A 288,358-nucleotide genomic window follows, 5' to 3' on the forward strand; every position below is an offset into this window, starting at 1 on the left:
GAATCTGACTAGTATTCATGAGGTTGGGGGTTTGATCCCTGGCTTTACTGAATGGGTTAAGGATCCGGCGTTGCCGTGAGCTGTGGTGTAGGTCACAGACGCGGCTTGGATCCTGTGTTGCTGTGGCTGTGGTGTAGGCCAACGGCTATAGCTCGGATTCGATCCCCAGCCTGGGGACCTCCATATGCCACGGGTGCGGCCCTAAAAAAAAAAAAAAAAAAAAAAAAAAAAAAAAAAAAAAAAGGCAACAACAACAACAAAGACTGAAGTATTGAATCTGATATAGTTGAGAACCATTATCTAAAGTCTGGGCAGATTGTACAGTTGAGTCAAGGAGGCTATCAAGAAAAAGACAGCTCATTATCATGTTGTCTCCAAAGTCCACGGCAGGGAGAAGAGCAATACAGAAAAGTGTTACGGGATTTTGGACAACCTTCCCATACACATTCTCTTCCACTCACCCTGAAGCATTCCAGTTTGCTAGGTTCTACCAAAACTCGGTATCATACGCTTTTTGCCTTGCACACCCACCACGCCTCCTAATCAGCCCCAACTGAGTGAGTTTAAATCCTGATTTTCCCTGCATTCCAGTTTTTGAGACTCTGTTGAATCATGTAGCACAGCAGTTGCATGTATGACTCATCTTCCTCCCTGGGAGGGGAGCACTTCCAAGGTAGGGGTTTGAAAAGGGAGATGGAGTGCCTGCCAGACAGACAAAAGTCAGAGCAGACACGTGGGTCTGACCCCAAGTCTTCGTATTAGGGCAACTTCTTTAAATGCTACTGAAGGGGTTCTCACAATTCACACGTCCTTTGCAAGGCTGTACAAATGAAACAAGCCAGCTGCTAAGGGTATATTGTAGGTGGACCACAGTTCTTCCATGTGTGCCAGTATGCTGAGCCAGGCCTATCCATGCAGCAGACGGGGGCACTAGAGGTTGTAGATTCCCAAGTTGAAATTGTGAGACAAATTTTCAGGTAGACTGTGGTTTCTATACTGAATTCTTTTTTTTTTTTTTGTCTTTTTGCTATTTCTTTGGGCCGCTCCTGTGGCATATGGAGGTTCCCAGGCTAGGGGTCCAATCGGAGCCACAGCCACAGCAACTCAGGATCTGAGTCGCGTCTGCGACCTACACCACAGCTGACGGCAACGTCGGATCCTTAGCCCACTGAGCAAGGCCAGGGACCGAACCTGCAACCTCATGATTCCTAGTCGGATTCGTTAACCATTGCGCCACGATGGGAACTCCCTGAATTCTAATTATTAAAGTAACTTGTAATAAATCTATAGCCAACTCCAGAGCTACACAGATAATGAACTCATATATGCTAAAAGGCTCATTTTGGCTAAACATTTCTCAGCCCTAATAGAGGCATGAAGTCATTTTCATCTCTACAACTTAGATGAATTCTGCAAACTGCATGCCTCATTCGTCCTCGGATTCCTGTGACAAATTTGCTGTGAACTGGATTATGGGCCCTCCAAATTCGGGCGTTGAAGCCCTAAACCCTCGTTGTGATGGTATTTGGAGATGCGGCCTTTTGGGAGATTAGGTTTAGATGAGGTCATGCTGGTAGGCCCCTCATGATGACATCAGTGCCCTTATAAGAAGAGACATCACAGAGCTTGTCCTCTCAATCTCTCTGCCATGTGAGGACACAGCCAGGAGTCTATCTTCAAGACAGGAAGAGGAGGAGTTCCCATCATGGCGGTGCAAGGGGATCGTCAGCATCTCTGTATTGGGACCCATGTTCGATTCCCAAGCCAGCACAGTGGGTTAAGGATCCGGTGTTGCCTCCCCTGCGGCTTGGATGATCCCTGGCCCAGAAACTCTATATGCTGCAGGGCAACCAAAAAGAAAAGAAAACAAAAACAAAACAAAAAGAAAGAAAGGAAGAAAGACAGACAGACAGACAGACAGACAGGAAGAGGGACTTTACCAAAACTCAACCAGACTGGAACTGTGATCTCAGACTCCAGGCTCCAGAACTGCAAGAAATACATTTCTGTTGTTTAAGCCATTCAGTCTCTGGTATTGGCCCCAAGCTAAGACCAAAATTCACAGGAGGAACCCTCAGAAAATGGTTCTCCCTCCTCCTGGGTGGCTAAGAAAACGGTTGCAATTTATTGTCCTCATAGCACTTACCACGCTTCACGATTCTCTTAGGCATTCACCTGCTCAGTGTCCAGCTGCCGTGTGGGTCAGGTCTGCAGAGTAGATGCCTTGTCCTGCTCACTGCTGAAGCCTCAGCCCCTGCAACAGCACTCGGGTCAGAGCAAGTGCTCGGTATTCCTAGGCATTTCAGGGAAGGGGCAGAAAAGCATGAGGCCAGATGTGAAAGCATAAGGCTGAGATCCTCCTAAGGAGCCCAAGGGCGGCTGGGACGTCAGTGCTGGGGTGGGAGCAGCTGGCTCCTTTCCTCCTCAGCCAGGTTATCCTGACTTTAACCTCCTTCCCTGTCAGGCTTTGCAACTGGGGGCTGACAGATCTTGGAGGCAATTAACTGCAGCCTTCATTTTACAGATAAGGAATCTGACACCCAATGGGGGTATTCCATAGACTTCGTAAATTTCACAAGTAGCAAAATCAGAATTTCTTCTGTTTCCTTATTTAGTCCTGAAACACGCTAATTCTTGGCAAAAGACTGTGACATCCAGTCCTTGACTGTCTTTTTGTGATGGTCGTTTGAGACTTACCTATTTCTGCTGTCTTGAGAGTGAGAATTCATTTTTCTTTTTTTCTTTTTCCTGCTTTTTAGGGCTGTACCCACAACATATGGAAGTTCCCAGGCTAGGGGATGAATCAGAGTTACAGCTGCCAGCCTATGCCTACACCATAGCTCATGGCAATGCCGGATCCTTAACCCATTGAGTGGGGCCAGGGATCAAACCCACACCCTCATGGATACTAGTCAGATTGATTCCACTGAGCCATGATGGGCGGACACTCTGAAAGTTCTTGATGGAGACTGTAAATATGTAAATATTCAACCACAGGCAATTCTTTTTTTTTTTTTTTTTTTTTGTCTTTTTGCCTTTTCTAGGGCCGCTCCCTCGGCATACGGAGGTTCCCAGGCTAGGGGTCTAATCAGAGCTGTAGCTACCCGGCCTACACCACAGCCACAGCAACTCGGGATCCGAGCCTTGTCTGCGACCTACATACACCACAGCTCACAGTAACGCCAGGTCCTTTAACACACTGAGCAAGGCCAGGGACCGAACCCGCAACCTCATGGTTGCTAGTCGGATTCGTTAACCACTGCGCCACGATAGGAACTCCAACCACAGACAATTCTGATCTGATTAAGTAACACAGAAAGCATGGCCAGTTTTTACTATTAACCTAGAAGCTCCATTAATGTTACTGACACCTAAGGAATTTGTCCTAAGCATTATTTTACCCATCAGTTTTTCTAGGAACTTTAAAAAATACAGTGATTTCTATTAAAATGCCACATTCAATACCTCTATTACACTCATTTTTCAAAATGATGCTTCCACCAAAGCCTGAAAACACACTTGACAACTTAATGATGAGAAATTGCTCCAACAAAAGTGGCTGGCTTGTGTGGGTCAAAATGCTACTGATTAGGACAAAGACAAATGCTCAATTTTCTGTCTCCATCACAACTCATTAGTCCATACTTAAGAAATGGTTTCTTAAAGCAAATCTGGCTCTTTCAAAATCACGCCTTTCTCCATGTAATTTGGATTACAATGAAACTGAACCATTTGAAAATTACCCATAATTTTATTTTCAGCTCTTAAAAATGAATAGAAGGGCAGACATTTTTAGCTCTCTTCTGGTAACTGGGGGTCTCTTACCTGCAAGACTGCAAACATGCAAAGTTGCTCCCATCCAGAGAAAAACTGGAGTAGAAAATTCCAGCAGGCTATTAGGTACCAAAGTCACCTCACTGTTCCAGATAAAATCTCTGCACATCCTCTTTGGTTTAATCCACAGAAGCCTAACCCAGCCTAATCACTAAATTACTCTCGTAAGCCTTCCTTGTCACAAATCTTTCTAGGTATTCCTTGCACTGAAAAGTCCCTTCCCTTTAGTATTTTCTGACTGCCAGCACATAGTTAACACCAAAAAAATGAATGTTTTTGTTGACTATTTCAGAAGACACTCCTGAAATTTATTTTAACCTTAGGAAAAACCGACACCTGAGGGTAAGCTGACCTATTAACCCGATTTTCTCACATTGTGGTGAGGAAACAATGGAAGACTCTTCAGCCAGTTATTACTGCAATATGACCATTATTATTATAATGAGGCCTGTAAAAAATGTCCTTGTGGAAGTTCCTCTACCAAGTTACTGCTCCTTTTTTTTTTTTTTGCTTTTTAGGGACGCATCCACACAGCATATGGAGGGTCCAGCTCATGGCAACGCTGGATCCCTAACCCACTGAGCGAGGCCAGGGATCAAACCTGCAACTTCATGGTTCTTAGGTTCGTTTCTGCTGTGCCACGACAAGAACTCCCTTTTTAACTCAATGAATTTTATGACATTTATAGTTGTACAATGATGATCACAACCCAATTTTAATTAATTTTTAATTTTAGCATTTCCTCAACTTTTTAACATAGTTTAGGTGACAAAATATTTATGATATTATTTTGGGATTGCACCGTGTTCTTCATTCACCATTTATGATTTTTTTGAGCACAGAGCAAACACATATGACCATGGTAAATTGGATCATTCTAATCCTATTGATTCTTCAGTTATCGATTTTGAAACACTTCCTTAATGTATTTACTATAAAATAGATTAGGAGAATCTTGGTTTGTCATGGAACTTGCCATATACAAAGTAGTTTATTTCCTCTTTAAAATTTTAATTACTAGGATAAAAAAAGCAAAATATTACTATGTTATTTCATGTAATTTGACAGGTTCGGAGTTCAGGATATATTTACAAATCGAGTATATCTAGTCATCTGTTGATGTTGCTCTACACATATAAAACAGTATAAAATCACTTATTTTCTAGTTGTATAAAATCTGTGAATACACAGAAATAAAGGTCCTTTTAGATCCCTTGCCTCATTTCTGCCACCATTTTAATGCGGTTTCCCAGAATTAGCAAAGCCTCACTCTGGCCACCAATGCTCTATGTTACATGCTTTTGGACCAATAAATTGTCCTGGTGCTCTTATGGTATTTTTCTTCAATTCGACCCTAAATTTTAAAGCTGAAATGACTCTGATTCCACGTCAGCATGCTATATGTGTGGCAACTCAGAATAATAAGGATAATCATTGTATAAAATATTATTTCAAGCACTGTGCTGACTTGATATGCTCTTCAAATGTCATAATAACTAAATCAAGTAGACACTGATTATTTTAGGCCAAGTTACTGTTCCGAATCTAACATTCATTCATTCTCCATTTCAGTGAGAACTACTTCTTTTTTGAAACTTTTATATTGCAGGGGGGTTCAGTGGAAAGGACATTTGAAAATAGAATGAGAGAAAGGGTACAGCTGACTGTACCTTTGGGTAAAGACCAAATTGGCAATTGTTAGAAGTTTATCAGCCCTTTTATCCTAAATGAGACATACATTTTAGCCCATAAAAAGGGCTGATAAACTTCTAACAATTGCCAATTTGGTCTTTACCCAAAGGTACAGTCAGCTGTACCCTTTCTCTCATTCTACTTCCAAATATCCTCATTCTACTTCCAAATGTCCTTTCAAAACTTTGCTTTCTGCTGTAGATGAAAACACAAGATGGGAATGTGACACGTTTGTGACTATTTTGAATACAGTGTATTTTATCAAAAACATTTAATTTTATTAAAAACTTTATCAATTTTTTTTTTTACTTTTAATACATAATCCAGCTATGAAATATCACCTCTGACAGCAGTAGTAGGGAAGAGCACTAGAATTAGAGTCCCAGCTCTGACAAGGAGCAAATCACACCTCTCCTCATCTGCAAAATCAATGGGTTAATACCTGCCCCGTGGGGCTGTGGGCCTTCACCACACATATGTAAGATCTATGTAAACTGCTGTCTGGGTGCTGGATATTTCTGTTTACAGACACTCGCCTAATGACACAGGTTTACCCACCAAGGGAAGTGAAAATTCATAGTTTTTGTTTGTTTTTTGTCTTTTGTCCTTTTTCTTAAGGCCACATCCATGGCATATGGAGATTCCCAGGCTAGGGGTCTTATTGGAACTACAGCTGCTGGCCTACACCAGAGCCACAGCCAGGCCAGATCTGAGCCACCTCTGGACTACACCACAGCAATGCCGGATCCTTAACCTACTGAGCAAGGCCAGGGATCGAACCTGCAACCTCATGGTTCCTAGTCAGATTCGTTTCCACTGCTCCATGACGGGAAATCCAAAAATGTATAATTTTAATGTTTAATTCATATTTATACTTTCCCTGTAAAGTATAAATACAGTACAGAGTCTAAAGTAATAGAACAGTTTCATTCAAGACTCTAATAAAAGGATGAATTATGTTTCTCTTAGAACTGAGACAGCTTAACATCATTTGAAAACTTTTTAGTGAATTTCAAGTTTTTCTTTGTCCACTTCCACAGTTATCTCTGTTTTTCCCTCTTAAGTTAGGATCAAAGACATTTAGTAAACTTACCTTTATGAGACAAATGTGGAATTTGTTTATTCCAAAAATCAAAACAATTCCTAATGGAAACATAAAGTGTTTAACATAAACAAATCTTTGTTTTGGTCCCTTTCCAGTAATGGGCGGGTATATTCTGGTAGGAAGCAGCAGTGAGAAGTAAACGCTCCCTAAAGTGACATTACAACTGGTATACAATTAACTAAGGCCTCATATTTCTAGCCAAAATTTTAAATCCTCTTGTTTTCCTTCCCTGAATCTGTGTAGGGGAAAAAATTTAACCTGTAACTATCAAAATATGTCTTTTATTCAAAGAAATAATACTAGTATTTCTTTTTAAGACTCTTGTCCTCAGCTTATTAGGGTCTGAAAATTAATTTGTTCTTTGTCAGCAAAGACACTATTATGTTTATGTTTAACTAATTATTAGCTTTTTAGGGCCACACCTACGGTATATGGAAGTTCCCAGGCTAGGGGTCAAATCAGAGCTACAGCTACCGGCCTACACCACAGCTACAGCAAAGCCAGATCCGAGCCACATCTGTGACCTACACTGCAGCTCACAGCAATACCAGATCCTTAACCCACCAAGTAGGACCAGGGATCAATCCTGCATCCTCATGGATAATAGTTGGGTTCATTACTGCTGAGCCAATGGGAACTCCCACGTTTATGTTTATTTTAGAGAGATCTCTAAAACCCCAGTGGGATCTGAGGCCTCTACAAAGAGGCACAGATTCCAATGCAGGGAAACCTCATCCACCCCAAAAAACTAAACTTGGGTTTCTTTTAAATTTTTAGGCTGCCCTGTTTCATTTCTTTTGCAATCATAAAACAACCTCGTAAAGATGAACATCTTTTATTATGAAAATTGCTGTTACATTACAGCCAACATTCCGAAACAGTATTTTAATAAACACTTGTCTTGATTATAAAGTAGAGCAGAAACCATGATCCTTTTTGAAAATTGATTAACATCTGCTGATGTTAACATAAAGCAGGAGAATACTCCGTACGCTCACTCTGGTGTGGAGGAGATGAGACGGGAAGAGCACCTATGTTATCTCAAACAGCTACTAGTGTTACTTGAACAATGTAAACCAACCACTTATAACAGGACATTCAAAAAAAAAAAAAAAAAAAAAAAGGCCCAAAGCGAAACACTAGAAGGTTAAAAGATCGAGGGGTCACAACACTTTTGATAGGGGAAAAGCCAAAGCGTGTTTCCTTTTCCTTCCCCTCTGTGAGTTCAGTGCGAGGTATGGGGAGGACCACAATACCAGGTCAAGGACAGATGCGGTTCTTGCTTCCGTATTTCCCAGTCTCTAGTCCTGCTCCGAACATAGCCTGCATGCCGAAGCTCTTCAGGCTCTCATTCACAGGCCTCGGGATACAGCGTTTGCACATGGATGAATGGGGTTCCGTAGCAGCTCAGAGCCAGTGTCAGAATTCCAGTGTATTCACTCTGTAGCCTTGTAAGGAATCCAAGAACAAAATTCCTACGTACTTTCCTAGTCAGGAGGCAGAAGGCTCCTATTTGGACGTGCTCCATGCTGGGGGTTACGGTGTGGTACTAACGGCACAGAACCTCTCCCATCATGAATACCCTGGTGGAAAAGCTTAAAAAAGTTAAAACTGCAGTTTAAAAGTTCCTCTTTCCCCTCCCTCAGCAAAGAAGAAATGGTGCACACATGACTGCAAGGAATTGAGGAAGGCAGAGTGTGGCGACTGTAGTTTCCAGTACAATCTGCTCCTTGCAAAGGGTCTGGGGTAACTGCAGGCAAACCGGAAGCTCAAAAATATTCATTCACTTCCTTAATAGAAGAAGCTATACTGAGAGTTTTTTCTTACAACTTCATGAGCTGGCATACTCTTTACTGTAGGAAGGGAGAGCCTCTTTTTTTCAACAGTAGATGCATATTTGGGGAACTTAACGTAGGCCAGGGACTAAAGTCGATCTGATTTCTTCCTCCTTGTCAATCCTCCCCTTCAACTACTTTTAGTCTGGGCTCAGAGCTCCAATCATTAGCAAGGCTCAGAAACAACAACCAAAATAATACAACGTCCTCATTTCAACACCATTCTTTGTTTGCCACCACAGGAAGATGGCAGATGGTGCTAAAACACTCTGAATAGATAATCCAGTTGTCAAGCTGTTATGCAGCCTAGTTAAGCTTCTCACGCTGGATCTGGTAGTAACATGCCTGAAAAAAAGTTCACAACCATTTCAAACTTACTTGAAAAGAAATTACATAAACATAACAATGCACATGAGACCAAGAACAGAAACTCCTTATGAATACTGATAGCTCAACAAAATCAGGTGCTTTCATTTCCCTGTTTCTGCCGGTCCTCCTCCCCAGCCCATGTCTATTTTTCCGAGTTATAATTAGTAGAGCTAAAATTTCGTAAAATTCCCTCTAACTCTAAAACGGACAAAAAAATTTTTACAAGCTGTATAATATTCTTCATTAAGCAGAAATACCTTAATTTGCTAAGCCACTATTGAACAGACATTGAGCATATGTTGGTGATCAGTTTAATGTATACAAACGACTGTAATCAAAATCACCCAGCATGTTTGATAACCACACTGGTTGAGATTAAGCATCATTCCAGACCTACGGAGTCAGAATTTCCAGGAATGCATTTTGAAGAAGCATCTCCAAGTGATTCTGAAAGTATCCAGGTTTGGGAGTTACTCTTACACAAAGAACACCTCATACAAATAATACACAATATTTTCCATTCTTTAATTTCTTGGGATAAATCTCCAGGATTAGGACACTCAAACTCTACCAACATTTTTGAGGTTGTTGATATAAGTATTAATAACAATTGTTTTTTTCAAAAGGTGACTGCTGGAGTTCCCATTGTGGCTCAGTGGGTTAAGAACCTGACATAGCGTCTGTGAGGATGAGGGTTGGATCCCTGGCCTTGCTCAGTGGGCTAGAGATCTGGTGCTGCTGCAAGCTGCAGGGTAGGCTGCAGATGCGGCTTGGATCTGGCACTGCTGTGGCTGTGATGTAGGTCGGCAGCTGCAGCTCTGATTCAACCCCTAGCCCGGGAACTTCCATATGCTGCAAGTGTGGCATAAAAAGGAAAAGAAAGAAAGAAAACAAACGAAACCAAAACGGTGATTGCTATTTATTCCATTATCGGCAATGTGGGACTGATTCTGACTTCACTGGGTATAATTCTGTAACATTTTTGCTAATTGAGCAGAGACGAAATGACGCCTTCTTTAAATTGGCAGTGAGGTTGAGCATCTTCCTATATATAAATGTATTAAAATTCAGTTTCTTCCTTGGTGATATGTTTAGAGATGCTCTTCATATAACAGAAATACTAATAATGTAAGTTATTGGTAGCCAATATTTTCCCCAGTGGCCCCCACCTTTTTCAAGTTTAGTTAAGTCAAAAAGTTTAAATAATTAGCCCAAGCCTGAAACCCTGACATTAAGTTCTAGTATTTTTCTCATTTTAACTTGCCTATCTTCTCGTCTCACTCCCTTCGTGTACATTTAAACCTTAAGGCATCTGTAATTTGCTATATGAATGATTCCACTCTTGATTCCAACCCTCCCTCCAAAACAGCTAATAAGCTATTCCAATACTTTGACCATTTATTAAATAACTCTTTTCTTTTCCATTTTTGTGTTTGATGTTTCCATTTTCATATGTGAGGTTTCCATTATAATACTGCCTATATGGGGGCTATCCCTTCTCTAAGGCATTTATCTATTCCAGTGACAGTAATATACTATTTTTTTGGGGGGGGCATGCCCACGGCACATAGAAGTTCCCAGGCCAGGGATGGAAACCACACCACAGCAGTGACAATGCTGGATCCTTAACCAGCTGAGCCACGAGGCAACTCCAGTAGCATACTTTCTTAATTATTGCCATTTCACAATACTTCACTAATTGGCATAGTGGGCTAAACTGTCCCTTTTTTTCTGAGGTGTTTCTGCCATATTTTTCTTCCAATAAACTTCAGAATAATTGTATCAAATTCCAAGAGAAATCAAGGCAGGGGAACTGAAATGACTTCCAACAATCCCTAGAGGGCACCCAGATCAGAGAACCTCATTTGCAGCCAAGTGGTTATAGCAAAAAACAGGAGAAAGAAAGAAGACACAACTCCTATTCATCACATAAATACAGTCTTCTGTGTTTTACCTTAATTCCAACAGCTCTACTGTTGGATACTTTTTTGGACACTAAGAATTCTTTCTGTTTCTGTTTTAGTTACATTGATATAGATGGTCTACATTTATAAAGAACTGTAACAATTTGAATGATCAATTTATAGGGAAGATTGGGTGGTGAATAATTTGCTTTAGTATGTTGTGAATAATTGGCTCTACTTCTCTTTAATAAATTGTCATACTTCAACAATACGTGCTCTAAAAACTTAATGTCTGCATTCAAATTTTACATAAAGAAGAAAATGGTTAATGACACATCCATAATATGGTAAACGAAGGAGAGATTTTAACATTAAAAAATACCTAAACTTGGAGTTCCCCTCGTGGCGCAGTGGTTAACGAATCCGACTAGGAACCACGAGGTGGCGGGTTTGGTCCCTGCCCTTGCTCAGCGGGTTAACGATCCGGCGTTGCCGTGAGCTGTGGTGTAGCTTGCAGATGTGGCTCGGATCCCACGTTAGTGTTGCTTTGGCGTAGGCCGGTGGCTACAGCTCCGATTCGACCCCTAGCCTGGGAACCTCCATATGCCGCGGGAGTGGCCCAAGAAATAGCAAAAAGACAAAAAAAAAACAAAAAACAAAAAACCCCCTAAACTTTACCTTCAAGGTGGTGAACATTATACCCTGTTCCCCATGCTGAAGATATGGGTCCATCAGATCTTCAATGAGGTGAACCTCGGAACCCAAATTCCTAATCCTGCTCCAGTGAGAAAAAGATATTGAGTTATTTCTGCTTTATGTGTACATCCTACTTCTGAATCTTTCTGAAGGGAAAAGAAAGAACAGTTCAATAAAATGGTAATACCAGAGTGAAAAGAGTTGACAGAAATGGATTTTTTTTTCTAGTGGGGGAGTATATTCCTGTCATTAGCTCAGAAAAACAAAGCAGCAGAGTTGTTAAAATAATGTCACTGATATTAAAGTCAGAAGAGATTGGTCACCTGGCCCGTAGCACCACATATAAGAAAACAGGAAACAAGTCATCCATGGACCACAAGAAGTCTTCCTGAAGTGATGCCAGGACACTCTGAGAGATCTCTTCAAAGGTCTGCTGAATGACTTTAAGTTTGTCTGAAGGGGTAAATGTCGTGCTGTTGTAAAAAAAAAATAAAATAAAATATAAAAATAAATGACAAAAAATATCCTATAGTTTTCTTAATAGAGCCATTTGATTTAATTTAACAATATACTCTCTTAGGCTCATGTGCCTTAAGTCGGACACTTTAAAGTTGGATACTTTAGGCAAAATGAGTTGCTAGAAGAGATGACCTCTGTAACTCTATGGTTCTTTGAGAAAAGAAGCCTCCAACTATCAATGGTTCGCATGAAAGGAATTCACTAAGTCATAGATCTTCTCCTTTTACCCATGTGGAATCTTATTTTCCTAACACATGCTCTTCTCTGAGTAAGACATTTCTGGTTAATTTCCTTGGCTACAGACGTGATTTTTTTTTTCTTTTCTTTTTTTTTTTTTTTTGGCTGCCAGGGATCAGATCTGAGCCACAGTTGTGACCTATGCTACAGCTGCAGCAACACCAGATCCTTTAACCCACTGTGCCAAGCAGGAACTTGAACCTGCATCCTAATGCTGCAGAGATACCCCAGATCCCACTGTGCGACAGCAGGAACTGCTAAAGATGTGATTATGTAGATAAATTTCTGGGTAGATTCTCTACCACTTTTGAAAATGCAAGGGCCCTTGTAAAGGAAAAGGTACCCCCAAAGGTCTCAAAAGAGCCTTTCTGATTTCCAGGCTGAGTTTGACATCATCCTGGGGGGATAAGGGATTAGAGCTTAGGTAAGAATAAGATCTAATGAATATCTTAACAGACTAACCACTATTTTGATTTATGTGATTTTCAACAAATCGGAGATTACCTGATCTGCTGCAGACATTCCACAGCTGAGGAAAAACAAGCATCTTTTGTGGTTGGCAAAACCTGCAAAAAGAGAATTTATACAGATCATAGATGAAAGTTGTCTTTTGCAGTAACAATAAACATAAATGACACCGAGAGCAGAATGCCAAGTCTTAATGAGTAACTCATGCTTGGGTACTATTCTACCAAAGAAAAACTTTGAGCTGCTATCTCAAATCCCTCATACCAAATAAAAGCATATTTGCTAGGGAAACTAAAATCCACTATACCTTTTTACTCTCTCCAAGGACTGACAAGGTTGCTGGCCAAAACTTCCTACAATGGAATTCATACATTGTTAATACAAGTTACTTATGGCAGATTAATTCCCATAACAAGTTAATGACTATGTCAGCTTTCCTGCCTCCATTTAAAGTAACTGTTCTCAGTTAGATTAAGTTTTAATAAACATTCCAGAAGTAATTCAAGAGTTTCCATCCTGTCCCTACGGACATTCTATACTCCAATAATCCGATACATTACAGATATTATCAGGTATTAGTCAAAATCTTTCCTTCGCTCAGTTTTACCTCATTTTTACTATTGAAATATTTCACTGAAAGACATTTACTTTCCAATTAAGGCTTATCCACTTTTTTTGAAAGTACAAATATGTAATTATTGGATGTTGGGGTGATCATTTTCATCATAATACAAAAAGAAAGCATAATCACTTACCATTCCCTTGGTATGGCAAGAAATAATGCCTTGTAACAAAAAAGCACTTCTGGAGTTCCTGTCGTAGCTCAGTGGTTAATGAATCTGACTAGTATCCATGTAGATGCAGGTTTAATCCCCGGGCTTACTCAGTGGATTAAGGATCCGGCGTTGCCATGAGCTGTGGTGTAGGCCGGCAGCTGTAGCTTCAATTCGACCCCTGGCCTGGGAACCTCCATATGCCACAGGTGTGGCCCTGAAAAGACAAAAGACCAAAAAAAAGAACATTTCTAAAATTTTAAACTAGAAGCTGTAGATGGAGAGGGAGGAAAGAGAAGAATGGGAAGGAAAAATACCAAAGGCAGGATATAATTAATTTTTTCTGAAAATGTGAACACATGTATTTTGCTTTAAAGAACTGCAAAGTATCTGGCAAGATAACTCAAATTATATATCTACATATATCTACATAAATTCAGAATATACATACATTCATCAGAATAATCAGGTTTCATGTTCATCTCCAAAAATTCTCAGAAATGAAGAATATTAAATAGCACTATTTTGCTGAAGACAGATAAGCAATAGGCAAATAAACTGCAAATCACATATGTAATTAGGTATCAAAGTACCAAATTCCTGATAATGCTGTCTGCATTTTGAGTTAAAACCATTGGATTCCATTCATAACTACTGTACTTACCTCTGCACCCCAAGGAAGCCCAAAAGAGCAATATCAGGCTGCTTATTTAGTCGGAGAACGCATTCCCAGTAAACGTCCTCCTCTCGGTCGTTATCCAGGGCGTAGAGCATGAACAGAGGTGGGTAGAGCCGAGGCAGGAGCACAGGGAGTAATAACCCAGAGCCTGTTACCACGTAACTACAAAACATTGGAGTGAGAGTGAGAAGCGGTAATCTTAAAATTCAATACAGAATCAAAAGATGGATCTTCATTTTCTAGAAGCTGAAAGTAAAGATGGAAAATTTTAAGTAAAGAAGTGCTTATATTACTTCTTTTATGTAAGGAGTTAACACAAGAAGTTTACCCATGGCCCCAGAGCTTTGTCCTGGGCCAAGTGTGAATTCTCTTCATCAACTCAAAATCTAACTGAAAGCCCACTTTGTTTCCATTTTAAGGCTGATTTCTCTGTTGTCCTAGGAGAATGATTTAACTCTGCTCAGCAGTCTTGGGCCCGGCCATCTGTGGTTACACTTCCATGGGGTTTGGCTACAAGAGCTTGAGACCTAAACGGAACCTCAGAGATCACTTGGTCCAACCATATCATTTTAGAACAAAGGAAACAGATCTAGAGAAAAAAACTTTTCCTGGGATTCTTTGCATGAGATCACCGGGTCCCCACCCCTTTTCTTCACTGTCTCCACCCAGCTCCACTCACCCTGGCTCTGGGGATTCAGATCTGGAATCTGACTTGCCAGTGCAAAAGGACTTCCTCTCAGTGGGCAGAGGAGCAGAGAGAGGGATGGTGCTGCCCTCTTCAGGAAGCTCAGGAAATAAGAACCTACAGAAGAATAAAAAATACCATTATACATTTACGCCTCTGCTGTGCTAAAAAAAGACAGATTTCCATCATTTAATCTACTTAAAGGACCAATGAGGCCAAACTTTACATCAACTAAATATGTTATTTCCCTGAGATTCTTAACTGATGCTTCTTACAGGGTAAAATTAAGACTGTAGCTAGTGAAAGACAGCACTAAAATCTTTACGTGCTTTTTTTTTTTTTTTTTTTTTCCCCTGTCCAGTTAGGAAAGAATGAAGAATTCTGATCTATATATGTTTTTCTTACTGGCAAATTCTTTTCTGAGGTCAGTGTGTATTGACTCTTAAGGCAGAAATCATTGTTTTCGGAGTATAAACAAGTATCAGTGGAAACAACTTAAACGTCCAACATTAAGGAAAAATGAAAACCCATTTAATGAAAACATCTAAAAAATTTTTTTTAAAGTTAAGCTGTTGAAAAAATTTTCCAAATAACTGACCCATTAAATTATGGAGGATTTTTCCCCAAGTTTTGAATTTTCCCTAGATTTTGTTTCCCACCCTGTGTGCAAATGGTAGACTCGCATGAGCAAATTACTGTTTTCTTTATTTTTACAGACTTAAACCTTACCCCTTTAAAGGCAGCTTGCAATCTTCTGTATTTTTGTTGACTTATACCATGCACCTGCCTCTTATTTTACACTTGAGAAAACTACAAATAAGTTCAAGAAACTCATCTTCATATTACCCATCTAGCTAACGTCAAAGCTGAAGCAATCCCAGCCCAGTGATCTTTTTAGTAGGTCACATGGCACCCCCAAAACCTGAAACATTTCCAAATGCACTTATCAGTTTTGAGGCTAATAAAATAAGGAGGTTTAGTGGGACCAAGTCATAAACTTTTGTATAACTATCTCAATGTAGTATTTACTTGTTGGCTTAAACCCAGTAAAATATCTTGAATTTCACAAGCTCCAAATTTGCTGGCTGCCTGAAACTCTTCTTCAAGAGATTCTTGCTTGCTTTCTCACCTCCTTCAAAGTCTCTGCTCAGACATTACTTTATTAATCAGGTCTCCCTGAGCCTCAGTTTAAAATAGCAGCACCTTGCCTCCAGCCCCATCCCCCCTCCCCTCTGTCACAACTCTGTCCCTATTCGAATGCAAGTCCCACGAGAGTACAGATTTTCTTTTTTTCTTTGGTTTGTTCACTGATAAATTCCCCTACAGGATAGAATGATGGCTAACGCATAGATGCGCTCAATAAATATTTGTTGAATAAATGAACGAACAGTCTGCTATCAAGGGCTCGGACATAAATGCTCATGGATAAAATTTCATATTAGACTCTCTTTTCTGTTTGTTAGATTTTAGAAACATGATTTTGCCTAGAGATTAAATCCAAATAAGACCACTATATTTCATACCAAAATTGGTATTTTAATAAAATATGTAGCTGTGGTGTAGGCTGCCAGCTATAGCTCTGATTCAACCCCTAGCCAGGGAACTTCCATGCACTGTGGGTACAGCCCTAAAACTCACACACACAAAGAAGGGAAAAACCCACTGTTTAGGGAGTTCCCATTGTGGCTTGGTGGGTTAAGGACCCAACGTTGTCTCTGTGAGGATGTGGGTTCGATCCCTGGCCTCGATCAGTGGGTTAAGGATCTGGTGTTGCCAAAAGCTGCGGGGAAGGTCACAGATGTGGCTTGGATCTGTTGTTGCCATGGCTGTGGCACAGACTGGCAGCTGCAGTTGTGATTTCACCCTTGGCCCAGGAGCTTCCATATGTCGCAGATGCAGCCATAAAAAGAAGAGAAAACAAAACAAAACATTTATTTTAGCCTCTTACACTTAATGAGTAAGAAAGCCATAAAAGAAATAAGTAACAATCGCTGAGGTCCATCTTTTTATAGTTATAGCATAAATACAAAGTAAAAACATTTTCATTATTTAATCTATTTAAGGATCTGTGGCATAAAACCATTTTCTTGATGAACAATTTCTCTGATAAAGGGGAACGTTCATGACTCTTAACAAAGTTGTAATCTCTAGATTCACTAGGTGAAGCCACGCAAGCATAAGTATAAACTGGTATTCCACAGCTTGCAGCCTTTAGTGAAAAGATCTCTTACCTCACCAGCTGGAAGATTCGCTTAAGGTAGGACTTAATCTCCTTCACAGCCTCCTGCAGTAGCCGGCGGTTGGCTCCCACCCCCACATATGTCATTCTATACACCGCAACCAGAGTCTCCACGAGCCTGCCCAGTGGGTGCAGAGGAGTGTCGCAGGCCTGAGCAGGAAGAGAACCAATGCAGTCAGTCAACGTGCGCTAATGACAGAAACAATCAATCAAAAGTAAACAGTTTCAGAAAAGATACACAATTTTCAAAACGTCAAGAGTCTAATTCTGACCCAGGAAAATTCAAATACTTTACCTTTTCTAAAAGTGTCGAATCTACCCAAATTATACAGAGTAGGAGTCCCTGATCTTATTAATCAAAGTATCCTTTTAACATTTGGGGAAAATAGCTTTGGATACACTGATATAGAATATCCTTGAAAGGAAGGTTAAAACCTACTTCAAACATCACAAAAAATACATGAAATGCTACCTTGGAAAAAACTGAATAATGACAGTTGCTGACTGGTTAGGACTCTTGATTTCTCCTAAAACTCCCTCTGGCACCCCACATCAAAGCACGTTATGCTTTAAATTGTAGCTGATCTCAGAGGGTTTAAGAAGGAAGCAATAAGAGCATAACCACAGGGCAAGGGTGGTGCACTTTATTTACATACGCTCTTAGTTTACTAGTGTTACCAACAAAAAGCCATTTTAATTTCTGACCCTAATCTCCGGTACCCCCCCTTCCGAATGCTTTACAAAACTTAAAAGTTCTATCATGACAATACATCAATCTTCAGGTAGAAATGTGCTTTTAGTAGTCAGAGAATTAACACAAGAAAGAGTCAGAAAGCAAAACCAGGACGTGGGTAACAATAAGCTGTGAGTACATCTGAATGATACACTATGGTAGTTGAATCATTAATTCACAAGACTGGTATGGCTTTGACTCTTGCTTACCTTTATTAAATATCTCTTGATGTCATCATATTTCTCCACAGAGAAGGCGCCAACATGCTGAGGAATGAATTCCAAACTCTCTAGTGTCTGAGTCTGTGAACGACTTAACATCTCTGGACTATAAAAAGGGAAAAGAAAGCCTATAACATTTCAAGAAAGCAAGATAACTGTGATGTGCACATGAAGCTCGGTCACCAACTAAGAATGAAATGGAGCATCCAACACAGTGTTAGGCCCAAGTGTGTTCATAATTGGTAACTGACCTGCTATTAGGTTTACATACCAGTCACTCAAGAGAGCATTTAGTGTTACTCCACACCAACTACAATAAGTTAATGAAGATGCGGCACCGACCTCAACCATGGTGTTGAAAAATATTATGTTGGCTTGAAGAGAAAACTGGTGATAGACTTGTTAGTGATGATAAAAACAGAATAAAGGGGAGATGAAGAGCTAAGGATTAAGGCAAACAAATCAAAGGGCAAAGGATGAAATGGAAATAAGCTCGAGAAGTAAGGAGACAATGAGAACCCTACAAGGGGTCATGGGGTAAGCATACAACAGACAAGGGGAAACTTTGGATGGAGAGGCTAAGGCAAAAGCACATACACTAGTGTAATGTTTGTAAATGTTTGGTAATGGCATGCTATCATTAGATTACAACTAAGGAGAAATTAGAAACAGTGCACAATCATCATTATACTATGTTAGATGAGCAAATAAGATCTCTGTGGCTGCAATGTGATTTTATACAGAAGTTCATTCATTCTCACTTCTTAGAAATACCCAACAAGAGTTAACCAAGGTTAACTCAATGCCTATGCCCAAGGGCTCTACCAGTGGGGCTGACCATCTGTAATCACACACAGGCAAGTCCACAGCTTTAATCAACCCTGGGAGTTTCCATTTCTCCTACTGATAGAAAAACTAGAAGGTAAAAATCATCAGCGCCACAAATGAAACATTATAATCAATTCTTATTTTTCCCAAATACAGAGGAAAACAAAACAAGACCTTCTTTCTATACTGCTGGGATTCGCAAGTTCTTTAGATCCTAATGCTAATCAATGCTTAGGGACGTTACTGGCCAAACTAAAAAAGGAAATATGAAGAATGGTAGATGGGGTTGGGGGAGCAGAAAGCAGGAAAAAAAGAAAAACAGGAAAAGGAAGAAAATAAGAAAAAGCAGGAAAAGAAAAAAATGAAAAATACATCTGTAATTTTTTCTTCCAGCACTTCACAGCTGTTGTGCCACTTCCTTTTCGCCTCCAAGGTTTCTGACAATAAGCGGCCACTTGAATTGCTGTTTCCATATGTGTAATGTGTAGTTTTTCTCAAGCTGCTTTCAAGATTTTTTCCTTTCCATCTGAATATGATGCATCTGGACATGGATATCTGGTTTTTTTCTAGAATGGTCTGTTCAGCTTCTTGAATGTGTGGGTGTATGCCTTTCACCAAATTTGGGGAGTTTTCAACCACTAACTTATTCAAATGTTTTTTCAGCCCCATGATTTTTCTCCTTTCCTTCAGGGATTCTGAAGACACACATATTAAACTTTCAGGTCCTTTCAGATCCTTAGAGCCCTGTTCACTATTTTCCATTATTTTCAGCTTAAATAATTTCTATTAAGCTATTTTTCAAGTTTACTGACTCATCTGCTGTCATCTCATTCTGCTACTGAGTCCACCCAGTGATTTTTTTTTGTCTTTTTGCCTTTTCTAGGGCTGCTCCCATGGCATATGGAGGTTCCCAGGCTAGGGGTTGAATCGGAGCTGTAGCTGCCGGCTTACACCACACCCACAGCAACTCAGGATCTGAGCCACATCTGCAACCTACACTACAGCTCACAGTAATGCCGGATCCTTAACCTCTTGAGCAAGGCCAGGGACTTAACCCACAACCGCATGGTTCCTAGTCGGATTTGTTAACCACTGCGCCACGACAGGAACTCCACACCCAGTGATTTTTAAAATTTGGTCACTGTATTTCTCAATTCAAAAATCTTGATTTGCTTCTTCTTTATACCTTCTATTTCTTTGTTGATACTTTCAATTTCAACATTTGTTTCAAGGATGTCTGCAATTGGTCATTTGAGCATTTTTATAATAGCTGCTTTAAAGTTCTTGTCAGATAATCCCCAAATCTATGTTAGGGGTCATTGATGTCTATTGTCTTCACCCAAATGAGTTGAGATATTCATGATTCTTTGATTGCCAAGTAATTTCGGTTTTGTTCCTGGACACTCTGAGGAATATGAGATTTTTGGGTTTCATTTACGTGCTATGGAGAACACTGACATCCATAACATAGTAGAACCGCAACTGTTATCTTCATAAGGACTTGCTTATAAAGTTGGCCCTTAGCTGGTACCTGGGAACTAAGCTTCCTAAACGTTCCCTATTTTCATATGAAACAGTTCCTAACCAACAAGGGCATTCTGCTCTCCACAGACTGTACTGACAAAGCAGTTTAGGGTGAACATCTGCTTCCTCCTGGGACTGTGCAAGTTTCGTAGTTGCTAAGCACAGGATGCCTATGGGACCAGTCTCCAGAACAAACCTGGGGCACTGAAACTCTAAAGGGCTTCCCCGTGCAGAAACAATGTGTACACGTGGCTGCATTTTACTGCTCAGGGGCGAGTGTGCTCTGTATGAGCCCTCCCAGAAGGGAGAGAGCATGGGAAGCCTGCTCGTGGATTCCTTCAAACTCTGCCTGTCTTCCTCCCTTGTGACCGGGCTGTGGAGCCTTACTGTGCTGCTGTAGTATCTCTTACCTGTGAGTATAATTCTATGCTAAGATTTATAAGTCTGTCCAGTGAACCCCTGAATGGGTAAGTGACTTGGGGATCTCTGAAACTGTCAATATTTTTGTTTTAGCCCTCTGTGGACTGTGGTTTCAGTGTTAGTTCACTTGTCAAAGGCTTTGCAGTCCTATCTGGGCTGTTCTGTGAGTACCACTCAGGTGTAACGCTGGGACCAAGGTGGAAGTCAACTTAGCAGCTCAGTTCTCAAAGTGTGTGCTATGCCAATTAGGACCAAATTCACACATGCACAGGTCCCGGGTGAGTCCAAGAGGTCAGAAACTACTTTACAGGGTTGCTTTCCAGAGCTCCTTTCTCTCCATTACTTCCTTGGCATTTTCTGGTTCCCCTTGTAGTTCCCGTGGCCAGAAACTGCCCACTTCCATGAAGTAGTGGGAGGATAGAGAGGCCAAAATAGCAGTGAGGTCTGGCCATGACTCTAGTACCTGAGGATCCATCAAGGGAGAAGGATCCACTCCCACAAGAGTGCCGGTACCTGCATGTATCTGGTTCTCAGCTGCTCCAGCTGCCACCATCGCTTCCCCCGCACAGAAGTGCCTGCAGCCTGGGGCCCAGGGCACGAGAAAGTGGGGAAAAAGGAGAGAGAGAAAATCCAGTGGAGCTCATCCACTCCTTCTGAGCTTTTAGGAGTCTCTTTTCTGCATCTTGAGCCAGAAAGAGGGTTTTTTCTGGATCTCTGTCTGCAGCACAATATTTGCTTCTAGTTTGAGATTATACTGAGTTTCAGGCTAAGGGATACTGAGGTTCAGAAACCAGTAAACTCACTGCTGGTTGGGTAGTACTTTGATGCAGATGTTCTTCCCCAATACACCTGCTGATATTTGCTTTTCAGAGTTTCAAAGAGCTGTCCATGTATTCTGCCTGGGTTCTAGAGGTGAGTGTAATAAAAGATACGGGGAGGTGTGTTTTACCCTTCCTTACCCAGAAACAGAAGCACATCATTGGCTTTTATATTATATCTAAAAACCAAATGTGGGAAGTCCTGTAACTTACCAGTTCTGAGTTTCATCTTCCCAGCAGGCTCTGCCCCAGGCTGGGCAGGTATTCGCTCACCTGTCTCTGTGCTGGCGCCGACTGGTGGTCAGGGCCACAGCAATGTTGTCCCACGCTTTCCAAACGTCCCCTTGGCCTGGGTTCTCACAGCCTAGCTGACGCCAGCATTCATCAAATACTGCTTTCCACTTCTCATCCGCCGGCACTGCCAGGTTTCCTAGCTTCCTGCTAATAAGGTCATGTCAGCCTTTTATTAATCATTTACTTTGTGCAAAAATCCTAAAGAACAGCAAGTTTCTAATATAAAACTGGGAATGCTTCTGTGACAAAAAGTGCCTAGACTGATGATGGTTCTATTTTTAAAAACCAAATGAAAATTTTAAAGGGATGGTTTTTTAGCTACTTAGCATTTATTACATACTAAAGAGTATCAATTTTTAAGTATGAAGCACATTCAAGTTGCCTCCTTTACTTTCTACATTTGGTAGAACTGATTTGGTAAAACCGACTCTTGCTAAAACAAGGACTTTCGTCTGCTTTGCACATCTCATAATGAGAATAGCAAAATGTATATGCTAAGGGTAAACACAGTATAGAAAGTGTATTAAGCTCCGATGAGAACAAAGAATCTGAGATGCTGTCAAAATACAAGAACAAAGATAACGCTAGAATCAATAAGGGAATATACTCATAAGCCAAAAACTTGAAGAATACAATACACTGAGAGTCTTTTGACTTTTTCCCATATATGCAGAGTATACTATTCTACTTAGGGTTTTATATACGTACATATATATATAGTTTTATATATATACACATGTATATATATTTGGTGTATATATAGGCTCTTTACTATTCCACTTAGTATATACAGGATTTTATATATATAGTGTTTTAAATATGTGTGTGTATACACATACATATATATATATTTGGTGTATTATATAGGATATTTTTTTTTTCTTTTTGCCTTTTCTAGGGCCACTTCCCACAGCATATGGAGGTTCCCAGGCTAGGGGTCCAATCGGAGCTGTAGCCGCCAGCCAATGCCAGAGCCACAGCAATGGGGGATCCGAGCTGTGTCTGTGACTTACACCACAGTTCAGGGCAACACCAGATCCTTAACCCACTGAGCAAGGCCAGGGATGGAACCTGCAACCTCGTGGTTCCCAGTCGGATTCATTAACCACTGAGCCATGACAGGAACTCCAAGATCTTTACTTTTCAAAATTACGTTGTTGGGCTTCCATTTTTAAATGCTCTCTTTCAACCAACTTAGATAACTACACCATTAACGGTAAAATTATTCCTGCACAGAGCATTCATTTTAAACATTTATGCTCTAATGCTATAATCTAAGCCAAGACTATAGATTTAGCTATTTATAGCAGTGTCAATTTGCAATTCAAAGTTATACTTTGTTTTTAAAAAAGGACTTTAAAAACTTGTTATGCATTTAAAATATTAACCAATTTAGATAATAGCAAGACAACTCAAAACAGTCAATAATTAATCCATAATTAACACCAGTTACTCACAAAACTTTGGGTCTGTCTTTATCACTCTCATATAGGCTAGGCTTGAAGTAGGTTCCAGTGACTTTTATCCCAGATCCCCATTCTCCACTAAAATAACCTTCAATGTAATCTCCATTTGGCATAGTCAATGTCCCCTAGGTAAAGTTAGATAAAATATGGAATTACAGCAAGTATTTTCAATCCTAAAAATCAGAGGAAAAAAGCATTAAACAGTTAACATTTTTCTTTTTAACCAGTTCCCAGTTCTTAAAAAAAAAAAGTGCACGCACATGTATGTGCAAAAAGAATGCATGCAGGTGTTCCCACTGTGGCACAGTAGGTTAAGAATCTGAATGCAGCAGTTTGAGTTGCTGTGGAGGCATGGGTTTGTGGCATAGGTTCAATCCCCAGCCCAATGCAGTGGGTTAAAAGGATCTGACGTTGCTGAATCTGGAACATGGATTCAATCCCTGGTAACTTCCATATGCTGTGGGCACAGCCATTAAAAAAAAAAAAAAAGTGTATGAAAATAACACATGGATTAAAGAAAAAATTGGTGAAATATTTTAAGCTGAATGAAATGAACACAAAACTTATCTAAACGGATGGGATGCTACTAGAGCAGTACTTCAAGGCAAATTTAAAGCCGTAAGCTGTAAACATCTATATTACAAGATAAGGAGGATCTCAAATCAGTAACCTAAAATTCCATTTTGCAAAGACAGAAGAGAAGTAAACTAAACCCAAAGCAAGAAGGAGATAATAAAGATTAGAGCAAAAATCAATGAGATTAAAAACAAACAAATAAAATAGTCAATGAAACACAGAAGTTGCTTCTTTGAAAAGATATATGAACTTGACATTTAGACTGATCAAGAAAAGAAAAAGGGACAAAATTACAAAATCAAGAAACAGAGGCTATTACACCAATATTATAGGAGTTCCCGCAGTGGAAATGAATCCGAATCCGACTAGGAACGATGAGGCTTCGGGTTCGATCCCTGGCCTTGCCCAGTGGGTTAAGGCTCAGGCGTTGCCCTGAGCTGTGGTGTAGGTCAGACACAGCTTGGATCTGGCATTGCTGTGGCTGTGGCGTAGGCCAGCAGCTACAGCTCTGATTGGACCCCTAGCCTGGGAACCTCCCTATGCCACGGGTGCAGCCCTAAAAAGATAAAAGACAAAAAAAAAAAAAAAAAAGAAAAAAAAAGAAAAGAAAAGAAAAGAAAAAAAAAGTGGAAGATTAGTAGAAAGAAGTTTCCAACCTTTCCACTCAGGGTCCAATCATCTGAAAATTCTCCCTCATAGATAGTGTCATCTTCAGAAAGTAAAACTCCATTTCCCTATGAAGAAAAAGAAAAAAAATCACAACATATAAAATGCAGAGTAACTTGGAGTTTTTACAGCCACATCTCCCAAAGCGCTACATTATCCTAAAAGACAAAAAAAAAAAAAAAAAAAAAAAAAAAAAAATCGGGCTAGGAAGGTAGATTATTACTTAAAATGTGATTAAAAAGAACACAAAAGTTTTAAAAAGTCAACAGTAACTAGGAGTTCCCATTGCGGCTCAGAAGTAATGAACCCAACTAGTATCCATGAGGATGAGGGTTCAATCCCTGGCCTTGCTCAGTAGGTTAAGGATCCGGCATTGCGGTGAGGTGCGGTGTAGGCCTCAGAGACAGCTCAGATCTTGCATTGCTATGGCTTGTGATGTAGGCTGGCAGCTGCAGCTCTGATTTCACCCCTAGCCTGGAAATTTCTATATGCCATGAGTGCGGCCCTAAAAAGATGGGGAAAAAAAAAAAGTCAACAGTTAACTGTAAGCAAAATATCCCACTCACCATCATTTTATTGAGGTGAAAGTTGCCTTCATAGTACAGTCCAAACTGGGTAACTACCACACCATTCCCTTGACAAGCATCATCTTGCCACATTCCCATATACTTCTCTCCTCTGCAGAGAAATAGAAAAAAAGAAAAAAGAAATTAAAAAAATCAATGATGATAAAGATGAGGTAGGGAAAAAAAAAAGTTACCACATGGGGGATATCAGGCATTACTCGAGGTTGGTATCTTTTCCATTTCTCTGCTTGAAGCAGTTAACTGTCCCCTCAATGGGGACAATGTGACTGCAAAATACATCCTACACAGAGCAATGTTCTCTCTGGAATTTAACATTATAGTCTACCAGATATAGATCTGGAAACACTCCCAGTACTACCTTTGAAAACTTTAAAATACATAACTGCAAAAAATGAATGCCAAGAATTCAGCTTTAAATCATATCACTCAAAATGTAATAGGGAGACTCAAACCTATGTAGTTTTTTGTCACTCAAAAGTTTACGAACTTAAAAAAAAAAAAAAAAAGAAATTGGGTTTATCATAAAAGAAGGCTCATTCTTCAGTTACTCAAACTCAGAGAAATCTTACTAATCTCCATTAAAAGGAAAAAATTAGTACAAACTGTTTATATTAAATAATCATAGAGGTTAGTGATAAGAGCAAAATTTTTAAAATTCCACATGCCGACAATAACATGAGGGGGGAAGGAATATATATTAAGTCCAAAAGCAAACCAGGCCAAACCAAATATGGAGGCAAAAGAACGACATTCCTCCCCCAAAATTTAATTAATTGAATTTAACTAAGTTTGATTCCTGAGTTTCTGGCATGGTAACAAGTCTCTGAGCTGGCAGGAAGATCTGTGTAGATACCAGTCTATGACCCCAAAAGAGAACTTCCATTGATTCCCCTGCCCCCGCCCTCCATCCCAACCCTTTACTCCTGCTATCTACTGCCTGCATGAAAGATTTTTCTTTGTGTAATAATCAAAGATTTGGTAAAAGCTTTGTTTGTGTGCTTTATGGAAACTGCTGCCAATGTTAATTCTGAATGATCCTGATCTTGTAGAGCAGTAACCTGTTGCCTGGTTCACAAGCAAAGGCATAAAATGATGCCTGATAACTCTGTCTTCTTATTAAAAAATGTTCCGAGTACTGCTGAATTAAGACATTCAGCCTTCATAAAATCATCAATGTTTTCAGAGAAGTCTAGGAACCTTAGCCTTGCACGTTAAACTGTGAGATTAGAAGCAGAATACTGTACCTAGTGATATCATCAAAGACACCATATCCTGCTTTCTTATCCATTACCCACTGGCCAATAAACATACTGGGAGAAGAGGAAGTTAATTTTCCGCTTCGTAGGAGCCCATGACCATGACGCATGTTATCTTGAAAACAGCCTTCAAACACTTCACCAGAGGCATAACTGTGGTTAGAAAGAATGGATAAAGATCACAAGCACACTGCATCCTGATACTCATTTTTACTAAGTTTAGTAAATTCCAAATTATACTCAGGTCTTGTTTGCAGCTGTAATTATTTGTTTACTTGACTATTTCTCACCAATCAACAATCTCATTTTGAATGACTGAGTCTAAAACATTGAAGATGTCCTGGGTGGTATTCCGTATTAACATCAGGAAAAAAATGTGTACTTAGTCCCTCATGGGGAGATAAAATAATGCGTGATCTCTGAAAGGATGATAGGTTTTCTCCATATTAGAATCATGTAGTAAGTATAAGATAAATTTATAAGCAAGACACTTAGAGAATTCTATGAGAAAGTTATGGTTCACAGGTTTGTACAGTTTTGTTAAGAACAAAATAATAACCTAACATTTCATCATGTGACAGACAAGAGGTTGATCTTTCAAAGAAGACTCTATACTGTTTCAGTCATAAGAAGAATAAATAAAATTTACTGCTTGGAAATTTGGGCTACACAAATACTTAGGTTTACATAATTCTTTGAAAAAGCAACACCAGCCAGTCCAGCAACCTTTCCAAAGCGATTACCTATAGACTCCTTGACCGCACATTTTTCCTTCTTTCCAATGGCCCACATAATGGTCTTCTTTATTCAAGGCTTTGTTTGGGATTCTGTATTCTCCATATCTGCCAAGGCAAATAAAAACATCTCACAATGCATTGAGGACATAGTCACCTTTAGTATGTATACACTGGTAAACATAACAAGAACAGAGAAGAGGACTAACTACCTAGAGGAGGAAAGGGGTAAATGGGGTCTTGGTTTAAGCTATTACCTATTACCTAAGCTATATGGCAAGTCTTGGAGGGATGGGATATTAATACTGCTTCGCAGAGCGATGAGGTGTTTTAGGCCAAGTTCAAGGAAAAACAGGGAGCCTGTGTCCCAGGCCTTTTTTTTGCTGCATCGCCTTGGGTAAGTCTAGGTACCTGGCTTCCTCATCTGTGTAATAAGGGGGAGTAAATCAGATTATCTAAAGTCTCGTTTCATTCTAAAATTCTATTAAATGGAGACTAAAAGACATCATAAAATTTTATACTATCACACACACACAAAATCACCTATCCAATTTATATAATAATCTTTTTATACAGTAAAACTAATTACTTCTCTAACTTGATACAAAATATTTCACTGCCATATATTTATCATGTAAATATATTTATAGTGTTAGAAAACATGCAAGTTTATATAAAAATAATGTTGTTTGAGTACCATTGGGACAATATATCATTTAGAAGATTTTCCCTTCAACAGATTACAGAAATTAAAGAAAATTTAAAACTACTGAAAGGAAAATTTCTCCATGTCCTTTGTGTAAAGGAAGCATTTCTATCTTAACAGTCTTAACAGCAAAATTACCCAAGGTTCAGTCTTCACAACTGAGAAATGGACAGAAAACACTGTCCCATTTCAATCAATGGAAGGCTGTGTAACTTGAGGTCACCCAGCTCTCAAGGTAAATGATTCATTCTATCTAAATCAAGACTGCACCCTGGATTCCTAGTTCTCTTCATGTTCACACATGTGCATCATGAGCCTTCAAAATATTTCCCAAAACACCAAACAAAATTCTACTGTCTTGGAAATAAGTCTGAACACAAAATAACATAATTTAAGACCATAGTTGAATTTACACCCGTGTTTGCAATCTTCTTACCCGTCTTCCAAACCATTCCTGAACATGCCAGAATACATCTTCCCATCTGGCCACTTCAAAACCCCCCTGGAATGCATAAGCAAAGAATAATGTATGTCAATTAATGCTTCATGTAGTCAACACTTTCTCAGTCATCAGACTATCATCCTCACTCCAGGCATAAATCAAACATTTTCACCTTCCATGAGGCTTCCCTGAAAGCCAGCGTCCATCATAAGTTGCATCCTTCAGGCGAGGATCCTTGTAGAAAGTATATTTGGCACTGCGTGAAATGGGCGGTTCCTGCCTCTGGATACTGCTGCTGCTTCCATAAGGTGGAAGATCAGACGTCCCCCTCAAAGCCTGATCCACAGCCTGGCTTATGGCCCGGAGCCACTTTGTCTAGGAGCCAAAAGTAAATGTCAATAACTCTCAAGCACTGCTTTAAATCCTGCTAGCCGTCCTGAGAATAAAAAATTTCTCTGACTCCTAATGCTCTCCCTGTTGGGTAGTGCTGATTGACTCTTGAAATTCACCGCTTTTGTGTTTTAAATTATCACAGTAAAACAACAACAAGAACAGAAATCTACGATCCTGGTTTAACGAAGATTTATCAGACATAATTATGGACCATTAGGCAAGCAAGAACAATTTTTATTTCTTCCTCCCCACTACTGTTAAGAAATGGCCAGAAATGGCCAGGCCAAAGATGGAAAGAAAATACCACGATGGACTAACCTTTTCCTGGGGTGTTGATGAAATGAGAATGAACTGCTCCTCAGGTGTAGTTATCTTTAGGCCATTCCTAAAACGTTCACAAGGGTAAATGCCGGTAGGTATAACAACCTGTCATTAGAACAATCCTCAAAGAGGAAAAGCTCCTTGTTTATGTCAAGGGGGATCAGAAGTCAAACATAAGTGCAGTCATGCCCTGAGTTTGGTTCCCATGGTGGGAAGAAGGACAATCACTCTGTTCCGTGTTGAACGATGGGCATGTGAGCAATGGAGAAGCCCTTCCACCACTTATCAGGATCTGTCATGACCTTCACAGCCTCTTACTATCTGTGTGCTGGGAGGGTGAGCCTTTTTATACAGAATGAGGAGGCCTCCTGAGTTTTTATTCACATCTAGAGAAATGACCTGGGTAAGTGACAGAGGAAGGGAATGAGGGGTGAGGGACACTTACACACCACCAGCTTCTTCAGAAAGTGGCTCTGCCCACAGGGTGGCCAAAGGGAACACATGGTGGGTGGAGAACTGAAATAGAGAACATGGAGACCCATCTGAGAGCCCATGTGGACCCTGGGGTCAGCTGCTGCGTTACCCCTTTCAACTGGTTAAGTCCACCTCAGCCACACGGTCCCTCTAAGGTAGTGAACCCCAATGGTCTAGCCATGTCTGCTGTGAGGACCGCTGTACAGGGCTGATTCTCATTTTCAAGCTGGAAACTAAAAAAGCTCCCTGAAATCTGGCCTATACACCACAGGTGACCTTAACATTCTCTATTACTCAATACTTTCAGTAAAATCACAACACTTTGTAATATAAACTGATGGTATAACTAATTAAATAAGCAGGAGCACTCCACCTTCCAGGGCCTCTTTTAAGGTGAGGAATGCGGCCTACCTGGGCATGGACCAGGGCATCATTAAAGAGAATGAACCAATTCACAGAAAACCTCCCAGCGTGCTGCAAAGACAGGGCTCGGTTACTGCTCTCACACAGCAGTCGACGCTCTGGCTTCCTCAAGGAATCCTGCGATTAAAAACAAATACCGGAGATCTTGTTGTGGCACAGGGAAACAAATCCCGACTTGTATCCATGAGGATGCGGGTTCGATCCCTGGACTTGCTCAGTGGGTGGCTGGGGATCTGGCATTGCCCTGAGCTGTGCTGTAGGTCAGACGCCGCTTGGATCCCACGTTGCTGTGGCTGTGGTGTAGGCCGGCATCTGTAGCTCCAATTCGACCCCTAGCCTGGGAACTTCCATATGCTGAGGGTGTGGCCCCATAAAGCAAAAACAAACAAACAAAAATAAAAAATAAAAGTAGGAATTATTTTATGCAAAGAGAAAATGAACAAGGTAGAAATCATATCGAGGGGAATCTGTTGGTCATAGCTTAGCCTGGTATTAAACCTAAATTCAAATGGGATCCTAACATTTCATAAAGTCGGGGCTCAAAGGAAAATAAAAAGAAAGGAAGACACAAAAGAAGGTGAGGCCTATTCAGAAAGGTTTCCTAGCAATGAGGGGAAGGTGTTGATATTTGGAGCCCTCATGGCTGTGGTCTCTGGATCACCCTTAGAGAAGGAGTCATTAAAGCTTATTACCATAAACGAGTGAGGAACAGACACAATGATGGAAGTTGTTATGGATATGCCTGCTGTTGCTGGGAGGATGACAGTTGGCAGGCTTTACCGTCATTTTTCCAGGAAAGGTCTTCCAGAAAACCAGTGTGTATTCTGCTTCCTTCCTTTTCCTGCCGAGATGGAGAGCAAGGGACTCATAACAGGAACTGGAATCCTGCAGCTTCTGGTATTCTGGAGATGTCTAGAGGCCAATATTTAAGGGAAGGAAGAAAGAACATAAAACAATTGTTCAGAATCTGTAGCCTCAGAGTGGTTTAGGTGTGTAATAATACATTTAGGGAGGAAATTCAGCCTAAGAACAGACATGGCACATTCCAGGGAGCCGAGCAAAAAGAAGACTGGTTCCAGAAATTTCTACCACATTCAAGGACATATGCGCCAGGGGAAAAGAAACAAACGCTGGCAGTTATCAGTGAGGGAGCAGCAGAGAACTCAGGATAGGACAGGAATTCACGTACGTTTTGGTCTCAGGATCCTTCTATTTTGCCTGTGGGGGTTATAGCTACTGATATTTACCATGTTAGAAAATAAAATTGGTTTTTTTTGGGGGGAGGGCAATATATAGATTTGGTTTATTTGATAATCTGAATTTAGTTGACTGTCAAAGAGGACAGTATATCAACAATGGTTTTCACTTTTCTGACACATTTTGATAAAATATTTAATTATTTAAAAGAAATAGGATAAACAAATTCCTTCATACAGTCCCAATTTAAGATGGCGTACTATGATGAAAACATCCATTTTTTCAATGTTGGAAGGCTCCCCCCCCCGTTTTATTGAGAGATAATGGACATACAGCACTGTATAAGTTTAAAGAGTACAGCATAATTTCACTTGCATATATCAGAAAATGATTATCGCAATAATTTTAGTGAATAGCCATCATCTCATGTAGAGACAAAACTGAATAGAGAAAAAATATCTTTCCTTGTGATGAGAACTTTAAGTCTATTAATTTACTTCAACTACAGTAACATTTTAAATAAAAAATGCTAAATTTTCCAAAACAAAAAAAGTCGAGTGAGAAAAGTGGTACTGTTCTACATTTTTTCCAAATCTCTTTATTATCTGGCTTAAAAGATGACAGGTGGGTTTTCACATCAGTCACTACATTTAATCTGTTATGACTGGTTGAAATAAATGAAGAAAAGCTTGCTTTATAAAGATATATAGTTAGAAAAGGCAGGAGTATTTTAATAGCCATTTCATATAATTGCGGATATTCTCCTTCAAAACTATATCAAAACTTGTTAAGTGGTAGTTTCTTAGAGAGTAGCTGAAATGTGGAGTCTGAAACTACATTAAACGTTTTGTATTCTATTACATTCAAATCCACCGGTCTATCTTACACTTTGAGTAGATTTTTTTAAACCTATGCATGATTTTACAACATGTGAATTGGACACTGGGAAAAAACTGGTTCAGTAAATCACTCAAATGCTGATACATTTTATTATACAACATCAAAAATCACCTATTACCGATTTCATCAGAAGAAAAGTCTTTAAGTATTGGAAAGATGCCAAGCTCACAGTGAGATACATGTTTCCCACATTTTAATTTTTGCTTTAAAAATTCAGATTTTTATCATTGGCAACAGATACTGTCAGTTGTTCTCCTTGAAGTGATCTGTACATTTACTTTTTTTTTTTTTTTTGGAGAGGATATCTGTCAAATATGCAAGTCTGAATATCCACAGTTTATCTGTCAATTGTTCTTTGAAGTTGAGAAAAAAAAAAAGGCGGTGCTCATTTTGGCAGCACACATACTAACAGGAGAAGATCAGCATGGCCCCTGTGCAAGGATAATGCGCAAATTCATGAAGCAGTTTTTTCAAAGTCAGTTTCTACCTCAAACAATTGCAATCTTATGCTTTTCCTTGAAAAACACTAAGACTCTGGGATATAGCAGTTCTGCTTTCTGTGGACTCCCCATTTCATTAGGCAGAAGATTAAGAAGATATATATTTTTGTGTGTGGTGGCAGATGTTAACTAGACTTGCTGTGGTCATTTTATATATATATATACATATGCTGAACCATTATGCTGTCCACCTGAAACTAATAAAATGTCAACTAATAAAATATCAATTATATCAGTTTTAAAAAGAAATAAGATGTATATTCAATGGTTGAGGTTAAATAAAATAAACAATTTTTACTGCTTTATCAAGGACATTTTTTCAGTGAAACCAGAAATCTTTGGTTTGTTTAGTTCGTTTTTTAACTGCAAGTTCATGGAAGCAAAGCATACTATGACTGAGTTAGTATGCTGGCTTGATCCATGCCAAAGAGCCAGAAGTTTGACCTGTCTTTCCTTCTGCACCTTCAGTGCAAATGCCAACATGGTGTAAGCAGCACAAATCTTAGTACTGTCCTGAAAACAGTTTGATCTTGGCACCTCCTGAAAGGGTCTTTGGAACCTCCAGGGGCCTGTGGACCAAGCTTTGAGAATTAACCACAGGCAAGGTCTAACTTCTGTGTGTTGTGGAGAGTGAGCAGAAGGCAAGATGAAAGGATGATTCCTCACATTTGTAATTAACTTTATATTCTACAATTCTCAGAGTCATTCATTTCCATATTTTCTATTCATTTAAGAAATATTTAATGGTCTCTACTACATACAGAATAGTCTGCTAAGTGCTAGGGATAAAAAATAAGTCAGGCACATCTTTGTCTTCTGGGAGCTTATAATTAGGCAGAGAAGACAGAAAAATGTACATTATACCAGAACAATATAGTGTTAACAGGTTATTGGAAGAGACAATAAAGTAAAATGGTCAAAGGAATAGACTCTGGAGCCAGAGTGCTTGGAGGTGAACTTGCGCTCTACTGATTCTCAGCTATGCCTCAAATCTCTCATCTGTAAAAGGGGGATAATAATAATGACATCCATTTTAGTTCCCACTGTGGCTTAGTGGGTTAAGAACCCAACACTGTGTCTGCGAGATTGTGGATTTGATTCTTGGCCTCACTCAGTGGGTTAAGGATTCAGTGTTGCTGCAAGCTGCAGCACAGGTTGCAGATGCGGCTCAGTTCTGGCGTTGCCGTGGCTGTGGCTACAGCTCCAATTCGAACCCTGGGAAATTTCATATGCTGCAGGCCATAAAAATTAAAAAACCCAGATAATCCATTTCATAGGATTGATGTGGGGATTACATGAAAATATATATATAAAGTGCTAGAACGGTATCTGGCACAGGGAGTGCATTTAATAAGTATTAGGTATTATTTTTATTTAAAGATTTTATATGTATCTAGTATCTCAGCTATACCTTAGACTTACTTAATAACAATCTACAGTGATGGAACATAGTCTTGTGTTTCGAAAAAACTTCTGCAAATGATTCTGATCCCCAACCCTGGTCAAGGACCACCAACGTAACGTGGAAAGAAAAAAATGGGAGGATCAAGTATTAGCAAAAGATAGAGGAGGGAATAACTAATTCTTCAGAGATGGGCAGGCGAAGGAATGTGGTATGGTCAGAGAGGGCTTCATTTTCATGAGAAAATGACTTTTGACTCAAGCCTTAAAGGTTTCTCATGATGAGGGCAGAGGTAGGATGTTTCAGGAAGGAAATATAAAGCACAAAAGAACTACATCCAAGGTATCTGAACTAATATGCAGGACACAGGGTAGAATATAAGCCTAGAAATAAAAGACAGTATCAGATTGTGAAGGGTCTTTAACGCCAAACTAAAGAAGTGTGGATTTTTTTTACATAATTAGGACTCTTCAGACTGGAAATAGTACGATAACAGACTCTGAATAAGTCCCAGCTGATCTAGCTGATTTTTGATTAACTAAGGACATACTGAGGTGAAGTCATACTTTCTTCTTTCATTTCCCTGAAGAAAAATAAATTTATTAGACACATTATAAATATGAAATCAGTGATTTCCAGATCTTGGGGCCGCATAATTTAAACAAACAACTATGATCCTTAGCTTCTCAAGTGTCAAAAGGGGTACATATGTGAGCTTACCACTTCAAAACAAGTAGCAAGTTTTAGCAAAACTTTTGCGTAATTATGAAGTCGTCTGATTGGCAAGAAAAACAAAGTATTCAATATTTCCATCAACTGGGTGTTTTCATCATTCATGTCTGATAAGTCTTGCAACAGTTCCTGGTTTTTATTTAGAAAATCACTGAAGGTAGAGAAAAAAAGGCATTCAGTTAATTCTTTTGCTACTGACAACATGCGTGATACTGAAAAGAAACACTTCAGTAGATACTACCTTTTCAAACGTATACATTTTTAGATGCTAAGAAAGTAACAGAAAATTAATACAACGAAATAAGCCAGATGTAATTAAAAGAATTTCCCTGCCTATAAAATGGGATTTTTGAGCATTAAAAGTGGCAAATGGTAGCCACTGGTACCAAATAGTACAGAAACTCTGTAATAGAGATGGTTAATCATAGACCTGTGCTTGAAGTTCCAGGAAATTAATCATACATTCCAGTTTCATGGAATAATTGGAGACCAGCTAACACAGTTACCTGTTGACTTCCAAGCCAGAAGTCATGGCAGTAAATGGCAGGACTAATTCTCTAATCAGTTGTACTAAACAGAAATATTAGAGGAAAAACAAAGCTCTTTGCTCTAACAGAATTCGAATGGAATATGAGATACTTCTAATTTTTTTCTTCAATTCTTGATCATCTAATGAGAGTTTATTACAGGAGAGTAATAAAAAGCTATAGACACCAATATACAATTAACAGGAAACAGTAAAGCAAATTTTATGTGCAGATTTTATTTTCTTTTACTTTACTATTTTAACTTTTTTTTTTTTTTTAATTTTTTGCTCTTTAGGGCTGTACCCACAGCATGCGGAAGTTCCCAGGCTAGGGGTCAGATCAGAGATAACAGCTGCCGGCCTATACCACAGCTCACAGCAACACTGGATCCTTAACCCACTGAGCGGGGCCAGGGATAGAACCTGCATCCCCATGGATACCAGTTGGATTGTTTCCACTGAGCTATGATAAGAATTCCCTGCATGCAGATTTTAATGCTGAGATCGTCAAAAACATTTCAAACTGAATCCAATGTTTAGTTTTTTATATTCAATTGTGTTAAGTGTATGATAAGAATTTTACTGCATATTTTAAGGCTGATCAGTAACCCACTGAGGCTACACTCATCAGACCAAAACGCTTAAAAGATCTGTAAAGAAGTTAAGAGTTTGTGGAACAGAATAATAATTACTATCTGCCACTAAATGAGAAATAACTATGTGCCAGGTACTACCCTGTTTTACAAACACTATCCTACAATTTGTAGCTACAAGGCTTCAAATAAAACAATGTCACATAAGACTCTAAAGCAAATATTAATAATTTCATAATCCCTTAGAGAACTATGGAATAAAGAGAAGTTTAACTTGGAAATTACAAAATATTATCTTGGAAAGAGGGAAAAATATGTAATAAGTCCAGGACCTGTAAGTTCAATGGCACAAAGTGGATTGTTTTATAATGCAATTAAGAGATCTGAGAGAGCACGCCCGGAGGAACATGGCCCAGATTTTAGTTTATATTTGGCTTGCGTGTATGTTCCCACCTCCTCCCCCACATTCTGCTGCTTCAATCAGCTGGGGAAACCTGTTTTACCCTATAGAAGTGTTTCACTTTGACCTGCTCCTGAGAGGGGGAGGTGGAACGTGGTGAACACACACCTCCTCTGACCCTATTTCTCCTGGAAGCCCAGGACTACATCAGGAATGCTCCCACTCTTGTGAACCCTACTATTTTTCTGGACTCATTCATGGCCACGTCTCCAGACTTTCCGAAAAGGGGCCCTGCTATGCTCTCAGAAACCCTGAACTACTCTGTTTAGCTTAATTTCTCCTGGGCGTTTTTAATCTAACAGTGGCGAAATTGTTCTTTCTTTACATGGCTCGGTTTGCACTTCTTACTCAAAAAATAAAGGTAGAAACAACAAAAGTGTCCAACCAAAGTGTCCCTCAACAGATGAATGGATACTCAAAATGTGGTCTATACATAAAATGGAATATTACTCAGACATACAATGAAATGATCTTTTGGTATATGCTACCATGTTGATGTACCTTGAAAACCTTATGCATAGGGAAATAAGCCATATACAGAAGGACAACTACTTATGATTCCACTTACATAAAGTACCTGGAATAGGCAAATTCAGAGAGACAGGAAGGAGAATAAAGTTAGCAGAAGCTAGGAGGAAGGAAAAAAAGGAAGTAATTGTTGAATGGGTATAGAATTTTTATTTGTCATGATAAAGTTTTGTGTATAGATAATGGTTTACACAGCATGTGAATGTACTTGATGCCACAGAATTGCACACTTAGGAACAGTTAAAATGATAGATTTATGTAGATTTTACCACAATATATTTTTTTTAAAGTATATGATGAATGCTAGCCTGAGGTGAATGGCTAAATGATAAACCAGCTGAGTGATAAAAGCTTGGGCAGATTCACTGTCAGTAGGTTCACTAGCTATGCTCTAGAGAGATTCTCAAACTGTTTTCTTTTTAAGTGAAAATCTTAAAATAATTTAAAATATTACTGTAAATACAAGTTAAAACAAGATATTATTACTGCCTTTAACTGTGTAAAACCCTGGGGTTAGTGAACCACTGCCTTGGAAATGCTGCCCAAATCCAAACTTATTATCTGCTTCCACAGTTCACAGTCACCCAGGATTCATTAACTGCTTTCCACCTGTCCAGGCTCTAGCTACAGGCTTTCACTTAAGCATTGTGCTTTAGCTGCTCTACTAAAGCGTCAGGTCAATCGCTGAGTACTGTAAACTCAGCTCTGAAATACGAGAGGAAAGTTACACCGCAGAAGGGCTAAAATAAAATAATAGAAAGTGGTGTCATCATATTAGTACTAAACAAAAAAAGCAAGATTGAGGATTTAAAAATGTAGTAATTAGGTAGTAATAAGTTTAAGATATAACACTCTTTAGCCTATCATTTAAGAAATGAAGGCCATGGAGTTCCCGTAGTGGCTCAGTGGTTAACGAATCCCACCAGGAACCATGAAGTTGTGGGTTCGATCCCTGACCGTGCTCAGTGGGTTAAGGATCTGGCGTTGCAGCGAGCTGTGGTGTAAGTCACAGACGCGGCTCGGATCCTGTGTTGCTGTGGCTCTGGCGTAGACCAGTGGCTACAGCTCTGATTAGATCCTTAGCCTGGGAACAGCCATATGCCATGGGTGTGGCCCCAGAAAAGGTAAAAAGACAATAAATAAATAAATAAAGCAGGCCAAATTCTTATATTTTGGAAATGAATGAGCACATGACATTAGTCAAATCATGATGGAAATCAGAAAATAATGAGAACTGAATGACTACAAAAACAAAATGTGTCAAAACTTTTTACATGCAGCTAAAGCAAAACTTAGAGGGAATCTATAGCCTTAGATGAATACACTAGAAAAATTAATGAACTAAATGCTAAACTCATAAAGTTGGAAGACATGAACAGGTGAAGACAAAGAAAGTAGAAGGAAATAAAAGCCAGAAATTAGTGAAAAGAAAAAGAAAACAAAGAAAGGAAAGAATTAACTACAGCTTAATCTTTGAAAAGAGTAATAAAAAAGGGCAAACTATTAACAAGAGTGACCAAGACAAAAAGATAAAAAGGCTCAAGTAAATATAAATAAGAATGAAAAATAGGGGTTACAACTAATTATAGAGGTAAACACATCTAAAAACAATGATAGAAACATTATGCCAATAAATTTGAAAACAAGGATGTCATAAACAATTTTCCAGGAAAATATAAACAAAGCCAAAAGAAGAAATAAAGACCCAATCAGACATATTCATTAAAAAAATAAATCTGTAATTTAAAAACTCCCTAGAGGATATGTCCCCATGAACACCATAGGTTTTTACAAAGGATTGCTACCAAATCTTGAAAGTAAAGATAATTCTGATTTCATGCAAACTATTCCAGAAAACAAAAAAGGAGAGGAAACTCCTCAACTCATTTTATAACTGTTAATACAATCCTCTTAGGGAAATTGGTCAAGTTCAAAAGAAGGAAAACCTCATATTCACTGTTACAAAAATTTAAATATTAACAAATTGAATCCATAAATGTATTAAAAAATGAATACATAAAGACCACCTGAATTTACCTTGGAAACTCAAGGCTATTTAACTTTATTTATTTATTTATTTATTTATTTATTTATTTATTTATTGTCTTTTTAGGGCTGCACCTGCTGCATATGTAAATTCCCAGTCTAGGGGTCGAATTGGAGCTGTAGCTGCTGGCCTAAACCACAGCCACAGCAATGCTAGATCTTAGCCACGTCTGCAACCTACATCACAGCTCACAGCAACACCAGATCCTTAACCCACTGAGCAAGGCCAGGAACTAAACATGCATCCCCATGGATACTAGCCAGGTTTGTTACCACTGAGCCATGATGGGAACTCCAAGGACATTAACATGTTAAAAAAAATCAATTGTTCTTCAAGTTTTAGAAGGGAGCTTTTTAACCCTATAAATAATATTTACCAGAAACCTAAGGCAATCATGTTTAACGGTGAAATATTAAAAAGCATTCCCTTTAAAACCAGCGATAAGATAAGAATGTTCTTACTCTTTCTATCAGGATGTAAGATCAAAAGCAAATATCTCAAAACCCTGATGCCTGGGTTTAAACTTAAATCTGGGTTATGAGTATATACCTGAAATGTTCACTACCAAAATATAACTGATTTTTTAAAATACTTCTTGTTAGGTCAAAACTTGCTGAGAAACTACACAGTTCAGAATGACAGGCTTACATAAGAGGCTTTTTAGTATTTATTACTTATCCAGAAGCCAAATGCAAAAATTTTGCATTTTGCACTTTTCTCTGTACCATCACATACAAAAATATTTGTTCTTTGGAACTGAAGAGAACATTGCCATTTTTTTTTTTTCAAAGAAAAAAATCATGCTCAATTTGGTAAAGAGGGTTGTTCAAAGTCTCGGGGATAATAACTGGTAGCAGTAAGGAAGGGCCCAGATCTTGTGGCTTTTTCAATACCATGCTACTTCCAACGATAATCAGAGGCTAATAACATCTACCTTTTATAGAGTTGTAAGAGTTAGTGAAAGTCTCTACTTTGATTTGTTTGGTAAAAGGACCAAGTTGAAGTTTTTCCTGGGCACTCAAAAACACCCAAAGCTATAAAACATGACCTCTGGTTGTTAGAATAATAATTGGAATGTACATATTTGCTTACATGGCAGGCTTAGCAAGAAGCTGGAATCCTCCCATAACCAGGAAATTTGTAATAGATGTGCAATACCTTGAGCAAAAAAGAAAACACACGTACATTAGTGTTAAACAGTGAGTTTGCTCTCCAGAGTTTTCGAACAAGCATCTGGTATCTCATCAGTGAGTTTCAGAACTTTTATGATGTTACCATTCATGAACTGTAAAGAACTGAAGAAAAGGGCAGGTTACGTGATGATCACAATAGAGGGAAAAGCCATTTTAATAAAGATGTTAATAGGACTTCAAAAAAAACCCAACAAACCCTAAAGTTATGCAGGAGATGCCAGAATTTATTTGATAGATTTTACCTTGATAACTTAACGCACTTGATAAAATGTGATTAAAATGGTTGGATTTTTAATAAAAATTTTCTCTAATCTTCACTTTAGGTCTCCCAATTAAGTCTTGAGCAATAAACAATAGGGACAGTGAGAAAATATGTTAAAAGAACTTAAGTGAAAAGGTGTTAGAAAATGTTGGTTAAGCATTAATCTACTGTTAAAGAATAAGCCTTGACAGACTGTCTTGTGCCATGTATGTTTCTTCCACGATCCTGGGCCAGGTAAACGGAATCAAATGACTTTGAGAGAGAAGGCAAATTCCTACTAAAAAGAGCCCAAGATAATGTACAAGTAAATATAGTTACAATGGTAAATTTCATGTTATGTACATCTTACCATAATTAGAAATAATTTTAATAATTCATAAACAAATCAAGAATTTTAACTTTTCTGATCTATATGAATACATTATTACATTAAAAAAAAAGCCTGAGATATCAAGATAAAAAGCATTTCCAAGCATAAGGCCTAAAGCATCAGAGCAGAAATAGACTATGAGATGAGTACAAGTCAAAAAAGAAAAATTATACTAGTAAAAGCTGAAACTTATACCGCCAAAAAAATCTAAATTACTTCAAAAAAGTAAATTGGTATTAAATTATACTACTTTTCATGTCCGAAAGATGATGAGTTAAAAGACTCTAACCAGGGTATTTCTTCCCAGACAATAGCTTCAAATATATTCAGATTTCTAAGAACTAAAATCACATACGTCTATTTGCACACATATGCCTAAGTCTAAAAGGAAATATACTAAGATTATTAACAATGGTTATTTCTGGTGGTAGGATTATAGGTGACTTTAAAATCTATACTTCATATCAACAGCATAACCTAATGTACATTAAAACAATACTTAAATTATGCCTCACCGCATAACGTAAAATACAAATTAAGAAAAAGTGAGAAATATTTAAAATCTCAAATTCAGTTAGGGTATTTTTCTTGAAAAACATGAAAAGAATCTTGGATCACTATCCTAGGTTTATTATGAAAATATTTTTATTTTAAAAATAGTTTGCTCTTTAAACCCTCTATTTACACAACAGTGAAAAGCAGACACTGGAATGGCTCTATACTTACAATCAGTAGTTGGTCTTAAAATAATTTTAGTATAACTTACTTAAGTAAACAAAACTGTGCTCTAAAGAACCATATTTATTATAGTACCCTTTTGTAAATTAAGTATACTATCAAGCATTATGCTAGAATACAGAAGGACATTTGAGAATGCATTATTTTGAAATCTTTTTTTTCCCTCTTAGCGCAGACTAAAATTTAGCAATGCAGAACTACAGTCGTTTTAAGATTAAAACACTGCTTTGCAATTTCTATTACCTTATATCACTCTCCCTAATCTAGTCTCTTCTGATTAAGGAGCTGTTCTCCTTGGCAGAATAACCCTGCAGAGACTGAACATGACACGGGACTGGATACTTGCTCTGTATAACTATCCAAGAAGAGACTTGCATGCTTCAGGATGACCAAACTCCTGGCTTCCTTTATCCCCTGAAGGAAGCTGCTCAGTGAGGTTCCATGCTGACCAATTAGGTAACACAGCTTGCTGAATCGGCTTGCCACCTCCTGCAACAGCTGGACTGTACTTGCAGTGCCCAAATTTTCTGCAACAAAATTATGATGAGGGTAAAATAACCTAAAGACTCATTATCTGAATACTTTCTTAGGATCAAGATTACGAATTGCCCTTTTCTAAAAACACTTAACATGTTGAGATGTACTCGCAACTATGGAACCTAAATAATCCCAGTGTTTAAAAAAAAAAAAATCACAGAATCTAGTCATTGGCAGGAACTTTTTTTTTTTTTTTTTTTTTTTGGTCTTTTTGCCATTTCATGGGCCGCTCTCGCGGCATATGGAGGTTCCCAGGCTAGGGATCTAATCGGAGCTGTAGCCACCAGCCTACGCCAGAGCCACAGCAACGCAGGATCCGAGCCAAGTCTGCAACCTACACCACAGCTCACGGCAACGCCGGATCGTCAACCCACTGAGCAAGGGCAGGGATCGAACCCGCAACCTCATGGTTCCTAGTCAGATTCGTTAACCACTGTGCCACGACGGGAACTCCATTTGCAGGAACTTTTTAAAAACAAATTTATAGCACCCTACAGATTCTGACTCAAGGGGCCAAAGTTAAGCTCCTAGGATGAATATATTAAAAAGAAAAGCTTTTCAGGTAATTCTCAAGATCAGCCAAATTTGAGAACCACTGAGCTAATCCCAATTCTTCTTAAGGGAAGTGAATTAATACTTAATTAATTTCATACACCTGGTTAGTGACAGCCAGAAATTAAACTCAATTCTACAGTTATATCTTGGTTAACATTTTCAACTTTTGTACTGACTTCTGCTCTACTTGCCCCTTGGATGAGACCAACCCTTCAGTGCAGAGAGGGCAATCCAAAAATGAGACTGCCGAGGTCACTCTTAACTTTATAGAGGGCATCAGGGGATTAGTGCTTTTTCCCAGTCCAAAGCTCCCAACTTGCACGACTTCTCTCCAAGCAGTGAGGCTGATGAGCAGACCAGATAAAACCAACAAATAAATCAGGAATCAGAACAGGAAAAGGGCAGGTTTCACTTTCCTTTCAGAGCAATCCAGGAAGCTTCCCGCTTGGATTGCTTCCTATCCCTTGCCAATGCCCTGGGATGTTGGGCCCCCGCACCGGAGAAGAATTTATAGAACAGGAACTCCACAACATTTTAAAAAAACAAGACATGTTAAAAACAAAGACAAATGCAGACAGACCCCAACTTAGAAAAGGACTGAATTCAGAAAGACTCTTTAAGTTTGTTGTCTGAAAGGAAGATGTTTTCCCATTAAAAACTGGCTGACCTACACAAAGCAATGGCCCCTTAATGTGGAAAAACTGGTATATAAACAAAGCAGAATTTAAATACTAGGGTATTGGTCTGAATTCTGTGTCCTCACAGGTGGTCAGGTGTCCAGGAGAAAGGGAAGAAAATGTTCTTCCATTTTCTGAGCATAGGGTCAAAACTAGAAAAGTTTTTGGACTAGGGGAACCACCCCCCACCCATTCTGTATTCCCTTCTAACCTCCTCAAGACCCTAGGGACCTAGTGTATCTGGACAGCAGCACTCCATCCAGGACCATCACTACCTGTCCCCTCTACATTATCTCCTTACCTTCGATCCCTTTGGTAGTTGATCACAGCTAAGAAAAGGGATCAGATTCAATCAATTCCTGCTAATGTACAACAAGACCTTTAATTCTCATACCAGTTATCCACATTTTGAGAGACTATTTGTAAATCCAAATGAATCTCTACTTGATAAAATTCTAAGAACCAGAAGAAAGAAAATGAAAAATTCAGGTAATATAAGGTAAGGTATCTTAGGACCAGTGGGGCAAAAGTGTCAGGCTCCCAGGATCAACTTTCCCAAAGTTCTGCTTCTCTGACATGAATCTTCTGAAAGCTCCCCATGTTTCTACTTCCAAAAGGAAAAGGAGCTCTGGGAGTGGGAGGATAGGGCAGAGGCAGCTGGACTACTGACAAAAGGGAATGAGTTTGTAAGGTGTCAATTGCCTGTGCACAAGAAGAGATTGGAAAGAAAGGAGTAGCATACAACTCAAAAAGTTTTCTTTATTTGTGATATAAGAAGAGCAGACAAAACAGGACTCCTAATAACTAAGTGGGTGGAGAGAAGGGAGGGGGAAGGATCTACTTACCTAAACTGAGAAGAGGCCTGAGAACGTGAGACTTGATATCACTCAGTTTGGAATAGAACCGTCTTTCCGTAGTAGCCAGCTCATGGAGGCTGGCAATATAGCCCATGATGTTTTTGTCCACCAAAGCTAGACAGCTGTCTTTTCCTGCTGTCACTCTGCTTATATATCCAAGCTAAAAAAGAGAAAAAGAAATAGATTAAAGATAAGATGTACCTTACCAGTAGCGATTTGGACACTGAAGTTTGGCTCATATCAGCTGGTGAGCACCAACAGGAATTCTGCAAGTTGGTTAATTAACCACTAGTAGTGTGAAAGTGGCCACAGTTAAATTATTTAAAAAAAAAAAAAAGGAAAAAACTACAAATCAGGGCTTTGGTTTTCTTTTATTTTGGTTTTAGGGTTGGTTTACCAGTACACCATTGTTATATATGTATATCACAATTTATATGTCACTACAGACATCTATACTTTTATTTATTGCCACGACACTTTTATTTCATATTACATGTGGTTAGAACCACAGACAACCTAAATATACAAAGATCCACGTGATAGCGACACACGTCTAAGGACCTCTTTTGTGTGCGAAATAGATGAGAGCAGACAAGCTCTCTATGCTGTATATCAAAATATCAAGGATCTAAGAGCTACCTTTTAGAAGTACAACAGAAAAGCCTCTTCCTTAAAAGGGGACTTGGTCATTTATTCATGACACCACTGAACAAAAATATTCAATGTCTTTTGTCACACAGCCCTATTAAACTAGGTAACCAAGCTGCAGGCTTGATAGGCTATTAACAGCCCATGGTAACTAAAGACACATATTGAGCCTCATCCCTTTCATCAGTCTATTTCATCCTTTATCTGGACTGTGGAATCTTTAATGAGGAATGTGGAGCCAGGGCCAAGAACTACAAAGAGTCAATTAGTATATCTGGAATGACAGGCTATAGGTCAAGAGCCAAATCCTGGCCAGTGTTACTTTTAGCAAGAAAGATCTTGTCCCTATATACATTCATAACTTACATATGTAGCCAGAAAAACAAACACAAAGGATAAAAAACAATCCATAGGAGGAGTTCCCATCATGGCTCAGTGGTTAACAAATCTGACTAGGAACCATGAGGTTGCAGGTTCGATCCCTGGCCTCACTCAGTGGGTTAAGGATCTGGCATTGCCGTGAGGTGAGGTGTAGGTCACAGATTCGGCCCGGATCCTGCATTGCTGTGGCTCTGGTGTAGGCCAGCAGCTACAGCTCCGATTTGACCCCTAGCCTGGGAAACCTCCATATGCGGGCCCTAGAAAAGGCAAAAAGACACATATACAAAAAAATCCATAGGATATATTATTCAATAAGAATAAAACATCTAGCATGTACTAGCTTTAAGGGTTAATGTCCTTACAGTGTACCACTTGGAAGATGCAAGTTACTATAGCGAGAAAAAAGAAAACCAGACGTAGGCCAATGGTTTTAAGTTTATGAAAAAGGGCTAAGAAGTAGGAAAGCAAAGAAATTCAGATCAACAAACTGTTTTCCTTTATAAACACAAGCAAACAAAATGAAATGCTAAGAGGAAGAGATGGGAAACAGCGCTGTTGGCAGTCTGTCAGGTCTGCCATGAGCCCACCTCCAGCTCCTGCAATTTTTACCTCCACCAATAGTTAAAAACTCATCTATTTGTATTCTGATTCACCTCTGAGGGCTCCATAAACACAGTGAAAACTTCACTGTGAAATATACTTTTCAATATTCCTCTAAGTGAGGGTGTTAATTCAACAAATATCTATATAAGTATTCGCTATGAGGATACATAGTAAATGTTATAAATTTTATTTATACATTAAATAAATGTGTGAGATGATGACATGCATTGCGGAGAGAAATAAGGCAAGAAAAAGAGGAGTGAGAGAGGATGGGAAGTGATTGCAATTTTTTTTTTTTTGTCTTTTTAGGGCCACACCCATGGCACATGGGGGTTCCCAGGCTAGTGGTTGAATCAGAGCTGTAGCCACAGGCCTAAGCCACAGCTACAGCAATGTGGGATCTGAGCCACGTCTGCAACCCACACCACAGCTCACAGCAATGCCAGATCCTTAACCCACTGAGCAAGGCCAGGGATGGAACCTGCGTCCTCATGGATACTGGTCGGGTTTTAACCGCTGAGCCACGACGGGAACTCCGGTGATTTGCAATTTTAAATACACTGGTCAGAGACACAAATAGGCATTCATACAAACAGTAACAAAAACAAAAGACTTATCGTGTGTTAAAGAATGTGGGCCTTAGGATCCAATTCCTGTTCACCTTACTACAGGAGAGAAGTACTGGAGTCTTAGTACCACTGTGATTCTCTGGAAGGTTGTCACCTTCTGTTGGATCCTGTCGGCCACTGTAATAGAGCCCAGGCTGGAAGTCTTCTGTATCCACTAAAAACAGGGAATAATCTTGGCCTGCAGCTACACTCCAGACTCCATTTTCACTATTCATCTGCAACGACAGGGAGAGAGTTCTGTCCAAGATGAAGGAATCAGATGGGAATTCAAATCCACAGGAACTAGAATGTTAGGTCAAACAGGTGGGTGTAAAGTCAGTCAGATCTCAGACAGCAAAACTCCCCCAGTAACATAACCCCATCAACTGCTGAACAGATGCAGGAGTGAGATAGAACCCTTGTTCAACCTGTAATTGAGAACTGGATTGTTTTATAAAAACCTTAAAAAATGGAATTTAAAAAGGAAAAACCAGAGATCTGATTTTTTTTTTTAATTGTTACTTTTGGAAGTCAACACAGGACTTGCCTATACTACAATCGAAAGCCCAGAAACTTCTAGAGCCCTATTCTGAAAGCTAGAATACATTTTTGTCCATTTAAATTCTGCTATGTGCACAAAAATCAAGGTGAAAAAAAAATCTAACATGGCCAAATTCCATTCTGGGCAACCCAACTCTTGGGTGATAAAATTCAGTTTTCCCACTTGGAACTCAGTACTTCTCTGACATGACTTCACTGTGTTCCAGGATGTTGAAACAGACAGGACCCTAAAAGACCCTCTACATGGATCACCTAGACCCTGGTTCTCAGTGGCTTTTGCAGTAGTAGTGGCAGCAATCATCTAGGAACACGTTAGAAATACAAACACAGGCGCAGAGGGGGTTGGACCTGACAATCTGCTTTAACAAGCTTCCCAGGTGATCCTCAGGTACACAAAAGTTTGAGAACCACTGCCTTAAACCAATGGTTTTTAAACCTTAGGATTTCACACAGTGAGTGTGGAGTCACCACGGAAAAGCTGGTGCCTGGGTTCTGACCCCACCCACCTCCATCCTTCAACTGAAATAGTTCCATGGCTATCTCTTTTATGTAGGGAATTCTGCACAGGTTTTATTTGAAGCAAGTGTTTTGCTATGAAAAATACTGTCCCAACTTCCAGACTCAGCTTCAGCCATGACTCCTACACTGAAAGCAAAAACACTTCCAATCTGTTAGATTCTCTGGATCTACCTAGGGTCCAAATGCTAGGTAAGTGGGAGTGTGTATGTTGAGAGTGTGTGTGTGTGTGTGTGTGTGTATGTGTGTGTGCCATGTCTCTACTACTTTACAGCTACGCTCTTTCAGCATGATATAAGATATATATATATCTTCTCAAATTCAGGCTAACCAAATAACTACTTCCCACTGGTTTTGGAAAAAATGAGTTAAAAAGTCTCACAGGAGGAAAGAGTCATCTTCTTTAGTCTCTAATCAAAACTAACTCAGCTCTCACTCTGCCTTGACTTTAATTCACAGATTAAATGACTTCAAAACATTTTTCTCACCTTTCCCAGGAATAAAAACCAAAACTCTGATGCTGTATTTTCATATGTACAGTTAGAGAGTAATGAAACTAAAACCTTATAACTCTATTCTCTCTTGTCTGACTCTAAAATGTTAAACAAAAATTTTATTTCCAGCACCTCCACACTATTACCACACTTTCCTTAGTATGAATAGATGCATGTTCTATTTTCTCTAAATATATAAAAAACAAGGAACAGTGATTTGTCTTATTTTTAATTGTGATAAAATATCAGAAATTGAATAGCTTACCACTAAAATGTTTTATGCTGAAAATATTTAGTACCAGAGCTAGTAGTAACAACTGTTCCCTAATGTTTTACTTAAGTCTTTTCTTTTTGGTAAAACTAAGTTCTCTGGAAGGAAACATAGCACGTAAAGGTCTTATACAGTGATGGATGCACAGTGTATAGTGAATACATGAATCACTGGAGTAAGTATTAACTGTGGCTTATATTGGGTCATTTCCTGAAATTGAAGTAAGCATCTTGTTTTAGTCTCTACTACTCTCAGTGGAGAGAGCCATGTACTGGGATGGGGGCGATATCAGACTCCAACCACGAATACAGGAGCTCCACATCCCATTCTGTTAGGCCATCAGGATATCACCATGTATAACTCCCTGCCCACAACACTCTCTCAAACAAACAAATCTTAAATAAAGAGTCAATACTTTTTGCTGCAGGGTGCTGGGGCAGAAACAAGGTTGAAAAACAATCCTCTAAAATTGCATCAAAGGGACTAGAAGTTAGCAGTCTCTGAACAGCATTACATAAACTAAAATTAATTCATACAATAGTGAAGCAATCACCTGTATTTTAGCTTCCCGACAGAAAATTAGAAGGGTTACAGAAAGGTTCCACTACTCTATGTACGTGAAAACGTAACAAACAAAACAAACCATCAAATTATGTTACATAAAAGTCAAACTTAAGTGAGACGTCAAAGAGTAGGCATTATTTGGCAGTATAAAGCTCAGTAATCAACACTGCAGTCCTAGAAACATGTGCTTTAAAACAAAGAACTTCATTTTTCACTTAAAATATTATGTATGAATACTCAATGAACAATGGGAGCTAAGAATAAAAGAAATATAAACACATCAAAAACAATCATTTAGCTTGAAAACAAGTGGCTTCACTTTTTTGAAAATCTTAATGTACATTATAAGAAATTTAGGTTACAAACAAAATTTTCCTAATAACGTGAAATGAAGAAATGTAAAGTGTTATTATTTAGAAATCGGAAATACTGCTATAAAAGTTATCAAGTTCTCAAAGTACCTTTGCAAGACGAGGAACCGTTGTTGGAAAATCAGAATGCCCAAGCTGACCAAAGGTATTGCTACCCCATGAGTAAACCTACAGAAAACCACAGGAACATAGGTGAGAGGTGTGAATCTGATTGTGCACATCAATTCTGAATTTTTATCACAACAAATACATACACTAACAGTTACACAAAAAGTACTTACACTGGTCTTTCCACTCATTAGAATAACGGATATTAAGAAAATTCATTTTTAAACAAGACTGAGATAATGGGCAGAGTACATGGGAAAGGCACAGGATCCAAGGATTACAATAATAATCATTTTTATTATTTATATTATATTATATATAGCATATAATTATACTATATTAATACTTATGTTATAGTACATTAATAAGTTATATTATTATGTATTTATTATTAACATTTTCAGGTATTTATTACTGGTCAGGCATTGTTCTTAATATATTTTCTATGTATTAATTAATGTTTTATTCTCACGACAATCCTTTTTTCTTTTTTTTTACAGATAAGGAAATCGGCCCACAGAGGTCACAAATTTCTAAGTGGTGGCACCAGGATTTAATCCCAGGAACTATCCCATTTTTCCTCTTCAAAGAAAGTGATTAAAAAATAAAAGTAAATACTATGAAGAAAAAGTAACCATGACTATTTACTCCATGGATAGGAGCACTATGGAATAACTTGAAAGCCTTTTCATATACGAAAATTTGTCACAGGAGAAACACTAGTACCTATGCTCCACGACAGATAAAAGATGACCAGATCACAAGGGCTATGTTTAATGAAAATGGTTTTGTTTATTCTGATTATAAAAGCAATTCATGGTCATTGTACAAGACTGACAGTACAAAAAAATAAAAAGAAAGTGAAAATCACTGATGATTAGAGATAACTACCTTGTTTTAGGAACATACACATATATGCTTCCAGAAACTTTAATATCTACTAGATATAACGAACATACAAAATGCAATAAAATGGGACTCCACTATCAATGCTGTGTTGTGCCCTGATGCTTTTTATGTAATGCTCTGCACTAACATTTTTCTAAGTCAATAAGTGTAGAGCTACAACATCATTTATAATTACATAAAACTCCACTGTGGGTGTAATTTAATCAACTGCCTAATGGAGGAATGAATATTTATTAATAATTTCTTTCCAATTATTTAATATAGAAATTACATTAAAAATCCTTGAACATAACACATTTGTGCATCTACTTCCTTAGGATACATTACCAGGCAAAGAACTCTGGGTCAATGACATTCTGATTTTTGATACATATTGACAAACTGTCTTCCAGCAAGGTTCAATATACAGGAGTTCCCTTCATGGCTCACTGGTTAACAAGCCCGACTAGGATCCATGAGTATGCGGGTTCGATCTCTCAGTGTGCTAAGGATCCAGCTGTGAGCTGTGGTGTAAGTCACATGTGCGGCTTGGATCCCGAGTTGCCGTGGCTGTGGCATAGGCCGGCGACTACAGTTACGACTCGACCCCTAGCCTGGGAACCTCCATATGCCGTGGATATGGTTCTAAAAGAGCAAAGAAAAAAAAAAAAGGTATAACACACATTTCCGCCAGATTTTGTGTACCTTTTCCCCACATCCTCACCAACACTTAGTATTAAATGCAATCTGTTGACAGAACACCGTAAACCAACTAAAATGAAAAAAATCATTAAAAAATAATAAAAAATAAATGCAATCTGATAATGTGATAGGTAAGAAAATTTTGTTTTAATTTGTTCATTGAGTAGTTGATCATCTTTTCATTTGTTGCTGGCCATTTCTATTTCTTCTTCTATGAATGGAATACAAATATCCCTTGACAACTTCTCCTCTGTGGATCAGATAATAGCACTGTCATATATGCTACAAATGTTTTTTTTCCCAGTTGTTATGTATCTTAATTTTGTCTGTGGGTTTTTGGTTTCTTTTTTGTTTTCTGCTGTGTAGGACTGCTGAATTATTACATAGACAAATATATATCATCTTCACTCTAACTTCTGGTTTTAATGGCATATCTTTGTCTACTCCTAGGATTACTGAAAAAAAATCACCTAAATTTGTTCTTATATATGTAAGATTTTATTTTTTAATCTCTATATCTTTAATGCATCCAGAATTAAAGTATGTGAGATTATCATCATTTTCTTCTGCAAATAAGAAACTAGTGGTTCTAACAGTATTTACTGAATACTCAGTCTTGTTTCCCCAGCTGATGTGAAATGCCCATTTTTTATCAGATACTAAATTCTCATATATATTTGGGTCTATTTCTAGTCTATAGGTACACTTCTGTTCCAATGGTCTGTTTGTAGTTTTATAAGATTTCATAAGGCTAATTCTTATTCTGTTCTTTCTAAGAATTTATGTGGCTCACCTCTTATGTTTATTCTCCCAGAATAATTTGGGGATCATTTTATTAAACTGAAATTATTATTTCTTTTATTGTACCTGTGGCACATGGAAGTTGCCAGGCCAGTGATCAAACCATAGCAGTAACTGGAGCCACAGCAGTGACAATGCTGGATCCTTAAACCAGTGCACCACCAGTGATCCTTATGCTGTAAATGTTATCGTGGAATATTGTGGAAATTGTACTTACTTATACTCTATGACTTAATGATCTAGGGAGAAATGGCACTCTTGCAACACTGATTCTTCTTACACTAAAAATAAAATTTCTCTCCCTTTACTCCCATTTTGTTTTATAAATTAGAAGAATTCTCAAGTTTGTGTCATATGGGCTCCATACACCTCCTATTAAGAATGTTCCTATTTCCTTAATACTTTTGTTGTCACTGTGAACTCCCCTAAGTTTTCTGTTTTATCTTAAGTATATAAGAAAGTTTGCAAGTTTAATGTTTATTTTGCAACTACCTTCCTAATTTATTTTTAAGCCTTTTAATGATACAGTATGTTAACAACAAAAAATGATCTTTTTCTTTCCTAATATTTAAATTTATATATATGAGCTTTATTAGTTCTTTGGCTAGCCTACTATACGATATTTAAAATACAGTATTTTAAAGGGTTTAGAATCTTTTACTGACTTTTCCTAAAAAGATAAAGAGACTGATGAAGAATCATGAATACATTTAAGAATAACTGAAAACAACTACCTTTCTTAGATGGATTTATGTATACAGCTATGGTTTTAAATGATTCTGAGGATCAGTTTTTTGTTTGTTTTGTTTGTCTTTATGGAGGTTCCCAGAGTAGGGGTCAAATCGGAGCTGCAGCTGCCGGCCTACACCACAGCAACACCAGATCCAAGCCATGTCTGCAACCTACCACAGCTCAGAGCAATGCCAGATCCTTAACCTACTGAGCAAGGTCAGGGATCAAACCTGAGTCCTCATGGATGCTGGTCAGATTCCTTTCCACTGAGCCATGAAGGGAACTCCCTGAGGATCAGTTTTAAGTCCCACAATTTTAAGAGAGAAGTGCCTTTTGTTTTCTTTCCTTAGTGTCTTATTTATGAATTTTCTTTAACAAGGGATAAAAATTGACCAATACCCTGGAAAATTTTTTGTTCTATTTTTCATTAAGTGCACATTATAGAGAGCTTCTGTATCAAATAGATCAAAGTTGAATCTAAAGTCTACAGTCACATGTGGGTCTTCGGTCAAGCTGCATTATTACTCTAAACCTCTTTCCTCCTCTGCAAAATGGATATAATACAGTGCAATGTAAAACACAGGAAAGATCAAATGAGATATGTAATTGTTGCCTGACATATACCAGACACTCAATAAATGATGGTTCAATCGTGCATGTTGGCCTTCCATGAATTTAAGATCAGCTTTCAATGGTTTGCCGCCTACCTGGGATTTCGCAGTAAGTGCAAGAGAATGGTAACCACCTGCCTCCAGATGGATTACTTCTTTACCATCCAGACATTTTACACACAATGGCTGAAGCCTTAAAGAAAAACATACACACACACACATAAACTCAAAGAGAGAAGTATTGTCAGCAAAAGTCACAGCCTTTCTCAAATTACAGAGTGCTTTCCAGTAAAAGTAAGCATTTCAAAAGAAAACATTAAAATACTGGACTTGTGTTCAATCTACTCCCAAATATTATAAGAAATTTTGATGGTTTCTAACTAATCTTTGTATATTAATCACCAATTAACCACCATAACTTCAGAATATGTTAAGAATCGTAAAGCAACTAAATGATTCTTATGGTAGATTTTACTTAGCACAATAAAATCTAACCATAGAGAGGTGCTGCCTTTCTTTTTAAGACATGGTTACCTTCACTCTGCTAAGAACGAGACATCTATATTAAGCGGCTGTTTTAGATAATCATTCTATTTACACACCTTCACAAATATCTACAGTTAATATCATGAGTTCCTTTTAAACAACAGTTTTTCAATGAAGGACATGAATAGACATGGTTTAATATCATGGTTATAGTTATTCTGGCAGCAGCATAGAGACATCTTTCAAGTAAAATTGGTGGCTTTTTGTAAGGTAAAAATTTGAGCCATTCAAATGTTCCAATGAGATATAATCTTATACCAAACACCCCTTTCTGTATTTCAGGATGACTAAACATCAAAGAAGAGGTCGAACGTTCACATGGATACCAAAGTCCCTTATTGTTAGGGACAAATTCAAGACGAAGAATGAAAAGGTTTTTTTTTTCCCCCTTGTTTGCTTTGGCTTTTTTTTTTTTTTTTTTTTAAATCAGAGTTAATGGTGTATAACAATCTAGAGTTAGAAGGGACCAGATTTCCTCTATGACTTAATGGAGATTTGGAGACCTTCACAGAAGAGAGGTTATTTGTTTAAGCCAATTCCCACCAGTGAACACTGGCGGCACTCACCTGGGCAGCACGTCACCATGCCCCAGCTGTCCGTCCTTCCCTTTCCCCCAGGTCCACACCTCTGTTCTCAGAGAAGGCAGGAGGGCATCCGCTTCTCCGCTATAAGTAGGGGTCAGAACCACTGTTCGCGTTTTCACCCTCGCAGCCCTTCTCAGGAGCCTGGGGGAAACTGAAAACAAACCAGAGATGGGTGAGGGAGTCAGATGCAATTGGGAAAAAGGTATCATTTTGATAAACTGTTGATTTTCAAAGAAATACACTAAAACGGTATTTGTGAAGCATATTCTACAGGTTCTCTGCAAAAATGGGGATTAAGTAGTCAAATGAGTTTGGTAAATACTGCCTATTACATTCTCTCCTCCCACTCCCTGTCCCATAGAGATTCATACACACTTCAGCTGCTAAAAGTGCTGACAAGTCCTGCAATTAAAGCCCTGTTTAAGTTGGTTCCACCCAGCCCTACCTACTTCCAAACTTTTGGCCACAGAATCCTTTTCTGGATAACATTTATGTTATACAGGATGTCTGCATAACTTTGCTGTACACTTGAAACTAACACCATACTATAAAGTAACTATACTTCAATTTTAAAAAGCATCCTATGAACTTGTATCCTAAAGAATATGCTTAACAAAATATAACATCAAGGCTGACAAATATTTTTCCCATTTCAAAGCAGAGTTAATAGTTAAGCCTTTCTAAGTTAAGGTCTAAGTTCAAATGTAAATATTATAATAAAAATGTATTTTCGGTATAAAATTTTAAAGTTTCTATAGTGGGGAAGTGCTAAAAAGCTTTTTTTGTATTTTGCCTGCCCACTTTAAATTAGTTTATAGAGAATTTAATAATCTTTAAAAAAAGAATACTGATATCTTTTAGAGTGTTTCAAACTATAACAAAGGCATATAACACTGTGTAAATCTTATACATCAGTTTGGTGACAAGAAATATTTTGAAGAAAATCATCAAATGTCACTAAGTGTTGACTTAGTCACTTGGTACTAAATTGTGGGCCACAAAAAAGCGATCATGACTGGCTAACATCAAAATCTTTTCTGGTGAGTGTACCATCCACTTGTACACACAGAGACTCAAATAAACCTACGTGAAGTTTCCTCATAGATGTATTCCAGGTAATTTTAAAAGAGAGAGAGAAAAAGAATACATGGAAAAATTTTCTAAAGATATTTTAGGTTACTAAGCAAAATTAACTTAAGGAAGTAAGTCTGTCAGTAGGACTGTATATTTCATACAGTCCAATGACAATGACAAAAATCTCTATCTCACACATGTGGTTCACAGACCTTCTGAAAATGCTAAAGGGCATTTCAGAGTACGAAAATATTGCCCCATGATTCTCATTCAGACTTAAAAGAATTCATGGGATACACACACACACACACTAATCAGGACTAGGGTTCCACTTGCATAGATCAATCTGGCCGCAGTGAGAATTAGAAGGAAGGACAGCAGTAAGTAGAACAAGTATAGGGAATAGGAGCAGAGCAGAAATGGTAAGCTTCAGTCTACGATTCCTAACTTTAGAGCCTTGCACAAAATGGTGTGAACCAGGAGTTGGTAATCTACAGGCCATAGGTTAAACACAGTGCACTGCCTATTTTTGTAACTAAAGTTTTTTTGGTTTTTTTTTGTTTGTTTGTTTTTTACAGCATACATGCCACATGGAAGTTCCCAGGCCAGGGATCAAATTCAAGCTGCAGCTGCGACCTATGCCACAGCTGCAGCAATGCCAGACCTTTAACCCACTGCACCAGGTCGGGGATCGAATTCGTGCCTCCACAGCGACCCGAGCTGTTGCAGTTGGATTCTTAACCCACTGTGCACAGCAGGAACTCCTATTTCTGTAACTAAAGTTTTAATTGTAATATTACTCATTTATTTATGTACTGTCTATGAATGCTTTTAAGCAAAGTTGAACAGTTGTAATAGAGACTGTATGGCCCACAAGTCATAAAATATTTCTCTAGCTTTTTACAGGACAATTTTCCAATTCCTGATCTAATCCAATACTTCTTAAATTTTAAGGAGCCCTCTAATCACCTGGGGATCTTGTTTTATTGTATATTCTGATTCAATGAGTTTGGAGAGGAGCCTGAGATTCTCCTGATTCTCTTAACAAATTCCCAGATCCTATTGATGTTGCTGATCTGCAGGCCACATTTTGACAACCAAAAGTCTAGATGACTGTGATTCCTGAACTGAGTGAGAAATGTAGAAGAACCAACTGTGTAATATTCTCAATATTCCAAGAAGTTTATTGCTAATGGTTTCAAACAATGCGGTTTTCTCGTATTGAAGCTTAAAATCACCTTCACTTTAGGGTCAAATACATTAATTCCTCATTTAACCAATGATCACCTCTGCAACTTCATCTATGTGGAGTACAGATCCCAACTAAGAAATCGAGGTTAACAACAACAACAACAACAACAAAAAAAAAAAAAAAAAAAAAAAAAGAGAGAGAGAGAGAGAGAGAGAGAAAGAAAGAGGCTAATGCAACATTCCAGAACAGTAAAATAAGCTTCACAATGAGGTTCATAAGCAGAAGCAGATTATCATGAAAAAGTGAGGGTCTAATAAGTTATTTCTAAAGCAAAGGAATATGTAACTTTCTTTTAATTAAATAAATTTTGACATTTGAATATATTAGCTTTAGCAATTAAGAAAGTGAATTTAGGAGTTCCTGTTGTGGCTCAGCAGGTTAAGAACCTGATGCTATCTCTCTGAGGATGTGGGTTTGATCCCTGACCTCACTCAGTGGGTTAAGGATCCAGAGTTCCCTCGAGCTACGGTGTAGGTCACAGATGCAGCTCAGATCTGGTGTTGCCATGGCTGTGGTGTAGGCCAGTAGCTATAGCTCTGACTTGATCCCTGGCTGGGAACTGCCATATGCTGCAGGTTCGGCCATAAAAAGAAAAAAGAAAAAAAAAGCCAATTTAGTATAACATAGCATGTGATGTCAGGAGCATCTTGGATTCATCACTTCACAGGAGTTCCTTATAGCACAGCAGATTAAGGATCCAGCATTGTCACTGCTGTGGCTGGGATCACTCCTGTGCCAAGGGTTCAATCCCTGGCACAGGAACTTCCACATGCCATGGATGTGGCCAAAAAAAAGTCAGTTCACAAAAGCTGGTTATTTCCTTACCCTGTGACAACAATCCAGGGAGGGAGAGTCTTCGGGTGCCTCCCTCTGATTCTTCTTCTCTGATATCCACGAGACTTGAACTCTTCTTTCCTTGCATTGATTCCTGTTTAACCTGTTCTTCTCTGCTATCTTTCAGACCTTCAGGGCCCATGGAACTACTGCCTGCCTGAGCTCCGGGTTCGCAAGGGACTGTACTATAAAAGTTCATCACTTTCTTAAGAGACAAGGCCCCAGCTTCATAGGTAGCAGCCACTCTCACACCAACAGCAGATGCACAAGAGACCACTAGGCTGTTTAGGGCTGAAGTGCTTGTGGTTGGTGGGCTGTGAAGATTAGGAATTGCTTCTTCTACAAGAGGCTAAAATATACACACACAAAATATATATATATAAATGTAATCCCTCATACAACAAACAATCAATAAAAAGTATAACATCTAACATTTTTGCGAATTAAAGAATCTAAAATAACAGATTTCTTTATCTCCAACCTAAAGGTATGCCTTTGTGGTCATGGATTTAACACATTATATGGAAATGAGTGCTTCAAATACAGGTACTTTCCTTATCAAAAGTATCTCCTTTTTTTTTGAGTGGTATTTTATCGTGGTATTTAAAAATAGGCTCCAGCTACTTTTATAAAATTAAATACAGTAGAGGAGAGAAGGGAGGGAAGGTATGGAAACCATAGCCTTTAATATGAAGTAATAGTCCTGGACAGACTATTGAAAAAAAAATGCAAGTTTCACTATTGATCACTACTAGGAAAATTTACACAACTTGCTACTAAGAAATAATCAAGAAAAAATATATTTTAAGAACAAAAGGCTTTTCCTAAAACATTTTATATACGGAAATTTATATATGGCAATATATAGGCAGAAAAATATATTATACCTTTGAACTATCAGCCCTCAAATTATGCTCTGAAATTCAAGTCCTTTTAAGAGTTAACAACACATCAATGAGTTATTCTCCATGACCCAGGGGCAAGGTGAACTGAAGCATTACCTTCGCTCTCACTACACTGAGTGAATGTGATAGGTTAATCATTAAACATTTGGATCCAATGTTCTTAGTGTCCTTCAGAGCTATATTAGAAAGCCAACTAGCGTTTCCTAATATCTTGGTGAAAAATCAGTTAAAACCTACTCTGAGCGGTCAAGTACTACTGTTTACTGAAAAAGAAAGTCATTATGTGTACCCACTAAACACACAAGAAAGCTTTTGGCTTAAGACCCTAGGTCACAATGAAAACTTTGTTTTCTATGCTACCCAAATATCCCAAAGGTATATACACATTTCTCAATTTGTTCTAAACTGAAAACCAAATCAAAAAAACGTTTAACAGTGGCTTCTGATTTTCTCTTTTTCTGGGGGGAGGGGGGCGCTTCTGATTTTCTTAAAATAATTCCTGTTCTCTGCACAGTGCCTGACATGTAGTAGGCCCTGGATACATTTTGTTGAATTAAATACTAAGTTCAGAAGAGCTATTTCTGTCTGAGTCTTTAATTAAAATATCCAACAAAATAAACAAATATACTACATACAAGATAAACACAAAGTCTATCACTTCCTTGGTGACACAGTTCCCATAACAACTTGTTTGGAAGAACTAGCGTCACTATTTCCACCCTCTGTTTACAAAGGCTCATAAAAGAAGCAGGGACAGTATTTAGGGGTGACTAATTTAGGGAGTTCTTATCATTAGGTGGAGATATCACAAAACTCTACATAAACTTTAAACTACTGTTCAAACTGGCTCCTCTATTTAGTTATATTTAGCAATACATAAAATAAATAAACAAAAAGACATGCTCAGCAATTTGATGAAAGACATAATTTTAGAAGTCCCAATCAACCAATAATAAAATTCAATAGAGATATGTGCTTCATTGCCAAATACTTTGGTTTATTTCACAAAAGTGAGATATTTTTTCAGTTACATCTGGCTAGAAGAAAAAAAAACTCATCCTAAGCCACATAAATTCCTAATGATTAGCTGTATGATTGAAACACTATTTACAAAGATGGAATTAAATTTAGTTAAACACACACTGCCAAAACTAGCATAGATTAAAAAAAAAACCAAACTTTAAATGTTTAACCAATTAAGTCCAAAGGAAAATGCAATTTCAATGATGACAATCTGTTAATCCAATGAACTGTATACAACAAACTTTTAACTTCAAGTTAAATAAATCAGATGAATGACTTTTTAATTTGGCTTTTGAATCGTCAAAGTCTAACTTTTTAAAAAGCATGTACAAGTCCTGTTAAATTATTACTTTTGCTTTGTTTAGATTTCTTCTTTCTCCGAACAGCTTAAAAAAAAAAAAAAATCAAGTATCTACAAGGTTCAGTGAGTGGACTGTGAAATAAAAACTGTTTCTAAAAACACCTCTAAGTCATGTTCTCATTCTGAACGTGTGAACAACAGTGATGAAGAATCGAGAGGCTGTGTTTTCAAAAACCTGAAAACAACGCCACGCAGGGCAGCTTTTATGATTAGACGTTTTTGTTTAGATTTGTTTCTTAGAATTTTGGTAAAAGCAAAAGCTTAACACTAAGAATAAAAAACCGAGTATCCTTTAGGACAATTTGTTTTAGACAGGGGACAAACTTCATTCTATGCCCCTGATAAGTAACTTTTTTCTGTTTACTACAAGTTTTCAAACACAAGTTGTTTAAATAAGGTGAAAATAGGAGCTCCCGTCGTGGCGCAGTGGTTAACGAATCCGACTAGGAACCATGAGGTTGCAGGTTCGGTCCCTGCCCTTGCTCAGTGGGTTAACGATCCGGCGTTGCCATGAGCTGTGGTGTAGGTTGCAGACGCGGCTTGGATCCCGCGTTGCTGTGGCTCTGGCGTAGGCCAGTGGCTACAGCTCCGATTGGACCCCTAGCCTGGGAACCTCCATATGCCGCGGGAGCAGCCCAAAGAAATAGCAAAAAGACAAAAATAAATAAATAAATAAATAAATCAATAAATAAGGTGAAAATATTAAACCCTGCTCCAAATAAGGACCACTCGTATAAATGAAACGAATTCAAACCATGTGTGATGCCAGTAAGGTCTAGTCTGCCTCCAACGAGGGATCTGCCACATAGCAACCTTCCCTGATGAAGAAGGAAAGGACTTTTCTCTATCGGATCTGAAGGGTGCTACAAATACAGATCAGAGAGTTCTTTGCAAATATATAGTCATGTTAGACTCTTCATGAGCCCACCTTAACCCATGTATGACGGAAAAAAGGAGATTTTGATACGTAACAAAACAAGCCCACAATATCTTTCAACATCGTAAAGGGTCAGGATTTGAACATAAAGAGCAATTTTGAATTAATCCAGGGTTTTTCTTATCTGGGCTTCCACAATAAAACAGGTTTATAGTCAAACTCAAAAAATAAAAAAATAGTACCAACCCTGAGGCATGTTAAAGTTTCTCAAGAAAAACTCTTATGTTCAACTCTACTTACACCTTTATATTATAAAATTTAGCAGGTACCTGAGATGGCATTGGCTTTTCACCATTCTCTGAGTTTTCTCTTACTGAATGATCTGACTGCACGTATTCATTTACTGCCTGAGGGTCAGGGTATGGTGGTGAGCTTCTTGCAGGAGGAATTTCAGTTGTCCCCATGTCGTCTTGTGGGGAGGAAATGGTCTGAACACTCGTGGTCTGATCATTTCCAACATTCAGTTCGGTGGCAGCAGGCAGCGCATTCTGCGTGAGAGCATTCTCAAATACTTCTCCCTGGCTGTCGAGGGTTTCAGTGGAGGGGGTGATGGCAGTGCTGGCCTGGTTTTCTGACAGGGTCACACCTAATGGACAACAGTGGCTGTCGGATATGATCACATGGTCTTCCTTGTCAGTCATCGTAATTAAGAGCTGGCTGCACTGGTTGCATCTTTCGGGCACCGGCTTCAGGTCCTGGGAAGGTAGGCACTGGACCAGGGCTAAGCTGTGGAACGCACCACAGGCGACTTGCAGCACGACTCGCCCAGCAAGATGTTCCACCTTTTGTGGCTTTGTCACTGGGAAGGTAGTGGTAATGAGACCCAACTGACAACCGGTACCCCAGGCCCAAATCTCTCTGCTTATGGACAGTGCCAGAGTGTGCTCCTCGCCGCATGCCAACTGCAAGATCCTGACTGCTAACAAAGGGCTGGTCTCAGAATCAGAAATGCTGACAGGATTGGGTTCTGGAACATACTGCTGGTTCGCTACCGCACACTGGCCAGCAGAGTTCTCCCCCCACATGTACACTACGCCACTTTCTGTCACTGCTCCGCTGTGGAAACTCCCTGTTGCCACAGTAACGACATATTGCCCAACCAGGGCATTTTCTAGAATGGGGCTACTCGGACAAAGCTCTGCTGGTTCACTTCTCCAGGGAAGAGTCCCAAAGCTGTAGACCTCACCATCTGAAGGTTTAAAAAAAAAAAAACGAAAAAGAAAAAGTGAGTGAATTAACTAGAAATTTTTTCAGCTTTTAGTCCCCTCTAGGTTTAACAACATAGAATTTCTTGTTTTCATTTTCAAAAGCACAGTTGTAGAAACTTGGTTCAAGCATACAGCATTCCACATTGATTGATCTTTTAACAAATAACATCTCTTGACCCTGGGACATACAGTGACAATTTCTACAAATTGCGGGAGGTTACGTCAAATGAAGGGTAATGCTCCTCTCCTTCAGCCTTATCCTACAAATTCCTAGTATCAATCCGTTACGAATAGCTATCATCATAGGCTGCTACAGAAGATGATTCCAAGAGTTCAAAACCAAAACAGATCAAGCAGACACCTTTGCTAACATCTACAACATTCACTACAACTGAATAAGTGAGAGCAACAGAGACGTATGCAACGGCACAACAATATTAGAGATTCGCTTTGGCCAAAACCATGAAATTAGCTTTCTACCTCCAGGCTGGACTGAAATCACCAATGTTAACAAGACGTGGCTGTCTTCACGGTGTGTACCATGTTATGCATAATTCAAAAATATTTTACGTGATATATATTGTGGAACGAGAGCCTTTCGGAGGTGCCATTTTGTTTAAAAAGCAAACCAAAACAAAATAACCAAAGCAAACAACTAATGAAGCGGTGGCTGGGTAGCTTTAAAATTAAAATGGAAGGCAGCGAGGTAGGTACATGAAGGATGATCACCTATGTGTGTGTTCAGGTGTGCTATCAAGTCTTACTGCAGGTGTGTCAGGAGACATGTTTCTACCATCTTTTCTTAGCCTCTCTGCTTCTATTTTCTATGCTGAAAACTCCATCTTGTCCTGCTTGAAAAACAGTCGCAGTGCTGGTAAATAACTTAAGCTTAAGAACAAAGACCAAAAGGTAGAAGTTATTCATATGGTCAGATGAATGAGGACAAAATGCGTTGGTCTAGGCATGCGGGACCTGTGCAGATTGGCACACTGCTTGCACAGCATGATATGTCCTGTTAAAATAAGAAAAAGAGGAGCCTCACGGCCCCAGGGGGCTTATGAGGGGTCATGAGCAGGATATGCATGAGTAAGGAGCACAAGGTGCAAACCTAGGCACTGAGAGGCACAATGGTGATTCTCTAGATGCTCTGAATAAACAACTAACGCCAAGCTTCCTCAGTGCTAATGACTGTTAAATGCCTAAAGGTCAGAATAAAAGCTTAACCAGCTACCATCTATGTGACTTTAAAAATAATAAAAGAACTATATACTGCACATACAACCCCCTCCTCACTTGATGTAATCCTAAAAAGCACAATAAAAACAGTGTGATTTCTTGAGACAGGGCTCTTAGTACCTGAGACCTTGAGTCCCCCGTGTCTTGTTTTATGTTAACCTTTTCTTAAGTTTCACAGCACCCATTCTTCAGCCCTCACCTGCTGAGCTGGTCTCGGCACAGGCGTGTGGGAACTGGTGGGGGGGCATATGCAAATGATCTATGCTAGCTAAAAAACTCAAATGGAACAAAGACTTGGCCATGAGTTTTGAAAAATATTAAACCAAGCCTACTATCCATTCTTTCCTACATGACCAAAGACTCATTCCTTTTTTTTTTTTTTTAATTAAGAAATAAGTACTACCCCCCAACAAAAGAAGCAATTGAGTCACTGATGAAAAAAAATGTATACTTCGGAGTTCCCGTCGTGGCTGGCTCAGTGGTTAGCAAATCCGACTAGGAACCATGAGGTTGCAGGTTCGGTTCCTGGCCTTACTCGGTGCATTAAGGATCTGGTGTTGCCATGAGCTGTGGTGTAGGTTGTAGACATGGCTCGGATCCCACGTTGCTGTGGCTCTGGTGTAGGCCAGCGGCAACAGCTCTGATTAGACCCCTAGCCTGGGAACCTCCATATGCTATGGGAGCGGCCCCAGAAAAAGGCAAAAAGACAACAACAAAAAAGTATACTTCATCTTCGGCCTATTATACATTGAAGATACATTTATAACACTCAAATTAACTCACCACAACATTTATGTAAGGAAAAACACAATAGTGGCTAGAGGGAAGATACAGCTTTTACTGGAGAATTTCTAATTTGCAAAGAGTACTGTGGAGAAAAAAAGTTCACTGCTTGAGATCTTTTAAACTTTTCTTCCAAAGTGATATAATACAATTGCAACAGCTCACCTACACTTTCAACTGAGATTATTCTAGAAGAGTATTCTCTCTAGAGCAAAACAGCAAAGAACTGAATGTTTTGACATATTTTTTTTAACCTAGAATACCTCAAAAAAGGTGAATGAATAAGGTGACCTCACTGAATTATGAACTAATGGTTAAATGGAACAGAGACAAAGAAACTTGAAATTTTCTAGTGTTTAATCCGTGCTATTTTCCCACTTAGAGAAGAAAGCACTGGAGATATTTGTGCCATTTCAAGCTACACAGTTATATAGGATGAGATTTTTTTTTTGTAATTTTGACACCTAAACCAGGACACTGTAGGGTTTGGAAAAGGGAATAGGGAGCTTGGCAAGAGTGAAGCCATCTTGCTGCCACAGTCCATCTTGGTGAACTTGAGGTGACTCATACGAGGGCTCTCAGAAAAACAAAGTCATTAGGACTTGAGAAACTCCGGGCCCCGACTGTTCTAAAGAAATTCAAAAATAGCTAGATTGTACTTGAAGTTAATCATTCAAGTAACATTATAAGGCATTCTGTACAGCTATACATCTTTCTGTATCCTGTATGTAACTCAAAATTAATGTGGCATGTTAGACACGTAAGCAAGCACTATAAATGCATCTCCCCTTTTTGTTTGGGGTCCATGATTGGAAAGCGATTCCCCATGGACCTGCCGGCGTAATAAAGCTGATCTCCATCTTCCTCGAGTGGCCTCTGAGGATTTCTGGGAATTCTACAAACTGCTTAAACATGAACATAGGTTATTTATAAATTTTTGAAAAGTTTTCCCTCAGTTGTCCCAGCCTTTTAGGTTTGATGCTAGAAGTTGAAGACATCATGTTCACAAAGGATTCCTAACTATCTTATTGAAGAGCTGATAAAACAACAATAACAATATACATACCATATATATATATATATATATATATATATACACACATATGCTTGAGAACTACAGATTTTGAAGCCCACAGGGCAGATATTGAATATAGTTCACATTTTAAAAATAAGGTGTTTTTTTTCCCCCAAATTCTGACCTACGGTAATAGTATTATGTATCATCATAATAAAAGTGACATAATAATAAAGAGGTTAGAAAGAAATCCATGTTCACCCCATAAAACCACTATGGTCAAATTTTAAGCTCTGTTTCCTAGAACTTGTCTTCCCTTAGTTCCTACAAGGAAAACACCAAAGCACTGTTAAATACTTTACAAATGCTTACAGAGTAGAAGTTTATGAATTAGGTTGATGGTAGTTCTGACCCAAATCAAATTTGCCATGGCTGAGTTGGTAAAATGCCATCAAAATTAAAGGCGGCGGCTCTCTCTATAAATTATAGCCTATGTTTCTGTTATATAGATTTATAGATTTTATTGCCTGTTCTTATGAGCTGTTATTTATGCCTGAGAAAAACTGTACTGAGAGAGTATAGCCAAGTGATTTAAAAAGGAGACTTTGAAATCAGACTCTCTGGTTTCCCAACCTGCCTCTGACCCTTTAAATAGCTGTGTGTCTTTGGGAAAATGATTTACTCTCCCTGACCTTCAGCTTCCTCATCTGTGAAGTGGGGATAATAACAGCAGCTACAGCATAAGGTGACTATGAGGACGCAGTGAGATAATACATGTAAGATGTAAGTGCTTAGTCAGTGCCTGGCATATATAATTGTTTAATAAACATGAGCTATTATTAGCATTATTATTCTGATACTTTCAATGAACAAAGGTATAGCAAAAGGGTCTCTGAAATAGGTAATCTTTCAAAAAATCTATTTTTTTTCAGGTACTTATCACTATAAAATTTTTTTAAAATATAATTCTCCCTTTTATTCTAATTATGGTACATCTTAAATTTAAGAACCTGATTTTTTTCTTTCTTTGGCCACACCCATGATATGTGGAAGTTCCCAGGACAAGGATCGAACCTATGCCACAGCTGAAACCTGCACCACAACTCTGGCACTGTCAGATCCTTAACCTGCTGCACCAGGTTAAGGATCTGATTTCTGATAAAGGGACTAAGGACATATTTTAAAAACAAAAGCGCATAAGCTCCTACAAAGTTAATTAAGAACCTCTGGTATTCATTCAGTAACTCACTTACCTGCTCTTACACTCTCAGACATTTGTCAGTTTCAGTTAGTATTTGCTAAGCCATTCTCTGTCATACCTTCTGTCAGAAGAACTCCGTGTTTCACTCCAAGGGCTGCCTGAAGAACAGTCTTTCCTGTCCAGCCTGGCAATCTCTCTGGTGTTACAGAACAGGATCCTGCCTGCCAGACATGGACCAGGCCTCTTTCTTTGGATCCTTCAGCCTCTTGTGAGCTACAAACATGAAGCGAAATAGCTTAATTGTTCCTGCAGTTCAGAACTGTATCTTTTGTTCTTAATACTTTCATGAGGTTTGTAGCTTTTACCAGTAAGTACATGGGTGATGGGCTCAGAGAGCTGAGCATCAATTTTATGATTTGGTTATGACACAGGAATAGAGATAAAACAACTATTTATATTTTAAAAAATCTAAGGATAAACCCACAAATTACTAAACCCATAAATTACTCATCTCTATTTAAGAAGCAAACAAAATCTGGGGTTTTTTTTGAAGTTTTCTGATTTAGCAACACAAAATTTCAAGATTCTAATTTCTCAATTCATCGATTCCTTGTTTAGATATTATAGTTATAACATGTCCCAAGTTGGAGTCTTATTTTAAAATTTTAGTTTTTAATTTGGCTAAAAAAAAAATCATTTCATGAGAAAGACAGAAGGAAGAGGGATTCACATTTCACTTGATACTGAGTTTATGCTCTATAATTCTTACTTAAATGTGTAGGAATTAAATTTGTAACAAGCCAGTAAAATCCTTCATGGTTTTTCTTTCTAGCTAAAGAATTTTATCCATCTGATGACTCTGGTTCAAAGAACATAAAACACACAGCTGCATAATGACCGTATCCTAACTGCCTCTCTTTCCAAGAAAAGGCCATATTAACATACTCTGAGTTTCCCTTACATAAAGTTTGCCTTTGTGTTGCCATATTTTTTTTTCATAGTCTTTTTTTCTAGAACACTGATGCCAGTATTTTAATGAGGTACAGAAACTTGTTTTGGATTTTCTCTATTTTATAATGTCTAGAATTGTCTCTACTTTTGCTAAATAATATTCCTCAAATTGTAATTAGGCATAGCCATGGTTTACAAAAGGGATGCCAAAAACTTAACCCTCCTTTCAAATTATCATTCATGACTAGTTTTTTATGGATAGATGATGATTACAATTAATAAGGCTACTTTTGAAGACCTGAAATTATGTGTGAGAAAAAAACAGCTTCAAAGCTTTAAAATGATGAAATGAAGACATTCTGTGCTTTTCATAAGCACAAGAAATGAACGAGCAACAAAGTGTGGCAGTAATAAGCTTTACTATTGTTATCTCTCTCTTTACCAGTCAACACAAATCTCACTATTTCTACTTAATAACCATCAACAAGAAAACCAAACTGAAGAGAAGCTACACATAAGTGGAACTGTCTGTTGTGTTTTCCTACAAGGATAGGGGAGAAGGAAAAAAAGGTTTTACCTTCTCTTCTTTGAGTCCATCGGTCAGCGGGAGCACTCCATCACCAAATCATTCCCTCTCTGCGAAAGGTACATAAAGTCCTAAATGGCAAGACACAGGTAAGCACAAAGAGCAGTGAAAGAGTTCTTTGCTGTTTTATCCGTCAGATTTAAAAAAAGAAGGAAAAAAGGCAGCCCTCCAACAAGTGCACATTCGCTGCAGTAAATATGCAGCAAAACTATTTAAACTATTTCATAGCACGCCTGCCAAAGACGAATCTCTAGACTGAGCCTGCCCACTGAGCTTATAAAAATGCCTGTTGATCATCAAATGTAATGTCAAAGTGAGAAAAGACTACCTGTGACCTAGCTGTACTTTGTCAGGCAACAGATTCCTTTGGTTTGTTTTTTACTATAAAGAAGGAAGTTCAATCTGAAAACTCAATGTGTTAAGGATTCACTACACACACATTAAGGCTACATTTCAAATGCTCCCAGAACATACGAACACTTAAATACCAATCAAGTAAACATGAATTTTTAAAATGTCTTCAGTAATGTATCATGTTCAATTTTAATTTACATTTCTTGGTAATACACACACACAAGATTATATCATTAAGACAAAGTTTTTTATTTATTGAACTACCAGTATTTACCCTAAATCAATCTCAATTCAAAACCATAATCCAGGAAGAAAGAACTCTGAATTTTGAAATATCTGTTTTAAAATCTACCATTTAACTGTAAAGAGCTCTATGAAAATAACAGGACAAGAATCATGACCTATCAGTTCAGAAACTCAGTGTTTGAAAAAGTAAGAGCTAGAAATAGGCAGACCGAAATGCTCAATGCATTTCAGCTAAGAAATTCACATTTGCAAGGGCACCAAAACTCATGAAAATAAGGGCAATGAGGTTTTAGATGTGCGTGGCCAAATTTATTATTTTTCTGCAAAAGGATACAGTGTGGTCACTGTGCACTGGAAACAGCCCATACCGGCAGGTGTGATGTAAGACCCATCTGCTTATTCCAGGCTGCCTGTGAATTCTTACTGTTTCCCATCTGTATATCTGGAGGAAATTACTCTCTACCTAATGCTTCTTTCAGAAAGATTCTGAATCATTTGAAGATGGATGAAGGGTACTATGCAAATGGAAGATATATCTGAATAGATTTAATAAATACTATTCATGTAATAGATATGATGATTATTAAGTGGTACTATACTTTGGGTGGGATAGTAATTAACTTAGAGCAAAATGTGCACTTCCTGGTGTACAGAGATGTTCTGAAGCCAGGCCGAATCCGAGCTTATCTATCAGAGATCAAGGAGTAACTGGTCCCTTAAGAGAAGTTAAACAATGCCCAGCAGAAACCCGAGAAGGCCTCGGGGAGGGTGTGGGAGTGCACAGGCCCACTTCATGCAACTGATTCACAATCGGGGACTCTGAATAGTGTCCCACTGCCTGGCAATCAAAACTGTTGAGAATCTTTTAGCAAAGTGACTGAAGAAGCCAACCTTTCTTCTCTTTTAATGTCATAGTTTTGAATACAAAGTTTTCTTACAGTGACACCTTACACCATGTGATTTCTCATCACCACTCATTTTTTTCAGATCCAAATGGAATGAAAACTCTACAGACTGTCTGGCAACCATCTTTTGTTACTTACTACACACGGTAGGCAGGTCCATGATTCTCAGGATGCCCATGTCCTGATACCCGGAACTTGTGAATATGTTAGTTACATGGCAAAGGGGAAGTAAGGCTGCTAATCGGCTGATTTTAAGTTGAGATTATCCTAATTATCCAGGGGCACTCAGTGTAATCAGAGTCCATAACAGTGGAAGAGAAAGGCAGAAGAGAGTTCCAGAAAGAGATGTGATGATGCCGGGAGGGTTAGAGAACTGCTAAATTGCTGGCTTTGAAGACAGGAGGCGGCAGCCACACATCATGGAATGTAGAAGTGGATTCTAGAAATGGATTCTCTCCTGGAGCCTCCAGGAAAAAAGAAAAGAAAAGAAAAGAAAAGAAAAGAAAAGAAAAGAAGAGAAAAGAAAAGAAGAGAAGAGAAGAGAAGAGAAGAGAAGAGAAGAGAAGAGAAAAGAAAAGAAAAGAAAAGAAAAGAAAAGACAGCCCTGCCCTGCTGACACCTTGATTTTAGCCCAGCAAGACTTGTGTCAGACTTTTAACCTAAAGAATGCTAAGATAATAAATCTGTGTTATTTGAAGCCACTAGGTTTGTAGCAATATTACAACAGCAACAGAAAGCTAGTATATTATTTCACAGACATCTTTCTTTATTGGTATTTATAGACCTCATTTTATTTTGAGTTTAATATATTTGACTTCTACAACATGTTGGCCTGAAACTCAAATAGGGCAGTGAGAGAAGAGAAAATGACTGCAAAGAAACATAACAAAAAAAGAATACTGCACCTAAGTATGGGAAGCTTATGTTATCAAGTTTTTACCTCACATACTTAAATATGTGGCATTTACCAACTCCAGTTAAATACTTAACATTGCTTCTCAATTAGGTCTCCAAACAGAAAAAGTAAACAAAAACATTTTGTTTTCCTAATTAATCCCCTCTCTGGGAGATCATCAGACCCCCCTTGGCCATTCAAATAGCATTTAAACTTCTTTATGTTACTTCATGGCTTAACATTTTTAATAGTTATAAACTGCCTCGTCACAGGGCTTCTTCTGGGGATATCTCTCCCCAGGTGAGCTTTGCAGGTCAGGATCCCTGTACTCTACTTCCTTCCTTCTGTTATAGTAACCATCCCTCATAACCTTTATTGTATTAACTACTCTGATACAGAAGCTGTGTGATGTATACAGTTGGAAAATGTGGGGTCCTCTTTTGCCTGACATGGCCTTTCCGGAGATCGTGCATGTGTAAAAGGAGCAAACTAGACTCTAGCATCCCCTGCAACTATGAAGTACTATGCGCCACAGAACAAAGCTACATTCATTTCAAAGTATATCACTCCATCTTTCAAATCACTATCTCCCTCACAGTGAAATGTAGAGTAATTAAACTCTGAGATGACCCTTTAAAACAAAAAGCAAATCTTGGTTAATGAATTGATTCCACTTTCAGATCCCAGTGGATGCACACCTTCCTGCTACATTTAACAGAGAAACGAGCTATCTTGTATATGCAGCAGATACGGTGTTAATACCATGATCTGGGAGTGCCCTAAAAAAATCTGGTCTAGATGTTCTAATTTTTGCTATAAAGAAAAGCTACAAACTGTCTATGAGTCCATGATACAGGAACCAGAAATGTGAAGTCTAAAAAAACTCTGAAAACGAAAAATTTTTTCATTTAAGTCTTCTGGTGGCAAGATCTAAACTGACCTGAACTTGTCCAACAGCAAATACTGGACTAATGTGATGCTATTTAATTTTTATCCCCTTAGTGTACATCTTCATATATTTTGTCATGGTGTAGTGGTACCGTTTACTTAAATGAAGAGTGAGGGGATAACATTCTCAAGTGGAAGGTAAGATTCTGATAAGACAAGATTTTTAAAAAATAAATAAATTTAAGATGCCTGTGAGAAATCTAAGGGTACATATCAAGCGAGCAGAAGAAAGGTCTCAGCTATTGATGTAAACATGGGAAGACATATAGATTTCAACATCTAAAATCAAGGCAATGGATAATATCATTGGAGTGTGCATTAAAAGAAAGGGATGCAGGGAATGAAGCTGTAAGTTGCTTGGATAGGATGAGGAACAAGCAAAGATGACTGAGGTGAGAAGTGGCATGACAGGTGGAAGAAATATATGAGTCTGATGTGGGCCCCCAAAGCAACGCAGAGAGTGTTTCTAGCAGGAAGGACTGGTCAACACAGATGGGGACTGAAAACCAGACTGGAGTAGGCTGACTACAAATGGGAGGCAAGGACATGAAAATAAAGTTGGTATAAATGATTCTTTTTTAATGTTGATATGGCAAACAGAAATGGAGCAGTAGCTGGAGAAAATGTGAGGGCCAAGGGTGTGTTTGGGGTAGGGGAAGCTGGGACGAGTGGAGATGAGACAGTTGAACGTGTTTGCAGGACAATAACACTGATACTAGATGCAAGGGAGATAAGGACAGAGCGGAGAACCAAAAGCCTGCACAAAGTGAAAGAGGACAGCATCCAGAACACGTGTGTGGTGGACTAATCCCTCACAAGAGGAAAGGTTCACATTTTAAAAAGAAACAAGGAGTTCCCATCATGGCGCATGGGAAACAAATCTGACTAGGAACCATGAGGTTGCGGGTTTGATCCCTGGCTTTGCTCAGTGGGTTAAGGATCAGGTATTGCTGTGAGCTGTGGTGTAGGTCAAAGAAGCAGCTCAGATCTGGCATGGCTATGGCTCTGGTGTAGGCTGGCAGCTACAGCTCCAATTAGACCCCTAGCCTGGGAACCTCTATATGCCATGGGTGTGGCCCTAAAAAGCAAAATAAATAAATAAATGAATAAATTAATTAAAAATAATTTAAAAAATAAAAAGAAACAAAACAACAGGTACAGATATAGGCGAATTACAGATTTTGTGGTGGGAGAGTAAGAGTCCCAAGTGATGGCACCTGTAAGGGATGAGGACTTCACAGTATGTGTGCCAGGGATTCTAATCTCACTCCTGGCTCCATCCATTCTCTGTTTTATTTTGCCACATTTACACCTGTCTGTAAACTGCTTAAATCCTTTTAGGAACAAGGCAGAATATAAATAAAAAAAATTTAATGTGGACCAGAAATGTGTTAGTAGACTATTATCCCAAATGCAAAGACCAAATTAAGTCATGTAGGAGTCTAGGTATTCACATCTAGTAAACGTTATTCTCTGAATAAAGTCCTTCTTGCCTTAATTTAGTGAGAGGTAAATTTGTAAGTCATAAGTATACAAACCTTAAAATGCTTAAACTGAAACAACTAAAACCACATGTATTTTTCTCACTTATTACATTCCAGGTATGGAACTAATCTAAAACTTCCACCAAAGTCAAAAACATCTTCTGCTCTGCTATGGCTCAGCTGCTTAACAGCCTTGAACTATAACAAGTTCTCAATAAATATCTGTAGACAGACCAGGCCTACATTAAAAAAAAAAAAATGGGGAGTTCCCGTCATGGCACAGTGGTTAACAAATCCGACTAGGAACCATGAGGTTGTGGGTTCGGTCCCTGCCCTTGCTCAGTGGGTTAAGGATCCGGTGTGGCCGTGAGCTGTGGTGTAGGTTGCAGACGTGGCTCGGATCCCGAGTTGCTGTGGCTCTGGCGTAGGCCAGCGGCTATGGCTCCGATCTGACCCCTAGCCTGGGAACCTCCATATGCTGCGGGAGCGGCCCAAGAAATAGCAAAAAGACAAAAAAAAAAAAAATGTTCCTGCCCTTAAAGAGTTTATACTCCTTAGTGTGTTCTGTGTTTCTGACTAGAATGATGGCTCTAAGTAGTCAGGACCCTCAAGGTATGAGAAAGCAAACTTAAAAACTAGCGAAGCTAGGCCCTTCTAGTTTTATCCTCCTGTCTCACTGGTTTAAAATAAGTATATTGATTAATACAACAGTGAAATAATAGCAACAATTACAGTTCAGAATGACAAAACATTAAGGTAGGAAGACAGTAAAAATCATAATAAAGAAGCAAATTGTATCGTAGTGCCTTAAAAAAGAATTTGGACATAGAGTGAATCTGATACAAAATTACTACAGATTTCAGTCGTTTACACTTTCTCCTTAAAGTCTGATTTGAGAAAAGACAACCTACCCAGTGGGAGAAAACCGGTGCAAAGGATGCAACCAACAAGGTCTTAAACTCCAAAATATACAAACAACTCATACAACTCAACAACAAAAAAGCAAACAACCCAACTGAAAAACGGGCAAAAGACCTATATAGACATTTCTGCAAAGAAGACATACGGATGGCCAATAGGCACAAAAAAAGACGTTCAACATTGCTAATTATCAGAGAAATGCAAATCAAAACTACAATAAGGGACCACCTCACACCAGTAGGAATGGCCATCGTTACTAAGTCTACAAATAACAAATGCTCAGAGGGTGTGGAGAAAAGGGAACCTTCCTACACCGTTGGTGGAAATGTAAATTGGCACAACTGCTACGGAAAACAGTGCAGAGGTTCCTCAGAAAACTAAAAATAGAACTAACACATGATCCAGCAATCCCACTCCTGGCTATATATCTGGACAAAACTATAATTCAGAATGATACATGCACCCTTATTTCATAGCAGCACTATTCACAATAGACAAGAGACGGAAGCAACCTAATGTCCATCCAGAGGGATGAATTAAGACAACATGGTACATACACACAGTGGAATACTACTCAGCCATAGAAAGAATGAAACAATGCCATCTGCAGCAACATGGATACCACTAGAGACTATCATACTAAGTAAAGTAACTCAGAAAAAGACAAATACTATATGTTATCACTTACATGTGGAATCTAAAATGTGGCACAATTGAACCTATCTATGAAACAGAAACAGATTTACAGACACAGTGAACAGACTTAAGGTTGCCAAGGGGGAGGGGAGAGGGAGTGGGATGGACTGCGAGTTTGGAGTTAGTAGATGCAAACCATTACATTTAGAATGGATAAACAATAAGATCCTACAGTACAGTACAAGGAACTATATCCAGTCTCTTGGGATAGACTATCATGGAAGATAATATAAGAAAAGGAATGTGTGTGTGTATATATAAATATACATATATATATATATATATGTATGACTGGGTCACTCTGCTGTACAGCAGAAATTGGCACAACACTGTAAATCAACTATACTTTAATAAAATAAGGAAATAAACAGTCTGGCTTGGTTGCGTTTTCTTACAATGTAATAAACTAGAGTTTATACAGTGAATGCAGTAAACCATAATTGAAGACACTATGGAATTTTATACATGGTAGATGCTTAATAAATATTTGCTTCTAAAAGGCTCAATCAATATGTTTTCACATGGATTAAGGCAACTTTTAACTCACACACCTGATTTACAGCTAAGCTATACCCCCAACAACAGCTACTTCCTGGATACCCTGCCACCCAAGGCTTTACCCACCACCGCTGAAGGCTGAGGAACACTCACCCTGCAGTGAGGTCTTGACAAGCCAACCACCGTCAAAGACGGAGGCGACTTCAAATCCCAGCCCTCTCAGCCTGAAATGCTGCACTGGAGGCATTGCCTGATACCACTATGGGAGCTGAGTAGCCCCTTAAAACCTGACCCAAATTTCAAGAATTCAGTAAATTAATGCATTAAATAAAGTCAGGAGACTGGCCTGGAGAGTATTTACTATTTATAATGTAACTAATGGGATGATGCACTTACTAAGTCATTGATTCAAAATATATTATCAACTCCTGCAGACCAGAAACCATGACTTATTCATTGGTACACTCTTGTATCCACAGCACCCACTAGGAAGAACACCCTTGATCTTTAAGTTTCAGTCCACGGACTACCAAATGATCAGAAGGTTTCCAGTCCCTGCTATAAAACTCAGTATCAGACACAAAAGTAAAGTGTCTTTTCATAATAGAAACTCTCATACATAACTTGCTAATGGTACCTCCTAACAACAAGGAAGATGGTTTTAATTCATGTCACTTGACAAATGTTAGACGACCCAGGAAAGAATAATCCTTTTTTCCTTAGTACATGGAGACAGTTTGGGGTACAATCAGAGACACTACGGCTTCATAGTCTCTCTTTCTCATTTTTGTTTGTTTGTTTAATAGCCTGCTAATTTCACCCTGAAATCTACTAAAACTGCACTATTCTGATTGTTGGGAATCCTCTAATGGATATTACTCATGGGAGAGGGGCATACACATGGTAAAATAAACATCCAGAGAAACCCCTTTACTCCCTTTTGCACCCACTGCATATCTCTTTAAAATGCATTTTTTGGAAATACTAAAATTCACACAAAATATTCTGATGAATATTATAATACTAGCAACTGAATCTCAATGGCAAGGTACTACAACAATTTATGCCTGTTATTAAATGGTAGTGTATTACTGACATAATTTATTCCTCTAATATTTTGCTACTACTCTTTTATTAAAATGGTCACTTAAAAAAAAAAAGGCGCCATTACAGAAATACAGTTCAGAGTATGTTGGCTTATTTTACCAATCAATAATATCTAGCACTTAAGGTCAATAAGGGAGCACATAACCGAACAGGGAGTATACATGCCAAAACATACTGCTCTGGGGTATTTTGAAAATTATAGTAAAGATATTCTTGATTAGGAATGAAAACATTGTTTCAAAACTTGTGGGTTACATTAGGGATCAGTTCTTGAATTTACTATTCATTACTCAACCATTTAACATACTGTCATCACATTTACTTATTAATACCTTTAGAAAGAGAATTATTTTGTTTGAGCAAGAACTAGGACTCTTGCATTCACAGTATAAAACTCAGGTATACTACACTGTAATAAAATTTAACCAATCCAAGTGTTAAGGACGACATGATATCTGCAGTAATTTTCTATCTGAGTCACTCTGTCCAAATTCCTTTCTGGGTTTTGCGATACAATGAGCTCCTCTCTGCTTTGAGATTTCATGGTCTCAAAGTAGTACATGCCAGCACTTCTCGAGAGTCTCTAGAATTTAAATTCCTCTGCAACCTTTCAAGAAGGATCATTCCTTATATCCTAAGGAAAGCATTCTGCCAGGAGCACAAGTCAAAGAGCAAAGTAAAACTGACTAAATAATTGGTCTGTCTCCTCTCTTTGGAAAAGCTTTACACAGTGGAGCTGCACTGGCACATTCTTTTCCTAGTGCAGTGAGAGAATTATTTTTTCAGAGTCTGCTTTGAGGCTACAAAGTAAAATTAAGGAAGCATAGTGGGAGAAAGCCCCCATTATAAAAAAAATTAACCAAACAACTATAAAGTGCTAATTTCACAAACTATCTTAACCATACAGAAATCTGTAAAAAATATAATGATAAAGTACAAATCCATGTATTCATCATTTAGTTTTATCAGCTATAAACATATTTTCATACTTGCTTCAGCTCTCTTTAAACAGAAGAAAGAGTTACACTTAGATCTGAAGGAGCTCTACGCAAACCTTCCTTCTCTACTTACCCCACTTCTGAAGTTCATGTGTCTTTTTTTCCCCCCTTTTTATGGCCACACCTGTGGCATATGAAAGTTCCCAGGCAACTTGCTTTTTTTTTTTACTCAATAGTACATACTTGAGATCTATTCATGTTGATAAGCCAAGTTCTAGTTCATTCATTTTTACTAGGAGATAGCACTCCATTGCATGAATAAACCATAGTTTATCCATTTCCCTACTAATGTACAGCTGGATTGTTCTACTTTATTGCTATTTTCAGAGCTGCAATAATCAGCTTTGTTAGATGTTTGCTTGGGCAATTGCCGCATGTGTTTTTTTTTTGTTTGTTTGTTTTTAATGGCCACACCTGTGGCATATGGAAGTTTCCAGGCTAGAGGTCAAATCAGACCTGCAGCTGCCAGCCTAATCCACAGCCACAGCAATGCCAAATCTGAGCTGTGTCTGCGACCTACACCTCAGCTCCAGACAAGTGGGGCCAGGGATCAAACCCACATCCTCATGGATACTAGTCAGGTTCATTACTGCTGTGCCACAAGGGGAACTCCAACTGCCCCAAGTTTAATTAAGAAATCTGGCTCAACAAAAATTTAGGTTGTGGAAGAAAAGGATTCTGGAATGAAAGTTAACCCACTCAGATCCCACTGCCCCAGGTTTTTCTCATAGGAGTTGAGTTCTTCAAAACTGAACTCTACAATAAAAGAGTAACTTCTACCAGAGCTCCAAAAAGTATTCAGTACATCGATATGAGTATTTTTGCTCTATCGACATGAGCCAATTAATTCACCTACTTTACCAATTGTTCAGCTGTTCTACTGACTGTGTGATGCAGGCAAACAGCAAGACAAAATGTAAAGACAGCACTATCACATCTATAGAGAAACAGGAATGGGGGTAGGAAAACAAATGCAATACTAAAAAGAACCAAGTCATATTTTGTTGCTATTTTATTTGTAGTTACCACGCATTTTCTTAAGGACTGAGAGCCTACCAAATCTACTAGTTTCTTTTTACTGATGACTGAGTTATTGGGTCATCAATGAAGGGTTAAAAGAAAAAGACTGTTTTTAAAAAAATGCTACCAGAAATATCTACATCCCTAATATAGCTGGAATATGTGGTAGGTTTAATTCCACAAAGTTATTAAAATCCTCACAGCATTCCACACTCCATCAAAGCAAGCCTTCTTGCACATCAGCTCAAAAATCACCCCTCTTTACCTTCCTTCCTAGTTTTTCAACTCATATCTTACCTAGTCTCATACTAAAGAATTATAAAAGGTTTTTACAAGCCACTCATATTCTTTGGAAATATCTTTAGAATGGACCCAGCAATACTACATTAAACTCATGTTTTTCATGAAAAGGTAGAAATATACTAAGAGTACTCTGTCCATCTTATCACATGAAAACTAAAATCAGTTCTCAATAAAGTTCTTACTATACCTTTTGTTTCTTTAACGGTCAAAATGCCCAAAGTCAGTCAGTGACAACCTAAATTCTGAAAGGCTGAAGTCTGGAGAGAAGGGATTCCAGTTCGCATTGTGTAAATTAACATAAAAAATAAGAGGCTCACATAGTGCCACTCAAATCCCACCCCCCCCACCAAAATCATTTGTTTGGTACTTTACTTTCTGTATTATCTTATCAAACGTTAACACTGTGCAACAATTTTTAACATTTCTTGCTATAACTATAATTCTTAAATCTGCCAATACTAGTCACCGTTTGGAAACTAATATAGTTAAGCCAGCTAGAGTCCATCAGCATTTTCTACATTAAAAGGCTCGAGTGGAAACACCAAAGTTACCACAGACCAACCTGAAATCATATTTTCTTTAAATACACCCCATGTCATAAAATCATCTGGGAACTCTTTCTTGATTTTAAAAAGTGAATTGTAGTTCTTTTCTAAAAATATCCAGTTCTCTTTCACATCACTTATAAAACAATGATTCAATGGGTCATGATGTAGTGAAAAAGGAAATGACTTATAAAAACAGCTGATATGTACTGAATATTTACATACGGTGCAAGACACTGTAAAAAAACACAGTACATGAACCATAACACGTAAAGGTATTATTATATGGAAGGCACTTTTATCCTCAATTTAGAGATAAGGAAACTGAGGTAGATAAGCAAACTTGCCCAAATTCAAAGATGTAAATGTATTTGATTGCAGGTCCAAAGCCTAGGATCTTCGCCACCATGCCTCTATTATTAAGATTAAAATACTGCAATTTACTGCAAAAGCAAATTCACTTTTTAAAATTCTTTGAGTATTCATTAACTCAAAGGTCAAGTGGTCACTTCAAATTATTTATATTTGTGATAAACCGAAAAAATACTGGACCAACAGGTTTGCTGAATTTCTGTACCTGTTCAGAATAAACACACATCACACAATTTTATTCTTCAAAGCCTTTTAAAAAATATTTACAACCACCAACAAATCCAAAAGGCACTAGACTAATGCTCTGCATTTTGTTCAACAGTTACTTCCTTTTCCATTCTCAACCAGAATGAGAATATTCTACTTGAATAGGCCACTTCAGCCTGGGTGTTTTTCCTTTTCCCCCATCAACAAAGCTCTAAGCAGTACACCACCACTTCTGCCAACCTACAGTTGTCTGCTTCCAAAATAGCCCTATTACCCAGAGGACCTATGCCAGCCTCAGGACCAGTTCCTCACGATAGCCCCTATATTATTTTCCTACCTTCACTTCTCAAAAGAACTTACCACCCTCTGCTGGATCACCTGACACGTCAAAAGACTTTGCTGAACTACTAATTCTTAACATCAAACTCATTTTCTTTTTCCTCAACAGCCCTTTCAAAGCATGGAAACCCTGGATCCACTCTCCACCACGATCTGCACCCAAGGGCAAACCCATCTGAGACTCTCACCAAGGTTCGCGGCCAAGGACCTCGGTTTATCTGCTCGGTGCCTAGAGTGGGCATTCAATACATCTTCCTGAATGAATGGGTGGAAAGCAGCGTGGGTGGAGGCGGGAAGGGGGGCGTGAAGGTATTTCACCAGGCTGAGATCTCTGAAGTGGCGCCCGGTCCTGGGAGGGAGGAACCGGAGCGAGTGAGAGAACCTGGGGCCGTCGGGTGCTCACAGACAGGCAGACGCAGTGGGTCAGACGCCGGCTTGAGAGAACGCCGGCGTCGTCTCCGTGGGTCGCCGCAGCGCCCTCCCGGGCCTCGGCCTGCGCCTCCGCCTTCCTCCCAGACCCGGCCTCTCGCACACTGGAGGCCCCGGCCGGTCAGCCATCGGAAACCACGGGCCAACCCGGGACCCGCGCTCGCTCACCTGACGCTCCACCGGCAGCACCACTGTCTGCATCCGGCGCGAGCCTGGCAGCCCGGCGGGTGCGTGAGATCAGCTGATTCACGGGGGGCGGGGCCTCCGGGCAGGGGCGGGGCTGCGGAGTGGAGAACGGGAGGGGGATCACCCCCGAAGTTGGGTGGGGTTAGATGGCAACGGCGTCTTGTAGGGATCAAAATTACTCAAGAGGCGTTAGGCACTGTGGGCAACGTTCCCAGGAGTGCTGCCTTTTCTTTAGGACCAGGCAGAGTATATATGCCTGGGATGCACTTGAGCAATGACGTAACATGGCGTCGCCGGGACCTAATTATCCGATCGCTTCCATGGTAACAGATGGTGAAGAGAGAGGTTGGGAGCTGCAGATATTTTGCTGCCACCTCAAACTGCAGGAGTCCGAACGGTAAGTTCGCTACTCTTGACAGTGAAAAGGCTAAAATGTCTTCAGACTTCTTCTATGGACTGTACCCTAAAGTAGTCACTTCCTCCCCCGGGAATGACGTCATCGCCACGCGGCGCCGTTAGCGCTAGTATCCACACTGATTTTGCTACTTAGTTGCGACCCCAGATGATGGAGTGTGGTAGGAGGGTATGAGATAGCTTCTCCTATGATCCCCACTGGACTCTTCCATATATAATCCGAGTAAAGCCAGTTTGCCCAGCACAGTTTCACGACGTCTGCTTGTTGGAGCCATAGCCCTACCCCGACTCAACTCTCACCCCCGAAGTCCCCTCATGAAGATTTTCCGAAGCCGCCACTCTTGGCCCATAGTGGGTGTAAACTCTACTGCTAGGCAGTGTGCCATCTCTGGGCCTGCAAACCCGTGTTCAGACCATCAGTGACAGATGTGCAGTCAGGGTCTGAAGCTCCTGTGCATACTGCATACATGGTTTAGTAGGTTCACCAACATCCTCAACTCAGTTGCCTCCTTGGCCCTCCATCACCTGCAAAACAGTTGTCCTGCAACGATTCAGCTAACCTTGTTCACTCTTGCACCAGTGCTGGAAATAACGTGGTCAGGCAGTCTTGCTAAGCCCCAAACTGTCCTTAACAGATTGCTACTCAGAATTTCTTCTATCCCCATTCCCTGCTATTCCCAACCCACACACTCCTAACTTTTTACCCAACTCTACCCACCCACCCTCTTTGGTAAAATTTTTAGAAATAAAAATACATTGCCTCCTACATTTCTGAGGAAAATGAGGCCACTAGGAATGAATTTCCTTAACTCCCACCAGCCACTGTTACAAACCCTACCTGCAACCCCAGCCTTCCTTTCCTTCTCCCTCTTTCTCCTTGTAAGTGCTCTGTCTCTCAAGATGAATCCCATCCAATCCCCTTAGAGGCATGCTCCATTACTTATCCCTTTTTGTGTGTTTTCAATCTCACTGTCTCTTGTTACTCTTCCTCTAAAGATGTAAGCCAGTTCCAGCATATCCTGTCTTTAATTTTTTTTTCCTTTATCCTCCTTTCTTTTGCAACCTACTTTTCTACCTTTACTTTCTGACTTCCCAATCTTCCTCATCCCACTTTACAATCTTTACTTTGTCAGGTCTACTGAAACCAGTAAGTACCGTCTAATCTTGAAATCTAATGATGCAGTCTAAGAATGGAACTTCTGTGACTTCTATGAAGTCATTTAAAAGAAACAAGATGATCTATATGTATGATATGGAATAATCTGGATGTTAGTTTAAGAGAAAAAAGCTAAATGCTGAATAATGTGTATTGTATTCTACCAATTGCATGTTATGTATGCCTTTTCATAGGAGAGAGAAAGAGAGGTTCCTTGTCTCTGTATATGCCTATCTTATTTCTGAAAGGATGTATTAAAAAAAAGTGACTGACACTGGGCAGGAGAATTGGGAACAGAGGCAGGAAGAAAACCCATTTTTCACTGCATGCCCTATTATACCATTTGAATTTGTAACTTTTTCTTTCTTTCTTTTTTTTTTTTTTTTCCAGCATATGGAAATTCCCAGGCTAGGGGTCCAGTTGGAGCTGCAGCTGCTGGCCTCCTCTACAGCTCACGGCAATGCGGGATTTTTAACCCACTGAGCAAGGCCAGGGATCGAACCTGCATCCTCATGAATATTAGTCATGTTGGTAACTGCTGAGCTGCAGTGGGAACTCCTGAACTTGTAACTTTTCAAACTTATCTTTAAAGCTTTCCAATGTGAGAAAAAAAAAAAAAAAGCATAGAGTTTTCAGTCTTATCTTTCTTTCCCTGTTTTTCACCTTGACTTCTGGGACCCATTTCTTCTGGGTTTTCCTTCTACTCCTCAGACCTTTCCTTTAGCTTTTGAGACTCGTTCTTTCGCTTGTCTCTTAAATACATGAGCTAAATAAACACTTCTGTCCTCGGCACTAGAGAGACACAACAAGGAACAAACAGACGAGTCCCTGCTGTCATGGTTCTTGCACTCTGGCGGTTTGGAGGACAGTCGCCAGAAATGGCAGCCATCACTTCCTCCTCTCATGTATACAGATTCCACTCTTGACCTCAGGAGATGGAGTCTATTCCTCTTCACCTGAATTTGGGCTAGCCTTGTGTTTTTTTTTTTTTTCCCCTAACTAATAAAATGTGGTAGAAATGAGGTTCTGAGACTTCTGAATCAAGGTCTTAAAAAGAACTGGTAGCTTCCACATCCCCCTCTGAGAAGCCAGTGCCATGCTCTAAAGGTGCTCCAACTATACCACAGATTCAGAAGAGACACTGTGCAGAGATAAGCCACATGGAAGAGCATTAAGGGGCCAGCATTCTGGACCTTCCAGGCCAGCCCAGTTACTGGCTGAATGCAGCTGAATGAGTGATACCAGCCAACATCAAGGGAAGCATAACCGCCTGGTTAAGCCTTCCCTGAATTCCTGACCCAATTTCCCAAGAAAGGGTAACTTGTTGCTTTAAGCCATGAAGTTTGGGAATGGTTGGGTACACAGCAATAACTGAAACAAATGGGAATAGTGAGCAATAATAAACAAATATGGTGGTGATGAGGGCTACAAAGAGGCAAAATAGTGTAGTATCTAAAAGCATATACTGAAGCCAGACAGCCTGGGTTCAAATCTCAGCTCTAGCATTTACTACTAGCTCTATGACTTTGGCACAAGTCATTTAACCTCTTTGTACCTCTGCTTCTTCATCCATAGAACAGGGATAGTAAAGTCACCTACTTTATAGGGTGATATGAGGATTAAATATAAAGTGCTTAGAATGGTACCTGGCACATAAGTGCTATGTAAATGCTGTTGTTGTTATGAACAGTAAAGAAAGATAAAGGAATAGACGGGAGAGAGTGCAATTGTATTATAAGGTGGGCAGGGTGAGCCTTTCTTCTTAGAAGACATCTGAACAGAGATCTAAAAGGAAGTGAGGGCATGAGCCATGTGAATATCTGACACTCCTCCAGGCACAAGGAACAAGTAATGGTGAAGGCTAGGAGGGCAGTGTGGCCAGGAGCTGAATGAGAGAGATTGAAGGAGGCTGAATGAGACTAGAGTTGATGAGAACTTGTTGAAAGCTAGGCGACAAGACAAGCTCAGGTAGATTATGATCTGGTACTGAGGACAGATCCTCTAGGCCATAACAAGGATGGAAAAGACTTTAGGTTTATCTGAATGATATGAGCAACCATCGGGGTTTTGTGCAGAGGGTGTTGTAATGTGGTTTCTGTTTTAAAAGGATGACTCTTCTGCTCTTTGGAGAATGATCAGCGTGTAGGAGTTAAGAGCAAAAACAGGGAGAGCAGTATTGCAATACAGTTGTCCCTCAGTATTGGGCGGGGGCATTATTTCCAGGACCCCTGTGGATAACAATACCTGCAGATGCTCAAGTCCCTTAAAAAAATGGTGTAGTTTTTGCATTTAACCTACACACAACCTCCCATATACTTTATTTTTTGCTTTTTCAATTTTTATTTATTTTTTATTTTTTTATTTTTTTGCTTTTTTTAGGGCCACACTCTCGGCATATGGAGGTTCCCAGGGTAGGGGTCAAATCAGAGCTACAGCTGCCAGCCTACGCCAGAGCCACAGCAACGCCAGATCCGAGCTGCGGCTTCGACTAACACCACAGCTCACGACAACGCCCGATCCTTAACCCACTGAGTGAGGCCAGGGATCAAACCTGCAACCTCATGGTTCCTAATCGGATTCATTTCTGCTTCGCCATGGTGGGAACTCCCTCCCATATACTTTAAATCATCTCTAGGTTACTTATAATACCTCATACAGTGTAACTGTTACGTAAATAGTTGTGTGACACAGCAAATTCAACTTTTGCTTCTTGGACTTTTTTTCAAATATTTTCTATTTGTGATTGGATGAGATGGGAAAGACTGGGAAAACGAGTATATTGGGGGGATATGAGGAGGGAGTACTGAGTATTCATATTTGAACATGCTTTAGACTATTTTAGGCCAGTAAGCATCTAAATGGAAATGCCCAGGAGGCAATTGCACAGTCTTCTGTTGAGGAGAAAGATCAGGGCTGGAGATTAAATTTAGGAAGTTGTTCATGGAAGAGATAAGCAGCCTGAGGCCTGACCTCTATTTAGAGATTAAGAACACAGGGAGGATAGAGCCCAGAATCCCGCTCAGTTCTTTGAAAGGAGAAATAACTTGTGTTTGAAAAATAGAAAGAAAGGAGTTCCCTTGGTGGCTCAGCAGTTAACGAACCCAGCTAGGATCCGTGAGTACTCAGGTTTGATCCCTGGCCTCGCTCAGTGGGTTAAGGATCTGGCATTGCCGTGAGCTGTGGTGTAGGTCGCAGACATGGCTCAGACCCCACATTGCTGAGGCTGTGGCTGTGGTAGGCAGCTATAGCTCCTATTCAACCCCTAGCCTGGGAACCTCCATGTGCCTCCTGGCTGCGGCCCCCAAAAGAGCAAAAAGAAAAATAGAAGGCAAAAATGTCTAGCACAGAGGAAGGAGTGCCTGGAAATCAAGCTGTAGTGATCATGTAGGGGTTGGTTGGCCTGGACAGGAGTTTGCTTTTTATTCCAAGTGCAAGGGGAATCATCAGAAAGTTTTAAGTCGGGGAGTGACATTTATGTTTGTGAAATTTCTTTCTGTCTAGTGTTTTATGTGTACCTCCTACATTATTACACAGAGTATTAAGAAGTTTATTCAAGGGTTGATAGTAACAATACTTTTTTTTTTTTTTTTCAGGGCTGAACGCATGGCATATGGAGGTTCCCAGGCTAGGGGTCAAATTGGAGCTGAAGCTACTGGCCTGCGCCACAGCCACAGCTCACGTGAACGCCAGATCCTTAACCCGCTGAGCAAGGCCAGGGATCAAACCCTTGTCTTCATGGATCCTAGTTGGGTTTGTTAACCACCGAGCCATGATGGGAACTCAAATATTAATACTTTTTAAATTCATTTTGCCTGACTAGATTATAGGAGAGTAAGAATAGAAGCAGGGAGATCAAGTAGAAGGTGTGGCCAGATAAGAGATGATGATGGTGACGTGGACTAGAGTGATAGCAGTACAAATTGAGAATTAGGTAGATTGGAGATGTTTCTGGAAGTAGAATTGGCATGATTTAGTGATGGGTTAGAAATAATTGTTATTCATATGCTGCCTGGGTTTTTTCTTGAGCAAGTGATCAATGAGCATTCCATTTTCTAAACTGGAGGAGACTAAGGAGAAACATCTTGACATGGTTCAAGAGGTCTGTGTCTGACATAGTGACTTTGAGATGCCTTTTTGGCATCCAAGTGGAAATATCAAGTTCATAGCTGGGGTTTTAGGGAAAAGTCGGGGCTGGAGATAAAGATTTGAGAGTCATTGGTACATAGGTGCCATTCAAAGCTAAATTACCTGGAGAAAAGTGTAGATAAGGCTGGGACTGAGCCCTGGGTTGCCCAAACTTGGAAGCTGAGCAAAAAAGAAGGAGCCAGGAAGGGTGATTGCAAAGGAATCCCCAAGAGGTAGGAGGAAAGCTGGGAAAGTGCCCACTTCAGTAACCAGATGCTTTCGGGAAGGGTGGCAATAAATGCTGTCGAATGCCCCTAAATGGTGAAGTAAGATAAGATGTGAGAAGTCGAGTTCCCGTCGTGGTGCAGTGGTTAACGAATCCAACTAGGAACCATGAGGGTGAGGGTTTGATCCCTGGCCTTGCTCAGTGGGTTAAGGATCTGGCATTGCCATGAGCTGTGGTGTAGGTCGCAGACACGGCTCGGATCCCACGTTGCTGTGGCTCTGGCGTAGGCTGGCAGCTACAGCTCCAATTTGACCCCTAGCCTGGGAACCTCCATATGCCGCGGGAGCGGCCCAAGAAATGGCAAAAAGACCAAAAAAAAAAAAAAAAAAAAAAAAAAAGATGTGAGAAGTGATTTGATAAGATGTACCCTCTGGTGAATTGGTGTAAAGAAAAAAAATGTTGTCCTCCCACCCAGTTCAAGGGAGGAATCAAGCCATTAGCCACTGCAGTTGTCCGCAGACAGTGTACCTTCAGGGGAATTGAGAATGGAGAAAAACAGGAAACATTCTGTGCTTTGGATATACTGGCCCTTAGATAGTTAGGATGCATATCTAGGGAAAGTTTTCAAATGACCCCAGATTCTTTTATTTTCCATACATAGACAAGCACGAAAAATCCTGAACTTGTGATATCTGTTCTTTGTGATTAACAGTAATCTTTTGATGCTTGACTGCATGCAGAAAAGTTCAGATATATTCCAGCTCCTCCGTTACCTCTTCAGAGAAATTCCTCAGAGCTCTCTGAGAGGCTGTCTTCCAGGAAGGCCCCTGAATAAAACTTAACGCACAACTTTTATATTGTGCTTTTTTCTTTCTATAGACATTGACGAAAGCGGGTTCAGTGGAGCGGTCGATGAAGAGGCATTATTGGGAGTAAATTAAAGCAAAAACAGGATATGAGAGAGTAGGGACATTTCCTTCCAGAAGTTTTGCTCTGAAGTGGAATAGAAAACCAGATAGTAGCTGGAGGAGAGTGTGGTGTCAAGGTAGAGAATAGACACCCAAACCCCAAGCATTAAAAAAAGCAGTAGTTGATATGATAGCCAGCCCACATTTCCTATTGGAAAGAAACTGACCTTGCAAGGACAGAAAGAAAAGCTATCCAAACATGTCTTTCTATGTGTTGTCACAGATTCAATACTGTCAGTGCACAACCTGAATTAAACCCACCTGAAAATGTAAACTCTCTTAGCATGTCATATATTACACTGACTTGCAAACTTATGTCTCTCTTGTTAGATGCTAAGCTCCCTGCGTTTTTCTTTATCTTTTAATTCTCTAGAGACTAGCAACAGTGCCTTGAACTTAATTAATTGTTCAACTTTTAGGCCCCCAACCTACAAACAATCATGTTGCAAATATTTATTTCCAGTGAGTTCTTTAAAACTTATAACATGCTTTCCCATGGAAACAGGTCAGTCATGGATTCGTTCTTGTCCTTATCTACAAGTGTTATTTGATTTATGATGTCATTCATCGTAAATGGTGCACCTGCTATGAAAGATATCCCGAAAGCAATACTTTTATAATACTTTACAATTTAAAAAATGAGAAGGAAAACCTCGTGGTATTGAGTGAATAATTTTTCATGAATGCTGGTACTTAGAGAAAGGCAGGCTTTAAGGGTTAAGGGTGAAAAGGGGGTGGAAGTTGTGGCAGTCTGGAGCACTGAGTGAGAAGCAGCGTCTCAGCCAGCCGGGATAAACATGCACCCTTATACCTATACAGATCAAAATATTCTCCCATATTTTTTAACCAATTGGAAAAAGTTAACAAAAGCCCTATAATAAAAACATAGATGGATAGAGAAATGAGATAGATATAGATGGTAGATATAGATAGATAGATAGATAGATAGAGAGATAGAGAGATAGATAGATAGATAGATAGTTAGATAGATAGATAGATAGATAAAATTCCAAGTTGCCAAGTTTTTTCCTTTTTAGGGCCACACCTGCAGCACATTGACGTTTCCAGGCTAGGGGTAGAATCTGAGCTACAGCTGCTGGCCACAACCACAGCCACAGCAATGCATTATCCGGGCCTTGTCTGCAACCTACACCACAGCTCACAGCAAGCCACTGAGCAAGGCCAGGTCCATAACCCGCTGAGCGAGGCAAGGGATAGAACCTGTGTCCTCATGGATACTAGTTGGATTCATTTCCACTGCACCACAAGGGGGAACTCCCGTGATGCCAGTCTCTTCACACACCACTGTCAGTCAACCCTCATAAACCCGCCCAGTAGGTTGGGGGTGGGAAGAAGGGTGGGGGTTGGCTTCCACACAGCCATGTTGGTTGGACACGACTTTTCCTTTTGCCCAGAGATACGAAGTCATAAACAAATAAGCCACAGGCTGTTTAAAATGTTAATACTGTATTCTGTTGTCACGGATTTTTTTCCATTAATTTTTATTTTAAATTTAAAGAGTTTGATTTTTTAAAACACTGCATCAAGATTATGTACCATCTTGTCTGGATTACTGAGTTTTGTTGCTTTGTCTGTTAGTTTTTGGTCCCCCCACCCCACGCCCCCACCACCCTGCCCCCTTATGCTTCATCACCATCCAAGCACTAGTGGAAAGCAATCAGAAAGGAAACCGCACAAGGGGCTCCCAGGTTAAATGTTTCTTCCTTTTCCCCCCTCTTTTTGTCTCTGTCTCTGTCTCCCTTGCCCCCCTTCTTTTTTCCTTCTTCCGTCTCTTCCTCTCCCCACCCCCTGTTCTCCCTGTCTACCTTTCTTCTTTTTTTTTCTTATGTGTATTTTTATTTTATTTTATGTTGGTAAGAACACTTAATCTGAGACCTAGCGCCTTAATCTACCTTTCTTCTTAATTTTTAAAACAATTGTCTTACTTTGAGTCTTCAGCCTATCAGCCTTCCGTAGCTTTGCTGAAGACTTTGCCCTGGCCAGGAGCTCACTGGCTTCTGGGGGGTGGGGGTGCTGGGAAGGGCTCAGTATTTCTGAGGGGAAGAAGCCTAATCGATGTGCACAGGCTTTAAAATACTTAATTTTAAAAAACGTGGTTAAATCCTCTTAATTTTAGAGCCTTGGAGCTAAGTTTGGTTTGCCCAGCCCTAGTAACTGCGAAGCATATATATGTGTGTGATAAAGGCAGTTTGGATTAAGGAAAACTTAAGAAGTAGCTGGGTGAGGAGAAGACAAAAGGCTTTTAAAAAGGATGTGCGTAAATTTGAGAGAGATCCCCTCAAGTGAAATCACTGGCCGAAAGTGGCCAAGTCCAAAGAAAATTGAGGTGAGTGTTTGTAGGGGGTGAGGTTGGAGTTAGAGCGGCTTTCTCTTTAAGCAAAAAGCATTTGGAAGACAAAGTGATTTGGCCAGTTCTCCATCCCGGCCACCTAGTGGCGCTGTCGGTACAAGGCTGGCTGCTTGGTGGCATGAGGGACCAGAAGGGATTCAGACCTCCTGGGATGGAGATGGGGAGAGGGAGTCTCAGATCGGCCACATGGTTTGTAGGGAATCAGAAATGCACAAGTCAGTTTTTTGTAAGCTGTGTTTATTTGTATTTACATACCCACTGTTATGCATATTTTAAAGTCATAGGCAATTGCAGAAGATGGTTTCAAACAGTTCTAAAACCATTGCTTCAGTACTGTGGAGGGTGCTATGCTTCAGCATGAAAAAACATGGACTTTCAGACTATCATTTTACTCTGACAGGGCAAGAAACTTTTGGGCCATGATACAGAAGGCTATGGGAGCATTTTAATCCCTTTCACAGAAATTAACAATGACAGGTTGTACAACGTACTCTTTAGTCACCAGCCTGAGCACTTCTGTGGTGGACTCATTGTTCTAATTGTCCTTCGACAGTGAGGAGTCGCTGGAGAGAGATGCACACGGAGTTGAGGACTGCAGGTGGGGACTCTCACCTCAGCTGCTACTTTCAGGAACATGTTTCCTGTCGGGAAGGAAGTTCTTTCACATGAGCGAGGGTACCACTCTGGGTACCAAGAAACAAAATTCCTATCCATGTACAAGAGAACAGTGTGCTGAGCTGATGGAGCCTCTATGTGTTCAGGGAAAAGGGTGCTCATTGTATGGAGACGTGGTGACACGCATAGATCCTGGAATCAATACCAGTGAGTTTAAATTCTAATTCTGACACTTGCACGCTAAGAAATGTTGGACAATCCTCTGTTTTCTTATCTGAAATTGGGGGAATAAATATCTATGTCAGAATTAAATGAGATAGTGCATATGAAGTGCTTGGTTAGAACACTATGGTAGACGCATTAGGTGGCAATGCCTAATGAAAGAAGTGGGGGACCACGAATACGCTTGGAAAGTCGTTGGTATGACCTTGTCTCCCAACTGTTAATTTATATCAAAAAGGAAAATGGTCAAGTAGGTTTGAAGTATGGACATTAGAGCTGTTCTGCTTTGGTTTAAATCCTGCTTCTACCACTCTTGTATGGCCTTGAGCAGATTATTTAATGCTTCTTTTTTTGGTTTGTTTTTGTTTTTTAGGGCCACACCTGAGGCATATGGAGGTTCCCAGGGTAGGGGTCAAATTTGGAGCTATAGCTACCAGCCTACGCCACAACCAGAGCAACTCAGGATCCAAGCCGCATCTGCAACCTACACCACAGCTTACAGCAACACCGGATCCTTAGCCCACTGAGCGATGCCAGGGATCGAACCTTCGTCCTCATGGATGCTAGTCAGATTCATTTCCACTGAGCCACTAGGGGAATTCCTATTTAATGCTTCTGACCACAGAATTGTTATGAGTAAACAAAAGTAAACCAAGTATTTGCTTTATTGTTGTTGTCATTTTTTCTACCTATAGTCAGAAGACTTGAACTAAATGAGACCATTTACATTATCATAGAACATGATTATGCTATGAATACAAATCTATTCTTTATAAAAAGAACATTAAATCACTCTTTGAAAATCATAATAGTATACTGAAAGTCAGAAATTAAATATAAAATTGATGTTCCCCATTTCATTGGGCACCAAATCAGTTCAAGTCATTTCTGGAATTTTCCTTTGATATGGTCAGACTCAAGAAATTTAAAACAGGGGAGTTCCTGTCGTGGTCGTGGCTCAGTGATTAACGAATCTGACTAGGAGCCATGAGGTTGTGGGTTCGATCCTCAGCCTCGCTCAGTGGGTTAAGGATCTGGCGTTGCCAAAAGCTGCGGGGAAGCTTGCAGACGCGGCTTGGATCCCAAGTTGCTGTGGCTGTGGTGTAGGCTGGCAGCAACAGCTCCGATTAGACCCCTAGCCTGGGAACCTCCAAATGCCATGGGAGCGGCCCTAGAAAAGGCAAAAAGACAAAAAAAAAAAAAAAAAAAAAAAAAAAGAGAAAGAAATTAGAACAGGGAGTTCCCTTCGTGGCTCAGTGGTTAACGAACTTGACTAGAATCCATGAGAATGCAGGTTCGATCCCTGGCCTTTCTCAGTGGCTTAAGGATCAGGAGTTGCCATGAGATAGTTGTGTAGGTTGAAGACACGGCTTGTTTCCCGATTTGCTGTGGCTGTGGCTGGCAGCTGTAGCTCCAATTTGACCCCTAGTCTGGAAACTTACATATGCCTCAGGTGTGGCCCTAAAAAGCAAAAAAAACAACAAAACAAAACAAAACAAAAAACAAACAATCCTGCAAATGCAAACAACAGAGAAAACTCGTGGTTTATAGAAGTATAATTTTTTTTTTTTTTTTGCCTTCTTGGAAAGAGTGTCTTTCCACTTTCCTCGAATCTACAGGTATCTCAAGGATTCCTGCAGTTTGAGACAAAGGGTCCTTTTTAGTATAGTGTGTAGTACAACCACATGGTTTCATAAGCTAGGCCATGCTATCACAGGAACACCTTGCAAATAGACTTTACCTGCTTGTGAAATGTCTCTTTGAGCCTGTCATTGCTTTCCAGTGGTTTTAGAATGTGCACCTGCACACATGGTATCGCTCGGCATTCTTCAGTGTTCTGTCCATAGTTCACAGTTTTGATCCACAACAAGTAAGGCCAGGATGTGAGGAGAGCCTGACTGTGAGACAGAGTCTAGCATCAGAGCCAGGTGCACATAATTTAAGGCTCAAAAACTGTAACTGGGGGAGTTCCCGTTGTGGCTCAGTGGTTAACGAATCGGACTAGGAACCATGAGGTTGAAGGTTCGATCCCTGGCCTTGCTCAGTGGGTTAAGGATCTGGCGTGGCTGTGACTGTGGTGTAGGCTGGCAGCTACAGCTCCGATTCAACCCCTAGCCTGGGAACTTCCATGTGCCACAGGCGCGGCCCTAAAAAGCAAAAAGCAATGATAATAATAATAAATAAAGACCACAAAAGCATGTGAAAATACAGAGGAGACCCAGATACCATGTGCTTGCAGTTCTGCTTATTGTCAGCAGACAGCACTCTCAGCATGTGAAAGTGTCAAGTTTAAGAACTCTGGGAAGAAGGAATGCATGGGATTTAAGAATCTCAATCTGAGCTTTTATTCGGACTGAAGACAATGTTGCATGCTTCCAGATTAATGAAACTAGAGTCACATGCCTCTTATTGGTAGATCCTAAACATAATAACTAATTTAAATCTAGGCCTAATAATTAGAATGAGACTGGAGATTTTGTGTTCTTTGTGAAAATATAATTATTGATTTGTCCTCATTAAATAAAATCTGGGGGAATTTAGGAGTCTTTGAGCAGCTTTATAAAGATTTTCTCCTATTAGCTAGTTTAGCAATCTTGGGAAAGTTACTTAAACCCTCTAAGGTTCAGTTCCCTCCTGAGTAAGTGAGGATAATGGTACGTACTCATCATGAAGTTGGAGGATCAGCATGGAGTCTAGCACAGAACAAGCACTGACATGGGAGTGATTGCTCGTACTATTACTTCTCTACTTTTATTTAAAGCCTCCCCCCTCCACAACCTCATTGGAAATAGGCAGGGATCTAAGGAAACAAATAAATAATCAAAATGCATGGATTTCATGTGAATGTCTTTTTTAAACTATTATTCCTTTTCGTTCTTGTTTAGAAATTTCTTAAACACACAACAATGAACCTGCGTATAGCCTATCACTCAGCTTACCAATTATCAACATTTTCACCAATTTTGCTTTTTTTTTTCATCTCCAATATTATTTTTCTGGAGTATTTTAAAAACAAATTAAGTCATTCTTCCTGCAATTACTTTAGTATTCATCTTTAATCATAAGATTGTTTTAAAGACATAATCATCATGCAAAATTAAAAAAGAATTCTTAAGATCATCTAGTACCACATTTAAGTGTCTGTACTTGTCTCATAAATGTCATTTTACAGTTTTACTGTGGATCGGGGAGTGGGGGGAATGGAGAAATGTTGTTCAAAGGGTACAAAGTTCCAGATATGCAGGATGAGTAAATTCTGGCTCTCTAATATATGGCAGGGTGGCTATAGTTAATACTGCGTCATATACTTGCAATTTGCTGAGTAGATCTTAATTGTTCTTGTACACACAAAAAAGTTAACTTGTGAAGGGATGTATATGTTAATTAGCTTGCTTGTGGTAAACACATCACAAGATACACATATATTAAAATAATACCTTGTTCATCTTAAATTATGCAATTTTTGTCAGTTATACTTCAGTAAAGCTGTAGGGAAAAACAGAAATTTGTTTTGCAGTTAGTTTAAATCAGGATGCAGACAAGTTCTACATATTGCAAGTGTTTGTTTTGTCTCTTAACTTTACTAATATTTTTATGCCATTGATTCTTTTTTTTTTAAGAAAAATCAGGTTATTTGTCCTTTCAGATTTAGCTGTTTTCTTCTGATTGGTGTTATTTAACTTCTCTATCCTCTGTATTTCTTGTAAATTTTTGGGGGTATAGATACTTGATTAGATTAAGGTTAATTTTTTTTTCTTTCATCAAAAATACATCACAGGTGGTGCTGGGCTCTTTTGGTTATATTACATCCAGACATTGGGCACATAATGTCTGGATGTCCCAAATTTAGTGGAGCTAAGATTGATCAAAGGACTCAGATGATGTCAGCCTGACCCTTTATTGTAAAATCCCTTATCAATCTTTCACCTAATTATTTAGCATCCATCGATGATTGTTGCTTAGATGTATTATTGCATTAGGGATAACGTAATAGTGAATTTTCTACTTCTGTCATTTCTTCTGCATTTGTTAGCTGGAATTCTTGTATGAAGAGGAATTTCCCCCCCATTAACTACTTGATAATCCTGGAAAATTCATTTGTTTTGAAAAGACAAAGTAAATACTTGATTTTTCTCTTTTGTTTAGCAATATTCCACGTAATGAATGGCTGCACAAGAAGGCTGAGCATGTATGTTTATTTAGTGATTTTTAAAATGGTCGTTTTTATTTAGAATCACTATAACGTTATGGATTTTATATATTTGGTGTGTTTCAGTCTGTTGCCATTATTTGTCCTTTGGTATTCAAATTGTCCCCTCTTAAGCCAAATGGGAGTCCCTTCAAGTTGGCTTCTATGGCCCTTTTGATGTGACTCCCATTGACTTAGGATGAGCTTTGAATAAATTTCTTGATAATTTTCTAGATTTCATGCTCTGGATATTCAGCTACCACTTCTCCATGGATCCTTGGTTCTTTTTAGTGGAAAGTGGTATTTAGAGTCTACAAATTGAGCACCAGGATTGCTCAATGCTATTTAGTTGTCATTGTTTCTAGATCTTTTGGGTTAATGGAATTCATTAAAAGGGAAAAAATAATAATCATAATAAAAATATTTATACCAATATTTCCAAATCAAATTTAAGGTCACACAATTTTACTTGATTTCTTTGAGTTGATATTTATGTTTATTTTCTCTTAAGCTGAAAATTTTGGTTTCTGGTGACATTGGCATAATTATTTACTTGTATAATCCTAAAATACACCAGTATCTGTTTCAAAATAGTAATAGTAATATTGCTATCATTAGTAAAACTACTTGCTACACTTTATTTCCTCTCATTTCTTTGCCACAAAAGGTAGCACACAAAAGAATTTTGCTATTTTCACCTAATATACTTTGATGATTATTGTATGTCATTAAATGGAACTAATTATATTAATTATTTATATTATTATTAATATAATTAATTGTTTTAGTTATAGATAGAATCTTTATAGCAGTGTCTATTGTATGGATGTATATGGCTTATTTTTAATGTTTGTGACACAAACTTCAAGTTATTTCTGATGTTATTATCTGTTGAGTGTGTGATAATTTATATAGTATAGAAGGATTATAATTAGACCAACATTTCTAATAACCTGGCTAAATGAAATAAAGACAGAATTCAAGATTAGAAAAAGTGCAAAATCTCAACTAAACATAGCAGTTTGAATGCACAACCAATTGAGAAAGGAAAAAGGACTTCAAAATTGTAAGGTGGAAGAATCTAGCCTGGATTTATTAATGACCTATAATTTTTCTGCTAATATTAAAAACGGCTGCCATTTGTTGACACAAATTCCCTGGAAATAAAGCCTCAAGCAGAAACTTACCTGTGAAAACTTACATGCAAACACATTCTGAGAGGAAGGGGTCATGTGCAATCCGAGGGGAGTAGAAATGAGGGGGCAAAGGAAGTAAAGGGGAGAAGACGGGCTGGCATAAATGGAGCATGCTTCTGAGCAGGCTTCAGCACCACAAAAAGCATTGCTGGTTTCATAGTGGAAGTGCACTAAATAGGACTTCCTGCTTTCCTTGTGTCACCTGGCCCTTACTGGTAGTTGCTGGAGAAGCCAGAGTGTCTGTTGGTCCATTCAAGCTGGTGGCCAGACACAGGGGTCTCTCCTTATCAGTCAGCTTCTTGCATGGGGCCTCGTGCATCTATGTGAGCAAGAGCAGCAGTAGGCTATGCTTCAAGACAGTAGAGTGGGTTCCTTCCTCTAAGGAGCTGAACTGAGGTAGGCCTGGTCTGGAGTGGTGCAGAAACTGGGTCTGAGTCACAATTCAAAATGAAGTCATCTAAGTCTTCTGTCCTATTCAGAAATCTTTGGTAACAAAAATCATTTCAGGCACAAAGCTAGAAAACATCTTAAGAAGTCATCTAATTTTTTTTTTCTTTGACTTTTTTTTTTTTTTTTTTTTTTTAGGTCTACACCCTCATCATATGGAGGTTCCCAGGCTAGGGATCTAATCAGAGCAATAGCTGCTGGCCTATGCCACAGCCACAGCAATGCAGGATCCGAGTCACGTCTGCGACCTATACCACAACTCATGGCCACACCAGATCCTTAACCCACTGAGTGAGGCCAGGGATCGAACCGAAACCTCATGGTTCCCAGTCGGATTCGTTAACCACTGAGGCACGATGGGAACTCCCATTAGTGCCTTTTTTAAAAACTAAACGTCTCTAATTTAAATCTTTGAGTTGACCTGTTTTAGGTCTCTTGTGGCAATTTTGGAATAAAACTTCATACATACTCATAATTAACTTATCTCAGACTTTTCTTAAACCCATTGTAAGGTTCAGATATCAAATATACATAAATATTACTATGATAATAGACATGACTTTGTCCTTCGTGACTGTGTGTACATGTGTGTACATATGTGTCTTATGTTCCATCTCACGCTAATTAGCACATTATAGTGGCAATAACCTTAGGATTCTATGAGAGAAAAGAGTTCTGTTCAAAGACTGTCAGCTAGCTTGAGTAGTTCCTTGACTTATGGTATTCATTTAGTAAATGTTAATTACATCACTGTGGAAAGGAGGGAGACAGGGAGAGAGAAGGAGAGAGGGAGAAAAGGAGATATTTCATACGCTCTCCACTATTGGGTGACATTGTTATCTGTTCAGTAATGAGAACAGCACATGTGCTCAATAGATAGTTTTTGAATCTGTGAATGAATGGGTGCCCAGCTGGGACTATTAGTTACAATATTGCTTGAAGGCAAAGAGATGGAGTAGTTATCTTCAGCTCTCTTCCTGTTCTAGGGTTCTGTAGTTTCTTTGCCTACTAAAAGCTGGTTAGGTTACAACTTGATTTTGAAGTCGGTAAAACAAAATACTTTCAGATGAAAGGCAGAGAGAAAATACTCCTTAACTTTAACACCAGGAAAGCCTAATAAATATTACCAAGAATATGGATAAGCAATGTAAATTCATAAAAACTATGCATACCAGTAGCACTAACTTGTGGCTGGAATAAGGACTTTAAATGTGCCCAGTTTTATTCTATCCAATATTAGCTTTCCCGGTTTCGGTAGTGCACATATGAATGCAGGCAGCCGCCTTTCTGATGTACAGTTTCTTGCACTGATAAAGAAAAAATGCTGAAGTCATGAGGCTGCTCCAGGCAGAGCCCTCATGTGAGTCATATGAAAGCTCCAGCACTGCTGACCTCTGGCAAAAAGGGAGTGGAAACAAGGACAGGAGAGGCAGAGGGAGAGAGGTTCAAGTGCGGGTTTTCTCCTTGAACCTAGAAGATTATGGGTCAAGAGCTGTGTGCAAAGACTCTCCAGCCTGGATGCAGCTGCCATCGCTGTTGGGAGGGAGGCGATGCACACAGCGGTCAGAGGAGTGCGCCTGTGACCGTGGAGGCTGCGATGGAGGTATCTGTATCCCAGAAGCAGCATCTTCCTCTCTTGATAAACCAAGGAGTTCAGAGGCTCCCTTTCTGAGGCAGGGTCGGTTTTTTCTGTGGTAGGTCTAAAGCAATAAAAAGAGAATTCTATTAAAGTCACAGAGAATTTGTGGCTGTTGTTATCAAATGTGGGGATATTCTTTTAAGCCAAAAGGGAAAAATAATCCTATGCTTTGGGCTGCACGAAACCCACTTGAAGTCGAGAAAGCTATTCTCTTGAAATCTCTGAAGTACCAAATTAAAGAGCAAAAAAGCAATTTATAGCATTGGTAGTTTATGGATTAAAAACTTCAGTAATTAGCTTGTAGTTTTTAGGAATGCTGTCCTGGGAAACAGATAAGTTAAGGATACATGAAAAGGAAAACCTAAGTTTAACAGAGAAAAACCGAAAACCATCCATCAAAGACATTTAGGTTAAGCTAAGCGCTTAAAGACATAGTCTTAGGTAAAGAAAGAATGTAGTTTTTCCGCAGTTGATGTCATTATGATTTTGCTTTGTTCTGTTTTTTGTTTGTTTGTTTGTTTGTTTGTTTTAAGGATCTGATGTTCAGGAGAGGTGCCTTTTGGAGGTGTAGGAAGCTTAGAGAGCACTTGAAGAGTTAACGTCAGGCAAATAAAAAAAATGGTTTATGCTAGCTATTGAGTTCTGACTGCTTAAATTTTATTCCTGCACTTTCCTTTTTCTCTAGCTAGCAGACCTAAAAGAAGCATCATGTTCCATGACTTCATTTCACCCCAGGGGACCTCAGTCTGTCCATGCCCGGAAGTTCAAGAATAAAAGGCCACGGAGTAATAGCGATTCTTTTCAGGAAGAGCATCTGAGGCAGAGTTTTCAGTGGGTGAGTGAGCAGCTGATGTTGATCAAGAAAAATTTAGTGTGTGCTTGTCTAGGGAGGGGCCCTTATTTCCAGGACAATTACTGTGCAAACCTTCCCAAGTATACTCTGCAATGCCGTCTAATTTCTCTGGGGGAAAAAAAATCAACACTAACAACAACCAAAAAAATGCTCTTTTCTTTCCCACCTCTCACTCCTCATTCCCCTCATGCAGACGAAGAGCCTTCCCTTTGGGGCAGCCTCATCTTACCTGAACTTGGAGAAGCTGGGTGAAGGCTCTTATGCTACAGTTTACAAGGGGATCAGCAGGTGAGTGACTCATTAGCTGCGAGACTTTAGAGATGAGGGTCTGGCCTTCACAACTTGACATTATGAAGCCGGGTGCCATATGGCAGAAGTTCGGGACCTGTGCAAGACCCCACAGTCAATGGGGAAAGACATGATGTTTGAAGTAGCCTTGAAAGAAAACAAACTTCCCCTGCCCCAGTTAAAATCAGCCCGATAAGATGTTTATCAGCTTTTCATCTTCTTGATTTCAATGCAAAGTAAACTTTCTCAACTACTGACTCAAAGAAGAATTACTGCTCTTCACCTGGTGGCAAGCACAGTTGATAAGGTGTCTCTACAGAGATGTTCATATCTCTCCCAAAACATAGCGACAGCGTTTGCTCCTTCCTTCTTCTGCTTGGCCTTCGTAGAAGGGACTGAAGTTAGTTTCTACAAAGCATGACACAGTATGCAAAGACTGATTAATCCTGGGTTTCCTACACTTGCAAATTACACAAAATGGCTGGAGAAGAAAAAAAAACTGTTAACCCAGAAAGCAAGTACCCATTTTTTTCTGTTTAACAAAAAAACTTTGTTAAACATATTTGAAGGAGTTCCCTGGTGGCTTAGTGGTTAAGGATTTGACATTGCCTCTGCTGTGGTGCGGGTTCTATCCCTCGTCCAGGAACTTCCACATGCCATGGGTGTAGCCAAAACAAACAAACAAAAAAAAAACATATTTGAAAGATTAATGAACTCCATTGCTTTTAGTCAAGGTTGCTAATCAGAAGGTCTGATTTCTTTAATTTTTGTTACTCCACTTGGGAAAAATAATGTCTCAAAAGTAGTTAAATGTTAATTTAAACAATTTAATATAAATACTACAAGATCCAATATTTATTATTTAGTACATGTGTTATTATTTTTACTTGTTAAACAAGATTTTGGAGGAGATATCATTTTAAACATTAGGTAGAAACAGGATTTCATGCATTTCCCTAGAGTATCTTAGGAACTGAGAATATAAAAGCTTTTCTCCAAGGGATTCAGCCTAGAAATAGAATGAAAAATGCATGGAAGTATACACTCTGTCCAAGTGCAGAGAGATGTATATTGAAGTATATTAATTGCAGCAAGATTTATCATAGAAAAAGTAAAAACCTGGTCACAACTAGCCATTAGTAGGGACTGGCTAAATCATCGCCGTATAATGAAGTAGTATGCCACCATCTAGAGCATGAGATTTTCAGTAACTTTACTGGACAAATCCCCGGATATGGTATTTTTATGGCTTTTCATATATGATCATGTTGCGCTCCCCCAGATTTCACCCATTTACAATGCAACCCACAACAAGCAATATAATTTTGCCACCAAAAAACCCCTAAGGAATTCCCAATAAACTATGGGCTTTCGTTAATAATAACATACCAATGGTGGTTCATTAATTATAACAAATGTATCATACTAATATGTTAATAATAGAAGAAACTGGATGTGAGGTATACAGGAACTTTCCCTAGTATCTTAACTTTTCTGTAAATCTAAAGCAACAATAACAATGAAAAATAACCAATGCTGCCCGATGTTGGTGAGGAGTGCTGGCCACTCTGATGACCAGTTATCTGTGAGATCCCTGTGGCACAATTTGGGAACATGCATTCAAAACAATAAAAACTTGGGCCCTGCATATTCTTTGATGTAGCAATTCACCTTGACCCTAAGAAGATAATAGAGGCTGTGTGAAAAGAATTTACTTAAAATATGATGGTCAAGGTATTTTGACCAAGAGTTAGAAACAGGAGGTTCCTTCATGGCTCAGCGGTTAATGAACCTGACTAGAATCCATGAGGATGCAGATTTGATCCCTGGCCTCGCTCAGTGGGTTAAGGATCCAGTGTTGTCATGAGCTGTGGTGTAGGTTGCAGACACGGCTTGGATCACTGTTGCCGTGGCTCTGGCGTAGGCTGGCAGCTGTAGCTCCGATTTGACCCGGAGCCTGGGAACTTCCATATGCCCCAGGTGCAGCCCTAAAAGGCAAAAAAAAAAAAAAAAAAAAAAAAAGGAAGAAGAAGAAGAAGAGGGAGAGAGAAACAATGTTAAAATACTTGGAATTGGCCAAATACATTGTAGCTTATTTATATAATGAAATATTATTAAATTTTACATAATATAAGTATGTAAGAATGAAGAAAAGTTAAATGGAGGGAATAACAGGTTACCAATACTATGATATGAATCTCACTGTTTTAAAACCAATATACTTGTAGTTGCATTAAAATCTTCTCTGTTCTCTGTCATTTAGCTCACATCAGCAAACAGAACAAGGAATAAGGGGAGAGTAGGAAGCAATTGAGAGAGAGAATGGTGGGGCTGGCCAGATCAGGTAGCACTTGGGAGGCAACTGTAAGAATTTGGCTTTTATTCAGAATGAACTATGAAGATGATGGTGGGTTTTGAGCATGGAAGTGACTCGTTTTGACTTTCACTTTAAAAAGATGCTCTGTTGGGAATAGACAGTAGGGCACAAACATACAAGCGGAGAGATTGTTAGTAGGTCATTACAATGATTCAGATGGAAAATAAGGATGGTTCAAATAAGTGTACAAAGGAAAATAAAAGGGACAATATACATCAAAATATGAGGATGGATTTGTTGGGTTATTTTTTTCTGTGTTTTGCTGTGTTCTCCACATTTTCCGTAGTGAATCTCTATCACTTTAATAAAGAGAAAACTGGTTTGATACATACGTATGACTTCTAAAACTTTTTATTTTAAGAAAATTGTACATTTCATATGCTGGCATAAATTTTGAAGAAAAGCTACTTTTGTTAAACAAACATCCTTAGTATAAATCGCTGCTATGAACCATTTCAACAAATGTATGCCCTTTCTCCCAACTCTTCTAGGATAAATGGACAACTAGTGGCTTTAAAAGTCATCAGCATGAATGCAGAGGAAGGAGTCCCATTTACAGCCATCCGGGAAGGTAAGAACAGTGGAGTGGACCCAAGAGATCTGTTTTAAGTTTGTGATTTGATAAAAAAATTCATTGAGGGAGTTCCTGTCGTGGCACAGTGGAAACAAATACGACTAGGAACCATGAGGATGCAGGTTCAATCCCTGGCCTCGCTCAGTGGGTTAAGGATCTGGCGTTGCCGTGAGCCATGGTGTAGGCCAGCAGCTACAGCTCTGATTAGACTCCTAGCCAGGGAACTTCCATATGCTACTGTTACGGCCCTAAAAAGACAAAAGACAAAAAAAAAAAAAAAAAAAAAAATTTGTTGAGTCTATCTGCGCAGCATCTAGCTTTTGGTATTTATAGAAGTGATGTTATAATTGCAACTGTATTCTTCACACCAGTTTTCCAAATAATTTTATTACTTATTTTTGAGGAAATTAGAATTCAATTGTATTCTTCACACCAGTTTTCCAAATCATTTTATTACTTATTTTTGAGGAAATTAGAATTAGTTTTGTTAGTTGACCCAAACTATGAACTCAGTAAGTTTTTACTAAATGTCTTCTGTGAGTTTGGCCCCATGCTAAGTACTAAGGCCATAGCTATATAAACTGAGAAAATCCATATGGCAGAGAAAATAGGTAGCATACACAAATTCTCCATAAGCAGCTTGCCTGAAAATAAGCTGTTTAGATAGCATTTGAAAAACTCTTTGGGAAAACCTGTATTTTTAGTGTTGCGCCTGTATTTTCTCTGAATCTTGGGTAACAGGACAAGTGGGGGAGGAGTCTGGAGTCAGAGGGACGTGGGTTTGAATCTTAGATCTACGGATTACTGGTGGTGTGATGGCGAGTAGGTCACTTTTCCTATTTAAGATGCAGTTTATGGCAGAAAGAGGATAGTAGTACCTGTTCTGTTGAGTTTTTACGAGGATTAAATGTGAATATACATATATAGCACTAATCACAGAATTCATCTTCATAGTTCAACAAATATTGGCTATTATTATTCTATTGTTCCTTTCACTAGATATGTTTTATTCACCATCCAGATAACTAATACTTTATAATTTAAAAATCTAGATGCCAGTATAGTGAAAATAAATCATTAAAATGCAGTTTATTAACCTTTTTACATGAGCCACTTGAAATAAAATGATGATAGGATTGCTTTCCATTTCATCAAAAACTCAAGAAATGGCTCCTCCCTGGTCTTTCTCTCTCCCTCTGTAACTACATCTTTTTTTTTTTTTTTTGTCTTTTTGCCTTCTCTAGGGCCGCTCCCGCGGCATGTGGAGGTTCCCAGGCTAGGGGTCCAATCGGAGCCGTAGCCACCGGCCTACACCAGAGCCACAGCAACTCGGGACCTGAGCCGTGTCTGCAACCTACACCACAGCTCACGGCAACGCTGGATTCCTAACCCACTGAGCAAGGCCAGGGATCAAACCTGCAACCTCACGGTTCCTAGTCAGATTCGTTAACCACCGAGCCAGGATGGGAACTCCAACATCTTCCCTTCTCCATGGAGCACATCCTCTATGCAGAGCATTGCTGCTGGGTGTTGTAAAGGATGAGAAGAAAAGGCCTGATCTTTGCTCTATATCTTTTCAGTTGTAACAGAGCAGATGACTCAAGTTGCATCCAGTATTATGATGCAGATGAAACAATGACCTTGTAAACTAAGATGAGAACCAGTCCGTCTCTGTGTGGCTAATAAGAGTCAGCAGAGATTGAACTGAACTAGGGAGGATGGGTCATGCGAACAGGCATGGAAAAAGCAATTCAGAAAATGAATGTATAACCGAATTTGATGCCATTTTCAAAAGTCTTCCAGAGCCCCTGGGAAATACATCATTTTGTATTTCAGCAGAAGGGCCAAATGGCTATCAGGTTAGCCAGGGATTCAGCCTGGTAGGATCAGGTGCATTCTGGAGGAAAACGAGGCTTTAAGTGTTTAATATAATGGAAGCTGCATTTACTGATGTACTTGTTAGTAGGCCCCATGAAAAGATGATCACATTTAGAAAGAGATGTGTAGACAGGTGAAGGAGTGTTTCTGAGGATAATAGATGTCCCCAGGTCACCAGCATAAGGGGAGGGTCTCTAAGCCCAAGTTCACCCCATTCTCACAGTGTTCCCTTTGTGAGCTGAGCTTGCCCAGTGCTCCTGGCCTGCCTCTCTCAGATTTTGCCCACAGCCAAGTTTTTGAGGTTGATATTTGACTTAAACAGCAAAACCTTTTGTCGGTTTTGCTCACAGATGGTTCTCAGCATGGTTCAGAAAAGCTGGATCGGCATTGTTCTGTATGCTAAATGTTTCCTTCATTGCGTATTTACCCAGGAATTGCCTCTCTATCACAGGTGTTTGCAATTACATTTAGGATTCAACGGTGGACTTTCTTGGTTTGTTTTATGGACTTACCTTCCTGAATGCTTTGCTTGTTTAATATGAAAAACCACAAAAGGATTTTTTTTTTTTGACACACTGGAGGTTGTGAGGTATCCAGTTTCCAACAATGGATGTTTCTTTTTCCACCAGTATAAAAACTGGGAACCCTGGATAGAGGAGCCCTCTTTCTCAATAAGACATGAGGTCTCATTTGAAAACTTTGGCACTGTCCCATTTTTTTTCCTGTAAGACCTTTAAGGATGTGAGACCAGGGAGACAGGAGGTTAAATGAGAAGGGCTGGAAGGCAAAACAAGAACAGCTGGAGTTCATTAGTTAAAATCCAGGGTCACTTGCTTAAAAAGGCAACCGAAAGCCACGTGCAGAAGAACTAAATGAGCAATGCAGACTTCTCTAAAAAGCCTTGAAGTAGGAATTACTTTTCCTGAACAGTTTGGCTGCTCTAATGATATATCAGCTAAAGATTTATCGAGTAGGATTTTACTGCATGTACGGTCTGTTGAGGTATCTGTAGAAAACATGTGGCGGTTCAGTCATCGGGCTGTTTGGAATCCTCGTTGATCATAACGTGTAATATTATGAAATTAGCAAAAGTATGAACAGCACGGAGGGAAACATGTCTTAATACATGTGCCAGGTACTTTTCACGTGTTACCCCTTTCAATCCTCTTAACAACCTTTGGAGACAGATATTATGATTCCAGTACAGAGCTGTGATTCAAAGCAAATCTCTTTGGTGCCAAAATCCATGCACTCTCTATGCATTCATTCCACAAGTATTTATTGAGCACCTACAATGACCAGGGCCTCTGCTAGATATATGGCAGTGGTGGGTTCCCTACCCTCATTCCTCTACTCATTGAAAAGATTAGCCAACTTCATAGGAACTTAGAAAATCTCTCATAAATGGCTCTATAATTATATTTTAAATTTTTTTGGTCTTTTTGTCTTTTTAGGGGTGCGCTGGTGGCATATGGGGGTTCCCAGGCTAGGGGTCTAACCAGAGTTACAGCTGCCAGCCTACACCAAAGCGACAGCAACACTAGATCCGAGCCATGTCCACCACCTACACCACAGCTCATGGCAACACCGGTTCTTTAATCCACTGAGCGAGGCCAGGGATCGAACCCACAACCTCATGGTTCCTAGTCGGATTCATTTTGTACCACGACAGGAACTCCTTTAAATGTTTGTTTTTGCAACCAAGAGAAAACTTATATTTGAATAGGCTAACATTGTAAGTTTTTATATAAGAATGAATTCCTTAGTTTTATTAAACTATGTATCAATATTTTAATAAGGTTCTTTTTTTTTTTTTTTTTTTTTTTTTTGTCTTTTTAGGGCTGCACCCATGGTATATGGAGGCTCCCAGGCTAGGGGTTGAATCGGAGCTGTAGCCACTGTCCTACGCCACAGCCACAGCAACGTCAGGTCCGAGACACATCTGCAAAATACACCACAGCTCACAGCAAAGCCAGATCCTTAACCTACTGAGTGAGGCCAGGGATCGAACCTGTGTCCTCATGGATGCTAGTCAGATTTGTTTCCGCTCAGCCATGACAGGAACTCCAAATATCTTTCCCTTTTTTTATTTGTTTTGTTTTGTTTGGTCCTTTGTCTTTTTAGGGCCTTACCCTAGGCATTTTGAGGTTCCCAGTCTAGGGGTCTAATCAGAGCTGTTGCGGCTGGCCTGTGTCAGAGCCACAGCAACTCCAGATCCAAGCCACGTCTGTGACCTACACCACAGCTCATGACAACACCAGATCTTTAACCCACTGAGAGAGGCAAGGGATCGAACCCACAACCTCATGGTTCCTAGTCGGATTCATTTCCGCTTCACCATGACGGGAACTCAAAATATCTTTCTGTAAAAATAGAAACTTGGTTTAAAAAGAACTTCAAGGACTTTCAGCATGTTATTAGCAGCATTTGTTAGTAAGCAGGCATAGAACTAATCTTTGTTGAAGGCTAAGCATATGGCATAATCTTCCCCCACCTCAATTTTCTTTTTGAACCCTTACATCAACTCTAGTTGATAAAGTTTTATTTTTGTTGTAGTGATGGAGGAATCTGAACTTCAGAGAGGTTAAGTAACTTGTCTGAAGTCACAGAGCTAGTAATCAGTCATTATGTATTAAAATCTGTTCTATTCTAGACAAAATACTTTCTACTTTATTATGATAAATTTAGAAATCCTTAATGCAAGCATTTTTCCTTTTGCAAAATTAAAAATAGAAAGGCAGGAGAAACATTTTGAAAAAAATTATATATAATATTGTATATGTGTTAATTCTGATTCTTTCATCCACTCTACAGCACGGTAATTGCAAGTCTTTAAATTAGAAAACAGGGAATTCCCGTCATGTCTCAGCATTTAATGAATCCAACTAGGATCCATGAGGATGCAGGTTTGATCCCTGGCCTTGCCCAGTGGGTTAAGAATCCGACATTGCCGGGAGCTGTGGTGTAGGTCACAGACACAGCTCGGATCTGGCATTGCTGTGGCTGTGGTATAGGCCGGCAGCTGTAGCTCCAATTGGACCCCAAACCTGGAATCTCCTTATGCCATGTGTTCGGCCCTAAAAAGCAAAATAATAAATAATAAATAAATAAATAAATAAATAAGAAAGCAGTTTTGGCTGAGAATCTTTGAAGCTCATTTTCTAGTAAGAAACATTAGAAAGTAATTATTCCCAGTCCATATATAAGAAAACTGAGCCAAAAATAGATGAAAGCACCTCTGCGGGGTCATACAATGAGGTGGAGGATACCAGTTAGAACCACTGAGTTGCTGGTTACTACAAATAGATTATGACAAGCCTGGTTGACAAGAAGTCCTCCATTAAATGCATTCAGATCACATCAGGGACATAACACATTTATATGTGCATAGTTACATTTTTATAAAAAATAATATCATGTGATTGGAATTATAATTCCAAAGTCAGATGATAACTATTTCCTAACATTTGTCTTAATATTATCTAGATGATTTCTCTTCTTGGAATGCGTAACTCAACTCATTGACTTGATTTGTGACACTCAGGCCAGAGAAAAGTTAGCATCAGGAACTACAAGCTTTTTCAATTCAGTGCCCAATGTGGGTTGAGACTCAGTATTGGCTCCATTAGCGACTCCTACATAAACTCATGAAAACTGTCTGGTCTTCATTTTTTTTTTTTCTGTCCACACACACAGTATATGTAAGTTTTTGGGCCAAGGATCAAACCCACCCCATTCAGCAACCTGAGACACAGCAGAGACAACACCAGATCCTTAACTGCACAACAAGGGAACTCCTGTCCAGTCTTCATTAATTCATAAGCACTTAACTGAGCACCACATGCCAGGCCTGTGCCAGGTGCTCAAGGAGCTCAGAGCCTAGGGAGGGCTTTGACTCCCAGGCACTCAGCTCTATGTAGCTGTGCCCCAGGACTTTGAGAGTCAGCCTTCTTCTTTGTCATTGTTATCTTTACATTTTCTTCTAACTTGAAGCAGAAACATCAAACATCAAACATCCTGACCCATTGCATTTGGAAGGCTTCAGTTGTCCTAAAACTTCACTAAACCACAAACTCCAATGAAATGAACAAAACAAAGAAATTAAATATGCTCATATTGCAAGATGAAAAAGGTAGTTTTTTTTTCTAAATTACTAATCTTTTACATAAATGAGAATTGGTTTAAATTCCATTGGCTGGGAGTTCCCGTCGCACCACAGTGGTTAACGAATCTGACTAGGAACCATGAGGTTGCGGGTTCCATCCCTGGCCTTGCTCAGTGGGTTAAGGATCCAGCGTTGCCATCAGCTGTGGTGTAGGTTGCAGACCCGGCTTGGATCCCCCGCTGCTGTGGCTCTGGCATAGGCCAGTAGCTACAGCTCCGATTAGACCCCTAGCCTGGGAACCTCCATATGCGGCGGGAGTGGCCCTAGAAAAGGCAAAAAGACAATAAATAAATAAATAAATAAATTCATTCCTTTGGCTGGAATTCCACTGATATTTAGTTGGACATTTAAAATAAAGAAGAAAATACTTTGCATTTTTAAAATGAGCTGACTAATGCTTTCACATGGGTCTTTTTTTTTTTTTTTTTTTTTTCTGTTTTTGGGATTATGTTGCTTTCTTCAGGTTTTCTCTTTGGCCTCCTGGGTATTCTCATGATCATACCAAGTTGGTATATGTAAAATTCTTAGGCCAGTTCCTGGCTTGTAAATGCTCAGTGAGCATTTATCACCATCATCACCATCATCACCACCACCATCATCATCATCACCATCATCACCACCACCATCATCACCATCACCATCATCACCACCACCATCATCATCATCACCATCACCACCATCACCATCATCACCACCATCACCATCACCACCATCACCATCACCACCATCACCATCACCATCATCACCATCACCACCATCACCATCATCACCATCATCACCATCACCATCATCACCATCACCACCATCACCATCACCATCATCACCATCACCATCATCACCATCACCATCATCACCATCACCATCATCACCATCACCATCACCATCATCACCATCACCATCATCACCATCACCATCACCACCATCACCATCACCATCACCATCACCATCATCACCATCACCATCACCATCACCACCACCATCATTATCACCACCACCATCACCATCACCACCATCACCATCACCACCATCACCATCATTATCACCATCACCATCATCACCATCACCACCACCATCATCACCATCACCATCATCACCATCACCACCACCATCATCACCATCACCATCACCATCATCATTACCATCATCACCACCACCATCATTATCACCATCATCATTACCATCACCATCATCACCATCACCACCATCACCATCACCATCATCACCTTCACCACCATCAAGTATTTAAAGTAATTCCATTGTGATTCCATTTGTCTGGAGCTTTAAAGACTCCCAGGCTATCCCTGTGTCTTTACTTTGAAAAAGACAAAAATAAATATATCTAGAATATGTGAATTATAAAAACGATAATTTTACAGGAATCAGAATGCCCTGATTTTAGAATCTTTCCTCTTCTCAGTTGGCTTTTGCAGCCCTCAGCTGATTAGCCCACAGAACACACCACATCCTGCTGTGAAGTTTAAGAGGCATCCTTAAAACTGGAAAAATGACCCTTGCTTCCTGGGTTTAAGACCCACACATCTGAGGCGGTAGGCATTTTAGCTATCTCTGGTGGATGCACCAAACAATACACCCATACCATGAGGTAACTGCTTTAAAACATCACCTGTTCTTTCATGTGAATTCCCTATTACTCATCAAAACTCACATTTTCCATATAAGTATTTCAGTAGTTCTGGGGTGTTAAAAAAAAAACAGTAATAGACATGGCCCTAACACACATGACATTTATAAATATAATTAAAAGAAACAAGGAATAAAAGTGTCTTCAACAGAAACACCCTATGCCAACCAATAACATGTATATAAATATTAGGTAATTAGTGACCACTAGTTCAATAGCAAATATTTACTGAGTGTTAATAATATCCTAGATATCATTCTAGGCACTGCCAGTATAGCAATAAGCAAAAAAGGCAGGAGATTACTGGTAGCTGAGCGGGTTAAGGACCTGGCATTGTCTCTGCTGTGATTCAGGTCACTGTTGTGGTGTGGGTTTGATCCCTGGCCTGGGAACTTCAGGATGCTGTGGGCACAGGCAAAAAAAAAAAAAAAAAAAAAAAGACAAATGCACCTGCCCTCCATGGAGTTTATATTCTGAAACGCAGAGACAGTCAACAAACAGATAGTGTGTCAGGGGTGATAAGGGCTGTGGCGAATACCACAGGGCACAAGGATAGAGGATCACTAGGGGTGGGGCAGGGTGGGGGGCTGTTTTCTCATTGAGAGGGATCGGGGAAACCCAGGCTTATACATATAATTTGAGCGGGGGCCTGAAGGAAGCAAGGGAGGTAGCATGTTGACCTGAGACAAGAGGGTAACAGGCAGAGATGATGGCAAGTGCAAGAGCTGGGATGGAGATGTGTTTGGTGTGTCCAAGGAACAGCCTGGAGGCCACTGTGGCCAGAACCAAGTGAGCAAGGATGGGGGTGAGAAGAGGAGGGCAGGGAGGTGCCAAGGGTGGGCAGGCTCTCATACCAGCCTCTGCTCTCACTCTGAGTGAGATGAGACACCACTGGCAGGGTTAGGAGCCAGGACAGACATGCCCTGACTTTCAAATGAGAAGGATCACAGTGGCTGGGTTTTGTGGAAAAGGAAGGAGGAAGCAGGGAGACGTTTGCAGTGATTCAGGCACGATGATGGTGGCCTGGCTCCACCTGGGAGCAGAGGAGATGGCAAGAAGGCTCTGGACTTGTTCTGAAGGAATTGCCAGCAGATTTGCTGATGGAGTGGATAAGGCTGTGAGAAGGAGTTGTAAGAATTGTCACTAGAGTGGGGCATCCTCATCAAATGGATTAATGGTTTCAAAAGATTTCCGGAAAAGTGTGGGTTAAAGATGAGAGTAATAATGTCAATAAAAGAAAACAACAGAGAAATGGCGGAAGGGACACTTTTCTTACTCCTGTAAAACAGAAATTGTCAAGAAAGCTCTAAGAAATAAAGATTTATACCCAATGTTGTTAGTAGTAAGCCTTACCCTAAGTAGATACTGTCCCTTGAGCTTTTTAGCAAATGATGGTATGAGGCCATTGTGATTAACAAAACACACTATCATGGCTAAAAATAAGCATGAGGAGTTTTAGCAATATATTTAAGTGGGACTAAAATTATATTAAAAATACAATTCAAATATGTTAATATTTAGCAATTTCAGCTTTACCATATCCTTTTAAAATCTAATTTTGATATATTCGTAATGCATTGTGTGTGTGTGTGTGTGTGTGTGTGTGTGTGTGTGTGTGTGTGTGTAGAGAGAGAGAGAGAAGAGAGACATTCATGAACATAATTTATAAATAAAAATACAGTCAAATACAAACATTCTCCACTGATTCTCCAGAGTCAGTGTTGTAAATGTGGAAGGGGTTGAAAACCCCAGCAGAAACATGACATAGACAGCATTTTAAGATATTAATCTGGGAGTAAGAGTTTTGTGGGGCTCAAAGCAAAAGGGGAGCAAAGAAACTGATGGCTGGGGTATTCTATTTTGCAGCCAAGTGATGCTTTACTTTTACCAAGGGTTCCACATGGGATCTGATTCCATCCTCATGTCAACCTTGTGAAGTCAAATAGGGAAAGGCATTATCTCCTTTTTCCAATAGGTGGATAGAGACTTGGGTTGAGAGTCTCTCCTGAGCTCACTCAGATAGAAAGTGACAGGGCAGGGATTCACATTAGGGCTTTGGGCTGTATCTACAGTCAGTTCTCCGTTAAGACACCCAGTAAATCTCTTTGAAAAATCAAGTGCCTACTCTTGGCTGAGCATTGTACTGGGTAGTGTCGCAGCATCCAAAAGAGAGTGAAAGTCACACCCTCTACTTCCATGTAGTCTTCAGTCTGGGACTAGGGACAGTAAACAGATGCCTGTGAAACTGTGTACTACATTTACAAAGCAATGTACTTGTAAGTGTGAAATCATAATTTAGCTCATAAGGATTCGGGGGGTGGGGGGGCGAAGCCCAAGTAAGAGCATTAGTCATTTAAGCAGAATAGGGTCAGCAGGTGTAATGGGCTCTCTTGGTGGTAAGAGATTCCCAGCTCAAACTGAGGTTAAGTCAAGAAGAAGATTCACTAGCTCAGAGATCTATCTGATCATTACAGGTTTGCAGGGTACAGAGGACATCACCAGGAATTTGTCCATTACCCAACACTGTTTTTATCTGCCTTAGGTTTAGTCCCAGGAATGGGTAATCTGGCCACAGCAGGTCCTGGCTAAATCCTACAAATAGAAATTCAGCCCTCGTGGAAAAGAAAGCATTCTTTCCCAACGGCACAAGCAAAATTAGGGCTCTCTCAGGCTTGGATTTTGTGCCTGTCTCTGAACCAATCACTCTGGCTGAGAGGTGCTGCGCTCTGATTAGCCAGACCCGTAGTCACTTGCCCAATTTGGGTAGGGTGGGGTCAGCCCCATTAGAATAGCATGTCCACTCCAGAAGGGAGCATGGCTGCCAGGAGGGCAAAAGGACAGAAGATCATTACAACAGAATAAGATTTCTGAAGGAAGTAATTGTGTTCCGAAATTAGAGTGTTTAAGTCAGTTTCTTTTTAATCTTATGGAATTCTGGGAGAGTGTTGGTGATATGCTATCCTGATACGACATCCGGATAAGAGTCAGGATACGCAGGCAGACCTTGCAGAACAGTGATTTGAAGTTTTGTTTTTCTTTTTTCTTTTTAGGGCCACACCTGCGACATATGGAAGTTCCCGGTTAGGGGTCCAATCAGAGCTGCAGCTGGCGGCCTACACCACAGTCCCAGCAACACCAGATCCAAGCCACATCTTCAACCTATAGCACAGTTCACAGCATCGCCCTATCCATAGCCCACTGAGCGAGGCCAGGTATTGAACCACATCCTCATGGATACTAGTTGGGTTCTTAACCTGCTGGGCCACAACTCGAACTCCTGATTCGAGTTTTTTATACTTCACTTTTCCTTTCCTTGAAGACTTAAGGACACTTTTCTTCATTCAGGGATGCCCTGAGCTGAGACTCACCATCTCCTTATGGTGACTGTTCTGATCTCCACCCTCCTGAAGCTGGGGGGTCTTCCCATCTCTGGAGCCTCTAAAGACAGCCTTTCAAACCTTCTCTCAGCTGCTCACTGGCCTTCTGTGGTGACTCTTCCCTTTTAGAGCTGCCTTCTAATAACCCATCATTGATGATGCAGGAGACAGTCCTCAGCCCTTCTCACTCAGTCAGGCTCCTCGAGTTTGGTCCTCTTCTCTTTTTAAGTTTGAACGTTCTCCTTTCCGCAGGTTTGCAATTCTCCCGTTAAGAAATCCCATCCACTTTGTGCATCGTGCTCAACAACCTTTGATCCCATGCTCTTATCCCTCCTTCTACCAATCACATCCACAGGCCCTGCTGACCCCCTGTGGGACTTTGAGTTTGAGAGCATGGTCACATGTTGCAAAGTCCTGCTCTAGAAGGCAGAACGCTCCTTTGCTTGCTCCTTGAATGGCCCAAATCTCTCCAGGCTTCCTCTCTTTTAGCTCTGAAGCAAAGATGATAAGCTTCCCAGAGGAAGGCGTTTTCAAAGTGCTGTGAGTGCTTTGATGAAATTGATTGGGTAAATGGAAACACATTTTTTTGCAACTGCTCTTGCCTGTAAGAAAAATAAGTTATGTAAATGCAATGATTCACCATTTAATAAATAATGAAGTTTTTTATAGTTTTCAATATTGTTTCACAAGAGATTTTTTTTTTTTTTGCCAGCATTGAAAAACCAGAATGCTTGATTTGAAATGTTTAAAAAAATAAATAGCGCTTGATATCTTTAAAGTGGTACTTTCATGATCGATGATTGAATCGACATTTTGTTTAATTTTTCTAGCTTCTCTCCTGAAGGGTTTGAAACATGCCAATATTGTGCTCTTGCATGACATAATCCACACCAAAGAGACACTGACATTCGTTTTTGAATACGTGGTAAGTTGCCCCAGCATTTTACAAAGCCTAAAGGAAAAGCCTGGTGTTTGTGTAATGAATCTGTGAATATTTTATGGCATGATAAAACTTTCATTACAATGTGGAAAGTGTCATGGAAATTTTCATTATTGTGATTAGTGGAGCCTATTGTTCTTATGCTCACGCTTTAGTCCTGCTCCTTTACCCACTATGTTTGCTGCCTTTTCCCCCATCGCCAGCAATAAGAAATAAGCACTTCAAGTTTACCTCCTGAATAAAACTATTGCACTTCTTTTTCCATCTATTTTTAATCACTGTCTGAGCAGAGTCAACGGATTTTCATTGATGATAAAGATATAAACCACAGGTTTTAAAAAATTGTATCCAAGTTTACTAAAGAATAACTCATTTTTATTTTTGAAAAAAAAAAAAGTTCAGATATTAGGAGAAAGAGGTCATAAGTTATATATGTACCTGACGTGCCACCAGGGATACTTGGAGAGTAAAAAAAAAAAATCTGTGTCATTGTATTCAGTGGCGGTTGTTTAAAATGTGTCTCTCTAGGGAGTTCCTGTTGTAGTTCACCAGGTTAAGAAACTGACATAGTGGAGTTCCCATCGTGGCTCAGCCTGGGAACCTCCATATGCCAGGGGATTAGCCATGAAAAGACCAAAAAAAAAAAGGAATCTGACATTGTGTCTGTGATGATGTGGGTTCGATCCCTGGCCTTGCACATCAGCTTAAGCATCGATCTTTGCCATGAGCTGTGGCATAGGTTACAGATGTGGCTTGGATCTGGCATTGCCGTCCCTGTGGTGTAGGCTAACAGCTGCAGCTCTGATTCAACCCTTAAACCAGGAACTTCCAAATGCTGCAGGGGTGGCTGTAAAAATAAAATAAAATAAGCCTCTCTTTGTGTCCAGAAATAGGCTTCCTTCTAAGAGCAGCCAGTTAGGAAGACACACTATTTTTGACTTTAACAGTGGTGTCTCAGACACCCTGGTCATGTACATTTTGCATCTTTTTTTTTTCGTTTTTTAGGACCTCACCTGAGGCATATGGAAGTTCCCAGGCTAGGGGTTAGATCAGAGCTGCAGCTGCTGGTCTATACCACAGCTCACACAACATCGGCTCCTTAACTCTCGAAGGAAGCCCAGGGATCAAACCTGCATCCTCATGGATACTAGTCATGTTTGTAACACACTGAGCCACAACAGGAACTCCTGCCTTATCTTGTTCTCAAAAATTCTGAACTATGTGATACCTCTGAGAGTCAAGTCTGTGGTCTGCTTCATGACAGTGACCAAGCACTGCTAACGTCTTCCTCTCCACCTCTCTGTGTAGCACACGGACCTGGCCCAGTATATGTCCCAGCACCCAGGAGGGCTTCATCCTCACAATGTCAGGGTGAGTACTTTGAGAGTCAGGACTCTCCTCTGACTTGCCCACAGCAGGAGAATTTTGAAACAGACTGCCATCACAAACCAAAGTCCCGTGATACTGAAATAAGAAGATGGACATCATTGATATTCTAGAGAAAAGTAAAAATTAAAAAAAAAAAAAAAGAGTTGCCCCTCAAGATATGGAGCAATGTCCAGCTGTTTTCTGGGCTGCCTAACCCTGTCAGTCATTGCCATCATGCAAATGTGTCTTTAGAAGTAGAAACCAATTAAAAAGAATTGCATTAAAAGGAAAGAAGGGGAGTTCCCGTCGTGGCGCAGCAGTTAATGAATCTGACTAGGAACCACGAGGTTACGGGTTTGATCCCTGGCCTCGATCAGTGAGTTAAGGATCCGGCGTTGCCATGAGCTGTGGTGTAGATCGCAGATGCGGCTCGGATCCCACGTTGCTGTGGCTCTGGCGTACGCTGGCAGCTACAGCTCTGATTAGACCCCTAGCCTGGGAACCTCCATATGCCGTGGAAGCAGCCCAAGAAATGGCAAAAAGACAAAAAAAAAAAAAAGGAAAGAAGGGAAGTTAGGCCATCGTAAAATAAATCCTTTCTTCATAGCAGACCACTGTGGTAGTTAATAAAGGTTGTGTTGGAGTGATAGCTCCCCACTAGAACTAATAAACAAATTACCTTGTGGGATCTTTGTCTGTCATCCTTTTGCTTGTTCTCCCAGATCTTAGCATATGTGAGAACAAGTTCCATTTTTCTAGTCACTGGAATAGAAATAATAATAAACTCTTAGCTAGCAATAATTCTACATCTGTTATAAATTTTAGAAAGCATTTGTATTTCATACTTTCCATTCCCTAAGGTTTTATTGGCATTAATTGATTGGCCCTTAATATAACTGTATGAGATTTGTGTGTGATGTACTCATTCAACCAATATTTGTGTTCATTCATTCATTGAAGAAATATTTAGTGAATTCTTAGGACCAGATTAAGTCCTGAGGTTTACAATGATGAATAAGCTGTGTTTCTTATTCTCAATAAACTAAAGCCCAATAAGATATATGGACTTAAATAGGGAGTAAGAAGCAAAGTGATGAGGGCTATGGCCGTATAAAGTAGGGATACGATGAGAGCTCAGAGTAAGGGGACCCGGTCCGGAGTTGGAGGCAGAGGGGAAAGGAATGTCTGCAGACAGGGGTTTAAAGAGAGTGAAAACATTTTAATGTGGCTAAAAGAATGTAAAACAGAGAATTAACTAGGAAATTGAGAAGGAATGTCTAGCAGTGTGTTAAGGACTCTGGTGAGGATGTAAGCTATTGTCTCCATAACCATGCGATTTCTTTCATTTTTTTATTTTATTTTATTTTTTAATTTTTTTATTTTTATTTTTATTTTTTGCCATCTCTTGGGCCACTCCTGTGGCATATGGAGGTTCCCAGGCTAGGGGTCGAATCGAAGCTGCAGCCGCCGGCCTACGCCAGAGCCACAACAACATGGGATCCGAGCCGTGTCTGCGACCTACACCACAGCTCATGGCAACACCAGATCCTTAACCCACTGAGCAAGGCCAGGGATTGAACCCGCAACCTCATGGTTCCTAGTTGGATTCGTTAACCACTGAGCCACAAAGGGAACTCCCTCTTTCATTTTTTAAATGGCAGCACTAAGCAATTCAAATCGAGGAGCAGAGAAAGTAGACGGTTGGATTGATTCAGAATTGGGGTTTTGTCAGACATGTGAGAGGAAAGGACAGTTGGGCAAGAGATTTGGAGATTGTCAAGAGCAAAGTTAAAGTGATGGGCAGGGGCTTCTCAATGGAGTCCAATCTGAAGGAAGGAAATGAAGATAGGCAGGTTGCTGATAGCTAGGGAGCGAGCTGAACAGTCAAGGAACTAGAGGTGTTGGTGAAATAGAAGGACCGTTAGAGAAAGAGACACTGTGAGAAAGAACATTTTCAGGCTTGAGTGACTCACTTATGCTAAATGCTTAGCAGGATAGAGAGACGTAGAAGACATGATTCCAGCCCTCGAGGGACTTAGAGCCCCAAACAGGAGATAAGACATACACATCAAAAGCATTGCAGGACATCAGTGAATAATATCAAGTAAGAAATGAGACCTAATGTTGTAGATGTGCAAAGTAAAAGAGATGTTCTCATTTTAAGAGGTTTTAATAAGGCAGACCTTAAAAGATGGCATGCATTTCAAGAGGCTGGAATAGGGGGGGGATGTCACAGGAGGAAGGAATGTTTTCAACAAAGGCACAGAGCACGGAATCAGAGGATGTGTTCAAGGAAGTGGATCCAGAGTCGTGGACTATTAGGGTTGAAAGGACCGCAGTGTTTTTCACACCTCAAGTGCTAATCCATTACTGGGTTATGAAATCTGTTGGTGTTTAGCAATCAGCATTTTAAAAAATGAAATGGGATGAATGAGGAGAGATTAGAAAATATTATAGGATATTACACTTAGTAAGAATGAGCATTATTTCATGCAGCTTTTTTCCCAGTTGAAACTGTGCTTATATTAACTATGTGTGTATGGAAAACTAGAAACATATGTATTTCTTCCTGTGGGTTGCAGTGAAAAAAAAAAAAAAAAAAAAAAAAAGCCTTAAAAACACTGGGTTGGTCTAACTTCCTTATGTTGCAGAATGAGAATCCAGGGTTTAAAAGGTCAACTATTTTACCTAAAGTTATAGAACCAGTTTTTGCCATTGCTCAAAGGGATTCTTGGTTAAGATTCTTTTCCACTAGTGCCTTATGACATTGCTGGTCCTATTGGCCTGAAATAGACTGCCTTAGTGAAATGGGGTACATTAGTCTGGGGAAATAGATTGAGTAGGTGGCTGAGAGCATTACTTTCTAAGAAGTGGATTTATTCCTTCGACAGTAGAGTCATTAAAGGGGTTTGACTGGAAAAGAATGACAGGATTAGAAGGAAATTTATGTAATTGTGGTCTGCGGGATGGATTAAAGAGAAGAGGCTGGAGTCAGGGATTCCAGTTAGGAGTTTATTGATGTGGGCGAGCCCAGCGCTTCTCAAGCTTCAGTGAGCAGACGCGTGACCTGGGCATCTGATCCAGTAAGTCTAGGGTGAGGCCCGAGCTTTGCATTTTTAACATGCTCCAAGGTGATACAGATGCTGCTGGTCGAGGACCAAACTTTGAGTAGCAAGGTTCTAGGTAAGAAATGACAAAGGCCTCAATGATGATAGTGTAGGTACAAATGGAAAACGATGTGATAGATAAAAACAAAACAAAAAAAGGGGGCTCAGCCAGAACATGGTGATGAACAGGGCATGAGGAGGGAAAGGACGAGACCAAACATGACTGATTCTGAGTGTGGCTGACCAGGAGAATTAGAGCTTATTCACAAAAAGGAAGGAAGCTGATTTAGAGAGGAGGCGGAGGAGTCCTGTCTTAGACATGACGAGCTCCTTGTTGAGGTGGGACAGCTGAAGGGAAATGGGCAGCAGGCAGCTGAAGAGGAGATTGGTTCTCAGGACAAAGATATACGTTGGCGATGGAGATTGAGGGCAATTGGCACATGGAGTTTGTAGGTAAAGACAAGAGAATGGATGATCAAAAGAGCAAATAGGCAATGAGAAAAGAACTTATGATAGAACTTTTGCCTTCAAGGGATGAGAAGAGGAACAGGACAGCAAGGGACAAAGGGAAGCAGCTTTTAGGATTGTAGAGGATCCAGAAGAATACATTTTTGTGGAAGTCAAGGCAAGAAACTGTTTCAAGGAGGGCAGGGTTGAGAGTGTCCTAAGCACCAGAAATACAGCTGAAAATCATACTTGACAGCAAGGACCTTGTGGATTTGTGAGCGATACACTAATAAATAGTGGAATTTATTTAGGGGTATATGAAAGCACCAAGGAAGGTGTTATCTAGTCAAAGTGTGTAGGAATAGGGAGGAGTTCCCCACAGTAGAGGCAGCAGTGAAAATACTGGGAGGCCGGTGAGGGTATGGTCTCTTCCAGGAACTGAAGATAGTTTCATAAGGCCGGAGTTTAGCATGAACAGAGTTGAGGATTGTTAGAGAAGAGCCCTGAGAGGTAAGTAGGAGCCAAAGCTCGAAAGGCCCAGCTGTGTCTTGCTGTTCCATATGAGGAGCCATTAAATGGTTTTAAACAAGGTGCTAAATTCAGATTTCCTTTTAGTAAAGCTGCCTGTAATGACACTGTGGCAAATGCACTGGGAGGAGAAAAATACTATTTTTTGAAATGTTATCATCCCCTGACCTTACTCTTCCCTGTTTTTTTCTACTCCTACCCCATACTCTCACTTCCTCCAGTCATTGTCTAAATGCTCGTATCTGGTGAGGCTGATGAGGATGGCAGTGGTGCAGATGTGAATTGACGGTGGAAAAAATGGACATATATGCAGTTAATTACTTAGAATCGAAAGGAGATGGAAGAGTCAGTTATGCTTTCTCTGGCTTTGAGTATTTAGGTGGATGATGGTGCCATTCAAAAATAGAAAAAAAAATGGGAGAAAATAGATTTTAAAGGGTTAGAGCAAGTTACGTTTTGGCAGCCAAGCTAGTTCTCTCCTGCCCAGTTAGGGTTTAATTTTCTGTCTTTTCTCTGGTTTCTCAGGATGGTGGAGTGGTGTCAGGCAGGTCTGAATTTGAGACCTTGCCCTGACTCTTTCTAAACGTGGTTTTTCTGTTGTTTTGGTTTGCCTTTTAAAGAGGAAAAAAGGCAAATTTGTGGCTCTTGGTTGGGGGGCAGGAGAGGGGGAGGTTTCTTCACCTTGCCATCTAAACATGCTTTTAATGTTTCCTTGAGCGCTGTTTTTCTTATCTATAAATCAGGGACAAGCACATCTTCCTCACAGGGCTGTTTTAAGGGTTGCAAAAGGTGCTGGGTGTTCAATAAATGTTGTTTTCCCTTTCCTCCTGTCTCTGTCCCTGGCTGGCCACCATCTATCTTTTGTCTGTCACCTGTCTCTATCTTAGTACTATCACATTGAAAAACTAATTTAAAAAAAATTTTTTTTAATTAAAAAAATTTTTTTTAGGGCTGCAGGTATAGCTTATGGAAGTTCCCAGGCTGGGAGTCAAATGAGACTGCAGGCCTACACCACAGCCACAGCAATGCCAGATCCGAGCTGTGTCTGCGACCTACACCATCGTAGCTCGCAGCAATGCTGGGTCCTTAACCCACTGAATGGGTCCAGGGATCAAACCTGCATCCTCATGGATACTAGTCAGGTTCATTTCCGCTGAGCCGCAATGGGAACTCCTAAAGAACTTATTTTTAAGCACTCACGATGGCATCTTTTACCTGGAATTTAAGTTGGTCCTTTATATTGTCTTTTCTGTGACCATTTATGTTTATAACCGATAGGAATGTTTGAATGTTGACATAGATCTTTGTGCTTCGGCAGCTGAGTGATGTGATGAATGGTAAAATGAATACCGTGTGTGTGTTTGAAGCACCAGGAAGAGAAATCATTGGGAAGACTCATAGACCAATGAACATTTGAAGTAGGCGTCTCAAGACAATTTTAACCTTCTTAAATGGCTTGGGACTCTGACGTTGGATCTGCATGGAGCCTACACAGTCACAGCTGTGGGAGGTAAACTCCCCAGGATCCTGCTGCCGTCAGACCATGATGCTCATCAACTTGACTCTAATGTCTTTAAGTCATTGTTAGGTCCTTCCAGGATCTAGCATCTCTGAAGTTCCTAGTCTCCAAGAGGTGATGGAAGAAGTACATTTATCTGCACAGTCCTGCACCTGCCACTTTGCTTGGGTCCCCAGGAAGGCCGCAGCTGGCCCATTCTTTTCAAAGCTTCTGAAACATGTTCTCAGTTGGCACGGGTCTTTGTACACACTAATATTGGAGTTTGAATTCTCAGTTGCCAGTTGCGTTGGAAAACGGTGACAGACACTTGGAATACTAAGCATTCTTATTTTCTCTCTTTAAGCTTCTATATTGATGGGAACCTAATGATCTTTTGGGTTTTGTGCCTTGTAACCACATGCAACATTTTAACATGTGGGCCCAGAATGTATTTTTCCTGTTGTTACCCCTCTCCCCCCACTTTTTTACTTCTCTTACTATTTATTCCTTACTCTCTTTTGATTTTTTTTTTGGGGGGGGTCTAATTTATTTTGGTATCTTTTCCCTCAGAATCTATACCGTATATTTCCCTTGTTTTCACTTTGAACTTAAGACTTTAAAAATAGGTTTAAAAAGATAATGGTTCCTTTATTTCCTAATACCATCTCAGGATATATTTCCCAGTCTGGTCTCCCTGTGTTCTGTTTTTAAAAGGTTTTTATATCAGAGAGCCTGGAAAACTTAAGCAGTTGTAAACCTTCGAATATCATTTCCAGGTCAACTTTGATCTTGTATGCCAAGTTCATCAGTGGGAAAAAAAAATTAAATCTTTCACATCTAAATCAATAGCTAGTGTTCCAAAGGAAACTTCAAAGTTTAACTTTAGATTTTTAAGGAAGGGTAATTCCGTCAGTATCAAAGAAGCGAGATGTCAGGAAAAGCCAGAATCCCTTTGTTTAGGACATGGTCTACTTACTTGACTTTCCTTGTCCTTTTTCTCCTCTTTGAATGTAAAGTCTTCATTTTCTTTTCTTTTTTTTTTTTTTTTTTTTGTGTGTGTGTCTCTCAAGAGACACTTTTACTATACTCTTTCAGATGACTGTTTTTGATTTAGAGGAGAAACCCACACATAGTGGCTCAAATCTGCTTAGATAAGGTGTTCATTCCTTCCAGCTTTTCATGTTTCAACTTTTGCGGGGCCTGGCATACATCCACCACCAACACGTTCTTCACAGGGACCTGAAACCTCAGAATTTACTCATCAGTCACCTGGGAGAGCTCAAACTGGCTGATTTTGGTAAGTCGCCCCCTGAGTCTCTTTCTGGGCTGTGAACAATGATGCTCTTTGTGTGTACATGTTTAAAGCATCGAGGAGGCCTGGCCTTTGACAAGTGGGGCCGGGGGAGCCTAATGCTTTGTGAGGATAGCAAATCCCCATATACGAAGAGTGAGGCAAGAAATAGGGTGAGACTGGTAGCATCTTTAGGAGCCCATCAAGCCTCAGTCTAATCAGATCCTAAAACGTGGGCGCCCCTACTACCTCCCGGCCAATTTTGAGTGAACTCGGTAGTTTTTGGGAAATGAACTTGGTAGGGTTTCCTAAATCTAGATGGATGTACACATTCCATCAGACTAGATCAAAGTTATCCCAGATGGCAGGAGAAAGAGGTTAATCCCAGACTGTGGGATGGATGCCTGCTGGAATGGAGGCCCCAGGACACCTGTTCCCACTCACCTATGTATTTATATAGATGAGACATTTTTGAGCACCTGAGGCTTTTATTCCCATCAAAGTGATGCAGATATCCCCTGGGTATCACTACCTTTCCATTTTAGCACTTATCACAGTTTATTATTATACATATGACACACATATATACTTATGTGATAATTTGTCTCCTCCATTAGACAATAAGCATTATGAAGGCAGCCTGGATCCATTTCTGCTTATGTTATATCCGTAGTGCCTGGCACCATAGCAGGTGCTCAGCAAATTTTTGTTGAAAAACTGGTTTCGTATAAGCTGAGGAACCACTCATCTCTGTTTGGCAGATGTGAAATGGGGCTGCTATAGCTTCAGCAAGCATTTAGCAGACATTCATTTATCAAATTCCCCACAACAGTAAACTCATCTCATGAGGTGTTTTCCAGCTATAGGTCATGTGATTCCGTGAGATAGATAGTTCACTGACAAAAGTCCTCTTGTTTTGCAGAGGAGTCATTTTCAGAATGACTCATTTAAGGTCCTACCAAACTAACTAATGTGGATGAACAGTCCCCACCCTTTATCTGCTAAACCGAGGATTCCTGGACTTCAGAAATGGAGGGTGGCCCTATTAGTCATGGACTGATCATTCATTGATGTTGCAAAGACCCCAAGTTACAGAGTTGTACATGTGCTCAAAGCTTAACTTTCTCTTGCATAATGGTCTGACCTAAGAAGAGCTTTGTGGTGGCCTCATTGTGTCTTGGCCCCCTCTCCTTCTGTCATGTGGCTCCAGCATCCCTATATCCAGCATCACCCATATTTCGGGGTGACTGTCACCTCCTTCTCACTGTAGCCTGGAGGAAGGAAAAGAGGTACCAATACTTAACCTCTCTGTCAAGTGCACCATCTGGAAGTTCACATATCATAGGCAAAAAGTTAGTTGCCTTGCAATACTTAGCTACCAGAAAGATCACATCTAGCTGCAAAATAGGCCAAAATTTGAGAAAGTCACTTGATAAAGAGGTACGCAAGAATCAGATAGTTGAGTAGCTCTATTAAAAGCACCAAAGTTTGTGCCTTTTTTTTTTTTTTTTTTTTGGCTGCAGCATGCAGCAGCTTGACATGAAATCTCAGTTCTCAGACCAGGGTTTGAACCCAGGCCACAGAGGTGAAAGCACCAAATCCTAACTACTAGATCACCAGGGAACTCCCTGTACATTATTTTCTAAATGTTGCTTACTCTGCCAGTTAGACTCTTTTGGGCAAAATGTATCTCTGTGGCCCTCTAGGAGGTCCCAGGACAATGAGTTCTGTGCTCTCCCCTGTTGGTCAGGTCTTGCTCGGGCCAAATCCATTCCCAGCCAGACATACTCTTCAGAAGTTGTGACTCTCTGGTACCGCCCTCCTGATGCCCTGCTGGGAGCTACTGAGTATTCTTCTGAACTGGACATATGGTAAGAGCTCATGCCAAGAAGATGTGAGTCATCCTATTTGTGAATATTCCTTAATTTTATATTTTAAATACATTTTAAATAATAATTCTAATAATGACAGTCACATTGTGTACAGAAACATAAGGCACTTTCCAATATGTATCTCATTGAATTTTTCCATCATTCTATGAGTTTTTGCAGTTAAAGAAGTTGAGACTCACAGAGGTCTTGCCCAAGGCATCTTCTTTTTTTTTTTTTTTTGGTCTTTTCAGGGCTGCACCCATGGCATATGGAAGTATCCAGGTTAGGGGTCCAAGCGGAGCTGTAACCGCTGGCCTATGCCACAGACACAGCAACATGGGATCCGAGCAGCATCTGCGACCTACACCACAGCTCACTGCAACACTGGATCCTTAACCCACTGAGCGAGGCCAGGAATCGAACCTGCATCCTCATGGATGCTAGTTGGGTTCATTACTGCTGCACCAGGACGGGAACTCCACCAAGGCATCTTCTTGATCCTATATTTCTACCAGTACCCCTCCTTCTAGCTCTTCTCTTCAATCCTTTATTTTTCCCTTGTCCTCATAGAGACATACATATACTCCCAAACCACAGATGCACACATGCACGCACACACACACACACACACACACTCACACACACATGCGTGCCTATCTGCCTGCTGAAAAAACTCAAGTACCAAGATTCTGTAGGCCTGATTTTCATGCCAATTCTATTTCTAGTCAATTACTCTGGACTATGTTATCTTGAAAAAGCCATGTATGCTCTTTGCATCTATGTTTCTATGTTTTAAAAAGTACTGTAATAAACTCTTCCCATGAGGGGCTAAGGGGGCCTATAGTGCAGATGTAGGAACCACGTAGATGCTATCAAGTACAACTGCACTGTTGGAGAGGCTCTTGGATTAATGGGGTGCAGGGAGTGAGTGTGGGCTCTCAGCCACTTGTCATCCTGGAGGAGAGGTGTTATGTTATCCAGGTCTGATTCCTGGAAATATCCCAGTCACTTGCACAGTGACTTTGCAGCCACAGCCACCTCTTCAAAGGTAATGAAATATATGGACTTCTTTCCTTTCCTTAGAAGATGTTATTTAAACAGAAGGCCCTGTCTATAAACAAACAAAAACAACAACCAAAAACCCACCTAAATGGGTACCTAAGCTTTTGATTTCCCAAAGAACTGAGAAAAGTTGAATTTTCCTCCAGTGTATCTGGAGTCATTGATTTCCTGATACCCAGTACCATTTCTAGAAATATCACCTACTAGTCAAACCCCCCCTGAAACTGTCAGCTCTCACTGCTCTGCACTGTCACTTCAAAGGCCTTTAGCGGGCTCTGGCTTTCTCAGCTCTTAATGATCACTTCCTAGTTGTGCTTCCCAGACAGCAAAACTTCTACTCGTCACTTTAAAACTTTGTGTTATTACGGAACGTTTAAAACATTCAAAATATGTAAATACGTACATCAGTGATTCTCAGCCAGGATCAATTTTGCTTCCCAGGGACCTTTGCAGTGTCTGGACATGTTTATTGTCACAGCCGGGGGGCAGAGTGCTCCTGGCATCTCGTAGGTAGGGACTAGGGATGTTACTAAATATCTTATAATGCACAGGCCAGCCCCCCAGAACAAAGGTGTATCCAGACAGAAATGTCAGTAGTGTCAAGATTGAGAAGCCCGATGCAGATGAAGAAGTGTAGCAGAGGGAACTCCGTGAATCCTCTACCCAGTGTAACAGCCAGAACATCATTGATACTCCCCGACCACCTGGGCCGCTGTCCCATCAGCCTGCACCCCCACCCCCGCCATCAGAGGGGCTTCTACCCTGAACTTCATTCCCTTACCCTTTTTTTATAATCAGCTTTTTATATTTTTAAGGTATTTTCAAAACATTATTTTACCTGCTTTTGAGTTTTTATAAAAACAGTATTATATTACTTTTAGTCGCTTGTGATTTGCTTTTTTTTTTCACTCGGTGTGTTTCTGAGACTTAACCGTGTTGATCTAGGTGGATGCACTTTCTTTTCTGTGGATGAACATTTTGGGTTTTTGGGTTTTTTTTGTTTGTTTTTTTTTGTTTTTTTTTTTGTTTTTTTTTTTTGTCTTTTTAGGGCCACACCCATGGCATAGGGAGGTTCCCAAGCTAGGGGATGAACCAGAGCTGTAGCTCCTGGTCTACACCACAGCCACAGCAACTGAGGATCTGAGCCTTGTCTGCGACCTACACCATAGCTCATGGCAATGCCGGATCCTTAACCCACTGAGGGAGGCCAGGGATTGAACCTGCGTCCTCATGGATCCTAGCCAGATTCCTTTCTGCTGAGCCACGATGGGAACTCCTAAAAGTTCTTAAGTTTAGTATTGCTGACCTTATCAGTCTTTTCCTTTATGGTTAGCTCTTTTGTTTCTTGTTTAAAAAATCCTTCTCAGCCTGAGGTCAGAATGATTTTATCCATTATATTCTTTTAAAACTTGTAAAATTTTTCCTTTCACTTTAAATCATTAATACATTGGAAATTGACTTTTTTATGCTAATCGATTTTCTTACCCAGTTTCTTTAGTGATCTGCCATGCCAGATCTCTCATATATCAGGTTTCTATAAATGAATAGGTCTGTTTCTGGGCTCTCTTACTCTGTTCCACTGGGGTCAATTTATCTGTCCCTATAGCAGTGTCCCACTGTACTATATTTCTATAGCTTTATCATAATACTTGATATTTGCTAGAAACATCTCACCACTTACTTCATCTTCTTCCTCAGAAGTGGTGCTGGCTATTTTTCCCCTTTGATTCTCCATATAAATTTTACATTCAGTGTTTCAGGTTTCATGAAAAAGTCTAGCAGGATTTTCACTGGAATTACATTTAAATTATAGATCACTTTTAGTATAATTAACACCTTTGTAATATTGTCTTCCAGCTTTTATGCACAGTATATTTCTCCATCTGTTCATCTTTAATGCCTTTTTGAAAAGTTTTATAATTTTCTCTCTAAGCCCTGACATATTTGGGTAAAAGTTCTTGTTAGGTGCTTTTCTGTTGTGTATTGTTTCTTTTGGTTCTTGCATATGGTAATTTTTTTCCATGCATGATTAGCTGTTTTTGACAATGATATGCTAATTCTCCTTGGAATTTTATTTGTGGATTTTTTTTTTTTTTTTTGAGGGCTTGAATGAGGTGTGTTCTCTCAGAGAGGATTTGTGTTTGATTCTGTTGGGTACATGTTTTTAAAATGAAATTTATTATTGTATTTTATATGTATTGGTTTGCTACTCAGATATTGACTTCTTCATACCATTCCCTACTAAAAAGAACTAGGGAGTTCCCATTATGGTGCAGCAGAAACCAATCTGACTAGGAACCATGAGATTTCAGGTTCAATACCTGTCCTCGCTCAGTGGGTTAAGGATCCGGCGTTGCCATGAACTGTGGTGTAGGTTGCAGATGTGGCTTGGATCCTGCATTGCTGTGGCTCTGGTGCAGGCTGGCAGCTGTAGCTCTGATTAGACCCCTAGCCTGGGAACTCCCACATGACGAGGGTGCGGCCCTAAAAAGCAAAAAAAAAAAAAAAAAAAAAAAAAAAAAGCAAAAAAAACGCAAAAAAAAAAGAGAACTAGGACTTTTTAGAGAAATGGGCAGTTCTAAAGCTAGGGCAGGGCACGTGTAATGAGAACCAGGCACATCTTGGTAGGCCAAGACATTTTTAACAAAATGACCCAAAAAATGATGGAAGTATGTCGATAGAATGTGGGAAGCACCTTGAAGAGAGTCCCAGTGGCCAAAGCTGATGCATTCTGAGCATCCTAGGAAATAATGAGAATAATGTATTATAACGTTGAATAATATAAGAAGACATAAGTCCATACTGAAGAGACAGAGGAAGACAGGTAGGAAAGAAAGCTCCTTTTTACAGTAGAATGGCAACTAATAACTGGAGAAGCGATGATGGAATTAGAAAATCACTGCTTTCCAATATAGTAGTAAATGGTTGGAACACAAATTCTCAATGCTAAACTAGAGAGGAAGGTTTGATGAGGAATGAAAATTTGTTTATATAGTCTCAAAGTACCTCTCTACAAATTTCATATTAATTGCAAAATAAAAATACTAATTTATAATAGAGAATTTAGCAGACATCATCTTAACCAAGTGATTAGTTTTATTAAAAATGAGACTGTTTGGCAGTTCCCACTGTGGTGCAGCAGATTAAGAACCTGACTAGTATCCATGAGGATGCAGGTTCAATCCCTGGCCCCATTCAGTGGGTTAAGGATCCAGTGTTGCTGTGAGCTGTGGTGTAGCCCAAAGATGCAGCTCAGATCTGATGTCGCTGTGGCTGTGGTGTAGGCTGACAGCTGCAGCTCTGATTGGCCCCTTAGCCTGGGAACTTACATATGCCATGGGCGTGGCCCTAAAAAGGGGGGGGGGGCTGTCTGACCTCATGTGCTTCCTAATATGATGCACCGAGGAGCCAGTATCACATCTGTGGTTTTCCTAAAAAAAAAAAAAAAGCATAACCTGAATCAATCTAAGGAAGCATCAGATAAACTCAGCTTGAGGAACATTCTACAATGTAACTAGACTGTACTCTTTAAGAAGTTGGAGGGGAGGAAAAAAATTTCCTATGTCCTCTGAGATGGATGGATCTGTGAAACAAATTAACAAAAGACAGATCAACCAGAGGAAGGCATACACATTTTTTATGTTAAAAGTTTTATGTGACACAGGGGAAGTAGCTTCATAAAAAGAAGAGCAAATCCCCAAAGAAATAGCTAGGTTTGAAGGCTTTTTATCCAGTTCTGACAAAGAACAATACACTTGTAGAGAAGTAACAAAACAAAGGAAAGGGGTTTCCGGACTCTTTAGGGATGCTAAGTGGGAAAGGTTAATATGTATATGGAGGACCTGCATGTAGACAAGGGTTACTTAGCCAGGTTTGTTTAAGTACATTCTTCTTGGTGCCATTTCTATATCTAGGGATAAGGTTGGTCTCCCCTCCTGAGTTGGGAAGGGGGTGAGGGATGCTTTCACAAGGGACCTTATGCCTTCCTCTCCGGCAGATGTGGAGGGCAAAGAGCTCATCCTTGTGTTTGCTTTTTCTCAGTTGCCCTCAGCTCATAATAATCCTTATGCCAGAGTGACATATTTGGGGATGGCATTTTCTGTTCCCTTACAGAGTGAAGGTTTTAAAAGCAAAGAAAAACTGCCTTTCAGTGATCGTAAAGCTGGGGAGATTCTGGCTGGGAGAGAGACATCAGTCTCATTGTCCTCCCCAAAGCCCCTCAGTAAAATGGCTTGATGAGGGCCGGGGCGGGGGCGGGGGGGGGAGAAGCAAAGAAAAACTGAGGAAACATTCTAGATTAAAAGAGACTGGGAGTTCCCATCGTGGCTCAGTGGTTAATGAACTTGACTAGTATCCATGAGGATGCGGATTGATCCCTGGCCTCGCTCAGTGGGTTAAGGATCTGGCGTTGCCGTGAGCTGTGGTGTAGGTCGCAGATGAGGCTCAGGTCTGGTGTTGCTGTGGCTGTGGTGCAGGCTGGCAGCTATAGCTCTGATTTGACCCCTAGCCTGGGAACTTCCATATGCCACAGGTGCAGCAGCCCTTAAAAAAAGAAAGAGAGAGAGAGAGACTAAAGAGACATTCCAGCTAAACACAATGCCTGGTGCTAGATTGGATTCCCAGGGAGATGGAGCTAAAGAACACTAGGATAATGGATGGAATTTACATGTGGACTGCAGATTAGAGGGTGCTATTGGATCAATATTAAATTTCCTGATTTTGATAATTGCACTGTTATGTCAAGAATGCTTTTGTTCTTAGAAAACATATATGGAAGTATTTAAGGGTGAAGTCATGGTATCTGCAACTCACCCTCCACTACTTCAGAAAAGATGATAGATAGATAGATAGATAGATAGATAGATAGATAGATAGATAGATAGATAGATAGATAGATAGATAGATGGATGATAAAACCAAAGAGGCAAGATGTTGGCAATTGGTGAACTTGTTTGAAGGATGTAAAAGAGGTCTTCTTACTATTCTTGCAACTTTAAATTTAAAATTATTTCAAAATTAAAGGTTAGCAGAATTAACTTCACAGACACAGAAAACAAATTTATGGTAACCAAAGGGAAAAGAAGGGGAGGGATAAATTAGGAGGTTGGAATTAACATATACACATTCCTATATATAAAATAAACAACGAGGATCTACTTTAGGGAACTATATTCAATATTCAATATTTTGTAATAACTATACTTCAATTTAAAAGTTAGCAAAAAATTGAGAAACATCCGGTGTTTCACCAAAGATAGTGAAGTAGCACTGACTTTGTAAGAAGCACTGGCCCAGTGCATGATCAGTGTTTGTAGTTATTTCCTGTATGTTTGAGAAGAATGTGTATTCTTGAATTGTTGAACAGGTTTTTACATATGGTCAAAACTGCAAGGTTGTTCGTTGTGTTAGTCACATCTTATTTATATAATTTTTGTCTGTTTAAACTATCAGTGAAAGATGTATAGAAATTGTTCAGCATGTTGTAGATTTGTCGGAGTTCTATGCATTTTTGCTGTATATACTTTGAAGCTATTTTCATTAAGTGCAAATAAATTTGAAAATATTCATCATGCCTTCGTGCACTTTCAATCATGCTTTAGGAATAATTTTCCTTTCTTTTGATGTAAATCTTTGAGAACTTTCTTTAGTGTCAACCTGTTGGTGGCAAACTCTTGTTTTTGTTTCTTAAGATAAGCTCTCATCTTTGAAAGGTCGTCAGTCTTGCTGTGGATATGATTCTAGGTTGACAGTGATTTTCCCTCAGAACTCTGGCACTATTGTTTTCCCGCTTTGTCTTCCATTGCTGCTCTTGTGAAGATTGCTTTTAGCCTAATTGCAGAGAATTTTGCTTTTAGCCTTACTGTCTCTCTCTCTTTCATGTGATTTCTCATTTTCTCTGGATATTTTAAAGAATTTTTTTCTTGACCTTCGTTGTGATGCAGTTTTACCTGTTTTTTATTTTCGTTTGTACCTTCTTGGTACTGTGTTAAATATGTATAACCTAAAATTTACCATTTTAGCTATTTTCAAATGTACAGCTGCGTGGCATCAAGTACAACCACCCTCCATCTCCAGAACTTTTCATCATCCCAAAATGAATCTCTGTACCCATGAAACAGTCTCTCCCCATTACTCCCTCCCCTCAGCCCCTGGTAACCACTATTCCACTTTGTCTCTACGACTTTGACCACTCTAGTGATCTCTCCTATTAGCGAAGCCATACAGTATTTGTCCTTCCATGTGTGGCTTATTTTCACTTCGTGTAATGTTTTCAAGGTTCATCCACGATGTGGTTGGCTGGGTTTTAAAGAAGGATTTATTCGGTTGGTAAGTTCTCTTAAAACTAATGCCAGCAGCTGCTGGATTTAGGACTATGGAAAATTGTCACTGCCTGAGATGTTCCTCATGGTCAGATTTTTTGCTGCAAACTTCCAAATATTAAGAGGGGCCCAGGGAAGGAGTTCCCATCGTGGCTCAGTGTTTAACGAACCCGACTAGTATCCATGCAGACACAGGTTCAATCCCTGGCATGGCTTAGTGGGTTGAGGATCCGGCGTTGCTGTGAACTATGGTGTAGGTCGCAGACACAGCTCAGATCTCGTGTTGCTGTGCTTGTGGCTGTGGCCAGCTATAGCTCTGATTCGACCCCTAGCCTGGGAACCTCCCTATGCCACTAGTGTGACCCTAAAAAAAAAAAAAAAGGGGGGGGGCCCAGGGAAAAGCAAATGGAAATCTCGATCACTGCCATGTATCTTATTGTTCTAAATTAACTTTAACAGTGAAAAATGAAATACTGATTGACGCCTCCCAACGACGTTCCTATATACTCCCTGCACCTCCCCAAACCTAAAACTCCTGAGATGGTTTATTTCTCCAGAGATTGCCTGAGGGATTTGATGAATCTTTTCCTCTCTTATGGAGGAATTTGTTCATGCTCAGAATAGAGAAAAGGCTAGGAAGAGAGCCAGAAAAAGCAGAAAACATGTAAGCTGTTTCCTCTCACTTGACTGAAGAACCACAGTTGGAGCAATAAAATGACCAAGTGGTGCATCTCTCCCTTCTGGAAGGAGTCACTGTTTGATGTCACCAGGTCTTTTTTTCCCTCTGCTTGTGAAGCTCCCCTTCATCTACATGGGCTGCCCCAAGGGTATCTCCAAAGAGCAGAAATCCTCTGAGAAGCCTAAAGATAAGTAGAGTAAGAAGAGCCACAGGATGAAGATTTAAGAACAAAACAGAGGAATAAAAGGAAATAGGAGCTGGTTCCCTATCTGGACTTAAATGTTCAGAATATTTCAAGTGTTTGCTTTAAGGCTAGTCTGGGGTGGGCAAAATAGATGATGGCCACACAACCTGGTTAAGAAGCAAATAAAAAATATAAAAGCCACATGACCTGTTTACAAAGCAAACAAAAAACAGTTCCAAAGAGTAAATGAAATAAATAGGAAGATGAAACATGTAGTTTTTTAAAAAATGATGCTTACGCCTAAAAAACATCTTTCTTCTTTCAAACTTAGAGTGCAAAGACTTTTTTCTTTCTGATGCAGATATTTATGGTACTTATAGATATCCCAGGTGCTGAAATGTAATTGATTTAGGGATTTTGTTTGTCTTGTAAGTGTTCTAAGTGCTTTGCATGTGTGCACACACATGAATGTGTGCGTGCATGCCCACGCGTGCACACACACACTCTCTGTGTATAAATCCTTAGACTCTACATTGTTAGGTGAGGAAGGTTTTAACCTGCCCCTGAATGAAGCTTAAAAACGAAGACTCAGAGTTTCCTCTGTGGCACAACGGGATCGGCAGCAGCTTGGGAGTGCTGGGACGCAGGTTCAATCCCTGGCCCAGCACAATGGGTTAAGGATCCCGCATAACCACAGCTGCAGCTGAGGTGGAGACTGCAGTTTGGATCTGATCCCTGGCCCAAACCCCATATGTCCCGGGGCAGCCAAAAAAAAGGAAGACTCAAGAGAATGCCTGTATGGCACCAACCATACAAATGCAAATGGGAATTTTAACCAAATATTAGCATTTTATTCCTTAATACCAGCATCTTGTGTTACTTTGTAGTACTTGCATGATGGCCTTAATGTCCAGCTTTCTCCAATATATTTTACATAATTCTGTACATTGTCCTAGTGGTGTAGAAGATGGACACTAAGAAATTGTGACACAGAAAGGACTTCCTTCTCAGATCCCCACAGCCACCAGTATGAAAGGACAGGAAAAGGCAACACACTTTTTTTTAGGTGATGAAAGCCTTCTGAGGGGAGGGGGAAGAGTGGACTGCAGGTTTAAACCTAGCAATGCCTATGGTTGGAACCTTGTATAAAATGCCATCAGGCCTTCTAGTGACTTGTGAGCCCATGGGGTTTCTGGAAGGTGTTAGGGTACAAGTTTTCAAAAACCAGTATAGGAGTTCCCGTCGTGGCGCAGTGGTTAACAAATCCAACTAGGAACCATGAGGCTGCGGGTTCTATCCCTGGCCTCACTCAGTGAGTTGAGGATCTGGTGTTGCCATGAGCTGTGTGGAATAGGTCACAGACGTGGCTCGGATCCCATGTTGCTGTGGCTGTGGTATAGGCTGGAGGCTACAGCTCCAATTAGACCCCTGGCCTGGGAACCTCCATATGCTGTGGTGTGGCCCTAGAAAAGACCAAAAAAAAAAAAAGACAAAAAACAAACAAACCAAAAACCAGTACATTTCCATTTCTGTTTTGTATCAGTGAATAAATAATTTGTATACACATAGATGCATAAATATATATGTGTGTATGTATATATATATGTGTGTGTATTTTTTTCACTTCAAAATGAAGTGGTTTGAGACCTTCCAAAGACACTTAGAGAAGGCATGAGGGGAGGTGGGTAGAGACCCTTTGATGGTATTCACCCGCCTCGGTGTTTCTCCTGTCTTATCTCACACTTTACCATTGCTTACAACCAGAATATTCTTTTTAAACATTTGACAGTTTTCTTTTACTTTTATTATTTTCCACATGTTTTACTTGTACCTTTTGTATCTGTTGTTTTAAAGACGAGAAGCAAAAAGAACATGAATACTTAAACACAAGCTAATAAGGAGGCTTAATTAACATGACAATAATTTTTAAAATTCCCTTGAAGATACTATTTACCAAGTTTTTTTTTTTTTCCCCTGCTTTTTAGGGCCGCAGCTGCAGCACATGGAGGTTTCCAAGCTAGGAGTCCTTTAGGAGCTATAGCTGCCAGCCACAGCAACACCAGATCTGAGCAGCGTCTGCAACTACAGCTCACGGCAATGCCAGATCCTTAATCCACTGAGTGAGGCCAGGGATTGAACCCACAACCTCATGGTTCCTAGTTGGATTCATCTCTACTGTGCCACAGCAGGAACTCCTATTTGCCAGATTTTTAAGTCACATTCGTCTGATCAGAATACTTGTATCATATATCAAGATGACTCTTGTACATAAAAAATCAGTAAAAAGAAAATGTGACAGCCATTATATCCAAATTAGCTTTTTAATAATTGGGAATAAAGACGACCCATTGTTTAAAAGGAAAAACCTACTGGACCAGACCGGATCAGACCAGATATGACCGGACCAGATGGAATAGACCAGAAACGACTGGATCAGACAGGACCAGACTGGATCAGAACGGATCAGACCAGATAAGACCGGACATGACAGGCATGACCGGACCAGACCTGACCAGACCAGACCAACCAGACCATAAATGACTGGACCAGACCAGACCAGACAAGACATGACCAGACCAGACCAGACCAGACATGACATGACCAGGCCAGACCAGACACGACCAGACACAACCAGACATGACGACACCAGACCAGACCAGACAGGACCAGACAGGACCAGACACCACCAGACCAGACCAGACAAGACATGACCAGGCCAGACCAGACCAGACATGACATGACCAGGCCAGACCAGACACGACCAGACACAACCAGACATGACGACACCAGACCAGACCAGACAGGACCAGACAGGACCAGACACCACCAGACCAGACCAGACAAGACATGACCAGACCAGACCAGACCAGACAGGACCAGATCAGACCAGACCAGACATGACATGACTAGGCCAGACCAGACACGACCAGACACAACCAGACAGGACCAGATACCACCAGACCAGATCAGACCAGACCAGACAAGACATGACCAGACAAGACCAGACCAGACAGGACCAGATCAGACCAGACCAGACATGACATGACTAGGCCAGACCAGACACGACCAGACACAACCAGACAGGACCAGATACCACCAGACCAGATCAGACCAGACCAGACAAGACATGACCAGACAAGACCAGACCAGACAGGACCAGATCAGACCAGACCAGACATGACATGACTAGGCCAGACCAGACACAACCAGACACGACCAGACAGGACCAGATACCACCAGACCAGATCAGACCAGACCAGACAAGACATGACCAGACCAGACCAGACCAGACACAACCAGACACAACCAGACCAGACCAGACCAGGCCAGACCAGACACGACCAAATGTTGAATTTTTTTGTCCTGACGACACCCCCAGCAAGTGAAAGTTCACCAGGCCAGTGATCTAATCCTCACCACAGCAGCAAAACCCAAGCCACTGCAGTGACAACACCAGATCTTTAACGCACTGTGTGCACCACAAGAGAACTCTAGAAAAACAGGTGGAATGCAACCCTGACACGCTGATTCTGGGGCTACTTTTAGAGTTGTGATTTTTATGTTAATTCTAAGAAATTTAGAGAAATTAAATATGAAATTGCTTTTAAATGGATTTCTCTGGAAAGGGGTGATGGCGTGGGACACTGGTAGTGCCTAAAGCATTTGCGCTAAAACTAAAATGTTTAGGTTCCAACACTTAATTCGATGTGTTGCACAGAAATTTTAAAAAAAAACAGAAATCTCAAAATAAATAAATAAATAAATAAAAGGAAAAGCCTACCTGTAAGACACAATCAGATGTCTTTTATTTATATGTATACAAATTCTAAGACTAAGCCAGTAGTTTATTTTACATGCAAACCAAATATTAGGTCATGAAAATAGTTTTTGACAGGAAAAGATAGTTAAATTTCAATCTTTCTTTTAATACATATTCTGTCTCCAAACCAGACACAATATAAACATTATTCTTAAGCTTGTTTATCAAGAAATCTGCTTTCTTCTACACAAAGTAAATGAAATAGTATGTGTGTATACAGATGGAAAAAGTAAAAATTTATCATGTAATAAATACATATTAAAATATTAAAGACCATTTTAAAAATGAACTTCATAATGTTTAATAATAGGATCATCTATAATAAAATCTTTAAATTTCCTTCTTTAGCATGTAACACAAAAATGTCTAGATGATTGAGGGAATTTGCACAATTATGTGTTATGGTGAAAGGGATTTGGAGTAAAAAAAAAAAAATTGAGAATCGTTAGACCGTGGAGATAATCTCTGTAATCAGTATCCCGAATCATTTTTATCACTCAGAATGTTTATAAGAGTAAAAATGTGCGTTATTGGAGTTCCCATTGTTGTTCAATGGGATTGGCAGCGTCTCTGGAGCACAGGGATGCGGGTTCAACCCCCAGACCAGGACAGTGGGTTGAGCATTGCCGTGTCTGCAGCATAGGCTGCCACTGCAGGGATCTGATCCCTGTCCTGGAGTTCCGTATGCCGAAAAAAGGAAAAAAACAAAAACAAAACAAAGTAAATGAGCATTATTGGCAAAATAAACCTCACTCCTTACTGTTCCTCAGGAATTATCCTCCAGTTTAACTAAATAGGAAAGAAAATTGATATTTCACCCTTTTTAATCTATTTTGAGATGTGCATTCGATGTGAAATCAGGATCATCTTACAATCAGTAGTATCTTACAATAGCCGTCAGCCATGCTGCAGTTGTGACTGAGTTTACCATTACACATGTGTGAGCATCAAACGTGCCAGCATCAAAAACTTGTAGAGTGGGTGTCAGTGACTTGGAAGACAGGAGAGCTTTTTTTTTTTTTTTTTTTCCTTTAACCTCTAGAAACCAAATGGTTGTGGAGAAGTGACTCAGAAGTGTTTAGCAACATTCTTGAAGCTGGAGTCAAAAGTAGGCTATGTAATTGCAAGATCAGCTTAGGAGCCCAGCTCCAATGACTCTTAGTTCTTTTATGGATTATTTTAAGAAATGCTGCATCATCAAACTCCTGGACTATACCATCAAAAGATGATACCATGTAGTTCCTGTCATGACTCAGCAGTAATGAACCTGATTAGTACCATGAGGACTCCGGTTTGATCCCTGGTCTCACTCAGTGGGTTAAGGATCTAGTGTCGCCGTGAGCTGTGGTGTAGGTCACAGACGCGCCTCAGATCCAGCGTTGCTGTGGCTTCGGTGTAGACCGGCAGCTCCAGCTCCCATTCAACCCCTAGCCTGGGAACCTCCATATGCCATGGGTGCAACCCTAAAAAGAAAAAAAAAAAAGATGATGCCATGGATCAGCATAGACATCAAAGAGTTGGAATCAAAGGCTAAATGTGAAAAACTTTTAAAAATACCTAAACCAGTTTCTTTCACTTATTATTCCTTTTTTTTTTTTTTTGCATGTAAAAGTATGATATATGAGGAAATAACCTGTGTAATGAAATTTGTAACAGCCCTTTCAATAGGTATAAAATAAACATTCTGGTCATATCATAGTTTAACTTATGGATTTTTTTTTGTCTGTTTCTTTTAAAGTACCTACAATAATGATGCTTCTTAAGATGATAGCACCTTAGATTCAGTGAAAGAAAGTTCAGTACTTTCTTCTTTTTTCACTAAATAGATAATGAGCTTGAATGAGCTGAAATGTTTGCTATGTATCCATTGCATCCGTTGCATTCCATTTTAACAAAAAGCGGCAGGCTGTTCTTATTTTTGTTTAACATGGGAGCTTTTCTTTGCCCAAGACTTTTCATGGTATGCGGCTCCTGTTTAATTGTTCTCAAAATATTTCTTGGAAGGAGAAATGCTAGTTTTGCATGCATGGTTTCCTTGAAAGTATCGGATTGACTCTTATTTCCTTTGTTAGGGGTGCAGGCTGCATCTTTATTGAAATGTTCCAGGGTCAACCGTTGTTTCCTGGGGTTTCCAACATCCTTGAACAGCTGGAGAAGATCTGGGAGGTAAGAGAAGAATTCCTCTCAGTAAGAAAAAAATATATGCATTTCAAACTTTGAACCAAATTTGCCCTGGGGAAGAGTGAAACAGTCCATCTGCTTTGAGAGATTCAGCCATATTTTAAGGTTGTGGAAACCATGGGCTTTGCCAGGGGCATGAGCGCCTTGGGAATGAGAGATCAGGAACCCCTTGCTGTCCTGTGGCAGCGCATGAATCCACCTGCTCCCTGTGATGATCAGGCTCTCAACCTCCCAGGGCAACTTCTGCCATTACTACTTAAACCCACCCCTGCCTTGCCATCCCCAGCTCTAATTCTACCATGTAAGTTGGCCCTGGATCTTTATCATCCCAAGACAAGAGAGTAAATTTTCATAGAACCCTAATAAAACAAAGGCTTCCCATGTTCCATCATATTCCTCCAAAACGAAATTCCTAAAGTGATAAGGTGTTTTTGTGCGTATGGTTCCATTTCTTTATTCATTATTTATCCCTCCGTCATTTGCATCATTATTTACTTTGTTTTTATGTCCCTGATAGCTTTTACGCCATGTACTACAGTCATTAATATATTGCTCTTTTTGATGATTTTTTAATTGTGGTTAAATATATATAACATTAAATTTACCATTCTAGCTATTTTTAAGAGTACAGTTCATAGCATTAAATGCATTCACATTGCTGTTAAACCATCACACCACTATCCATGTCCAAAACTTTTTCCTCCTCACAAACAGAAGCTTTGTATCCATTCAATCAGTGCCTCATTTACCCTCCCTCCAGCCCCTGGTAACCTCACATCTCCCTTCTGTATCTATGAATTTGCCTATTCTAGGTTCTCATATAAGTGGAATCATACAGAATTTTGTCCTTTGTGTCTGGCTTGTTTCACTTAGAAAAACATTTTCAAGATCCATCGATATTGTAGAAGTGTCACACACAGTGCTTTAAACTGGGGTGGCCAGGGCAGGTATCATTTATATCCTGGATTCTGCTCCCTTTTTCTGCTTCAGGCAGGTTTCTAGAGCATTCTTGCCAACAGCCTCCCAGTCAAGTATCTTGGGAAATACTGCCAGAATGGGCTTTTTGTGTGCAGGTGAAAAAAACTTGTCTTTTTCTCAAACTCCTTTATGATTCCAATTTAGTAGCCCCAAACATTTTGGCTTTCCACGAATGGTATAAAATTTTCATTTTGGAATTGCGTTTCCACTGTGGAGTAACTTCATTTATTAAAAAAAAAGTTGAGTTTATCTTTAATATACACATGGAGGTGAGAAAAATCCTTAGGGAATAGTAAGAAAAGGGGAAGAATTAGTTGCTAGTGTATGGAGGGCCATTGGCTCACCTTTATGAACATATTCTGTGCAAACTGGTCTAGTGTTACAGATACATGACCAATAAAATATTGTGATTGGTGAATTTTAAAATAAAATGTGCTTTGTGAAATTAAGACATTTTATAGAGACTAATCATTGCCATTAAGCTTTCTTTTGGAAACCTAGTAGGGGATCATAGGAAAAGTTTGGGAAGCATTCACAAACTAAACATTTTTCAAGCCAAAATATTTTTCTTCTCAAAATTCTCTTGCAAGACAGACACATGCTACTTTCAAAAAGCATCATTGGGAGGTTCCACTGTGGCTCATCAGGTTAAGAACCTGACTAGTATCCATGAGGATGCAGGTTCGATCCCAAGCCTCGTTCAGTGGGTTAAAGGATCCAGTGTTGCCGCGAGCTGCAGTGTAGGTGGCAGATGCAGCTCAGATCTGGTGTTGCAGTGGCTGTGGTGTAGGCTGGCAGCTGCAGCTCCAATTCCACCCCTAGCCTGGGAACTTCCATGTGCTGCACGTGTAGCCATAAAAAGCAAAGTAAAAAGCATCGTGGGAGGCTGTAACCATCATCTAAGCTGGAGGCAGCCTCATGTAATTAATGGCTTTAGAATTGTAAGACCCGGATTTGAATTCTAGCCCCTTTTAGCTAAATGAACACGTGAAGGTTATGTCGTCCCTCTGAGCTTCGGTTTCCTCATTTGTTAGGTGGGGCCGGTGACAACGACTTTCTAACCTTGCTGTGAGAATTTCCTAAGATCAATGCAAAGCAAGCTCCGTGTGCCATAAGTGCTTGATAAATGTTTGTTGTCTTTCTCTCTCAGAGAAATGATTATCGCAGAGATGGTTCAAGGACCAAACTGTTCACAGGCATTTCCTCATATTTAACCTAATTGTTCTGTTCTTCCACTTCGTATTGCTTTTTATCCACAATGGAGGAAGCACAGTTAAGCACTGCTTAAACCTGACCTTGCCGGGATCTTGTACACATTTGAAGTTTTTCCTAGTCATTTAATCAACAAACAATACTTGTTGGACATTCATCATATAAAATACACCGCAAGGTCTTGTAAGACATTGGAAGGCATGGAAAAGAGGGGAAGAAGAGGGAAAATGTAGGATTTGCGCTTTCAAATGTGGCTCAGTCTAGATGGGGTGATTCATAAAATACAAGTGAATACATACGAAACACATATAAACAATGTATATATGTATAGTTAATAAAAATTATAAATAAAGTATGCTATGAGGATAGTTGAAAAGTTGTCTATAAACTGATGTTCTAACACTCTTTCCGGTTTTTAAGTGATCATGTTCTTCAAAGCAATCATTTTACTGTCCTTTGCATTTAGACAGCTCTTAGAAATCATAGAACAGAAGGAATGGGTTAGATGTTTCCCAGAACCTAATGGCTCTCTAGTTATTGGTTCAAGTTTCCCGGCCTGGCTTTGGTAATTGACAGTGGCCATCTGAAGAATGTTTTAGGTAATTCAGTAAGTGAAAAACTTGGACTTGTATCTGGACATAACGTACCAAAACATGAGCGACGCAGTCAAAACAAACACATCCTAGCAAATCAGTCCACCAGGTCCTGCCCAGGAGGCCATGTTCACGTCTACCTTTATCCTTATCGCACTGCAATAAATCAGGACTTTATTTTGACATTTATGCCAATTACAAGTTTAAAACAAGTAACTATATGAGAAATAACACTGGCCTAGAGTCAAGAGACATGAGTACTGAACCCAGCTCTAATTCCAGGTTAGGAGATAAAGCATGTCTTATAATCTCCCTCCCTGGGTCTCCAGTGTCTTAAAGTGTATTTGACTTTCTGGCTCCATGAACTTATGACTTCTTTGAACAGAGTGTAAAGAGAATGTTGTAGCTTCTATCTTTTTTTTTTTTTTTTTTTTTTTTTGCTTTTTTGGGGCCACACCCTCGGCATATGGAGGTTCGAAGGCTAGGGGTGAAATCAGAGCTACAGCTGCCACAACCACTGTAATGCCAGATAGGAGCCAAGTCTATGACCTACACCACAGCTCTCATGGCAACATCGGATCCTTAACCCACTGAGTGAGGCCAGGGATAGAACCCGCAACCTCATGGTTCCTAGTCAGATTTGTTTCTGCTGCGCCACGATGGGAACTCTGCTTCTATCGTTTTTAATCATCATATTATTCTCTATTTATTAAGTCCCCTCCTTCCCCCCTTATTTATTTCTCAGGTTTATAGACTCGTATAGCCCACTGCTGACTTTCAGTCTGTACAAATCAAGGAGATAGTTCTATATTGCTTAGCTATCATTTGTGGGCACCAAAGGTCAGGTACATTACATCTCATTTTCCCTCTGGTTCCATCCAAGCAGGTGGAGACCACGGTTTTACTATTGCATCTATAATTCTACTCTCTGAGGACAAAGAGAGAAAGTCACCACATTTAGCAATGTGTTATCTTTTTACTACTGCATCCTAAGCAGCCTGGAAACTCAAACATCCCAAATGGCTCCTGAATGTGTATTTTACTAAAAGTGGTCTACACAGATAAAAAGGGAAAGTTATTGCGAGTTCAAGATATTTGATTAAGAATTGCTTCTTCGAAAGCGGTGGGTCTCTGGTATACCGCCCAAAGTCACATTTATCCTGAGATCTCACTCTTAGGAATAAAGACATAATGAGAAATCCTGAATCTTTATTTTACTGCCTTTCTGAAAAGACAGACAGTGTGTGTGTTTACATCTAAAGAGCTCTCATCAAGTAGATCCATTTTTTTAGAAATCTAATTCTTTCAGTAGTATTTTTAGCACATAATCCTGGATGTGGTTCTAAAATCAGAATAAAATAAACTATGCAGATTTTAAATCCATTACTCAACATGCCTTCAGTTTCCATTCCAACAAAGGCAGAAAGCAGCCCCTGCAGCCCACTGTGATTTCAAACACAGCACTCACTCGCTGCCTTTTAAGAGCCTTCAGGGAAGGAGTGAATCAGCAAGTTTTGGTTTTCAGTTGCCCGGTCAGTGAAATGGAGAGTTAGTGATTTTCTCAAGTGAGAATAAATTCAATAACTTTCAAATAGAAACAGAGCATCACATTTCCAAACAGAGGATGTTGAATTTTTGTCTAAACTTTTCAAATCTCAAGCTTCGAGCTTTTAGCACAGTATTTTAGACTTTTGGTATCCATTTTGTTGGCTTTAATTACACATAATATTCGGTCACCAACAGTCCCGGTAACGTGCACCTTGAGAACTTACGGGTGAGGTCGCTGCTTCCTTGATTGCTTTGTCTTCATTATCTTTGCTTTCTTTTCATTGGGCTTTGCCAGGTAACAGAAGATGTAGGGGGACTTGTGGATCTTCCCACTCACTTGTTTACATGCACATCTGTGCAAATACCTAAGATGGGAGGTTAACAAAGTTAGAATCAGCTCCCCCGCCCCTGGTCCTCTCCCACAAAGGAAGCATTAGTCCAGTTGGTTTTTCAAAATGGATTCCAGGATTCTTAGTCTTCCCTCAGGCTCGGGGGAGGCTGATAGGAAAAGCCTATAATCCTCTCAGTCCTCTCAGTAGCTTTTCAATTTGTTTAGGGAATGGATCAAAGAAAGAAGATTCTACTGGGTAGTAATTTTTATTATTATTCTATGAGGGAAAATGGCACTTCAGTGTCTTTTGTTTGAAGACAAGCTTAAGAGGCACCACAAAATGTACCTCTCAGCCAGAGTCCTAGTCAGCAAGCTCGTAGATATTAAGAGGCTTCTAGATTCTTCATTGATTATTATTAGTCATTGGGCAATCGACTTCCTGCCATAACAACTGGGCCAGCATCTGTAGCCAGCATTTTACAAATGGATTCACTGAGCTCTTTCTATGAGATATGCTTCTAGAAAGACTTAAATTGAGGTGTGTTTCTAAGAAGAGTTATAGTGTAGTGGTGTATCAGAGCTACTAGTGTTGTACTAATATTTCACAAAAACAATATTTTAGCTGCCAGGCGTAACTGACATTAGGCTTTTATGGATTATTTTAGAAGAACGGTAAGATTATGCCTACAAGAGAACTTGCAGTAACAGCACCACCCAAAATCAGAAAAGTGTTTTGACTTGATACTCCAAAAGACTTTTCGTATTTATTAAAAACTAAAGCTTCAATTTGAAAATCCAAAACACAAGTGAGCTCTTTTTGAAGAGATGTTGTTAGTATTATGACCCACCAGTTAAAAACCAAATGCCATATTCCAAGCGGCTTGGCCACAGGGAAAACAGGTGGAGGAGATGAATTTAGCAGAAAAGACTAGAGTTAGGTTGGAGTCATTTTTTGCCAACATTCATGGTGTCTGAAGGTCAGTGATCTGAATCTTTTTAAATTTGAGCACACTGAAGAATATCAGATAGATAGATAGATAGATAGATAGATAGATAGATAGATAGATAATCTAAAGGGACACTTCGCCACTCCTGTCTTTTTATATACCCACCTCCCAACATAGCATCCTAATGTATGGTGCTCATGCCATACAGACATACCTCATTTTACTGTGCTTCACTTTATTGCACTTTGCACATATTGCTTTCTTTTTCTTTTTTACAAATTAAAGGTTTATGGCAACCCTGCATTGTCAGATGATGGTTAGCCTTTTCCTTTAGCAAGGAAGCGTTTTTTGTTGTTGTTGTTGTTGTTTCCGTCTTTTGTCCTTTTAAGGCTGCACATGAGGTGTATGGAGGTTCCCAAGCTAGGGGTTGAATCGGAGCTGTAGATGCTGGCCTACACCACAGCCACAGCAACATGGGATCCGAGCCGTGTTTGCGACCTACAGCACAGCTCACAGCAATGCCAGATCCTTAACCCACTGAGCGAGGCTAAGGATCAAACCCACGTCCTCATGGTTGCTAGTTGGGTTCGTTAACCACTGAGCCACGAGAGGAACTCCATTTTTTTTTCAAGGAAGCATTTTTAAATTAAGGTATGTACATTTTGTTGTTGTTGTTGTTGTTGTTGTTTTAGAACCACACCCATGGCATGTGGAAGTTCCCAGGCTAGGGGTCGAATTGGAACTACAGCTGCCGGCCTATGCCACAGTCACAGTAACGCAGGATCCAAGCCTCATCTGTGACCTACACCACAACTCACAGCAACGCTGGACCCCTTAACCTGATGAGCACGGCCAGGGATTGTACCTGCATCCCAATGGATCCTAATCGGGTTAGTTACTGCTGAGCCACAACAGGAACTCCTACATGGGTTTTTTAAATTAAGGTATGTACGCTGGTCTATTGTACACTTAATGGACCACAGTATATGTGTAAACATAACTTTTGTGTGTACAGGGAAACCAAAAAATGTCTGTGACTCACTTTATTATAATATTTGCTTTATACCAAACTCAAAGTATCTCTGGGGTACACCCATGGATATTTAGTGATGAGACTATGACTTTAAGCAAGGTTATGTGGTCTGTCTCAGAATCATAAGTGTGTTAGTGGAGACCTATGCTTAGGCTCTATGTTGGTCAGGGTTTTCCAGAGAAACAGAACCAATATGGGAAATATATATATATATTTCTCCTAATAAATCATTATGTATACATAATGATTATTATAATATATATAATATGATTCTCATGATAAATCATTTTTGTTTATGTCATTGTATATAAAATGATTCATTGTGGGAATTGGCTCGTATGATTTCAAGGAGGCTGAGGTACATACGCCACACACTAGAGAACCAGGAAGCTGGTGATATATATGATCCAGCCTCAGGGGGCTGCTGGCGTAAGTCCCAGAATCTGAAGTCCAGAGACCTAGGAGCCCCAGTGACCAAAGGCAAGAGGAGATGGATGTCTCAGCTTAAGTGAAAGAGAAAACTTGCCCTTCCTCCACCTGTTCTCTTCAGGCCCTCCACCCATTGGTTGATGCCAAACACATCTCTTTATTCAGTCTACAGGGTTCAAATACTAATCTCTTCCAGAAGCACCCTCTCTGACACACCCAGAAATAATGTTTTACCAGCTATCTGGGCATCCTTTAGCCTTTTCAAGTTGACACATAAAATTAATTATCCAGAACCATAGGAATACATGGCAGTTTTGTCCATGAAACTACAGATGTTGGAAACACTAGAGTTTCCTTCTTGTACACATCAGCTGGCATAATGTGACATGCATCTAATTCTTTTCTGTTCCTCCCTGGTGTGTCCTTCAAGTCTCCATACCTGTTCCATTCACCTCCTCTCCCCCTCATCTTTCGTTGTCTTTCTTTGTCTCTAGGTGGTGGGAGTCCCTACAGAGGATACCTGGCCTGGGGTTTCCAAGCTACCTAACTACAATCCAGGTAATAGTGATTTGAGCTTCTGAACACTCTGAGACTTAGCAGTGAGAGCACTAGCTGTACAAATGGGGTGTCCTTCTTGCATTGCTAACAGTGTAAATAGGTCCACACAGATTTGTAGATTCTTACATTCCCGGACAAATCTTTTTACTACTTGGAATAGTAGTTGAGGTTAGATCAGTTCTCCTACCCTGTAAAACACAAGTAACAGGAGTGACTGTTACTGTGGATTCCACATCCATTTCCAAATACCCAATGACTTAAAAGTGTAACTCAAAAGATGGTCTCACTTTTGAGTGCAATGACTAACATGGAATTTATTTACTACGTTATTATATCTTGTAAAGTGTAAAATGAAAGTAACACAATTGAGGGAAAGCAGAGGCTCACTAGCCAAGTAGGACATCTGTAGACTAAGCAAGAGTTCATTGATCGTCTCAAGACCTAACACTTGGTGATTTCGTGTCACACATTTTGTCCTCCAAGACTGGCTCCTGGGGGTGGATTTGGAAGTGTTGCCATGAGGAATGTCTTTGAGAAATGATCCCAAAGATGTGCCAGTGAGGTCAGATTACCCAGTAGTCACTTCAAGGATGTTGTGATAGAAGAGAGGAGATGAGCATTGAGCTATGGGATGAAGAACCATATCAGAAGTTGAGAAGCCCATGGGGGCCACACCAGAGTCTTGCAGGCAGGATTGAAGGGGAGGTAGATATATGGACAAGATTAGGGAGAATGTGGCCCAAGTCTGTTTTTTCTAGGCTTTATAGTCTTACATTGTCCCATAACTCAAAGTGGAATTTTCCCAAATTGTTGTCATTACTAACTTTAGTATGAAGTTATTCTGGAAGGGTTTTATGAGAGCAAGAAATGGTAGGGAGATTTAAAAGGCAATAGAAGTGGAAGACAAAAGACATAGGAGACTGGGTAGTTTTTATCCCCCTCCCCGCCACCCAGCATCTAACACTTTTTGCTCAAACAGCTCTGTATACAGGGTTCGGGCAGCTTGAACTGGTCAGGATTATGGAAGACCTGCAGCAGCTAAAGACTAACTGTAAAGTCATTTCAACTGCTTTGTGAGTGATCATATGTATTGCTAACTGGTATTGGGATCATTTTCAAATAATTTACCCTTTCTAATGATTTTGCTTGAATTTAGCACTTGAGAAAAATGCCATACTCTGGCCCCAGGGCTTGGAATAATGCCTTTCCCTTTGGTCTGAGGCAGAGAGAAAAAAGAATAGGCTTTTTTGTTGTTATGGAGACCATGGTCCAGTCTGCCATAGATCCTATCTCCAGTTGCTATAGTTTCTAGGAGAACCTGGGTCTCATCCTTTTCTATCCTGCTTATACCTCTCCCTCGCTGCTCTCCTCTCCAGGTAAAAATGGGACCCCTCAACTTCCTCACATAGATGCAAGCAAAAGTTAGGGTCACAGAGGGGCTGTAGAAAACAATTTGGATGATGTCAATACAAAGCTGCCACTGTGAGCATATGCTATACCCCAAACTTCAAACATTGGGTTTCAGGTTGATTCAGGCAATAAACAATGGTCCTTGGTGAGAACAAGAATGATAGAAACTTGCCCAAAATGCTTCCTACCAGATCCTGTACTAAATAAGATAACTGGGTTCCAATAAAACAGCAAGGAATATGTTGCATTTTTCATTTTGCTGTCATTTCAAGGTAATGCGCAATTTTTTATTTATGAAGCAAATTCTTCAGGCCTAACATCGATCGGATTCATTGCATTGTTTTTCTAGTAAGGATTTAATTTTTTCTTTTTTGTCTTTTTAGGGCTGCACCTGCGGCAGATGGAAGTTTCCAGGCTAGGGGTCTAATCAGAGCTATAGCTGCCAACCTACACCAACAGCCACAGCAACTCGGAATCCAAGCTGAATCTACGACCTACACCACAGCTCACAGCAATGCTGGATCCTTAACCCACTGAGCAAGGCCAGGAATCGAACCTACAACCTCATGGATCCTAGTTTGCTACCTCTGAGCCACAATAGGAACTCCAGGATTGTGGCTCAGAGGTTTGCTACCTCTGAGCCACAATAGGAACTCCAGGATTTAACTCAATTCAAAAAAGTCAAACAATTTTGAGCACCTCCTGTCTTCCTGGCACTGTGTTCTGTGCTGGGTCTGCATGGATGAATATGGCACCTTCTTGGATCTATAAGAGTTGGGGTTGTTAGTCATCCACACTCTTTCACCAGCTCTCCTCATTAGGGGATGCTCATTTGGAGCTGCATTTCCATGGGCTTGGGCAGTGTATAGCTGTGGGCCAGGCTAGCCTTACAGAAAGGAGCTGTAACCTTAGTCACAACCAAGATGTCTAAACTTGTATTCGTAAATCGTATAAGTCCAGCATATCTTGGGCAAGAGTCAGACTGTTGATAACTCCCTCATCAGGACAGTGATGTAAATGAGCACCCACATCTGTGTTCTGGGAACATCCTCTTACATGAATGAAGAAGTCCCTTTGAGCCCCATCCCTCCCACCCCCACCCCTGAGCTGTTGCTGCTGCTTCCATGCACTTGAACTTCAGTGACGGTGGGAACAGAAGAGGGGATGGGAGCCAGAAAAATGTCACCGATGAGAAGTGTTAGCACCATTCCCGATGACATTTCCATCCCTTCCCTTTTCACTCTAAGTAGCAGTAAGAGCCCCCAAACTCGGAATTCAGCCACACGACAACCTTGAGGGAGCCAGAAAGCTCAGAACTTGAGCGAACCATCCCGTGTCCAGCTATGCCCACTCTGCCCTTGCCAGACCTTGTCTAGACTAAGTGTGAAAAACACTGTTTCTGTCTGTACAGGGGTTTTTTTTGTTTTTTTTTTTTTTAAACAGACAAACAAACAAACAAAAAAAACACCTGATGCTAACCCAGCTGGGCAGGTTTCTCTGACCGGTTTTCTTGGTACATTCATGAGCAGGGCTATAGGTTTTCTCACCATCAGTTCAACTCTTGTGCCTGATTAAATTTGGGCAAGGGAAGAGAGGTATATAATTTTAGACACTGGTCTTCCTTCCTTCCTTCCTTTCTTTCTTTCTTCCTTTCTCTTTCTTTCTTCTTTTTCTTTCCTTCCTTCCCTCTCTCCTTCTCTCCCCCACCCCCATTTTAAGCAAGCTGGCTGAGAGCTCTGTGTCTTCCACTTCAAAGGGCCAGTTGTCTTATTTTGATGTGGGCAGATTGAGAAGTAGGCTTTGAAAAGTAGGCTTTTTTTGTTTAATCTTTTCTCCTGGGATAGCTTTCAGAGCAATATATCCAAGTGTCAGTGAGGGGGTTCTGACGAGCACGGATTCCCAGACTCTCAGCAGGATCATTCTCTAACAGAAATATAAAAGTGAAATATTAAAAACCCTGGAACGTGAACTCCATCTGCAGAGTAGCCAGTGTCTTGCCTTGCTTGCACCATGGGAAAAAGAGATCTCCTTGAAAAAACAGGGAGGGGAGAAAAAGTGCTTTGAGTAAGAGGTTTACAGGTTTAGTAGAGCATAGTAACATCTCCTCAAAGAAGTGGGTGTTGCTCTGTGACCCCCCAAAACGCTCCTCCTTTGACTCAGCCGCCAGAACACTCACCCTCCCCAGCAACACACCCCCTTTTCACATGCTAACTGAGGCGCCTGTGATTGGCTGAACAATAAACTGGTCACACTTGCTAAAGGCCTGCCATCTTGCACACAATTAGGCAAGACACATTAATCAAACTGGCGGGAATGGGGACTGTGCTGGCCTCCTGCAGTGGGGGAGGGGAGAAGTTTGGTGAGCCTTCGTCAGAGTCCCCAGGAAGCAATAAGAAAGAAGGCAGGCCGGAGGGGATTCCACTGTGAGGAAGTCTAAAAAGGTTAAAGCCCCAGTGGATGCCAGATCTGGAAAGCACTGGGTTTGTGTCACAGAGGATCCCAGAAGCTTGGAGCACACTGGATAGTGGCCTTGGCTAAAATGTGCCAACCCAGACAGTGGTATGAATTTAAAAGGTGAACCCCTGGTAGGTATTTTTACAAACTTCGCTCAGCCCTCTTATCATCCCCTCCTGCTCCCCAGAAAATGCACTCAGAAGTGCCTTTGCAGCCTCAAACACTTCAAGCCCCACTGGAACCAATAAGAATAAAGTGTTCAGAAGAGGTAGAGAACCATTTAAAATCAAGGAAGAGACAGCGTTGCCTGGCAAGGTGTCGATCTTAAACTAAATATTTGGAGGACATTAAAAATAGTTAATTTTGAGGAAAAAAAAATAAGTTAACATTTGTCCTTTGACTGGTAATTATCTTCTGACTTTTCTAAACTCCCTTTAAATAGCTTGGCACTATAGAGCCAATAAGATCATACCTTGGAGCCCACTTTGCTACAGACTCCTGTAAGGCTTTTAAGAGAATCAGCTAAATATTTAGACATTTCTCGGTAAAAGTAAACGGAGGCCTTGCTTCTCTGGAGGTTGTCCAGTCACCGTCTCATTAGACCCAAAGATCCTGTGATAAAGAAAAACTTTTTTTCCTGCCCACATGATTGCAGCCCAGTTGTGGTTTTTAATGTGTCATTGATTGTTTCATCCAACTCCTTTTGCTCCACTGAAAGGGTCTGTCGTGGCTCTGTTTGCTTCCTTAAACACGGTTTTTGAAAGCGCTCATGCTGTGTGAGCTCAAATCCTAGCATTAATGTACTGCTGGGTTCATTTCACCACACTCAAAAGCGCTGAGTTTAAATCCCTCTCAATTCCATTTGAGGCACCAGAAGACTTTATCCTTCTCCACTAATGGTTCCAAGTTTACATCTAGATACTGGGGGTCAAGGACAGGAGAGGATTTAGAAATAACAGTGCATGACATTAGTCAATGCATTTGCCAAATTGGCAATTAGTTCCTGATGTGCGTGCAAAGCATTTTATTCCCGTCTCTTTGATGCTTGTTCCTGTTGAGAAGGGAATAGAGTCCACAGAGGCCTTCAAACTTTTAAAGAAATATCTGCTGAAAATCATGCCTGATTTGTGACATGAGCTCAGCTGCAGGGAAGCATCCGGGATTATCCGGGTTCTTTCAGCCCCGGGAAAAAACGCTGCACATGGAAAGATTTTTCCACTGGAGGAACTTAGTAGAAATCAAAAGGCAGGAAAGCGGTACTAAAAGCCCTGCAGGGACACAGATTCAGATGTCCTATAAACGATACGCAAATGGAGCCTGCTGACCCCTAGCTATTTTCAGCATGCCTGCTTTTTCAACCTTTGACCACCAGGTGGAAGCAAGAAATAACGGGGACCAAATACTGGCATCAGATAGCGTTGTTAAGCGGCAGTCCAGCCTTCCTCTTGGAATGTTTCATTTTGACCTGAAGTCCACTGTGAGCGGATCCACTGTCACTCCATTGGACACCACCATAGGACAGATGACGATTAAAGTCCAAAATGATCCTTGCCCATGTTGGGATGACAAAGAGCTACCACACTTTGGGCTCTTAGGATTCTGAGCATGTCTTTGTGTGTTTGCTGTGAACAATCTAAGATGTGCGTCAGCATCCACTCAAGAGAATGAGCTGTTAGGCAAGGGGGTTATTCCGTAGGCTGAACTAGGGGAAGGATACTAATAAGAGAGGTCTTCATTATTGGCATCAATTCATGGTGTGGCAAGGCAAGCCCGCTCCACCTTGTGCTCTCTGGGGGCACTGGAGGACGTTACTTACTTCCCAGTTCCCTAATCTGCAACATGGGAGCAACCCTGGCATTTAAAAAGTATCCCCTCTGTGCCAGGCACAGGACCTATATAATTGTTAACCCTTATACTGTCTGCTAGTGTCCATGCTGGTCGGAGTAGCACAGTTTTACACATGAGGGAACAGAGGCTTTCTCCCAGGTCCACACAGAGGCATTTTCTACATTAGAGATGGGTGTGTTCACAGCCAGACCTTGTTCTCCTTCGGTTGACTATGTCATGTCCCTCTGGCTCATGTTGCGCACAACGTAATGATTTGATATATTTTTATATTGCAAAACAATTACCACTGTAAGTTTAGTTAACATTCATGATGCCTAACTTTTAGGAGGTGCTCAACAAAAGTTCGTGTCCATCTTTTCTTTTTTTTTAAACACAGTGTGGAAAGTCATTTGGCTGCTCGCCAGTGTTCAGACTCAATGACAGGTGCATGAGAGCCTATTTCATTCTGTTTAAGTTTGCTCCCTTAGAATTTCTTTTTCTTTTTCTTTTCCTTTCTTTCTTTTTTTTTGCCACGCTGACAGCATTTGGAAGTTCCTGGACCAGGGATAGAACCCACACCACAGCAGCGACCCAAGCCACTGCAGTGACAACGCCAGATCCTTAACCCACTGTGCCACAAGGGAACGCCATCCCTTAGAATTCTTGGTTTCCTTCTAGATGTCAGGCACACTTTCTAGACCAGAACTGACTTTAGGTTTGCTTGCTTGGGCCTAAATGCTGCCTGAATTCATATACCCAGAGAGCTGGCTTGCAGTTTTCAAACACCTACCTGAGTCAGTCTGAGCACCTATTGAGGCTGTCCCTTCTGGTAAAGGCTCTTTTCTGCTCCCCATCCTGAACTGCTATGAGAGGCCTGCCTAAGCTACAGCTGTGGGGCTCCCCACCCCCCGGGGCTCCCCACCCCCCCACCGCCCGCAGAACTTTTATTGTCTACAGGCTACATGATGGGTATTCAGTAAGGACCACTAAATCACAGATGCATTCTTGTTGTCTTTGTTAGTTTCACCCAAAGCATAAAACAGTGGAAAGAGAGCTGAGGTTTTCTACAAAGTAAGCCTGACTGCTTCCACTGTTTGCAGTATTTTATACCTGCCCCCATAACTGGCTCATAATAGTCAATAAATATTTGTTAAATGAAATCAGCAACCAGAAGTTAGGAAACCTGGGTTCTAGTTCCAACTGCACCCTCTGGACTAATTATTCTCATTCTGCCTGATGTGCCAAGAAAGTGCAGTAAGTTGCCATTCACCTTATTGCTGGGTAAAATAACTATTCTTTTTTGAGCACTCACTAGGAGTGAGGCATTTTACATACATCCTTCTTGGATTCACAGCAGCCCTATCAGGTAGGGCAATGTTATCATTTCTACTTAATAGACAAGACAGCTGAGGCTTGGAGAGGTATGTGTCTTCCAGAGTCACCTAGCCAGGAAGGGGATGACCCACAATGTATGACCTGTTGGACTTGCAGTTGGTGCTCATAGGTAATCCCACATTGCCTTCCAAGGGCAAATGTAATGATCTGGTAATAAAACAGTGCCCTAGGCTGGGAAATCAGTCAATCAACAACATTTTTTCTAAGTTTGTTTCCAAATGATCATGTCCTTTAGCTCAGACTTGCTTTTAGAATCTATGAGCTTGGCGCCGAGTTTCTGGAGTGTAATGGGGTTGCAGCCGTATCCTGGGACTCTAGCAATTCCCCCATACCTCCCCCCTCCCTCCTCCGCTCCAGCTAAGGAAGCCGTGATGTTTAGGGCATATCTCAACCACCAATGGGTCATGGCTGTCACACTTCTGGAGCGGAACCCAGAGCTCCTGGAAGTTAACTATTAACATCTTTGGAGTTCTCATTGTGGCACAGCAGAAACGAATCCGACTAGGAACCATGAAGTTGTGGGTTCAATACCTGGCCTCACTCAGTGGGTTAAGGATCTGGCATTGCCGTGGGCTGTGGTGTAGATCACAGACTCGGCTTGGATCTGATGTTGCTGTGGCTGTGGTGTAAGCTGGCAGCTGTAGCTCAGTTTAGACCCCTAGCCTGGCAACCTCCATATGCCGTGAGTGTGGCCCCAAAAAGAAAAAAACAAACAAACAAACAATTAACATCTTTATTAACCCATCCCCCAGATCAGGCAGCAAAATTCATTTTGATACACATCGCACTTTGCTTTCCATGAATAGTTTCTTCTAGTTTCTGCATTTATTTTTAGTTTTCTCATCTTTATTTGGTGGCAATTATTAGTTTTTATTGAGGGGGCAAAATGATCGTAAAGTAGTTCAAAGTAGGAAAAGTATGACTAAGAGATGGCAGGTTAAAAAAAATTTTTTTTCCAAGGAAAATCCTGCTATGTTTCTTCCTAGTTCAAGAAAAAGGCCTAAAGAATGTATACATGTATGTGTAACTGGGTTACTATACCATACAGTGTGTACTATGCTGTACAGTAGAAAAAAATTGTATTGGGGAAATAATAATTTTTAAAAATTAAAAAAAAATCATATTGGGGAAATAATAGTTTTAAAAAATTTAAAAAATTGAAAATATTATGTAACTGGTTCAAACCAAAGACTCCTTCCCCACCTTTGTTGCCAGTGCCTTACGTCATCCATCTCTGTAAGATACAGAGCCAGAAACACAAGTGGGCTCTCTTGGGTTACTTTTACATTTTAAGAATAAGTTTTAATAAATTTATTTCATTTTTATTTTTCCTCCAAGTATCAATTTTTCATTCACTCAAAAAATATTTATTGAACACTAGGTGCTGGGACTGAGAGATTCAAAAATAAATAAGACATGGATATCTGCCTTCAAGGAATACAGTCTAGAGGGGAAACAATAAATAATACAGTGTGGAAAGTATCATTATAGCATGATCCCCTGGGGCCTCTAGGAACCAGGAAAAAGGCCTTGGTTTGTCTGGGGAACTTGGAGACTGTCTGAAAGAAAGAGACATGAGCTAGGTGTCACAGACGATGAAGTGGGCTTTCAGCAGGTGAGCAAGAGGGGAAGGACATTCCAGACAAAGGACCTTGACACAGAGGAGTAGGAAAGTAGGTACATTTGGTAACATTCAAGCAGGTGAATTGCTCGGGGGAGCTAGAATGTTGGCTTTGGGTTTTGTTTTTGTTTTGTCTTTTTAGGGCTGCACCTGTGGCGTATGGAGGTTCCCAGGCTAGGGGGTGAATCTGAGCTGTAGCCACCAGCCTACACCACAGCTCACAGCAACGTGGAATCTGAGCTGTGTCTGCAACCTACACCACAGTTTGTGGCAATGCCAGATCCTTAATCTACTGATCAAGGACAGGGATCAAACCTGCATCCTCGTGGCTACTAGTCAGATTCATTTCCACTGAGCCACAGCGGGAACTCCTAGAATGTTGGCTTTGTAACAGGCCATTCTTAGAGCTACATGAAAGGGTAGATGGGTACCAGATTGGAACGTGCTTCATAATCCTCCTAAGGATTTGGACTTGACTAATAAGCAAAGAAAAGGCATTGGGTGATTGTTAGCAGGGAAGTGATATGGCAGGATTTAAATTTTAGAAAAAGTGCTTGAAAGACTATATGTAGAATTAAATTGGTAGTTTAAATTCAAGACCAGAAGCAATGTGGCAATGCTCTAGTTTCTAGAAGATAAATAGGAAGTCTCAGCTAGAGACGTGGCAAAGGATAAGGACTGTTGGGGCAAAACTAAAAAGCATGTAGGAGGTAGAGTCAAGGGGAGGTTGTAACTGACTAGATTTGAGTTGCGAAGGAGAAACCTAAATCCAGTGGGTGAGAGAATGAGGGTACCATACACTGGCACAGAGGGAAAAAAGGGGGGTACTGAGGAATAGATTCGTAGGGCATGTAATGAGTATAAGGTTTGAACATTTCCAGATTAAGAGATCTCTGGGGCCACCAAATGGAGATATCTCAAAAGCAATGAGAAATGTAATTCTGCGGAATTCCCGCTGTGGCTCAGTAGGAACGAACCCAAATTAGTATCCATGAGGATGTGGGTTCGATCCCTGGCCACGCTCAGTGGGTTAAAGAGCCGGTGTTGCCGTGAGCTGTGGTATAGGTCAAAGACTTGACTTGAATCCCGAGTTGCTGTGGCTGTAGCGTAGGCTGGCAGCTGCTGTTCTGATTTGACCCCTAGCCTGGGATCCTCCATGTGCCACAGGTGCAGCCCTTAAAAAAGCAAAATACAAAACAACAACAAAAAAACGGAAGTGCAGGCCTATGATTTTAAGGGTCTTAATCTAGACGTGCAAAATTGGAAGTCATCTGCTTAAATGGTATTTAAAGCTCCAGATGTGAATTCAGTTGCTCCAGGGAGCGCATGTAGCGAAGGAAGACTGATGGAGCCCTGGGGGAGCAGTGCTGCAGGATCGGGTAGAAGGGAAGGAGTCTTCGGAAGCTGAGGAGGAATAGCCAGAGAGGCCAGAAAAGACCAGAAGATGGTGATAATCATTATTGTCATCATCATCATCCCATGGCAATAGTAATCCTGGAAGGGAGTGCCAAGTGCCATGCCCACAGTCTCAGTGCCGAGCACAGCACCTGCCCCGGGTGACCCTTGAACATTCGTAGAGATGCCAGGGGAGTGATAAATGTTGTCAAGTGACACATTGTTAAATGCCATACACTTGGAATGGCGTGATCCAGCTATAGCGCAAACATAGCTTGTGGGGGTGGACAGACATTAAACAGGCACTGCTCATGGGTGGGAGGGGGGGCGGGGAGGGGGACTCCTGACTGTGCCTGTCCCGCCCCCTTCTCCATCCATCCACCAGGAGAAAGGCCTGGCTTTCCTTCCTCTGAAGAGAGGAACAGGCTTCAAAGGATGAAATACTTGCTTAGAATCCACAAAAAAGTTTTGATGCAGGGTTAGAAAAGTGACACTCCCTCCCGCCCCCGCCATGTGAATGGAGGTGCCGGGCTCCAGTGCCGAGGAGTGTACTGACTTTTGGCGTCCTGATGACACCCAGACAGGAGAGAGCCTGGTGCTCCAGAGCCAAATTTAGACTCCTTGAGCAAAGGACTGAGGGACCTTCCAAGCCAGCTACCTGAGGCAGAGGGAGGAGCAGCGGTGAGGGCAGGCGTGGGGGGGGGGGGGACAGATAGAAGAGCAACAGATTTTTGCAAGCCGCTTTAAAGTTCCTGCTCAAGATAGCGAATTAAAGCTAACACCATTATCAACTATCTAAATATATGGTATCTCAGGAATGCATTGTATTCGGGAAATTCCAGAGGTGTAGTTCAGTAGACGGCACCATTGATAACCTTCGGGTGATTGCGGGGAGACTCTAGTAACTAGAAAATGTTTTACTTTGTGCTAAGGCTCGAAATGATCCTGGTGATATTTTATCAATCAACCAACAAATCTCTATTGATCTGAATCGGTTGTGAAATATATCTTAAAGATGTATTCCTTAAAAATATATTTTAAGATATATCTTAAAGATATCTTAAAGTATATAAATACACATATTTATATATGTAAATATAACTTAAAGGTATATTCCTTAAGGATATATTTTTTTAAATGCATGATTTTATTACTGGAGCAACCATTTGACCCTCATTTCACTTTTACTCTCTTTCGTGTGGAAATTAAGATGTTCAGCTTTTGGAGTTCCTGCCATAGCGCAGTGGAAATGAATCTGACTAGGAACCATGAGGTTGTGGGTTCGATCCCTGGCCTTGCTCAGTGGGTTGAGGATCCTGCATTGCTGTGAGCTGTGGTGTAGGGCACAGACACGGATCAGATCTGGCTGTGGCCCTGACGTGGGCTGGCAGCTCTAGGTCCGATTAGACCCCCCTTGGCCTGGGAACCTCCATATGCCTCAGGTGCAGCCTTAAAAAAGAAAAATAAATAAATAAATAAAGATGTTCGGCTTTTAAACTTGCCCCGTTGCAACTTCTTTGGCTCTTCCTGCCTGGGATTCCAATTGAACTTGAATTGGAAACTCTTTTCAAGAGAGCTGGAAAAGGAGGAGATGGAGAGGAATCTGGTCTAATGATTTACCATCGTCTTTGGAAGGAGAAGGGAAATAAGCTACCTACAGCCCCATGATTTGAGAGGCTACCGAAGCCAGAGAAGCAGTCTCCTGGTGAAACGGTGCTGGGTAAAATGCCTCTTTGTGGATCGTTCTCTCATTGATCGCTTGTAGTTTAACTACTGGGGAAAAATCAATGGGAGCAAAGCAGGGTCGGTCAGCATCTACTTATCTGCATAAGGGCGGAGGGCTGGCCACAAAGCAGGCACTGGGCTTTGGCTCTGCTTCCTAAGAGCAAGCTGGCTGACCCTGGACACCTCAATCCCTCTATCTAGGCTAACGTAGCTACAAATTAGATGAGGAAGAGAGTCAGATACAGTCTACAGAAGTCATGGAACCTCAAGGTCGATGTTGTCATACTGCCTCCTGGAGCCACTCTTAAAAGTAGAATAAACCACTCTTTCCCAGTAGAATTTATGAGGACTGATTTTCCCTTGTCATGCCGACCCTTTCACATCCTTGAAAAACATATGAAGTAAGTGTCAGACACGATGTTCTGTGATTTTTACCTACGTTGATTAATTGGATTTTCCCAGGCCCACTTGAGGAAATGAGTCTCAGAGAAGTGTAGAAATCACTGGTGCGGGGCAGACCTGGCCCTCCTTGCTCAACCAGCATCCTTTGCCTCATTTAGCGCCCCTCTAGGAATATCCAGAGACATTAAAGATGATAATAACTAGACACAACAACAGACCCTTTCAAGACCCTCCCCAGGCTCCTTGAGTCTGACTCTGTGGGGTGGAGTTAGGGCTTCCTTTTGTCCGCAACTCTCCCTCGTGATGCTTCTTGGCTTGGGGACCACTGTGTGGGACCAGGGACCATGCTGCCTCTCCTAAAGGAGAGGTGGGAACAAAGAGAAGAAAAAGAAAAAGGAAGACGACTAACATTGACTGAGACCCTACTCTAGGCCAGGTGCCTAATCTTTTTTTTCATTTTTAGGGCCACATCCATGGCTTATGGACGGTCCCAGGCTAGAGGTCAAATCAGAGCTACAGCTGCCAGCCTACACACAGCCACAGCAATGCCAGATCCTTAACCCACTGAGTGAGGCCGGGGATCAAACCCTCATCCTCATAGATATTAGTTGGATTCGTTTCCACTGTGCCACGACAGGAACTCCCAAGTGTCTAATCTTATCTAATCCTCCCAAGCAACAGGGAAAATGTTCCCATTTTAAAGATTCAGAAACTTCTGAGTTGCTTAACCAGAGAGGGGAAATACTTTCCCCCAAATCCCAGAGCCCTTAAGTGGCAGAAAAGAGATCTGAGCCCGGGCTCATGTTCATGTTTCTGCACCACACAGCTAAGAAACACGCCTCTGGTCCACACTGAAAGCTCAAAAGAAATTAAGCCAGGCTTGTAAGACCTCAAGCTTAGCACATGTTAGAAGTTCAGTGGAATGAAAAGCAAGTTATGGGTTTCCAAGGAGAACAGTGAGGCAGAAATACCTGAGAGGAGAGAGAAAGACATGGTACATCTAACAAGAGAAAGAGGCAAAAGGAAACAAGGCCGAGGGTGAGGAAATACTTACATGCACTCACTGTTCTAACTCTCACAACAACTCTGGGCAATGGGAGTTTTATTATCTCCCTTCTACAGATGAGAGAACTGAGGTCCAGAGAGGTTAAGCAGCACCCTCAAGTCACACAGCTAGTTAAGAGGCGTAGGGTGGATTCAAAGTCCAGGGTCCTAACTACACATAGTTTACATTGCCCATCACTTTTCAAAGGAAGAGAAAGAAGGAGAAGCAAATAGGATTTATTTTGGTTAATGCTCTGAAACAGGCAGTTTGCACTCATTATCTCACTGAATCAATAAATTCAACAAGGGAGTTCCCATCATGGCTCAGTGGTTAACATACCCAACTAGCATCCATGAAGATGCAAGTTCAATCCCTGGCCTCACTCAGTGGGTTAAGGATCTGGCATTGCCATGAGCTATGGTGTAGGTCAAAGACTCGGCTCGGATCCCATGTTGCTGTGGCTGTGGCATAGACCAGCGGCTACAGTTCTGGTTCGATCTCTAGCCTAGGAACCTCCATATGCCACAGGTGTGGCCCTAAAAGAAGACAAAAGACAAAAATAAATAAGTAAATAAATTCAACAAATCACTTAATCCTTGTGAGGCAATCATGACCTCCAACTTGAGTTAAGGAAACAGGCTGGCCATGGTGAACCTATCTTGCTTAAGGTCTCAGTGAGCCTGAAGTAGCAGTTTCAAACCTTGGGTTCAGTGTCCAAACCCTAATTCATCTGATTCCAAACCCATGTTCCACAAGAACAATACTAAGCTAGCAATTTATTAAAATACTAAAGGCCAGCGCGTAGGGCTGTGTGAAGGGAAAAACAGAACACGGGAGAGCATTGAGATGGATTTCACTCTATTGGTTGGAAATTGGAAGAGGACTGAATGAGGAAATATTTTAATTTTGTTTGGCCTGGGAAAACTGTCAATTGGCAGCAGAAAGTGGTTAGGAAATAAATATTCTGAACAAATGCCAGGTATTCTTATCATCACTGGTTCTTTGAATGTAGGCACAGTCACCTGAAGAGAGAGTAAACAGCCAGTATAGACAAGTGCCCCCCTGGTGCCCACCTGGGACTATAAAACGCCAGCAGAGCGGCTCACACTTGATTGCGTCTGACCTTGACAACGCAGCTTAAATCAAGTTCTTTGATCAAACCTTTCAGGCTGCAACTCCGAGCACCCATCAAGTCTATCTTGAATTGAACTGACTTTTGAAGTTACCGAGTAATATGGGCTTTTTATTTAAAAATAAACACATTTAAGACAATAAATACAGAAGTAAAAAGGCTAAGCCCCTGAACCCTTTTCACAGTTGGGTGAGTGGTCTTCCAGGGCTTTTTCTATACGTAGACAGGTGTGACTAGGTCAGTATTATCAAACCTGTTTTTTGGCCGAATGATGGTTAAATTCTTTGTGGGATAAACAGTCTTGGTGTCTTCTATTCCTATAAAAGCTGGAACAAGGGCGCTTTTAAAGCCAAAACCATTATGTTTTGGGCAAGGAAAGTATAAAGCAGAATCATCCTTCTAGGTGAGAGCTGAAATACTCCTTTCAATTTGGAATGGGAAGTAGAAGGATTTGAGAAGTAGCATAGCTTCTAACCCTTGCAGCCTCTCCTATCAGAGAGTAAGCATTGAATTAGTATTTCTGGAATTGAAATACTCCTATTTTATTATCTTCTATTTGAGTTTTAGTTTAGGATGAATAGTCTCCATATCAAAAAATAATAGAAACACATGTAAATGTTATAGAGAGTGCACCAAAGAAAATTATAAATCTTATCATCATCCATTTTGGATTTTCAGGCTAGAGTTCACTTCCATTTTTACTGTAAGTGACATAAAAAATTATCCCCCCCCCCACTTTTTGGCCAACAGTAGTTATGTTTGTTTGCTTATTTATTTAATTTTTTATGGTCCTGTCACTTTTTACCGCTTTTTGAGTCTTTGAGACTTTGCCCCCTCGTTCGTCACATGAATTTTCTGCCGTTCGTCACATGAATTTTCTGGGGGCTGGGGGAGGACTGGGTGGGGACCGGGGGAAGCATGTTTTGTCTTCTCAAATGAATTGAAACTCTGTCATTGGGGAAGTTCCTTTTGATTACTTTGTGTTCAACCAGCACTCAGCATGTGTTCTGCTCATAGTAGACATTAAATAAAGGTTTGCTGGTTTGACTAAGGATTGTGCCTACTAGTTAATTGTCCAGGGATGACTTAACAAAACACCACAGACTGGGTGCCTTAAGCCCCAGAAGTGAACCACCTCACGGCTCTGGAGGCCAGGTCTGAAGTTGAGGGTTTGGCAGGATTGGTTCCCCCTGGGAGCTCTGAGGGAAGGATTTGTTCAGGCCTCTCTCCCCGGCTGTCTTCTCCTTCTGTCTCTTCACAGCCTCTTTGTCTTTCGCTGTACATGTCCATCTCTGTGTCTAAATCTTCCCTTTTGACTGGGACTCTGGTCATATTGGGTTAGCATCCACCCTACTGACCTCATCTTAACTAATTCTGTCTGCAATGACCCTTTTTCCAAATAAGGTCAAATTCTGAGTTACTTGGAACTTGGACTTATGACTTTGGAAGGACACAATTCAACCCAGAGTAGTGACCTTCCACGGAATCATCAAACTTCAGAGGGAGAAGAGGCCTTAAATATCATTTAGTTTGCCTACCTGATACCTGAATCCTCTCTTAATCTAAGGCAAGAAGAGCACTGGGAATTTTAAATGGTTTTGGCCACAGGATTTTAAGGTGGTTGTCTTTTAACCTGTCTATGTCTGCTTTCCAGAATGGTTCCCACTGCCTAAGCCTCCGAGCCTTCAGGATGTCTGGCACAGGTAAGCCCTCCCTGGGCAAGCTTCTCTTGGAGCAGGGTTGAAGGGACATTTCCCTGCCCCTCAGTCCTCTGAACACCCAGCCCGTGAGCCCCTTGATCTGGGGTCCCTCAGCCCCAGGAAGACACCTCTGGGAGAGGCAGCCACCTGTGAGTCTGTTAGTTTTTCTCCATGAACCATTTTACTCTCAGGGAGTTTGGTCATTAAAATTGTTTTGTGCCCCTCAACCATCCCCGAGGGCCTGCGAATGAGGGAGTGTTGGCTTATAAGAAAACCTAGTGGGTTTATTATTCTCCGACACAGAGAAACCAAATAACATCATTGAGTGGCTATTGGAAGGGGGGGGCAACGTGATTCATGGAGGTCATGCTTTCCCAGGCCCTCTCTACGCAGTCTCAGCTCAGACCAGGGCAGACTTTTATTACCAGCTTTCAACAAATCCCTAGTTTCTTTTGCAAAGTAAAACAGATAATAGAGACATTCCCGGAATAGTTAGCTAACTAAGCCGTGCCAGGCAACCTCAGGGCTAAGAAGAACTCAGTGTTTTCGGACAATGACCAATTACAATAACCAGTATTATTTGATCTGAGCGTAATTAGCCGAGGCTCTGTTCTTTTTGCTTCAGTGAGGAGGCAAAAAGGGCAGTGAGGAAAACATCAGAGACAGGGGAAGGGAGCTCATATGTCAAAGAAAAACACTCTCGCAGGTGGGGAGAAGGGAAAGAGATCCTAACTGAATGTCTGAACGTTGTTCTTCCCTGAAAACGTGGTAGGGTTTAACCCAGCCAAAGTCTGTTTGATTTTTTTTTTTCTTTCCATACTTACTGTTCATGTGCTTTCAAAAATCTCCACGGAGAGTATGTGTGAGAGCACAAAGAGTAAAATAGGTCGGTTGGAACACAGAACTAGGGACGGGCAAAGAATCTTTTTTGGGAGGGACGATTCTCCCCAGGGGAGCCACACGCTCCACTCTTATTTTCAAACACGCTGTCTCACCTCAACTCCCTGTTATTTTGGAGACAGGTTCCAGGGAACTGCTGTCGATCGTTTCATTCAAGATGTGCAAACTTTCTCTTGCCAGCATGGTCAGGCTCCCTAGCCCCTAGCTCAGGAGATTGGAATTTCTGTGCTTCCCTTCTCTTTTTGTTCCACCACTGGCTTCCAAGATAAATGGTGACTCCAAACCTGCAGACCCCCCCTGCTCCCCTGTGCTGCCACTGTTGGCACTGTCGCACCCCTCTCCCCCGCTCGGCCCTGCCAGCCCTTCCTTCTGGGCTGAGCAGACCTTGGATGCCCCTGACCATCCCTCTGGTTTTTCTGACCACACACCACGCCTGCCCCACTTCAGCCCATTGCCTTGTTCCCATCAATACCTCTACCTTAGCTCAGACCCCTGGCTTCTCTTTGCTCAGATTCTCAAAGCAAGGAGCAATGTCTAGAGATGCACTGTCTCATACGGTAGCCACTAACCACATGTGGCTATTTCAGTTTAAATGATTTTAAATTAATTTAAAATGCAGTTACTCCAAGGACTTACTGTAGAGCACAGGGAATGATATCCAATATCTTATAATAACCTATGATGGAACATAATCTGCAAAAGAAACCCCCCCAGGGAGTTCCCATTGTGACTCAGCAGGTTAAGAACCATTCTCATAGTGTCCATGAGAATGCAGGTTTGATCCCTGGCCTCCCTCAGTGGGTTAAGGATCTGGTGTTGCTGTGACTGTGGCATAAGCTGGCAGCTGCAGCTCTCATTCGACCTCTAGGAACTGCAGAGTCTGCAGGTGCAGCCCTAAAAAGAAAAAAAAAAAAAAAAACCCAAACCAAATTCACTATGCTGTACACCTGAAACTAATGCAAAATATTGTAAATCACCTATACTTCAATTAAAAAATAGATATAGAATCAACTATAATTTAAAAAATAAAGAAAAAACAAATTTGGTTGCTCAACTGTGCTAGCCACATTTCGAGGGCTCAATAGCCACAGGTGTATAGGGGCTACCATATGGAATGAGGCAGAAATAGAATGTTTCTGTCATCACAGACAGTGCTATTGGACAGACTAGCCTAGGTTATCTCAAAAGAAAATTCTTGGCTCTGAGAAGAACCAGAGGAAAACAGAGAATAGAGACAGGTGAAGAACCATGTGTTGTTGAAGGGGACCAAGTGTAGGTGGGAGGTTTGTTTGCTTTGTGCCTAGTAGGGGCTGCATCTGTTATTTCATGTATTCCTCACAAATCCCATTCCCAGCTCAAAGAGGAGGAAACTGAAGCTCAAAGTTTAGTAACTTGACCAAGGACATCAAGCTAAGTAAGTGTTGCCTCATCTAGTACACAGGTCTCCTATGGCTTTTTCAGTTGAGTCAGGTTGCAAGTGTGTTGAGTAATGAGCAGCCTAGTTGTCGCTGGCTGTTTCTGCAGAGGAGCAGTGAAACTGTGCGTGGCCTAGAAATGCACCTTGGGGCCTTGTCTGGGGTTTGATGGTGACCCAATTAATGTGGGCCTTGTAAGTGGACACCCACTCACTTGGTAGATGGATTGGGAAATTATAGGACAGCTTCGCTGATATGTCTTCTTGGTGTTTGAATATATTTCTTATTGAGGTATCTGTTTCACCGCATCCTAAACTGAGAGCATTTCAAAAAGGTATCCACGCTCCTGAAACAATAACAACAAAAAGCCATTATTGAAAAAAACCAATGATAGTTGGATAAAGCCTGAAATTTAGCAAATAGTATTGTGCCATTATTAATTACTTAGTTTTGAACATTTTACTCTGATTATGTAAGATGTTAACATTCAGGGAAGCTAGTGAAACATATAACTCTCTGTATTACTCCTGAAACTCTTCTGTAAGCCTTAAGTTATGTTAGAATAAAAACAAACGGAACAATTGAAAAAAGACAAAAGTGCCCATTCTATCCCTGCCCTATTTCTCTTTCTATGGACATAGGGGAAAATACCAAAGAACCTAGTCGAACTCACAGTGACCAGCCTTGCACTGCAAACAGGTAAAGCTCTTCCACCACCAACCTGATGGCAGCGATGTCCATGGGAGACTTTTTTTTTTGTCAGTTTAGGGCTGCACCCTCGGCATATGGAGGTTCCCAGGCTAGGGGTAGATGAGCTGAAGCTGCCAGCCTACGCCATAGCAATGCCGGATCCTTAACCCACCGAGCAAAGCCAGGGATCAAACCTACATCCTCATGGATGCTAGTCAGATTCATCTCCACTGAGCCAGGACGGGAACTCCAAGTGGGAGACTTTTATACTCAGAGCCAGGCTGTGCTAAGTAATCAAGGCTCTTGCCTTAGGCCCTTGAGAACCACCAGACTCCAGATGTGTCAAGGGATGTGCCAGTTGCTGGTACGCAACTGCAAAACCTGATTTTCACTTCTTCTTAGTGTTTGTGTTTCTATTTTGGACTTCTAAAATTAAATGTGGATGTCCTCACACCCAGCACATCTTTTAGGATTGATTTACCGCTGTAATTCTTTTTACCACTTTTATGAGCAGTGGGACCTGTGGCAATTCAGGGTGGCTGGAATGAACGTGTTTTCTTTGCACACACAGACAGAGGCTCTCTTGAACTGCTTGTGGAAATGGAAATTGGGACAATTAGTTGCTATTCTAAACAAAAATTTAACATTGTTTTCTGGTATCCTTCCACCTGGGAATTTTGATTTTCAGAATTTATTCTAAGGAAATTATGGTGCACGGACACAAAGATTTCTCTTTGAGGGTATTTGTCACAGCATGACTTTAATAGTAACCCCTCACACCCCAACAAGAAAGGAAACATCTTCCATAAGGGTTTGGCTATGTAATGATAGTCTTTCTAAAGAATGAAATGCTGTGTGGTCATTAAAGCTATTCAGAGTCCTGGGAAGATGGGCAGGATAGTCAGGTGCAAAAAGTAAACAGTATGTAGAGTGTGACCTCATTTTTTTTCCTTTAAAACAAAAAATATATCTGCCTAAAAATAAAAGACTAAAGAAGTAAACACTAAAGCAATGGTGATTATCTTTGAGTGAAAGAGGTCATCTCAGAGAGATGGAATTGCTTTGATTTTCTTTTTTATTATTTTTATTTATTTATTTTTTGTCTTTTTGCCTTTTCTAGGGCCACTCCTGTGGCATATGGAGGTTCCCAGGCTAGGGGTCTAATCCGAGCTGTAGCCTCCGGCCTACACCACAGCCACAGCAATGCGGGATCCGAGCTGCGTCTGCAACCTACACCACAGGTCACGGCAACACCAGATCCTTAACCCACTGAGCAAGGCCAGGGATCGAACCCGCAACCTCATGGTTCCTAGTCGGATTCGTTAACCACTGAGCCACAACAGGAGCTCCGCTTTGATTTTCTTTCTCTTCATTTTCTAAGTATTCCACCAAAAACACATAGTATTTTGGCAATGGAACACGTCTCACTTGTAGAAATGTTCCTAGAAGGAGAGGTTCACCAGAAGATTCCTTGTCTTTATTAACAGACTCATGAATTGGGTGGGTTCTCCGAGCTTTGTAAGGGACTCCTGGCATGTTCCACAGTTAATCTCACAAGCCTAACAAATAGTATTGATTAACATTTAGCCTGGATGGAAAGGTGCTGGCCGGCACATTGATTTTGTGACGTTTACCTTGCATACCAACTTTCATTTCCAAAGTAGGGGTTGAAGAAGCAGTGAAGAACTGTTCTGGCAGGAGTTGGAGGAGGTGGCAAATTGTAGAAATGACAATGAAGACCGTGGAGAGTGGGCTGGATTACAGATGGTAGCAAGGGACAGAATGATACCAACGTGGAAGTAAATTAACATTTGTGCCCCAAGAAGCCACATCTGTATTCCTAGGGCTCTTAGCTCCCAAATACGAATGCACTGTGCTAATAGCAAAGTGGCGGTTATGAGAATGCTTGTCCAGATTGGGTGGTCCTGCTAAGCGTGCTGCTAACAAAGGTGTATAGTCAGGAAGGCACGTATTTGGTTAATACAGGGAAGACCAACATGAAACTGGCTCAGATGGCAAAGATACCACCCCCCCCAGCCCAGGGTAACCCCTCTCACGCTGAGGGCTTCTCCTGAGCTCCATCACAGCCCCCCCCCCAAACTGGGGCTGACTCTTATGGCATCCTGGGCCCACCCCAGCCTGTAGACCCTCATAATGTGATCTGGACCCCTGGTGTTGATCTTGGGGCCAACCGCTGGTGTGGGCCGAGGGGGCAGCCATGGAAGTAGGCAGCTGCTTTAAGACCCATGAGAACTTCAAGAAAGCCTTCCTTTGTATTCTTGCCCTGGTCACCGCCTCTGCCATCTGAGGAGCAGAAGGGGTGGTGGTCATAGTTTGGAGGCCATGAGATTGAAATGAATCCCAGTATCACAAAAAGCCTTGATCCAACTTCTTGGGAAGGGTGAGAGGAGGGCTGGTTAGCTGACTAGGAAAGTCATCAAAAAGAAGTCCTCCTGTTACTGACTAGCTTCTATTCTCCCTTCTTTCATTTGTCTGGTGAAAGTGGCCTGTTCTTTTATGTGTATCCCTGCTACCCCTGTAAGCTCCACCAGCCTCTCCCGGCTTCCCCAGCCACCCATAAATACAGTCTAAACAGAAACAGTATGTATGGCTTGCTAACACCCTCTAGCTTTCCTTGTCCAATCAGATGGCAGCTCCTAAGCCCCATCTACAGAGAAATTCAGCACCAATGCAGTTGTTATGGACCAATGATTGGGACTATGCAGAGAAAACCTGATTGGAGTGGGAGAGTGGAGGTGGATGCTTATAGATGCATCGCTCCCCCTTCACCATGAGCACCTACCCCTCAGAAATTCAGAGAGTGGGTTCAGGCCCCTAATTTTGGCATACATTCCACCCCACCACCCTATAGCGAGAATGGAATGCCTAGAATTGTTTTCACAAGATTTTCCCTGAGTCTCCTTCCGGACTGATCCTAGGCCCTACTGATTTGAACCAGTTTCTCCATTCCAGGCTCTCATTTCACTGGCCCTGACAACATGCTCCTGAGCAGGGCCCCCCACATGGAAAGACGACCTGCCAGCCCTTCTGGCCACAAACTACAAAGCAGGCCTCCAGCCCTGGTTCCCTTCTCCTAACTGGCCTGGAAATTTGCAAGGACTGGGACTTTGCAAATTTCTTCTCTATCTTAAATCTATGAAGTAATTACTCTTGAGTTTAAAGGGAAAGTCATCTGTTTGTAGAAACAGTCTTATGTCACAGGAATCAAATACCTGAAAGTTCTCTATATAAATCTTATGCAAAAATAAGGCAAATTCCCACTCTGGGCCAGGGCTTCCAGCATCACTGCATCATGGCACCTGGGGAGGAAAGGTGTTTGTCACTTCACGTTGATGTATACATTCGGCATTACGTAAGCCCATCTGGTTTGGCTTAACTGGGGAGGTGCATGGCCATGCAACTTAATTCTGAATGTCAGCCATCACTTCTGCAGTTAATTGCCTCTCGGGATCAGCACAGTTTTCTGTCTCGTACTTGCCACTTGCAAACCTGTCGGTGGGCTCTAGAGCTGGGTGTACTTAAATGACTGGGGCTAGATTAGCAAAGACTTTTAGACATTGTAAGTACATAGGAAGCATGCCGACCCACAGGGCCTGCAGGTTCAGCCTCCACCCTCCCCTGCCCCCCAACTTTATATCAGGCCCCTCTCTTCTGATTTGTCCCAGGCCAGCCAACTGGCCTTTCTTCCCTTCTTTAAAATCCCTCTTCTCCCTCCCACTGTGGGGCCTGCAAAGCCTGCCCTTCTCCTGCCCCAGATCTTTAGCTCTCAGCTCAAATGCTGCTTCCTCAAGAAAGTCCTCCCCGAGCCTCTCCTAAGTCAGGTATCGGAACCTTTTTCTTCATAGCTGCACTTATGCATTTGTGTGATCATTTGATTAGTGTCTGGCTCCTCTAGTGGATCAAGCTACCGGAAGGCAGGCTTTCCTGTATCTCCCAGATCCAACCACCCACCTAGTAGTTGCTCAGCTAATGGATTTGCTCAAATCCAAATTTATAATTCAACATAAGGCCAGCTTGAGGAGTCGTCCTTACTGTAATTTAAAGAACTAGTTCTTTCTGTCCTGTGCTCCATCTCAGACAAAGCCAGTAGTCTTAGAGAATCATCCTGAGGGCTGAGCTTCAGAAACACTGTGAATAAGGGCGTTTTCCACTCAAGTTTCGCCCTCCAGAATCTCCTCTCTCCCTCTTCCCCTTCCAGGATTCTATGCTTGCTGCCCTTAGAGCATATTTCCAACAGGACTCTTCTGCTTGCTGGGGGCTACTGTGTTCCTTAGAGAAGAACCCTTAGCTCTGTATTTCTGTTTCTGTGATCATAGTTTCAGGTCCTTTATGTATACAAGGTACCCAGAGCTGCAGTGGAGTGGGGGTGGAGGCGGGGGCGGGGGGTGAATGACAGAATGCTGACATTTCCCCCTCATCTTGGTAATGAGACAGGGAAGAGTGTCAGGGGTGGGGGGTGGTATTTTTCTACTTGCCAAACTTTACTAATCCCAGCAAAGTTCTATTTGAAACTCTTCTAGCCACCTCCGCTACTTTTCTTTTGTCCCCCATGCTTTTGCAGACACCCTTTTTCTTTCCTGCTTTTCCAGGTTGTGCAGGGCTCCTGAAGCGGAAGACCTGGCCTCCCAAATGCTGAAAGGCTTTCCCAGAGACCGCGTGTCCGCCCAGGAAGCGCTGGTTCACGATTATTTCAGTGTGCTGCCAGCTCAGCTGCACCAGCTTCCTGACGGTGAGCGAATTATTGTGCACGTGCGTGTGTGCACGTACGTGTGTGCGCGTGTGTGTGCGTGTGCATGCACGTGCACATACACATATAAGTTTCAGTGTCTGTTTTCTCGGAGCACTGGAGTCGTAAACTTTGCACCCAGTTGCAAGCTGAGAGCTGGGAGAAGCAGGATGGGGACCACATCTTGCCTGCCTTTTGTTTGAGATTTTCTAAAACTCTAAAGTCGAGGGTTGAGATGACACAGACCTGCTTGTAATGATCCAAACCTTTCCCATATACACACCTAGACTTAGAAATCAGAGGAGATGAAAGTTTCCTCTGAGTTTGTTTCCGCCAGCATCTGCCAGGAGAAGCAAAACCAAAGTTCCTAACAACCCCCTTTTCTTTTTCCACAGCGAGTAAGATGATAGGTGACATGGATATGTCAGGAGAGGAGAGCTGGCCTGTCTTGATTGGTAATCTGATGCTGCCCAAGGAAGCACGGGGTGGGGTATGGGGCGAGTGGAGCGTCCGGCCAGGCTGGACGCCCACGGGAAACACAAGTTACCCTGAGAATCAGCTTTGCTGCCTGGGCCTGAAGTCATCCTCCAAATCTGAAAACTGCTGAGGGATCATGTGGCTGGAGTGTTCCTCCTGTTTCTCAGAATGTGGCTGGGAGAGGCTGTTCAGAGGATGTGGGCAATGCAGTCATGGCCCCGCCTGTTTGTGGGGGACCCTCCTTAGGTGGCATTTCTTTGAAAACATCCACCATTCAACTGAGAACAATTTTTTGAAGTCCTAAGCCAGAGAGGAAAAAAAGCCATTAAGGAAAGTCCAGGGGGCTCAGATTGCGAAGAGGGTCCTGAGATGGGTGGAGTGGAGTGAGAAAGGGGATGCGGTGGGAGCTTCTGTCCAAGAGACAGTGGCACATGACGGGGACCAAGTCTCCAGGCTTTGCAGATGCAGCTCTGCAGTGTTCGGGACGTGGTCCTGCATCAGTCCTAAGCTCTTAGTTTGGGACTTCTTGTGGGTTGTTTTTTTTGTTTTTTGTTTTTTTTTTTAATGAAAGTGAGTCACTTAGGATCTCCAAAAATAACCATAATCATACAACTGGGGTTAATGTCTTACTTAACCCTGTGAAAAGAGTCGGTCAGCTGTATTTATTAAGTTGCCATTAAGTGTCAAGAACATATTAAGTGTGATAAAATTGGAGGGAAAAAAAAGGCTTGTCCTTGACCTCAAAGATCCCATGAAGTGGGAGGAAAAGAGGGCGAGGAAGAGGAAACAGGACACCCTCGTACACATATTAGCACAAATCATATCTAAACAGCTAAAAGTCTGTGTGTAATCAGCTGCAGATGTTCAGAGAATATGTGTGTGCTAAAGGCAATTCTTTGGAGGAACCAGAATAACTCAAGTAAGATGGATTAGACTGGAGGTGACTCTGGAGTGGAATTTGGAAGCAAGGGAGGGACATGTGGGTAGAATGGCTTGGCATGTGGGTAGAGTAAAAGACATTCCAGGCGACCTACAGTTCTTAGTCCCTTTCTGGTACTCACTCCCAGCTTCATCCCCACCCCTCCCCAACTCCCATCCGCTATCACCTTCCCAGTCTGAGCTCCTACATCCCCCCCTTCATAGCTTTCTTCTCTCAGGCTTGGGACTTCTAAGTACCACTCCACCCAAGTATACACACTGGGGGAGGACAGATACACACACACACACACACACACACACACACACACACTCACACCCTCTCTGCATTTAAAGAAAGTTCTCCCAGGGGCTCCTCTTCTATTATTCTACGTAGAGAACCACTGGGAATCTTCAGAGTTTTCTGGGCACGGCTTTTCCTTGAAGGAGAGTAATTAGGAGAAAACAATCCCGGTGCAAACTGATGTGTAGTTAGAAACTTGGGTTTTGCCTCTTGCTGGTCACCTAAAGCAAAGCCACCATCAGAGGGACTCTGTGTGTGTGTGTGTGTGTGTGTGTGTGTGTGAGAGAGAGAGAGAGAGAGAGAGAGAGAGCACTTGCACATGTGGGTCTATGAGAGGGACCAAACCGATCTGTATTCCTTCTCTGTTCACCCAGCCACAGAGCCCAAATCTACTTTGACACTTTTAGAAAAATGAAAAGATGGAATCTTGCAGGAGCCTGCCTGTGCTGGGGGGGAGACGAGGAGTGCTCACAGCAGGAGGGAAGTTGACTTTTCTTTATACATATAGGGGTTTTTCCATGCAGAGTTTAAATTATGCCTGATAAAAGGAGTTTCGTGGATGTTTCAGTTCTTTCAAATTCTCCTGGCTTCCTCCCAATTAAATGAGGTTTGTCAAAGCCACAGGGCTCTGCTGCTGCTGCCTCGGCCGACAAGCACTTCCTGCAGCGACATCTCGAATCCCCGAGGGAGAAGATGAAAGGGCCAGCGCCAAGAGACAGGGGAAGGGGGGCAGATCGAGTGTGTGTGTATGTGTGTGTGTGTGTGTGTGTGTGTGTGTGTGTGTGTGTGTGTGTGTGTGAGGGGCGGGGGCAGAAATGGCAGAAGTGGGTTGAGAGACAGATCGACAGATAGGACATGGACAAGAAGACAGGGAAAACAAAGCTACCAGGAAAATTGAAAGGAAAAACAGAGGAAGACAGAGCAGCCACCAGGGCCAGTTTGTGCGCCTTGAGAACAGTGGCCCTCATCAAGACCATGGATTTTAAGGATGCACTCCCTTAGCCTGGCAGTGCCAGCTGTTTTTCCATCATCTGTGGCCATGAGCCTTTATTGAGAGCCTCCTTTGCAGACTGGGAGCGCCAGCCGTTATCACACTTCCCAACCCGCAGGGACACAGACTCGGGGTGGCTGCCCAGAAACAAGAATTGTGCAAAAATAAGACATGCTCTTGTGAGTGGTTTGTAAAGAGAGTTTCCCTGGCATAATGATGCAAGAAATTTTCCTCTCTGGCGGCAGCCTGGAATCACTTAGGGAGTTATATTTGTATCATTTTTATTATTCTGGTTTTATTCTGGTTTCAGGATAACAAAGTTGTCACTTTAAAATATATTCTGTTTCCCCTTTGATCTGGGAGATGCCAGCTCTTATTGTCTGCCCTCTGACGAAGACAATTTAAGCATGAAACTTGAGGCTAGGAACCGTGTGAAGAGGGGAAGGACAGCCTAAATGCCAGTGGAAGCGTGGCGCAGAGTCCCCCAAAATGCAGGGGTCACTCTCATCCATCCGTGTCCGTTTTCACGAAGTCGAGAGGTCCCTAGGTTGTGGTCGGAAGCTGATGGCCAGAGGAACCCAGGGGATCACTTGCCATGAAAATCCAGGAATTTTAGGCTTAGTTCCCTCCGAGTGCATTCTTAAGTGGAGAAGCATGCATGCTAGAATGGCAAGCATGTGGGAATTTCTGCCAAGCGCTGACATTTTCCCTTATTGACTCTTGAACACCTGAAGAAACATTTGTTGAAGGAGAAATTATGGGTAGTCTCTCTGAAAACACCCCCAGCAGCAAGCTAATTGCTTTTGCAGATGGCCGGAGAGACGCTCTACCCACTCAGTCATCAGCTTACGGCCACACTTGTGGTCCTCATGGCTGAGCCAGCAGAGCCGGACGTCAGCTGGGGCAGCTAGGACCTAAAATTAGGCCCTTGGCAGCTCTCTAATCTTAGCTGCAGGTTCAGCTTCTTCGTTTAATTCCCTTTGCCCTCAGCATGAACTTGGGCTCAGGGAAAGGAACGCTGCTTAATGACTCAGGAGTGGGGGGAGCAGAAGATCATTAAGCTGCCCCTTCTAGAGGCTGGCCCCACCCCATTCTTGCAGGGAGCCTTCCACATGTTACCCTTGGAAAGTGAAAACTGATTTTGGAACCTAGCCATTTTGAACCACAGACACTGATCCACAAAAGTAGTTTTTTTATCTTGGGCAGTAAATGCCACGTGATTTAAGAGTCTGGTCCTTAAGCCCTGGTCCTTGATGGAAACGACATCAAAGGCTGTCTCTCTCTGTGCGTTGGTCCCATTTTGCTTTGCAAATCCCAGGCTTGAGTCTCTCCCATTCCTTCCTGGACTAAATCCCCCTTCTCCTTTAAGTTAAGTTTCAGCATCTTAAAAAAAAAAAAATTCCTGAAACTTAAAAGCTTGCAATTGTTTCACAAGTAATTTTGCAAAAGCAATTTACCAGAGTCCTTCCTGTCATCATAGACTTCGGTCCCTGTAGGGATGGAAGAAGACATGGCATTTATCACTACCCTTTATCACACAACCCTAGTATCTGTACTCTGGTAGTCTCAGCAGATTTTATTCACAGGGCCCCATTAAAATCTGAGCAGTTTTTTTGCTCCCATAAAAGAACTTCAGGCCTTCTTTTCGATATTATCTCTTTAATACACTTGAAGATCTCTTGATATCACTTTCCAAAGCTTTCTTCTCTAAGTTCCTTTGACCTCCCCCCCAACCACCCACACACCCAATATCGATTCTTTTTCTTTTACCTTTTAATTATTTTGTTTCCTTATTCTACTCTGAACCTATTCCAGTTCTTTGGCTTATCGCTGAGACTACGGGCCCATCCTAGACTCAGGTTTCTAATGTAGTGGGAGAATTGAGTTCAGTTCATTCATGGAAGATTTATTGAGGGTCTCTCAGATATGAGATTGAGGGGTACAAAAATGAATTAGGCATGGACTCTGTCCTCAAAGAGCTTACAGTCCTTAAGGCAGTGAGTCAAGTATATAAACAGCTGCAGACCTAGTGTGAAGTGCTCTGGGAGGTCAAAGGAGGTGAGATTCAACTCCAGCTGTGGGGGTCCAGTTTGGCTTTGTGAGTGAGTCTTGAAAGATGATGGGGTCTGGATGGTTAAGGAGGCAAGATCTCCAGTGAGAGGAAGGCCGTCCTCTTCTTAATGCCATTATCATCTGAAGGTGTCTTTTTAATAATAATAGGACAATCCTCACTCAGGTTTCTTTCTTTCTTTTTTTTTTTTTTTTGTTTTTTCCTATGGCTATTCCCGTGGCATATGGAAATTCCCAAGCTAGGAGTCGAATCGGAGCTGCAGCTTCTGGCTTAACACCACAGCCATAGCAACGCAGAGCCGTGTCTGCGACCTACACCACAGCTCACGGCAAGGCTGAATCCTTAACCCACTGAGCAAGACCAGGGATCGAACCTGAATCCTCATGGATACTGGTTGGGGTCTTAACCCACTGAGCCATGATGGGAACCCCCTGACTCATATTTCATCCTAGGCTTTACTCTTTATCATCATATGTCTTCTGGCAATGATTTAAACATTCTTAACCTGTTCTAGCAAAGCTCAGTTTAGCTCTTTGTATGCTGATTTCAAATCTACTCTGTTTATTGTTTTTATTGTCTAGTCTATTCAAAGTTTAGTCAGAATATTTTGTCATTCTACAGGCCAGGGTTCAGAGGTCGGGTTTGGCAGGGAAGAGGGAAGGGAGATTTTGACCCTATTCGGCTTCTAAGAGTTTATAACCTAACTCAGACCACTGTCTCTCCCTTTCAAATCCTCCATTAATCCGTACGTAACAAGCAAGGTAGGAAGTGTCCTCCGTAACACACTTGGTCGCCTTCCATGCTCGATGTTGTCCTCAGCCCACTCTCCTACGTTAGAATACAAGGCGATGAGCTGAGACACGGCTTATGGTGTTGCATAGAGTTGCGTGAGTAGGAAAAGTCTGGGTGAACCAAGTCCCTCAGCCCTACCAAGCCCTCGTGTTGGTTAAATTTGTTAGCATGATGGGCTGAAAGACTCTCCAAATAAAGTTAAATGCTTCAGGAAAGAGTTGGAGACCCTTTGACAAGAAAAGGTTCGCAGGACTCGCTCTTGCATATCTTCATTATGGAGATGAGTTCTTCACACGCACAGGAGGATAATAGTGGCTTCCATTTATTGGGCATCTCTGTGCTTTGCATAAATTCCCATTTAATCTATATACTAACTGATGAGGCTGTTATTATCCTCACATTATGTATTAGAAAATTGTGATAAGAGAGACTAAGGAATTTGCTTCACGTCCTACAAGTAAGTGGAAGAGCCAAGATCTGACAGCAAGTCAGACTCCCAAGCCACTCTCTTCCAACTCCTCATGGCTGTTTGCTAAAGATCACATGGGAATTTAGTAGCAAAACCAGGATTAGAACCAAGATCTTGACTCCTAGTCCAGTGGCCTTCCCATTGTCTCGTCTTCTATGTTTATTTTAAAGCCTTCTCAGGAAAGATTCCATATGTCCCTAGGTAGCATGTTTAATATCTCACAATTAAGAGGGCTTAATTTTATGTATCATAAAGACTTAAGCCCTTGATCTCTTCCTTAACCCTCAATGTCATTTTGCTTTAGTTCTTTTGGGGTTTTTTTTTGGGGGGGGGGCTGGGACAGGCACCCTTGGGTTTTAAAATTTCTTAATCAATGGCAGGGATTTTTTTTTTTTTTTTTTGTCTTATTCGAGTTTGTAAGAAAAATATCAGGATCCCAATGGAAAATTGGGCAAAGGCATAAAATAGCAATTTACGCAAAGGAAACAAAAAGAGAACACCAACACATGGATTAAATAGACAGCCAAATTAGTGATTAAATAAATACAAATAACTGTTAAAGTAGTTATTTTTTCCCCCTCAATTTAATGACTCCCAGTGCTAGGGGAGGTTGTGGTAGAATGATTCTCTATAAATGGTGTTATAAGGTGGGGCAGCGTTTACAAAGGATTCTGCCATACCTATCAGGAGCTATAAAAATGGTTTAGCCCTATACTTTGGTTCCTGGAAATTATGCAAAGAAACAACTGAACAGAAACAACAACAACAAACTCTAGATGCATAAAAATGTTCATTGGAGTGTTATCTATAATTTTTTTTAAATTCTAAAATAAAGATAAAAGAAACAATCTAAATATTCAAAATAAGAGAACTGGTTGGATAAATGTTGTTATATTGAGTCAGCACACAGTACTATGCAACTATTTTAAGTGATAATTCACAGGAGTGTATGGGAATGTTTATGCTATGACGCAATCTAAAAGAAAGTAGGATAGGAGTTCTCTTGTGGCTCAGTGGGTTAAGGGTCTGACGTTGTCACGGCCTCGGTTCAGTGACAGGTTTGATCCCCGATCTGGGAACTTCTGCATGCTGCTTGTGTGGCCATAAAGAAAAAGAAAAAAGAAATTGGAATGCAAAATTGCATATTATATATTATAATGCACCTATGGAAATGTAGTATGCATATCAACAAAACTGAAAGGTAGGCTACAAAAATAAAAATGCTCTTCTAGTTGAGAAGAATTGTGGATAATTTTTCCTTTTTTCAAAGTATTCTCTCTTTTTTTTTGGTCTTTTTGTCTTTCCTAGGGCTGCACTCGCGGCATATGGAGGTTCCCAGGCTAGGGGTCTAATCGGAGCTGTAGCCACCGGCCTATGCCACAGCCACAGCAACTTGGGATCCGAGCCATGTCTGCAACCTACACCACAGCTCATGGCAACGGCAATGCCAGATCCTTAACCCACTGAGCAAGGCCAGGGAGGGAACCCGCAACCTCATGGTTCCTAGTCAGATTCGTTAACCACTGAGCCACGATGGGAACTCCAAAGTATTCTTTAATGTTGGTGTTATATTGCTTTTACTGTTTAAAGGGATGAGGTGAGACAAATGGTACAGGGAGTCCAAACTCTGGATCAAGCTTTAAAGAACTTGAGTTTTCTTCTTTTTCCCCAGCATCACATGCATTGTTGGCCTCCATAAGCCTCAGTTTCTCCACCTGTGCAATGGGTTAACACTAGTTTCCTATACCCCAGATTGACAGAATGTTTATTTTATAAAGCTTTTAACTCACTGAATTCAAGGGTTCCTATAAATGCGATCCTGGGAGAATGAGAGGAGGGAGGGAGAGGAAAAGATAAATAGGCACTAATTAATTTTAAAAGGAAAGATCATCTGCCTTAATCGGAAATGCATATGTGCTGTGCCCCTAGTCAGAGTTTTAAGCACACTCCGTGTTAGTTAGCAACTTCAATTTAAAGTACTGTGTGATCCTCTGGGCTTTGAAGATATGAAGCCTATATACATACACATAAGCTAAAATTACCGCGCAGTCACAGAGGCTGTGTGCACTCTGAATAATTAAATGCACTAAGCAGCTCCAGCTGATGGATTGATGATGTGTAAGAGTAGCACAAAAACCACGTGACAAGGGAACTACAAGACATTTCGAAATGATGGTTTAATTTCCAAGCTTTCTTTTCAACTCGTGCTTTCTCTTTCAGCCATTACAGGCAAGTAGGAGAGATTTGATTATCTTGTTTCCTGTGAAAGGTTCTTTAGCTCCGCAATCCCATTAAGTCACTTTCTGCACTCCAGTGCACCGAGCCTTCACCAGGTTATCAGCCTTGGAAGAGTAAATGGAGACACCAGGATCAGATTTCTAAAGAAGGAAAGTTAAAGCAAAGTTTGAAAGCGGTGACAGCCAACAGCCAGGAGCTTAGGAACTCAATTAGACTGAAAGACAACTATCTCATTATCTCATTCCGAAATGATCTAAATACATAAGAATCTAAAAGTTTTAAATAAACTTGTCCTCCTGTCTAGATGACTGAATTTCCCTTCTCAAAAAAAATTTTTTTAAACACCCACTTTTGTATTTATTTATTCTAAGCGCAAAGCAGCTGCAGTAATTATGCTGTCAGATTCAGTAAGCTAATGAGGAGTCAGCGAATGGAAGGTTTTGCATTTGTGAGATTGCTGCCGGAGAGCCACTCTGCTGCTTTTTTTCCTTCTTTTTTTCCCCTCTTGTTTTCTTTTTCTTTTTCTATGAGTTGGGAAGGAGAGTTAGGCAGTCCACAGCCAAATTGGAATCCCTTTGATTAACGGGTCGCTTTCCCAACATGGTTCTGCCACATAATGTTTTTTTTTTCTCTCTCTCTGTCTGCACCGCCCTTACCCCCCCGCCCTGCCCCTGTCTCTCTGTCTCTCCCCTCCCTCCTCCTATCTCTGTCTCTTTCTCTCCCTCCCTCTCTCTGTCTCCCGCTCTGTTTCATTCTCTCTCTCTTTCTCCCCCACCTCCTCCATCCCTCCTTGCTATTGGGGAGCTGCTGCTTTGGAAGGAAATCTCCATGCCACTGTCCCCAAGGCAAGAGGACACTTCTCCCTGAGGGAAGTGCCCAAGGTGGTTTGGACCTTGAGTCCCTTGGGGAGTTATCTGTAAAGTTTAATCTGCACTGTTTATTTGAACTGTTTGACTGTTCGTGCTATGACATGAGCTAAAAGAAAGTAGAATACAAAATTGCACATTATAATATACCTGGGAAAATGCATTATGCATACCCACAAACTTGACATCTCCCCTTTCCAGTCTAGCAAATGTGTAATTGCACACCGAAGGAGTCAGGCGCACAGCTTATCCAAGGCAACCAAGACAGAGCCAGCCTTGCAGGTTTATTTCTTCCCTTTGGGTGTGAGCATCTTCCAGCAAACAATATTATTAAGACATTTGATGCTTTCAGGGCACCAAAGCTGGAACTTCTCTTTTTTGTTAAATTGTGTGATATTTATTTATTTATGTCTTTTTGTCTTTTCTGGGGCTGCACCTCAGGCATATGGAAGTTCTCAGGCTAGGGGTCCAATCGGAGCTGTAGCTGCCAGCCTATGCCAGAGCCACAGCAACACCAGATCCAAGCTGCATCTGTGACCTACACCACAGCTCACGGCAACGCCGGATCCTTAACCCACTGAGCAAGGCCAGGGATCGAACCAGCAACCTCCTGGTTCCTAGTTGGATTCAGTAACCACTGAACCACTATGGGAACCCCAAATTGGATGATATTTAGAGCAACCTTGGTAGTTCCTGTTGTGGCTTAGCAGGTTGAGAACCCAACATAGTGTCCATGAGGATGTGGGTTCGATCCCTGACCCCACTCAGTGAATTAAAGGATCCAGCATTGCTGCAAGCTGCAGTGGGAGTCCCAGATGGGGCTTGGATCCCACATTGCTGTGGCTCAGATTTGACCCCTAGCCCGGGAACTTCCATATGTCATGGGTGGGGCCCTAAAAGAGAAGGGAGGGAAGGAAGGAAGGGAAAAAGAATAGAGCAACCTAGGTTTGGGCAGCTTGTGAGCCTTAGGAAAGCAGTGCCCAAGTGGAAGGATGTCCTGAGCAGGTTCTGTGGATGTGCTTTGGTGACAGTGTAGCCATTGCCTCTTGATGTTTTTCTCAGATGGTATCTCTGCTGATGCTTGTAACAGTGGCTATTAGTTATTACAAATACATCGTATATCAGAAATAACCCAAGATGTTTGTCATACCTTTTCTTTTTTAAACTTAGAGCAATTTGCCTAGAAGTTTTATTATCCCCATTTTTGTCTTTTTGCCATTTCTTGGGCTGCTCCCGCGGCATATGGAGGTTCCCAGGCTAGGGGTCGAATCGGAGCCGTAGCTGCCAGCCTACGCCAGAGCCACAGCAACGCGGGATCCGAGCCATGTCTGCGACCTACACCACAGCTCATGGCAACGCCAGATCCTTAACCCACTGAGCAAGGGCAGGGACCAAACCCACAACCTCATGGTTCCTAGTCGGATTCATTAACCTCTGCGCCATGACGGGAACTCCATTATCCCCATTTTGTAGATGAGCCCCTTACAAGGTGAAGTTTTGGAGGACTCAGCCCATAGCTTTAGCCTAGTAAGCACCCAGGAACAACACACATTTAACTAACACAGGCATGTATATAAACGCAAACTCTCAGCATTCTGAGCTAACCAAGTACATGAATCAGAGGGCTCAGGTAATACACCTCTATTTCCAATATTTTTTTTAATTTACAGAAATTGCTCCTTAGAGTCTGTTTAAATCGATTGCCAAATGTATCTAATGTAACAGAGTTTGAAACTTGCCAAAATGTATCTAGCCCATCATGATGCCCATTGCTTATCATCACTGGAACTCCTGTCCAGACTCTTTGGCTTGGTATTAATGTCCTTCCCCATCTGGTTCCAACCCAGTTTTCCAACTTTATCTTCTAGTCTGTCTTGCCCTGGTTGTGCAAGGCCAGGAAATGCTCTCAAACTCTTTCCTTCCTCCAGCCTTCGCTCAAGCTGATCCCTCAGCCAGGAATATCCTCCTTGAGGGTCATCCTTCAAGGCTCTCAAGGCACTTGTCCCTGCTTTTCCTGTGCTCCTTGGGTGACTTAGAACAGGGGCTGTCATTATTCTTTGTCTGTACCTTACTTCTGGCCCTTCTTAGTGTGTGTGGGGGGGGGTCCCAGTTCTGTTCCTGTTTTTACCATCTTCAACCCTAAGCATAATGCCTACCCAAGTGTTCATTTGGTAAATACGCCTTGAGTTGACTAGGAGGCACTGACAGCTCCTCAGTGGAGTGAGTTATCCATGAGTCAGTATAAATTATTGGCTAAGTCTGGCTGACGTTTTGATGTCTCGTTGGGTGACAGATACTACAACAGGCATAAAAAATACACCATGAAAGATCGCAGGAAATAATATGTTGGTGCTTTCCCCTTTTCTTCCCTACAGAGGAGTCTTTGTTTACAGTTTCAGGGGTGAGGCTAAAGCCAGAAATGTGTGACCTTTTGGCTTCCTACCGGAAAGGTCATCACCCGGCCGAGTTTAGCAAATGCTGGTGAAAAGAAAGGGCGAGATCACCAAGATCTTCCAGGTAAGCGGTTCCAACAGTGAGGCTCCTTATGGAAGCGGTGAAAATCCATCACCGTCCAGCGAAAACCTGATTCATGGGTTCAGAGCACCTCTGTTTGGTGCCTGGCTCTTCATTCCCGCTCTAGGGACAGAGACCCGGGCTCTCAGGCTGAGAGGAGGCTGCCGGGGAGCCTCTCTCCTGCTCCCACAGGGGTGATGCGGCTCCTCAGACGGCATTTACACGTCATCGTTGGGCTTCAGCTGACACATCGGAGTACAGGACCTCACTGGCCTCCTGCCAAGTTCCCTTAATTACCTAGTTCTCACGCTCAGCTGATAGGACAAAATCAGAGGTCAGGGTGACCAGCTGTCCCCATTTGCTCCAGACCAAGGGGTGTCCTGGGATGTGGGCTGTTCAGTGCTAAAACTAACACAGTCCTGAGTAAACCGGGATGGCTGGTCACCAGAATGGTGCCAACTGCCACCGGCCTGCCCCCGGGTGCTGAGTCTGGCTCCGCCCAGGAGGTGGGTGCGGGGGCTGATAGGAATCCAGTCATCACTGCTCCAGGCTTGTTAGGCTACACCCTTTGCCTCCCACAGGGAGTCCTCTCCAGAGGGAGATCTGGAAACCACAAGGCCGTGATAGGGAGGAGTCAACCACAAATGTCACAGACTCAGCTGCTCTCAGGAGTCTCCTCCATCAGCCCAGGCAGCCTTGCCTTCCAAGATAATCTTGAGGACCAAGGGCTGCTATGGAAGATTTTCTCCAAGGCTACCATAGCCTGAGGACTTCTGCGGGTAGGCACAGGAAGCCGGGTGGGACAATTCCAAAAGCCACCTTAGTACAGACATCTCTAGATGTTACAAGAGCATACCTCATCCTAGGCCTTCCATTGTGGGTGGAGGGGACAGTGATCTAGATGGAGGTGTCAGGATGACACCCATGCACAGAGTCAGCCACAGCCCTGCAGGTGACTGTATCCACGCTATATCCCAGACCACAGGCATTAGCCTATAATTTGGCCATGCCTGTGGCAACCACAGCTTCCCCTGCTTCCAAACAGAACTTCTGGGGCCTAGAAGGTAACAACTGGCCTTCTCCCTGCACCACCAACCCCTGCCCCAACGTCATTCACATGGCAGGATTCAGCTGTCTGCCGATTTCTTTGTTAAAGGCATGTACACATCAAGAATATCTGCCTTGGAGTTCCCGCTGCAGCTCCAGGGTGTAGGCTCAATCCCTGGCCAGGCACAGTATGTTAAAAGGATCTGGCACTGCTGCAGCTGTAGTCACAATTGCGGCTCGGATCTGATCCCTGACCAGGGAACTCCATATGCCATAGGAGGCCAAAAAAAGAAAAAAGGAAAGTCTACCTTTTGGAGTTCCCTGGTGGCCTAGTGGTTAAGGTTATGGCATTGTCACTGCTATAGCTCAGGTCACTGCTGTGGTGTGGGTTTGATCCCTGACCTGGGAGCTTTTTTTTTTTTGTCTTTCATCTTTTTAGGGCCACACCTGAGGCATATGGAGACTTCTGAATTCCACAGACGTAGCCAAAAAAAAAAAAAAAAAAAAGAATATCTACTTTTTGAATCTTCTAAGATCATTGTATTTAGAAACTTGGAAAAATCAGGGAAGTTTAAAATTATAGCTTTTCCTCAAGAGCATTTTATGAAATACCAAAGTTTATGTTTTGACAATATACAATTAGAATTACAATAGGCAAGAAAATAATAATATGGTATCTCTCAAGTAAAATATTTTCTAGAGCAGAGATTTTACTGTGCGATTATGCCATTTTAAACCCAATAGCTATGAGAATAGAGTGTACTGTAGCTATATTCTGTAACAGGAAGGATTTGCCCTTCATTAACTTATCAAAAATGATGATGCAAATGGTGGTCTCAGATGGTGGTCGCCCCATAAGAAATAACAATTATTTCCATGTTGTTGTTATTCTTATTTTCCTAAGCAGCCAGAAGGTAGGGAGAGGACCCTGTCTCTCTGAACTACAGTCACTTTCCACAAAGAATCATTACCTGTAGATGTAGATTGGTCACAATAGAAAATCAATTAAAAGCAGCGTGACGAACTTGGTGCCTGTGCCAGCAAATGAAGAAAGGAGGAAGCAGATTTAGCGAGGGCTGGCGTAATCGCTGCCGTCCCCAGGCCCTTGGTGCTAATGTAAGGCGATAAAGGCCGTAGGAGGAGAACCACAATAGGGAAAAGCTGGAGCAATTAAACTGTTTAATAACTGGCTTGGGCTCAGCAGAGCCTGGGAGTGCCGGAGTTAGGGACTAAAAGCAGTAATCACATGGACACTTGGGGCCTGTAAATCTTTTCCACTAAATTGAATTTATGTTAAAATATTCACTTTTCAGGAGATTCAAAATGTAAATTGGGATATTAGGACTTAGAACTAGCAGGCATGCCTGAAAATTAAGACTCTTAAAAGATCCTCAAAATGTCAGTTGCAGGTATGGAAAAAAATGTATACTAATGTCTACATGGAACTAAAATTTACTGAGTATATCCCATATGCCAGGCACTTTACACATATTATTCCAAAGCTTGGAGTGTTTTGAACAGTTGGGGTGTGGTGAGGTACGATAGCTTGTACATTTGGAGATAAATTTTTTTTTTCTGTCTTTTTTAGGGCCGCACCTGCAGCATATGGAGGTTCCCAGGCTAGGGGTTGAATCTGAGCTACAGCTGCCAGTCTATGCCACAGCCACAGCCACACCAGATCTGAGCTGAGTCTGTGACCTACACCACAGCTCACGGCAACACCGGATCCTTGATGCACTGAGCAAGGCCAGGGATTGAACCCGAGTCTTCGTGGATACTAGTTGGGTTTGTTTGTGCTGAGCCACAATGAGAACTCTCAGATTTGGATTATTTTGATTTTTAGTTCTTATTACCAGGGGTGAGATGAGACCTGTGTTAAAATTTATTATCAGCTTTTCTATCAGTATGTATACAGTTCGATCAAGAGCTTTGCAATATTTCACAAGTTTCCTTCTCAATCTGTAAGACGTGATTCATTATTTTGATTTTTTTTTTCATTCTTCATTTACTTCCAGGGCTCCTTTACTGCTGATTCTGTTTTAATTTGCTTCCGCTTACTAAGAAGCTTCAACTCTAACTCCACACTGGACCAAGGGTTTTATACCATCACCTGTGCAATGAAATATTGTAAATATGATGCTGAAGGCAACAGTACATAATACTTGAAGAAAAAAGCAATGACAGGTTATTGAAGTTGTCATTTGCCTAGAATGTAAGAGTGATTGGCTCAGAAATTAGACCTAGACTGAAATCATCTTGGAAGAGGACTTCTGAATAATTTCAGGCACTTCTTTATTTGATAGAGAGACCCCTGGGCCAGAAGGAGAACGGGACAGATGGAAAACCAACAAGTGAAACTTTGCAGACAGAGCTGGTGCTTGAAGAGGCTGTCAATCCTATGTTCACTTACAGTTTCCTCCAACAAAAGGACTTCTGTGGCAAGGAGAGAAGTCTAAAGTTTAGAAAAGTCTCTGGGGAAGGTGATTTCTTGGATAAAGTTGTCAACAAAAGGACTTGCTTAAGACTCTTTGTTATGATGTCCTAGGGGGCACTTCTTCCTTCACTAACTGGATTATCAAGACATATTACCTACCACCCCACCCCAGCCAGATTTTAGGAGTTCGGATTAAGCTGCTGTTAGGATTAAATTTCAAACTGTCTCCTTCTACTGAGTCTTAATTGTCTGGGATGTTAGCAAAGTGATGAGGAATCTCAGCTCTGATTTGATGGCAGAGATACTGAATAGATAGATAAGAGCAAAGAGCTCCAAAGTTGTAATTTAAGTCCTGTTGCACCATCAGACACACATGCGTGTGTGCACACACATAAGCCTCAAATAAAATGAGAGATCTGTCTCAGCTAACACGTGTTTCATTTTCAACAATGGGTCCTTCTAAAAGAAGCAGGGAAACTCAAATTACTTCATCTAGGGATCATCTGCTCAGGAAATGTAGTAGCCTAGAAACCAGAGACCTCTATATATCCTTTAGAAGAACAAGGAGGAACTAATTAAGAGAGGAGTTTAAGATAGTACCTATGCACTCAGAGTTTGAGATGGAAGAAGGAAAAATGCATACAAATAGTCCAAAGAAATCTATCTTCACTGAGTATTTGATTTTAGGCATTTGATAAAGCTTATCCAGACATACCTGAAAGATGAAACTGTGTGGGCTGGACGATGAAGCAGTTAAGTGCACTCAAAGAACAGTGGTTATACAACCTAGAGAAAGGCTGGCAGTGGAGTGGTACAAGGTTCAGTCCTGAGTCCTATTCTGGTCAAATGGGGGGGGGGGGTTGGGGGGGGTGTTCTGGTTTGTTTGATTTTTGTTTATTGCTTGGGGGGTTTTTTTGGTCATGCTGTGGCATGTGGATCCCTGGGCAGGGATCGAACCAAAGCCATAGCAGTGATAACACCAAATCCTTAACGACTAGGCCATTGGGGAACTCCTGGTCAAATGTTTTTACTAATCGCTTGAATAAAATCAGAGAAGGCACACAATTTATTTATACAACTCATTGACGTAAGTACTATTATTATTCATTTATTGCTTTCCTTTTGTAAAAGAGGAAACTGAGGTTAAGAGAAATTAACTAACTCCGCCATGGTAGTACACCAGAATCAGGGCACAAACTGCAGGTCTGGCTGTCTCCAGTGTCTATAATCATACCTATCAACTCTGTAAGATACACAACTCTTAAAGAGGCAGCTGATATTTAGCATTGGATCATAATTCAAAAGACTGAGGTCTTTTTTTTTTCTTTTTGCCTTTTCTAGGGCCGCTTCCAGGGCTAGGGGTCCAATTGGAGCTACAGCTGCTGGCCTGCGCCAGAGCCACAGCAACGCGGGATCCGAGCCTTGTCTGCGACCTACACCACAGCTCATGGCAACGCCGGATCCTTAACCCACTGAGCAAGGCCGGGGCTCGAACCCGCCACCTCATGGTTTCTAGTCGGATTCGTCAACCACTAAGCCACGATGGGAACTCCCACAAAATATGGAAGCTAACGTGTACCCCTACACACCGATTACAAAGATCAGCTGCCAGACCACTGAGAGCACCAGGTGCTCCCAAGAATGTGGAGCAACAGAAACTCTCACTCATTGCTGGTGGGGATGCAAAATGGTGTAGCCACTTTGAAACGACAGTTTGAAGCTTTCTTACAAAACTAAACATGCTCTTACCATAGAACCCCTTGGTATTTATCCAAAGGAGCTGAAAAGCTATGTTCACACAAAAACCTGCACACAGATGTTTATAGCAGCATCATTCGTAATTGCCAATTCTTCGAAACATCTGAAGTTGTCCTTCAGTAGGTGAGTGGATAAATAGACTACGGTACATCCAGACAATAGAATATTATTCAACAATAAAAAGAAATGGAGCTATCTAGCCACAAAAAGACATGGAGGGAAATTCCCATTGTGGCTCAGTGGCTTAAGAACTGACTCATCTCCTCCGTGAGGATGTGGGTTCAATCCCTGGTCTCACTCAGTGGGGTGCCACAAGCTGTGGCGTAGGTGGCAGATGCCGCTCAGATCCTGCATTGCCGTGACTGTGACATAGGCCTCCAGCTACATCTCCGATTCACCTGTAGCCTGGGAACGTCCACATGCCACAGATGCAGTAGCAAAAAAACAGAAGCCATGGAGGATCCTTAAATGAGTACGACTAAGGGATAGAAGCCAATCTGAAAAGGCTACGTATGACATGATTACAACGATTTGACATTCTGGAAAAGGTAAAACTATAGAGACAGTGAAAAGATCAGGGGTTGCTAGGGGTCAGGAGAGGAGGAGTGATGGACAGACAGAACATGGAGGATTTTGGGGATGGGAAAATTATGTATGATATTATAATGGATATATGTCATTGTAAATTTGCCCAAACCCGGAGGATATAAAACACCAAGAACGAAGCCTAATGTAAAACAGACTTCAGATGATAACGATGAGTCCACATAGGTTCATGCAGTGTAACAAATGCAGCGCTCTGGGATGTTGATAATGGGAGGCTGTGCATGGATGAGGGAGGGGGTTTATGGGAAATCTCTGTAGCCTCTCCTGAATACTGCTGCGAACCTAAAATTGCTCTTAAAAAGAAAGTCTATTAAAAACAAACCCCAAATCCCCCCAGAAAAAACGAGCAAACTAATGTGCATCGAGTCAACACACATTTATTCCCATCAAATTTCATCTGGTTTAATTTCTTACACACTTTAGGCTTGAAATGTCAACAGATTAAGTAAGGCTGTGACTTGGAGGAAACTGGTATTTTAAGCAAAATATGAATTAATGGTGTGTCTGGCTGCCCACAAAAGATAATGCTAATTGTTGTGGATGGTAGAAATGAAGGAATAAGATGGGTGTCCCAGAGAAGGGAATTAGATCACATGTAAATTATTGTTAAGTTTAACTCTACCCCAACATTTATTTTATTTTATTTTATTTTATTTTATTTTATTTTATTTTGGCGGGAGTGGTTACGTTTTATTGAGGTATAGTTAATTTACAAGGTTGTGATTATTTCTGTTGTACAACAGAGTGACCCAGTCATCCACACACATCCATTCTCTCTTAGAATCTTTTCCCATATAGATTATCACAGTACCACGACGTTTTAAAAGAAACATCAGGAGTTCCTGTTGTGGTGCAGCGGAAATGAATCTGAGTAATATCCATGAGGAGGTGGGTTCCATCCCTGGCCTCAGTCAGTGGGTCAGGGATCTGGCCTTGCCATGAGCTGTGGGGAAGTGGCAGTCTTGGCTGGGATCCCATGTTGCTGTGGCTCTGGCGTAGGCTGGCAGTAGCAACTCCAATTTGACCCTTAGCCTAGGAACTTCCATATGCCACGGGTACGGCCCTAAAAAGACAAAAAGCAAATAAATAAATAAGCATCATCTTGAAGTAAATATTTGCTTGCATCTGTTCGTTTACAGATCTAATCCTGTTTACCCTCTTCACAAGATAAGAGGTAGATGTAAGTATTCCACACCTCACAGAGAAGAACACGGTCAAATTTCAGCAGCTAGGATTTGATGCTTGGACTTCCGTCCCCAAAGCCTGTGCTCTCCCCACCCCGACCCCAAGCAACACTCTCCAGGGAGGGCTGCCAGGAGAATAGGGGGCACGGGGACCAGGGCACAAGGGAGAATAATCCAAAATGAGAGAGAGGGGACAGGGAGAGTCCCTTTAAGGGATTGAGGTTTCTTACAGATCAAAGGGGCTGGCCCTCTGCTACAGGGCGACAAATACATACATTGAAAGCTCAGAGATGCTCCTTTTGATACAGCAGGAAGAGTTAAACAGTTTCACCTGTCCACCGTGAAATGCACCCCCCCGTAGTAGTGGACTTCCTTTGTGCCCTGGAAGACATAAGAAAGCTTCAGGGGGCATTCTCATATTGGAAATTAGAATACCTGACCCTACTGTCCCATCCAATTTCAAGACTGTCTTCTAAGAGCTTTTGAACAGCTGTGGGCAGAGTATACTTAAAATTACAGTGAGATCCTATTGCTTCAGGAACAGGCAGGCTTGATTTGGGGTGATTCTTTTTTTCAGGATTTAAAAAAAATTTTTTTAAATGACAAATTATTCTCTTTAATTATAATGGAAGATAAATCATATTTGTGCTTCTTTCTTTTTCTCCTTTAATGAGTAGATTTGACTATTCAAAAGCTTAATGAAAATTATACATAGGAGTTCCCGTTGTGACTCAGCGGGTTAAGGACCCAACATGGTGTCTGTGAGGATGCAGATTTGAACCCTGGCCTCGCTCAGTGGGTTAAAGATCCAGTGTTGCCACAAGCTGCAGGTAGGTTGCAGATGCAGCCCAGATCCTGTGTTGCTGTGGCTGTGGCATAGGCAGACAGCTGTAGCTCCAGTTTGACCCCTAACCTGGGAACTTCCATATGTCACAGGCATGGCCCTAAAAAAAAAAGTTTTATATACATATATATAATTAATATAAATAAACATATAAATATATATATAAAACATTATTCCAACTTCTTTCTTTTATTGATTCTGCTAAAGGGGCATCCTTGGTATTTGTGCATATTTTTTTCTCCCATGTTTTTGCTGATTCTTTTATATGGACATACACCTGACTTTTAAAAACATGATTTATTTTTTCAGCTAGATGTTTTAGTTATTTTATTTTATTTTTGCTTTTTAGGAGGGCCACACTCATGGCATATGGAAGTTCCCAGGCTGGGGGTCAAATCGGAGCTACAGCTGCCGGCCTACACCACAGCCACAGCAACAATGGGATCCGAGCCATGTCTTCAACCTACACCCCAACTCATGGCAATGCCGGATCCCAGACCCACTGGGCAAGGCCAGGGATTGAACCCACGTCCTCATGGATTCTAGTTGGATTCGTTTCTGCTGCACCACAAAGGGGACTCCCTGTTTTAGTTATTTTAGTAATGCTTTGTTTTCAGTCACTAGTGACTCTGATTCAACCCCTAGCCTGGGAACTTCTACCATGTGTCGCACGTGTGGCCCTAAAAATGTGAAAAAAAAAGAAGAGTGTTCCAAGATCGAGTGGTCTATAGAGAAAACATCAGGAGAGTGTTAACCAAGGCAGGCCATGGATCTTGATGCTGCTGATCATAGGTGACCTTTCGGGGTACAATTTCCGTGGGATGGTGGTTACAGAAAAGCACAATGGATTAAAGAGAGACTGAGCGGTAAGAAAGCAAAAGCAGGAAAGGGCTTTCAGAAAAGGTTGAAGAAGATGGGGTGCTAGCTAGAGTGTGGAAGCACTGAGAGGATTCTTGGTCTTTGTTTTGTTTTCTTTTTTAGCACAGGAGAGATCTATACATTTTATGGGCTGAAGGAAAATGAAAGAAGTTGGGAGAATCAGTGGATAAACACACCAGGCATGTCCCCTCCTTGGGCTTCTGCTGGACGTTTTCCTCTTCCTGGAACACTTTCTCCTCAGTATCCACTCAGTCAACTCCCTTTGCAACTTTAAGCCTTTGCTCCAATGCTGCCTGTGAGTGAAGCCTCCGGCCACCCTATTCAACACCTAAGCTTCCGGCACACATATCTCTCTTACCTGATCTGATTTTTCTAAAGCATGTTATCTCTGGATTTCAAGCTCTGGTTTTTTTTCGTTTTTTTTTTTTTTTTTAAGGATGCATGTGTGACATATGGAAATTCTCAGGTCGAATCAGAGCTACAGCTGCTGGCCTACAGCACAGCCACAGCAATACCAGATCTGAGCCACATCTGTGACCTACACCACAGTTCACAGCAACCCTGGATCTTTGACCCACTGAGCAAGACCAGAGATCCAACCCACATCCTCATGGACACTAGTTGGCTTGTTTCCACTGAGCCGCAAGGGGAACTCGCATGCTCTATAATTTATGGTTTACTTACTATGTTTATTGTTTCTGTCCGCTCTGCTGAAATGTAAGCTCCATGAGGACAGGAAACCTTGTTTTATTCACTGATATATTTCAAGCACCTTGAATATGAATATTCAGAATATGTCCTTGATAAATATCTTTTGTGTGAACGAATTCCTTTACCATTTGTTTAATTGTAACCCATCACTCCTTTTCTCCTGTGACCTGATTTGGATTTTTCTTTTTATATTTGACATGTTGATGTTTTCTATATATTGTTTACAATTGACCCTTGAGCTACTCAGAGGTTAGGGCCACCAACCCTCTGCACAAAAATTTGAGTCTAACTTATAAGAGGGCCTCTGTATTGATGGTTCCTTCATATCAGTGTGTTCAACCAACCGCAGATCTTGTGGCCCTGTAGGTATTTACTAGTGATAAAAATCCACGTGTAAATGGATCCATGTTCAAACTCATGTTGTTCAAGCATCAACTGTATTTTCTCCTCCCCTACTAGAAAATAAGCTCCATGGAAGCAAGAATTGTAATGTGTTCTGTTCACTGATGTATCACAAAGATCTAGAGTTGTGCATGACATGTAACTGGTGTTTAATAAATATTTGTGGAATATTTAAATGAATGAATCAGTGAAGAATCAGAGATCGAAGGAAATGATGTTAAGAGCTTATGTTTGCCTGGAAGAGGATAAGAGACACATATCCTCTGTGATAGGAAAAAAGAAAAGTACATGGCACAATGGAATACGACTCAGCCCTAAAAAAGAACAAAATAATGCTATTTGCAGCAACATGGATGGAACTAGAGACTCTCATACTAAGTGAAATAAGTCAGAAAGAGAAAGACAAATACCATATGATATCACTTATATCTGGAATCTAACATGCAGCACAAATAAACCTTTCCACAGAAAAGAAACTCATGCACTTGGAGAACAGACTTGTGGTTGCCAAAAGGGAGGGAGTGGAGCGGGGTGGACTGGACTCTGGGGTTAATAGATGCAAACTATTGCCTTTGGAACGGATAAGCAATGGGATCCTGCTGTATAGCCCTGGGAACTATGTCTAGTCACTTATGATGGAGCATGATGGAGGATAATGTGAGAAAAAGAATGTATATATGTATGTATGACTGGGTCACTTTGCTGACCCAAGCTGCTGCAGTCAGGTTCTTAACCCACTGCGCCACAGCGGGAACTCCATGCAAAGCATTTCAAACGGTGCCTGGCAGATAGTAAGCACTACGAAAAAATCAGCTAACTTGTGGCAGAGGTGATGCTCATGGCAGTGATGGTTGTAGCGGTGGCTGTGATGATGGTGGCGGCAGTAGTCATAGGAAAACAGAAGGTAAAGGGACCAGGGAAATGAAAAGCTAAAATCATAGGGTTCCGGCTAGCAAGGTGAGGCAGGACGCCAGGAGGACAGTAAGAAACCAAGAAACAATAAGTTAGATTGAGTTTAGAATGGAATCGGGGGAGGAAAAGCCGCAACACCTGGTTCTGGTTGGTTGTGACTGGGTCTCTGTAGTGAGCCTGGCTAGTTAAAGTTGCAGGCACTCTTATAATGAAGTGTACTTGGTTTTATTAACCTCCTGCTCTAATAAACATTCAGAAATGAAGATTAGTATTTTAAAATACAGGCACATTTCCCTCCAAATTCCAATTCCCGCAAACGTGTGTGAAATACAGTCATGGCACTGATTTTTCTTGTCCTCAGATTTTGTCTTTTTTCTAGTTTTGCAGGTGTTTTGTAATTTATTATGTTTAAACAAGGTTTGAGGAGAGATCTAGGGAATTTGAGGCAAGAAACACAAAAGGCCAGGCTAATGGCACAAACAGAACCCTCTGCAATGGCCACCGTGGGCCACACGTTTCTGGAAAAGACAATTCCCCACAAGGGTGGCTGGGGAAGGCAGATAAAAGACCGAAGTTGGGTCATGTGACAGGTGTCACTTGAGTAACGGTACTGGGGCCAGAGATAAAAGCCCACTCCTTCTGGTCACATGACACAGCTTCATTACGCTCCCAGCGGGGGGTTAGAGAGTCTGGATGCCATTTTTACTTATTTATTTATTTGTGGTTTTTTTCCCCCCTTATTCTGTGATAATGAGAAAATGTTTAAACTCCCATCTCTGTGTTTAAACATTTCTCCCTGCTGACAGCAGCGGGATACCCCTTGATCAACTGTCAGATTGGAAAGTGCAATTTTTCTGGAAAGTAAACAGCATGTTAGCTGGTTGGAAATACTTTTCTGTTTATTGGTAGCTGTTAGTCCAGGAGTGATGGAGCTTCATGACAGCACTTGTCAAATGCAGGATGAGAAACAAGTTTGGAAATACCTTTAAGACCGAGCTCTGACAACACGGCCTTCCTATTTTTTGATGGAAATGTGCCCTAAAAAAGTTAAATTCAAATGGGCAAAAAAAAAAAAACTTTTCCAAGTGTTACCAGCTCCTGGAGATCCTTCAGGCAAAACTGACACCTAGTCAAAGGCAGACTCACAGAAAGCTGGACTTGGAAGGGTCCTTGGCAGTTACTAAATCCAAACCCCGGGGAAACGGAGGCTCCACCAAAGGCTTTGGACTCTTCTCACAAATAAGGAAACAACATAATAATTGCCAGTAAAGTAAAGAAATAAAGGATATTTTGGAGTTCCCCTTGTGGCGCAGAGGAAACGAATCTGACTAGGAACCATGAGGTTTTGGGTTCGATCCCTGGCCTTGCTCAGTGGGTTAAGGATCTGGCGTTGCCGTGAGCTGTGGTGCAGGTCGCAGACTCGGCTCAGCCCTGGCGTGGCTGTGGCTGTGGTGTAGGCCGGCGGCTACAGCTCCAATTGGACCCCTAGCCTGAGAACCTCCATATGCCCATAAAAAGCAAAAAAAAAAAAAAAAAAAAAAAAAAAAGAGAGAGAGAGAGAAAGAAATAAAGGTTATTTTTCTCTTCGAATTTATTTGTGAAGATAAATGGAAAAGACTGAGGGAGGTAGTGTAAACATTCGCCCTGGGTATACTTGACAGCCAGGTTTACTAGTTTATGTATAATGTGGCCTTTTTTTTAATTTTTAATTTTTATTTATTTATTTTTTTTGCACAGTGGCTAAAAAGACATCACCACAATCTTTTATTGATTAAACATATCCCCAAAAAATGGATTCAAGGAGGAAGATGAAATGTTCTATGTCTTGATTGTGGGGGTGTTCGAGATTGAAGACATTTGTCAAAAGGCATGGAACCCGACACCGAAACACGGTGAATTTTACTGAATGTAAATCATATCTCAATGGACCTGAAGTAAAGGAAGATGCACGAGTGCCCCCCCCCCCAAAGGCTCCAATAGAGCCATTGTATAGTCATCAGCTCATATGTATCTTGAATCAGCCTAAATCTGGGGGCCTGATTTGTCCCTGAATTTGCCTCCCTTCTTCCCGAGAGCTAGGAAAGCATTTCCAGCTGCCGACTAGGTGCCCTCACCTAGATCTTTCCAACAGATACATCTAGTCCTGCATGTCCAAATGTCTTCTCCACCCATATCACAAACAACGCCCAGAGGCCTTCTCTGTCCCCATTTTGGTTAATAGCATCACATAGCCATTCCTCCAGTTGCTAGATCCCTCTCTCTCTGCCTCCAAGACACCCCCAGTCCATTTCTCCTCTCCATCCCACTGCCTGACCACAGACCTGTGCTCCTCCAAGTGAGGTCCCTGCACCAGCGGCATCAGCATGACCTGGGAAATGGTTAGAAATGCTCATTCTCAGGCCCTGCCCCAGACCTCCTGAATTGGAAGCCGGGGGCCGGGGGCCAGCAAGTTAACAAGCCTTCCAGGTGACTCTGATCCACGGAACTTGGAGAACCATTGCCCTGGAGTTCTCCAGGCCCCCTAACTGGCCCCCTCGTCACCAGCTTCTTTCTCCTCTGGAGCGCTCTCCGCAACGGTGGTTCTCCATCTCGTCTGTACTTAGGAATCACCCGGAGAGTTTTTTTAGAAAAACACCAAATGCCTGCATCCTACTCCTGGAAATTCTTATTTATTGGATCTGGTGTGCAGCATTTGGCAACAGGATTTTTTTAAAGATCCCCATGTTATTCTTTTTTTTTTTTTTTTTTTTTTGGCTTTTTAGGGCCAAACTTGCGACACATGGAGGTTCCCAGGCTAGGGATCCAATCGGAGCTGCAGTTGCCAGCCTCCGCCACAGCCACAAACACAGCAACTCGGGATCTGAGCCTCGTCTGCGACTTACACCGCATCAATGCCAGATCCTTAACCCACTGAGTGAGGCTGGGAACGACCTGCATCCTCATGGATACTAGTCGGGTTCATTACTGCTGAGCCAAAATGGAAACTCCCTCCCCATGTTATTCTGATGTACAACCAGGACTGATCATCACTGCTTCACACCGAAGCAAATCAGGTGATGTCACTGCCCCTCCTCACCCCCCCAGGAAGACTCCATCAGTCCCAAGAGAAATTCTCAACGGGACTCTTCAACACGGCCCCACCTGACCTCTCCATCTGGCCATCCCCACCTTCCAGCCTCATTCACCCCCTCAACCCTCAGCCACACAGAATTGTTCATCCTTTTCCAAATGCAGTGTTCTGGTCACATCACTAAGCTTTTGTACTTTCTCTTCCCTCTGCTCGCAACCTCCTTCTCCTTTCTTCTACCTGATGCATCCCTACCCATCCTGAAAAATGCAGCTCAAAGGTCACCTTTCTGGCTGCTCCAGCCCAGAGTTAGTCGCTCTCTGTTCTGGGATCCCAAGCACCCTGTTGTTTTTATATCAGAGTATTGGTCCCATTCCAGAGTAATCATTCATTGACATTTCCTTTTCTCCTTTATCAGAAGAATATGTAGCCTTTAAATTTTATGGACACTGAGAGGATGCCCAATAAACATTGGTTAAGTGAATGAATTGAAAATAAAATCAACCACACTTGCTGCCTTTCTCTGAGATCGAATCATGGTGTCACTGGGCTTTTCTTTCCAGAAACGATAAAGCTCATATAGCTGCTTTTACAGATACAGACGAGGGGTTAACCAGACCTAGATTCTTGGCCTTCGTTTTCTAATCCTTAAGATAGCATCAGTAATACCTACTTTGGACAACACCCAGCAGAGTGCTTGACACAGAGCAGACACTAAATAAATTAAAGTTTTTATTATCATAATAAGTAAAACTAACTGCAAACAAAGCAAGCTGAACTGAACAGCACATCTGTTTACACATCTGTCTCCCCTTCAGAGCGTGAGCTCCTGACAGGCAGAAACTGTCTTATTTATCTGCGTGTTCCCTGGGGCTGGGAACCCAGTAGGCATTCATTAATTAATTCAGTCCCTCACGCCACAGCATTTATGAAGCTAATGAGTGAAATAAATAATATTTGGGTTAGAATGATGGCTTGCCGTCTGGGGGCATGGAAAGACACACATTTACTATCTTACAGAACAGAATCACAGTCGTGGCAGCTAGAAGGTATCTTAGAGATCACTTGAAAGCTCCTTATTTTCAGATGAGGAAAGGGAAATAACCCAGCAGGAAAGCCATTTTAATTTCCATATTTAATAAAGACTTTCTGGGTTGCAAATGAAAGCTGACCAAGTAGGAATACAAGTCCACGAGGTAAGCGTTGGCCCCATCAGTGACTTGTTGAGTAAGTCCTATAGAGAGGACAGCACCTGACTTTCTGAGGAATGAGAAACTGGCAGGTGGAGAAGAATTTCAGGAAAAAATTCAGGCAGCACCGTTGAGTATTGTCAATTCCTGAGCATCGAGGTCCTCTTTTGGAAAGTAAAGCACCTGTTACCCAATATGCATTGACATTTAAGTGACTCTGTCCTTTCAAAAGGCAGGGAGAAGGCACAACTTGGTCCTATAACAGGTTTTTATTCAAGCAACAACAAAAGAACAGATAAAAGTATTTAGCAGATAGGATCCCATAAATACAGGCTCTTTTTATTTTTTTTATTTTTTATTTTTATTTTTTTTAGGGGCACACCTGTGGCATATGGAGGTTCCCAGGCTAGGGGTCAAATTGGAGCTACAGCTGGTGACCTACGCCACAGCAGCCGCAGCAATGCTGGAACCTCAACCCACTGAGCAAGGCCAGGGATCAAACCCTCGTCCTCAGGGATGCTAGTCAGATTCGTTTCTGCTGAGCCACAACGGGAACTCCAATACAGCCGCTTTTAAACAATGAATCACTTCCATAATGTGTCCCCTAGGTCTGAGTCACTGCCAAGAGGTCTGGAAGCCACTTTCAGCTTTCAGGGCAGCTGGTGTGGAGCTTCCTGGGTGAGCCAGAGTGACTGGGCTTAGAAGTCAGGAAGGCTGCTTAGGTGGGGCAAAGGGGACAGTCAGAGGCATTGGTCATAGAGGTGTGGATGGAAAATCCAGGAGGCTCTTGGTGCCAAGCACCCGGCACACTTGGCCTTGGTGCCCTGATCCCCAGGAAGCACCCCAGCACTGGGATCTCCCTGAGGCCCGCACACCCTCCCCTAACCCTTGTGTTCAGACCCCTAAATGAAGTGTAGGCCTCATGTTAATTTCCTAGGGCTGCCACAACAAAATATCACAGACTGGGTACCTCAACAAAGAAATTAATTTTCTCACAGTTCCCGAGGCTCGCAGTCCAAGAGCCAGGTGTCTGCGGGGCTGGTTTCTTCTGAAGCTGTTGCTCGGCTTGGGGAAGACACCTTCTCACGGGTTCTCACGTGGTCCCTCCTCGGTTATCTGCGTCCTAATATCCTTTTCTTATAAGGACCCCAATCATAGTGGATTACGGGCTACTTATGTAACTTCATCTTACCTTAATTACACCTTTAAAGGCCTTACTTCGAAAAACAGTCTCATTCTGAGGTATTAGGGGTAAGGATTTCAGTATATGAATGGGGCGGGGTGGGGTGGGGTGGTGAAGAGACACAATTCAGCTTGTAATAGGCCTCTTCACTGCAAGACTGGCTGCTGGCTTCTGTTCTGCAGAAAATGAATGAATAAACAAACGAATGAATGTGCTAGACTAGCCAGACACTAAGCTGCAGGCAATGCCATGTTTCCTCTGGCCACTCAGGTTTGTTTGGGGTTTTTTTGTTTGTTTGTTTGCTTTTGTTTTTCCTGTTTGTCGCTTAGGGACATACCCACAGCATATGGAGGTTCCCAGACTAGGAGTCGAACTGGAGCTGTAGCTGTGGGCCTACACCACAGCCACAGCAACGTGGCATCCAAGCTATGTCTGCAACCTACACCACAGCTCACAGCAACACCAGATCCTTAACCCACTGAGCGAGGCCAGGGATCGAACCCGCAACCTCATGGATGTTAGTCAAGTTCGTTAACCGCTGAGCCACAGTGGGAACTCCAACTCAGGGTTTTTCTTAAGTCACACATGGAAAGGGGCTCTGGGGGAGTATATGTGGGGGGTGTCCCAGGCAGGAGTTGGGTGGGCAGGCAGCCCCTGGCCCCAGATAACAAGCTGCCCTCCAAGAACACGTGTTAGGAAAAGTGCTTGATCAGAGTGTCAACTTGTGGGCCGAGTAGGAGCACTAAGTGGTTTTGTCTGTCACCTCCTCCTCCCCTACTGGAATTCGGCCACAATCTGATAGAAACACTTTGCCCACTTTCCGGAGAATTCCCCACTATCAGTGGGCCTGTTTTTTGTACTTAAGTTATCGCCAGAGGCTTTCAGAGCAGCGATACTGTTCTCCCCTCGGCCGGCGTGTGTATCTCAGGGGTGGGGGTGTGGCACCCAAAGCCACCCTGTGCAGAATGTCCCCTTAACTGGGATTTTCATTCACATTTCATTCCGAGCACTGACTCAGCGCTACACGCCACTCCAGCAGCATCTCCTCACTCATCCCACGTTATAGTTGAGACACCTGGGAGGGGCCACAGGACAGACAGGTGCAGGCACTGGGACTCAAATCCAGCCCATGTGGTTCCAGAATCCATGCTCAGACCCCTACTCACAATGTCCTCATGTCACCACAAAGAGGACCAACAGGTCTTCATAAGCAGCCATGCGAGAAAAGGTTAAAAGTACCACTTTGGGAGTCTGAGCGCCTGGGTTTGAACCCTGGCTCCACAGCTTTGGGGCTAGTTACTTAATGCATTAGGCCTCAATTTCCTCATCTGTTAAAATGGGTCCAATATAGTACCTACTTCCAAGGGGGTTATAGTGAGGCTTGAAAGGGTTTTATCAACCAGGGATGTTTAATAAATGATGATTACACAGTTCCTGTTGTGGCTCAGCAGAAATAAATCTGACTCGCATCCATGAGGATGCAGGTTCGATCCCTGGCCTTCCTCAGTGGGTTAAGGATCCGGTGTTGCCGTGAGCTGTGGTGTGGGTCACAGACATGGCTCGGATCCCACATTGCTGTGGCTGTAGTATAGGCAGGCAGCTACAGCTCCAATTCTACCCCTGGCCTGGGAACCTCCATTTGCCCCAGGTGCAGCCCTAAAAAGACAAAGAAAAAAAATAAAAAGAAATGATAGTTACTAGTACTATCATATCATCACAAGTACATTCAATATTACGAATATGCTCCCATCTCGGGGGGGATTAGGCATGTGTATTTGGGTGCACATAAGGTGTTGATGAAGAAAATCAAGAGCCACTATTACTGAGCACCTACTATGTGTCATGCAGTTGACTAGATGTTTTATATACATGACTTTGGGTTTTATGGATATGACCTTATTTACTCTTTGTAGCTGTCCTCTGAGGTAATTTTTAAGATAAACCTCCTAGTCAGATGAAAAAAAATGAAGCTCAGAGTTCCCATCGTGGTGCAGCAGAAATGAATCAGACTAGAAACCGTGAGGTTGAGGGTTTGATCCCTGGCCTCGCTCAATGGGTTAAGTAAGGATCCAGCTTTGCCGTGAGCTGTGGTATAGGTCACAGACACTGCTCGGATCCTGCGTTGCTGTGGCTCTGGTGTAGGCCGACAGCTGTAGCTCCGATTGGACCCATAACCTGGGAACTTCCATATCCTCGGGTATGGCCATAAAAAGCAAAAAAAAAAAAAAAAAAAAGAAAGAAAGAAAGAAAATGAAGCTCATAAAAGGTAAATGACTTGCTTGGGGTCACACAGCTAAAAAATGCTGGAGCTGGGAGTTCCCGTTGTGGCTCAGTGGGTAATGAACATAACTAGTAACCATGAAGATATGGGTTTGATCCCTGGCCTCGCTCAGTGGCTTAAGGATCTGGCATTGTTGTGAGCTGTGGTGTAGCTGCAGACAAGGCTCAGACCTGGCGTTGCTGTGTCTGTGGTGTAAGCCTGCAGCTGCAGCTCCGATTGGACTCGTAGCCTGGGAACTTCCATATGCCAGGGGTGAGGCCCTAAAAAGCAAAAAACAAAATATATCTATATAAAGCTGAACTTAGGTTCCAGGACTGACATCAGAACCTGTGCTTTTAATTACTAAGATACATCTGTCTGAAGTGACAAACTTTAAAAAAAAATTCCAGATGGTACTACCCTCAACTGTGCATCATTTTTAAAATCACTTTAAAAGGTGCCACCTAATCCCCATCAATTCAGCCATTGGTCTCACTCTTTGGCCCTCAGAATCCTCCACAACCCTCTGGAGAAAACCAGTCTCATTCAATTATATCAGACCCATCTTTTACTCTCAAATGGAATTACTTAATTTGATTATTCACCTTATTTCCCAGACTTTGATACAAACGAATTTTGGCTGTTTGTAAAAATCAAATCTACGTTTAAAGGATAAATATCTGCCCCCGTCAAGATACTCCAAAGTATGAGAAGAAATCATCCAGATTGTTCTTAACAGTATCTTTGGAAATACTGACTCATCTTCCAAGGAGCCTGCTTTAAAGGGGAGACTTGTGTGGGATGCATAAGCTCTGGTTTGTTTATTAACCAGAGCTTAATTTAATTACCTTAAATTTCCTCATATATATTCACAAGTAAATTGCCTAGAAGTCCCAGACACTCAGCTCTGCTAAGGCAGGGGAAATTGATCGGGTCACCGAGTCCTTCCCAAATGTATCTTGCCTGGACTTTTAAAGTTTTATTCAGTGGACTATAAACATGAGCAAAAGGATTCACTGAGGAAAGGGAGACCCGCACACATGCACCTAGGACCTGCTCTCTGTTCTGCAATGCTGAGCCCTAAGCCAGGGATGGCTGTTAGTAGCTAGAGAGTCTCAGGCTCTAAAGAGACAAATGAGAGTATTGGGTACAGCTTTTCTTCTTGGAAGTCAGCAGTTCTCCCATTCATGGAGCTACCCTGAACTGAAATGCCCCCCAGTTGCTAGAAATCTGGACTCGCATCCAATGCCAGACAGTGCTGGTTAGCTTTAGACAAAATTTCTCTATGTGATTTTTATGTGGCCCCCCCATTTTACAATCAATTTTTTGTTTTGTTTTGTTTTGTCTTTTTGCCTTTTCTAGGGCCGCTTCCCGCGGCATATGGAGATTCCCAGGCTAGGGGTCGAATCGGAGCTGTAGCCACTGGCCTACCCCAGAGCCACAGCAACGAGGGATCCGAGCCACGTCTGCAACCTACACCAAAGCTCACGGTAACACCAGATCCCTAACCCACTGAGCAAGGCCAGGAATCGAACCCGCAACCTCATGGTTCCTAGTCAGATTCGTTAACCATTGCGCTACGACGGGAACTCCTACAATCAATTTAATGTTAGACACAGGGAGCCATCCTTCCATAGCCTTGATGAGTCAGAGTGGGAGTGTCCTCCCAACACTTGGGGATTAGAGTGGCTAATGAAACCTGGAGACTTTCCAAGTAGGTTTAGTCTTTACATCAGACCCCCCCTTACACCCCTTCTTTTGAAGGTCCACAAAGCACAGTCCTGCTATTTTTTGCATTGCATAAGTTAGGGTTCTTCAAGCTCTTGTGACTTTTAGTTTTGCCTACACTGCTGCCCAGTGCCTCCCCAACAACCCCCCCCCCGCCAGTCCCCGAAAGGCTGTGCTTCCCAGATGTTTGCAAATCTGAAACAGCCCAGATGACAAAATGCATACATGTTGTAATTGTCTAAGTCAGTCCATCTTCACTTACTTTGCTCTGGTTCCCATTTGTCTTATCAAGTTCAACAGTAAAACTTGGATTCAGGCGGTAGGCAGAATAATGGCCCCCTAAAGATGTCCATATCCTGATCCAGGAAACTGTGAATATGTTATATTACATGTCAAAGGAGAATTAAAGTTGCAGATGGAATTAAGCTTGCTAATCAACTGGCCCTAAAACAGGGAGATGATCCTGGATTAACCAGGTAGGCCTAATGTTATCCCAAGTTTCTTAAGAGTACAAGACAGGCAGAAGAGGAGGTCAGAGTGATGGACCATTTAACTGGATTCACTATTGCTGATTCTGAAGATGGAGAAAGAAGGTCAGGGAGCATGGGCAGCTTCTAGGAGGTGGAAAGGGCTAGGAAACAGATTCTCCCCTAGGGCCTCTCAAAGGGAACATAGTCCTGCTGAGACCTTGATTTTAGCCCAATGAGACCCACATCAGATTTATGAACTACAGAATTGAAGATAATAAATATGTATTTTCTTAAGCCACTGTATTTTTGATTATATGATTTGTTACTGCCACAACAGGAAACAAATACAGTTAGCTGGGACCTAAATAATCAGAAAATACAATCCACTGACATTTTTTCTGCTTATCACTTTTAAGAGAAATATGCAAATCTCAAGAAAAGTTTAAATCAACAATTTACTTAAAAATTTTTTTCATTGGAGTAGAGTTGACTTAACAATGTTGCGTTTCATGTGTACAGCAAAGCAAAACAGTTATACATATGCATATATCCATTATTTTTCAGATTCTTTTCCCATATAGGTTATTTCGGAGTATTGAGTAGATTTCCCTGTGCTATATAGTAAGGTCTTATGGCTTAACTACTTCATATATAGTAGTGTGTGTGTGATAATCCCAACCCCTAATTTATCCCTCCCCCCAACATTTCCTCTTTGGTAGTCATAAGCTTGGCTTCAAAATCTTTTGAGTCTGTTTCTGCTTTGTGAATAAGTTCTTTTGCATCATTTTTCATTAGATTCCACATATTAGTGATCTCATAGGCCATTTGTCTTTTTCTGACTAACTTGGACATGGTAATTTCTAGGTCATTCCATGTTACTGCCAATGACATTGTTTCATTCTTTTTTATGGCTGAATAATATTCCATTGTATATACGTACCACACCTTCTTCATCCAATACTCTGCAGATGGACATTTAAGTTGTTTGCATGTCTTAACTATTGCAAATGGTGCTGCAATGAACATTGGGGTGCATCTATCTTTTTGAATTATGGTTTTCTCCATATAAAAGCCTAGGAGTGGGATTGTTGGATCATATGGTAGTTTTATATTTAGTTTTTGAAGGAACTTCCATACCATTCTCCTTAGTGGTTGCACCAATTTACACTCCCACCAACAGTGTAGGAGGGTTCCCTCCACCACACCCTTTCTAGCATTTATTGTTTGTAGATTTTTTTTTAATGTTGGCCATTCTGACTGTGTGAGGTGATACCTCATTGTAGTTTTGATTTGCATTTCTCTAATAATTAGTGATGTTGAGCATCTTTTCATGTGTTTTTTGGCCATTTGTCTGTCTTCTTTGGAGAAATGTCTATTTAGATCTTCTGTACATTTTTTGATTAGGTTGTTTGATTTTTTGATATATCAACAATTTACTTTTAAGCAAGATCTTAGATTGAGACAGATTCTCACATGGAAAATTGGGGGCCACGGGTTTACTGGGGAGAACTCCCAGGAGGTTCACCCATAAGGGACAAGGACCCAGCAGAGGGAGATGCTGCCCTGAAATGCAGCTGCATCTGAGGCCTCAGCTGATCCTACAGGCAACGCTGCAGCTGGGGGCAGCCCTTCAAAATTGTCTCAAATTGAGGAGTTCCTGTTGCAGCTCAGCAGGTTAAGAATCTGACTAGTGTCCATGAGGATGTGGGTTCAATCCCCGGCCTCGTTCAGTGGGTTAAGATCCTGTATCACTGCCAGCTACAACGTAGGCTCTGATTTGACCCTTAGCCTGGGAACTACCATATGCTGCCCATGCGGCCCTAAAAAGACCAAAAAAAAAAAAAAAAAAAAAGTCTCAAATTGTCTCCACATCATCCAGCTTTCAAAGGAGGAGGATAAACTTGGGCCAGGCGGTTCCTGATGGCTGAGGGCCAGGCCCAGCTAAGAGTATAACTGTGAGTTGTCAGCAGCTGATAAGCCCACCTGCCGGGGTACAGGTGGGTTGCCCCCAAGGAGGGGACCTGGGCAGGCATAAGAGTATTTACTACGAGTAGTCAGTATTTCTAGGGTATGATGGGCTCTCTGAGATCTAGCTACATTCCCTCTTTTCTTGATACAACGGAAAGGAAGAAGGCTCTTATTTATTGGGGTCTTCTGATGTAGCAGATTCTATACTTAAGGACGTCACACTTATCATCTCTAATCCCAGCCAAGTAACTGCTACTAGCTCCATTTTACAGATGAGAACACCAAGGCTCAGAATTTCAGGAGGACGAAGCAACTTGTCCCCGGCCCCCCAGCTCATTATGTGGCAGAGCCGGGTTTTGACCTCAAAGCTGGACCCTTTAATCCCCCGTCCACCACGAAGCTCATGGAGCCCACGAATGTTTACACACATCAATCCGACACTGCAAGATCCTCAGCCATCAAAGAAAGATAAGGTAATATTCAGTAAACGCTGCTTCCTAAATAGGAAAAGGGGCCTGAGACCCCATTGATACGCTGTTAAACAAAGATTGAAACAAAAAAAGAACTTCTGGCGGCCCAGATGGGTTGAGTAGATCAAGGTTTGTACCACACGCTATAAATCAAAGTTAATTACATTTTTTGCTCCACACCGTACATGGTGAATTGGGTCATAATTTTTACATATGCTGCAGTGTTCACTTTCCACATGGAAGCTCCTGGGGGAAAAGCATCAAGACGGTCTTTCCTCGTATGGCAACGAGCTCTGCATCAACACAGGACAGCACATCATAAATACCATTCGATGATTTTCTTCCCTCACGGCCGTGGCCCAGACCCCATCTGACAGCCTCTAATGCAATATCACTCCCTGTAGTCCTCTCCCTGAAGGTTGGGTCTAGAAAATACGGCACTCTGGAAAATGCTGTAAAAGCTCTCCTCTTTAATAAGGATCCTGGTGTCCTGTGATGGATGCTATAAAATCGTGGACTGGCTGGTGTGTTCATTGCCGTGTGGGCCCATTAACAGCGTCTGGTTCTGCAGTAACATACTTCATGCCCTGAAGGAGGAGGTGGTCACCAGAGAGCAAAAGCGAAAGCATTTATTATAAGTAACACTAGGTGACCCTGGAGTAAACACAGCTGTGCCCTCCCCGTGTCTTGTCAGTGCTGCTCCCTCAGTAGATTAAAGAAATCCATGTTTTATGGGGCCATCACTTATTCTGTATATACACCACTGAAGGCGGCTTTTCCATCAAACCTTGCTGGCTGCCTATAAGGTTTCAAGCCCTGGAATTGGATGAAGCGGAGATGCTTCACGGGAACGCTTAGTTGCACATGCTCTGATATTTTCAAAGGAGGTTGAGGATCAGTTCTTATTTGTCCCTAAGTGACTTACACGGCCTTTCTGGCTCTACACAACTTGTAGCTGCCCTTCTGATTTCTTAAGACCCTTCCCACACACCCCCCGGCACCCCACCCACCCAACACAGCCGGCCCAACACAGCCGGGGTGAGCAGAATGGGCTCTTTTTCTTCTTTTTAGGGCTGCACCCGCAGCATATGGAGGCTCCCAGGCTAGGGATCGAATTGGAGCTGTAGCTGCCGGTCTACACTACAGCCACAGCCACAGCTACGCCAGATCTGAGCCACCTCTGTGACCTACACCACAGCTCGTGGCAACGCTGGATCCTTAACCAGGGATCGAACCCACATCCTCATAGAGGCTAGTCGGATTTGTTTCCACTGCGCCACTACAGGAACTCCCCAGAATGGCCTTTAAGGAGATTTTATCTAGGCAGGTTCAGGTTGCTGGCTCTGTCATCCGACAGCTGTGGGGCCTGGGTGGTTCCTTCGACTCACTGAGCCTCATTTTTCTCATCCTTAGATGGGAGGCATAAGTTCTGCTTCCTGGAATTGTGCTAAGTGTGATGGGTCATCTCCAAGTTGGAGGGCAGAGGGGGGAAGGGAGTAGCAACACAATAAGTCTCTTTAAGCTGCTGAGAAAAAAAATTAGACTACATAAGCATGTATTAATTTATACAACATAAAATTATCATAGGAGTTCCCGTCATGGCGCAACGGAAAAGAATCTGACTAGGAACCATGAGGTTTCGGGTTTGATCCTTGGCCTCGCTCAGTGGATTGAGGATCTGCGTTGCCATGAGCTGTGGTGTGGGTCACAGATGCGGCTCAGATCTGGCATTGCTGTGGCTATGGTGTAGGCCAGCAGGTGTAGCTCCAATTGGACCCCTAGCCTGGGAACCTCCATATGCCATGGGTGCGGCCCTAAAAAGACAAAAAAATTATTATATTATTATATGTATGTTAATAAATATAAATATTTATTAAATGTATACATTTAAAATCACACAAGGGCTATAGCGATATTGTGTAGATATATGTATATGTGGGTGTCTGTGGTTATACAAAACTCTCGTGTGACTTCACACGTATGAAATTACTGCAGCAATGCACATATAACTTACCTGTGTGCTGGGGTGAGCCGCTGGGGCCACCACACAGTATAGACTTAGGCTGCCAGTGGTGGCGGTGAGCCCACTGCCCTGTGGTGGTGGTTTTCTCACAAGAGTTCTATCACTTCTCCAGCCACATCCTCTTCCTTGGTCAGAATTAGACCCAAAGAAACTGGACTTTTCATCGCCATCTCTACCTTCTACTAAATAAGTGATCAGGAATTTTGGAGTTCCCATCGTGGCTCAGCGGAAATGAATCTGACTAGTATCCATGAGAACGAAGGTTCAATCCCTGGCCTGGCTCAGTGGGCTAAGGACCCTGTGTTGCTGTGAACTGTGGTGTAGTCACAGACAAGGCTTGGATCTGGTGTAGTTGTGGCTGTGGCTTTAGTGTAGACCAGCAGCTACAGCTCCAATTTGATCCCTAGCCTGGGGAACCTCCATGTGCCGCAGGTGCAGCCCTAAAAAGAAAAAAAAAGAATTTTCCTCAGCGTTGAAGAAGGTTGTCCTGTGTCCAAAGGAGGAGACATCCCTAATTAGAGGGTGGTGTGTCTTTTATTCCACACAACAATTGGATATTTGCAGAAAAAAAAAAAAAAAGAAAAGAAAAAAAAATCTATCAGCCAGCCCTGGAATGAAAACAAATTCTCCAAGGTTCTGTTTAAACACGAACTCGGTTGCCTCGCCTCCATTCCAAAAGAAGAAAACACAGCGTATCACCTACTCAAATAACGCAGGTTTACTGTCACAAGCTCAAGGCCACTGAGTGTTATCTATCTGCTTGTGTTCCAAGGGGCCCTTCTGTGTCAGGCCTGGGGCTAGGCCCTGGGATTTCGTAAATCTCCACGGCATCACCCCTGCCCTTGATGGAGGGAGATGGCCAAGTCCACAAAACACGTGTCCATGATAAGATCTGTACAGTTATGGGCACAAGTCGCTTGTCTGGGGATCTGAAGAAGGCCTCCTAAGGAGTGAGTTGCATTTTGCCAAATAAGGAAGAGCAGAGTGGATGGAACAAGGCCTAAAGCATCGTTGAAGGCACGTGGGTGTGGACTTGCTAGGACCCAGCATAGCAGGGGCACACCATTCTGAATGACAAGAAAACAGAGGGCGTTAGGGGACGTGTCAGGAGATGACTTAGTAGGTTAGGTCGGGGCAGCTTGTTGAGCTGTGTGTATTCAGACTTTATCTTTCAAGCCGAAAAGGGCGGAAGGCTTATAAGGAGGAGACAAGCATGATGGTACAGAGGGCTACCCTACTGAGGATTAAACATCTATTTTTCCCTTTTTTCATCAGCAAGTTAAAAATATTGGGGATGGACTGGGACATATGAGTCAAACCGTAAAAAATCAGCTCGGGGTTTAGTGGTGTTAACTAGAAGATAATAGGACACCTTGTAGGATGTTACTCTATTCTGTTAGGACACACATAACACACACAAACATAACATCACCTTTAAATTGCCACATTAAGATTTCCTCAAAGCTGGAAACTATGCATTGTATTAAAAAAATTTTTTTAATATAACAGTCTTGCTTTTTAACAGCTTTCTTACTCACATACCATACAATTCACTCATTTAAAGGATGCGATTCTGGGAGTTCCCTTTGTGGCTTAGGGGAAACAAACCCAACTAGTATCCATGAGGATGTGGGTTTGATCCCTGGTCTCGCTCAGTGGGTTAAGGATCCAGCATTGTCGTGAGCTGTGGTATAGGTCACAGCCATGGCTCAGATCTGGCTGTGGTGTAGGTCGGCAGTTGTAGCTCCAATTTGACCCCTAGCCTAGGAACTTCCATATGCTGCAGGTGTGGCCATAAAAAGCAGAAGAAAGAGAGAGAGAGAGAGAGAGAGAGAGAGAGAGAGAGAGAGAAAGAAAGAATACAATTCAGTGGCTTTTGGTACATTCACCAGGTTGTGCAACAAACGCTATAGTCAATTTTAGAATATTTTCATCACCTTAAAGACCTTGCAGCTCTTAGCCATAACCCCCAAATCTCCTGGTCACCTAATCTTAGGCAACCACTAATCTTTCTATCTTTATAGATTTGCCTATTCTGGACATTTCATAGAGATGAAGTCACACAATTTGCGGTCTTTCATGACTGGCTTCTTTCACTCAGTATCAAGTTTTCAAGCTTCATGCATGTATGTATCAGTACTTCATTCCTTTTTATGGTTGAATAATATTTCATTGCATGGATATAATGCATTTTCTATTTATCCATTCATCAGTTGATGATCATTTTGGTTGTTTCTACTTTGGGGCCATTCTCAACAATGCTGCTATGAACACTCATGGGCCAACTTTTATGTGGACATGTGTGTTTATTTCTCATGGGTAGATCCCTAGGAGTCCAATTGCTGGGTCATATGGTAACATTATGTTTAACATTTTGAGGAACTGCCAGACTGTTTTCCAAAGCAGTAGCACCCTTTCACATTCTCACTAGCAGTGAATGAGAGGAACCTATTCATTTAATGCCAAATTCTCATTAACTCCTATAGGAATTCCCCTTTGGATAGAAAGACTGGCTCCCGGCCCTCGATGCTGAAGGACGAAGGAGAAAGTATTTGCATGGCTGCCTTTGCTTTCAGCCCTACTTGGAACTTGTTTTAGAGGATCTAGTCTACCCCCTCAGTTTCAGGCAGACTCAGCCTCTGGGACGGTTGGAATGGAATGCGTGTTTTCCCTTTCTCAGGAGTACTTTGAGGAGGGAAATTCTTTGTGATCCTCGGAATAGAATAGCACAAGTTTATAGAGTCTGTTGGTGGTGGTTGCCACAACAAAAGGAATAGCCGTAATACTTAACATTATTGAATGTTAGCCTCGGAAGGGACAATAAAGAGACCACCTAGTCCAGGCGAGGTAAACAAGCTGCAGCCCACAAGCCGTCTGATTGGTTGTAGGCGCATGGGATTATGGGACTCTGTACAGGCTCAGAGAAAGGGCTGGGATTGATTAACAATGTCTGCCCCGGTGACAGGAGGGCATCAGTGGTGGCGCATATGCTACTTATTTGCTTTCCCTGATTGAAGCCAGCCATAGTACAGCTGCGGCTGCAGCCAGGGTCACACAGCTGGCTAAGGACAGAGTTGGAACCAGAATCAGTTCAATGATTTTTTTTTCCCCCCTCTACCCCATACGCCCCCAGTTCTGAAAAGCACCTCCTACCATTTTAGGGAAAGGACTACAGATACAGAGTAAGCAGATCAGTTTCCACTCTGCTACGTTCAGACAAGTCTCAGCACTGCCTATAAGATTTACTCCATCGGGGAGTTCCCTGGTGGCCTAGCTGTTAAGGATTTGGCAATGTCACCACTGTGGCTCAGGTTCATCCCTGGCCCGGGAACTTCGCATGTTGTAACTATGGCAAAAAAAAAAAAAAAAGGAAAAAAAGAAAAAAACAAAACCAAAGAATTACTCTATTGGGAGTAACCAGTTAATGATTATAAAGGCTTAGTAGATGCTGACTAATAAAGAGGGGCCATTCCCACCTCCCGGGCCCTCGTATCTCTAGCACTCATGTGGAATGCCCTTGAAGTCCACAGACTTGATGCCTTTGTACACAGAGAGTGTTGAGGGGGGAGAGTTTGGACCAAAGAAAAGAAGTCAAGGAGCACCCTTTGCGGCTCAGTGGTTAACAAATCCAACTAGATCCATGAGAATGTAGGTTTGATCCCTGGCCTCGCTCAGTGGGTTAAGGATCCAGTGTTGCCGTGAGCTGTGGTGTAGGTTGTAGACTCGGCTCGGATCTGACGTTGCTGTGGCTGTGGTGTAGGCTGGCTGCTGCAGCTCTGATTCAACCCCTACCCTGGGAACCTCCCTATGCCACAGGTGTGGTCCTAAAATAGCAAAACAAAAAAGAAGACAACGTTAAGCCTTTTCTGATTTCAAAGGGTGTGTTTTTTCCACTTGAACAAAGAGAAAGAAGCTTCATATTTCACCCTTAAGTCAATCAAACTCCATTTTCCTGAAAAGAGTAAAAGTCATTCTAGGGGAGAAAAGTGATTTTTCCGTAGGGGAGAAATGAATATTGTCTATAAGAGATAACGATCTTGAACCTTCAAATCTATTTTTCATTAGATTGTAAAATATCTTTTTTTCCACTTTATTAATGAATTAAATTAAATCCCAACAATAAATCACACAGAACTCAGAGGCCTTTTGTAACGAATTCCTTTTCTTTTTCAATGTTATTATGTAAACATAGAAATAATCCCCAAATAACTTCCTGTTTTCTTCTACCCTCTTTTTCCTTTTTTCCTTCCCATCATCACTTGAGCACTACCATGCGGCCCGCATCCCACCAGGATTCAGGGGACTAAGCCAGAGTCCCTATACCTGAGGAGATCCGTCCCACAGGGCCTGTGTTTGTTCCCTGCTCAGGATGAGGCAGAGACCAAATGCTTTAAGGACAGACTCTGGAAGGCCAGTAGGTGGTCCACGAGCACAGAAGCAAGAGGAAAGCATTCCATGGTCAGGATGCACAGAGGCACGGAAGCCTTCCAGAACTGCAAAAAGTTGAAGATGCCGAAGCCGAAGATGAATGCGGAGGAGCGACATTAGAGGAGCGGCACGTGGTGATGCTGGAAAAAGACGTCTCTTCTCAGGCTCCTGCGTGAACTGGCTCCAAATGCTTGTATAGAGAAGACTGTATTTTTTTTCATCAAACTGTTGAAACTAAAGCCTGAAGGCAGACAGGGCTGTGTGTGTGTGTGTGTGAAAGAGAGAGAGAGACCACATTTCATTTATCCATTCATTCTTTGATGGACATTTGGGTTGTTTTTGCTTTCTGAATAATTCTGCCCTCAACGTTCATGTACAAGTTTTCATGTGGTCCTTTGTTTTCATTTCATTTCTTTCTTTCTTTTTTGGACCACACCTTCAGCATATGGAGGTTCCCGAGCTAGGGGTCAAATCGGAGCTGCAGCCGCTGACCAACGCCACAGCCACAGCAATGCAGGATCCGAGCTGCATCTTCAGACTACACCACAGCTTGTGGCAATGCCAGATCCTTGACCCACTGAGAGAGGCCAGGGATTGAACCTGCATCCTCATGGATACCAGTCAAATTTGTTTCCACTGAGCTACAATGGGACCCCCCTGTTTTCATTTCTTTAATTTATGGATGTAGGAGTGGGAATGCTGGGTCATATGGAAATGTTTGACAATTTGAGAAATTGCTAAACTGTTTCCCAGATACCCTTTAAAACGTGAATTAAAAATAACTTGAGGAGTTCCTGTTGTGGCACAGTGGAAACAAATCCGAATAGGAAACATGAGGTTTCAGGTTCGATCCCTGGCCTCGCTCAGTGGGTTAAGGATCTGGTGTTGCCGTGAGCTGTGGTGTAGGTCGCCGACAAGGCTCAGATCTGGCTTTGCTGTGGCTCTGATGTAGGCTGGTGGCTACAACTCTGATTGGACCTCTACCCTGGGAACCTCCATATGCCGCAGGTGCAGCCCCAAAAAGAAAAAAAAAAAAAATTAAATAAAAACAACTTTAAACCTTCAAATATAGGAGATCCTATTGTGGTGCAGGGGAAACGAATCCAACTAGGAACCATGAGTTTGCGGGTTCAATCCCTGGCTTCGCTCAGTGGATTAAGGATCCGGCATTGCCTTGAGTTGTGGTGTAGGTCAAAGATGCAGCTCAGATCTGGCGTTGCTGTGGCTGTGGTGTAGGCTGGCAGCTGTGGCTCTGATTAGACCCCTAGCCTTGGAAACTCCATATGCCATAGGTGTGGCCCTAAAAATCGAGAAAAACAAACAAACAAACAAAAACACCACCTTCCAAATATATGACTTTCCTCTAACAATTGTGCACAGTGATCCATGGTCCTCAAGGATTATGTGTGTATTATTGTCAAATGACAAGATTAAAACAATTGAGTAATGAGTTTGGCGTCCTTTATTCAAGGGAAAACAGCCCATGCGTTGGAGGAATGCAGTGCCTGGCAAGCATTGGCGCCCTCTTCCCAGGGGACTTGGGTGGAGAGTGAGTTTTACAGTGTGTTAGCAACAAGGGGCAACTTGGAAACAGGGTGAGCTCTGCCAGGAAGTTGGGGGTTTCCTTATAAGGCTGTACGTTTATTTTCTAAGGTAAGGTGAGCCAGCTGAAACTGGGTTGGAGAATTGTGATTGACATTAGTTTTCCTTGACAGAGAGGTGTTTCCTGGAAGTGCAGGCTGACTTAAGTTCAGATTTGGGATGTGAGCAGGGCCCTGGGGCAGCCTCCACTTTGTGGGTCCAGACATATAAATTAACTTTATCATTATATAAGCAGGACAGCTTTTATGTCTGCAGTTCAGGGCTGGAACATCTAGGATTCAGGAGGTGGGGTGGGGGCAATGCCTAAAGAGATCTCCGTCCTCCCAGGAAATCCCAGGTTAGTGCATCAGACTTATGGAGTGGTAGCTTCCTTTCTGATTGGCCTATAATCTCTTTTTTTTTTTTTTTCCTTATTGTTTTTTTCAGGGCAGCACCCACAGCCAATGGAAGTTTCCAGGTTAGGGGTTGAATTGGAGCTGTAGCCACCATCCTGCACCACAGCCACAGATCCGAGCCACATCTGCGACCTACACCACGGCAACGCTGGATCCTCAACCCACTGAAAAATGCCGGGAATCAAACCTGCATCCTCATGGATACCAGTTGGGTTTGTTATCGCTGAGCCACAACAGAACTCCCATTTCTTGGCCTTATATGGCAATATTAGCTTTGATCAATGATCACATCCCCTAGATCCTCCCTCCCCTGGAATTGGCCAATGTCTATGGGATCAAATTTAGGTGGAAGGCAAAGGCAAAAATAGATCTTGGGCTTCCCAATTCCCAGAGTCACACAGGAAAGGAAACAGCAAGTGAGACCCTCAGCATGACCAGAAGATTTGGGCGATACTTCCTTGACTGGTTGGGTCCCAGAAGCCCAAACTGGAGAGGGCAATGGGATGAAGAAAGGGGTCATTGAGCCAGAGAGCAACTCTGAAGTGGAGAAGGGTGTAGCCTATAGAGCTGACTGCCGACTACTCTGGGCCAGATGCTCTGGGTCCAGCTCCTTATTTATCCCCCCCCCCCCGCCCCTTGCTGTTGTTGTTGTTGTTGTTGTTGTCGTTGCATCCACAGCATCTGGAAGTTCCCACATCATAGCAGTGACAACCCCAGATCTTTAACTGCTAGTTCACTGGCGTTCTCCTAGCCCCATTTTTGGTAGAAGAGGAAACCAAGAGCTCAGATGCCCCCAAAGCAGTAAAAGGTAAAGCTGAGATGACGACAGAGCAGTTCTGCCTCCCCAGGTTGGTCTCCCAACCCGGCCACCATCCCCATGATCTGGAGCATAGGTGCCCGAACAGGATTGAGGGCCTGGCTCCACATCTTCAGCATCTTCAGGGGCCTTCAAGCCCCAGCACCTGGTCCTACCCAGCAGAGCGGCTGTCCCCACTCTTTTGGAGGCCATCGTGTATTTTCCATGCCCTGCAAAATCTCCCTGTGAGCAGGGAGGGAGAGTTGACATTATAGCCAAGCAATTTGCATTGCGAATCAAGTTATCCTCCCTCCTGCTCTCCAAGAATATGCAGAAATAAATGCCTCCTAATGAACCCTAGGGGGCTGAGGCTTTGATATGAATTCTGCTGGAGGGGTAAAGAGTTCTAGCCAGACTGAAACCCAGCGTGAAGTTGGAGCAGGAGGGCCAGGGCAGGGCTCTTCAGAGCAAGTGAGAAAGGAAATTGGATTATCTTGCTAGCAGTTGGTGTTTTTCTATCTCTTAGAACCACAGATTAGAACTCCCCTCCTTCAGTTGGGGGTAGGGGTGGGGGGGATTTGATTTAGCCCTATTTAACCTGCCGGCTGCTCACCCCACTCCAACCCTTCCACCCTGGCCTCACTCACTCACCTTCCAGCTCCTTCCAGACTCCCTGCGCCTACAGAGACCAGGAGCTCCAAAGCCTTTGCATTTGCCAGAACTCAAGAAGAACAATTAAAGACAGAGGCTGATAGATAGATAGATAGATAGATAGATAGATAGATAGATAGATAGATAGGCAGGCAGCAGACAGATCCCCTTTCTTTCTGACATCAGGGAGCCTTTCGTTCTGGCTGCCACCAGGAACATACCAGCCCCCCTTCCCTCCCCAGTGCCCCCAGGGTCTGTGTTGATGCGGCACAGTGAGGTGTGTGTGAAGGCAAGTATGTGCTTGTAGGCCTGAGCCATGTGGGGGCTGGCCTGTGAGCCGAGCCCAGCGGTGTGGGTCTGAGGGCATGTGGATGTGGTATTTGTGTGGGCATGAGAGATGTGGTAATGATGGTTTGTGTGGACTTGTGAAACGGGGGGGTGGGGGGGGGGCTGTTCACAGCCTCCCTCGGGGAGCCATGGGGTATGGACACGAGCCCAGCCTGGACAAAGGGAATCCACAGAAGATCCCAAGCTCTGTGCCAGCTGGGCCTCTCTGCCACCTCATCAGCCTGTCCTTTTCCCAGAACAGCCAACACAGCCTGGTGAGCAAGAGTCTTACCTCTCCCTGCTGGCCCGGCCTGAGAGGAGCCCCGGGTGGGACGTGAAACCAAGCACCATGAAGCAAGAAGTGGGTGCATCCATCAGGCTTGATTTTTTTTTCTCTTTTTGCCTTTTCTAGGGCTGCTCCCGTGGCATATGGAGGGTCCAGGCTAGGGGTCAAATCAGAGCTACAGATGCCGGCCTACGCCACAGCCACAGCAATTAAAGATCTGAGCCTTGTCGGCGACCTACACCACAGCTCACGGCAACACCGGATCCTTAACCCATTGAGCAAGGCCAGGGATCGAACCCGAAACCTCATGGTTCCTAGTTGGATTCATTAACCACTGAGCCACAATGGGAACTCCCATCAGACTTGATTTCAAAGCCCACATCCACTGACCAGAAAGAGTAGAACAGGTTCTTCTATCCCTCTGTGTCCTCCTCTGGGAAAGCAAGGATGGTAAAGGACCCATCCTGGCGGGGTGTGGTAAATGCTTTCATGGTAATTAACATGAGTTATCATTGGGGTGAATGGGTTGGTACCGCTCAGCCTTTTAGGATCCCATTATTGCAATCAGCATTGGAATAAGATGATTTAAACTTTTTTTTCATTGCCTAATTCTTTAAATTCTATATTGCTTTACACTTTTCAAACCTTTCACACACTTGATTTTATATAATCCCATAAGAACCCTCTTTTTTCTTCCTTACCCCTACCTTGCCTCTCCCTCTTCCCTCCCCCCACTGGTAACTCCTAGTTTGTCCTCTGTATCTGTAAGTCTGCTTCTTTTTTGTGTTATTCTCCAGTTTGTTCTGTTTTTTAGATATATCACGTATAAGCAATATCATACAATACTGGACTTTCTTTGACTTATTTCACTTAGCATAATGCACTCCAAGTCCATCCATATTACTGCAAATGGTGAAATTTTGTTCCTTTTTATGATTGAGTAGTATTCCTTCATGTATATGTGTATGTATGTGTATATATATCCATTGATGTTCTTTATCCATTCATCTGTTGATGGACACTTGGGTTGCTTCTCTATCTTGGCAATTGTAATTGATGCTGCCAGGAGGATTGGGGTTCATGTATCTTCTTAAATTCATGTTTTTGTTTTTTTCAGATATATACCCAGGAATGGAATTGCTAGGTCATAGGCTAGTTTCATTTTTCGTTTTTTGAAAAACCTCCATACTGTTTTCAAAAGTGGCTGCACCAGTTTACATTCCCACCCACAGTGTAGGAGGGTTCCCTTTTTTCCACATCCTTGCCACACGTTTGTTTTTCGTGTTCTTTTTTGATGATAGCCACTCGGACAGGTATGAGGTGATAGCTCATTGTGGTCTTGAGTTGCATTCTTTTTTTTTTTTTTTTTTGTCTTTTTTTGTGTGTGTGTGTGTGTGTTTTTGTTGTTGTTGTTGTTGCTATTTCTTGGGCCGCTCCCGCGGCATATGGAGGTTCCCAGGCTAGGGGTCCAATTGGAGCTGTAGCCACTGGCCTACGCCAGAGCCACAGCAACGCGGGATCCGAGCCGCGTCTGCAACCTACACCACAGCTCACAGCAACGCCGGATCGTTAACCAACTGAGCAAGGGCAGGGACCGAACCCGCGACCTCATGGTTCCTAGTCGGATTCATTAACCACTGCGCCACGACGGAAACTCCCCCTTGAGTTGCATTCTGATGATTAGCAATGTTGAGCATTTTTATGTGCAACTTAATCTTCTTAAGATACCCTGGGGGAGCAGACAGAAGCCTGTGGGTTGGGGCCACACCCAAAGACATAACTAACTTAACACTTGATATAAGGAAGGTCTTGCTGACAAGGGTGCTTTCGGGATTTCCTTGCTGGTGATGGCATAGTTTGGGGAGCTTGTCTACATCAAGATGTGTCTCTGGGGAAGAAAAAAGAAAAAAAGATGATAGGAACTGTTATTGATTAAAAAGAAACTGGAGTCATATTAAATCAAATGCATTTGGGAACATTGATTAGATCCTTATTTAAATGAAATAAATATTTTAAAATTAAGAGACAATCAGGAAAATTTGAATACTGAATGGATATTACGTAATATTAAAGAATTGTTAATATGCTTAGATGTGTTCATGGCATCATGGTTATGTTAGAAGGCCAGATAGGGAGTTCCCATTGTGGCTCAGCAGTAATGTAACCCAACTAGTATCCATGAGGATGCAGGTTCGATCCTTGACCTCACTCAGTGGGTTAAGGATCCAGCATTGCCATGAGCTGTAATGTAAGTCAAAGACATGGTTCAGATCTGGCATTGCTATGGCTGTGGTGTAGGCCAGCTGCTGCAGCTCTGATTCTACTCCTAGGCTAGGAACTTCCATATGCCGAGGGTGCGGCCCTAAAAAAACAAAACAAAATAAAATAAAAGCCAGATAGTCTTATCTCTTAGCAAATATACTGAAATGGGTGAAATGATTAAATGTTTGGGATTTAACTTAAAACAATCTGGCTGGCGGGGTTAGTCTAGGAAGCAGAAAGAAGCAGATAAACCAAGATTGGCAAGGTGATGGTTTGAAGGACCCCATTACACTCTTCTAATTTTGTGTGTTTGAACATTTCTGAAATTAAAACAGTAAGAAGAAAAGTTCCCGCCCCCCCCCCCAGGAGTGGCCCCTTGGAGGGTGTCTTCTGCCCTCCCACAATGTCACCAAGACAAGATGATTCAGTCAGGCCCCTGGACCAATGGGGAGGGGCACGGCTGAACAATGCTTTGTAAGCCCCATAAATCAACACGCACAGCTGAAGCCATTTAGTAGGAAGCTTGTTAATAAGAAAAATCTGGTTTAAATGGATCATTTTATGGGGGGGAGGGAGTGGAGGATGTTGGCGAACAGGGCCACCCTGGCAATGAGGTGCTTTATAACGAGTGCCAAACTCTTCCTCACTGGCAAGGATGGGGCTTGCATTAACTCTATGGCCCCCTTGAACTTGTTCCAGGATGGTGGACCCAAGGTGGGAGCAACAGGAGTGGGGGGTGGGGGTGGCTGGAGCACGTGCAGGGGAGGTGCTGTTGGGGGATTGACCTCATCACAGATGTGGTGGGAGCGGTTCAAAGCGGGCACTACCGACTTTTCATATTCTGGCGAGGCCACCGCTGGGATCTAGCATAGACTCTCGGAGACCCTGGGACAGAAGAGGGAAGGTCAGCTCTGCAGACAAGAAGATTTTAAAGAGAGTAACCTGAGCCAAAGAAAGAAGGCAGGCCGCCCGCAGAAGTGGGACCTCAAAGCAGGATCTTAATGGAAAAGAACCCAAGGGGGACCCTGAGAAATAAATAATGGAGTCAAACCCAGGTGAGGAGGCTTGTGGTTAAACTGCAGTGGAAAGTGATTTTGGATGAAAGAGACCTTGGAGGGTCACGTGACTTGCCTGCGCAGCTCAAGGGCTGAGAAGGCCCAGGCGCCTGAGTTCAGGGCTTAGGTACTGACCGGCCAAGGCTAGGGGCCTTGGGGAACCATGAACTCAGCTTTCTCTTCTTTCTAAATTTGCCAGTGACTCAGAGATGCTGCTGCAGTGGTCAATGGAATAGCACTGAATTTGGAGTCAAAAGACTCAAGCCCCAGTTCCAGCTTTAGCCACTGCCTAGTGGTAAAACTGGGGCGATCAATCGCTTGCACTCTCTCAGTTTCCCTCGTAGTAATTGGATAAACCATGCCCGCTTTACAGGTTGCTGAGGGGTGTTCGTGCAGTGGAAAGTGAATTGGATTTGGGAGTTCCCGTCGTGGCTCATCAAAAACAATTCCAACTAGCATCCATGAGGATGCAGTTTCGATCCCTGCGGTGGGTTAAGGCTCTGGCACAGCCATGAGCTGTGGTGTAGGTCGCACACAGATGCGGCTTGGATCTGGTGTGACTGTGGCTGTGGCTGTGGCACAGGATAGCGGCTACAGTTCCAATTCAACCCCTAGCCTGGGAACCTCCATATGCGACGGGTACAGCCCTGAAAAGACCAAAAAAAAAAAAAAAAAAAAAAAAAAAAGTGAGTAGTATTTGGAGACAAGAGCCATGAAGGCTCAAACACAGACCTCACCAAATATGAGCTGTGTGTCTTCAAGCCAGGCATCTGTGTGCCTCTGAGCCCCTATTTCCTCATCTGAAAAATGGGAGAAGATGCCAGCTTAATGTAAACACATAAAGGAAAGATGTAAGTCATTGGTGTAGTGCAGTGCCTAGCACAGGAAAACACTCAGGAATGTTAGCAATTAGCATCAATGATGTAAAATACAAGAACAAAAATGAGCTAAATATCAGGAGTCAGAGTTCCCTGATGGCTCAGCGGGTTAGGATTCAGCATTGTCCCTGGGTGGCACTGGTTCGATCCCTGGCCTAGGAAGTTCCTCATGCTGTGGGCACGGCCAAAAAACCCCAAAAACCTGGGGGGGGGGTCTGTAAGAATGACAGAGAAAACACCTTGGACTGAGAGAAGGGAACTCAGATCTTACCAGACCTCTGGCCATCTCAGCATTTACCTTGGGTACTTTTTTTTTAAATCGTTTCCCTTGGAGCATGGAACTGCCTGGTTTTCACACAGGCACCCTTCTGCTTTGATATGCAGTAGACCTGGAGTGTCTATTAGATCAATAAAGTCCCTTGATTGATTGAGATCTTTCGCCACAGGGAGAACATGTACAGAAAGTGTAGCCCGGGCATGATCAAGGCTCAGGAGAAAAGAAAGAAAGCTTAGAAATTGGGAAAATAAAGGCTGACTATTATTGTTTTCTTCTTGAGTTTAACTGGGTGGCTTCCAAAGAATCTTTAACGTGAACAGGAATTTGTAGGTCAAAAATCTTAACATGGAGTAGAAAAACAAAGGAGTCCTGTGTACATTATTAATACTCATAGGGGTATATATGGATCTTGGAATAAGGGCATACAGACAGTCCTCTTTCCCAGAGGTTGCACCTTGTGGTTACCAAAGAGGCAGTTATGACACTTCCTCTGCTAAATTAAACCGCGTCCACTTCGCCGCATTTGTTCCTGGCTCTTGCCTGTCCTGGCCCAGGCCACCGCCCTGGCTGGTCCCCAACCCTCCCACGGAGCAGGAGGCAACCCCAGCTGATTGCGGGATGTTTTCCTTCCTGTCTGCCCCACGGTCCCCTGGTGGTAGACGCCGCGGGTGTGAAAGTGCACACCTACGAAATCAGCCTTCTGGTCCTCAGGAGGAAAGCAGCCTCCCGCCACTTCCTGTGGATGAAGGATTATGTGATTGAGCCAGATCGCGCCCTCATTCCTCTTCCCAAGTTGCACACGCCCAGCCCAGCGCCTGAGAGTTAACAAGCAAGTGACATTAAATTAAGGCTGGGCTGAGTCCCCAGAATTTAAAACCAAGGGATTGGACTTCCAGAGGCTTGTTTGTCTTCTTCCAGCTCCATCTCCACATTCCCTCCCATCTGGTCCTTTCTCTGGGGTGAGAGAGTGGGCTGGAACCATCCCCTGTGTGCGGAAAGGGTTAATCCCCTCTTGCGGGGATTCTGCCCACCCCCGGTTTGCTTGCTGCTGTGTTCCCTTTGCTTTTCGTCCACTTTCTTCTCTCTCGCAGGCTCATTAAGAACTCTGAGTTTGAAGGGGTGTGTGTCACACAGCTCTGCACCGCCAGCTGGGCAGCAGGCAGGGAACAGGCACCCTGTGGACGTGGGACAGCACAGGCCGGGGGCGGGGGGCAGGGGCCCAGAGACGTTTTACATGGAGATGAGCTGCCACTTGGCTCCTTCTGTAACTAATCACCACTGTTGTTGAAATATTACTATTCTATTACAACCACTAATGCCCCAAATGAGGAACAGGCGCTTTGGGGTAACATCAAACATGGATGGTCACTTCTCATTTGGGACCTCCCAGGCCACCTAGGGAGCATCCGGGGAACCCATTTGACCACAGGGCCATTTTGCTGCCTCTACTGGCAGCGTTGTAACAGTTAGAACAGGCAGGGATCTGCCTGTTTCCCATGTAAACCAAGGCTTCCCTGGTGAAGGTTTTGGGGGTACAGAATCTTAAAAGACTTAAGAGGGAGTGAGTGCAAGGAACATGAGCCTTAGCATTCATCCAGCCTGAGTTTGGGTCTTAACTTCAGCTCTCCCTATAGCTGTGTGACCTTGGACAATTCTTTGCCCTCTCTGAGCTAGTTATACGCTCAAGTAATGGAGGTGGGTGGTTAGCACAGAGACTGGCACTCATTTAGGGGCTCCATGATGAAAGCTATTACCATCATGTTGATCTTGGTGTCTGATGCCTTTCACAGACCCACCCCCTTCACACACACATGCACCATGCCAGACACACCCAGTGTCACTAGCAAAGTAACTAGCTTATGATTTATACTTCTCTCCATGCTGGGCCTGTGTCCTGGGAAACCAGATGGAGATCATAGCAATGACAACAACCAACATTTGCACTTCCCCTCCTGGTTTATAAAGCACAAACACCCACACCCTACTACTTAATCCTCAGAACTGCCTTGTGGGGTATTTTTGCATCCTCACTTTTTTCAGAAGAGAAACTAAGGCTCAGAGGTGGCCAAGGTCACACTTTTTTTTTTTTTTTTGGCCACACCTGCTGCATATGGAAGTTTCTGGGCCATGGACCGAATCTGAGCCACAGATGCAACGTGTGCCACACTATATCAACACCAAATCCTTAACCCATTGCACTGCTCCAGGGTTCGAACTCAGACCTCAGCAGCCACCCAAGCTGCTGCAGAGACAACACTGGATCCTTAACCCACTGCACCACCAGGGAACTCCCAAGGTCATACATTTTACAAATGGCAGATCGAGCACTGTTCAATGCTCCTTCTTCCACTGAAAACTCCCTGTTGCTCAGCACCCTGCCCATGCATGGAGGCAAACACCCTCGTTCCACCAAATGACACCACCATCTCCCCAGGGCTAACAGCTAGAGAATTAACTAACTTATTGTTGACAATGCAGAAACAGCTGTTGATGGGTTACTCCTCCCAGGTAAAATACTTGGATTTGGATGCGGGTCTTCTGTTGACTAAGCCTTGACCCAAAAGACTTACTTTCTGGTCTTATGTAGTGCATTACATTAATCCTCTGGGCGACTGCCTTTTCTTTCTATGTGGAAGACTCGTCACACACTTTGAGGCTATGACCACGTGAAATGACGGGGCGCTGTCACACAATTGTAAAGCTGTCAGCGATCTGCCACTCAGTAGAGCAGAGTCCAGTGACTGGGCTACTATATTCTAGATTTAACTCCATCTTCTCACCCAACTAGGCTCAGCCACTGAGCTCTGGCCAAAGAAGCTCAGTTTAACCTTCCTGGGCTGAGCTGAGGGAACCGTGAACTTTTTCATGACATCCACATCTCTGATCTTAACAACACTCTGTGAGGTTGGATGAGGTAGGTGCCATTTTCTCTTACATTGGTAAGGACACAGCGAGGTTCAGAAACCTTAGCTGAAGTGCCCAAGATCCCAGGCCACCATGCAGTGGTATCTGCACCAGGCCCACCCTTTCAGAATGGTGCCTCCTCTACTTCTTCCTGCAGACCCTATGCTGCCTGGGTGTTCATGGAATAAAGCAACCACAAATGTATCCTCCTACAATAATAGGCACTGGCCAACCCTTGACTCTGCAGAAGACACAGTGAGTCATGAAGATGTTAGAACCCGTGGAGACCACCCTGGCCACCACAGCATTATATCCGGGTGCGGACCCTGGAATGCCACTGTGATGTGGGTTTGGAGAGAGCACAGAAACAACTCCCTCCCCAGATGGAAGCCATGAGAAGGAAGCCCTTGCTGTCATGGTAGCTGGAGGGCGAGGGCAGGGGTTGACCCAGTTATACTCTCTAAAAATGTGAAGAGTTAACTGCGTCTGTCATTTTCCTAGGACAAGGCGAGAAGGTGTGGGTTTAAATCATGGCACAAAGAGTCAGGATAAACATTAGAAAGAACGTTCTGACTGTGAAGGTCACTGAGGCAGACGCATGTGAGAGAGGAGAGGAGGCTACTTCTTCGGAGATTCGTAGGAAGTTAGTGAGGGGCTGGGTAGGACAGCATAGCCGTCATGGAGATGAGGAGATTGAAGTCTGGGATTACTAGGTTTCCCTTTGGGCCTCATGGCTAAAAACTGTCAGATGACACCATATAAACAGAAAGTGTAACTACACTTATTTTTAATTGAATAATCATTGCTTCTAATTTGGGACAATTTCAACCGTGCTTCTTCTTGTATTTCTGTTTTGGCTCTCTAGGGGAAATGTGAAGTTTCCTGGTAATTTATACTTTTAACCACACTTTTCCTGAGGCAGTAAGTTTATATGGGAAAAGAGTTTACTCTGAATCTTAAATTTTTTTTTCCCTACGGTATAATTTGCCATCACGCTGAACACACATGTCATTATCTCATAAGCTCATAATTGCTGACTCCTCTAACCTTGACATCTCCAGAACAGGTAGTTCTCCTTCAAAGAACACATCATTGCAACACCAGTACAAAATTCAGTGGCCTCTGCACAGCAGGTAGAGAAGCTTTTTTTTAAAAATGGAAATGACACACAAGAAATAGAGAAATAGGAGACACCCTGTGCCCTTGACTTCAGGCCTCGTCCTCCGTACGCAGTTGGAAGTTCCTGCCCTTCGCACACTCAGATGAGGGTGCTGAGCTGTGCCCAGTGGGCATGCGCTCCACAGCCTTTCTGGGAGGGGAGGGGTTTACACAGACCCAGACACACTCTTGCCTTCTCTCCCTTGTGTGTGTGAGGTGGCTCTCAGAGGAGGGTATAGAGTCTGGGGGACTAGATCACCAGCCTGAGGGGCTAAACCCATGGCCTTATTTTATCCTGAGCTAACCCAGACAGCACGAACAATATAGAAATGAATGGAATCATCTGATGAAACCGTATCACCGAACAGAGCGGTGCTTCCCAACAATTTTCACATGAAGACGGGTAGAGACAATAATGCAATATAATGATAACACGATCATAATAATCCAGGGTAATCAGATAAGGTTGTTTGCAACAAACAGGTGGCTCCCGCCACTCCAAGCCTTGCCTGGACTCCTAGTCGCTGAAGGGCCGATATTTTGTGCCAGCTATTAGAATGCTCTGGAGAGAGCAGAATGGGTAGGGCAGAGGGGCACCAGATGGGAGATGACTGTGCACTTAGATGGCTTGGATTTGAGTCCTGGCTCAGTCACTCATGAGGTTAGGCGAGTTATTTAATCTCTCTTTGTCTCAGTCTCCTCACAGGTGTAATAGGGTTAAAGACAGTATGCACTTCATGGGGTTATTCTAAGGACTACATGAGTTAATCCATGTAAAATATGTAGAGGAGTTCCCTGGTGGCTCAGTGTGTTAAGGATCTAGTGTGGCACGGGAAATTTCACAGGCCACAGGTGCAGTCAAAAATAAAAAAAAATTAAAAATAAAATACTTAGAAAAATGTCTGGCACCAAGGAAGGACTGGATAAATGGCATCCGCTGCTGGTATAGCTATATTCCCCCCGGGAGTCCCAGGGTCGGCTTCCCGGAAGAGGAGGGAGAGCAGAAACAGTAACACGCTCCAAATCCAGTTAGAAATCACAGTTGGCTGATTCATCACATTCTCAAAATCTGTGCCCCTTCTCTTCTTCTCTCACCCCCTCTCTTTGCCCCCTTCTCTGATGTGGCTGTGGGTGTCTAAGAGGTAGCCGGAAGAGAGAGAAATTCACATCCCAACCCTGGTTCTTCCACCCACTTGTGGGCTCCTGCTGGGTCAATCACCTCACCGTTTTGGCCCTCAAACGCCTCATGTTGAGAAGTGGTGGTTGACCAGACGACTGCAGAGGTCTCTTTTGGCTCTAAGATGTTATGGCTGTTTTGTGGTACAGAATTAGAGTGCAGGGGGTGTGTGCGTGGGGGCTGATGCCTAAATCTGCATTGCTGATGTCCAGGAAGATTAGCACAAAATGAGTTAATGTTCTCTCTGTATCAAAACACCCAACACATCCCCACCTGCCGTGAGATACCTCCAACTTGCCGCCGTTGCCCTCCCAAGAGCTGAATTCAAAATTGAAGCCTTTTTTACCTCAAGAATAACTCTGTAAATATGTCTCCTAGGTAACGTCTTGTTAGCGTCATTGCTCAAAGCTCTTGGAAACAATAAAACTGCATTTCTTTTTAAAAATAGTAATCCAGACATCTCACTTAGGCCTCCCACCCAATTAGCCTGAAATTAGTAAAGTGTGTTCCTTTCTGTCCAGATGAGGACACTAGATAAATATATGCAGACGTGTATTCACCCAGGAAAAATACATACCGAACATGATTTCGCAGCATCCAGGTGATGCTTTCCCAGTTCTATTTTATTTAGAGGTGGTTATAACATGCACTTCCTTCCTCTGATTAAAAATTAATATTTCAGCCCAAGCCGTCACTCAGAAGTAACAGCCAGAGCAATGTCTCAATGTAATCCTGATTTTGACAGAAATGATCTCCCTCCTTCGGAGTTTGAGGAGAAATGTCTCCCCCGTCTCTGGTTCCTCATACGCTGGAGATGATGGTTCTCTGAAGCCATTTCTCGTGCCTCGTGGAAATCAGCTGTACGGCTCTCGCAGCGTCTGTCAGAAAGTCCTGGCACAGGGAGGAAGGGAATGGGGGCAGAGGTGTGTGGCCTGAAGGATTTGGAGAACAAAGCCCCACCAAGCAGAGCCCTGTGGTTTCACTTTGTTTTCCCTGACATCAATGCCCTTCCTCCCCGAAGCCCAGCCCAGGGCTGCGTGAGAAAGACTTTCCTGGAGTTTGGATACCTACCACAGGCTCCAAGTAAGATGGCCAGTCTCATCCAAGAGGCAGAATCCTGTTTCCACAGCCTTGGAGAGAGCTTGGACCTGTCTCTCAGGATGGGCTGGTAACTTAAAGCAGAGCCAGACTAACAACTGGGCATTCTCAAAAGCTTCCAGCAGGAGGGTGGGGGAGCCCCTGGGCCAGCAGGGGTGGCATTCATGGACCGGCATCCTGGAGGGGGAGGGGAGCACTGAGACGCATGTGGCTGGACGTTTATTGCCCCCTGCCTTTGACAAATGATGATAGTTAGCAGAATGAGTTCACCAGCAAAGAAAACACAACTCACCGGGCAGCCACCGAGGCCTTTTAAGCAGAGCGTTTTGTCTCCCCTAGGGGCATGGCCATCACCAAGGCAGAGAAGCCGGCCCTGAGTGTGGCCTGGGCCAACCAGGCCTCCCCATAGCTTGGCTCCTGGGGGAGGCCGCAGGATGGCCCCCAACGCTATCCAGGTCCTAATCCCTGGTCCTGTGAACGTTGCCTTATACAGCAAAAGGGAATTTGCAGATGTGATTAAATTAAGGCTCCTGAGATGGGGCGATTATCCTGGATTATCTGAATGGGCCGTAAATGTAATTACAAGTGTCCCTTTTAAGAGAGGCAGAGGGAGATTTGAGTGCAGGAGAGAAGGCGATCCGAGGACGGAAGCCAAGATTGGAGTGACGCTCTTTGAAAGTGGAGGAAGGGCCACAAACCAAGGAGAAAGGCGGCCACTTGAAAGTGAGAAGGTAAAGAGGCAGATTCTCCTCTAGAGCCTCCAGCAGGGGCCAGCCCTGCTAACACTTTGACTTCAACCGATGAGACTGATTTCAGACTTCTGGCCTTCCGTGAGTACTCTAAAAGCGTAAATTTGTGTTGGTGCAAGCCGCTAAATTTAGAGCCATTTGTCCTGGCAGCAACAGGAAACTGCAAAAATTGCCAAGTGTCGGGGATGCCCCAGTGGCAGGGCCTCCCTTCAGGGCAGAAGATCTCCAAAAAGACAAAAGGGAGCATCAGTGCCCCTCTGGGCAGATACGCTCCCAGCCTGCCCACCTTGCCTCTTACACTCAGGTCACTTGCCCAAGGTCACAGTTGACCAGCAGCAGTTCCCCAGGAAGTTTGCTTGTGGCTCTCCCCCTCCCTTGTCCCATGGACCCCTTCCTTGAGGGTCCTCCACAGTGATAGGCTGGTTGAGGCAGTTGCTATGGCTACAGTTCCACGTAGCAGATCCATTCATTCACGTAACACTTAGCCGGCACCTCCCAAGTGTTAGGTCCTGTCCTCTGCCTCAGGGCACTTACAAGCCAGGGGAAGACGTTTACAACAGGAGTTATGCTGGCATTTCCCTCTAAAAAGCCCACAGCTCACCTTGGGCAAGGATGATTGGCACAGAGGCTCATGCATGGTCCACAGTGAGAGTTCTTTTATTTGACCAAGAAGTTACTAAGGCTTGGCCCTGTCACAACAGAGGGAAGGGAGGCTGGGATTCTTCACACTGAGGGGGTGCTCCTGGCTTGCCCATAAGTTTGCACCGGGTCCCAGCACTCTCTGCCCACCTGGGGTGAGTTCTGGTTAATGCTCAGCCAGCTTAGGGAGGCAGGCTGTGGGCTATGGAACAGCTCTGCTACACTTGATCCAGAGGTTCACCTGGATTTATTCTATTGCATCAGCCTCTATGGAAAGCACCAACAGGGCCTACAGCTTGTAGCTGCATCAGCTGCTCTGCACCTGGGGTGGACCAGAAAGGCTCTGCTGAGTTTTGACTGAGTGTCCCTCTCTCTGTGTCCTCTCCCAGCAGTCATGCCAACTTTGTGTCCTGTTTGGCCTTCTATTGTTAGTTGTTTCACATAGGATGCTTTCAAGTTGCAAATAACAGAAAACCCAATCCAAGTTGCCTCAAATAATCCAGGTATTATATTGGTTCCATTTAACTGAAAAGTCTAGAAGTAGGATTGGTTTCTAGGGAGGCTTGTTCTAGTGCCTCAAACAATGCAAACAGGTCTTTAGTTGTCTCGCCATTTCTCAACTTGGTTTTCTCATGGGACCCTACAGATATGAGGTTCTCTTCCAGTGACCCCCCCCCCAAGGCGGCTGGCGGTACCCCAACTGAGTCTGGCTGGCCATTATGCGTAGGCTAGGGTAATGGTCCCAAATGGCTGCCAGTCATGGCCAGGAGGGATGTAGGGCGCTGCTGGTTTAGAGCAGATCCCATGCTCCTTACAGGGCACTGGGGGTGGGATCACTGGGGAGCACACAGCTGAGAAGGGGAGGAAGGGTGGTTTCCCACAGGCAATTGGGGGTGTTACTAAGAAGGGGAAGGGGAGAATCCATAGATAACTGGGGATCCAAACCAAAAGAAATCTACGAAGTGCCTGCAAAACTGATACGATTTTGTCCTTGCTGTTCTGATCTTAAATGAACAAATTTTCTACCCTTAATACTTGCTTGGAGTAAATCACCTTAGAAGGTCTTCCTTAATTGAGTACTTACAATATCACATACTCCTTAACACTCCAATAGCCAGATGGCTTTTTTAATTTTTTTTTTTTTTTTTTTTTTGTCTTTTTGCCTTTTCTAGGACCGCTCCCGTGGCATTTGGAGGTTCCCAGGCCAGGGGTCGAATCGGAGCTGTAGCCAAGAGCCTACACCACAGCCACAGCAACTCGGGATCCGAGCTGTGACGGCGACCCACACCACAGCTCACAGCAACGCCGGATCCTTAACCCACTGAGCAAGGCCAGGGATAGAACCTGCCACCTCATGGTTCCTAGTCGGATTTGTTAACCACTGAGCCACAATGGGAACTCCTAGCCAGATTTCTTCTTCATTAAGGCTGCAGGGGTTTCAGAGGCCAGCTCTTCCCTCTGTTCCCTCTCTATGCTTCCCCTAAAAGGAGTAGTGCTGAAATATTGCCCTTGATTAATCACAGGCCAATTATCTAGTTTGTGGACTATCAGGGCTCCTCCTTTCTCTTCCCACATCCTGCCTGCCTTTTAGCCACTCTTCCCCTTACCCCCGCTCATTAACAAGCCTGCCTGAAAAGATAGGAAAGAGAAAAGAAAGAAAGAAAGAAATGGAATTCTAAACCAGCCAGTTTAGTTTCTTATCACCTTTGGTAAAAAAAAAATTTGAAGGAAGAAGTTGAGAAGATAATGGCGTAAGATTATCTTAAATTTCCATGAACTTTGAGGAGCCCTTCTCCACGCCTACCCAGATCCTCCTTAGAGATATTGAAACGAGCTAAATTCTCTGGAAAAAGTACACACTGTAGACACCGAGATGTTTCAAGTGGTTCCCAAGTATCTCAATAACGTGTTTTTTTTTGGTGGGGGGGCGCACCTGCAGCACATGGAAGTTCCCAGGCTAGGGATCAAATCGGAACTACAGCTGCCAGCCTACACCACAGCCACAGCACTGAGGGATCCGAGCCGCATCTGCAACCTACCGTATCAAAGCTCACAGCAACAAAGCTCACTGAGCAAGGCCAGGGATCGAGCCCATGTCCTCATGGATACTAGTCGGGTTCATTACCACTGAGCCACAGCAGAAACTCCCTCGATAAGTTTTAAAAATAAACCTTTCTTTTTAAAGCAAGATGAATGTTTTGGAGATCTACTGAAGGATAAGATCTCAGCCCCACTGCCCAGATTGAGAACTCAGACCCCAGGGTTGTTTCCTAGTGAATAGGAGCCAATAGCCCTGCCACATCTGGTGAAGAAAGTGAAGGGGGTCAGGGACAAAGTGGCCCCACTTGCCCCCACCCAGCGAACCAGAGTGTTTGCACCCCCTTCGCTGAGCATCTGATCTCTATTTCTATCCACTGCCCACATCCAGCTGACTCCTGCCAACTCTGATAGTCTGGACAGGGATTGATGATAGCCTCCTGGGCTTTCAGGTCTCCTCAGCAGAATTCAGACGAAAAAGAAAAGGACATCTTTTGTATTGTGTAAAGAACATTCTTTCCCAGTATCTAAAAACAAGCCCTTTCCCTTTGGGACTTTTCTCCTGACCGCTCCCAGTGGAAAAGACGGCTACCAGATGAGAGCAGTGAGAGCAGTGACTAGGAGGTCCAGCTCTTTCCTGCCATCATGTGAGAGTAACCCAGAGGCTTGGGTTCAATAGGGAAACTGAGGGAAATGTGTTCAAATCCAATCCACCTGTCCTACACTCAGCCTGTAAGTCTGGGTAGAAGGTAGGGGTTGGGAGCTAATCTCAAATGGTTCGGCTGCTGTAACGAAATAGACCGGGCGACATATAAACAACAGACTTTGTTTCTTATTGTTCTGGAGGTTGGGAAAGTCCAAGATCAAGGCTCCAGCAAATTTGGTACCTGGCGAGCACCAGATCCTGGCTCATAGATAGTGGTTTGTCTTTTCATTATGTCCTCATGTGGTAGAGGGGAAGGGAGTTCTCTGAGATCTCTTATAAAGGCACTGATCCCTCTATGAGGGCCCCACCCTCATGACCTAATCAACTTCCAGATGCCCCACAGTCAAATGCCATCCTAGTGGGGATCAGTTTTCAGCGAATGAATTTTGTTGGGACGTGCAGCAGAGTTAGCGCCATTCCTTTCACCAGCAATGGGATTGGCCCAAGGGACCTGCACACTTGTGGGCAAAGTCAGACATGGACAACCCCTCCCATCGATGTTTAAAAGGGTCATAAGCAACCCATGCCTTCAGCAATGTGAGTAGCATCTGCTATCATGGCAACATCATGCAGTGCCGGACTCAGAAAAACTCCAGATCCACCTTTGCACCCCACCCCGAGGCCTGCAAGTAACAATCTCTCTCAGCCTCCGTTTTCTCATCTGAAAATGTGACCCTCAAAGACCCTCACAGGGTTGTTCTGAGGATCAAAGGCATGCATGTACATAGATGTGTGCAATCCACACCCAAAGCACGGGATCATGATAATGACATTCATGATGCCTGGATACATGCCTTCCTTCTAACGGCCACAGTGGACCAGGGAATAAGCTTAGGAGGAGGACATAGCCCAAGCTGGAGCACCCCCAGATGCCTCCCTCATGACAGTAACTGGCTCCATGAAAATCCAAGTTTCAATTCTGCTCAGACTTGGGTGACTTCCCAGCGGCCTCCCATCTTCCTGAGAGACGCGGCTGTCGTGTACAATTCCCTCTGCCAGCGGAGGGTTGAAAACCTCTGGCTTCGGCACTATGATTTCATTCGCTTCTCAAATCTCGTTATGGCCCTAGTGACAGGTACCAGGCACCATGCTAAGCCCTATGCACTATGTGATCCTTATTCGTAGGTGACAGTATAAGAATAGCAGCTATTGCCGTCCCATTTTTACACGGGAAGAATCTGAGCCCAGAAAAGATAGTGACTATACATTTCCCCAGGTCACGTGGCGACTAAGAGATGGAGCCGGGTTTCAAACCTACCTAAGACCTGCCTGACTCCGTGGTGCTCTACTCATTGAATCTTACTGCCTTTCTGTTCCCTTTGCCCAAGCTACAGGGAGGGACCCCAGAAGGCCCAAGAGAGACAGTCAGGGCTGCTTTTCCTGGGCCCTAAAGACAGGCTAGCGCTTCCCTCCAGGAACCTGACACCTCCTCCTTAGGATGGCTGGTCCTCTGAGCCCCACTAAGGTCCATGCAGGACCTCTGCTGGAGAACCTCCCCCTCGGCCCCCACTCAACAGGCTCCCAGGTGAACGGATGCCCGGCACGGGAACAGATCCATCTCCAGCCGGGTCTCAGGAACCTGAGGATTAATTGCCTTGCCAGCCGCTTGTTAGATGCCGTGTTGGCAGATGAGGAGAGCAGCTATAGAATCAGCCAATTAAGCAGCCAATGGTGCTGAACTAAACGTGACCTTGTACTTAATTGTGGATGTTGTTTCTCAGCAGTTTCTCACCAGTCTGGGTGTGGGGGAAAGAATGGGATGGGGAGAGGAGTGTGAGTGGTGAGAGGAGGGCCTTGTTTGCAGGGACATGCACACACATGCACGCACGCACTCACGCACGCACGCACACACACACACACACACACACACACACCTGCTCAGGACTCCCGATTCTTTCTCTCTTTCTTAAGGGGAAAGGAGCATCTAGGATCCAGTGATTTCCAGCGCAGGAAAGTTGGGGAGGGGTAGCCCATCTCTTGGGCATAACCCAGGAGCAGCAGGCTGATGACGAGGGGATAAGGCCTTGTCAGTTGAATGAAACACTTCCCTGACAGGCTGGAGACCCCGGCTCAGGGCCACAGGGACAAAGGGACAGTGCTGGAGGCAGGAGCCTGCTGGGGAGGCAGGAGCCTGGGCTAGCTTTGCAGCGTGCTCTCGCATGATTTGAAAACTCCTCTTTGCTCTCTACTCATACCACCAGCTTGGTGATTAGGGAGCCCCTTGGTCTGTTCCGAGCTTTCTCAGTAAAGTGCTTAGAGCACCATGTTCAGAAAACATGTGAGCCTGGGGAGCAGTGGAGCTGAGGGCGCTGATGGAGAAGGAGCAATCAGGTCTCCACGCCCAGCTGGGACCCACTAGTCTGGCCACTGCTGTGCCTCTGTGGCAGCCGTGGTTGTTCGCCATTCAGATCGCCCTCCAAGAAACCAGCCGATGTTCAGCCGCAAGGAGCCCAGTGAGCTGACAGGCCCCACCTCAGCTCGGGGGGCCGTGCTCCTCCTGAGGCATCCCCAGCCAGCAACAGAGCGATGACGGGGAGGAGCCTGAGGGCCTGGCTGTCTCTGCCAACGGGAGCTCTCCTAAGGTATGAAGCACTGGAGGTACCACAAGGGACAAGGGCACTCAGAAGAGTGAGAGGTTAACTCAGCTTGTGGGGAGCCTGGGGGAATTTTAACACAGGCAGCACGGGGGTGCAGCCTTGGATAACAGGAAGCGTGGAATATCATAAGCAGGAAGAGGGGCAGAGACCCAGGGTCAGAAAACTTCAGGAGGATTTAAGGCACAGTGATCAGCCCCAAAGCATGGAGTGTGGGGGGTTCTGAAGCCAAAGTTGGAACACAAGGATATATTTAAATGATGGAGGACTTCAAAAGCTAAGATATTTGGATTTTATTCTGTGGGTTGTAGAGAGGCGTGAGGAGATGCCGCCACAAGAGCAATGTGACTAGAGCGCAACTTTAGAAATATAGTTCTTCTTTGTCTAGATACTCATGTTGCAACAGAACAAAGGGTGGGGAAAAAAATGTAATTGTAATGTATACATGTAAGGATAACTTGATCCCCTTGCTGTACAGTGGGAAAATAAAAAAAAGAAAAAAAAAGATATATAGTTCTTGGGAATTCCCATCATGGCTCAGCGGGTTAAGAACCTGACTAGTATTCATGAGGATCTGGGTTCAATCCCTGGCCTCACTAAATGGGTTAAAGATCCAGCGTTGCTGTGAGCGGCAGCATAGGTTGCAGGTGCGGCTTGTATCCCACGTTGCTGTGGCTGTGGCATAGGCTGGCACTTCCAGCTCCAATTTGACCACCAGCTTGGGAACTTCCATATGTCAAGGGTGTGGCCCTAAAAAAGACCGAAAGAAAGAAAGAAAGAAAGAAAGAAAGAAAGAAAGAAAGAAAGAAAGAAAGAAAGAAAGAAAGAAAGAAGGAAGGAAGGAAGGAAGGAAGGAAGGAAGGAAGGAAGGAAAGAAAGAAGGAAAGAAAGAGAAAGAAAGAAAGAAAGAAAGAAAGAAAGAAAGAAAGGAAGAAAGAAAGGAAGAAAGAAAGAAAGAAAGGTTTCTGGCAGGACAAAAATGTGGGACTTGGAGGTAGGTAGAACAGTTAGAGGCTGTTCTAACAGTGGAAGCAAGAATGATAAAGATCTGACTAGGTCAGAGAAGTGGCAAAGAGGGCTAAGATTGGAGAAGGAGAGGATGCAGAGATGCTGGGGTCTGAATGATCTACAAAGTGACCTTAGAATGGGATTGAGTCAAAGAGGAAGAGTATGGTTGTCTCAAAGATGCTGAAGCTGATGGAAGCAGTTCTGGAGTCTAGGAGAACCATAGGATTAGAGATACAATTCCGGAAGTCGTGTCCACTGGCATCCACACACTTCTGGTTCAGGTGCTAAAAAAGAGTGAAAAGAGGCAAGAGGAGTTCCCACTGTGGCTCAACAGGATCAGCAGTATCTCTGCAGTTCGAGGACATATTATTATGTGCGATCCCCAGCCCAGCACAGTGGGTTAAAGGCTCAGGTGTTTCCTCAGTTACTGATATCTAGCCCCGGAATTTCCATATGCCACAGCGTGGCCAAAAAAAAGAAAGAGAGAAAGAAGAGAATCCAAGCCCAAATCTCAGGAGGGGCTCCATTTACTGGTCCAGGGGTCCAGGGGTCCAGGGAGCGATTGAGGTTACATCCTCAGGATGTGCTGAGCCGAAGGTCTGCAAAGAGCTCCAGGTAGACGGGGATGGAAAACAAAGGCAGGGCTACAGAGAGGTTGAGTCACAAAGGATAAGGATCACTGAGACTGCTGGACCATTGACAGACAGCCACGTGGAGAACTCTGGGTGGGGGCGGGGCCTGAGCAGTTACCGCAGAAGGTTGCAGGCGGAGGAGAGATTTAATCTAAGAACATAAAATTTTAAGAACGTTTTATTTGAAAATAATTTCAAACATGCAGAAATGTTATAAGAACATAAACTGGACGTAGACTATCCATTTTTTACTCAGATTCCCCTATTGTTAACATTTTACCCATTTGCTCCATCATCTGATCACTCTCACACGTGTGTATACATGTATATATGCAAATATATATGTTTACACAGATATACATGTATATATATATGCAAAATATTCTTCTGGACCTCTTGAGTAAATACACACACACATCACAAAATTTTACCCCCAATATCTCAGTGTGTATTTACGAAGAACAGAAATATTCCCTAACATAACCTAAGTAAATTATCAACTTCCATAAATTTAGCACTGATGCAATTATTTCTCTAGCTGACCCAGTAATGTCCTTTTTAGTATCCCCCTCCCTCCGCCCCAAACTGGGGTGAGTGTATAAGCCGGCCTTTCTTCCTGGAGTCTCGGCAGCTGTACTGAGGTGGGGTGGGGGTGGGGTGGGTGAAAGGGAAGGGTCTCCTCCAGGAGCAGCCACTTAAGCCATGTATCAGTTGCCAACAGCCCCAGCTCCTGAGAACCTGGGCAGGATGTGTGGCTACCTGGGAGGTGAGTAGAGGTCAAAGAGCCACATTAGGCAGAGGTAATCAGGTTGACCTCCAGGTCTGCTAAGCTCATGGCTTGGATATTGGAAGAAATTCCTTGGAGAAGTTTCCATAGTAGCTCAGTGGAAATGAATCTGACTAGTATCCATGAGGATGAAGGTTGGTTTGATCCCTGGCCGCACTCAGTGGGTTAAGGATCTGGCCTTGCCATGAGCTGTGGTGTAGGTTGCAGACACGGCTTGGATCCCACATGGCTGTGGCTGTGGCTGTGGTGTAGGCCGGTGGCTACAGCTCTAATTGGACCCCTGGCCTGGGAACCTCCATATGCTGTGGGTACAGCCTAAAAAGACAAAAATCAAATTTTTTTTAAAAAGGGAAAAAAAAGAGGAATTCCTTATTTCCCTTCTCAGTTTTTTATGAGAAATAACATTTGTGAGTCTTCTAAGGCTTGTTCAGCAGAGTAAACCGCACCTGACACTGACACGTATATTCTCTTTGGGCAAAGGATGCACTTCTGAGCCTATGTTCATATGTCCATGACAATGAAAATGGATGCTCCATGGAATCCAAAGACATCTCAGGCACTTTGTTACTTGCTTAAACAAGATTCTGCTGAAGCTTTTTTGGGGTGATGATATGTTTCTCCTCAAGTCCCCAAAGTCTCTGGCCCACGAAGGGATGCTACAGTTTTTGTCCTTTCTGAGGCTGTTTACTTCCTGAATTGGCTCTTTCTAACGCCGAGACAGAACACACCTGGTGCTTTATCAACTAGAAACACAAAAATCAATCTGAGAAGGAAGCACAGACAGGGGTGTTTCTGATCTAAATACTTTTAGGAGGATTATTTGGCAGCACAGAAATTTGTTCTCCTTAGTAACCACTTTTGAGCATCTTGGTAATCCCCCGGAGCTCACTCTGGTATTCTTCCTACCAGATGAAAATAATACATCCCATTGTGTTTCCTATTTCGTGTTGTTGCCAGAAATCCCGGAGCTCCATTTAGTGCTTAAATATATAATACAACAAGTAAATCAGCATAACTTTTTCTTATATTTGTACCTCCACTTACCATATATGTTATATTTGATTTTTCATGTGGTATATATATCCATGTACTATTTATCTATGAGTTTCTTTGTATGACTATCTATTTACTATGGTTTTATTGTACATGTGTCTTTAACATTAAACATCCTCATGTTTCTTTTGTCTTTTTTTTTTTTTTTTTGTCTTTTTGCCATTTCTTGGGCCACTCCCACGGCATACGGAGGTTCCCAGGCTAGGGGTCTAATCGGAGTTGTAGCCGCCAGCCTACACCACAGCCACAGCAACGCAGGATCTGGGCTGTATCTGTAACCTACAGCACAGCTCATGGCAACACCAGATCTTTAACCCACTGAGCAAGGCCAGGGATCGAACCCGCAACCTCATGGTTCCTAGTCAGATTTGCTAACCACTGCGCCACAACGGGAACTCCCAAACAGCCTAACATTTCTGCAAGCAAATAGGCCATGCCTTATAAATATATAGTGCCTCACAGAACCCTTGTCCCCTTCTGGCCGCTTCTTCTAACCATTCCACATATAAAAGCAAGTCCAAGACATTTTCTGGCGTGTCTGTCAACTACCCCTCCTGGTTCCAACTCTAAACGGCATTGCCACACAAGGCAACCTGGTTTAGGGCAGGAGTTCTTAGTTGAAGGAGAAACTTCTCTCCTTGGATTGCATCCTGAGCTCTTATGTTTATGTCATTTCTTCTGGGGAATTCAAATGTGATGCCGACAGAATCCAAAGGGAATGCTGGTGAAGAGGGGCACAACCTCCCAACCGACTTTTTTTTGTTGTTGTTGGGCTTTTTGCCTTTTCTAGGGCCACTCCTGCGGCATATGGAGGTTCCCAGGCTAGGGGTCGAATCAGAGCTGTAGCTGCCGGCCTACACCTCAGCCATAGCAAGGCGGGATCTGAGCTGCGTCGGCAACCACCACAGCTCATGACAACGCTAGATCCTTAACCCACTGAGCAAGGCCAGGGATCAAACCCACAACCTCATGGTTCCTAGTCAGATTCGTTAACCACTGCACCACAACGGGAACTCCTCAAGCTGACTCTTTTAAGAGCGGAGAGAAAGCCTGGTCTTGGGGAGGTTTGTGCTCCCCCAGCCGTGGCGGAAAAAGAAGAGGGGGTGGGAGCGCAAACCTCCCTCAACAACTCGGACTCCTAATTGATTGCTGACTCAGGCCTAAGGAGTAGGACCAAGACCCAAGCACAGGCAGGTCTGTAAGGACCTTCAAGGCACTTCCCCTATAACAGAAAACGTCCCCAGGCAGGGAAGACACTTTCTCTCATGGTTGACTCTGGAGCCAAGTCCTACCCTGGATTTTTGCACATTTCTAAGAGGAACCAGGGGGAGTTCCTGTGTGGCTCAGCAGGTTAAGGATCCAGCATTGTCACTGCAGTGGCTCAGGTCACTGTTGTGGCCCAGGTTCCATCCCTGGCCGGGGAACTTCTGCATGCTGCAGGCACGGCCAAAAAGAAAGAGAAAGAAACAGAGGAGCTATAAAATAGATGTGTAGGTGCGGTCATTTGTCTCCACCATGGAAAAATAATAATAATATAATAACTGACACTTGTACGAACTATCCAAGGGCCAGATACTTTTCCAAGCATTTATGCATGTGTGCTCACACGCTCACGCACACACACATACACCCCCCATCCATCCATGAGGTAGATATATTATCATTATCCTCGCTTTACAGAGGAGGAAACTGAGGCTCAGAAAGGGTACATAACTTGCCCAAGGCCACCCTTCTGCTATACTTACCCAGTGGCCAGCCCACAGATGGCCCCTAACCCACACAAGCCATAGTGAGTAGACCCATGAGTCCAAGTAGATCATAATATTGGTCTCAAGCCCCAATTCCAGAATTCCAGAGAAGGTTTATTCACTAGAACTGTGTCAGTCCATTTCTTATCCATGGGCCAGAGATAATATTAAGTATGTCAATTTAAAGTCTACTTACTTCTCTTTTGAAGAATTTCAGAAACATCACTTTTCAGAGTTCCCATCGTGGCTCAGTGGAAACGAATCTGACTCGGAACCATGAGGTTTCGGGTTCGATCCCTGGCCTTGCTCAGTGGGTTAAGGATCTGGTGTTGCCATGAGCTGTGGTGTAGGTTGCAGATACGGCTCAGATCCCATGTTGCTGTGGCTGTGGCGTAGGCTGGCAGCTGTAGCTCCAATTTGACCCCTAGCCTGGGAACCTCCATATGCTGAGGGCGAGACCCTAAAAAAAAAAAAAAATCACTTTTCAACTTCTAGAAGAAGGTGAGAATTTAGATCACTCATTCATCCAAAACACAGTTATTAGGGGCCTACTGCATGCAATGCACTTTGCTAGGTTCTAGAGAGATGATAACAGCCTCGGTCCCTAACTACCAGTCTGCAGACAGGACCTAATGAGGTAGAAAGAGACAATGCTTCACCGGGTAAGGGAAGGCCTGAAGTGGGGATCCCACCCTGCTCTTAACCTACTGTGGAACATCACTTAATCCCTCTGGATCTCAGTCTCCCCAGCTGTAAAGTGAAGGGGTGGTTCGGGACATTATCTGGAGAGAGCTTCTAGCTCTAAAGTTTGATGCTAACTCCAATGTTCATTGCAGCACTATTTGCAGTAGCCAAGACCAGGAAACAACCTAAATGTCCATCGACAGAGGAGTGGATCAAGGAGATGTGGTACATATACACAATGGAATATTACTCAGCCATTAAAAAGAATGAAATACCAGCATTTTTAGCAACATGGATGGACCTAGAAACTATCATGCTAAGTGAGGTCAGCCATTCAATGAGACACCAACATCAAATGCTTTCACTGACATGTGGAATCTGAAAAAAGGACAGACTGAACTTCTTTGCGGAACAGATGCTGATTCACAGACCTTGAAAAACTTACAGTCTCCGGAGGAGACAGTTTGGGGGGTGGGAGGATGTGCTTGGGGTGTGGGATGGAAATCCTGTGAAGTTAGATTGTTATGATCATTATACAACTACAGATGTGATAAATTCATTTGAGTAATAAAAAAATAAATTAATAAATGTTTGATGCTAATAGCAGTTGCTGTTACTGCTGTAAAACATTGACAAGCATCTTCTATAACAGCCATCGAGAGAGGCTCTGTCCATACATCTCTCATTTTTCAAACAGGCATCAAAGACAAAATGCAGCAAACAAGGAAGAAGATTCTATTCAGGCCACCGCAATGGGAGGACCATTCCTTAATGAGGAAGGTAGCAAGAAAGGGACGAGGCCTGATGTCTTGTGGAGGCAGGTAGACATGGGGACATGGGAGGCATCCCCAAGACTCATAGGAGTCACATGGAAGGATTATCTTGGAGTGTTCAATGGCAGTCGCCTATTTGGGGAACAAAAGGGGGAGGGATTTCTTAGCGGTCACTGTTTTCCAGGAACCTGGGCTGAGGTAAAGCTCAGGATTGTCCCAGGGGCCACATACTTTGTGATGCACAAAAGTATAACCACGAGGTAGCTAAAACCACAAAATAAACAGGGGACATCTCCCCAGAGTATCTATTTTTACTTGAAATTGTGGAGGCAGAATCATTATTTTATATAAAACAAACACCTAAAAAAAAAAAGAATGAAAATATTTATGATTTGGGAGGTGGGTAAATCTTCAAAGAAATTTTATCCTTCAAGTGCAACCCTCTCCCTCCCTCAACCATCGGGGAACATCTGAGGAAGAGTTTGAGAGGCATGGTCATTTATTCTCTTCTTGAATTCTCAACAACTCTTTGGTAATACATACTTTTTGTTTGTTTGTTTGTTTTGTTTCGTTTTGTTGCTTTTTAGGGCCGAACCTGAGGCATATGGAGGTTCCCAGGCTAGGGGTTGAACCAGAGCTGCAGCTGCTGGCCTACACCACAGCCACAGCAATGCAGGAGCCAAGCCACATCTGCCACCTGCACCGCAGCTTGTGGCAATGCCAGATCCTTAACCCACTGATCAAAGCCAGGGATCACACTTGCATGCTCATGGGTATCAGTCAGGTTCTTAACCTGCTGAGCCACAATGGGAACTCCAATATATATACATTTTTTATCAAGGCTTTGTGGGGGTGATGTTATCTTTTATGTAATGTTTTGTTCATAGGCCTCCATAAATTTTTTTTCTAACATCAGAATTTTTTTAATGGCAAACCTTTTAATTTGGAATATCACAGAAATATTGCAAGAATAGTATAGAGAGTTTCTGTAAACCCTTTACCTGTACACTCAACTTCTGCTATTGTTAACATCTCCAGTCTAATGCTCTCCCAACTGAGCTATTTCAGCTCCCACTGGTAACATCTGATATAACCATGGTACGTTGGTCAAAACTACTACAATTAACATTGGCCATTACCTTTTTTTGTTTTTTGTAAATTTTATTGAAGTATAGTTGATTTACAGTGTTGAATTAATTTCTGCTGTACAGCAAAGTGATTCAGTTTTAGATATCCTTTTTTCATATTCTTTTCCATTACACTGAATAAAGTTCTCTGTGCTAGAAGCCATTACTATTAAGTAAACTACGGACTTGATTTAAACTCCACCAGTTTTTTCACTAACGTCCTTTCACTGTTCTGGTATCAACTCACAAGTCTTTGCACTTACATAAATGCCCTTTTTTTGGATTTTTAGGGCCGTACTTGTGGCATATGGAGGTTTCCAGGCTAGGGGTCAAATCGGAGCTGCAGCTGCCAGCCTACACCAGAGCCACAGCAACACAGGATTGAAGCCGCAACTGCCACCTACCCCACAGCTCACATGGATGCTGGATCCTTAACCCACTGAGCAAGGTCAGGGATCGAACCTGAGTCCTCATGGATACTCATCGGATTCATTACCACTGAGCCATGACAGGAACTCCCATAAATGCCTTCTGATGGATTGAGAGAATCTTTCATGAGGGCTACTAAGTGCCAGGCATCACCTTACATCTTGGGAGCTGATGCAATCAGTAGTCCTGGGTTTCTGAGTATATAAAGCACACCTACCTACCGTGGGGAAATCAGCTTGTCTGTTCTGTGCTACACACACGTGAGGAGTCCAAGGACTCTGCGTGTGGATCTCAAACATCGACAAACAGGTATGCAGCTCCGGTACCCACCCACAGGTCATCAGCTGGAGGGGTCCTGGCGCTGGCCACAGTGGGGTCTCCCAGCTCCCACTCCCCAAATCTGGGCAGCATTTCTGAGCCTGTGATGTGACCCCTTCATTAGTCTGCACTGGGCAGCCCCTCTGGAGCCCAGTGCTGAAATTTAGCACCTTTGAAATCAGATAAAGGGCATCAAGCCCCAGCTGTATTTGTTTTAGAAATGAAAGGGCGAAGCATGAAAATGATTGTTTTCCTGAAAATAAAGAGATTAAACAAGTCTCCCTTCTCCCCTGCTGCCTCTCTCCTCTTTTTCCAACTTGTCTGCAAAGGACTCCAGCTTCATGTTAAAGAGCAGAGAATTATCTCTTTCAATCTTGGGGACTGGGCCGGCTCCATAACAATTATAAACTCTTATCTGAACCCGCCTGGAGGCAAGGGGGCCACGGGAGCTGAATTCTTTCCAGCATTAACTGCCATTCAAATGGATACAGGAGAATAATTGAGCCTTTCCTTTAATGTTGGGGGCCCGCAAGGTGATTCTCAAACTTGTTTTTGGTGCTATTTTTTCCCTTAACCTTCTTCTGTGGACGGTTTGATGCATGTTGGGAATTTAAGATTTTCATACAGGAAAGGAGAAAGCATGTGAAAAGTGCCTAGAAAATCACCTGACACTCAGTAAGTACTCCATAAATGTTAGTTATCATCATTACTATATTTAAGAGGCCTGTGAGAGACATTTGTACCCAATTTGGACAGCAACGGGGAGCCTTCAGGGTTTCTTAGGAGGATGATATGGTTGGACCAGAGAGGTGGTCCTTAAGGAGCTTAAGAACTAGTAAGGTCTTGGGAGTTCCCCTTGTAGCTCAGCAGGTTATGAACCCAACTAGTACCCATGAGGACAAGCGTTCAATTCCTGGCCTTGCTTAGTGGGTTAAGGATCCCGCATTGCCACAAGCTGCACTGTAAGTCGCAGACATGGCTCAGGTCTGTCGTTGCTGTGGCTGTGGCGTTGGCCAGCTGCTGCAGCTCTGATTTGACCCCTAGCCTGGGAACTTCTGTGTGCCACAGGTGCAGCCCTAAAAGGCAAAAAAATAAACCCCTAAAAAACTAGTAAGTTCTTAAATCACCCACACATAACAAGACATAAAATAATGACTACAGTAAATAACAGTTATACAAAGTCATTTCCCTGCGTGATGCCATTTTGTCATCAATGGCAAGACTGTCGAATAGCCATTGTTTTGTCCCTGATTTACAGATGGAGAAACAGAGGTTAAGAAACTAGTAAAAGCTGGAGTTCCCGTCGTGGCGCAGGGGAAACGAATCCGACTAGGAACCATGAGGTTGCAGGTTCAATCCCTGGCCTTGCTCAGTGGGTTAAGGATCCGATGTTGGCCTGAGCTGTGGTGTAGGTCACAGATGCGGCTCGGATCCTGCGTTGCTGTGGCCCTGGCGTAGGCCAGCAGCTGCAGCTCCGATTCGACCCCTAGCCTGGGAACCTCCATATGCCCCGGGTGTGGCCCTAAAAAAAAAGACAAAAGACAAAACAAACAAAAAAAAAAACAAAAAAAAACCTAGTAAAATCAGAGCTCTGAGCCCACGTAGTATCAATATTTTCCCTTGACGGTGGAGGAGAGTCCTCCCTCCCACCTACTCTACACACAGCTCCATCACAGCAGAGCCTGAGTGGTGTGGCTTTGGTGTCTGTCTTCCCTCCAGACTGGGAGCAATTTAGGGGCAGAGTCAACGTTTTGTCATCTTCACCTGGAGGGGCAAGCACAGAGCCTGACTCATGTGGATACGCAATACAAAAAATGTGTTCAGTAAACAAAGGACGCACATCCCAGGCACGCCTGCCCAGGGACTCCTTGTGTCCTTGTTCTGCTGACTCATCTCATGGTTCCTGTTCCCTCTTCTGGGACAAAAGAATCTGTGGCCTCTATTACCAAAACATGGTGGACAATTAGCAGTGGGAGCTCTAAAAGTGCTCGGGGAATGCAAAACACCACAGCCCCTGTAACTAATTGTGGTCAGTTCCCTGACCTCTGCAATGAAAGAAGATCTTTCATTTTTTCAAACCGGAAATGAAGAGTTTTCCCCTCAGGTCAGCCAGGGGGGGTCCTTCTTCACGAGCAAATCCTGAGGTGGCCCAGGAGATGAAGGCCGAAAATGGGCTTTAAGCCTGGAGGTTGCTAGGGCCGGTCTAGAAAGAGACTGCGCTGCGAGAGTCATTCCTGTGCCTAAATGAGACTTAGAGAATTGGGGTAGACCTCACCCCCAACTCTCTCTCCGTCTCCCCAAAATAGAAGAAAAAGAAGTGACACTTAACATTAAAAATGAATAAATAGGAGTTCGCAGCGTGGCTCACCGGAAACGAATCTGACTTGTGACCATGAGGTTGCAGGTTTGATCCCTGGCCTCAGTCAGTGGGTTAAGGATCTGGCATTGTCACGAGCTGTGGTGTAGGTCTCAGATGAGGCTCGGGTCCCAAGTTGCTGTGGCTGTGGTGTAGGCCGGCAGCTACAGCTCGGATTTGGCCCCTAGCCTGGGAACCTCCATATGCTGCAGGTGAGGCCATTAAAAAAAAAAAGGCTCTTCCAGTCCCCGTAATTCTTATGAGATCAGATCTGGCATTGCTGTGGCTTGGGTCACTGCTGTGTTACAGGTTCGATTCCAGGCCCAGGAATTTCTGCGTGCTGTGGGTGTGGCCAAAGAAAGGGAGAAAGAAAACAGGTATGAAGTCCCCACCCTGGGAGAGGGAAAAAGTGGGTACCTTTATCCATCAGCCCACCCATCATCCACTCATTCACAAAGAGCCTGTGAAGACCACAGACTGTTCTAGATACGGGGCACGACAGTGAACCACATGGTCAGAGTCTTCGTCCTCGTGGAGGTTACAATCCAATGGAAGAGATACATAATAAGCAACAAACTGCAAATAAGACCCTAATCTAAGGGTCCAAACAACGCACTATGTAGAATGTGGGTTTTTGTGAAATTAATGAAACCGCAGGAACTAACTGCCACATCTTCTCTCTGCTCAAGTGAAAGCGGGGAGTGGTGGGGAGGTGTGTGCTATTAATGGTCCTCACTGAATATTAAATAATGAAGGATGAAAAACACTGAGAAATAAATAATAAAGCAAGGTGGGAGGATATAAAATATTGAGGGAGGTTAACGTTGTAAATAGATTCATTTATACAATAAATAAAATGCCTCATTAAGAACTTAACCTGGGGGTGGGAGCAGAGCTCCCCACTGATATGTACAGAGAAACCCAGAAACACTGAGGCGTCAGAAGGTCTGGAAAAGAGAGGAAAGGAAAGGGAGTGTGTCTGAAAAGATTGCACCAAAGAGAGTTAAGAATTCAGTCTTGAAGGGACCAGAAAGTGATCCTCTAGCCATTGCGGCTGTGCTTCCTGGCATCCCTTCAGAGAGACAGGGAAGGGATATTCCAGACAGGTGGAAGAGAATGGGAAATGGCTCAGAGGTGAGAGAAAGCAGTGTGTCTTCAGAAGATACATTCTCTGGACCAGCTCTTAGAAGAGCAAGATTTAAGTTGAGCCAGAGAAAAGGACTCGGGAACGAAAGTGTGAAAATCCGAGATGAGGAAGGACAATTTTCTCTTTGGAGAAAGGCCCTTGACTGCACCACAGGTTTCAGATGCCTAAAAAAGCCAGGCGAGAGGCTGTGGCGATGGAGAGGCTTCAGAGAGTGGCAGCAAGAGCTGGGGGCCTTTGTCTCTCCAAGGACATGTGGGAGGCGGCAAGGGCCAGAGGTTTGCTCAACTCCCGAGCAGCTCCCCATTCCTGTTTATGCTTCTTCCTTTAATGATACAATGAGCTCATGGTCCCCGGAGGTGCCAGGAATGAATTAGCCATTCAGCTCACTTCAGCGGAAACCACACAGTGTGAGTGTTCTATGGCAGGTAAGTCCCAGCCGTGAGCCTGGGGACAGCCAGATGACACCACCACACACGCGTGGTCCCTGCGCTCCGGGAGCCAACATCCTTCTGAGCTTGGCTCCACCGGCCAAGCAAGGGGGCTGAGGCGGCCAGGTCGGCTGTTCAGACCACCAGGGAACATAATGTTTCACTCCCTTTAGGAGGAAAATAATTCGGGAGATTTATTCCCTCTCGTTTTGACTGTTCTGGTTTGCCGTGGCAGAGTCACAGACTGTGTCTCTTCCCTTCCTCTGTCTCAGCCTCCCTGTCCCCCGCCTTGATTACCTGCATGCTGTGAGCCCCGACCCCTACCCCACATGAATCCTCATTCCTATCCAGCTGAGCCTCATCTCCCACTTGCTCTTTCTTAGGGGGGGTGTCTTGAGTTCCCATCTTCCCACGGTACCCTGGGGAAACCACTCCATCCTCCATGTCTTCTGAATTCTCCCCTCACCTTCACCAGAACCTGCCTCTCACCGCCTCACCTCCTCCCAGGTCCCCAACACAAAGGGGAAGGAAGAGCACGTCAGATCCTTGCCACTTGGTCATGCCACTCAAGTCCTTAGCATCTGGTCACGCCATCTTCTCCAGGTACCTGCCACTTCCCGGTTCACATTTTCCCCTTTTCCCTGTTAGCATCCCCGGTGACCTCAACCTTCATGTCAGTGACCTGCTCGGGACCCCGACCACCCTGCTGACCTTTGTCCCACAGTCTGGTGGTCCCAGCTGGACCACATTTCACGGTTCTGCTTCCCTCCAAGACCGCAAGAGTAGTGCTGTCTCTTCAACCACAGCCTCCTCGCCCTTGCCCGCCCCTCAGGGCCAGGTCTTTGTCCTCACCGGGTCCTCTCATGTCTTGAGCCTTTATAACTCACAGAGTCTAATATCCCTCTTTCGTCTACATTTCCACACACACAGACACACACACACACACATCTGCACAAACCCCTCTTGTCTCCTTCCTCCCCACCAATTAGTACGGCTTGAAGCAGAGGAAGAAATATTCTTCATGCAAAACTACCTTCTCCTCCAAAATGATAACAGTATGTATTGTGCCCTGACCGCAGGCTAGATCTATGCCATTCCAAATACTGTCTCACTTAATCCTCGCAATAACCCACAAGAGTCATACAGCTATTACTCCCACTTCACATATAGAAAAGGAAAGGAAAGAGTTCCTGTCGTGGCGCAGTGGTTAACGAACCCGACTAGGAACTATGAGGTTGCAGGTTTGATCCCTGGCCTCGCTCAGTTGGATTAAGGATCCGGCGTGGCTGTGGCTGTGGTGTAGGCCGGCGGCTGTAGCTCCGATTAGACCCCTAGCCTGGGAACCTCCATATGCCGTGGGTGCAGCCCTAGAAAAGACAAAAACAAAAACAAAAAGACAAAAAACAACAACAACAAAGAAAAAAAAAAAGGAAAGGAATTTGCCCAACAGCATGCAATTAGAGGCGGGATTCAAACCCAGTATCCATGATGCTTTACTGCCATCAGCCAACTCTTACCCCCCAAGTTACATAGAACAGGTGCTGGGTTTACTAAGATTTTATTTATTTATTTTTCTACTAAGATTTTAATGGCAGTATTCTCATACCTAGAAATTTCTTGTGATTCATTCAAATCTGTTTAGTGCTTCATAAAGTGGAGGAACTTAATAAAGATAGGTTGGAAGTATTTAAATTACAAAAATCTGATTTGCACATTAAAAAAATTTCTTAGAATGTTTCTAGGAATTTATTTTATTTTTATAGCCGCCCCTTTGGCATATGGAGGTTCCCAGGCTAGTGGTCTAATTGGAGGTACAGCTGACCCTCTACACCACAGCCACAGCAATGCAGGATCCAAACAGCATTTTCGGCCTAGGCTGCAGCTTGTGGAAATGCCAGATCCTTAACCTACTGATCGAGGCCAGGGATGGAACCCACAGCCTCATGAACACTATGTTGGGTTCTGAACCCACTTACCACAACTGGAACTCCTGATTTGTGCTTAAAATTTAAGACACAAAGTGAGCTCCAAAAGTGAGATGGCTAAAATGAGGGGAGTTTGGATAAAAACCATAAACAGGCATATTCATGGGGAAAAGTTAATACTACACTTGAATTATCAAACTTTTAAATGTTGATGACAGTGTAATCTCTGCTCATTCAGACACAAATTTACAAGGGTTGATGCCTGCACATCCACTTAAAAAACAAAACCAATGCTTGAAATAAACAGCTTTGCAAATATTATCAAAAATTCCTGGAGTTCCTGTCATGGCTCAGTGGAAACACATCTGACTAGTATCCATGAAAATTCGGGTTCCATCCCTGGCCTCACTCAGTGGGTTAAGGATCTGGTGTTGCTGTGAGCTGTGGTGTAGGTTGCAGACACGGCTTGGATTTCATGTTGATGTGGCTGTGGCGTAGGACGGCAGCTGCAGCTCCAATTCAACCCATAGCTTGGGAACTTCATATGCCGCGTGTACAGCCCTAAAAAGCAAAAAAAATTCCTTAAACTCAGATTCTTTATGCAATCCCAGGAAATGTAATGTTTTCTGTATCTAAAAACTGATCCCTGGAACAAGATAGCCAGTGATAAAGAAACCTCAGTTAACATAAGCATGCAAATGCTGGCTTTGGTGCTGAGGCAAAGGATATCTGAGAACCACTGGGATCCGGACTGGCTTGTGGTTTACCAGGCAGTCGTCATTCTCCCTGCCCTGTGGAACAAGGGCATAATGACACGCAGAAGCTGTATCATCTACTGAAAAAGGCCCTCAGCCACTGTAAGATAGGCTTTGAACTGGCAAAGTGGATACGTGCCTTCTCTCTCAAGCTACATTCCTCCAACATCGAGGCAATTACTATTCAGCAGCAGCTGCTCCTAGCCAGACAGGTGACCAGCATGACACAGCTCTCTGAATTGGTCAGAGGCAAAAACCAAACACAAAACAAAAAGAAAACAATCACCTTCCAAGATATTCCAAGGGTAAACACGAGAACAATGGGGGATGATTTAAGAAGTGGCTGAGGACCAATGAACGCCCCGAGTAAGGATAAGGCACATCACAGAAAGAGTGTACCCACACCAGTAAATGAGGAGAAAGAACCACCTACGCAGCAGATCTAGAATCAAACCTTGGCTTTCCCTGGTGGCTCAGCAGGTTAAGGATCTAGTGTTGTCACCGCTGTGGTGCAGGTTCTATCCCTTGCCCAGGATCTTCCACGTGCCACAGTGCAGTCAAAAAAAAAAAAAAAAAAAAAAAAAAAAGGAAGAAGAATCAAAACTCAAGTTCCAGAGACCATGACATTTGCAGCTTTGGCGAAAACTGTTAACCCCAGAGAGGCTTCACTTGTCATTTAAGAAGAGATGTCTTTCACGAGTTCCTGTTGTGGCTCAGCGGTAACGGATCTGACTAGTATCCATGAGGACCTGAGTTGATCCCTGGCCTCACTCAGGGGGTTAAGTATCCAACGTTGCCACAAGCTGTGGTGTAGGTTGAAGACGTGGCTCGGATCCTGAGTTGCTGCAGCTGTGGCGTCGGCCATCCGGCAGCTGCAGCTCTGATTCTCGACCCCTAGCCTGGGAACCTCCATATGCCGCAGGTGTGGCCCCAAAACAAACGAACAAACAAATGTCTTTTAGAAGTCAAGTGTCTGAAGGCAATTAACTAAACCTAACTCAGCGGGCCACTCTGAGCATGTCTGCTTGGCCATCAGCAAATGCTCCCCGAAAGGGTGATGCTGGACTACAGTGGAAAGAAAATAAACTGGAAGTTGCAGAGGATGTGGGGAGACTGGCTTTTCCACCCATTACTGGGGGAGGTGGACACCACAGCATTTTTGGCAAGAATCAGGCAGTACATGGAGTTCCCGTCATGGCTCAGTGGTTAACAAACCCGACTAGGATCCATGAGGACTCGGGGTTCAATCCTTAGCCTCGCTCAGTGGGTTAAGGATCCGGTGTTGCCATGAGATGTGGTGTAGGTCGCAGAAGCGGCCCGTGTAGGTCGCAGAAGCGGCCCGGATCCTGAGTTGCTATGGCTATGGTGTAGACTGGCAGCTGTATGTAGCTCTGATTTGACCCCTAGCCTGGGAAACTCCTTATGTCATGGGTGCAGCCCTAAAAAGACAAAAAAAAAAAAAAAAAAAAAAAAAAATCAGGCAGTACATATTAAAACTTAAAAGGCACATGCCCTTGGTACCAGCAGTCTCACTTTGGGAAATCTAACCTACACAAAAGAAAACAGTGATAGCAATAATACACATATACAAGGCTGTTGACTGCAGTACCATGTGCACAAACAGAAAACTGGAAACAACCTAAGGTCTCTCGGTACAGGACTGACTGAGCGTGTGGTGGGCATCTGCTGGCTGTCAGTTCATCACCATCTGCCCCCTTCTTCCTTGCTAACAAAAACTCAATTTTCCTTGACGTATCCATTCTCCAGGAGAAGGGATCTGTAAGCCCAGCCCCAGGGGGAAACCTGTAATAGTCTGTAGGGAAAGAGACCTGTAATAGTCTGGAGGGAATGAGACCTGAAATCTGCGGTTCTCCCCTGGCCCCACCCCTTCCAAGCCGCATGAGCTGCATGTCACTCCATTGACCTGAGCCCATATTCTCATTTGCAAAACGCTCATTGCCACACTTGTCCTGCCTAGCTGGCAAGGTTAAGTGCAATGATGTAAAGGCATTTTGCAAACTTCTGAGCGTTCTACCGATTTAAATGCCTGCAGATTATGGAAGTGTCGGCTTCCTTGTGTGCTTGTTAAACAAGGCCACAGTCACTCCTCAACCCCAGCAGCAGCGATCCAGGTCCTTGAGCGACGCCAATTGATGGTTGGGGTCTTTTTCCCCATGGGGCTCCAACGAACACTTTAACTTCCAACCAAAAAATGGCTTAGGGCCCAGCTGCTCTTGCCTCAGAAGGGATTTCTTTCAGGTTTTCTTGCTCATGACTCATTACTAAAATACTCCATCCATATCTATCATCTTTCCAGAGAGGAACGTTTAAGATCTGCTTCCCAGATCCCAGGCACCTTACAATCACAAATGCCGATGTAACTTGAGGAGAGGAAAACGTTTGCTGGCTTTTGTCCATTTCCCATCCTTCTCCCACCCCTGTGATTGTCTCCTTTTCTTGACACTAACTCTCCTGCCCCCATTGCCCTCCGCCCCCTGCTTATCTCTGAACGCTTGGTTTTTTTCTGAGATACAGTTTCCCATTCTCTATGTATATAAAACCTCTTGCTTTGGCATTCCCGTTGTGGCTCAGTGGTTAACGAATCCAACTAGGAACCATGAGGTTGAGGGTTCGATCCCTGGCCTCGCTCAGTGGGTTAAGGATCCCGTGTGGCTGTGGCTGTGGTGTAGGCCAGCGGCTATAGTTCCAATTAGACCCCTAGCCTGGGAACCTCCATGTGCCTCGGATGGGGCCCTGGGAAAAAAGAAAAAAAAAAAAACCCGAAAAAACTTCTTGCTTCTTCTCTGATGGGGTAGGAATGAGCAAAATGTGTCCCCAAAGCTGTTTCATTTTCTTTTTTCCAAACAGAGATGCCATTCAGCCGGGGTTGGGGGGTATTTTTAAAGACCCAGGGGCTGGGTCATTTGGAGATGAGCTGGTATAATAAGCTTGTGGAACCAAACTTAATCCATTTGGCTATAAAGAAGTTTTCTTCCAGGAGTAGCTTTGAGGCCTGGACAGAGGAACAACATATGGAGGGACAAGTGGGGGCCAGCAGAGGTCCCAGGGGACCTGGAAGAAACACAGAGGTGGCTCAGGGTTAAGGGAAACCCTTTGGCTCTGTTTGCAGGACCCTAGGGCTCCTTGCCTCAGGCCCCCATCCCCGGCCAACTTCAGAGTCCCTCCCGAGCCTGAAGCAGAGGACCCACAGAGACGCATCTCACAGAGGGCACCTGGGGGATGGAGTCAGAGAGCCCTGGGTTTGAATGTCAACACTGCCCCGTGCTATGCCCTTGGGAAAGTCAGCTCTCTGAGCCCCAGTGGGCTCCTCTGTGAAGAGGGACAAATTTGAAATGGAAGGGAAATTGCACACGGAGACCCCTGCTCCAGAAGCTTCGGGGTCCCCTGCATCGGCCTCAGGCGAAAGGGTCTGAGAGCGAATAAGAGCAGCTCGTTCTGGAGTTCCCGTCGTGGTGCAGTGGTTAACGAATCCGACTAGGAATCATGAGGTTGCGGGTTCGGTCCCTGCCCTTGCTCAGTGGGTTAACGATCTGGCGTTGCCGTGAGCTGTGGTGTAGGTCACAGACGCGGTTCGGATCCCGCGTTGCTGTGGCTCTGGTGTAGGCCAGTGGCTACAGCTCCGATTTGACCCCTAGCCTGGGAACCTCCATATGCCGCAAAAGCGGCCCAAGAAAATAGCAAAAAGACCAAAAAAAAAAAAAAAAAAAAAAGAGCAGCTCGTTCTGCCCTCAGGGAGACAGTGAGTCCCTCAAGGGAGAAAGAAAGCGAGCCCCGCACGGGAGGCATTAACTGAGCCCCGAACCGAGAACTGGCTGAAGCTAGAGCTCTGCCCTGCGACAGGTTTGTTCTATTTCCGTCAGGCTCCAGACTAACCCTCTGAAGCCAGGTCCGCATTTCTCCCCAGATGGACCGTTATTTCTTCTTAAAAAAGAAGATTTGCCACTTCGTGTGCGCTTAAGCAAAAGTAAACCATTTGGTTCTGTTCACATTACCGACAGGACCCAGCTTGATGCCAGCCTCCTCCACAAAACAGCCCTAGGTTCCCCGAGGGCTCACACGGTGCCCCAGAAGGGAGATCTGGGCCCTAATCCAGATGCTGACACCACTTGTCTGACCACGAACTGACCCCTGGTGCTCCGCTCTGAGCCTTGTGTGTTCACATCAAATAAGACATTGGAATCAGAAGCGGTCTGTGTTTCTTCCATCTCAGACCTCCCATGATCCGGCCCCAAGTGATAAGCCTTGACCTTATCACCCAATACGGAGCTCTCTCCTGGGCCTGGGTCTCCCCACGGAGTCTGAGCTAACTGTGATGCGTTCTGAAGAAGTAGAGTCCCAAGGCAGCAGCTGCCACAAGAGGAAGACCCAGCAGGAGGGGCTAACTTTCCAGAAATTCTACGGATGGGTGATGGGTGGCTGGGCTGGTCCTGAGGCAGCAGGAAGGGGATCTCTCCTTCCCACCCAAACCTCGCCTCATCTGGGCTCTTCCGCGCCTCCCTTGTCAGCTTCCAGGTAGAAGAGGCTCCCCCCTGCACCCCCACATAATGACGTTTGTGAATGTGCCCTGGGGGCAAGGTGATCATGTATTCTGGAGAGAAAGAAACACCCTCAACCACGCCTCCCCGGGTGCGGGAGGCCAGGACCATTGTGCTCCCTGATAAACAGGTCCACGGGGACAAAGAGGTCAAGTTCCATGGGAGTCCATGTGTTCCACTGAAATACGCCACAGTGCATCTCAGAACAGTGCAGCCCGGTCTCAGAAAGGGACAGCCTGTGCCCACTGTCAGCACGGCGAAGCCAGCCAGGCCGGGAGCCGGAGCAGGTGGGGTTGGAGGCCAGCCTTGGGGGCACCCTCTCTTTGACAACCACAAAGCTTCCAGCAGCAGGGCAGAGATTAGATGCAGCAAGAAAAGGAGATGAGCACGGCGTTTTCATGGATCACAAGGCAAGGGAGAGAAGACACGTTTCCTCCGTTGAGTGCTGACAGCTAAACCGCCTACCCCACCACTCCCCAGCTGGTCCCACGACCTGGGCCCCTGTCCACCGCCCCCTTCCCTTCAATAGTGGCCATTGTTCAGGGAATCTCGTCCTTTTGTTTTTCCATCCATTTGTACCTCGGCTCATTTGTTTTCCATTCTTGGGAGCAATTCATCTGCTCTTGGGCCCCACAACGTCTTTCTCCCCCTGATTCCTAGACAAGATGCTTGGACAGGTCCATTGTCTTAACAGGGACCAACTCATGGCATTTAGCAAAAGTCGTGTTTTACAAAGAAAAACCAATGGGGATTCCAGTTTCTATCCATGGTAACTTCTGGCCAGTTCGGTGCTGCCGCGGCTGCTACATGGCCCTGCCTTTGTCCTCTTGTCTATATCTGGGCTTTGGTGTAAACCAAGTTCCACGGGAAATCTGGGGAAATTTCTGTGATGCCAAGACAACGGGCAGAGCTCGCCCCGTCCCTGTCTGCCATCCTGGCATCGTAAAATAACACCATATTGATAGAATGACGGGGAGAGGGTATGGGGCCCTCTTTCCACTGCCCTGTGGACAGACAGCCCTTCATGAAAAGAGGATCAGAGGAAAAAGCGAAAAAGTCAGTGGGGTTCAGGGCAGTTCGAACCCAGGCAGGCCTGTACGTGGGAGGGGCTAGAGGCTGGCCAGAAGAGGCCTTGCAAAGGCCTGGCCGGGAGGTCCCAGAGAGGGCCGTGATTGTGCAGCGTCTTGTCTGAGCACTAGCAGGCTTTGCCCCGGGTGCGCCAGAGAAATTGCTGTTGCTGGGATGATGATGGATGCAATTATCCCAGTTATTAATACTCCACCAACTGCGGGGGCAGAGGGCGTGGCCAGCCCCATCCATGGGCGCTTTTGCTTCAGGTTTTCATTTCCCCACAGAGCAGGAGGCCTCTCAGTGATCCACAGAATTGTAAAGATAACTAATAGCAGTTCTCGTCCCCAACGGAAAGCTGCACAGACATACCGATAGAGGAGAGCGTGCTGCAGACGTGGTTGTCAGAGTCTTAGGGGTTGGTCCTTCTGGACCACAAGAAAATACTCTCAGGGAATAAAGGAAAGATACAGCTCCAAGGGGATGTATTCTTTACCCCAGCCTCTGGTTTTCCAGGCAAAATACGTTTCAGGTAAGGAAAGCATTTCCCAAGCCAAGCTCTTGGGTAGCGTAGAAAGGTTCAGACATGCCACCCACCACACAAGCTTTGGGGCTCACGATGTGTGTGTATGTATGTGCACACACACATGTACACACGCATGTGTGCATGCCTCGGCTCCAGCCCCAGGTCTACACAGCGGTCAGGAGACGGCACAGGTCTGGCTGATGAGTGGGGAAGCCAACTCCCGGAGCCGGTCCGCACAAAGGTGCCTCCGCTGCATGGCGGAGACTCAGCGCTCTTGGCAGAAACACTCGGCACTGGCAGGAAATCTCAGCAGGGCGGCTTGTTTCCGCTCATCAAACACCGGTAGCTTTCACCAAGAGCAGCAGAAAATGGGAGAAATGTGTCTGATCGCATCCGGGCTGTGTGTCAGCACTTTTCAGAGGCAGAGGCAGTTGGATTCTAGCTTTGAAGAAAAGGCTGTTATACTCCTCTTCTGGCCCACCGTCTCTGCCAAGGAAACAGTTGGCAGGAACTTACCTGAAACTCAGCTGCCCTCTTCATACCTTGGGAGCCACCCGAGAGGGTCGGTCATTGAGAAACAGAAGGTAATGACAGCGCTCACTCTCTGCCTGCTGATCATGGAGCTCCCGGGTACTCGGGAGGAAGGACTGCCCAGGAACCAAAAAGTGACTTGGCCTCTCATGTGCCCTCTCCAAGACCACCCCCCGCTCGGTAGCTTCCTGTCTGTTTCACTCTTGCTGCCCCCCCCCGCAAAGGCCAAGAAAGGACCCCAGGCATCAATCAGTATGGTTGGCACCTTCGTGGCAGCTCTCAAAGGAAGAACAGTGAGCGAAGAGAGACAATTAGTGGATCAGGGACCTGAGCCTCCTCAAGCATACCCTCTAACAAGGGCATGTTCTCATAACGAAGGACCCACAGCCGCCTCCTCACGAGAGAGACTCACGAATCTTCCGGCACCACCATTTCCTGCCCACACTGGGGAAGGGCATGGCTGCTTGGAGAACACGATTTGTGAGTTCCGCATTCGGATTCACTCCTGTAGGCCCATCTCATGCATCCAGGTGTACAAAAGGACTTCTTGAAAGAGTAAGAAGCCCCCGGCTCTCCAGAGTACCGCCTTGGAAAGTCAGAACTCTTCAGAAGAGCGAATTGAAACAGACTGCCAATCAGGGTCATCTCCGAATATACTCTCATGCATCCCGAAGTCAAAAAGGGTAATCACACAGGGAGCATCGGACAAGCCATTCAAAGTAGTGGTGGAGGGCGATGTCTACCCTGTTTTATGGCTCATTGTTTGTTTGCTTTATGCTTCTCACATTTTTTATTTTTATTGATTATTTTTTTGCTTTTTTAGGACTGCACCTGAGGCATAGGGAAATTCCTGGGCTAGGGGTTGCATCGGAGCTGCAGCTGCCGGCCTACCCCACAGCCACCACAACATGGGATCTGAGCTGCCTCCAAGACCTACACCACAGCTCACAGCAATGCTGGATCCTTAACCCACTGAGTGGGGCCAGGGATCAAACCTGCAACCCCATGGACACTAGTCAGGTTCATTACTACTGAGCCAGAACAGGAACCCCTTCACTTTTTTTTTTTTAAGTAGAATATATACCTTAAAGTGCACAAATCTTCCTTCTTTTTTTTTTTTTTTCTTCTTTTCTTTATGGCTATACCTGCAGCATGTGGAAATTCTTGGGCTAGGGGTTGAATCCAAGCTGCAGCTACCAGCCTACACCACAGCCACAGCAACGTGGGATCCAAGCCACATATGCAACCTATGCCACAGGTTGTGGCAAGGCCAGGTTCTTAACCCACTGAGCAAGGCCAGGGATCGAACCTGCATCCTCACAGAGACAATGTCAGGTCCTTAACCCCCTGAGCCGCAGCAGGAACTCCAAAGCGCACAAATCTTAAGTAGCCAGCTTGGTGGGGTTTTACAGATGCACACACCCACATCAAGTTATAGAACATTTCCCAGAGGCTCCCTCAAGCCCCACGCGAGCTAACCTCAAGCTCCAGAAGTAACTACTCTTCTGCCTGCTGTCACCCTTGGTAGTGTTGCTGAGGTGATGACTCCACAGGGGTGGAAGCAGGACATACTCTTGCATCTGGCTTCTTTCATTCAACATTTAGTCAGTGACATTGGTTCCTGTGGTTGATGGTGAGGTAGCTGGATCTTCTTCGCGGTTGTGTTGTATCCGTTGTGGCAAATCCTTCCTCCTGGAGTGAGTGAGGGTGAGAAGCGTGCGTGGGATTGGAACGTTTGCTGGGCAACTTGGAGTTGGAGGCCAGAATCCAGGCCTGGGAAAGAGGACACAGAGGGAGAGGACTGGCTGCAGAGCCCTCGGGAAGCCAGGAGGGCAGCTGGCACGGCTGTCCTGGGGCCATGTGTCCTGGGCACTGCTGCCGAGCAGGGCAGGACAGTTTTAGCCCAGCCTCTCTCCAGGCCCCCAGCAGCAGTTGACAGCTCTCCCACTCCATAAGCCAGCTCCCCAAGGACAGAGGGGAACCTAGGGCCCCAAAGACTGCCCCACAAACCACTGTGAGGAGAGGCCCCTTATTTTATTTATTTCCCTCTGGCTGACGAGCCAAACCAGTCGAGCATGACAACAGCCTGCCCATTAACACAAGTGCCAGGCCCAAGCATCTGGTTCTATTTCTCTCCCGTTTCCCGTGGGTGGTGGCTGGGAGCTCATGCCGGCTCCTCTCCACTTTTCCCTCTTAATCACAATCGTTTGTTTTAACAGGACGGCCAGCGACTGTGCTACAAAACCCAGACTGTGCCCACACAAAGCCAGCGAGCACCAGCCATTCCCACATCCCCAGGTCAGCCCAGAGTCAAATGAAAACAGCCCGCTCTGCCATTATCCTCTTTCCGGCTTGTTTTTGCAGGGCCCCTGGCTACTTTTAGAATCTCCCCACTGCCTGATGTGGCCTCCAGATATCTGACCATCCCGCCTCTGGTTTCTAAACACAAATGCCAGGACCTCATTGACACATGCCCAGGGCTTGAAAGGTCTGAAGACCAAGGGATCATCCTTTGCAAGGCAGCCTGGCAGCACAGCTGCTTTGGAAACGAGAAAGCTCTCTCTGGGTGTGCGTTTTCTGGGGGAGTCTTGGTCTTCATGTAAAGAGCAGGGAGCTTCTGGGAGTTCCCGTCGTGGCTCAGAGGTTAATGAATCTGACTAGGAACCATGAGGTTGCGGGTTTGCTCCCTGGCCTTGCTCAGTGGGTTAACGATCTGGCATTGCTGTGAGCTGTGGTATAGGTCGCAGACGTGGCTCGGATCTCGCATTGCTGTGGCTCTGGTGTAGGCTGGCAGCTACAGCTCTGATTAGACCCCTAGCCTGAGAACCTCCATGTGCCGCAGGAATGGCCCCAAAAAAGGCAAAAAGACAAAAAAAAAAAAAAGAGCAGGAAGCTTCTGGATGCATGATAAGGACGGACTGCCTGAGGATGGAGCCAACCACAGCCACCCTTGGCCCCCTATCTACGGGCTCTTTTCTACCCCAAACCTAAGGGTCCTAGATGGCCATCTGCCACCCAAACCCCCACCCAGCACCACGTAATCAGCCTGGTCCCCTTGTCATTGCCACACACGGGGTCTGACCCCAGGACCAGCCTTCAAGCTTTTCTCCTTCGATTCTCCACCCAGCATCCAGGCTACACACACACTTGGCCCACGAGGCTGTGCTTTACCCTCACCTTCAACCCTTCCATTCATTCAGAAGCAGAGCCGCTGCTGGTGACTCACATGACTGAGCTCAGGCGTGGCTGAATGTGGAATGCTCACTGCACTTCCATTCCTGGGACCAGAGTCTGTCCTGTCTCTGATGCTCACTATGCATGTGTCCTTGGGCTCAGGCTCTGTGCTGAGCCTGGGTTTCTACATCCGAGAAAGAGGGTTATCAATGCCCTCCTAGCCTCCTCCATAGATCTCTTTCTCACTGCAAAGGAATCCATGTTCGTCATATTTGATTCAAACAAGCCTGGCCTTGAGGAGTTGGGAGGTGTGCTGGGTGAATCTGATGCCCATCTCAGTGGCTGCTTGTTTTGACACTGGGTCCAGGGAGCTTCTGTGTCCCAATCCCCTTCTTCATTGGGGATCTGGGCCTAACAGACAGTCCCTGACTCTCCAAGAATAATAGTCAAGTTCCCAGACATCGGGCACTTACCGTGTGCCAGGTACTGTGCCAAGCAATTATACCCTCATCTCATTTAATCCTTATAAAAGTTCTTTGATGTAGGCCTTATTAATCCCATTTTATGAAGCTCAGAGAGGTTAAGCAACTTGCCCAAGATCACACAGGTAAAAACAGAGGAGCCAAAATTTAACTTTAGAACAACTTCTTTCAATCACCAGGTTAGACTGCTGTTATGGGCTGAATTCGTCCCCCCAAAACTCTTATGTTGAAACTCTAACCCCTAGTACCGCAGAATGTAACTGTATTTAGAGATAGGGCTTCTAAGATGTAATTAAGTTAAAATAAGGCCACGGGAGTTCCCGTTGTGGCAGAGCAGAAACAAATCCGACTAGTATCCGTGAGAATTCGGGTTCTATCCCTGGCCTCACTCAGTGGGTCAGGGATCCGGCATTGCCAAGAGCTGTGGTGTTGGTCGCAGACACAGCTCGTATCTGGCATTGCTGTGGCTATGGCATATTTGATTCAACTCCTCATTCGACCCCTAGCCTGGAAACTTCCATATGCAGGTGCAGCCCTAAAATAAAATAAAATAAAATCAGGCCATTAGAGTAGGCCCTAGCGCAATCTGACAGATGCCTTTATAAGAAGTGGGAGATGGAGTTCTCGTTGTGGCTCAGTGGTAACGAATCTGACCAGTCTCCATGAGGATGCAGGTGGGAACCCTGGCATCACTCAGTGGGTCGGGAATCTGGCGTTGCCATGAACTGTGGTGTTGTTGACAGCTATAGCTCCAATTCGACACCTAGCTTGGGAACCTCCATGTGCCATGGGTGCAGCCCTAAAAAGAAAGAAAGAAAGAAAGAAAGAAAGAAAGAAAGAAAGAAAGAAAGAAAGAAAGAAAGAAAGAAAGAAAGAAAGAAAGAAAGAAAGAGGGAGAGACAGCAGAGATATGCCTGCACAGAGAAAAGACCAGGCTGAGGACGCAGGTCAGAGAGGCCTTGAAGAAACCAGACCTGCAGACACCTTGATCCTGGACTTCTGGTTTCCAATCCATTTCTGTTGTATAAACCCACCCAGCCTGTGGTATTTTGTCATGATAGCCCCAGCAAACAAACAAAACTGCCTCCCACTTTCTTCTGAGAATAGCCCCAACCATGATGACTGCTCCAGCAGCCCCACAGACTGACCAGCGCTCAGAGGAGGAAAAGGGAAGACAGGAAGGAGGAGGAAGAGAATCGACACATCTCCCAGTCCTGGGCCCACTCCTCCTGCCCTGAGCCATTTTCTCCCCGAGTGTCCCTGAGCACGTGTCCCCTTGCCACTTCCCTGCTCATTGGTGGAGTCTCCTCTGAGCCCCCTGATGGCACCTGATGGAAGAAGACGCCCCATCCCCTTTCAGCCAGAAGGACCACAGATGCCTTTAGTGACTTGGGACCAAACAGTGCGTGGGGATGGGTGCTGAGATAAACAAGCCTCAGTGTAGAGCAGACGGTGTGAAGTCCTGGAATGGAATGTGAAGGAGAGAGAAGGTTCCAGTAGGGCTGCTGCAGGCGCTGGGGAGGCCTCTGGAAGGACTGGGCCAAGATGGGGGACTCCGAATGGGGACAAACCTTCACTGCAGCCCATTTGGCCCCCTTTTCTGCCTGTCCTGGCTTTCTCCCTCCCCCTCCCCACTTCCAGACATGAGCCTGAGGCTCTGGGACTCCCTGACATTTAATCCAACACAGCCAGGTCAAAAACCCGCCTTGCAACCCTCCTCCTCGTCCATAGCAACTCAGACAATCATTTCAATCTTCCTCCCCTCTCACCCGTGAGACCGTGTCTCAGGCCCTTGTATTAGTTTCCTATTGCTGCTGCAACAAATTAGCACACACATCTAGTGGCTTAAAACAACTCACTTTTATTATCTTCCTCTTCTGTGGTCAAAAGTAGCACACGGACCTCAGCGGCCTAAAGCCAAAGGGCAGGCTGCGTCCCTTTCGGGAGGCTTCGGGGACAACCCATTTCCAGCTTCCTACATTCCTTGGCTCATGGCCCCTTTGTCCATCTTCAAAGCCAGAACTGGCTGAACGTTCCAGAACACACTATATCATTAACTCTACCCCCTTCCTCCCTCTATTATTCACAAGGACCTTGAACTCCAGATAATCCAAGATTATCTCTCTCTCTCCTTTTTTTTTTTTTTTTTTTTTTTTTTTTTTTAGGGCTGCAGCAGCTTATGGAGGTTCCCAGGCTAGGGGTCCAATCAGAGCTGCAGCTGCTGGCCTACTCCACAGTCACAGCAACATGGGATCCGAGCCACGTCTGCGACCTACACCACAGCTCACAGCAACGCTGGATCCTTAACCCACTGAGCAAGGCCAGGGATTAAACCCACATCCTCATGGGTACTGTGTCAGGTTCTTAAGCCACGGAGCCACAGTGGGAACTCCAAGATTATCTTTATGTCAGCTGATTAGCAACTTTAATTTCCCAGTGCCATGTAACATGCTGTAGTATTCCTGGGTTCTGGGAATTAGAACCTGGACGTCACTGAGAGGCTATTATTCTGCCTATTATACTCCTGAATTCATTCTCCTTCCACAGAGGACAAGGGACACTGTAAAGTGTATTCCACCTCCCAACCCCATCCTTCTCTGCCATCTCCCACCTCACTTCCCCATCATCACAAACCCTATAGCTCAGCACACTCCAGAATGGTAAGATCATTTACAGGCTCTAAGGTGTCTTTCTGGACCCAACGGGCCCTTCCTCCAGGATGCCTGCCCGTGGGGTGTGTGTTGTCCAAATCCAGGACTGGCCGTAGACACAGACAGCTGCTACCATTGGCTCAGGAGGTTGGGTTGTTTCCCCTGGGTCTCCTGATTCTTACACCTCACAGAGAAAACATCACATTGGGTTAGGGATCCCATTCTCAACCTCTGTGACCAGGATGGTTCTATCACCCAAAAGCAGCTGAGTCCAGAGAGACTTAAACCCACCAAAATGTCAGACTGCCCAATCAGAGAGGCAGGGCAGACTGAGCACATCAAAACCCTTTCCAATATGGAGCCAAAAGATTCTTTGGTTAGCACAAAACCGTAGGAAAAAGAACTTCGGCTGTCTGGAGGGTATGTTTCCATCAAATCATGGAAGCTTGATGACTCACATTTTCCCAGTGTCCAAACACTCTTGCTAAGTGGCCTGAGGGTTTCCCACTGAGTATTTCAGATGAGTGCTTCAAGCCCACAACCTCTCCCACCCTCACACCTCCAAGATGACCCCAAATTTGTGATTTCTTCCTTCTTCCCCTCCCCAAACCCCTCAGAACAGGCACCCAAGGACCACATCATTTTATACAAGGCCTAAGCTGAAGCTCTGTACATCCACAGGTGTCTGAAGGGGTCACCAGCCTTTGGGTGGAAGAGGAGGTGGCAGAATGGGGATGGAGTGGGGAGATCCCCCTTGTCGCTAGTTGAGAACTTTCCTTGTGTGCCGTGAAGTAGAGCTCTAGAATGGAAAAACTGGATGAAGAAAGAGAGACCTCAAAATTCATCTAATCCAGCCCCATCATTTTACAAGTCAGAAAACTGTAAGAATAGTTTGGAAAGTTAACACTTGTACATAATTCCTGCCATTGTCATCTTCCTCCTCTTCCTCATCCCCACGATGTGGGAGCCTGGATTCCACTATGTGCTGAGAAGTCACTTTGTTCAGGGTCTTTTCTAGGAAACTGGGTTTTCCCACCTCTCCTTTTGTAAAGTCCCTATAAACTTCTCTGGCTCGTAAGGGAGAAGGGGGGACAGCTCACTTTCAGGAGCGGCCATGCAATGCTGAGCACCTGGGCGGGCCCCCCAGCGGCAGGCAGTGGCCTCCGACTCTCCAAGGGTGAAAGGCTAGGAAGGAGAGGCTAAATACCCGAGTCAGTCCCAGTGGGATGATGACTCTACAGACCAAGGTGGGGAACGCTGCAGGAGTGGGGGACTGCCAGGCGGCTTGAACTGGTCACTAACACGGCTGGAGCCCTTACTGCTTTCCAGAATTCCAGACTCTGCCACCTTAAATGCACTGGTTCATTGAATCATCACATCAACCATTCACAGTCACCCTATTTTGCACAGGAGAAACCGGAGGTGCTCAGAGGAAAAGTACCCTGGACCTTTCCAAGAGGCTGCCAAGAGGCAGATCTAGGATGTAAATCCAGGGTCTGAACCCTCATCTCCCTCTGCATTTCCAATCGGGGGCGGAACATCCTGGGACCCCATTTTGCCACCCTTTCTCCTAGTTCTCTCTCACCCTTAATCTTCCCGTCCCCACAAAGCTGCCAGATGGGGGTGACTCACATCCATTTTCTTGCTCAATCCCCTCCCCCGCCCCGAGTGTGGCAGGCTATTTCTGGAGGGATGAATCTGGAGAGGAGCACAGGAGCGACTGTTTTCAATTCTAAACTCCAAAGCAGCCAAAGCCAGCACCCAGCCCAGGGCCCTGCCTATTCGGGGACTTCCTAAGTGAAGATGAAGATGGTGTTGGTGGTGATGACAGTTGGAGGGGAGCAGGAGGCTGAAACCTTAGGGACAGGGCAGGACAAACAGTAAGACTATAATTTGCTAAACCCTACACCAAAATCCCTGCCAGCCACAAAATTGCTATGCTCATGCCTGGACGTCCATCCCAGCTCGAATGCCCTGAGCAGCCACCCTGGGACCTTCCAAGAGCCTAAGGATGGAGCCATAAGGTGTCCGGGGTTCCCCTGGCTCCCACAGAGCCCCAGATGCCTGGAGTATGGCCACTGCCTCCTCCTCCTCCTCCTCCTCCTCCTCCTCTTCCTCCTCCTCCTCCTCAGGGCCGGAAGCAAAGAGAAGCCTTCTGATGTCCCCAGCCCTTGAACCTGTTTCCAGCTCCAGACAAGGCACTTGTCAAAGCCCCTCAGAATTGCCGGGGTAGGCGCAATATAAACAGTCATGTAGTTACAGGATAATAATTACACCTTCCATGTACATAACACCTTTCTTCCCCAGAGCAGCTGGCTTCTCACATTATCTCATTAATCCTCCCGTCCCTGGGAGGCAGGGAGGCTTGGTGTGATTAGGGGCATTTCGATGAGGGAGGAGGGAAAGGAGAGGGACCAGGGGGAAGGGAGGGAGGAGGTGCTAGCTGGGGTCACACACTTAATCACACAGTTTAAGTTCAGTCTGCGCTCGGGCCTTGGCCAGATGTCAGAAAAATAATAACAGTTGCCCTCAGTTGAGTGCTTTAGTGAGAATACACCAGGCAGCCGGGGGCATGGCTTCCCTCGGTCCTGGCAATGGTCTTATGAGGCTGCGGTTATTATGATCCCATTTGACAGATGAGGAGACCCAAGCTCCTCTCCAAAGCTATCAGAGGCAGTATGGCCCCACACACCTCTCTTTTCCTCTTCCTGCAAATACCTAACAGCCTGCTCTCTATTCAGATCCCCTTCCCAGAGCAAGAATTGGTAAACAAAGGCAGCGAACATTCAGAACATTCACGGGGAGGGGGCGATCATCAGGGAAGTTTAGAGTTGTAGCAGGGCAGGCAGGAGGCTGCAAAGCAGCTCATTATGTTGCCTTATGGAATCAATAGAAAAGCCCTAATTCAATGAGAGTGGCACCCCACCCCCACCCGCCTCCAGTCCATTCCTGTTTCCTGGCCCATCCTTTTGACAAGGGGACAATTACTGCTATTCATACCCACCCCGAGGCCACCTGTCATGGACCCATTCTCATGCACATGGAGCCAAAGATCAGGCACAAAGCAGGCCAATCTGGGGTTTTCCACCAGACTGGAGAGTAGACCCTCTGTGCTTATCCCCTCAAGGCATTTAGAGCAGTGGGGCTTCTGCGAATTCCTGGGAGACCCAGTCAAGGAGCCTGAGGCTGGATGCGCCTTGGGCCAGCTCACCCACTCCAGGGCCTAAGCCCCTAAGAAACCGGTCTCTGGAATTAAGGCTGGGGTGATGTGCCTGGGCGAACACCTGCTTTGAGAGTTCCAAGTCCTGACCTGGACACAGAGTGCCCAGAGGTGGCTCTGGAGCTGGCTCACACTGGCTCAAGGGGGCCAAGGGTTAAATTTCCAGGGATTTTGTGAGATGCTCGGTGTCACATAGGTGGCTTGAATCAGCCCTGATAGGAGTATTTAGACTATGGTAATGGACAAATGCTACAAATCAGCTGCACCTTCTCCCAGCCAGTTGTTAAACATTTACCAGCCCACCGCTGCCTGGGGTGAAAAGCAGCAAACTTCCGAAAGCATCTAGGGCTACCTGAAAACTGAAGGCCAAGCACTCAGAGGCCAAATAGAAGGGTGAGGGGTATTTTCTTTAGAGCATGGACTATCTTTCTTCTTGCTGGGTTTCAGGGCATATCTTACTACCCAGCTCTTTGCACAGTCACATTAGCCCAGATGCCAAACCCTGCCTTCTGCACAATTATTGCTTATTTTTGGTGAATTCAGTTGAACTGAATTTTTTTTTAAGTTTCAGTCTGCTCTAGTTGGATCGACCTAGAGCTGTCAGAGACAAAGTTTTATCACGAAAAATGCATGAATAAAATACTGTTTATAAATTAAAATAAAATGTACTCATTACATAATATTAACTCGGCATTCCCGTTGTGGCTCAGTGGAAACGAATCTGATTAGTATCCATGAGGACACAGGTATGATTCCTGGCCTCACTCAGTGGGTTAAGGATCCAGCATTGCCACCAGCTGTGGTGTAAGTCGCAGCCGCAGCTTGGAGCTGACGTTGCTGTGGCTCTGGCAGAGGCTGGCAGATGTAGTTCTGATTCGACCCCTAGCCTGGGAACACCCATATGTCCCAAGTATGGCCCTAAAAAACAAACAAATAAATAAATAAATAATATTAACTATTAACAAATTTTATTTGTCTGCCTTTATCAATTGCTGCCATTGAATTTGCAACAACGACAAGGCCTTTCCCAGCTCAGCCTTGAGAGCCCTACCTGTAGCCAAAACTTCAGATGGAACTTTTCAGAGTGTGCCCCAGAGTGACATTAAGTGGCCCAGCTGATTTTATCAAAACAATCGCAATCTCTTCATACAGAAAACAGAAGGGCAAGAGTGACCCCTCAGTGGGTGGTTTGGAGGTAATTTTCACGGTGAAATGCTTCGTGAATAAGACAGTGAGGACAGTGGCAGCCTCCTGGGGTTGCTGCTTTATGCCTGAGTGTGAAGTAATTAAGAATGTGAATAAACCCCAAGCATGTGCCAAAACCCCCAAACACCATCAAGTGAATGTTCAGTGAAGATGTTACAACGACAAGCTCTTTGCAAAGAGAGGCATGTATTTCACCCTGTTCCCAGCTCTGAGCCCCTCATTCACGCAGACTCCCCACATCCCCTCCCCAAATTCGAAAGGCCCCAAAGCTCCCAGGCCCTATGGGTGGATGAGGAGAGCCTCTCTCTCCACCAGACTTTTTCTCAAGGACTCCAGAGCTCCCTGCTCAAACCCCTTTGTCTCCCTGCTCAAGTGTCTCTGCTCCAACAACCCCTTTGAGCCCTGGCTCTGGGCTGCACACCTGGATGTCACATCCCTTCTGCCCCGAAGGAGGAGCCTTAAATGCCATTCATTCATGCAACACACGTTTATTGGACATCTACAACTTTCTAGGCACCATTCTTGACACTGGGGTGCAGTGAAGAACAGCGTGGACCTGTCCCTGCCCTCACGGACATAGCCAAGCAAACAGAAAATTGAGACACACCTGGAAGTGTTCCCTCCGCTAGTGCTGGTGCATCCACAAAGGCTTCCGGGAAATCGAGCGGTCAGATGTGACCTAAAGTATAAGAAGGAGGAGTTCCCATCGTGGTGCAGTCGGAAATGAACCTGACTAGGAACCATGAGGTTGCAGGTTTGATCCCTGGCCTCGCTGAGTGGGTTAAGGGTCTGGCTTTGCCGTGAGCTGTGGTGTAGGCTGCAGACACGGCTCAGATCCCGTGTTGCTGTGACTGTGGAGTAGGCTGGCAGCCACTGCTCTGATTGGACCCCTAGCCTGGGAACCTCCATATGCTGCAGGTGCAGCACTAAAAAGCGAAAAAAAAAAGTATAATAAGGAAATATCTAGATCAGGGCTTGGCAAACTTTTCCTGTTAAGGTCGCTATAGCCCTCTGACAGTAAGACAGCCAGTAAATACTTTAGGCTTTTCAGGCTCTGTGGTATCTGTCATAACACTTACTCTGCCCCAGAAGTCCAAAAGCAGCTACAGGCAATACAGAAGCAAATGAGCATGTCTGTGTCCCAATAAAACTTTATTTATGGACCCTGAAATTGGAGTTTCATATAATGTTCAGGGTCACAAATATTCTTTTTTTTTTTTTTTTTTTTTTTGGTCTATCATACACAAACATAAAAGCCATTCTGAGTTCATGGGCCAGATTTGGCCCACGGCTGTAGTTCGCTGTCCCCAGATGTAGGTGGAGGGTGCTGCGAAGGTGGAGGTGGGGTTCAGAATTTTCCAGACTGAAGGATGGCTTGGAGGTAGCCGAGAAGATGAACCTATATGGCACCCTGTCAATCCTAAAAAGGAATATGGATTTACCCTGTCAGTTAGGGATAGGTTTCCAGTGGGAGAGTCATTTGTTAAAGAAATATTTCATTGGAGTTCCCATCGTGGCACAGTGGAAACAAATCTGAATAGGAACCATGAAGATGCAGGTTCGATCCCTGGCCTCGCTCAGTGGGTTAAGGATCCAGCGTTGCCATGAGCTGTGGTGTAGGTCGCAGATGAGGCTCGGATCTGATGTTGCTGTGGCTCTGGCATAGGCCGGTGGCTACAGCTCCAATTAGACCCCTAGCCTGGGAACCTCCATATGCCTCAGGTGTAGCCCTCAAAAGAAAAAAGACAAAAAAAAAAAAAAAAAAAAAAGTTTTTTTGTGAGTCCCTACGGAAGGGCATGTACTAAAGTAGCCAGGGGGCTCCTTGAGATTGAGTAGCCAGGAAAGGTCGTCTAAGGAGGTGGCCTTTGAGCTGAGATCTGAACTTACAAGACAAGGTTTATGAGGCGCTAGAACCCTTAATTTTTACAATTAACTGCGAGGAGGGATTAACTGATATTCATTTTACGAGTGAGAAAATGGAGATACAGCAAGGTTAAGCAAGTTGCCCAAGGTCACAGAGCTCAGAGATGGCAGGGAGCCAGGATGTCAACTGCTCTGGTTCAAACCCGGCCTCTGGCCTTTATTAGCTACGCGACTTTGGCTAGCGACCTCATCTCAGAGTCCCAAACGCCAGTTACGAGTTCCCTCTTTCTTATATCAAGAAGCTTGTGGAGTTCCCATCGTGGCGCAGTGGTTAACAAATCCAACTAGGAACCATGAAGTTCGGTCCCTGCCCTTGTTCGGTGGGTTAAGGATCCGGCGTTGCCATGAGCTGCGGTGTAGGTTGAAGATGCGGCTCGGATCCCGCGTTGCTGTGGCTCTGGCATAGGCCGGTGGCTACAGCTCTGATTCGACCCCTAGCCTGGGAACCTCCTTATGCCGTGGGAGCGGCCCAAGAAATAGCAAAAAGACAAAAAAAAAAAAAAAAAAAAAAGAAGCTTGTGCCCTCAGAAAATGTGTGTTGAGGGCCTACTATGTGCCAGGCTTGTTCCAGGTGGGAGGAGGGGAGGGAGAGGGGTTTGGGGTTTTAGATGGGGTGGTCAGGGTAAACCGCACTGACCAAGTGACGTTTGAATAGATTCAAAGGAGAAGAGGGAGTTGGCTCTGAGCATTTTGGAAAAAAGTTTCAGCCAAAGGAAGCAGTCGGTGCCATCAAGGAACAACTGCGTGGCTGGAGCAGGACAGGGACATGAAAAGAGGTAGGAGGGAATGTCACAGAGGTAAAGCGGGGGTGTTGGGGAGGGCTTAAGAAAGCTCACTTGTGGGTGTTTTGTTTTGTTTTGCTTTGTTTAGGGCTGCACATTTGGCATAGGGAAGTTCCCAGGCTAGGGGTCGAATCAGAGCGGCAGCTGCCAGCTTACACCACAGCCGCGCCAGATCCGAGCCGAATCTGCGACCCACATGCAGCTCATGGCAATGTGGGATCCTTAACCCACTGAGCAGGGCCAGGGATCAAACCCGCATTCTCATGGATACTAGTCAGGTTCATTACCGCTGAGCCACAATGGGAACTCTTCACTTGGTTTTACTCTAAGATGCTATCTCAAGCCTCAAGCATCTAGATGGCATCTAGGGTCCCTCAGATTCTGTGACAGAGAGTATGCCATCTGTGCTCATCGCCACCCACTGTGACAGTCAGACTGGCTCCTCTCTGCATGAAGCAGCCAGAGGAGGAGAGAGACTGACCTCGGGGAAAGACGGAGAAGGGCTCGCCATCAGATCCTTCTGGAGAATATCAACTAAGGGGACAGGTCTCTGCAACGTGAGATGGCCAGGGTTACACAGCGCTTCCTAACGCTGGAGGCCTCCCTGCTCTTAGAGACTGGGATGCATTACAAGGGACACATTGGGTTCGGGAATCGTGTGGGAAAGTTTCAAAGGTTTTTTTCAAATTTTTGATATTCTGCAAGACTCGTCTGGTTTAGCTCGATCTTAGGATGATAAGAATATACGAGAGGCTGGGAGTTCCCATTGTGGCACAGTGGAAATGAATCTGACTAGTAACCATGAAGATGCCGGGTTCGATCCCTGGCCTTGCTCAGGGGGTTAAGGATCTGGCGTTGCTGTGAGCTGTGGTGTAGTCGCAGACTGGGCTTGGATCCCACGTTACAGTGGTTGTGGTGTAGGCCAGCAGCTGTAGCTCTGATTCAACCCCTAGCCTGGGAACCTCCATATGCCAAGAGTGTGGCCCTAAAAAGAAAAAAAAAAGAATATACGAGAGGCAGGCCAGCACCCAGGCTGCCTACCAAGAGCCTGATGATGTCCACCCACCCCCAATTCTTGGCTGGCGAGGGTTTGGGGTGAGGATTAGAGGAGAGCAAGGGGAGGAGCGGGGGACAACGCTTCCAAGCGACTGTGGGATGCATGTAACACTCATCCCTCACTTCCACTAGGAATCTAGCTTACTGTGTGTCCAGGCCTTCTGGGGTTTTTCTTTTAGGGATTTGTTCGGTTTTATTTTCTTCTATATCTGTTTCTGAGTTTAGTTCCTTGGCCCTAAATACAGCAGTAATGGCTCAAACCGGGTATGGGGTGTGACTTCGGCCACTGGGATTCCTCATGGCCTTGCCCAGGCTCCTCCCATCTCCTGTCGCCCCCCCGCCGAGGGCCCCAGAGCATGGGCCAGCATAAAGGTGAGCTGTCCCTCATGGACCTGGTCTTGAGACAAATATATTGACAGCTCCTCCTGACAGTCCAACAGAAACAGATACTTCTGTGTGCATCCCACCAAAAAATCTCTTCTGTCCTTTAGGAATCTGAAAGTAGCCAGGTCCCAGGTCTGCCAAGAATCCACAAGTCAAGGAAAACTCTTGGAGCAAAAAGCATGCTCTGCCACCCGCCCCAACATGCACCATGAGGCACCTGTAAATAAATCCATTGTCTTGTCTGAGCTGTGTGAATTCCTCAGCAGTTAAAAATGTTGGTTTGTTTCTTCCCGATCTTTACAGGCTGGTATAATTGCATTAGATGTAGTTCCTTCATCCCTTCCCTGTTACCCTGAAAGAAGGAGCTCTTTACCTTTTGACGTCTTCCTTTCTTGCATCGCTGAGATCCTCACAGGCCACTGTCCTAAGTTAATCCCCCCACAGAGAACTGTCAAAAAACCAAGTAGTTGGTCCACTTACTGTTCATTTATCCCTTAACACTCCAGGAATGTGCTCATGTAACGGAGGTTTTCTGAAAACACATCTAAGAGACAAAGATAGCTTTTTTTTCCCCCCCTTAAAAAACTTTATTTTTCATGACACAAGTCTTTTCTTTCAACATTCAGGAAGCAAAGGAATTGATTCCTGGGGAGAAAGATGAGTGTTTGAAAACCAGCGGGAAAAGGTTGCCTTATACCTTCTTTGTCTTCTATCTGGGGCTCGAATGGACCATTTTTCCTTCGTCTTTCCATAGAAAAGGCTCTTGTTGCAAAACACCAGAGACCAGCAGGCCCAGAACTGGATTGTTCAACCCTGAGACGGAAACTCCAGTCTCAACGAAACTCAGCCAAAATCTTTATTAACTTAGCCATGAGCCTCTCCAGCCTCAAGGATCTCAGGACCTATAAGAAGTGGAGGTGCAGCTGCATTCCTCAGCACGAGAGTCAGAGCTACCCGCCACTACGCCTGGTATGATGGGACTAGGCTGTCTAGTGGTTAAAGGCATGGGTGCAGGGTTTCTAGAGCACGTGCCTGGTTTACGAAGCCTGCCTCAAGCTCTTTCTACCTGTGCTAGCTTGGGTAAGTGACTGAATAGCTCTGTGACTCAGGCTCCTCCTTTATAAAGTGAGGATAACAAAAGAAGCTACCTCTTAGGGTGGTTACAAGGATTAAATGAGATAATACATGTAAAGCGATTAAAACAGTGTGATGCATTGAAGCATTATATAAGCATTCAATATTTTTCATTATTATCATTGCACTAATATGCGATAATAGATTTTTTTTAAAAACACTCTTTCCAATGGGCTATACAAATTTTGCTCGGGTCTGGGCAAATCCTTCATTCTTTCTTAGATATTTATATGCACAGAGTGGACCCACGTGCAGAGTTGTTATAAGCCCATCAGCCTATACCAAGATGCTCGCACCCTAAGCGCTGGCTGTGAGTCTGTCCTCTTGCTTCCTGCCACTGAGCTGGCAGCCAGCCTCAGCCCCACATCAAAGTCAGAGAAGAAAGTGATGGAAGGCAAGCTGCGCCTTCTCCTTAAGTTGTTGCGGGGGGTGGGGGGGGAGGGCGAGGGTGGGCAGCAGTGGTGGCAGGGAGCAGAGATGGCTGGGACTTTGGCAGGAGAAATGAAGTCCCAGGCAAGGAGGGACCAACCAAGCATGAGCCAGAGTCGTACACTCCTCCTGTCACATCCGATCCCCAGCACACACCCTCACAACACTCCAACACACACACAACACTCCCAACACACACCGCCATGGCACCGCCAGCACTACACAATACCCCAAGGCGCACAGACATGGACGAAGCTGTCCTGGTCTCTATCCCCGTGGCCTCTGCCTTTTCGCTAGGGCAGACCCCCACGGGGAAGCAGGTTTACCTCCAGTCTGTGATGTAGGACAAGAGCGGAAGGGGACGGGACAGCCCGCACACACTGCAGTGAATCCGGGCTCGTCTGTGGACGAGCTGTGCCACTTGGCAGGGAAGTTCACCTCTCTGAGCCTCTCTTTCCTCGTCTGCAAAACAATCACAATGCCTACATTGGAAGAGTGTTGTTGGGATTAACCTAGATAAGAACTAGAACACACTCAGCACAGGTGCCTGGCACGCGGCCCATTCCCTGTAAGTGGAAATGGCGTGGCTGTCATTCTTCATGGGGCGTCTATTGCCGAGACCGGGGCAGGCGAAGGGGAAGGAGAGACATGGGGAAGGGCTCCAGGTGAACCATCCAGTGAAGGAAAACGCCCCCCACCCCCCGCACCCCAGAAAGAAATCTATGCCTTTGTCTTCTCAGTAAGTTTCCACGACATCCCCAGAAACTCACATCTGTCATGATCTCTACCCTTGGGTGCTTCAAGGAGAGAGCCATTAGCAAATTATTAATTAGCATCATATTATCAACCCCAGACCACGTCTTTGACCAGAAGAATCCTTGCTTTACTGTCCCAACTGCCTGTCAGCAGGAGACAACGTGGCTCTGTTTCCCACCAGACCCGATTCCGTTCTCACAGGTGACCATCCTCCACCACCGACCGCCGGGCGGGGCCCCGAATCATCAGCTGAGGACCATCCCAGGCGGGGACATGCCCCTGGCTTCTTCGTCCCATCTTCCTCTCTGACACGGGCTCTTTCCTTTTTCAGGGTTGCAGGTCCCTTTAAGAATCTGGCAAAAAAGGACCGCCTCTTCCTTGCAATGTTGTTCTGGGCCCTCTTAACCCCCTGTTCCAGAAGATGTGAGGCTCCAGCGCCTGCTTCCCATCTTGGCGACTGACTCCCGGCCAAGCTGACTGGAGTTTGGCTGCTCTGAGGAGCAGAGAGTCCTTCCACCTGGCGGCCTGCTTGGAGCCCGCTTGTTAAAGTGAACGGCCCAGTGTGCGCCACGCAGCTCCGCTTAGAGCTTCGGATTCTGGCAAGGAACCCAGCGACGGCCAGGCGGGGCCCACACACCCCCTCTCTTCCTCCAGCTGCAGGATCTTGTGTGTCTGTGCAATTTTCAGACTTGCTAAACTATCCCACATTTCTGAAGAAAAAGGAGGAGGGGGCCGGAGATCACGGGCCAGTTCTCCAATATTCTACAGGAGTATGGGGCTCTTACCAGGTGTCGGGAGAAGGGAAGCCCTCACATCTGCCATAGCCAACGTGGAAGCTGGCAAGAATAACCAACGCCAACCAGGCACCCGGTAGCCATCGGAATCATTTAGCTGAACCCCCTCAACAACCTCTGTGGTGGGAACAGTTATTATCCTCGTTTTATAGAAAAAGAAGCAGGAACACTGAGGTAAAATAACTTGCCAAGATCCCAGCATGAAAGGGCTAGAATTTGGCCCCAGGAAGTATAGAACCTTTTTTTTTTTTTTTTTTTTTTTGCTCTTTAGGGCTATATGTGTGGCATATGGAGGTTCCCAGGCTAGGGGTCCAATCAGAGCTATAGCCGCTGGCCTACGCCACAGCCACTGCAACTCAGGATCTGAGCCACAGCTTCGACCTATGCCACAGCTCACGGCAATGCCAGATCCTTAACCCATGGAGCAAGGCCAGGGATCAAGGGGCATCCTCATGGCTACTAGTTGGGTTCATTACCACTGAGCCATGGTTCATTGCCCAGCCCTGAGTCCAAACTGCTCCTGAGTCCAAACTGCTAACCTCTATGTGGTCCCACCTCTGCTATCCTTTTTTTTTTTTTTTTTTTTTTTTGTCTTTTTGCTATTTCTTGGGCCGCTCCCTTGGCATATGGAGGTTCCCAGGCTAGGGGTCGAATCGCAGCTGTAGCTGCCGGCCTATGCCAGAGCCACAGCAACGCGGGATCCAAGCCACATCTGCAACCTACACCACAGCTCACGGCAACGCCGGATCCTTAACCCACTGAGCAAGGGCAGGGACCGAACCCGAAACCTCATGGTTCCTATTCGGGTTTGTTAACCACTGCGCCACGACGGGAACTCCCACCTCTGCTATCCTTGCCTCATCATTGTTATTGTGTAAGTGGCGAGGGAAAAAACAGAAAAAATAAACTTCCCAGAGTGTTCACCTCTGGCATCCTCTCCAGTGAAATCGCACTCGAAGAGATTTGAATCTAGAGAAATGAAGTAACAGACCTGTGCCCTGATGCCCTCTAGTCTCTCCTGCCTGTGAATTTCAGATGCCCAGAAACAAAATGCATAGACAGAGGTGGAGGGAGTTCCCTGATGGCACAACAGGTTAAGGATCTAGCATAGTCACTGCTATGGCTCAGGTCACAGGTTTGATCCCTGGCCCAGGAACTTCCATATGCTGAGGGTGTGACCCACCCCCAACAAAAAGACCAAAATGAGTGAACAGTTTAGAAGATCTAAATGGAACCGTTGCCTCTTTTTACAGATTTGGAAAATGAGACCCAGAGAAATTAAATCACATCCCTTAGCAGCCCTGTGTTTGGCAGTAGACACTTGGTATGGAGTGCTAGTTCTGCCCCTTCAATATCTCAATGACTCTGGCGAAGTTACTTACAAGCCTCGGTTTTCACATCTGCAAAAGGGGACCATAAGCCCCATCTCCCAGAAAGGATTCAAAGATTCCACCATGATACTGTGGTATGTGCAAGGGCCATAATAAATAATAAAATAATAAAATGTAACCGGTTCTGCCAACAGCGTGTTATGAAACAGTGTATTATTACCTCACCATGCCCCTTTGTTCTTTTCTCTGTTGAAAAAATGAGAAGCAATGGTGGACGGTGGACCTTGGGAATAGCTGTGCTGCCTTCCCACATGTTCTCTTTGAAATTAAGATCCTGGCTTTTCTTTTCCTCAGGATGAGGGACAGCATGGCCTTAACAGCCTCCAGACCTGCATATGCCACCGCTCAGTGGAGGACAAAACCCAAAAGGAGAAGGGGGAAAATACATCTTTTGTTTTTGGAGCTACATAGCCCAAAATGCAGCTAGAAAAGTTCCATAAAGATTTGGCTTTCACCAACACAGAGCGGAAACAAAGCTGACCCCTCCCCTGGCCGTGCCCTCTGACCCCTCTGCCTGGATGACCTCTGCTCTCTCGCCCCCACCCCTGCCCCAGCCTGGCCTCGGAGGCTCCTCAGGGGCTCTGTGCTTTTTTCAGGATGGACAAGGATCCAGTTAGCACCAGCCCATTTCCCAATGGCTGGGGGAGCTTGCTGGTTAATATTCATGAGCAGCGTTTTGTGCCTGCTGCATTTTCTCTTGCAAGGTAGGTTTCAAGGGAGGGATATATTACAGAAATGATCCTCCTGCCACCACCTCTGGAAAGGCAGGGCTTAGGGCTCCAATCATAAACATTTAGCAGGGTGACCCCCTCTTCCTCTGATTGCTCCTCACCCCTCACCCTGTACACATTAAACTCATTCTTTCTGTGTAACAGGGCTATTGTATTTCCTAGGGCTCTGCTCCTTTTGGGTCTGGGTCCATCGAGTCTCCAAAAATGTCCATCAATCCCTCCGGCCACTATAACCCGATGAAGGCAATTCTTTGTTTTCTCTTAAAGTGGCCACCGGCCACAAGTCTAGAGCCGGGAAGTGCACTCAGTTCTTCCTTCAGCTACAGCTCTAGCGATGGAGGAGGAAGCCCCAGGCCCTCAGGAGGAACTCAAGGGCAGTAACAGGTAAGAGGCTGAGCTGATTTTCATTCATTTGGGAAGGGGGGGGGGGTGTTCCTTCTTCCCACAGTCTGTCACAGCAGAGCTGGAAGAGTCTATCAGAAGGAATATTCTAATTGGCAGCAGGGGGAGGGGGTACTGGGCAATAGAAGACTCGGTTCGGAGGCCCATCTTTGAAGTTTTCTCAGCAGTGAAATGCAAGAAAGGAGACTGGCCCTCTCTACCTTGTTGGAAACTGGGGAGGACGAACGGTGATGGTGATTTGGGAGGCGCTTGATGAACGGGCAAGGGTTGGTGTGGCTGCACAGCCCTGGCTTCCAAAACCCTCACACAGTTGCAGTGGTTGTTGCTGACAACATGGCAACAATAAAACAATGACAATGCAGATTCCAAGAAGGATGGGAGCAGAGGTCCAGAACGAGCCCTCCCGGATTATCTCATTTAACACCCGCATTAGCCTAGCAGATTGGGTCCTTTTCTCCTCCTTTACAAGCTAAGAAAACAGGGGTGGCTGGGTTGAGTAACTGGCTCAAGGTCACACGACAGGGCAGTGGTGGAGCCAGATCTGGGGTTTCCTGCATGACCTTGGGCAAGCTACATCGGCTCCCCCAGCCCTTGCTTCCTCATCTGCAAGAAATAAAGGGGCTGCACAGGATGATCTGGAAATTCCTTCAGGCCTAGGAAGACTGGACTGCCACTCCCCACAACTGTCCCAGAGACCACCCTAACAGGCCAAGTCCACATTCCAGCAGGGAAGACCCTTAGCGAATGTCTGGGAGGTGGGCACATTGGTGGCTTCGTCAGTCCACCCACACATGTGTATACACACACACCCACACATACACACACACTCCCTGGTGCCTGTTCCAGAGACCCAGGCTGTGAAGTCTGTGCCCAGTGACAGGAATGCTTCCGAGTGGAGGTGCCACAGGCTGCCGAGCAGGCCAGATGGATACAGCTTTCTCCAGAGGAAATACTCTCCCTGGCACCCAGCCTCTCTGGCTCTGTGAGCAAACCCAGAAGAAAGGCCACCCTGCAGCCCGCTGACAGGCGTGGTAGTGGCAGCCCGCCAGCCCAGTACCCACATCCCTCAATCAGCCCATTCTCCTCGCATCCTCCCTGGGGCACGGCTTGGTTCCCCTCATAGGATCCCACAGAAAGGAAGCAGGGTGAGAGCAGACTGAGACAGCCGGACTCTCCGTCCAGTCTCCCCACAAGGCGATTTCAAAGGCTCCACTCTGTGGGAGTTGCTGGGGACACTCCAAAACCGGAATGGCTTCAGAGCCTCCAGAAAGATTTCCTGTCTCACCTTCACCCCCGCTGCCTCCTCTTCCCAGAATCTGAGATGCGTGTGTTCCGGAAAGCTCCTGCTGACATGTGAGATTACCTTCCGCGCTGTCATAAACATACCAGGAGCCAGAGTCATAGTGCGCTTGGAGGACGCGAACCTGGCCGCCACCCGACTCCCTCGGCACCATCTCCTCTGCGGGAGGCCTCCCAAATGCTTTGCCTCAGTTTCCCCCACACTCATTAATCTTATACCTCGAAGTGTGGACCCTTTGACCAATAAGTCCCCGCTTCCCCCATCCCCCAGCCACTGGTAACTGCCCCTCTACATTTCTCTGAGTTTGTCTTTTTTAGGTTCCACATATGAGTGAGATGGTACAGCATTTGTCTTTCTCTGCCTGCCTTAGCATGATGCCCTCGAGGTCCATCCAAGGTGTTGCAATGGCAGGATTTCCTTCTGAACCTGAATTTTTTTTTCCTTTTTTTTTTAGGGCCGCACCCACTCCATATGGAGGTTCCCAGGCTAGGGGTTGAACTGGAACTACAGCTGCCAGCCTACACTACAGCAACACAGGATCTGTAACCTGCTGAGCGGGGCCAGGGATTGAACCCGAATCTTCATGGATACTAGTCAGATTCATTTTCACTGTGCCACAACGGGAACTCCCTAAACCTGGAATTATTTTAATTTTTTTTTGTTGTTGTTGTTGTTGTTGTTGCTTTTTAGGGCCGCACTCGCAGCATATGGAGGTTCCCAGGCTAGGGATCTAATCGGAGCTGCAGCTGCTGGCCTACACCACAGCCACATCAATGTCAGATCCGAGCCTCGTCTGCCACCTATACCACAGCTCATGGCAACACCGGATCCTTCACCCACTGAGCAAGGCCAGGGATCAAACCTGCAACCTCATGGTTCCTAGTCAGATTCATTTCCGCTATGCCACAACGGGAACTCCTAAACCTGAATTTTTATAAGATAAAATTTCTTTCTGCTGTACAGTAGAAAATTGACAAAACACTGTAAACCAGCTATGACGGAAAAAATAAAAAATCATTTTTAAAAATTAAATAAAAAATAAACAACTATCTGACCAAAGAAAAAAATTTTTTTTTCTATTTATCAACTCCTGTCTGATGCTGATCGCATCATCTATGGGGTCCTGGCCTGAGTCCCTGGGATTCAGAATAGAAGAGGCCTTACCATGCCTGATCCTTTTTTTTTTTTTTTCCTCCAGCTTCAACAGAGCAACCTGTTCCCTACAACAACTGGTAAATGAACTACATGTGAAAAATGATCCCTGGAGGAGGGGGGAGGACCTGAAACCCAGTGATAAAATTCCAGGGAAATGCTATCTTCATTGACAACCCAAGTGATGGGTTAGTTAGTCAGCCACCGGTAGAGTCAGTGCTTCTTATCAATTTCCTTCTTCTTTCTACATGAAGCAGAATCATCGCTCTAAAGACAAGGGAAAGACAGAGGTTCTAGAAAGTTTTTGCAGGTTCCTTCCAATTACATTTTCTTGCTTCTAGATTTCCCGATTTCTTCCATTAGCCAAGGGCAGGGAAGTGTATTGCCAGGTGGGGCTCAAGGATTTAAAGGCAGTGTTTATCCGAAAAATCTCTGTGGACATGAGGACAATCAGTCTGATAAGCAGGAATAAGCAAATGAGTCACGTGACTGTCTCTGCTTCATTTTTCTCCGCCTATTAAAAAAAGGGGATGCAGAATTCCCTGGTGGTACAGTGGGTTAAGAATTTGGCATCATCTGGTTGCCAAGGGGGAGAGAGAGGGAGTGGGATGAACTGGGAATTAGGGGTTAATAGATGCAGACTATTGCATTTGGAGTGGAAAAGCAATGAGATCCTGCCGTATAGCACAGGGAACTCTATCTGATCACTTGTGATGGAACATGATGGAGGATAATGTGAGAAAAAGAATGTATATACATATGTATAACTGGGCTACTTTGCTATACAGCAGAAATTGACAGAACACTATAAATCAACTATAATGGAAAAAAATTTTTTTAAAGAATGTGGCATTATCACTGCTCTGGGTTGGGTCACTGTTGTGGCATGAGTTCAATCCTGGCCTGGGATGGACATGCATGACATGGGAAAGGCCAAAAAAAGGTAGGGGGTGCTGCTTCTTCAGTTCTTGAGGATGATAGAGAAGCACATGCAATACCAGGACAAGCATTTCGGCAATAAAGATAAAGACCTACTTGAAGATTTCAGGGATGTCTTAAGGCTGTTTTTCTTTGATAAATGAAGGAGAAAAAATTATGGTTTGTGCTCAAATTTGCCTGATCATCCACTGGCCTTTATGTGGATTTGGTAAAAGAAAGTTTTTCTTTACCAGATGCCACCTCTGGGACCCAAGCGGCTTCACAGACCAAACTATGCCCCATGAGGCCACCAGCCTGAACCTCATCTCTATGCAGTCACACTTAGCCCTTCACCACGACTGTGTGGTTTCAGCTATAGTAGCTGGCTTTGAAATGGCTGTGAACTGAGTTTCCAGGCTCAGGGATGGTTCTGTGCAAACTCATCCCAAGTCTTCTCAAGTGTCTTCTTAGAAGCCACAGTCAGCTTTGGCCAGGGGAGGCTGGTCAGGGCCAGAGCCACAAATCTGGAGCCTTGGCAAGAACAAAGCTGACAGAGTCACGTGGGGCGGGAACCTGTGACCTCAGGCACAGCTGGGCTATAATCAATCAGCAGCCATTCCCCAGGATTAAGAGTAACAAATCACAAAATGTACTTAACCACCACTTAAGCTATTAGATAAGGCCACTTGCTCAGCCAGACCTGGGACTACAGCTTCTAAAGAAAAAAAAATTTTTTAATGGATTTTGGCATCTTTTTTTCTTTCTTTCTTTCTTTCTTTCTTTCTTTCTTTCTTTCTTTCTCTCTCTCTCTTTCTTTCTTTCTTTTTTTTGTCTTTTGTCCTTTTTAGGGCCACACCCACAGCATATGGAGGTTCCCAGGCTAGGCGTAGAATCGGAGCTGTAGGCGCCAGCCTACGGCATAGTCACAGCCACAGCCACAGCAACACCAGATCCAAGCCGCATCTGTGACCTACACCACAGCTCACAGCAACACCCGATCCTTAACCCACTGAGCAAGGCCAGGGATCGAACCCGCAACCTCCTGGTTCCTGGTCAGATTCATTTCAACTGTGCCACGGTGGGAACTCTGGATTTTGGCATCTTTTGATAAATGTGTTTTCAGAGAGTTTTTTCCTTCTACAATTAAAAGATATCTTTTGTGGTATATATACACAATGGAATACTACTCAGTCATAAAAAAGAACAACATAATGCCATTTGCAGCAACATGGATGGAACTAGAGACTCTCATACTGAGTGAAATAAGTCAGAAAGAGAAAGACAAATACCATATGATATCACTTATAACTGGAATCTGATATACAGCACAAATGAATGTTTCCACAGAAAAGAAAATCATAGACTTGGAGAATATACTTGCGGCTGCCCTGTGGTGGGGAGAGGGAGGGAATGGGAGAGATTGGGAGCTTAGGGTTAACAGATGCAAACTATTGCTCCTGGAATGGATTTACAATGAGATCCTACTGTGTAGCACTGAGAACTATGTCTACATACTTGCATGGCAACACAACAATGGGAGGAAAAAATATGTATACATGTATGTGTAACTTGGTCCCCATGCTGTACAGTGGGGAAAAGATAAATAAATAAAATATAAAAAATAATAATAATAAAATAAAATAAAAAATACCTTTGGTTGCATACATTAAAAATCCAAGACTAATGCCCAACCTATTAGAAGGGGAGCAATAAACAGTTAATTTATAAGTACATTTATTCACTCAATAGCTATTTACTGAGCACCTACTGTGTATCGGGCATTTATCTAGGCTTTGAGGGACACTATTATGAATGACACAGATAAAAGCTTCTAACATAAGATAGCAGTAAATGAAAAAATACATAATATCAGATAGGAAAGTGTGCTATGATGACAAATTAGATAAGGTAAAGTAGAGAGAAATGTGGCTACTATCTTAGGGTCATGAGGGCAACTCTGAAATGTCTGAGTGAAGACTTGAACGTTGTGAGGGAGGAAACTGCAAATGTATCTGAGAAAGAGTCTTCCACAAGGAAGGAACAGCATGGGCAAAGGCCCTGAGGCAGGAAGGTGCTTGGTATATCTGAGGAAGAGCAAAGAGGTCCAATGGCTGGAGTGAAGAAAGAGAGGGAGTGATGAGTAAAGGGAGATGACCTTGGACAGGGGTCAGAGGCCAGAACAGCCTGGGTTTTGAAGCCGTGGGGTCTATAATGAGAGAGGGAGGAAACCACGGGAGGGCTTTGAACAGGAGTGTGATTCTACGCTATGGGGAATAAATGCAGGGGAGTAAGAATGGCAGGTGGGAGACCATGGCAAAGTCCAGGTGACAGATAATGGTGGCAAGGCGGAAGCAGTGGAGGGTAAGAAGTGGCTACACACTGGGGAGTTCCCATTGTGGCTCAGCAGTTAACAAACCTGACTAGTATCCATGAGGGAGCAGGTTCAATCCCTGGCCTCGCTCAGTGGGTTAAGTAAGGATCCAGTGGTGCCGTGAACTGTGGTGTAGGTAGCAGACGTGGCTCGGATCCTTCATTTTTATGGCTGTGGTAGAGGCCGGCAGCTACGGCTCCAATTGGACCCCCAGCCTGGGAACCTCCATATGCCCCTGGTTCAGCCATAATAAAAAAGCCCAAAAAAAAAAAAAAAAAAGAAGAAGTGGCTACAAACTGGATATCCTCTTAAGGTAGAGCCAACAGGATGTGCCAATAGATTGAAATGAATGAATCAAAACTACTTTTTAAAAAAAATTCTCTCAACAAATAAGTCAACCTGGCCTCTTTGAGCTGAGAGAAATTTCCACAGGGGCTTTTTATTTTTATATTCACTTTTCTTTCTTTTTAAAAAATTCCTATTCAAATTATGTAAACCTATGGCTAGCTAGCTAGATAGGGATAGATAAAAACTAGTTCATTCACGAGTTCCCACTGTGGCACAGAGGAACCAAATCTGAGTAGCATCCATAAGGATTTGAGTTCAATGCCAGGCCTCACCCAGTGGGTCGGGGAATTGGCACTGCCATGAGTTGTGGTGTAGGTCACAGATGCGGCTCAGATCCTGAATTGCTGTGGCTGTGATGCAGGCTGGCAGCTGTAGCTCCGATTCAACCCCCAGCCTGGGAACTTTGATAGGCCATGAGTGTGGCCTTAAAAAGTAAAAAAAAAAAAAAGAGTTCCCTTGTGGCACAGTGGTTAACGAATCCGACTAGGAACCATGAGGTTGCGGGTTCAGTCCCTGGCCTTGCTCAGTGAGTTAAGGATCCAGCGTTGCCATGAGCTGTAGTGTAGGTCACAGACACGGCTCAGATCCCGGGTTGCTGTGGCTCTGGTGTAGGCCAGCGGCTACAGCTCCGATTGGACCCCTAGCCTGGGAACCTCCATATGCCTCGGGAGCGGCCCTAGAAATGGCAAAAAGACAAAAAAAAAAAAAAAAAGTTCACCCATTTCTCCCACCTTGTCACCCCTCCCCCCACCCTGCCTCTTCACTTTTTAAATTTTTATAGTTTGTCACTGATGGGCTATTAGATTTACTGTGACATAAGTGGAGTTTAGTTATATATTCACATCAAACTCCCCTTGGCCATGTTTCTCAGGTGCCAGGCCCAAGAGGTTGGCACCACACAAAGTCATTCTTTAGAAATTCCACTTCTTTTTTTTTTTTTTTTTTTTTTTTTTTTGGCTTTTTGCCTTTTCTAGGGCCACTCCCATGGCACATGGAGGTTCCCAGGCTAGGGGTCGAATCGGAGCTGTAGCTGCCAGCCTACGCCAGAGCCACAGCAACACCAGATCTGAGCTGCATCTGTGACCTTCACCACAGCTCACGGCAACGCCGGATCCTTAACCCACTGAGCAAGGCCAGGGATCAAACCTGCAACCTCACGGTTCCTAGTCGGATTCGTTAACCACTGCACCACGACAGGAACTCCTAGAAATTCCACTTGTGATTTGCTTATGCTGTATGTTTCCTTGAGATATGTAGGCCTAGAAATATCTAACTTGTCTAGACAGCATATTGTTAACTTTGAAGACAGCAATGAAAAGTATTGAAGGAGATTGTGGAACCAAGGCCATGTAATTTTTCCAGCAATAAAAACTATGGGAGAAGTTCCCTTGTGGCACAGCAGGTTAAGAACCTGGCATTGTCACTGTAGGGACTCGGGTTGCTGCTGTGTCATGGGTTTGATCCCTGACCTGGGAACATCTGCGTGCTGCAGGCATGGCCGAAAAAAAAAAACAAAAAAACAAAAAAACTATGGGGAAGTACTTGTTTTTAAGAAGAAAACACTTTAACAGTCTAGACACATAAAGGGGAAATGCACAACATTTCAGAATCTGGGCAAAACAAGCAAAAATTAAATAAAACCCCAAAAAGCCACATCACATGATTACTGATGTCACTGTGAATTACCCTCTTTGACATTTCCACCCACAGCATCGCGACAGACAAATTACATGCCTCAGGTCACACTCCAGGCTGAAGCCAGATCTTTTTCCCTCTTTTTCCTAAATGAGACACTACTGGGCAACAGGGATCTAAAGGAAACTTAAAGATAAACATAACTCAGGGGGAGCACAGATATGCCATTTTTTGGTTTTAATACAACATGCTTCATCTTGCACTTTGTATGAAGTGTGCTTGGATCAGAATATCAGGGATTATAAAAAGATCAGATTTTTCCCTGCCTAGAATCACGGAATGACAGATCTATAAGAACAGTGAGATTATCTGGTCCCAATTTAAGGTATCTGACAACAGGAATGTCAGGCCAGAAGGAAGCCTGGGCTGGTGCCTACTGGTTCAGTATCAGCCCTGATCTGGAGCCTGACACCCAGGGAGGTGTCGTGACCAGATGTTGTTACAAGTCTTGGGATATGCGGGGGACGGGCTGAAAGGAGATCCTCTAGGCAGTGCTTATGAAAGCGCAGAATGACTCCATCAGAGGCTGTTTGCTCTGTAATGTGGGCTTATGGCACTCACAACCCCTAAGTCCAGTGACAAAACCGGCTCCAGGGTGTTACAAAGAACAGGAGTCCCAAAAGAGGAGGAACTGTGATCCCATTGGGGATATGGGAAGATTTGTGGACTGGCTGGGGTTTGAATCAAAAAAATTTTTAAAGGGGGAAGCAGATGAATAGATAGAAGAGAGAAGACTTTCAAGTGGACATGAAGACCTGAGGATGGCAACCCTCATATGTGCGAGAGATGGAAAGCCTTTGCTCATTCATTCCTTTCTTCATCCGGTCAATGAACATGAATTGAACACCTACCGTGTGCCGCACACAGCAGGAGGCGCTGGGGCTGCAACAGTGCACAAGGGTGTGAAGCCTCATGTGTCCATGACAAAGAGACGTGTCACCACAGGGAAAGCTGGCACAGAGTGTTGTGGGCATGCACAAGGGCTCCCCACCTCCCGACCCCCAAAACCTGGGGGAAGGGACCTGGGAGAAGACTGTGAGATAAGCAAGGTGAGAGAGAGGGAGGGTCTAGCCGAGGGAGGAATATGTGTAAAGATCCAAGTGAGATGAAAGAGCAGGTCAAGGTGGTTGAAGGTCTTGAAGCCAGATGACAGTTCAGAGTAGATGAGGCAGGTCATAGGAAACCACTGTGGCCCTAAACCGAGTCAGACATCCTGAACACAGTGTAACTATTACACAGAGTAAGAGGAGGATTGCCTTTAGGCTACCATCTTGCCAACCAGGTGGTGGAATCTTTTTTTTTATTTTTTTTATTTTTTTTGTCTTTTGTCTTTTTTTTGTTGTTGTTGTTGTTGCTATTTCTTGGGCCGCTCCCGAGGCATATGGAGGTTCCCAGGCTAGGGGTCGAATCGGAGCTGTAGCCACCGGCCTACGCCAGAGGCACAGCAACGCAGGATCCGAGCCGCGTCTGCAACCTACACCACAGCTCACGGCAACTCCGGATTGTTAACCCACTGAGCAAGGGCAGGGACCGAACCTGCAACCTCATGGTTCCTAGTCGGATTCGTTAACCACTGCGCCACGACGGGAACTCCCGAATCTTTTTTTTTTTAAGACCATGTCGGGCATGCAGAAATTCCGGGGGCCAAGGATCCAACGCAAATGGAGCACTGCAGTGACAATGGCAAGTCCTTAACCCACTGAGCCACCAGGGAACTCCAGAGCTAGGATTTCTGACCTCAGGATATGAAGTCCAAGTGGAATGAGCCTTGAAAGTAGAGAAATAAACTGCCTAGCAAGGCAGCAAGAAGTGCTCATGGTCAGAAGGAAGGCGGGTGACATAAAGATGGGAGCTGAGGGAGCCAGAGAAGGACGAGGCATGGATAGCAATGGCAGAACAGTATTTCAGCAAGAGTGCTGGCACCAAAAGCCAGAATGCTCTGCCAAAAAATCCAGGAAGCTAGAGAAGGCCAAGTGTCAGCAGAGGTGTGGGGATTTAGGGGCCCTCATACATGCTGATGGGAGCATGGGCTGTTGCAGCAACTCTGTAATCTGGCACATTTGATGAAATTAAGCATAGGCAGACCTCATAACCCAGCAAATCCACTCGTGGGTACAAACCCCAAATACATTTTCTAATGTTGAATGCTGACTGCAGCACTGTTCATGGCGATGGGCAATTGGAAGCAATCAGAGTATCCATACTGGGAGGGTAGATGGGAATGGTAAACACACACAGTGGAATATCATGTAACACTTGAAAACTTGGTGTTAAGTAAAAAAGAAAATAAAAGACAACATGAAATGTGTAGTAATACAATTTACATAAACCCAAACTAGAGTTTCAGAAAATTTAACACTGGAATTGGTCTAACTCCTTCTAATCAGCACTCCTGATACCCCTTTTCTGCATTAGTTTTCCCATAGCACTTACCACCCCTCTAACATTCTGATAATTGTCTTATTTTTATGCTTATAGATTATTGGTTTTCATCCCTTGTTAGCATATACATTCCATGAGGGCAAGGGATCTCTGATGGTTTTGTTCATTGATGCATCCCCAAATGCCTGGCACATAGTAGATACCCAGCAAATACTTGTTTGAGTGAGTCAATCAATAAGACAATGACATATATTTTACAAGAATGCATACAACCCTAAGATCCACTTGAAGCAAACGAGAAGAGTGCATAAATAAGAGCCTGTCCAAGAGGGGTATGTGGGAGGAGATGGAGGCTGAAGGGGCCAGGCTGCACAGAACATCCTGCACTAAGAAGCATGGCCCTGGTTTCACAGTTCCCATCTCTCCTACCTCCCAGTGGCTGATCTGGACCTGCCATCAGCCATGGCCTGACATTTCCAAGACACCTTGAAAACATAAGCCTGATGACGCTTCAGGTCGTTGTCCAGGGAGACCAGAAGTCTGAAGGATTCCAGGTGAATGGCTTGCTCCAAACCCTTTTTAGGAAAGGCATTAACTGGAGGCGTCTGCCCTGGGGTCCGCTCGCTCAGGCCCCTTAGAAGTTTGGCCAGTTTTTGGATTTGGAATTCCCAACTGGTTCATATGCATTAGCAGGTTTAAAACAAAACAAAGACTGTATTCATGCTAGAAGGTACCTTACAAGTCATAAGTTTCCTCACCAGTCGCATGAGAACTATGGGGAAGCTTTGGAAACACAAATTCTCAAGCCTAATCCCCATGGAGATTTGGATTCAAAAGATCTTAGGGGGGCCAGGAATGTGTTTGGTTTTGTTTTCGCTCCTCAGGGGATCGTGACCCATCCAGGACCAGAGCCCTGGCACCGGGCAGTCAGAATCCCAGTCTGTCCCCAGCAGCCAACCTGGCTCTCCCCAGGAAGGCAAGAAACCCCAGCTTGTCCTCCATTCCCCCTTCCCCCCTGCTCAAGGGGGCTTCAAGAGAGAAGCAGGAGGAACTCTGGGTGGAGGTGGACAGATAATTGGCCAAAACACCCCCTCAGCCGGGCTCCAGTATCAGCATTCCAGGCCCACCCACCTGGGCCCTTGGTCACCAGGAGACCTCACGTGTACACACAGGCCCTAACCTGCCCTGACTCCAGATCCTGCACTTCCCAAGCAGCTCTCTCAGCCTGCTTTGAACAAAGGCGATTGTTCTCCCAGGCCCGTACTGCCAGGAGATGTCTACCCATCCTCTTCCTCTCTTCCCATCCCTCCCAACCCTGCTCCTGCCTTTACTCCCTGGGAGGGAAGGTATTCTGCATAGGACTGCTCCTGGATCCCTTTTTCCTCTCCAACTTGAAAGTCCCGGGCTGTTGGCCTGTGGTTACTCCCGGCACAAATCCCCTCCCCCAGGTGAACACCCTCCAGCAGGTCGCAGGGATGCGTTCCGCACCGGAGAGTGAGGTGCCAGCAGATGAGGGATTTTTTTTAAATACCCATTTGGGGTTGCAGACCTTCCTGTGGGAATCCGCCGCTCTTATTTTAAGGATAGATGGTGCCTGTCCCTGCCCCCACCTGATGAAGCCGTAAATTGTAACAAGAGAATCTGGCTAAACGAGTTTCCGATCCCAACGTTATCTTGTGGACAAAGAACGCTTTGAATACGGTTTCTGTGTTTGGCTTCTCGTGATGGAGTGGAAAGTGATGTTTTCACTGTTGCTGGAATTCTTCTCCCCCCCCTCAGCAGGGTCGGAGGGGTGGTCACAGTGGAGGCAGCCTTGGGCCTTGGGGGCCGGGGGGAGGCCACGTGGCCCTGGAGAGCTGTGGCCGGACCATTCCCTGCTAATTAACACATGGACAGTGATGATATTTCTCTCGGGGAAGCTGCTGCTGATAAGATGGTCCGTCCCTTTTGGCCACCACGCCATATCGATAGGCAGAGAGCCCCTTTCTCAAAGAGCCTGTGACCCAAACATGCTTGGGGCGGGTGATGGATAGAAAGCTCCCGTGTTAAAAGGATTCCAAATCTAAACAGAATGTGTCTGGTTACTGACAAAATTAAATTACCCTCCGCTGGAGGAACTTCCAATGAAAACAAAGTTATGGTTACAGATAAAACAGAAACTTGGGCATAAATTCTTACAGGTTTCTAAGAGCAAGCGTGATTGTTCAAAGGACGGGCTTCATTTTATTTTCGGTTTGTCCCACTTGGATATACTTCATAAATGAGAAGGTACAAAAAACTTTTTTTTTTTTTTTTGTAGTATTTAAAAGGTCAAAAGTCCAATAGACTCTGGTTGAAAGCACCTGGAGGCCCAGATTTTCTGAACCCTCTTCTCTGGGCTGCTCTGGGAAGTATCTCTTTTTCTGCCTAGAAACACAATAACCAGGCTGCCTGGGAGAGAAAGAAAATGCAGGCATGTTTCCTGTTCCGAAGCTTCTCTTTCTCAGGGAAAGATTGCATTCAAGACCCTGCCTTCGTGGTCCTTTCTCGTCTGATTTTCTCCTTACCTTGCCTTCTTCCAGAAATGAGGCTGGTGTAGCAAAACAGGAAGCAGTCCATAGGGATTTCAGTTTTCCAACTGGCCAGGAAGAGAGCCATTCTAGTCAATTATTGCCTGTTCATTCGATGGGTCTTTGTTGAGTTTCTGCCTCAGGCCACCACAATGCTGGGCTCTGAGAAGGATGCAGGAGTCTTCAAGGGAACTCGGGTTTGTCAAGTACATCCCCATTTAGGATATGCTGCCACCTGCCATAACTCAGATGGATTCCAGGGGAGAGGGAAAAATGGCCTCTGGATTTAAACTGCTTAGAGCCTGGCGAGGGGTGGTCAGGTTGCAGAGAAGAAACCCCCCGAGAATGAAGCAAGGCCTTGCTTAATCCAGGCCGAAGCTGTGAGAGACATATCGAAAGTGTTGCAGCCCAGAGGAGAAAGATCAGTAAGACCCCCGCTCCAGGTGCTCTCAACCAAAGAGTCTAGAATTTCCCATTCTGTGGGTTTGGTTTGTTAAGTGTTTCGGCTGGAATGATGTCTTTCTCAGAGACCCAAACCTCAACCACAACGCCCCTCTCTTTCCTTTGAAGCTGGTTTCCAATCTCTTCCCGAACAGAGAAACTTTATCTCCTACATCCTCTGCTCTCTGCTGGGTTACATCCATGGACGTGGGGCCGGCGGGTCCACGTCCAGCTGGACTTGGCCATGGCCCTGTGCTGAAGAGAAAGATGTCATTGACACAGGTTTCTGTCTGGGAGAAATGTGCTCCTATTTTGCTTTTGATGAATGTGCTAAGACGTTGCATGGGGAAAGGCGCCCTCCCCTCCCCTCCATCTGTGGAACCCACCAGGCCGGGTGGGTTCTCAGCAGAGCAGCCGAAACACGGGAGCGTTCCCGGGCTGGCAGGGCTGCACGGCTGTGAGGAGATGACTCTTCCATCACACTGTCATCGCGTAGCCGAAAACACCCTGAGCAGCCCAGCTGCGGCACCACTGGCGGCAGAGAGCTGACGGAGGAGGCCAGAGCATCCAGCCAAACCCTCCAGGCCTTCACAGACTCCCTCTGATGTGTGCAGTCGGAGGTAGGTGCCTCACTAGCCGTGAGACCACTGACCCATCCCTGCGCCGGGACGGGTACTCGGTCGCCACAATGAACGGTCCTGTGAGGACTTTGCTGTGCCGTGAGTTACCATCATCACCA

General features: G+C 43.3%; 2 protein-coding genes and 1 long non-coding RNA gene across 17 annotated transcripts in view; 1 reads left to right on the forward strand and 2 right to left on the reverse strand.

Moving 5' to 3' along the window:
- ALS2 (ALS2, alsin Rho guanine nucleotide exchange factor) lies at positions 7,451 to 79,886 on the reverse strand. 8 transcript variants are annotated; one of them, XM_021076185.1, is made up of 34 exons: positions 79,782 to 79,886; positions 67,338 to 67,417; positions 65,928 to 66,082; positions 60,636 to 61,555; positions 57,132 to 57,489; positions 53,963 to 54,131; positions 52,947 to 53,043; positions 49,099 to 49,176; positions 46,285 to 46,467; positions 43,980 to 44,151; positions 41,712 to 41,892; positions 39,895 to 39,960; positions 34,637 to 34,799; positions 30,698 to 30,829; positions 29,906 to 30,034; positions 29,466 to 29,536; positions 29,018 to 29,084; positions 28,479 to 28,681; positions 28,301 to 28,366; positions 27,168 to 27,266; positions 26,413 to 26,577; positions 25,148 to 25,259; positions 24,572 to 24,649; positions 23,331 to 23,464; positions 21,853 to 22,017; positions 17,978 to 18,095; positions 17,028 to 17,185; positions 14,791 to 14,913; positions 14,097 to 14,273; positions 12,967 to 13,012; positions 12,696 to 12,757; positions 11,759 to 11,908; positions 11,418 to 11,514; positions 7,451 to 8,811 (listed from the first exon to the last, which is right to left on the reverse strand). In XM_021076185.1, the coding sequence occupies exons 2-34, from the start codon at positions 67,355 to 67,357 to the stop codon at positions 8,773 to 8,775; spliced, it is 4,953 nt and encodes a 1,650-aa protein (XP_020931844.1). In that variant the 5' UTR covers positions 67,358 to 67,417; positions 79,782 to 79,886; the 3' UTR covers positions 7,451 to 8,772. The 8 variants fall into 8 exon arrangements, 7 of the variants coding, with proteins under 7 accessions (XP_020931844.1, XP_020931838.1, XP_020931842.1 ...); XM_021076179.1 differs by having other exon boundaries at positions 21,853 to 22,020; XM_021076183.1 differs by having other exon boundaries at positions 21,853 to 22,020; positions 67,338 to 67,396; positions 79,782 to 79,876.
- Positions 79,904 to 184,846, forward strand: CDK15 (cyclin dependent kinase 15). Of its 8 annotated transcripts, XR_002339420.1 has the most exons (16): positions 79,908 to 80,196; positions 94,043 to 94,085; positions 98,053 to 98,202; positions 98,414 to 98,508; positions 101,377 to 101,456; positions 113,352 to 113,446; positions 114,770 to 114,832; positions 121,583 to 121,706; positions 123,451 to 123,571; positions 137,709 to 137,802; positions 145,383 to 145,446; positions 146,426 to 146,519; positions 161,507 to 161,555; positions 169,168 to 169,307; positions 180,803 to 180,944; positions 184,004 to 184,846. XR_002339420.1 is itself a non-coding variant. In XM_021076188.1 (15 exons), exons 1-14 carry the CDS (start codon positions 80,084 to 80,086, stop codon positions 180,910 to 180,912), a joined length of 1,341 nt encoding a protein of 446 aa, XP_020931847.1. In that variant the 5' UTR covers positions 79,909 to 80,083; the 3' UTR covers positions 180,913 to 180,944; positions 184,292 to 184,846. The 8 variants fall into 8 exon arrangements, 7 of the variants coding, with proteins under 7 accessions (XP_020931852.1, XP_020931847.1, XP_020931848.1 ...); XM_021076188.1 differs by lacking the exon at positions 146,426 to 146,519 and having other exon boundaries at positions 79,909 to 80,196; positions 184,292 to 184,846; XM_021076189.1 differs by lacking the exon at positions 146,426 to 146,519 and having other exon boundaries at positions 79,909 to 80,196; positions 180,821 to 180,944.
- The window catches only part of LOC110256975, a 6,088-nt gene continuing 4,597 nt past the window's right edge, over positions 286,868 to 288,358 (reverse strand). The window contains exon 2 of the long non-coding RNA XR_002339070.1: positions 286,868 to 287,874. This is a non-coding gene — a long non-coding RNA (uncharacterized LOC110256975). The remainder of the gene's footprint in view (positions 287,875 to 288,358) is intronic.

The sequence above is a fragment of the Sus scrofa genome, chromosome 15 (assembly GCF_000003025.6).
Source record: "Sus scrofa isolate TJ Tabasco breed Duroc chromosome 15, Sscrofa11.1, whole genome shotgun sequence".
In the NCBI taxonomy this organism is placed as follows: domain Eukaryota; kingdom Metazoa; phylum Chordata; class Mammalia; order Artiodactyla; family Suidae; genus Sus; species Sus scrofa.

Excerpts from the sequence above, each read along its gene's own strand:
- ALS2 (XM_021076179.1), bottom strand. The coding sequence starts at position 67,357 with ATGGACTCAAAGAAGAGAAG. Across the intron at positions 46,468-49,098 it reads CGGTTCCTCGTCTTGCAAAG|ATGAATAGTGAAAATGGAGT; the intron begins GTACTTTGAGAA and ends CTGTCGTTGCAG. Across the intron at positions 22,021-23,330 it reads AAAGACAGACCCAAAGTTTT|CAGGAAGCTAGGAAACCTGG; the intron begins GTGAGTAACTGG and ends TGACCTTATTAG.
- CDK15 (XM_021076188.1), top strand. The coding sequence starts at position 80,084 with ATGGCGTCGCCGGGACCTAATTATCCGATCGCTTCCATGGTAACAGAT. Across the intron at positions 123,572-137,708 it reads TCTTCTGAACTGGACATATG|GGGTGCAGGCTGCATCTTTA; the intron begins GTAAGAGCTCAT and ends TTCCTTTGTTAG. Across the intron at positions 145,447-161,506 it reads GCTACCTAACTACAATCCAG|AATGGTTCCCACTGCCTAAG; the intron begins GTAATAGTGATT and ends TCTGCTTTCCAG.